This window comes from Artibeus jamaicensis, unplaced genomic scaffold, assembly GCF_021234435.1.
Source record: "Artibeus jamaicensis isolate MK-2021 breed Jamaican fruit bat unplaced genomic scaffold, CSHL_Jam_final scaffold_754, whole genome shotgun sequence".
Taxonomy (NCBI): domain Eukaryota; kingdom Metazoa; phylum Chordata; class Mammalia; order Chiroptera; family Phyllostomidae; genus Artibeus; species Artibeus jamaicensis.
This window is the reverse complement of record NW_026522054.1, coordinates 6,048,960-6,331,554: the sequence shown is the minus strand read 5'-3', so window position 1 is coordinate 6,331,554 and position 282,595 is coordinate 6,048,960. Positions and strand designations below refer to the sequence as shown.

At 49.1% G+C, this 282,595-nt stretch overlaps 3 protein-coding genes across 11 annotated transcripts; 1 reads left to right on the top strand and 2 right to left on the bottom strand.

The window, feature by feature from the left end:
• Positions 1-39,595: 39,595 nt before the first annotated feature.
• LHX9 (LIM homeobox 9) lies at positions 39,596-59,321 on the bottom strand. 4 transcript variants are annotated; one of them, XM_037150913.2, is made up of 7 exons: positions 59,232-59,321; positions 58,937-59,007; positions 54,070-54,188; positions 52,009-52,211; positions 50,579-50,934; positions 44,659-44,861; positions 43,253-43,510 (listed from the first exon to the last, which is right to left on the bottom strand). In XM_037150913.2, exons 2-7 carry the CDS (start codon positions 58,962-58,964, stop codon positions 43,253-43,255), a joined length of 1,167 nt encoding a protein of 388 aa, XP_037006808.1. In that variant the 5' UTR covers positions 58,965-59,007; positions 59,232-59,321. The 4 variants fall into 4 exon arrangements, with proteins under 4 accessions (XP_037006809.1, XP_037006808.1, XP_037006806.1 ...); XM_037150914.2 differs by lacking the exons at positions 43,253-43,510; positions 58,937-59,007; positions 59,232-59,321 and adding an exon at positions 39,596-40,543 and having other exon boundaries at positions 54,070-54,249; XM_037150911.1 differs by lacking the exons at positions 58,937-59,007; positions 59,232-59,321 and having other exon boundaries at positions 54,070-54,249.
• Positions 59,322-63,444: 4,123 nt separating this feature from the next.
• CUNH1orf53 (chromosome unknown C1orf53 homolog) lies at positions 63,445-68,640 on the bottom strand. The gene is made up of 3 exons (XM_053659639.1): positions 68,352-68,640; positions 65,325-65,426; positions 63,445-64,101 (listed from the first exon to the last, which is right to left on the bottom strand). Exons 1-3 carry the CDS (start codon positions 68,613-68,615, stop codon positions 64,030-64,032), a joined length of 438 nt encoding a protein of 145 aa, XP_053515614.1. The 5' UTR covers positions 68,616-68,640; the 3' UTR covers positions 63,445-64,029.
• A 37,717-nt stretch (positions 68,641-106,357) lies between these two features.
• Positions 106,358-246,433, top strand: DENND1B (DENN domain containing 1B). 6 transcript variants are annotated; one of them, XM_037150896.2, is made up of 23 exons: positions 106,358-106,532; positions 108,559-108,623; positions 139,608-139,651; positions 155,829-155,878; positions 157,675-157,794; positions 166,648-166,717; positions 167,653-167,733; positions 170,273-170,332; positions 171,370-171,423; positions 173,377-173,487; positions 184,219-184,319; positions 190,364-190,409; positions 195,370-195,471; positions 206,844-206,969; positions 208,743-208,844; positions 218,197-218,287; positions 223,473-223,513; positions 224,215-224,283; positions 226,938-226,994; positions 228,106-228,216; positions 237,464-237,543; positions 238,486-238,702; positions 240,239-246,433. In XM_037150896.2, exons 1-23 carry the CDS (start codon positions 106,516-106,518, stop codon positions 240,773-240,775), a joined length of 2,352 nt encoding a protein of 783 aa, XP_037006791.2. In that variant the 5' UTR covers positions 106,358-106,515; the 3' UTR covers positions 240,776-246,433. The 6 variants fall into 6 exon arrangements, with proteins under 6 accessions (XP_037006791.2, XP_053515493.1, XP_037006792.2 ...); XM_053659518.1 differs by having other exon boundaries at positions 228,067-228,216; XM_037150897.2 differs by lacking the exon at positions 170,273-170,332.
• The last annotated feature ends 36,162 nt before the right edge of the window (positions 246,434-282,595 follow it).

Sequence of the window (282,595 nt, the reverse complement as noted above, 5' to 3'; positions counted from 1 at the left end):
GTGTCCACGGGACTGCCCCATAAATGACCAGTCCAAGACTCTGCTCCAGGCCTATTTGACTCCAGGGCCACCAATCACACGGCCACATTTCCTTCCTGTGATATAAATTTGACCATGGACGTCATAGGTTTCAAAAGATTTCTCTGAAACAGCTTTTGTCCTAAAGAAGGAGAAGGCAGCAAATTCTTCATGTAGCTGGGACTTCACTTCAAGAGGCTGGGAGCACAGAGAGGAGAGGGGGCTCGAAAGGAGAAACGGACCCCGGCTCTACAGGGTCAGACGGTCAACATCTGGACAGTCACGCGGTGGACAGCGCGTGGTAGAGCCAACGGTGTAGCTGCGTGAATGACGGAAGCATGACAACTTCCTGACGCAGCTCTAATCTGGCTGGGCACTTTCTGGCACGGCCTCCTCCTGCACTTGAACTAAAACGCTCTTTCCTGCAGCGGAGTGGGCGGAGCATTATCCTGCAGGCCCTCATTCTGTTTCTCACCTCTGTTTACGAGCCCCCAGGGACGGACCTCGTAATGTTCGATGGCTCTTTCCAGCACAGTCCCCATCCTGTGTGTGGAAGCCGCTTTGTGGGAACCTGGGCCATTGAGCAGGGATTCAGTATTCGAGCCTGGTGCCCCAGGACCTCTGCCTGCCTGCCCGGGAGAGGCTGGGGGTGCGGGGCTCTTCAGGAGCCTGTTTTTGAAGGTGGGGGACTCACTCTCAGAAATTGATTTTCTTCTCTTTGCTTTTTGACAGCTTTCCAACACGAAGAAACATGAGTTTTGTAATGAGGAAAAACCACTTTTAACATTTATTTTTTTACTTAAGTATACTTGATATACAATATTATTTTAGTTGTACTGGCTTAATTCTAGTAATTATCTGTCCCTGGGGAAACTTACCATAATATTATTGACTATATTCCCTTTGGAAAGGGCTATTTTTAAGACATTTCAAATTACGTTTTCTTTAGCATCTCTAAGCTCTCCTGGTATTTGTTACTTACATGGCACTTTACTCATTAAAATGGCTGTGCAAATCCTGGTGGGAGGGGAAGACAGGCTTTCAAAATATCCAAACATCAGAGAGTTACTACGCAAGCAAATGAGTTTCTGAGATGAAACCTGGACGACAAGCTCAGGGGAGGCCTGCATGGGCACCTTGCAAACTCGGGAGACTGAACGGAACCACGGGGTGGTCTGAAATTAAAAGGTTGGTCACTAACAGCAGGTGGTGGTGGGCAGTCATGTCCCAGGCTAGAATCTTCCTGACAAAAGTCAGTCTTTACCTTCACCGAATCTGTCTGTTGTCTCTTTGCATCTGTGACAACATGCCTTTGGAATGTCGAGTTTTCCGGACCCCTGACCGCACAGGAATGGGCACCAGAGCCCACAGGTCGTCTCATTGTTACTGTTATCATGTTCATTGTCGACTGTTAACTATCCTGTACCTTCCGGTGCAAAACAAGCACGCGTCTGTCCCTGCACTTTTTACCCAGCCCTAGAGTTTCCCTGCTTCCCCGCTGCCCCACTTCGCGTTCTCCCACCTCCCTAATCTATCTCCGGTGGATTTCCTGTCTTCCGCTTTGATTGTAATGTAGAAAATAAGGTGCATATTGCCACTGCGTGGAGCATTTTCTCGGTCTGTTGAGGTTTTGCTTCCTGGCAATTGTCATCAGTTTGGCTCAAATAAACTCACAAAAATCCTTACAGGTTTGGACGTTTCTTGCATCGACAAAACCATGCAAAGCACGTGGCAATTCTAGGGTAACCACAGTTGTCAGAGGTCTACGGATGGGATCTTCTATCCACAGCCAGGCTGTGATACCTGCAGACAGTGCGGCTGAAGAAAATCAATGACTAAATGACACCCGGGGATTCTAAAATTATTTTTTCTCTAAAAATGGGGCTCGGATGACCTTTGAGGTCCGTTCCAACCTTCATATTCTGAGTTGACAAATTTACATTCAAACTCAGCTTGTTTTTTAGGCTGAATATCCTCACAAGGAAGCCAGTTCTGAAAATATGCGACTGAATGGCATTGATTCATTTTTGCCCAATAGACTTTAATTTGTGAAATGCATGTCATTAGTTTCTTGATCTTTAAGAAATACTCTTTCAGGGAGAGGTTTTGTCAAAATGCATTGAAAAGGAAAGTGAAGGTATCACGTTCTGTCACTTCGTTTTTTAAAAATCACGTTGGAAGCCATCTAGAAAAGTAATTAAAGTGGCCCTGCAGACTCGGTGGCTTCCTGTGAAGACACGTTAAAAAGATAATGGTCCCTCGGCCCGGGGTGACTATGGCCGCAACTGAAGGCTGAATAAAGACAAATGACACATGTCTGAAACTTGAAGAAATAGTAAGAGACATAAAATAAAAGAAAAGACTGCTTTATCTGGCAGAATAAAAATTAACGCTGTTTCTACAGGAACTGTGTACCCTGGAAATGAAGTACAGCTGTGCTACCTTTTGCACAAAGCGGAGGCAGGAAGAGGCTGTTCCCTCGCATGGAAGTCTGTCCAAGGGGCTGCGAGGGGACAGAGGGAAAGGATGTCCAAGAAGACCCTGATGGCCCTTCTGTGACTTGGAATTGCTGGTCTTGTGGACTAGTGAGCCCTCTGGCTCTTGAAGTCGGACTAGGAGTGCATTTCTGATCCTTTGAGCTAAAATCATCAAAACCCAGAGTTCCTGCTGACCTCTTGGAACTCCAAAACTGCAGGGCACACCCAAACTTGGGCTCTGCAATGAAGGAGTTAAAGTAACCCGGTTAAAAAGACTTTTAGAAAACATTTAGCATATTTAACTAGTGTTATTTAATTACAGATAGTGGGACAACGTCCTGCATCTATTTAGCACTAAACACACATACTTCAGCACCTAATCGGGCCATTTGATTCTTACGGATTTTGGAACCAGACAATGCAGGCGACATTGCTTCGGTTTTCCAAGGAGGTAAATGATCCGTTCCGCCTGAAATGCTTTTGTGACATGAGAAGTGACTTGTATAACAAATCTTATTCTACTTGTCATATTCCACTGGGCTTTGCAGATAGTACCTGTTGGCTGCGTATTTGCATATCTTAAATTTATAGCACTCAGTAAGATAATTTTGAAGGCGGAAAGGAGTAACGATGTTCAAACACTAGCCAGTATAAAACATTCTGGCAAGGTTTTACCCAAAGACAGGCGAGGAATCGCAAGGTTTGTTTATGTTAAATGCTCAGGCGGCTTGAAAAATGGCCATGGACCTTCTTGGCGCTTAGTCCCCCTTTGCTTTATGGGAAGAGGTCAAAGAGAGAGGGGGAAGTTCAAGGCATTATTCTTTGAATCCAGCACAGTACCAGGAGCGCCACTGAGCCCAGTCTTATTATTTCACTGACAATAAATTTAAGTGCTGGGCCATTCCACGTGAAACGCGCATTTAACAGCACATTGCCCCTTTTAAATCATCCGTTTATGATCGTTCTTTTCTTTGCCGTTGCAGATATGAATTGTAAAGGTAAACATTACTTCTAACAGCTCGATCTTCCTTTCCCATTTTTCTTGGTCAAACTCCATCAGCTCAGACAGACTGACTTTTAGAAAAACATTGTTTTTGCATGCCTGCTAAATTAGCTCGTTGCTATGAATGAACTCCAAAGATGACTTAAAATTGTTGCGCAGACAGCCCAAGGCAGATGGGGCTTCTCCAAGACGCTCCGGGAGAGAAGCTCTGGGAGCAGACTCAGGAGTCTGTTGGCACAACAAGACCTGATTGGGAGGTTTTTTTTTTTCAAGTTCTTGCCACAAAGGAGAATCATTTTCTCTGTTTATAGAAAAATGTGGAAATTCTCAAACCAAAACAATATTCTCTAGTGGAAAGTTGTTACGCAAATCTGAAAAAAAATATTCCAAGTGTATCTTCACATCACCAAGAGTCTATGTGGATCTTGAAGCACAGTTGTTCTCCTGAAGTTGCTCTACTTTTGTAAGTATTTGCAAAGACTTTTTACGTAAAAACAAGGATTAAGAAGTTTGGAAAGATGGGAAAGAGAGAGAGTGCGCAGGAGAGAATGGCTGAAAGAGACGAGAGCCCGACAAGTAACACGATGCCCCTGAGCTGGTTATGGCTCCAGATCTCGTCTGATCTTGAAATGCCCAGTGACAGTTGGACTCGGTGTTTTCCCAACGGGATGTGTCGTAGACACATGAACGAGTCCCCCAGTGTGACCACAACAGACACAGAATTGGAAGTGTCCACAAGTGTCGTGAGGTGCTTGGTCCCCCCCGTGTCTGCCCATCTTTTGCTCCGAAAACTGCCAGGGCAACTGCCCCCTCCGAGAGGCTGCGGGCTGTGAAAACACCCCCTTTTTTCCCTGCTTCCACAGGTAACCAGACCTGGGTTCCTTCAAACCTGCTCTGGGGGGAAAATTCACTTTATGAGGCCAACATGTCCCAGAATAGAGCCACAACGATCAGCCCAAATTCGAAGTGGGCACTCAACACATTTTTACCGGACGCAACCTACTGAAAGAAACACGTTTAAAAACAGGTTTGTTGAAATAAATTCAGTGATTTGATTACTATTCACCAAATTAAAAAATAAGCTTTTAAAAAACATAAAGGGGAGACTTTCAGCAAATACATGGTGTTCATCTTCTGGCACCTCTTGAGGGACAATGCCCCTCACTCCTCGGGACTGGCACACTCGTCCTCCGGTCTCAGGGCCCCGGGACAAGGTAAGCACACCACCCAGGCTGACTGATGGTTATCCTGCCCCACCCCAGGCCCGAGATCCAGTCCATGGGTGAGCTTCAGTTCCAAGGCAAAGCCACCAACAGCCAGGACAGCGATTGAAGTCTAGAGGGGCCAGGGGTATATTTGCTTCCACTTGGGAGGAGCCTTCCTGACAACAAAGCAAACAGAGAAAAAGCAGAGCTGAGCAGCTGCAGAAGAGGAGGAGAAGGTGAGAGCCATCGTGAGGATAAGATGGAGACAGAGTGAAAAATCTCGGGGACCACGCCAGAGGCCCCTTGTTCTAGCCAGACCTGAGCGCAGGCCCGGACCCTACAACCATCAGTTGTGGTCGGTTACTGGACCCCTCAACTCCTTTTCTTCCCCTGTTTTCGCCTGAGCTCCCTTAGATGGCCCTGTGTGGGGGCTGGCAAGCTTTCTCTCTGAAGAACCAGAGCACAGGCAGGCTTCCTTAAGCCTTGTGGGCCCTGCGATCACTATGGCAACCACGCTCACAAGGCATCAAAGCAGCCACAGGCATAACTGTGGTCCCCAAACAGCTTTCATTGTGGACACCAGTTTCGAATTCTACGTAATGCTCCTGTGTCACAAAATAGGATTTTTCTCTTGATGTTTTTTCAATTATTTAAAAATAATTGGAGCCCTTTTTAATTCAAGGACCCCTCAGGCTGTAGTCGGACCCATCTTGGTCTAGTATTCATTTTTGGGTGTCCATCCCATGTGGGTTCTCCTCCTTCCTTACTGCCAAGATCCCAGATTGTTTTTAGAGATCCCCCCACCCCATTTTCCCCATTCCGTGCCATTCTGCCTGGGTGCGGTGGACGACACCCTGAACTCCAGGAACGGGTTTGATGGGATTAAGCCAGTAAGAGAATTGCACCTCTCAGCCCCAGGGCTGAGCCCAGAGCGGCCCCATGACGGGACGTGACCCGGGAGTCGTGAGGAAACGTTCGCCAGGACTTCCGAGAGGACAGTGTCCACCCTTCCTCTCCTACCCCCTTCCTGTCTCCAACCACCTACTGGAGATGCTCTCTTTTTGCAGCTGGCAACACAGGGAAAGAGGATTTGAGAATCAGAATCACTGCCTCCGTGAAAACGAGAGGTGCAAAGGGGGATAATGGGGGGAATGGGGAAGGGTTTTGGGGAACATGTATAAAGGACAAATGGACAAAACCAAAGGGGGGAAGGATCAAGGGTGGGAAGTGGAGGTAGGTGGGGTGGGGGGAGATGAGGGGGGAATAGGGACAACTGTACTTGAACAGTAATAAAAGAAGTAAAGAAAAGAAAGAAAAAAACAAAATAATCATGGTGTCATAAAGCACAGCACAGGTAACTTGGTCAGTGATATCATAATAACCAGGCATGGGGCCAGGTGGGCACCGGAAATAGCGGTGTGACCACTTGGTAAGTTGTATAAATGTCTGATCACCACGCTGGAAACCTGACATCAACGGAATAGTACACGTCAACTCTAACTGACAAATTAGAAATTACTTTTAGAAAAGGACTCCGCAGTCTTTTTGGAGCTGATGGAAAAGAGCTGAGACGGCGTGAGGTAGCCTCACGCTGAGGTTTGCCAGGCTCCCCTGAAGCCCAGCTCCCCGTGGGCTCGTCCGTGAGGTGGGTGGGCAAACCTCTCTCTCTGCTGAGCCCCACACCCTCGTGTAGGGCACATTTTCCTACAGGTTTCGGTGTCTTAGAAAGAAAAGAATGCTGATGAAACAAAAGAAAAATCAGAGGGGCTTAGTCCTTGCAATCGTATCCCCATGAGAACATCTACCAAAGCGAAGCCAGTGTGTTCTGGAAATATCTGGAAACCGTAAGTCCCTCCGGAATGCTCTCACCTTCAGAGCACAGATGGGTCATTTAAACACAGGCCACCATCACAGACCCAAGTGAGTCACCTCCAGGGTAAACAACTCGACAAATGAGCCTTTAACCGACTGACCTGCGTAGGGGAATTTACTGCTTACAAACCACTTTTCGCCCAGACTTGCATTTAACTCTCCCAAGAACTTCCTTGAGGAAATACTGTCTCTCTGTATGGACATGAAATGGAAAGTCAAGGTTAAGTAAGGGTTTGCTCAGATGATAAACGAAAAAGGCAGAACTTGAACTCTGAATCCTGCCACTCTGATCTCCTCCGCTAGTCTGCCCTCTTCCAGCAATGACAAGTCCCCCCTAAATGTGTCCACTTACTTGCTTCAGTTCCCAAGAGTGGCCTAAACTTGTCCCCACTTTCTGGGACTGTCCACACGGACGTTCGATAAAACCCTAGGCCCCAGCAGGGCCCGAGCACCTGTATTCGGTTCCGCAAATCCACGGAAGACCTGGTGGACGCTAATTCTCCTGAGCCCTTCAGTGCGTGTAATCACCCGGGTGTCTTGTTAAAAAACAGAGTTGAATTCACCTGCTCTTAAGTGTAGCCTCAGATGCTGAATTTCTAACAGGCTTGGGAGGACCCTTTGAGTCGCAAGTCTGACGATCTTTACCTGGATTTTTAAGTTGCTACGTAAGCCCTGGTGGGGTGGCCCCGTTGGTTGGAGCGTCGTCTCGTACTCCAAAGGACTGTGGGTTTGACCCCTAGTCAGGGCACATACCTGGGCTGTGGGTTCAGTCCCAGGTCCAGGCATGTAGAGGAGGCAACTGAGTGATATTTCTCTCTTACCTCAATGTTTCTCTCACCAGAAGTGAGATGCTCATGGGCCACCCCTCCTCTGGGTTATAGAAGATAAGTATCAGAATTCAAAATACGACAGTGATGATTACCACGACATTGAATCACAAGATCACAGGCTTATCCGCACCTTTCATCTACAAATGGATAAAAAGTCTGCAGACAATTAGATCAAACCTAGGGTGGGCTGTAATAGAGGGGTGACTTCGAGACCCGAAAGTCCTATTTCCTGGTTCAGTTCCCAGGAAAGAGTCCCACTGAGCAAGGACTTCAGTGGGATTTGGGTCTGTAACAATTTCAAAAACGTAAAACCATGGCCTTGCAGTAGAGGTGGTGAGCATGTAAGGAAGGGAGAATCCCTTGTCCATAAGAAAACACAGAGGACTATTTTGGTATAACTCTTATGGAAGCCCGTTTTCCATTGTGATTCAAAACCCTGCCGAGTTGCCAACTTTTGACAATACTCCTTCTAGTAATTCATCATAAAAAATTAACTAGACAAGTCATATAGAGAGGAATGTTTCTTGTACAGTTGTTCATAAGGTAAAAAAACTACAGAGAGAGTATAAATGCATCAATTGTGTCAGTATAACCAGGGAATGTTCTGTAATAGTAAAGAATGATCGAGTAGCAGTGTGTGGACATCAGAAGATATTCAGAATACACAGTCGAGTGGAGAAAAAGCGTGTGAATAGCCACTGGTAGGGTCTGGACAGTGATAAAATGAATATAAAAATCTGCATGATTCACACTATATAAATTGTATTTTGCACTATACTATGGGGGAAGGTCCATCCACTTTACAAGAGGTTAACAGTTCTTACCTCTAGTGATATTTTTCTTTGTGCTTACCCTTATTTTCTCATTTTTCTGTAATAAAAATGTATTGCTTGCACAGTAGAGAATATTTTGTGGGGGTGTTGTCCAGGGTTAATGACCAGTGTATATGCACTTGCAGAAAGCATTTTTAAACCTAGTTTTCATGAGCAAAGTTTAGCTGACAAATACAAGCATCTTTTGAGTTAAAAAAAATTTTAAATGCTGCCCACATAAAATCTTCTGCTCCACCTACATAAAAAACTGGGTTCCCAATTAGAGTAGCCTTTGTGTTTTGTTACTACCCAAAAATGCAGCCAATCACAAAGTCTGGAAAAGCAAGAATTAAGCAATAAAGTACAAAAGATAATGCGGTTGTTGTATGGTCACGCACTCCAGAGGCATCAAAAATGTGATATATTGCTGAATACAGTGATTTCCCCTGGGTGTAATTAAAATCTGAGAAGCGCGCCCCAGAACCACTGATATAAATAGTCCTCCTTGTAGGTAAATGAGCCCCCACCATCATACGGGGGCTTTGCTGCATTCAATTACACCGCACGCTAAAAACAGAACTGAAACGGATCCTGCATTAAGGTTCGGGGACAATTGGAACAGCCTGAAAGATTAATTCTAATTCTAAAGCATAACTACACCAAATTAGTGAAAGCCACCGTAACAACAATTACTAATATAATTACAAATACTGCAATAATGGCAAAACACCTGTCAGGCCAGATAATCTATGTCCTATAGGCCTGGACGATAAACCCACTACATATGTAGGTGTTTCAACCTGAATGGGTTAACCAAGCAGAAACCAGATCCGAAATCTCAAGCCTATTCAACCTGATGCAGCTCTTAATTGGAACACAGTATTTACCAAAAAAAAAAAAAAAAAAAAATCAAAATGGAATAATCAGGGAAAAGTAAAAACTGGATATTTGGTACTAACAAATTTTTAACTTGTATAGCTGGTAATGATGCTGTGGTTGTACTTTTAAAGAAAGAGTCCTCACCATTAGGAGATGCCTTCAGAAATAGTTGGGGATAGAGTGGCATGGACGGAATTTGCCTGGAAATAGTCCAGTGGGTGAGTCACGTAGTGACGAGATTGGCTTCCAGTCCTGCTCTGTGGAAGCGGCTTCCTGAGTGCTTGTGGGTTCACGATACCATTCTTTTAATTTTGCTGAATGTCTGAAACTTCCCATCAGAAGTGTCTTTAAGAACGATTTGCTTCGAAAAGAGTTCCTACATACTAACGTCCCTGCATTACTGTATATTACAGGCAGTTTGGTCGAAGAAGTCCTGATAAAGTAGAGCTATTTTAAAAGTGGGGCTTATTTGAGAATGTACATAAATCTCAGGCAGTAACAATCATTGCAAACGAAACTAAGTGAGTATAAACCGCATTGGGAGTAAGTCAGACTTAAAGATCCCAGAATTGAGACTGTCACCAAAATGGGCATGGGGGTGGGGGGAGGGGGAGCCCCCTAGTTGAATGGAATTGAGATAATTGCTGAAAACGGTAGATTTAGAAAAAAATAAATTCCTTGTAAAGGACTAGTTCTATTAAACAGGAGTCAGAGCGGTTGGTCATCGATGAAGTAGAAAGAATTCTACTGACCACATGAAAAAAATAAAGGGGCAAGATGGAGCAGTGGGGGCACTGATGTGGTTTCAGAGGTGATTTGCAAGGTGGGCAAACACCACGCTCCCTCAGCTCACAGTCAGCCCACTCCACCAACACCTGGTTTCTGTTCCGTGTCTCAGATGCCTGCTAAAACTGAGTCCAGCCACCCTCCCCCTTATCTGCGGTTTTCTTTTCCCCAGGTTTCAGTTACCTGCAGTCAACCGTGGCCAGAAAATGCTAAATGAGAAATTCCAGAAATAAACAGCGTGTGAGTTTTAAATTGCACCATTCTGACTAGCAGGACGACCTCTCGGGCCATCCCGGATGGGACTCACCCGTCGGCCCACGGTCAGCACCTCTTCTTCCTTGATGATTCACAGTGCAAATTAGTATATTAAATTCCTGCGATAAACTATGGAAACAAGTCTCTACCTAAATCCTGTCTTATTGCTGTTCCTGTTTTGTTGTCCCTACCTGTTCCTCTCTCTTGATTTATTTCACCAACTTCCTTACTGCTTAACGGTGGTTCAGCGTACGCCCTGCCATTTTGACACTTGGGGGGTTAGTTTTATGCTCTTTTCAGATTTTACCAAAATCTAAAGCTTCTTCAAGGAGCGCCTTCACTTGGCAGGGTTGGGGAGGAACCCCATACAGGGAATTAGCCATGAAGCTTTGGTGAGTGAGGTCATCATCTAAAGTAATGAGAGCTGAAAAGTAACAAATAGAATCCCTCACACAGTGTGAGGGATCGAAAATTCTGGAACTAACAGATTACACCAGATGCTGTGATAGCTGTGGGCAACTCAGGGGAAACCACATAAAATGTGCTCATCCCATAGAAGTCCCGAACACCCCAAAAGGAAGACTTGCCTCCAGTGCGTTCAGCAGAATTCAGGCCAAAACGTCACCATTAAAAACGGCAGCCGTGAGAAGGGCGCTTTGTCCAGGGGCGGATGAAGCCCCGGGGGAAAAGCAGGTGCCGCTCCACCTCCAGGCCTGCTCTTTCTCCAACTCGGCCCAGACAGGAGCCTGCTGACATGGTCAGGACACACCTTCCCCGGTTCTGAATGTCGGCCGCCCCGCTGCCACCGTTCGCCATCCCGCTCCGCGCATGCGTGACCCCCGTGACCCCGCTCTGTCTACACCTGCGCAGAGAACTCCAGGACACCTACCGCAAAAAGGTAGCGCAGACAGAGTTATCACCCCCCACCGCCTCCTGCTGATAATCAGCAATGTTCTAGGCTTTCCCCGGCTTTCCTTTATCACTTCTTACTTTTGTCCTGCTTCCAGCCACTTTGTCCTCCCCGAAAGATTTGATTCCTATAGCTTGTGTCCTGTGTGACCCAGGAAGTGATGGGCACACAGATACACAAACACAAATAAATCCATGGGAAGGTCGTCGGGACCCTCGTTTCAATGTTCAATTCCTGGCCCTTCCACTGAATTGTAAGTCTGTCACTTGATTTTAGATTCCCAAACTCTCAAGTCCCTATTTTGTCCATTTTTCTAAAACCATAAACACTTAGAGGAAATGAAAAAGCACATGCCTGACTCTCCCATCATTCACCCCCACTGCTTTCTGTGATCCAGCCTCAAATCGTGTCCGTGTGTAAAGCGTGTTGGAGATCTCCCGCGTTTTATTTCCATATGCTCTCCGTCTTGGGGTTCCCAATAACCTCTTATAATACATAATCAGCTTATTGTTTGGCAACAGAAAAATGTTTTTTTACTAGCATGAAACCCTCCTCTTTATTTCCCAGAAAGGTGAGGTGGGGGAGGGAAGCTGTAGATGTCCGGTTCTGGGAGAGGGGGGTCCGAGCTGAAATTCCTAAATAAGTCTATAAGTGGTTCATAAATAACGCGACAGGCCAACGGGCTAACTCAATTATACCAAAAAATGACTGCTCAGTCCCCCATATTGTAACATTTGCGGTAAAAAGCATTTGAAGTTAAGTATAAATTTAAGCTCCCTTACCCCTGCTCAGGGCTTCCAGAAAGGCCTGTCTGGAAAAGTGAGATTTTCCATGCTCCGCTGCCGCCTGACGGGAAACCCTGAGGAGGGCTGAGGAAAATGCTCTGCAAAGACCAGTGATTTATGAGGGTAAAAAAAGTTTAATTTTATCAGAAAAAAATTATTTTAAGAATACAGAGTTAATCCAAAACTGCCTAAAATGGGTGTGTGAAAGTCCCTACATGGAATGATTAAAGACAGAGGACAGGAGATTTGAAGACCTTCCTTTCACCTACGATAACAATCCAGGTTGTTGTGTGTGCAGAGAGAGAGAGTGCCAACACCCTTTAGAGCCATCTGACAAAGTCTCCAAAGCTTGTGCGCACATGGCCCCTAGCTACCAAATCCTAAACAATATTTAGCCTTGCCTGAAGTTGCTCTGAGTTGATTTCTCAGTCTCTGCCTGAAGCAGATAGTAAGAAAGCCAATGACGTTGAAAGTGACCCTTGACATCTTGTTGGTGATCCAGAGTTTGTGGTAACAACGCATCTCGTGCTCTTCCAGCTCTTGAGTCTATCTCACCTCCTCCGTGAAGCTCTCCCAGATTAACCCCATCTAAGAGTTTACACATGGTCTTAGAAGCGTGGTGTTCCCCCTTTAAATTGTAAAACTCACAAGCCCAGGAGTCAAGTCTATGACTAAGTGTATTTCTTCCCCAGACTCTGCGTCTTAAAGAGCCATCTGGGTAGATACCCGCTGTGTACATTGGCCCCTCAGTGACCACAGACAGCAACTTCACATCTCTGTGCTAGTGAGTCATAGCTGAACCAGAAAAAATGAAATGCAAAGGGAAATGAGATTTAATGATCTATTTAGAGTGCGATTCTGGCTGTCCTCAAATACATGAACTCTGTTCATAAGAGGATTCAAACTTAGTGTGTTTCATAGCAACTGAAAGTAATAAAAGGCCACTTTTTTTTGCATTTTAAGGAAGAATTTGTAAATGACTGGAGAAGTCAAGAAAACTGCAGTGAGTCTCATGAAGGGACAGTATAGTCCCTCCGCACCGAGACATCCAACAGAAGCTTAATTGGCCTGGAAGGAGCTCAGGCCTGGGCCAGAGCGTGGGATGGCCTGTGGTCTCCAAGGAGCTTCGGTCCCTGAGCCCTTTCTCTGCAGACTGCTCTCCAGTTTTCCAGGCTGTTTGCTCATTTATTTCAGACTCTGGCATTCAGGCAACTGCCGACACCTCCAGTTCTCTTAAAGATGAGTTTAAATCTTCAACAGACTCGGGTTTTTTTTTCCTCTTCTTTAAATTGCTGTTTTACACACACTTGAAAACCCTTCGTGGGCACGGGCTCTGCACACTTTGGGTGAGGCGGTGCACTGGAAAGGGAAGTTCTGGAAAGACAACTGCACAAATCCCTAAGGCATTTGTTTCCAAAAATCAGTCCAACATGGCCAGTTTACGTGCTGGAGGATAACGTGCCTTCAGGGAGAGAAATTTGGGAGCCTCCCGCCCCTCAGAGTAAATGACACCTGAATATGTCTCGGGACACGATTTTCCGACACAGAAATAAATGTATGTGACTCACGACCAGAGAGCCAGGAGCAAGCAGGCTTGGAAATTTTCTCTGCGAGATGCTGCTGACTTTGGTACCTGTCCCCCAGGCCCTTCCCTTCGGTCTCCGCCCACTGTTCCTTGTTCCTATCTCTCTTCTTTGGCTTTTCCCCAGATGCAAAATAAGTTGGAAGAACAAGAGAGAGAGCCTGGCGGTGGACAAGGGGCACTCGGGAGAGAGGTGCCTGTTCGAACAGGTCGTTCAGCCTGGGGGCTCTCCAGCGGTCTCCTCCGCTTTCACTCAGTCAAATGCGCCCTCATCCAAAAACACAGGTCATCATCTTTTCCCAGAAAATCTTCTGTGAAAAAGGCCCCTTAGTTAACCTCCAAGCTTCTGGCCCTCTTTTTAATACCTTTTTAAAAATTGTCTCCTTCACGTATATATAGAATCACATAAGTATTCTGTGTACCTCTGCCAGACCTGGCAAACTGGATGTCGTTTTGCGGTCAGGGCTTTGTTACAATTTTTTTAATTATTATTTCAATGTCTTGAGTTCCATGATGGGTCCCACCAATCCCAGATGCCTCACAGATGATCTCTCAGTCCCTGGACACACTTGAACTTGCATCTCTGAACATGATACAAACACACGCCCCTATGGACCCGCAAGTTGGTGCATCCGTCCACGACACCGCAAACTGAGGCCGTGTTTCCTGACTTCTGACATGCTGCCAGGCACTGAGCATTGTATGGCTTTGGCAAACACTTAATATTGGAGGGCAAAAATGATTTTCGGGAAAAGAAATCTGTGGTCCTTAGAGTTTCTTAAGTATGTATGCAGGACAGAGTGAAAATATGACTTTATTCTGCTTCTGTACTAAATAAAACTCCTGTTCCTATTATGGCCTAATAGGTGGAAACGTTTTTTTATAAACAGGTTTAAATTTTTTATTTTATTTTTTACAGAGGGCAAGGATTGGTGGAAGAAAGAATATATGACTTTGTTAAGACAAAGAAAAAAGACTATTATTATTATTATTATTACTACTATTTTTATCTAACTGGGTCCTGGGCTTGATTATAAACTATCTGGAGGAGAACACTGCAACCATTTGACACACTGGGCACCCACAGGAAGAGATATTTTAATGAGGAGAGCTCCTTGGGCTTCTTTAAAAAAAATTCTTCTTTTTTTTTCAGTGTCCAGAGAAGCCTCATGAAATACAATGTCTGTTTAAATAAAAATGATTTCAGAGCTGTCCTATGAATTTTGATCTGCTTCTCATTAGCTCAAACCACTTCGAGTGAAATTTTGAGGATGGAAGGCTAAAGGCTTATACTTGACCAAAGGGTCAAAAGGCAGGGACAAAAGGCAGGGACAAAGGGTCAAAAGGCAGGTCTAAAAACACAGAGAGGTCAGCTGAGTGCAGAAGAATGCATTTTCAGTGAAGATGACGGAAGTTAAACTTGCAAGTTTTCTGCACAGGGTGGTGACACACTTTTAGCCGTCACTCCAATTCCTCTCTCCCTCCTTTTAAGTGTCTGTCCCCCATCTCTCTTCCACGGTCTCTTGCCTGCACCCCCTTCTCCCCAGCCTCGGTTCTCTGGCCCGCCTGGGCGCGCCGTTTTTCTACAGGACTCACAGCCCCCACCCCAATCGCAGACACTCGCACCTTCGCTAGCTGTCAGAACTACTCATCTGACAGCTCGCGACTTCCCCTGCATGGTAAGACATTTGTGCGGCCACAGCCTGTGGAAACTGGTGGCTTTGGGGAGGCCATTTCTGGTCTCACAGAAACTCAGATGTTCTTAATTCCTCTCCTCCCAGCGCAGGGCAGAACCCACCACTTTCCTGCAGACTCCGGACTCCTGGGGCCGGGCTGTCTCCAAGGCATGTTGCTTTTCTTTCCTCTTAGCCTCCAGGGGCACACGGGGCTATTTGGAGTTTTTATTTAGTCGCCTCGTGCGTTCCGTAAGGTGGTACACCATTCCTCCCGATCTCTTGATAAACCTGTGCCGTTTTCGTGGCTATAGCTTAGCGTCTAGAGCCAATGGCTGACTTCTTTGGAGAAACGCGGGCCCGTCTGTCAGCACGCAGAAGCGGGGTTGACCGTACGTCCTCTGAGAGATTTCAAACCAGTCCCAGAGCCTGTGCTGTGGCCTTCCCTCTGCCCGATGGACCTGTACCGATGGCCTCGCCTGGGGCCTGGAAGCCATGAAACGCATGTTTAACAATTGTTAGAACACCCTCGAAAGCACCGCACTATGGGGGTGCTTCACTGTGCAGGTCGCCCAGGACACAGAGAATCCGGTTTCTCCAACGACTACCTTTCTTGACGCATGTTTTTCTGCCGTTTCATGAGGCAAATGTCTGAAGGGAGCTGATGTTGTATTTCTAAGTGGCCTAAAATACCCAAAGGATCATTTTTCAAAGAATTGTTTCTCCACGTGGGAACACAGCCCAGGAGTCTTCTCTTGAAGGGTTCTCACTGCCGCCGGGCGCTCTGCTTGAGTCCAAACCACCGCTAAGGCCAGAGCTGACCCACGAGCACCTCCTAATGCTTTGTACCGTGGGAAAGATTTCACGGGACTAGAAATAACTACCAGTTGAGCCCTATTCCAAAAAGTCCTTCCTGTTGGACTCTGATTAACCTGGAAGTGACCACACCAAAGTGCATCTTGCAGTTTTTCTGGGACAAGCTGCCTAATCCCCAGAACCCCCGCTTTCTCCACCCGCAGGTCGGGGAGAAGAAGGCCTACCCGGCAGACTCAGGAAGGAGATTAAAGAGACAGTCGTGGGTGAAAAGCAGTGCTGACGTAACTACGGCATACATTAACGAACGGAATTAACATCACAGACTTAAGTCAAAACCCCGTACAATCGCAATGGCTTGGGTTATACTTTCAAACTTCTGAGAGATACAAAGGCTCAATCCTACGGGCCTCCCATTGATCCATAGACTTCTTTACACCACCATGTAACTCTTAGGTAAGATTACCTACCACAAAAACAGAGCTATTCCCAAGAACCAAACCTCAAATCCAAATGGCCTGGAATCAGAAGGGATGCCGTGGATGGAGAGACCTCCAGGGATCACCTGGAGGTGATTGCTGGCGTCGCTGTCTCTGGCCAGCCCTCCAAGGAGCGGACCCTGCCTTGAGGTGAGGACACACCAGCCAGGATGGGTGTCTCTGGAAAATGCTCCAGGAGGAAACCCGTAGGGCCGGGGCCCTGGTGGGGAGCTGTGGGTCTGCCCTCATTCCAGGCAGGGAGCTGGGCCTGGCAGCCTTCAGACCTGGGCGATGGGCTGCGGATCGGGCGTCCGAAGGGTGGGCAAGGTCAACTGCAGGCCCTTTGGACCATGGCAAGGGGACCACACAGCTACGCAGACCAAGGGCGTTTCTCCCTGAGAGTGGCAGGTGGGCTGTTTACGCAAACGCTCCGTGGTGTGAGGGGAGTTCATGGGGTCAGAGGTGAGCAGTGCTGGACACAGGGACCTAGGGGTCAACTGTGCCCAGGCAGCCACACACCTTCCATCACACCAAACAGCCCGGCCTCACGAGGCAGCCCATGTGCAGATGCTCAATAAAGAAATAAACTAACATGCTTTCCTGGCTGCCTGCTCCACAGTCCTGGAAGGGTGCCCTCGCTTACAGAAAAGACTGGGAACCTCGGAATTCTCTGCACTCCCCCCGCAGCCCAGTCGCCCCACCTGCTTCTATTCTGGGTGGAGAACATGAGCCAACAGTAAACTCCAAGGGCAAACGACAGCCGTCTGACTCTAGTGCACGTTGCCGCTTATCCAGCGATAAACTGCCGTTCTCGCCCCCCCCCCCCATGGCTGTGTTCAGGTTGGGCACTGTTCACAAGGGACCTGCACGGGGCAGGGAGGGGCAAGGTGGGGTGGTGAGGGTACCGATTCTCCACCACGTCACACCAGGAGACCACACGTGGGTTCCTCCCACCCCCGGGACTGCGAGTTCCCCCTGTTCCGGAACATGATATCAACCAGAAGTATCCACGCAAAGGTCCTCTTCAACCTTAACCCGTCACCTGTGGGTACCACCTTCAGACTGTGCCACTGTCCCGTGCCCCACAACCTGTTCCCGAATGGCTTCCACGTCCATCCATACTCCTGTCTGTCATGATTGTATAGATGATTGTAGAGTCATGATTTCCTTCCATTCTGTTATTCCTCTTACATTTCTAGCCGGCATTCCTCTGTACAGAAGAGCTCCCCGCAGCCCCTTAAAACCCCCATGCCCTCACACACCCCTTTTTATTCACGGTTATAATATGTTTCCCCTTCTTTTTTGTTTTGATGCTCAGATCGTTCCATGTTTGGCTCGCCGGATCCCCCTGGAGCCAGCTCCCACGTCCTTCCGACACCTTCCCGTCATTCTCGGTGTGTGCTCTCGCTTTGTGGAGCCAGACCACTGCAGGCCCCCCCTGGTGCTCCCCCCCCATCCCGGGAATCGACCACACCACACGCAACGGGGTCCTGAGTCATTTAGGAGCCTGACAGAATTTGGAAGCAGCGACCTGCTACTATGCTTACAGCGACCACTTAAACTTCTCAACAACAGAGGAGGGGGCTGGTTCACCTCGGGCCGCAATCCCGCACAGCGTACATCTGTTTAAACTCGCGTGTAATGTTGACGTCCTATGAAGTGGATGCACTTGCAAAACCTATTGTGTGTTTTCAAGGGTATTAGGATGCGGGGTCTCTTTCATCCACAGGGTCTTCGACCACACCTGACGGTGAGGCGTTGGCAGCCACGGGCTGGGACCCAGAGCAGACCTCAAATGAGCTCACGCTTCACCTTTACGAGCCTCGACCCACTGCTACGTCGGCTCTCCCAAGCAGCGCGTTGGGAGCCATTGCTGATGACTAGATTATACAGAAATATAAAACATCAATGCAAAGGCCCAGATAGGCATGCGGCAGCAACCAGGTAAAAGGAATGTGGGAGTCAGCGCTAAATATTTCCTTCCCCAAAATGGCCAGTGATACCAGTCGGAGGCTGAGCACCCCTCCCCCGCCGTCTGCAGGCCCTCAGCCTGTCCTGGGCCAGGGGGAGATGCAGGGCTTCTCCCCCGCAGGAGACAGGAGACAGGAGACAGGCTCTTCAAAGTCCCCCCTGCTCTGGCCGCTGCTGACAGTTGGCACCACTTGTCCCAAACGTTGCAAAAGTTTTCAAATAGGAATGAGGGCTTTTTCTCGCTCACCCAGCTTATTTTTTCCCTTAACTTCCATCTAGTTCCAAGAAGGTGAATTAAATGGCTTACTGGGTTTTGGGTTTTTTTTTTTTTCCTTCTTGAAAAGGCTGCAGTTTTCTGAGATGGCAGACTGCCACTGGTAGTGAGGTTGCTCTGCATCTCTCCTGTGGGTTTAAACCGGGGCTGTTGGCTGGGGGCTGAAAGGGCCATTTTTCAAGCAGCACTTGGGTTTTAGGAGCCAGGAGGGTCCTAAAATCTGAAGTGTCTCTACTTTTACTGGGGGGAAAAGGTAATTTCTTTAAAACCAGGGGAGAGTAGGTGTTTTCACTAGTTTCTCTCCTTCACGGTCATTATAATTAAGAAAACCATTCATCAAAGAGCTTTGACTAGTGTATGTTGGCGTATAAACCTATTTTTCTGAAAATGTTGCCAGTTTCTAAGCCACTTTTCATTTTGCCCATCGTCAACCTGTATAGGGATGCTTCAAACACACATCTTTTATGATTCTGATTGTGTAAATAACATTTTACATCAATAACCAGTAGGTCAATATAGCACGTTTTTAGTTAAATGCTTATAAGGGCCTTCGTTTGTCAGCCAACAAAACACACTTTATGGATGTTATTAAAAAAGCATTTTGTTTATCTAAGGGAAGGGACAGCCGTTAGGCTCAAACAACGTATTTTAAATCATGTTTTTGCTCTAATTTATCACCTGTAAGGCTGAACGTGGCCCCCCAGGGCCTCAATACCTTAAGAAAGGAGAAACAGAGTCGCCACTTTTTCCAAAGAAAACACGGAGATGGCTGGGATTCTAGGTCTGTACCCTGATGCCATGCTGCGCTGGTTGACCAATGAAGGAATCAGTGAACAAATACGTAACTTATAAATAACCAAGTGCAGTGAGCTTTCCTTGACACCTGAGCTATTCCTAGCTGTGTGATTTCAGGCATGGCCAAGCCAGAGATCACTCAAAGTCAGAGTTCCTCTCTGGGTTCAAGTTTGTCTTGTTGGAGACGTCCCTTTCTGAACACACAAAAGCTGGACAGTGGAAAAAGCTGATTTAAAAAGTGGGTTTAGCCCTGGCTGGTGTAGCTCAGTGGATTGAGCGCAGGCTGTGAACCAAAGGGTTGTTGGTTCTATTCCCAGTCGGGGCACATGCCTGGGTTGTGGGCCCGGTCCCCAGTAGGGGGCACGTGAGAGGCAACCACACGTTGATATTTCTCTCTTTCTCCTTCCCTTGCCTTCTGTCTAAAAATAAATAAATAAATAAATAAATAAATAAATAAATAAATAAATAAAATCTTTTTAAAAATGGGTTCATTTGAAACACAGTGCCAGGGGCGGGCCCTGCGATACCCTGAACCAGTAGGAAGATGATGAGCTAAGACCAGCACACTTTCTTTCTTTCTGCCTGAGAACATGACCTTCCCTTCCAAAGCTCAGGGGCAGGGGGCAGGCGATCGTGAGCTGGCTCTGTTGTGAAAAGTCACTTCAGGCTGTTCACGATGTCAGTCTCCAGGAAGCATCTTCAATGCAACTCGGTCCCTCCCGTCTCCTCTTTAGGTGCCGGCTTCAGTGGTCCCCCACTGACCTCGCCCTTGCTCAGGGGAATCACACTGTATTCCAGGTACCCGCTTGCATGTGGCACTTCCCCCGTCGACTGTGTTGCCCTGCTCTTCCTTGTGCCCCCACTACCTGCACAGAGCAGCACGTGGTAGGTGGTGCTAGAAGACAGGTGTGCAATGACCGGTTAAATGCATGAATGATGGGATCCATTCATGGAAACTGCCCATCGCTCTTGGCTGCTTGCAGCGAACGCAAAGGCAAAGTCAGTCCCTGAATTACTCCACGACCTGAATTCAGGCACCAGTTCCAGAGGTACGTGTCCAGGCCCGGACCTATCAGGAAGGACGTGCTCCCTACGAGGGGTGCAACACCCCAAGGGGACAAGAAACTATTCCAGGCGGGCGTGAGAAATATCCAGATATTACAGTAGTTTCCAGTCTCCTCGGTTTAATTCCACCGAAATCTTTTCCAATAAGGAGAAATTAAATGACAGTTGACCCTTGAACAACACAGGTTTGAACTGTGTCCACTTATATGTGGACTTTTTTTTAGTAAATACCTGTTATCCATCTATGGTGAGGAGTCCCCATGCGTGTGAAGGTTGAGAATGGGAATGGGCCCACCCCTTTTTGCGTAAGGCAGGGCAGCATCTGCGGATTTGGGGGATGAGCTAAGTCTTGGAGGACTCAAAAAATTACACGTGGATTTTCAATTGTATGGGAAGGGCCCCTAACCACTATGCTGTTCAATGATCAACCGTAATTTGTTTAAATTTATCTAAATCTAATTAATTTACTTAGATTCCCATTAAGCGTTGTTGATTTAACATCGGTTGCACTCCGGCTGGATGAGGTCCAAAACTGGGGTCCGCAGTTAGAAAGAAAAGGTCAAATTGCCCAGTTAAGGCACTCCCAGGCATCTGACTTCGGTGAGAAGAAATCCCACCTGTCGGCGTGGGTCTGTGGCCCACTCCCGTGTATTCCACTAATGTCCTCGTCACACCTGCCACAGCGCCACAGGGGGCGGCGGGAGGCTGCAGACGCAGGAACCAAGCACCGGGTGAGCGGGTGAGACCGGGGCCAGCGGGCAGGGAGGAGGTGGGCCGCACAGCGCTTGCCCAACCCGAGATTTGTGAGCTAACGAGGTACCAGCAGGCAGGGATGTCCTGAGGCCAGCCCCAGGCGCTGCGTGGGAATCTGTCCCGAAATAGAGCATTAGGGGCATGTTGTCACCAGCGTCTTGACTTCAAGCATCACCTCTACCAAAAAGTCCTGTTCCTGCACGTCTGCCTCCAGACCAGGCCATCGCAGACGCAGACTGCCTTGGCGCCTCGGTGAGTTCCCGAGGACTGCACCAATGACGGAGGCCGGCGGCTTCTGCCTTCTTCCTCTTCATCGGGGAGGCCAAAGCGCTCTTGGCCCGAAATAGCACGGGGCACCCAGGGCGCTGTGCAAACGCAGGTCCCTTTCTCAGAAAGGTCAAGGACGTCACGATGGGACCGCGAAGCAGGAAAGCAATGGCAGAGCTGCTCTTAGCGTGAGGCGCAGTGTGACTGCCCAGGTGCGCCCACCGCGTGGGCGCTGCTCGAATCTGCGGGGACTGGGGGACGTGACGGTGGGAGCTGGGGGACGCCTAGTGAAGAGATCCCAGTGCACTCATCAGGGACTCGGGGCGAGAACGGGCGCCTTTGTCCACCGTCATCCTCCGCCGCCTCCCAGCAGGCCCTGCGCCCAGGGCGCTTCCGAACCTCCACCGCCCTCTGCTGCCAGCAACATCCAAGCTCCGTGCACAGAGGCCCTTCAAAACGGGGCCCCAGGGTGACCTCCTAGCCTTGTTTTCCGGCCGTTCCCCCAGCACCCTCTCCCTGCCCCTCCAGATGCCCCTGCCCCGAGGGCTCCTGTAACACGCCCTGTGTCTTCTCATCTCCAGGTCCCAACTGATAGGACACGCCCATTCCCTGTCCCCTGCCTGAGTCCCACGCTGGCTTTAGGACTCACCTGGCTCATCCCTCCTCCTTTCCTGAGTGGCGTGCCACGTCCTCCTCCGTGACCGTTTCCCTGTGAGAGCCTTCTAGCTGGCCAGCCCAGCTGCCCCCCCCCGCCCCCGCACCTCTACTCTGGCTGTACGTCCGTAACAGCAACCACCAGAGTGACGCTGGAGGGACTCATTGTCATGGTGTCCAGTACCAAAGAGATCCACCATTAAGCCACTGTCCTCCTCACACATAGCACGAGAAGAGTCTCAAAATCGTACCAGGTAAGTATCCCGCTGAAGCCTATGACCAAGTGTTCATTGAGCAGAAACGAACATCCTCAGTACCGTCCTAGACGCTGATGCTACAGAAAACCCGCCTGCGTGGTCACAGCCATTTTTCCCTATAAAGTATGGCGCACTGTTGCTCACAGGCCAACAGTGGGAGAGATTATATCAGTCACGCCTGGATAGGTGTGCCCATCTTGGCGTATTAGTCTACCCACGTTATAAAACTCGGTTAATAATAAAGTAAGAGCTCTCCTCCATCTCTGTGGTCTGTTCCTCACCGGAAAACTTCTGACAAGGTCCCTCCAGAGATGCCTTCGGGTTGCTCCAAAGAAGGAGGAGTCTGGCACTCTGTCTTCAAAACACGTCCCAGGAACGTCACCCGACACAAGCCGCGTGCCTTCCGAGTGTTTTAAATGAAGCAGCGGCAGAGAATCTCACAGTTTACTTCTGGGTGGGGGATGGTATGTCAACACATGGACCAGTTTGCTGTTGAAAGCTTCTTGGCAAGATAGATAGAGGAAGAGAAAGGAGGGGAACGAAAATGAGCTCTACATTTTATTTCCAAAACGAGCTGAATGAATACATGTGCTCCTTGAGCACAAGAGGGAGACAGTCCCCCTCCTCCATGTTCCTCTCTAAAACGAGGATGTGTGGAGTAGGGCGCACCCCTCCCGCCCCCGCAACCTGCGATTCTCCGCAGACTCTACGGTGACACAGAGTTGTCCCCAGACAGGTCCAGATAGACTCGAACCCACCGCCAGCCGCTCAGGAAAGAGCTCCCAGGTTACTTGTGAAAGTCAGAAATCCTCCCTAAAAATGCAAGTTTTCTTTTCATGGACCATGTTCCTGGCATCGAAATACGATCCGTAATCCCTAAATATGTTACTAAATGTGGTCAGCTGTATCACAGATCTTGTCTGCTGCAATGTCCTCCAATATTTTGAAACGGAATGAAATCATTCTATGTAAACACCCACTTATTATATTAGTGCGAACGTGCTCCAGGTAAGGAGAGAGGGCCCAGGAGGCAGCCGGCTGCGTGTGAGCTGCGGGCCTTCCCATCCCGGCCCCCGAAAGGCTCCTGGGTGGGGCCGAGCAGGGACGTCCTGGCCAGAGCAACCAGGCTGAACCAGCAACTAACCAGGGCAAGGGACAGTCCCCAGATCCTCCCGAGTCTCAGAAGAGGGGCTGCTCACCGTGTCCAACCTCTGTGCAAACTGTGCATCTGCCCAGGTCCCATGGAAATCAGCCTACAACACAAAGTCTCCCATCTTGGTCCCTCCTGGGCCGCTGCCCACCCCACCGACAAGGCCTTCCCAGAGAACTGTGTTGGCCGCCTGACTCTCGGGGGAGAGGTTTGGGTCGGGGGCTGTTCCACAGGACCGTGCCTGTCCGTGGGAACCCCAGTGGTGCCCCTGAGCCTCTGTCTCTGGGAGTTTAGATCCATGAGAGAGGTCGGCGAGTCCCACGCTGGTGCGTGATTCCAGCTCACACACACACACGCACACACACACACACGGGCGCCACAGTGCAGGTGAGCAGATCCCACGTGAGCAGCAGCATTGCAACTGGAGAGGGGAGGGACAGCAGAGAGAGGGTGGGGAAGAGAGAGAGAGAGAAGAAGAAGGGAGGGAGGAGGGCCAGAGGGGGGAGAGAGGAGCGAAGTAAAGGGCAAGACTAGGTGGGGATGCAGGGCACGGAAGGGGGGAGCGGAGCTACTGCCCCGACCCGAGTTCCCAGCGTCCGACTGTTCATCTCCCCTACAGCCCCCGGGATTCAGCGGCATTGATCTCCTTCGGTTCCACTTCCCTCAGGCTGGACTCCTGCAGCTTGGTCTGCAGAAGCTCTCTCCACCTTCCCACCCGAGACCTCTGACCCTTTCCTGCGGCCTCCCCCGCACCCACGACCACCTCCTAGCATGGCGAAGCTCTCCTTCTCACACTTGTCAGTTGGAATATCTGAAAGTGTCTCCTGCAGCAGTAAGCGAGGCAACTTTGAAATAATCCATCTTTGTTCTCCTTGGTCTCCTGCATTGGGGGCTCCGGGCCCCCTTTATTAAAAAGCATTTTCTTTTCAAATCGACTCACCTTTAATCAGAACCAGAAGCGCACAACCGACGGACCGCAACAACAGCCGGCGGCGAGGGCGCCGCGGTGAGAAGCTGTGGTTTGTTTCCCCGGTGCTTTGATTTCTGGTTAGTCGGCCCCACGTGCCTGTTCCCAGCCTCGAAAAGGGAAAGAAAAAAGAAAAGACCTTCTATCTGACTTGCCGTGTTTTTTAATGATTCCGCACACCGACCTGCCAAAAAGCCTAAGGCACAGAAACCCTAATAAGGGCTTAACAATGACTCAAGTTTCTCCCCAAAACAGACTTCCCCTGGAGAGCACCTGAGTCAGCTGGTCCCCGTGGAACAAGCCCCCACAAAACCTGGGAGGGGACTCGGCCCCAGAGCAACAACCAGAAAATTCCATGGGCAACTCAAGCCCACGCAGAGGTTTGACAGAGGGAGACGCCCCTCGCCGCACGGACTACAGACATGTATATTTAAGGGCACCCACGGTGGAGTTTGGGGGGTTCGAAACTCACCTTTGTTATTAGAGGTGGAGCTCACGATTTTTCTGAGACTTCCCGTTCTTGTTGCAAAGGCACATAAAGGTCATGCAGGTGTCTTTCTTTAATGCACAGCAGTGAGACAATCCACGTCAGCTCACTGTGAGGAATTTTCTGGTGGGTCTCTAGCCATGAGAGGTCTCTGTCGCCTCTCGGCCAGGTGAGGACCCTCAACCAGGGGCCACCTTGCAGCAAACTTGAGTTGGAAATTGCCCAAGTTTAAGGTTATCAAGCAGATCATACTGACCTGCCATCCCCTCTCCTTCTCCAAAGGGAAAAAAAGCACACGGGCTCTAAATTCAATACAAGTGTTTCACAAAATCTGCCCCCATCAGGGTTTGAGAGCAGACCACTGACTCGGCTCGGGAGAGGCATTTTCTTCTCCAAGCTGCTGAGGAGGGTCTAACGGGGACTAGACCCTCTCCAAGGCGCCCCAGGCCTCTGGCGTTCCATCAGCAGCTCCCAGGAATACACTGCCACTTCTACCCTCCTGCCTGTCTCTGGGGACAGTCGCAAGTCGGAGTCAGAGCCATGGGGCACTCTTCAATGTGATTTAAAACCCACACTCACGAGTGGATTTTACCTGTTCGTCCAGGGCCCTCCTGTCAATGATATCGTCAGCACCGGGGGATGTGATTGGGGGGCAAGCTCACAGTGAGGTCGCACCCTCCAGCCCCGCCTCCTCTCCGCATCCAGCTCGCTTTGTCAGCTACCAGGACTGCGGCGACCCTTTGCCGGTCTGGAGACCCTCCACCTGTAGATCCTGCCACCTTTTCCAGCTCCCTCAGTGGCGCCACGTCACCACGCTTCTCTGGTAACTGTCCGGTAAGGCGGCAGGACCCCCTCTGGGGCCTGTCCTCCGGGCCCAGCCCCAGCTCCCGGCCTAACCCCCACCCGCACCTGCTCTGTTGATTGTGGCTGGACCAGTGGCTGGACTCTGTGCGAACTCACGGCCAGAACTTCAAAGGGGCCCTTCCCGCTGGCCGTTAGGTTGTCACGCCCTGCCCACGCTCGGTCCCTTTCCTGGACGGCGGCTTCCTAGTTCCTTTCCATCAAACCTGCTACATGCCCTCCCCTCTGTTCTCTCTCAGTGAATAGACTCCCCAGTCTTTGCACTGAGAAAATGGAAGGAATTGGTGGGCAGGGGCAGATTTCCACCATCTACCACCAGTGTGAGCGGCCAGCTCCGCCTCGGGGGCCATCAGCTCCAAGTGCCCCCTCTCTCACTCCCTCTATGCCATCTGTCCCACCAGCAAACACACAGTTTATCCTTCTCACAAAAAACGTCACTAGCAGACTTCCGCCAAGATGGAGGCATAGGTGGATGTGCCGTGCCTTCTCACACAACCAAGTTTAGAGAAAATTTAATATTAGCAACAGAAAACACAGCCAGAACATGGAAAATTGAACTTTTCGGAAGTCTGTTAACAACAAATTCCTCAGCCTGACCGCGTCATAACCCAGCAACTCTGAGTGGCCCGGTCCTGGTGAACCGCCTAAGGCTCCTCACCCAGCGGCACTAAACAGCAGAGGGTGCCGCCATTTCCCCGCTCTGACCACGCCCCCACATACAGCGTCACAACCCAGCGACCTGGGAGTCCAAGGCTCCGCCCCTCATACTTAAAGGGCCCGAACAGACCAAAAATGGCTCAAGTAGATCTCAAAGCCCCAGAGCCTATAAATCTAAGCGATGAAGAAATAGCAAAACTCTCAGACGCACAGTTTAAAACACTGGTGATCAGGATCCTCACAGAACTGGTTGATTATAGCCACAAATTAGACAAACATATGAAGGCTAAACTAATTGAAATGAATAGAATTGCACAGGACACCAATAGCAATGAAAAGGAAACTGGGACTCAAATCAATGGAGTGGACCAGAAGAAAGCAAATAATGGCCAAACAGAAAAGAGTCAAGAAGCAAGAATTCAAAGAAATGAGGAGAGTCTTAGGAACCTCCAGGACATCTTTAAACGCTCCAACATCCGAATTATAGGGGTACCAGAAGGGGGAAAGGCACGGCCACCAGTGGAAAACTGATTTGAACAAATAATAAAGGAGAATTTCCCCAATCTGGCAAAGGAAATAGACTTCCAGGAAATCCAGGAAGCTCAGAGAGTCCCAAAGAAGTTGGACTCAAGAAGGAACACACCAAGGCACATCATCATTACATTAGCCAAGATTCAAATGAAGGAGAGAATCCTAGAAGCAGCAAGAGCTAAGGGGACAGTCACCTACAAAGGAGTCCCCATCAGACTGTCAGCGGATTTCTCAAAAGAGACCTTACAGGCAAGAAGGGGCTAGAAAGAGGTATTCCAAGTCATGAAATCCAAAGACCTACAACCAAGATTGCTCTATCCAGCAAAACTTTCATTTAGAATGGAAGGACAGATAAGGTGCTTCTCAGATAAGATCAAATTCAAGGAGTTCATCATCACCAAGCCCTTATTCTATGAAATGTTAAAGGACTTATCTAAGAAAAAGAAGTTAAAGAAACATGAACAGTGAAAGGACAACAAACTCACAGTTATGAACAACCACACCTAAAACAAAAGCAAACTAAAAGGACAGCTAGATCAGGAGTGGAAACATAGAAATGAAGATCTCAAGGAGGGTTAGCAACAGGGGAGTGGGAGGAAAAGAAGGGGGGAGAAGGTACAGAAAATAAGTAGCATAGACAGTAGGTAGAAAATAGATGGTGGGGCAAGAATAGTATGGGAAATATAGAATCTGAAGAACTTGAGACACATGGTCATAAACTAAAGGGAGGGGTAATGGTGGGGCCGGGGGGTAGGGTGGAGGGGAATGAAGGGGGGAATAGAACAACTGTAACAGCATAACCAATAAAAAATTTTTAAAAAAATGTCACTAGCCCACCCAGCTTCTCTTGTGTGGCCACCCTCATTTCCCTAAGTCTTCCCCTCTTCTCACCACTACCTACCTAGTTTTCATTCTTCCTTTTCCTGAATGTGAGGCTTCAGCAAAATTAGCACGCCTTCGGCCCTGGCTGGGGAGTGCGGAGGTTCGGGCGTCCTCTGATACCCTGAGGTCACAGGCAGGAATCGGTCAGTGAAGGAGCAGACAGGTGAAAAAGCGTGTTCATGTCTCTGTCTCTCCCTCCTCTCTCTCTAAAAGTCAATAGATACAAAAGGAAAAGAAATTAGTGTATTCGCTTACCTCCAGTCCCGTGGTTTGCTTGCTCTCCTTGGCACGGTGGCTCTCAGTGCCCCTCCTACCTGTGTTTGTCATCTTCGAGGGAAGGTCAACCCTCAGTCCTTCCCAACTTTCCATAGGACTGACAAAGTAATCAGTGACACACCCCTGTTGCAGAGAAGATCGTGGCATATTTTGCTGCCTCTGGCTTCGAGGGTTTTTAAATGTTGCGTTCTTTTAACTCGAATTTCCCTTACCTGCACTTGCCCCTGAATGAAATTGTGAATTCCTTGACAATCGTGACCGAGTCACCATCCAGTAATGGATTCCCCCCAGCACCGCTCCTCCAGCGGCGGTCCCTGGATCTGCCACCTCAGCACTACCTTGGAACTCATTAGAAATGTAAATTCTTGCGTGACCCCCAAGACCTACTGGATGAGAGATTCTGGAGGCCCTGGGCTCTGTGACTGAACAAGCCTTCGGGTTATTCAAATGCTGAAGTTCAAGAACCAGAGCCCGGGGGCACCTGAGGCAATGCCCGGGACAGCGTGCCATTTAGTCCATAAATATTTATCGAGCACCTCCTGCCTGCCTGGCATGGTCCGCGTATCCAGGGCAGGAGCTGAGCGGCCTCCACCCTCCCAGGTGTGGAGCCCAGGCAGGGAGACAGGCGTTAATTAAGTGATCTCACCAATAAAAATATAAAATGGCAGCTGTCATAAGTGGTATGGAAGAGGCGCTATGAGATGCCAGAGTGGAGAACGGATCTCGTCTAAGGGGCGCGTCTGAGACCGTGTCACTTCAGTGGGAAACTGGGGCTGACTGTGTGTTGCGAACAGGTGCGCAGGGACTGAACCCCGTGCCTGGCTCAGGAAGCAGCGTGTGTGAAGGCCTGAGAGGAGAGAGCCGGCGGCCCTTGAGGCTGGCGCGCTGGGACTCTGGAGGGGCTCAAGGACACGTGGCTCTTCCCTCCCATGATAAAAATTGTGGTCCTGTCTCCTAAAACCCTAGGAAGCAAAAGGAGGAAGGTTTAAAGCAGGGGAGCTAAGGTGGGGTTGGCATGGCAATGTGATTAAAATTATGTTTGGGACAGATCGCCCAGGAAGGAGGCTGAACTGAAGCAGCAGGACCAGTGAAAATGTCCCTCCATTGTCCAGAAAAAGGGAAAATAGAAGCGTAAGCCCCAGGAGTGGCTGATGGGGAGGGGGGTTTGGAGAATATTTCGGAGGTAAAAACTGACAGAATATAATGATGGATTTGTATTACAGATAAGGAAAATTAAGCGTTAAGAATGATTCCAGGTTTTGTGGTTGCATCTGGGGTAAAAGATGGTACCATTGCTTAAAATTAAAAAAACAATCAGGAGGTCCACTGCCAGACAAGAGACAAGATTAATGGATGGTTGTGTCAGCTCCTGACACCGTTCAGGGACTGTGGGCCCCCAGAGGGAAGGGTTTTAGCCAGGGGGGTAAGCCCCCTTCACTGCCACAGGAGAGAGAGGCGACCGTGGGTGTGGGCAGGTCAGCACGTTTCAGCAGCAGTCAACTCCGTTCCCTTCCACGGATCCCACGTCTTACGAAAGAAGCAGGTTCCCCTGTTTATGCAGAGCGGGTGCACGGCTGGGAGGCGTCCTGCAGGGGGCGGTGGGTGTTAGAGGCTCAGTCGGAGCGGGCAGGTCTGCAGAGCCGTCGACAAAGATGAGAGATTAATTCCATCAGGGAAGTGCCCGGCTCACCAGGGGCTCCCCAAAGGGTCACAACGTCCTTCTGAGCTATCGTGTGAATGTGTCCGGCAGAGCAGGGCTGTTGTGCCGTCACCACAGAGAAACACGTAAGGAAGCTCATCAAGGAAGCTCGTTGAATTCTTTTCATTCAAATGGGATGAAGAGGTGGAGAGCTTACAGTACTAGCAGAAGTGTATAGATGAATGAATGAATGAATGAATGAACGAACGAATGAATGAGTGAGTGAATGAATGATGAGGGATGGAAGAATTCCGTCTCATACATATTTTTAACTGCGTTCCTAGAAAATTCCCGTAGGGAAGTAGCCATGGCCGGCCATACACATGTACATGTGACTGTGGTAGAGAAACCTCCCGCCTCCAGCCGCACTCGAACGCAGCCCCCTTCTACCTCTTCGGCATTTGCTTAGGACTTCGCCTGTCACCTCTCCTCTTTGCATGTTCCCTCCGAGGAGGCCAAGCTGCAGGGGTTTGACTCAAACGTCGGGCCGACCCTGGGGAAGGTTCCAGGGTCTCATTACCAAGGGTGACCGGATATGTAAGGGCCTGCGTCATGCCGATGGCGTCCCTCCCCATCCTGCCTGCGTTCCAGTGGTCTTGAAACCCACCTCTCCACGTCTCAGCAGGGTGATGCGTATCATCAGTCTGAGCGAGGGACCGATGGGGACGCGGCCCTGACACCGTTTTTGAAAGAGTAATCAGAGAGAGAAGGAGGGGGACTCTGCAGGCCAGGAGCCACCTGAAAATGCATTCGGAAGTTCCACGAATGGACCCTTGCGGGACATTCGGTCCCGTCCGTGTGTCCATGGAGACATTTGGTCCACAACGGCATTTTTTGTGGATTAGTCCTGCAAGGCAAAAGTATAAACAAATGTGATGGGCTCGGTGAACCCGGGGACATTCTCTAAGCGTGGACGACTTGGACAGGACCGGCCAGCAGGAACCTCTGGCTTGGACCGGTGTTGCTCGCGGCCCGCGCTGGCCCCAGTGACAATCCCCACAGAGAGACAGCAGCCGGGTGACATCATTCCGACAAATCCACACTGTGACACATGTGCGGCCGTGACGAGAATGGATGATCTAACCCACTGGGACAGGTGGGGACAGTAGGAGATACTGATTAGACGTTTACGAAAAAAGGAGATGTGGAATCACAGCTTCCGGACTATGGTGGTGACCTGAAATGTGATGTCCCTGTAGGGTGGGCCCAGCAGAGGGGGTTCCGGGCTTCCCCTCTGAGTGATGGCCCTGAGGGAGGGAACAGCCACATCCCACGGGTGGCTCACGTTGGGGTCTCCTTGGGCCCTCCCAGCTCCTTCTCCCCAAACTCGCTCTCCCCACCAGGGTCCGAGGGCTCTGATGAAGGATGTGCCCCAGACCCGCCCAGGGACCATGGAGAGCGGTGAGGAGGAGTCAGGTGGGGGGTCCCCAGTTCCCGCTTTCCCACCTCCCCAGAACAGATTTTATCTCTCATGGGAGAACTCCGGTAAGATTTTATTCGGTAGAAGTGTGATAAAATAAATGATAAAGACCGCTGCCATAGCTTCTGGCTGAGCAGGTGGGCGGTAGGGCTCACGGGCGGCTTTTGTATTTTCTTCTCACTAAATTGTATCGCCTACGTTCAGGTTGGCACTCCAACCTCTCCGTGTCTTGTCTGTTCTGACTGTCCCATGCTCTGCAGCCTCCGTCCCTCCCAGCTTTGCGCCATCTGCATGTATGATCAGCTTGACAGCTCTGCCCTCGGACTGACTCAGAAATAAAAATGTTGAAAGGGACTGAGTCCTTGGATAAGCCCCTGGACTCCTTCCGCGGGGTGTATGAGCTCATTAATTAGTCCTCTCGGGGATGGACTGTTCAAGTCAGTTATCCATCTACGTGGATATATGTATGTAGGGACGCTCCCACCTTGAGCCCGAATCGGGACCTAAAGGATCAAGTCACGCGGGGCAGAAGGGACTGGGCTGGGAAGAGTGGCAGCCCAGCAGCCCGTCATCTGGGCACTTGTTTGAGCCTTTATTTCAACACGCACTCACCCTCCCTGCTGGCAACACCGAAGAGCATTTATCTAAAGGTCATATTTATTTTATTAATGTAAAGACGGCCAATTGCCAGTCACCATTCGTCTCAAAAAGTTCACGCTTAATAAGGACAATTAGCATAGATGCGGTGCCGGGAGTGAGACCCTGTTTTCCAGGGCGAAGAACAGGAAACCCGGCAGCCATGCTCGGGAGATCACGGGATGTATAAACACACATGAGCCGTGGCCTCTCGGGGAGAGAGCGGCTTGGAGCTTTCCTGGACCACGGAGCTCCTCGGCCACAGCGATGCAGCTTCTGGCAAAACACGAATCCACCACAGCTGCCCCGTGGACCCCGCCAAGTCGGGGGCCAAATTCTCTCCAATGTGCAAAATGTGTTTTCGCCCGGAGTCTGGGTACTGATAAGGTGATGCTGCGGAGCCGGCAGACTTGGTGGCAGCAGGTGGAGAAGTCCGGTGACTGGTCCGCCTGGGAAATACACCGGGAAGTCTGCTCAGGGTCGTGCTCGGTGGACTCAAGCCAAGACTCAGAGCCGAGGGACAGGCAAGCAACGGCGTCATAGCAAAATGCCCCTGTCTGGCGTGCAAGCCATCATGACTCCTAGTGGTCATTGGGTCATCATCGCTAGTGACCAGAGCTCCTTTGAGTTTTTCACTCCTTTCAGACATGCCTCCTGAAACTGAGAGTGGACAACTATGATAGAAAATGAACCAGAAGATTCAGGGGGAGGAGAGCCTGCCTTTCCTTGTAGGGCCCCAGGACTGGTCCCTGGGACCCACTCCATGTCACCAATGGGTCGTGACGACGGGAGACATGGTGTGTCTCCCCTCTGAGACACGGTGAGGCAGGTACATTACCTGCTGTGGGACATCATGGTCTGCAGTCCACAGCAGTTAACTGCAGGAGGTACTGCTGGTCTCAGAGGGGGACGTGTCAGACTTGAACTCGCAGGTGTATGTCTAACCGTCCCCCCCGAACATCATGCAGAGTGACAACAGCCAACAGGACTCTTGACAGGGAGACCTTTGGTTTCCCTTGGTCTATCCTGGTCACTTGCCTATGAGACAGTTACTGCTTCCCATGTCAGTTTTTTACATGCTTACCGAGAATTTACTATTTCTCAGCGCCTTGAGAAAGACAATGGGAGTGGGACCCCTTTTCCCAAGGAAGGTGTGAGATTTGAGGCAGAGGTAGGAAATAATTCATTGTATTGTGTTTATCATAAGGCCTAATATTACTCATCCCAAGTTTTGGGACATAACAGAGGAGTCAGAAAAGAAGCCATCAATTATCACAAGCGCTAATGAAGACAATTTTCATGGGGATACAGTTAGAATAACTTAAAGAAATACTTTTCAGCCCTGGCTGGTGTGGCTCAGTGGATTGAGCACTGGCCTGCGAACCAAAGGGTTGCTGGTTTGATTCCCAGTCAGGGCACATGCCTGGGTTGCAGGCCAGGTCCCCAGTAGTGGGTGTGTGAGAGGCAACCACACTCTAATATTTCTCTCCCTCTTTTTCTCCCTCCCTCTGAAAATATACAAAATCATTTTTTAAAAAAGGGAGAAATACTTTGGAGATTTAAATTAACTACCATTTATTGAGTGTCTGATATACCCCAGATACCACACTATAAGTTATAATGAAATTATTATAATTTTGTGAAAATAATAGGACTAGAAGAAAACTTTAAAAAGTATATAGATGCTATATGATGGTGTGAGGATTGTAGGAGATTTCTCTATTAGTATGTATGTACTTATTAATGAAGAAAACAGAATTCGTGAGATTTAGGCAGGTAAGTGTTAGAAACACATTAAAATCAGACAAGGTACTGTGTGCAAAACAAGAAAATGTGGTGTGGTTAGTGCGGGGGGAAAAGTGAAAATGAAACTAGAAAAGGCAGACAAGTCACATTACAAAGAACCTGACTGTCTGCAGAACTTCTGTTTAATCTTACCTACAACTCGACTCCATCATGGTCCTGGAAAAGAGGCGTGGCTGCAAGCATTTACTGAGAGTCGTGAAGGAGCCACTCAGGTGGGTCTGCCCAAGGCCCAGGATCCTTTGCTTCTTCCCGCACTTGTTGCATGTGCTTGCGACTCTGGGACTCCCCGAAACTGTTCTAAGGACCTGAGCACAGCCCAAGGGGCTCACCTCCAAAACCAAAACTTGCCTCGAGTATATTTTATCTTCACAGTTCAAACAACACCTTTATTTTCTTCTACAGTGTATTGCATGTCTTAGAAAATTAATAAGTGAAATTAATGATACATATGGTTCGACCTAACGACGGTTTGACTTACGATTTTTCAACCTGACTGTGGTGTGGAATCAGCACGTACCCAGTAGAAACCGCACGTTCAGCTCTGAATTTCGAGCCTGTCCGGGTTGCTGATGTGCGGTGCAGGCTTGGTCACGGAGCCGGGCAGCGAGGCTCCCAGTCACCCAGGTGATCACAGGACTGAATGACCGAGTACAGCGTAGCCTGGCATGCGGTGGACGTCCAGGAGTGCCTGTATGTTCTGTTCCAGTCGGACGTGACCTGAGAAGGCCCCCTCCAGCTGCGGCAGGTCAATGACGAGAGGGCTGGTTTGCAGCCCCCCAGAGAAGGGTCACTGTCTCCCAGGTCACACGATGCTACATTAGTAAGAACATGACTTCATATAATGAAATGTAATCTTTTTAAATTTTCTGGCCATTGGGTGTACTCCTGTGGGGGGTCAGGGCCTGGGGATGAGGAAAGCGAGCCAGAATCTGAAATACCTCTGCCTCCTCCCTGCCGGCAGAGGACACCTCCGGCAGTTAGGGTGAAACTTTCCTCCATGAAAAAAATCCAGATGGTGAGCTCGCTAAAGGGAAAAACAAGTCCGATTCCACCTCCGCTGCACCTCACCTCCCAGAACAGGCAGGTGGAGCCGCGGCGGAGAAGCTGAACCTCGGAGAAAGAGTAAGACAGAACGTCAGGACCCAAGCAGACCGGGGTCAAGGCCCATGCCTGGCCGGGAGGTCGCGGGCGGCAGGAGATGCAGTTCCAGCCTCAAACCGCTGGGGGACGGTGTGTTCAAGACAAGCGAACAATCGCAGGGTGAGACGCGGCAGAAGAGCCAGAGCGCCTGGGAACAGAGGCAGGGAACATGCCTCCATCCAGGTAAGGAAACGCGGCACCTTCAGAACGCGGTGCCACCGAGGGACGGGCATCGCACTGAGAAGGAGGGGCGCTCTGGCGGACCGGGAAGAGCGGCAGCTGGGGACGCCCATGGAAAATTCCACGGAGCGATAACCAGTGGCGTCTCGGAATAACTGCCACCTTTCTAAGTGATGCCAGTTGCCGTCCCCACTCAGCGGAAATGAAGAAGAGATATTAGCAGTGGCCATATGGCTGCAATGCCATTGTTTCAAAAAAATAAGTAAATCTGGAGAGACTAAACTGGAACTCCTGATATCCACCTTTTCCCCAGGAAGGCCCACGGTTTTCCTTGAACTAGAAACGGTTCCCATTTGCCTGGGCGATTTGTGTTCCCATTGCAAAAAATAAAAGGGGAAGTGGGGGGCAGGGTTTGAACCATTACAACCAGACAGGCCAGCACCGCTCTTTCCCGCACATAGCACGAAGCCTTGAGTTTAGCCACAGCTAAGGGAAATCGAAAACAGAAATGATGTCCAGGGTGCTGATGGCTGTTGGTGACAGGTTCCAGCTCCAGGTGCTCTAGGAACACAGGAAAACCAGCGCTGATGGCCAGTGTCACACAATCGAGCCCCCAATCCTTAGGTGTTCAGGCCACTGAAGTCACAGACGTGGGGAAATGTTTCTCGTGGCGAACCTCGGGGTCGGGCGCGGTTATCTAATGTGCGTATCCCGCATCCCACGGTGCATATGCGGGGGGAGAGGGGTATGTTTATACCGTGTGTTCACTAGTGAAGTTGGCGGTGTCCTGCCGCCCTCACAGGCCAGCGGTGCAAACCGACACCACCTCTCCCAACTGTGAGAGAAGCATTTTTTCTCATGCGCCTCCTTCAATAGAAGGAAATGAAATTGTTCATTCCAACAAAATGTGCCCTTTCGGTCTTGGGGGTGGTGCTCTGTTGAAAAATAAGCATGAGCCAAATTTCATTGAAGGAGAAGCCCCCTCCCGCCCCCCACCAGCAGCAAAATTGCAGTAAAAATCGGTCTCTCGGCTGAGTGACGACAGACCCTGGGAAAACTCGGGTCTCACAGGGACACTCCTGGGAGGGGAGCCCCAGGCCAGGCCCCGAAAGGCAGGCCTGTTACCGTGGCTCCCACTGGGGGGACACGGCCATTGTTTTGCCTTTTAATTAAACATCGGTTTAACAGTGATGAGCCTTCTTTGCTAATACATATAGTTTTTCATGGGTATTTCCTAGGGAGAAAGTACACACACACACACACACACACACACACACACACACACACACACGGACTCCTGATGCTTAAGAAGGAAACTGATAAAGAAAGATACAGAATGCAAAGGTCTCTTTGTTATTAAAATATTCAGGAGACCAATCTGCACTACGATAATCAAGCCACTGAGTAACTGTATTTATAAAACAAGCTGTCTCAGTTTTAACCCCAGAAAAACGCCACCACTTAATTCTTTACATCATACCATTTTGGAGGTTTTTATAGCTCGTAAAAATTCCTGTAGAGCATCGAGCTCTATCCAGTAAAATGCTACAAATAGTATACGTAGCATAATTTTCCACCGTATTTTTCTCCTGAAAAAGCAACTCTGTCTGTAGAATTCAAGGCAGCTCGAACTCATGCAATACCTATGTGCTTTCCAAAACTCACGTTTCATAAAGGGCATGTATTCTCCAGAATTAAAGTTTACTGAATAGTAAATAGAACTTTAAGTGATGCAAGCTGTCAAAACCCCTGAATGTCAAGGTTAAAGCAGATGGTCCTTTGTGATTTTCGCTGCTTCGGAAAAGGAAAGAAAGCCAAACAATTAAGTCGAACCAGCCTGACCTTAGACTTTCTTCATCTTTGTATATTTGTCATAAATAACCATTTAAACATCCCTTGAGGTTAATATTTTCTGGTTCAATGGGAAAGTGCAGAAAAATTAATACAGTCATACATAATATGAAGTAATCGAGACTGGAACGTCTTGTTTGTAGCAAATTTTATTTTCAAATAACCATGGAAAGTATCCAGTTACTCCTCAGATTCATTTATTAGATCATGCAAGATGTAAACATGAAGTTCTAAAAGAAAAAAAATCTTCCTGGCAATCCTAATAGGTGAGGAAAAATATGCAAAAATGTACACCCAGAACTTTCTACATATGACTCTTGCCTGGACCTTTATTCTTGCCCGATTTTCTGTTATTTCAGCACAAGATACTGTGTAGTGCAAAGAAGCAAAACTTAATATTCCCAGGGAAGAAAAACATGTCTTTGGGATGCATGATAAGTATGACTTGGCTATATTAATATTCACAAAGAAGTGTTGGAAGCAGTGATGTTAGATGAAAATGTCTATTTTTAACACAGCCAGGGAGAAGTTTAATTGTGGTTATCTTGCTCCCCACATCAGCCGCAGACATTTCCTTGGGTGCCATGCACAGTTCTGAAGTTTGGTTTTTGCTACGCAAACAGGTAAAACGCAATAGAAATGTCCCCAGAGGGCAATCAAAAGAATGTAGTGACTTAGAATTCTAATTTGTTTTCAAAATAAGGTCAATGGTAATATTATGCTGAAAAACAAAATTGTAAGGGCAGAATAGGTATGATAAAAAATGTTTTGCAGTCAGTGACAACAACAGTTTTTTTTAACTTCCTATTTTTAATGCTGGTTCTAAAGCAAAGAGCTATGGTTTTACATTAGAGGGTTTTTATTTATTTGAATGTCCAGAGTTGGCTCCCAATTACTAAAAATATAAAACACATCCAAAAGGCCAAGCCCGAGTTTGTACAAATGCGTGGTCTCAGAGAAAATATAGAGCCATTTCTTCAGTCGGGACTGAGCCCCAGCGCCCGTTTAACCCCGGGGTCTGCCGAGCACAACACGTGAGAGGCACTGAATGGCCTCAAGCTCACCAGCTCTCTGCTGTAAAGCCAGCTCTGTCTCTGACACAGCTGGCAATTCGGGAGCCAAACTCCATGCAAAATGAGGTGTCTCTAGTTATCCTTTATAACAAGGGGATTGTCCACAGGCGTTTCCTTCAGAGCCTCAAAGACCCAAGACTGTGATTCCACATTTCCATTCCAGAGGGTCCCCCTCTAGATCACTTTCTGTGTGACCGCCGAGGAAAGGGAGAATCATATTTCTACGCGATTCCCAAAGCACTTCAACTCCCAAGAAAGGCTACTGTAAAAGAATGTGCCGTGGATTCTACTGGGGTTGTATTCAACAAAGCTATCTTTTTTTTTTTCAGGTGGTGAAAAATCACCATGGTCTTAGAAGGGTTTGCTTTTGAGGCTTTATCAGGGAATTTTATCCTTATTTGAGGCATAATAAAACCTGCCCGCCCCATAAGTCAGCATTAACATGGCTACAAAACCAAACAGACAGATACTCACAGTAAAGCTTTTTCTGCCCACGATCAACTTGCCAGAAGTTAGACCAACCCAGGCACCTGGGAGGCAGAAGCTATGAAAACTGAGCGTCCTGAGTCCCACCAAGAAATCTGCATCCTTCATTTCTGATCTAAAGAGTAAATGTGTCATTGCCTGACTCACAGGCAGCTGGACTCCCTGGGGACAGACCTCGGACTCTGTCACCTGCTCTGTTCTCTTCCCACTTACCTAATTAGGGTTCCTTCCTTTCACTTTAAAAAAACGTGCCTGCTTCGAATTCGCAGTATTTTTTTTTCAGATGTCTGCTTTCCATGATGTTCTTTCTTTGGTCTCTTCCCACATTTCACACACCAGGCAACTACTTAAACATCTGAAAAACTGGGTGAGGTTCCAAAATATTTCTCAACAAAACTGCAGTAGGTGATGCAAAAGATGAGGACCCCTGGAGTACAGTGGGTCCAACAAACTGGCTGGAAATGTACTGGAAAATCTAGGTAAGTTGCGACAGCCACAGAGGAGGTTTCAAAGAGGCATAAACATTCAGGTTACTGCAAAACCACATGCTTTGTGGTCGCTCAGACCAGTCTACTTGTCATGGTGCATTGCTTTTTTTTTTTTTTTTAGTATTCAGGAAGTGAAAGCATTTAAGAAAACATTCCAAATTCTGAGAATACATGTCAGTGAAATATTTAATGTCTGTCATTCATAAAAGTTACATCATTTACATAGGGTTCATTTGTATATAATAAAAATTTCATCATAATGAAAAAATTTCTGGAAAGTTATATGTTAACGTGTTTAACATATGCTTTGGATATACAGCTAAATAGGAATCGTTAAAAAATTCTTTAAATATTCCCTTTACAATTTAAAAAAAAACCTCCTTCCTAAATATGTGTTTCTCTTTCAACTTGTTCCTTTGTTTGTAATATCATATGTAGTTTGAACTGTGCAAAGACAGGACCTTCGCGTAGTTCAGAACATATCTGTCTATGTCAATAAATTTGCTCATTGCATAGTGAACACACAAACTTACAGAGGGCCTGTAAATTTTACCCTAACGATCTAAAACATTGCTGAACTTTTACGTGATAGTTTATTCTAAGGTTTATTTTTGTTGCAATTTAGGGGTTTTTTTGTTCTTTTTTAAATACATGTCAATTGATACAATAAGAAGTCATGAAAAGTTAAAACCGAAGTAAGTCCTTTTATCCTGGACGACCAGAGTTGAACCTCATATTATCGTTTGACTTTCTCCTAAGTACAGATTAGAAATGCATTGTGCTGCCTCTTCAGACAGTGTTCAAAATTCATTTCCACCGTGTGTATTTAACATAAAGTTAACTATGTTTGCATCAAGTAAAATGTTTATTCATGAAAGCTATTTATCATACAAGAAACAGCAAAGAGAATCCGTCATACAGAGACGCACACTGGGAGCAACAGGTGGAGAGTGCATGCAGAGATTTCTGTTGAAAAAGGGAAGGAATCAACAATAAAACTAAAATGACTGGGCTCCAATCCCTGCCCTCTCAGGTGAGTGGTGGCTTTTCTCTGAATTTACAACTGGAGAACGCCATGAGCGGGTAGGACTAATACACATTGGCAAGCAGGCGAAATGCAGGTTGGGGAATATACAACCAGTATGCTTGACAAATGTGCGGATTTTTTTTCCGATAATAATTTGCTTCAGCTACGGGGTGTGCGTGTTACTGCCAGGTTGCTCTGTTTACACACAGTTCACCTCATCTTGTTTTAAACCACATCAGCTTAAGCCTCCATTTGTGTTAGAAACCATAAAGAACTGCTGTTAACATTCAGTAAATGACATTTAAGTCTTTCCTCTCACTTGCTTTTTTGTTTTTGTTTTTGTTTTTTTGTTTTGGCTCAATAGATTTTAGCATGTGTGATTCTGATAACCTAATATTGTCTTTGTCTTCACTGCTGTGGATTTCCGATCAAACTTTCCCCTTCTTTTAATACTTTAGGGAATTTTCAAACGCCGGGATGTTTGGCTGTAATGCCCCAAGATTTGTTCTCCCTGAAAAAAATCATAGTGACAATGTATTAACTACAGAGCAACTCGGCTTTTAGGGGTCTGTAACTTCTATTTAGATTTACAAATATTCACTGGTGCTCAAGAGACCTAACATTAAATCTTAATCATATTTAAGGTTTCTTGACATGCAATTACTTTATCTGTTAGTTATCGTTCTCTCTCTTTTTTTAATTCTAAAAATTGGGCTGAGTCAAATCCATGGGGCATTACTTTTATTCTAAGAAAATATATTTCAAGGCAATTCCAAGTTGAACTACATGGCATATGCAATGGTGTGTACATTTAAAAGGAATCAGAAGTTTGGAAACCTCAAAACTATTTGTATGTTTGAATATTTTTTAAAAATTATCATATTATTTTAATAGCTTTTGAGTACCGATATGGAAAAACACTAGTCCAGTTAGACCTTAAATAAAACTGCTGGGAAATAAAACTCCTTAGATTCAAAATGGTTTATTCACACAAATTTAATAGGATAAATCACAATTGTTTGGTCCATAAATATTTAGGGGCAATAGTTTCTATACAATGCATTTATCAATAAACAAAGAAACATGGACAATTTTGCTAGACCACTTACTGTACTAGAAACACGAAGCTCAATATATAAGATTATTGAATTTATCAACTATATTTGAAAGAGTGCACACCGCTCTCCATGACACGTCTGCCCCTCTAACAAGATACACCAGAAAAAAGGGTTTCAGAAATCAGAGGCAAAAACAGTACAAAACTAGTGAGGTGTCAAAGGGCTGAGAACAGTTCATTTAACAGACAACACATATATCCTGATTCTTCACAAACTTACTTCCAAGTTAGATCATAAGGCACATAGGAGAACTGAGTTATAATTAGTCTACTTAATAAAGTAGATCTATAGTAATAGTACCATATATTGTTCTGTCAAAGAACAAAATTTATAAGCATCAACATTTTACCTGTAAAAGTGTATGAATAAGATCTCAGCCTTACCAAGGACGTTTGGTCTGGTTAGTGGTAAATGCCCAAAGTGGAAGAGAAATACGAAAAGTCAAGATTTCAGCTCCATAGAAGATGATAAACCACACTTGCTGAGTACGCCACGGCAATCACGCCTTTCTCCTGTTACAGTGTTTACTTACCTTCCATCATACTTTCTTTTTTAAAAAATAAGCTACTTTCTGTGCTAATTTTCTAAAGACCCTGAGCAAAAGTTACAATAATGCACTTTAATTGGGCAGTGAACCGTCAATGTAACCACACAGCCAGAGGACACCATGAAAACCTATTAACTAGCCACTCGGACCACCAGAGGAGACTTTAGGGGGTCCGACAAGTGGAGAAAATGTGCAAAGTTATTCTTAACAACCCACTAAAGCAAGACATATATCTTGACTTCTTTTTTTATTTCTTTATTATTATTTTTTTTAGGAAATCCACAATCTAATTGTAATTTAACTACAACGGAAGCATAGAGATGAACATTCCCCACTGCCCAGACCATTAAGATTCTCACTTAAATTAAAAGGAAAAAAATGCTACTGTAAACTAGGAAATATATTCAGATCAGCATCCAGCAGGCTTCTGAGTTTATCTACATTTAGACTCATGACGTCAAACCTCTCATGTCAGAAAAGTTCTATTTTTTCCGACAAGTGTATCAACCTGTGCCAAAGTAAAATGAAAACAAAACGAAAACAAGGAATTCTCAGCGGTGGTATTAGTCTACCAAGTTTCTTTGTGAACATGATTCATGTAGCATGCCCGAGACAATATCCTGCTACAGCTGAAGCCAATCCATAGAGCTATTAATTAAGTTAATTAAGTTGTGCTGATTTTTTGATTTCTTAAAAAGTTATATTTTGCTTATTTCCACTTTCCCTGGGGGAAAAATTAATTTAGAAAGAATGGCTTTACAATTACCATCTGTGGCTTTTGAAAGGTAAATGAGAATCAAATTTCAAATTCTATCTGGAATTTGATAAATACATGGGGAGTTTCAGTATGTTCAAGTGTGCAAAAGCAACTAACTAAGGTGAGTTTTAGATGAGAAAGGAAACTTCCCTTCCTGGAATAGTTGTCCACCCTAATAAAATTAATTAATCCTTCATATTCGAGTTGCTACAGTCAGTGCTTTTCTTTAATCATGTTTCTTTCTCATTTGTAAGAAAAAGGAGCAACCAAAACATGTTTTTCAGTTTCAAATTTTTTTAAATGTAAAGTTTTCAAAACTCCAGAAGTATACATACAATTGCAAGATTTAATAAAGAGCTGTCATTGACTGTCTGAGACTTTATTAACATAATCTTTCAAGTGGGATTATGACTATCCAAAGACCATTCTCTCTCTTTTTTTTTTTCCCTTCGAGATTCTGGAAATAAGTAACATACAATTGTAAGAGGCACTTAGAATGATTCAAAAACTCCCCTTACCGGCTGAAAGATCTGATTTGTTTGTTTTAAACCCAAATACACTTTGTAGACAAAAAAATAAATAAATACACTTTGTAAAGGAGACAATACTGTAAACTCATTCGCCAAGTGGCTGAGGATGCTACACACCAAGCTGTCGTTTTTTATTTCCCAAATATCTTGTGGGTTTGAGGGGGGCGGGGCGAGGGGGCGGGGGGATGGGAGGGGCAGTCTTGTAAATAATAAAATAATAATTAGAATAAGAATGAAAAGAAGAGGAGGCGTTCTCAGGAAACCAACGTTAGAAAAGGTTCGTTAAGGTGGTCTGTGAGGGGCTCCCGGATTCGCGGCTGTCCGTGTTAGAGGTCACGGCTGTGACTACGGGGAGAGTGGGGTTGGTCAGGTCTGTTAAAGTGGTCGCTGTGCCGGGCGGAGTGAGCGCGCCGCTGTCCGCGGAGGGCGGCGCTGGAAGCGACGGGCCATCGGCTTTATCAACACCCCCATTCTCCTGCCGCAAAAGGTTCCTTCTGAATTTGGCTCGTGCGTTTTGGAACCAAACCTGCAAACCAATCCCAACGGATGTCTTTACCGGTGTTTTAGTTTTAGACTTTGTTTTTCTCTGCCTCTCTTTCCCTTCCTTTCTTTCTTTCACTTTTTTCTTTTTCTTTCTTTTTTTTTTCTTTTTTTCTTTTTTCTTTTTTTTTGGTGTGGGAAGGATACAGGTTTCTCTTTTAAATATAATTGTTTCTTTTTCTTGGGAGAGAAGGGACTTTTTTTTTCTTTCTCTCTTTTTCCTTCTTTTTTTCTTCCTTTCTTTTTTTTTTTTTTTTTTTTAAGGACAGGCTCATTTAACTAACTCTACAGGTGTCCTGCCCCTGCCCCCACCCCCAGCATAAACAAGAGCCACTGAGGACAAATGACACAGAAGTGGACACACCACAGAAATGAAGGCATGGAAGAGAAGGGGCAGGAGATGCGCCTTGTTCCATGAGCCACCGTTTCTGGAGAAATGAGGAGGAGGGGGGTCCCCAAGTTTCTCAAAGTCTGATTCGCCCCTCGGAAGTGAACATCACTGAAACGAACGGGTTTCAGGCTGTTCCTGAGTCTGGCGCACAGGTGGCACTCTTGGCACAGGGCATATTTCCAGGCCGCCAGACCCCCAAAGGCCCGCTGTGGGCCTCTGAGACGTGGAGGAGGACCACAGTGGGCCACCACCCCCGGCGTCCCAGTAGTTGGACAGTCTTACCCCGCTGCCGTCACCCCAGCGATTGGACTGCTCATCTAACCCCCGGGACTTGGTTTTTCAATGTGGTTCGTTCAAAAGGGAAAATACCAATTGGTCCCTGAGGCCCTCACCCTACTGTGGCTTTGAGGGGGGCTGGAAAAGAGGGTTGGCCTGAACTGGGGGTGAGGCTGCTAAGGCAGGCCAGCAGGTCCCCCACAAGTCTGTGCGCGGAGCCCAATAGGAAAGGAGGCTCCAAGGTCCCTCTCTCCACCTCGGGGGAGCACGTGGCTGCATTTTAAAGATCCTGGCTCTCTCTCTGGCCCCTTTCCCCGAGCCCTGTGCAATCCCAATACACCCTCTGGGACAGTCAACTCGTGAGATGCAGTCCAGGAAATACCTGCGTGGCTCAGCAGGGGAGAGAACTAGTTTCACAGGCGACGGGGAGGGGGATGTGTGCACAGCCAACGATGGAGCCTTCTTACCTGCAAGACCCTTTTGGTGAGGCCGGTCTTCTGAGCAAGCTGCTTGAGGTCCTTGGCGTCCGGGTTGTGGTTGATGGCGAAGTAGGACTTCATGGTCCGGAGCTGGTGGTGCTTGAAGGAGGTGCGCATGCGTTTGGTCTTCTGGGAGGGCGGGTAGGGCGGCTGGTCTCGGTCCAGGTGGTCGGCCTCGTTCTCGTTACAACCTGTGGTGGGCCCGGGAAACAAACAAGGGCTCAGTGGAAACCCGTGCCTCGGCGGGGGGGGGGGGGGGATGCTGTGGTCATGAACCACTGGTTCACCCAATTGGGAGGGGTAGCCAGGCACCTGGAAGAGGTCACCTGCCAAAGTCAGCCAAGCTAACCTGTTAAGATGGCAGGACCAAAGTTTATACCCTAGAGAAACATTAGATCGTCCTCCTCTTTTGCTTAATGGTTGCTGGGAAAACTTAAGATGAGTAAGAGCAGCAGTGAGAGAAACCTCCAAGAATGAGAAAGAAAAGCCCCTTTCCAACGTACTTTTGTGCACCCACCCTCCACACACACAGGTTTTAGATACTCCACACTGTGTCGCCGTTTGTGACATGACGCCCACTCTCCGAAGGCCGTCTTTCTGTCACCGGGGCTGTGCAAACAGCCCCTTTCCCCTCCCTCCACTCGGAGGGTTTCCGAGAAACCAGCCAGCTAAGGACGGTTCCAATTTCTAGCCTTTTCTGCTATTCCCACAACTTTCTCTGTCAGGAAAAAGTTAGAAAGTGCCTGGAGGTGGGGGGGGAGGAATTACACAATGAAAATGTGTGGATTTCTTATGTAATCATAACAAGATTATTTTCGAGGGCTTTGGGCTCTGGTTCACGGAGAGGCCTGTGCGGGGCAGAAACCCGTTTTTCCTAGGAGCTGCTTTAATAAACCTTCTTGGGAGAGACGGGGCCCACACTTGTCTTCACCCGGTTTTTTGCCTGAAGCGCCCCCACAGCACACAGATGACAGACACCGGGTGCTCATTTCCAGGCTCACATCTGGGCCCCGTTGCTCTGGGTGCTGTGAGTGGGACTCGAGCTGTGCTCCTGGCTGGCCTGGCTCCGGGTAGGTGGCAACTTCCCTCCCCTGGCAAAGCTCCCCTCAGCACAGGGGGCAGAGCAGCCCAGCCTTTGAAACCAGCCGGAAAGTCGTTATCCCGGGGATACAAAGCTGTGCGTTTAAAAGGTCATTTCCGGTACCTACTTGCTCCCCATGGTAAATACCAAATGAAAACATCTTGCTAAATATTTACTGATTCGGCCAACTTCACAACGTACAGGACATGGCAATTTTTGTTTCTGTAATCCTTATTTCAGGTATTTATCTGATGCATATTCAGATCCAATCGGCCTGGATATTGGTACAGTAAATAATAGAATATTTCAAATCAACCTGATCATGTCCTTGGGGGTGGGGTGGGGGGAGAGGAAAGAAACCTTAGTGCTGGCGTGAGTGAGGCGTCTCTAAGTATGAGCTCTTCCACTTTGTTTATAAAATACTATCTGCCTGCTATGCCCTGGCTAGAATTACTTTCTAAAAATTATTTTCAGGGACTCCGTATATATACAGATACATCAGGAGGTCAGCTATTGTACATCGCAAAATGTATTTAACGAGACATTCTTGTTCATGCAGTGGGACTGGGCATGAATTAATGTCTCCTTTGTTGATATTTCCATAAGACACAGGAGTAGGAGGGCGCCCGTGGCAACAGAGAAGGTGAGTTCAATGACATTTGAAAGGTGAGCTCACCTTTGAGCCCTGTAAGTCAAGCACAGGGCGAGAAGCCCGAAAAGCAAGCAATCAAAATTTTGCATCTCGGTCATCAGTAACATCATCAGTGACTACTGATGCCAAATCAAGCCAACTCAAGATAGAATCTAAGTCAGGATACACACCTCCAAATGTGGGGTGTGTATTCTTGCTGGTTTCAAGCCCCACCAGCAAGAATATCATATACCCGTAGAAAAGCCAGAGAAGGCGCTTTGAATTTTAGCCTATTTCCACCCAGTGGGGACATGTCAAGTTCAAATATCCAACAGAATTGCACTTTGGTATCCTCCCATGGATGAAACTGCGTCTCATGACCTGCCATAAAACCAAACTTATCTCCAGGTAACGGAGCTGGATTTCACAGCCAGGTTATAAAGGCACCCACAACAAAATGGGCCGAGAGGCACATGTTAGTCACTGCAGGCTGCCTCCGAGATTTCATTCCCATCGTACATAACACGCAGTGCTTCCTAAACAGCGCATTAAATTGATTATTACACTTGGCATAGGAGACTTAACTTGTGTTTGATAATGACCTTTGCTCCCATCGGCTCCAAAGTCGTATTTCTTAGAAATGAGTTTGATTTCTAACCTAACTGCGTCCTCATTAGCCTTTAAAATGGGGTCGGTGAGCGATAATTATAGGAAGGCTTGATAAAATTGTTTCTCTGAGCGTGCACTCTATTTCCATTATTGATGACTTTTTAATCAGCAGAGAACCTTAGTTCGTTAAACACAGTAACGGGTCTTGTTTTCACCCAGAACACAGTTGGGTGTGTGAGGGCATGGTTAGCACTCTATCGAGCAGATAGGACTCTGTGTGATTTTTCTGGGGCTGTTTTATCACTTACATTACTCAGCGTAATGGAGCAATCCATTTCACCCACAGAGCAACTCGGTGCAACACCCTCAATGATGTGCGTGTTAGTACAGATGCATTATGTAAACCTGCCGGCAATTGCGTGCCTCCTGGGTCTACTTCTAAAGCTATAGGGTTTCCCGCCCTGATTTATGAGATGCAATGATAACTCTCTTCAAACTGGCTTACACAGGGGCCCTAAATACACAGCGGGCGTGACCACGTTAACGAGAACTTCTATTTTATTTTGCAGCCACTAATGAAATGGTCGCCTGTACTCCAGTGAGCTTCTGTTCCCAGGCGGTGAACCTTCCGAGAAGTAACGGATCCCTGAGAGGCCGCCAGGGGTCAGTGCAAGGCTAATTTAACAGCTACCAGGAGCTTCTGAAATTTGGAAATGAAAAGAGACACTAAGGAGGAAAGATTTTTGAGAACCGGCACAAAGGTTGTCTGTCGGTTCATGCTAAAGCACCCGAAATAAGAGATGCCTGTCCTAGGCTAAAGCTTCTCACCAGGGGAGGGTTTTATTTCAATCCGGCATTCTAAATAAACTTTCCACATCTCTCTCTAAAATACCTGCCTATTTGCAGAGATAAAACTAAATTAGGAATATCCGCATTAAAAGGCATTTGCCTCATGTCAAGCACCAAGGGGTCTTTGCCAATGTTCACGTCTTCCCTGGAAGGCCTCGGATCACAAGCAGATTTCGTGTACATGTGTTTTTGCAAATATGTCAGTGTGTAAAATTGCATTTGGTACCAACGTTACTCTTTCCAAGACTAGTCTACCCTGAAGCAGAGATGGCCACAGAAGATCCAAAGGAAGCCGAGGAAAATGAGCACAAACTGAGGGTGCCTTTTATCTCCTACCTTCCAGCGTTTTTAATTCGCCAAAGCATTTCTTTTGCTAGTTTTGTAAGAAACCGGCATTAGATTCACAAACATTTTTTTATTGCTGGGTGGATTTTCTAGCCGACACCTTTAACCCCCTTTCTCTAGATTATTTTCACCTGATAGTAAAGAAATATATACTATTTAGTGGTATGTCTAGGGAGAAAGGATGGGTGGATTCACTAAAAGGCATCTGGACCCGTCATGTAGAAAGTCCTTGGCGTCAGGGAGGCCTCAGCAACCCCTCCTTCAAGAGCCAGGAAGTGTCAGCCATCTGAGAGCCCAGTAGCAGCGGTAATTTGCAAACAAAAGACCGAAATGGAAGGGAATTTCCATCCTTTTAAAGGAAAAATAAATTTGCACTCGCTGGTTCTCCTCGGAGCAGTAGAGGAGCAATATTCTACTGCCCTCAGAGCTCCTTGGGTGGATCTTTTGAGCCTAGAGACAGGTCCAAAGCAAAGTCAAATGTAGCTAATTAGATTAAATAAACAGGGGAAAAGCCAGGCCGGCATCTGTTGGACGAGAAATCGTCCTTCACCTTTCTGGGCTTTTCAGAAGCTCAGGGATGTCCTGCTTCCAGAAGGCAGGCAGTGATGTGCACCTCTCTCTCTCTCTCTCTCTCTCTCTCTTTCTTTCTTTCTAATTAGGGCACCAGGGCCTGGGTGAGTGGCTCCAGATTCCGATGTCATCTTATATTAATAAAGAATAATTACTGCCCTGCCTGGTCTTGCCCCGGGGACCACGCATCAAAGGAGACCAAGCATGCGGCGCTGAGAAAAGTGGCCCCGAACCAAAGCCCTCGCCTGAGCACAGCGGGAAGAGCGCGAGGCGGAGACTCTCCGCCAGGGTTGGCAAAACCCAGGGGCACCCGCCGCACCGCACCGATACAAAACCGCCCGGGTGGGAGCCTTGGTGAGCCGTTGGCCCTCTTCCCTTGGCCCAGTGACCCTGACGTGAAACCCGAGAGACAACTGGAGCCGGGCTGGGCTCCCCATTTGTGCTCTCCTTGGGGCAAAGCGCGCTGGCTGAACGGATTCGCCCCCTTCGTTAATTCAGCCGAGAACCCAGGAGGGAGATGGGCAGAGGAGGGGATCCCCCGCACCCGGAGGGTCCAGCCCTGAACATGCTGGGCTCCTCGAGCCCACTCGCTCACTCTGGTTATACGGCCGTGGGCAAACCACTTCTCTGGTTTGCAAGGCACACTGTTGAACTAGGACAAAGATCAGATGTCCTACCAGGCTCCTGGGGGCAGCAAGGGAACACTACCAAGATCTGAGTGTGTGCTGGGTGCCCGAGCGTCTGGCTGGTGTCCAGGAGCTCCTGGGACCAGAGTGGGGGTGCCACCGTGAGTCTCCGAGGCCCCTTCCAGCAGAGCGATGCCCCTACCCGCTGGGGTTCCCAGACGGGCTGGACCAGGGCCAGCCCTTAGGCGCCCCCAAAGTTGACGCAGGGCTTCTGGAGCCCCCTTTCCCCGTGGGTGGGGCTTCCGAGAAGAGCTGCCACCTTTTGGAGTTAGACCGCCCTCCTCAGGCTTGTCACCACCCCACCCGGTGGGCTGGCGGGTGTGGGCTGGCCACTGACAATAGGAAATGGGCAAAGAGGAAAGGTGGGTGCTGAGGGGTGCGCAGCGAGAGAGAGGGGCGCTCGGTGCCCTGTGGCCACGTTGGGTTTTTAAAGACAAGGGGGCATTGGCAGAGGACAGAAGGGCAGGCCCCCTGCGACCCCAGGGGGCCTGACCCGAGGCCTCTGTCCACCTCCCTGGGGCCTGGATTTCTGGCTGGTTGACCGCGCGGGGCTGGAGCGGGCAGGCCGGCTGAGGACGAAGGGGCAGGCCCACTCAGCCGCCGACCCTGATTCCCACCCCCAGCAGCTTTTCGCCAAGGCGGGGGTTTGGTGTTTCAACCTTCTGGACCACTGTTTTCCTCCGTGCGGTGAGCACAGTCTCTGCCCCGATCTAAGCAGATCGGGGTTGGGCTCTGAAAATTTTGTCCCTTTTTCCAGCGTCGAGGAGAACCCTCCCTGGGGTCTTGCCCAGGGTTCCACACAGGAATTGCCCCGGGGCTGCTTTGCTCCCAGTGGGGGCCAGAAACTAACAGGCTCCTTAACTAATGGGCGGCCAGGGCTGGACTCCGTGTGTCCAGGAAGTCGCCGCAGCCCCGTGACGGTCACTGATGTGTTTTTCGCCACAACCTAAACAAAGGTTTCTCTCCCTCCCTCTTCCTCGAGTTCTCTCCCTCTCCACTCCTTGGAGGGAAGGGACAGTAGTGACAAGGGCCTGTTAAGCAAAGCGCCTCCCGCAATTAGATCCTGGAGGCGAAGAAGCTCTGCGGGCTTCCTCTCGGACCGCGCACTGGGGATGCAGGGCCGCGGGAAGGACCCACCTGAGTTGTAACTGACGATGTCCACTCCCAGCGCCGGGCTCTTCCGCTTCCGGGGCCGCCCCTTCTGCACGGTGCCCGAGCCGTTGAAGTAAGGCAAGGCCAGGCCGCCGCCCTTGGCCGCCAGCTCGGTGTAGCTCAGCGGCGCTGGGTACTCCCCTTGCAGGAGGGTCTCGAAGTGGGCGCGGCAGTACACCAGGCTGTCCTTCATGCCGAAGTGGTCGCCCGTGGTCAGGGTCTTGTTGCAGGTGGAGCAGGTGAAGCAGCCCAGGTGGTAGACGGAGTCGCGGGCGCGCATGACCATCTCGGAGGCGGAAATGCCGAGGTGGCAGCGGGCACATCTCTGCACAGAGAACCTTCTGGAAGGAAAGAGTGGAGTCAGGGCGCTGGTTGAGGCAAAGGCAGGGCCATCTCCCAGGCGTGACAGCGGGGCCTTGGTCAGCAGTGGCCCAGGCCTAAGGCCAGAGGACTCCGGAGGAGAGGACAGAGCCCTCTGGAGCATTAATTTTATTTGCTAGTCGACCTGTTCTGATAAACAGGACAAAGAACCCTTACATTAAAATGAGAAGAATCGGGCAATGGATCCTGACTTTTCTTCTCTGTAAGATGGGGCTCGAGGGAGGAAAAATCGGCACTAGCTAAGTCATAACGTTATGGAAAGAATATTAAATTGCAACGAAGGCAAAAACGGTTCATCCGTCACTCGGCCCTCCGTGAACGAAGGGCGGTATTACGTGTGGGTGCGGGAGTGTGCGCGCAGCGCGCAGCAGCCGGGGACAAGGGCCGTGCTGCAGAGGAAAGCGGATGCTTCCCTAACCGCCGCTCCCGCCGCGCGGGGCTGGGTCCCCTGCTCCCGGTCCTCTTCCCGATCCTGCCCGGCAGCGTGGCAGGGAAGGGCCGGTCAACAGCCTGCCCGGCAGTCTGGAGGGCTGGCGGGCCGGTTCCCGCCCGCGGAAAAGGGAACTGGGGACCGAGTGGCCCGGCTCTCCGCAGGACCGTCGTTGCTTTTCACGGTCCTTTGCGTAATCTCCCGCCTCCCTCGAGAAAATGCGGCGCCCGGCGGCTGCTGGCGGGCCACGCGTTCAGGTCTAAAGCACGGAGCTGGCCCAGTTCGCAGCAAACGGAAAAATTCCGCTTTCCACTCGGAGGCCGGCCACGCGTTCGTTTCCTCTTCCCTCCAAGACCTGCGAGCGGCCACCGGAGTGTGCAGGATTCCCTGTGTCCCCCGGGTCGCGCTACCCACCCTTCTTCACCGCCCACCTTGGGGCTGCAGCTTGAAGGTGTGTGAGCGGACGTTCCTGGTCTCCAGAGGGATAACCGTACCCCGAAGGGGCGAAAGGTGGGGAACCGAAGGGAGGTGAGGGCCTCCGGGGTTCGAGCGGGTGGACCTGCCAGGTGTTTGAGGACGTAGGGACCTGTGGAGGTGGAGATACCTGTAGTAATCCTCCTTGCAGTAAATGCTGCCGTCCTTGGCGAAGCAGGTGAGCTCAGATTCGAGGGCCAGTTTACATTCACAGCACTTCAGGCACCTCAGGTGCCACTGCTTGTCCACTGCCAGCAGGTAGTACCTGTCGGAGATCTTGCCCCCGCAGCCTGCGCACAGGGCGGGCTTCTCCGGGCTCAGCGGGGGCATGCCCTGCAAGGCAAGCAGGGAGCAGGCTGAGGAGGGCGCAGGTAGGGGGGTAAGGGGTCCCAATTATCACCAGCCCCGGGTGCTCCCACCCCCGGCCAGGGGCAAGGGCCAACGTGACAAGGACCACGTCGAGAAACGTTTGCTAATTTTCCTCTGCGGCTCACTCCCTTTCGTGTTGTTGACCAGAACCACTGGCTTGCTCTGGGGACATGCCGGCCACCTGGAACTTAATTTTTAAAGGCCAAGGAGTACATGGATTGTAGTTTGGTGGGTGTCTCCAAAGTCAAAGAATCACAAGATTTTTTTAAAGTGTGGCTTTCAACGCGCACAAAATAAAACCACGGGCATTGTTGTTGAGGAGTGGAAAGGAGGTTTGAAGGAGTGTCGATTGTTTCTGAACAAACAGCATTATGATCCTGTCTCTCTAAATTCCTAGAAGCATGAAAAAGATTTTTCATAGCTGAGTTCATAGTTTGGCCCACATCATTCGGATGGGGATGTATTTGGCAGAACTCGTTTCCCGAATTTCCTGGGATCCTGGTCTTCTTCCTGGTCAGGGGGTGAAGGGCCCATGGCTGGGTCCTTTGGCACAGAACCCCTGAAACACACATAACCAGGAGACCTTTCCTGTAACCCTGTTCAGTGTCCAAATCCAGCTTCCTGCACGCACGCCCCACTGAGGTTGGAGAAATCTCACCTAGACGAGCCCAGCCCGTGGAAATTCGGAATGCCGCTTTCTGTTTTTAAACAGGAGGGCCGTGAAAGGCGGGAGAAAAATCTAACCTCTGGACATTTCCTTCAAGACCAGCAGAAATGGGCTGGACTTCCCCCATGAAACTGCAGCAGGCCTGGGAAAGTAAAGTTTCCGCCTCGACCCAGACCGGGGGCACACACTGAGTTTGTGTTTTAAACGTAGAAACATCCACCCACTCGCGGCCTCGGTGGACCCCACATACCACCGAGCGGCCCTGGGCCACGCACCAGCTTAGTCGGGGCTACAGTCCCCTCTGCGATGCCTCAGGACCTACACCCTGTGGCCGGCCTGCGGTCACTTCCAGACTTTCGCAGTTTTCCCCTCCGGTTCTTAAGCGGGAAGGGGCAGCTCCTAGATTATTAATGGGTTTTCTCTATGCAGCGGACATGCCTCTTATTGTGAATAGTAGTGATGGTGATACTGGATCCCGCCCTCTAAGGTTAGCACGTTCTCAGACTCGGACTAAGGGCCTCGGTCCAACGGCTTTTCATTAGGCTTCCTTGCACCAGACACGCGTCCCGCCAGGGACCCCAGAGCAATCCTTACTCGTTAAAGGGGCCCAGCCTAGCTAACAGCCACCTCGAAAATCGCTGGGTTTGGGGGTGCCGAGCTCCGAATGTCTGGAGAAGTGGAGGTGGCCCCGTCATTTCCAGTCCACTGCAAAGATCTGGTCATCAGACCCGAGACTAGGGACGCCTGGCTCCCGCGTGGCCCGGACGCTGGGGCAGGCCGCGCGTTGTCCGCCTACAGCCTGCGCCCAGCTCGCTCTTCGGGCCGAGATCGTCTCCCGGGAGGCGCCCGGGAGCCAAGGGGCCCGGAGACCCGAATCTGAGGTCTGGAGACGAGGACGTGTCCGTCCTCTCGCTCCCTCATCCCCTGCTCTCCCGCGAAGAGCTGGGGCGATAATGTCGAGCGAAGGGTCTCAGCAGTGGAGACCTTTCAAGGGCGAGAGAGAGGCCGGCGCTGAGCCGCGCAGACCGGCTGACTTGAGAAAACCCACCCGCCAGCCTGGCGTGGTCTCCCCAAGACCCGCCGTCCTCCTTGGGCCGCCGGGAGCAGGAGCTGCAGAGCGCGCACGGCTCCGGCCTCGCGCGGGGCCCTCCTTACCGCGTCGCGGCCGTTGAGCTGCGCGCCTTTGGCCAGGCGGGCCTCGGTCTTGGATCTGCGCTCCATCTCCTCCATGATGCCTTGGATGTGGCCTCCGGAGATCCCGTGGAAGAGCATGGCTGGGGGGCGGAAGGGACACACGTTGTCTTCTGCTCGGCACCCCACTATTTCCATATACACGCACCCGGGTCTCTCAGCTCATCCGAGGGAAGGGCGCGGCGGGGACCGCGGAGGTTGCGCGGCGCGGGAGCGCAGAGACGCTCGGGGACCCAGGGCAGGAGGGAGAGAGGGAAGGAGAGAGAGGCAGACAGAGTGGAAAACAGTCTGGCTGGAGAAGAAAAACGAATGGAGGACGGAAACAAGAAAAGCCCTCGCGGCTCCCCGAAGGAGATGCGCAGAAAACAAACAAACACGGGCGGAGGGAGGGACAGGAGGCGAATCTTGCGGCTCCGAGAGATCGAGTTACTAATGAGAAACAACTGCGGCGAGAGAGGAAAACAAAGTCTGGTGCGGAGAGAAAACAGTTTTGAACACAAAGGGAGAGAGAGAGAGAAGTGCTATTTTCCGCGGTCCCTGGCTGCTTGCAAGTTCCCAGTGCCTCTAGGTTGGGTTGGGGACTGCTCCTGCCCGGGCTCTGTCCAATTTGTTAAGAGACTAAAGCCAGCCCATTTTTGATAATTTAGTAGGAGGAGTTCTCTCCCCGGAGCTGCCACGGAGTTTTATTCAGACAACAAAGCCCTGTCATACTCCTCTCAGCCCCCTGGTGATGGGCAAGTGGGGACAAACATTGCAGTGTGGGGGCGGGGGGGGGGCCGCGGGAGGGGGCAGTTAGTCCCCCAGCGCGCGCGCGCGCGCGCGCGTGCACACACACCCTTCCAAGACTTCCCAGCGATCGCATTTTCCAGGAGCCCTTATCGTCCCCGCCCTGGCGCAGGAGGTAGACAGCCGGCCTGCGAGGTCCAAGTTCAGGGTCCGACCGCCAGCTCAAAGCAAACGATGTCGGCTCCAAACTTTGGATTTCCTCGTGCGGACTCTCCGGTCCTCAGCTTACGGGACCCCAAAGAAGTAAATATTGGAGAGCTATTCCTGCAATCCCCGACCCTTCTTCCTCCGCTCACTTATTTAAGAAGAAAGTCGCCTGACCTCCCCGAGAGGACCCGGAGTAACCAGCGGCTGGAGCCGCGCCCCGAAGTGAGAATCAGGCTAGCGCTAGGAGAGCCTGTGTGTGTAGAGTTTACTCTTGGCAAAAAGATTCCCTTGAAAAATTAGTGTGGAAATGGGTGTGGATTTGTGGTCACATGTGTGCGTCTGGCCCGGGCGTGATGTCTTATTCTCTTACCCAGCTCGGGTCTGAGGGACAGCGGCTGGTGAGTGTAGTGTCCTCTTTGAAACCTGTCAGTGTGGGCATCCGTCCAGGATTCCCGGGAGCTCGGGGCGCGCCCCACTGCATGCTGTCCCCACTGCCCTGGCAGGAGAAGGGACTTGAGAAATGAGGCACGGCGGCCTTTGGGAGGATGTGAGGGGGGTCGGCACTGTGGGGAGGGGGAGGGGAGAGCTGGCGCGCGCCGCGGCGGACCTGCGCTTGGCCAGAGGCCGGACTGTTCCGCCTCCCTCTGGCCCTGCCAGTGGCCTCCCCTCCTCGGCCCTACTGAAAAATGTCCACAGTCCTCGGAGACTGTCCATTCATTCAAACCACCAGAAGTCCCCTAGTGGCCCGAAACTGGAGCAGCGGCAGGAAGCAGCCCAGCTTTAACCAGAGAGGAGGAAGCGGGGCTGCTCTGTGCCCCCTTCTTCCCCTTTGCCTGCTGCTGTCCCACCAGTCCCCCCTGGGGACAGAGGGCTGTGTCCTTGCGCAGCCTGGGTACCTCAGGGAGTGCCCTGGTGGGACGCTTGCTTCCCTCTGTGGGAATGACAAGGAACTTCAGCCAAATCTAAAAAGATGGGGTGGGGGGGCAGAGAGGGAGAGGAGGAAGGGAGGGAAGGAGGGAAGAAGGAAGGAGGGAAGGGAGGAAGGAAGGAAGGAAGGAAGGAAGGGAGGAAGGAAGGAAGGAAGGGAGGAAGGGGAACCCTGGGTACGGCAGCCGGAGTTCTTGTCCCAAAGCACGAGCTTCTGAAGCTGCTGGGGTCACCCCTTCCACAAGACCTGAGACCCCAAGCATCCCCTTGCTCTTTTCTCAGGGTCAGAAATAATGTCATTTGCAGACTGGACGCCCTTGCAGTCATGCCGGTGCCAGAATGCAGCTCGTAAAACACAATTTCACACAGAAATGAAGCCAATCAAGGGAACTAAGCTGGAGACCTACCCCCCCCCCCTTGGCAGCCCGAGCAGACAGCAGGGCAGCTATTTACTGTAAGTAATGTAATTAGCCCCTTTGGATGGAAATCAATGAGCTTTGCAAACCGGCACACACAGGTGGGGGGGCGCCCAAGGAGGGGCCGGGTGGCCCCCTTTCAGAGACAGCAGGTCCTGTCACAAAGGGGCGATCGCCTCCCACAAGTCAGTGGCAAAAAGGACTCAGACCCCGTGGAAGAGGAGGAGGGGAGAGGGAGGGGGAGGGGGAGGAGGAGTGGTTTCTGAGAAGCACAGCAGTCCATTAACTTGAGGGGCTCCAAGGAGACAGCGAATGTGGGACCTCCATCCAGGGACGTGCTTTTTCCTATTTCTGGGCTGAACGCTTGCTCCCCGCCTCTCCCCCATCCCTCCCAAAGGGAGGGGCGGTTTGGAATTCGGATGGGTTGTTCTTGGATTTTCCATTCTGCTCGGCAAGAGGAACAAAGATTCCAAGAACACCAGTCTCTCCTTGCAAGAGATGAGTTTGGAAACTCCACAAAGTGAAAGTTTAACAAACAACTGCAGGGGAAAAGCCAGAACTTGGTGAAGAGTGTCCCGGGCAGCCAAAGACAAGAATCCTATGAGGCCTCCATTCATTCACTCGTCCATCCATCCATCCATCCATCCCTTGGTTCCACACCTATTGGTATTCATCCCGCAGGTCCTGAGCAGGGCAGGGCTCCTTCTGCAACCGGTTTCCGGCTTGCATCCCGGCTACGCCTGCTTCTTCTTATAAAAGCCGGGTAATAAGTTCCTGCACCCCCCGGGATTTGCTACTTCCCATAAAGAAGCCGGCTGCCAGGATGCCTCCTTCTCAGCCAATACAGGAAGTTTGCAGAAAGCTGGGGGTGGGGGGGTGGGGGGGGCTTCGGGACTTTGGGAGGTCCTTGTTAGCTGTGCGGAAATTGCAGCCCAGCCTCCCCCTGCAGCTCCCTAAAGACGAAGGGGGAGGATGCCTCAAGAACTGGGTGTGTGACTTGGGGTGTCCTGCCCTTTTTGTCTCAGAGCCCCAGAAAATTACCCAAGAGGGCCCCACGCCACCACACCTCACTCTCAAAGGACAGGAAGCACTTTATGGAGAGCATCTTTGTGGCTTTCACTTCTTTCACCCTCCTCGGAATGACCCTCAGTGCCCCCTAAAAGTCATCTGTCCTGCCCGCAGCCCGGAAGACATGGTCTCCTCTGCGGGCCCAAAGCTCCCTTCAGAGCAAGGGGGCCCGCCCTGGGCTGGGCTGGGCCCCTGCCCGGCTAGTCACACCGGCCCACTCCTCTGGGTTCTGCCAGCCACGCGCCTGGCCACAGGGCGAGGCTGCACTCCCCCAGGGCCCAGGGAGGAGCTGAACTGAGGACTGGGAGTTCAAGGTCCTCAATTCTCTCTCTACCAGGACAAGGGTGGCGACCTTGACCCGGCTGGGACCCAGACCCCCGGAGAAAAGGACAGGGGGTGCAAGGCTTTACCCAGGGGCTGCAGACCTGCGTCTCTGGGGGGCCTGAGCAGCTCCAGGTCTCCCTAGATTTGAGCTTTGGAGGCCAAGATTCTGTGCGCCTCCGCCCCGGGGTTTGCCTTTAAAGGGCAGGGGTCACCTTCCTCCTGACCCCATTAAGCTGGTTGAGGAGGAGCCCCTTGGTCTAGAAGGTGCAGCGATTGAGGTTTTGCCCGCATCAGGCTCTGTCGTGAGCGCCCCAGGGCCCAAGGGGTCAGTGTCGTCCTGGGGCTTGGGACCCCTCAGGGAGCGCGGCCGCGTTGGGTGCGCTGGGAGCGGACGCCCGGGAGGCGTCGGGCCCTTCTCCGGTAGGTGGACTGAGGGACCTCTCTGTGCCCAGTTCCAGACTGGCGCTGCCGCCCGGCGCGCCTCTGACAGTGTCACGATGAGGGACTCCTTCACGACGGAGAGGAGTGGGCTGGGGCGCCGCTGCTTGGAGGGGGCGCGGGCCGCGGGCTCCGTGCGCTCCTCTTCTCGCACGCTCTCCGCGCCCGCAAACCCCCCCTCCGGCCGCCTGCTCCCTCACGCCCCTTCCCTCCGGGGCCCCGGGTTCTTCGGCCACGGCTCGGCCGCCAAGTGCAAAACAGCGCGCCTCGGACGTCTGCAGCCCCTTTACCTGCCATTTCCGAGTCGCCCCGGGAACCACGGGGCACATCACAGGGCGTCCGATGAAGCAGCTGCGGGGGCGGGTTGGAGCGAACAAAAAACGATGCGGGCGAAGCCCGTTTCCAGCGAGGACCCTGTGCCCTAGCCCCTTTTCGGAAGGGTCCGAGCGCAGCCCTCACGCCGCCGACAACTCTCGGCTCCGGGCACCGAGACCTCCGTCCCGCGGATGGTCAGAAATTCGGAAGAAAGGCCGAAGCTGCGAGACTCCGGCCGAGACTGTATTTTAGAGCCTACGCAGCGCGGGATAATTTCTAAGACAAATACGCACCCGAAGAAGGTGCGCACGCACACGCGGGTGCACCTACACACATTCACACGCACTTTGTGCACACCCGCCCGAGGAAAAGCACAGAGAAAACGAGAAGGACCCTGGCGCACCGCTCACCTGCCTCCAGAGTAGTGCCGTTCAGCATCCTGGGGGCCGAAGGGGCTGATCACGCCCGGACGGTGGCTGCGCTGCAGAGAGGAGCCGCGCGTCAGCCCAGCGGTGCGGGGGTGGGGGTGGGGGTGGGGGGCCCACGCCTCCTCCCGCCTAGGGTGTCAGCCGAACCGCTACCCGGTGCGATCTCAGCTGCCCGCGGTCCCGGGTCCCGGGGTGCTCCGGGCTTCCGGCCTTCCGAGCCGGCCTAGGGCAGAACACTGCTCCTGCCAGGCCTCCGCCCCTGCCATGGTGGTCTTACCTGGAGGTCAGAACGTTCCGCCTGGAACCTCGGCCAGGGAGGTCGGGAGGCGGCGGCCGGAGGTGCTGGCCCGTCCCCAGGTCTCCCGAGGGTTCCTCTGTTAATCCGAATAAATAAACCGCATGAGCCCTTGGATGGGAATCTTTCTCTCCTTCTCTCCCATCCCTCACCTCTGACCGGCAGCTCTCTCCACCTGTCTTTTATTTTCTGTTTATGCTTCCAGCTCGAGAAGGGGAGGAGGTGGGGTGGGAAGAGGGACCCCCGGGCGGGCGCCCGGGGAAGCTCTCCGAGTTTGAGTCCCGCCCTTCCAGCCTCTCAGTAATCCGGAGAGGTGTTAATGGAGGCCTCGCCGTTACAGAACCTCATAAAGCCCCAGCATCTTGAGGTTTGGGCGCCGCAGGGGGCTGAAGTCCGGCGGCGCGCCCTGGGCTCCGGTCCCCAGCCTGCCGCGGCCCTCCCCGGAGCTCCCACCGAACAGATGCCGCCGGCAGCCGAGCCTGCCTGGACGACGAGGGGCGGTAGCTGGTTCGGGGAGTTGGGCCAAGCCATTGATTGATCACCGCACATTCCAGACCCCCGCCCCCGCCCCCCAGGCCCTTCATCACTCTGCGCTCCGGGCGGGGCGCGGAAACCCAGCTCTTTAGGGTGCGTTTTGCGCTCAGCGGGGCGTTGTCTGGGGTCTGCGCTCTGGCCAAAGGCAAGGAGGTGGAGATGGCTATTAACTTTATCCGGCGCTGGGGGCGGTGGACCGACTCAAACCCGGGGAGACGCGCGTGGGGGGGGGGGGGAGATGGCGCGCAGACTGACTTACTGACTCTGGACGGGCGGAATCCGTCCTGTTACCTGGTCTCGGGTGCCCAAGGGTCTGCGTGGCCCCAGCAGTCCCGGGCACACTCAGGCCACGGGGAAGCGGTCGGAGAAAACGGGCCTCTGGCCGATGATCTACCCACTCCCCAACGCAGCGCGCCCTCGCAGCGGGAGCCGGGGGCGCAGGATCACTGGGAGGCCCCCGCGCGGGTAGGGCACGGTGTGTGAGCAGAGAGATTGGCCGCTTCAGGATGCGGTCGGGGTGACGATGCCCCCCTCCTGCCCGCCCCTCCCTGTGTCCCTACAGCGGCTCCTCCACTGTGCGTTTGTCCAGGGCGCGGTGAGCTGGGGACACCCCCGCGCCTACGAGCCGCGCGCGATAACAACACGGGATGCGGGGCCAGTGGGGCTCGGCAGGGGCGGACCCACCTCTCTGCCGGCCGCCAGCACAGCTCTACAGTTTAGCGGTGGCCAGAGATTCGGCAGGAGCCACGAGGCCAAGCCCTGCGGCTTCCTCTTCCCGCCCCCGATCCCGAATGCGGCTCGGGGAACCGGCACACCGGGCAGAGTGCCTCTCTCGATCCGACCCGATCACTTACTTGGCTTCACCAACCAGTCTCACCAGCCAACCAGTCTGCTAGTTCATCTTCCGAGGTCCCCTCACCCCGACTTTCCCCTCCCCTCCCCGCCTGGCCTCCTTCGCTTTTTCTCTCCTCCATAACACCCTCCTTCTCCCGCATCTCGGTCCTGTCTCGCAACCAGGGAGGGAACAAGCCCCCCGGGTTCAGTTGCTATGGCCGCTGGCGAGGCCATCGGACGGGTGGACGGATGGCGACACCCACCCCAGACGCTTAGGTGTTCGTATTCATCCCTGTCCGAAGCGGCGCGCGCTCGCTTGCTCTCTCTCTCTCCTCTTTTGGGTGACGAACCATTTTAAGTGTTTGGTAAACACACACATTCTACACACGCGCGCGAGCGCACAGGCGCGCACACTGAACCACGCGCTGCGCACACTTTAGAATACAAATTTCGGGTGGGAAGAGGAAGCCGTCAGGAACCTCCCAACGCCCCTACACCCAGGATTCCGGGCTTGCAGGCTTCGGCACCCAGAGTCTCAAGAAGGGGGCTCCGCGAGTCTGGCCGTTTTGGGTCTGGAGCTTAACCTTGAAACCGTTAGTGGGAACGTAGGGCGTCCGGGGGGGGGGCGGGGAGGCTGGGACCCCCGACCCCTAAGCAAAGAGCTGCAGGTCCTTCCACGGCCTTTCGTAAAGACCAGGCTGCCCACCGAGGAGTTTTGGACGCTGACACCCCCGCCCCCACCGCCACACACGTAAATGTGCCTTTCTTTTTTTCCTGAGCAGAGGGGATAGTTTGGGCAGAAGTATCTTTAACTGTTGCCAGGAACTGAAAAAAATTGCCCCCACCATGGGCAATTTTTGCCCCCCCCTATGGGCAGGTGTCCAGTCCCCACGCTCAAGCCTTTGCTCCGACGTAGAGAAGGCGACAGGGCCGGTGTTGCCGTGGAGTTGGGGTGGGTGGTTCAGGGGACTTCCGGGCTAGCGGGGGACAGCGAGGTCTCCGAGCACCGCCCCGGAGGCTCCAAGCGCACCGCTGCCGGCCTGGCCCGCAGCCGCTGCCTCCTCCGGAGACTGAACCCGGTGCGGGGGTGCCTGGCGGTGGGGCCGCGGGTGCGGAACCGACCTCGCAAGCGCCTTAGGATACGGGGGGGCTGCGGGGAAACAAAGCCCCGTGCGGGGCCGAGGGGGCATCTCCCTTTCTTCTCCGGGCCCCTCGCGTTCCACATACACATGGTTTGGGAGTCCATAGCTTCACCGCGGGCGCGGGGGCGGGTATTTTTTAAAATAACCTGGCTTTTCGAGGTGGAGGGGCGGCCTGTAATCCACCTGCTGGAACAGCCGGAGAGGGCAGCGCCCTTGCCCAGGAGGGCAACAGCCACCGCGGCAGGAGTATACTCCACCCCCACCCCGTGAACCCCACAGCGAGACCCCCAGCTTCCCTGTGGTTTTTCGGTGTTGGAAACAGTCTAGACATCAACCCCCCTTGATTTACCGCGCCTCGCAGCAGAGGTCTCCAGAAAGCAGCCGATCTGGACCGGGAAGCCAGTTTTTCTGGGCGCACGCGTGTGTTTGGGTTCCCACACCCAGTAAGAGACCTGGCTGTTTACTAGGTTCGGTTACAACGCAGCTACCCTCATGCAGCGGGGCCAGCGTATGTGGTCCTGTCGTGTTTACCGTGGGAGCCCCCCACCCGCGCCACACCCGACGCGTGGTTCACAAGCATCTCCCGAGAACCACGGAGAACTGCGGACCCTGACTCGGGCTCCCGCTGCAGAAGCAGGAAGAAGATCCCCCCGCCCAAGACCGCGGCCGCCAGCAGCGGCAGAGGCTCCTTTGCCCCGTTGCCAGGAAGGCTTCAGGCTCTGCCCGCAGGAGTCAAAGCGCAAGGGTCCTCGGTGATGGGCATCCGGACTCCCTGCTTCCTGGGCTCTGCTCCCCGCAGGAAACGCTCAGGGGAAGAGCCTGCTCCGAGGGCGGGGTCTCCCAAGTTATTTCCATCTGCCAAGGGGCTTCTTCAAAACACTCTCTTTCTTAGGTAGGGGGCTGCCTTCCAAAATGAATGTCCTGTGCCCTTTGTCAGGTCTCCAGAAAGATGGGCATTTGGGGCTCTGTTGTTTTCTCCCTCTCCGGACTGTGAAAGAAGCAGTCTCCCCCCCCCCCCAGGGAAAAAGTTGGTGTTGCCCTGGGAGTGGAAGGGAGATGGGCTTCCAGGAACCCACCACCCTTCCCGGGGAAGGACAGCTGCAGCCCCCCGGATCACCATGTGGACCCCCTCCTGTTCACCACCACAGCCCCTCCAGAGAGGGTGAAATGAGCCACGGGGACCTCACAGGGCACAGGATCGGCACCAGCAAACACTGGGGCACCAGAAGGCCACGCCGGGGAAGCAGTGTAATAATGTTTGACCTAACGTGCAACAGAAGTCACAGTCAGTGGGAACAGTCCGGAAGGGCTCTCCTTTTGAGTTGAACACAACAGAAGGCACAAACCCTTGTTGGCTCCCTAAGGTCCTTCCAGGGGCCACAGGCAGAGACCAAGGTACACCCCTGGGTGTTCGAGAACCCTTCAGATCCCACTGGAGAACGGGCTGAGGGCCCACTCTGGGCACAGCCAGCCTTCCGTGGGCAGGACAGGCTTCCCAGGGGCTAGGTCCTCAGCAGGGAGCAGAGGTGGTGTGCAGAGGGGAGGCCCCAAAGAACAGCCCCTGAGGCCCTGGCCCAGGTTGGAGAGGATGCGTGTGGGGGGTGTTTACCCAGCAGTGGCTGGACGGGGTGGAGAGAGAGATTCCGCCGGGAGATGCGCAGGGAATGGAGGAGTGAAACGTGGGGGAGGGGAGAAAGAACGCTTTAATGGAGGCATCCTAAGTGGCCTGACCCCCAGCTGAGAGTGATTTAGTTTTCACTGAGAGAACAGATGGAAGATGAGCGCATTTCTCGTCGCCGAACGGCACTTCCTGGCCGGTCAGGTGCTGAGCAGTACAGCATGGTGTCAACCTCCCCGGAGCTCGAGATATAAATAAAATGGCGTCTGTCTCCAAATGCTCCTGCCTGCCGCCCCCTCTGCCGGGCTGCCGACCCCGAGGAGGTAACAGTGGGGAGTAAGAGGCTACAGGGAAATTCAGGGGGTACCAGTGTCATCCGGTTGCTCGTCTTTATTTAATGGAACAGCCTTTATTTTCTTTCTTCAACATATGTGTCTGATGATGAGGGAGGCAGAAAGGAAAAAAAAAAAAGGAAAAGAACTATCCACACCCCAGCATTCGCTAGCTTTTCTCATTGTGTCGATGTCCCTTTAATAGACAGACTTACTACGGACCTGGCACTGGAGCCCTGAGAAGCAGAGAACAATTCTGGGTTTGGGTGTTGAGTTTTTAAAATAAGGTTTAATAAAGGAGGACAGAGATGAAATTCTTGTCAAACGTAAAAACAGGAATTGAATTGCTTCTTCTTAGCTGGGTCTTTAACATTGACTTGACCATACGGACACTGTGGAAGAAATAAAACATCACTGAGTTACTCAGTGATCATCTTGGAAAAGTGCAACACTCCTCACAGTGGGAAGAAGGGTCGGCCCAGCATGTCATCAAGGTCACCTGACCTACCAGGTCCTGCAGATTAACAGGAGAATAATGAGCACTCTGACCAACACTCCTCACTAGGGCCCAGGAATCATTTCCTAAAAGCACCCTTCCGACCTTAAGATTTTACTCTCGATGACTCGCTCTTGGAAAATCCCCGAGTCCCCAGTTCATGTGCTTCATAAGAAACAGAAAACAGTGCAGGTAGGCGCATGCGTGGAAGTGGAGGCTTTTTTCAACGTTGGCTGCGGTTAACGCGCGGACTTAGTGTCTGCTCCTCAGTTATAAAGCGGGTCACTTACGGGAAGACCATTTTGCTCTAAAGCACACAGTCCAAGTGGTCTGGGGATAGAGGGTCTCACCTCTGTAACAATCTCCCCGACTACAGTATGCTTTCGAAAAGTTCCCGTGGGGAGTTACACATTTATTTTTTGCTCAGAACAGGGAAGGAGCAGTTAGTTTATCTGACTCTGTGCACATCTGAATCACTGAAAGAGACATTTCAGGAAATGGACAGTTGGGGGGTAGCAGGGGTCATGGTCAAACACAGAGGAGAAAAGTGCCACACAGAGAATGACGGAGGTGGGGGGGGAGTGGGGAGAAGAGAAGGAGAAACGAGGAGGAAGATGAAGAAGAAAAGGAAGGAAGGAAGGAAGGAAGGGAGGGAGGGAGGGAGGGGAGAAAAAGGAACAAAGAAAGAAAATCCTTATCGTGTAAAGGAAATCCACCTCTCAACACTAGGCAGGTGTCTATTCATTGTTAATAATGAAGAAAAGTGCTTTCTGGGATCTAGTCTGTGACATTCGGGCTCCCCTTTCCTGCCCTCTTTGTACTTACCTGCTGAACACGGCCTACGTAAAGACAAATTTCCTTGTAGGAAAGAGTTCCCATGGATTTTGCACATCACGGCATTTCAAGGACCTGTGGTCGTCTCCCACTGTTACCAAATCCCATTAAGTTGAAAGGTCCCGTGTTGGTCCTAAGGACTTGGTTGTCCTGGGCTAGAGGAGCCAGTGAAAAGTGCATTCCAGGTCTATTTAGCTTTTTTATTTGACCTGTCAAATAACAGGCATTTATCCAGTCACAGAAGCATGGCAGACCACCCGTGCAAGGCGAGAATTTCCTACTTACGTGTCTGCAGGCAGAGCCGCAGCACCGGCCCCTCCGCACGTGGGCCAGCTGCGTTAGTACCACGTAGCCAGTGGCCGGGTCCAGGTAGCTCAGATGGCCGGCCTGGAGAGTCACAAATAAGACAACTCATTCATCTCCACCTTTGTCATACCTCCTCCTCCTCCTGCTAAATTTTACTCACAAAATCCTGCAAAACTTTCTTTAAACAATATGAAACCTCTTGCCGGCCATTTCGGCGGCTCCCGACCAGGAACGACCGCGTACATTCCAACATCATGCGCAATCTGGCTTTAGACGGCAGGAGGGGGAAATACACAGTCTGAGAAAAGCTGAGAAGTGGACGGGGAAACAAGAAGTCCTCTATGCCCAGGAATGATGCAGCCCCGGCCCGGGTGTGTTTCATTCGGTTCCTGAGTAAGAAGTTTAATAACAGGTGATTTTGTTGACTTGAAGAGCTTAAGAGGCTGAAAATGAACTTTCACTCAGAAGTTGCACTTGCAATTTCAGTGCTTAAAATATGTGGAAAATGATTTAACTGCACAGAAAAGGTGCTAATCGAAACCAACAGTCTGTAGAAAAAAGTATTACCTCCGCCATTATTGAACACTTTTCTTTCCCTCCGTGATGTGGGACCACATTGAATGGTTTACACTATTTTCTTTCTCTTTTTTTAAAGAGGGTCGTTAGTTCTGTTTTCGGCAGAAACTAGAGTATTGTTTTACCAGGTTAACACACTCTGCTTTCATGAGTTTGATGCCAAGCCTTCAGACGCCGAGGAAGCGCCCTCTGCCTGCATTCACACGTGGTTTTCCAAAGCGGCCCATGTGTGTGGCGTGAAGGTGACCACTCAACCGCCTTTGGATCTGGGGCATGCGGTGATGTTCTGTAGCCTGGAGGATTACAGAAGTCCCTTGCAGAGGGACTGCCTCCCGTTTTTTCAAAGAATGCTTTTGTCACGCGTGACTCTGCACCAGTCGCAACAGCCTTTTCGTGCCAATCGGCACGGGACTTGCATTTCTGAGTGCACCACCCAGTCCTCCTTCTGAGTGTCTTCCCACGGCTGAATATCTTATTATGGTTGGGGATTCATCCAATGTGCTCCATGAGTGAAGCGTGGAACAGAAGGACAGGCCAAGTTCAAGTCTTCGTCTCCTCTATGGCATCCCAGGAAAGCACCGCCAGGGCAGCAGGGACCCAGTGAGCAAGCCCCGAGACCCATCCCAGGGACCTCCCCAATCCTCTGGGACCACAGGAGCAGGTCACAGGAAACCAGGGGCAGAAAACACTGCTGGAAAATGACTCACTGTTGACACCACACTTTACTGACAATGTCCGTGTTTGAAGACTTAGAAGACAAACAGATAAACAAACAAACAAAGCATAGCAGACTCTGTTAGCAGCCTCCTTTTCACTTTTTATAACTTCCAGGTTGTCTGAGGGCCATCGTCTGGGCACCTGGCAGCCTCCCATATTGCTCCTGCCGCCTTTCCCAGTGGGTTGAGAACCCGGGAGCTTGTTGGCTGCCCAAGCTTAATTCGTCTTCAGTGGGTGAGCCTCAGCTCATGGGGACAGCAGAGATGAAACAAAAGCACCGACAGGTTGACAAGTGAGATGTTCAGTGGGGTGGGCCTCCCAAGGATGAAGGGAAGAGAGGGACCTGCCTGGAGCTATGTATGAAGGACCACCGGGAGGCAGGGGCTTCTGTCTGCAGAAGGAGAAAAACAACCAGCTTGTACTGGGTTTATTGTGGCCTCCTGGACAGTCAGCCTGTGACAAGTGCGGAAACCCGGGAACCTCGAGCGAGACAAAGCTTTTCTCCTGTCCCAGGAGGACTGAGCTGGCTTTGCAGGCCACTGGCCTTCCCTCTGAAAAGAACACTTTTGTTCATATTTACCGCATTTCCATGTGAAGCACAAGAAGTTACACATTCTTGCACAAAGAGTGGAAGGAAGCACAACCCAAAGCCAGCAGTCACTCCCTGACCTCGCTGTGCGGGGGTTTAACACCTGAAGGAGTCAGGCAGGATGCTCAGGGCCTGCCGACTGGCACGGCTGCCTTCTGCTGCTTTGGCTCAGGCCGCGGGGTAACACCAGTCCTGTCGAGTACTGGCCCCGCGAGATGCATTAAATAGCTTATTATAGAACCTACTTGCTCTCCCGAGATAAAAGAAAACGTATCTGTATATAAACATGCTACCTTTAAACTCATATAGTCTGAGGAGTCAGAAGCGCATGAGGGGAGACGCTGAGTTTTGATATTGATGCTAACGACCAAGTAACTGATTGTCAAGCTCCCACAAACAAGAAAAACAGCTCAAGATTGTCCAGGAAGTACGTGAATGTCCAACGACGGTTTCCTTTAAAATCGTGCTCCAAAAACCGGAGGGAAGGGATGATAGGCTGGTGACAAGCAATAAGTAAACGAAACAGAGGCTCGTTGGATTTTTCATTACTAAAATCACGGGAGGGCGGGGCGCTTAACTGATCAGGCGGATGCGCGCACAACACGTTTTTTCCGGTGACTTCTAGGCTCCTCTACCCGCCCCACCGACTCCTGCACGCCCGTCCCTCGACACAAACACCCACACAGAGGCAAAGACACACATGCACGTGTACGGGTACGCACCATACATAACACGCACACCGCGCGCGATGATGGGTCCCACGCGGCCGGAATTTAGCTCGTGCACAGATCAGAAACGAGTCACACTCACACTCAGGACAAACGTTAACTCTTAGCCAGGAATCAGGAACTGGGAACAGTTTTCAAGCGAAAAGGGGTGGGAAGCGTGCGTGTGGTCAGCAGCCAGAGGCCAGATCACTTGAGGTACCCCAAGCACTCCATCAGTCCTGGACGCGCAGGCCCACGGACCCCTGGGTCCCGTGGGCCCGCCGGGACCAGTCTCATCGCGCAAGCGCAGGAGCACGGAGGGCGCTGGGTGGGGCAGGGAGCGGGGCGTACAGGCGGGGCCTCAAGGCGCAGGCGCACCAGCAGCCCGGTGGGACGGGGGCGGGGGCCGGGGCTCACCGCGCAGGCGGCGGCGTGCAAGTCCGCGATCCGTTGCTCGGCCGCGGTTAACTCTTGGCTCCCCGGGAGCCTCTCCGCCCCCGCGGGCCTGTCCTGCGAGGGGGGTTCGGCGCCGCCGCGATCTCGCTCGGAAGCAAAGCAGAGGTTGACGCCGGGGTGCTGGTGGAGCCCTGCTTTGACCCAGAGGGGCCGTGGCGGCCGGGCTGCGGGACGCCGTCCCCCGAGCGCCGTGCCCACCAGCGCCGGGATCTGCCTGGCCCTCATGGCCGCCGCTGGCCCAGCCGCCCCGCCCTCGCCTGGCCCTGGCCCCGCCTTGCACTGCAGGCCAGCCCCGCCCGCGCCGAGCCTGCAGCCGCAGGAATCCGCCCAGACCTGGTAGACAGTGGGGGACGCGCATTTCCAGCCTCCGGGCCTGGACTCTCAGTCCTCCGGTTTTCTTCTGAGGTGGCAAATGCACATGGAGCATGATCGCCACAACCGTCAGTGACGAGAGATGCCGAGGGGCGCAGAAAGGGCCGGGGACGCCACGTTGACAGGGGCGCGAGACCACGTGGGAGGCCGGCCCCGCCTGCAGTGAGGACCCAAGGTGCAATCAAACAGCAGAAAGAGGGGTGATTTCTGTCCTGAATTGGAAATCGAACTTGAGGAAGTGAGCACAAGCCCGGGTGCTAGAATGAAATTATTGTCTCTGCTCTCCCCAGTCCCCACCCCGCTTCTGCCTGGGCCTGGGTTTCTGGAACAGGGGTTTGGTTTTCCAGGACCAAGGACAAGGGTGGATTTTTGACCAGCACCACCTCTCTGGACATCTGCGTGTATTGTGCGACCCCATCGTCACATTTGGAGTTTCTCAGTGGGTCCCGATCAAAACAATCCTATTGGTGCATTTTAAATCTCAGAATGACAATAAATCGGAACCCTATTTTGCAAATCTGTTTACTTGGTGGTGGCATGACAGGTTACCAGCTCGGTGATCTAAGAGTTCAGGACCTGGAAAATTAAGGAGAGGCCCTTAGGGGAAGTGATGGAAGGGGGGGGGGCAACTGGAGATCAGCCAAAGCAAGAGGCTGTGATTAGAAAAGGGAATTCACCCTAAATCACCTGCGGAGTGGGCTTGGGGGGGTGGTATTGCCAAACCAAACTCTCAAATTAAAAAAATAAGTCTGGAAGTTCAGACTGAGTTTTTAAAATGGAGGATGAGAACCTGTTAACAGATCATGAAATTGATGCAGAGGGTGGGGACAAAGGGGAAACAGACTAGCCCAGGTTTGCATCAGAGTAAAGTCATCTTACCTAGGAGGAGTATTTGTACGAGAAACTTATATTGGTGGGTGAGGGGTGGGTGTGCGCGTAAAGGGGTCGAGCAAGGGAGGCCTTTGTGGTGACAGAGTAGCATGGTATCCCAACCACGTGTGATCAGATGTGGAACACGCACACTTGTTCCCGTGTGAACTGGTGTGGACGATGCGCTGTCTGGATGTAGCAGTTACAGTACAACCGGGTGACGGTGCCTCTCTGTACCATCTTTGCAACTTCCTGTGAATCCATAATTGTTTTCAAATTTAAAAACTACTGTAATTAAAAAAAGATGTAAAGATACTTCTCAGATCACTTGGGAAGGCAGATTGCCGAATTAACCTGGAAACTTTCCCTGTCTCCTCCATCCCCAGGCTTAAAAATCATCCTGTCTTGCTGAGGCCTTTGGGCTCTCGGGCTGAGAAAACTGCTTCGTGCTCACAGGGCACCGGTGTGTGCCTTCTTATAGATTCCCACATTTAAAACATCCTGCCTGGAAATCTGTATAATTAAGAGTTGATAAAGGATGTTGGTACAGATAATTGCCACACATTGGATAATTATAGTATCATTTAGATAGGGACTAGATTATCCCCTTTAATTTTATCGTGCACTTTGGCAAAGGGATCATTTCATAAGTAACTTTCATTTACTGTGTCTCTTGTTTCAAAAAGTTGCCGCAGGCTGGACCCTTGCTCGCTCCACGCAGCCTGTGGTCATGTCGTCCGGGATTCTCTGTTCCTAGGAGACAGAACCGTATGTCGGGGTGCAGCCTTCCCCCTTAGAACGATGGCACACGAAGTCCTCACTTTATTTACAATACACTGATGAGCTCTGGGAAATGGCTTTGGGCCACCATGCTACATGTACCATGACCTTGGGTATATTATATAATCCTCCCCGTCCTTTGAGATGTTTGTGTTGATGCTGCACGTGCTTGTTATTTTGGAAGGGGGAGGGGGAGAAGTTCACAGAGAGGCATTTCCCTGGGCCTCTTGGACATTGATTTCTAAATAGTCACATCAGGCAGGCTGTAAGATAGGCTCCTGGTTGCAAGATAGAGACCACAGCTTAATCTGGTTACAATGAGAAGAATGTGCTCACAACCGAAGTTTGTGGCTTGGCTGTGGGCTCCTGAAAGGACCAGGGCTCAGCCTCTGATTTTCAGCTCTGCCCCCCCCCCCCCCCCCCCGTGCTAACTCCCTGTCCAGGCAGGCTCTTTGCTCGTCAGTGCAACAAGGCTGCAAGCAGCTCCCAGGGCTCTGCAGCTAAAGAGAGAGGCTTGTCAGGAAACGCCTGCACAAGGTTCATTTTATTTTATTTTTTGCCCCAAGAGGTCCTAACGGCCATCTCTCCCCATCAGTTCTGTTCCTGAACTAATCTTTGCAAGAGCAGGTTATCCTTAAGCCAATCAGGGCTCGTTCTGGGAGCTACAAACCCAGGGCTTGGGAGGCTGGGGGTGCAGGGCGAACAAGTGTCCATTACCCTGTGACTTGCAAAGGCACAGTAGATGCCTCCTGCCCCCCAGTCCTCTTAGTAGTTAGTGTTAAGCATTTCAAACATTTTCATTGTCCTTGTGGTTTCCTTCTAGATGCCTGTCCTTTAATCTCCCACAATTGGGAGATTTTGGCTTTTATCTATATGTAATAATGTTTTCTGCAGTGTTTTTCCAGCAGCTCATAAACGAGGCAGTAGGGAACATGTTGTTTTCATCTTTGTATCTCCACAGCCCATCTTGTACATTCATGCACAGAACTGTGACTCTTAGTAGCAAGTAATGAAGTTTTGAATGGAGAAACAGCTCAGTAAAATCCTTCATTCTCAAACACAGATCAACAACACTCCACATGAAAGTTTAAATTTAACATTGTGCACATAATACTGCAGATTTGGATGTATTTACTGTGTCTAATATGTATTAATTATTGCCAATGAATACTTAAAAAAACTAGGTGATAAGTATACCCACTCTGTTAAATTTTATTTATGCAATAGCGTTGGGCCATTTTACTGCTCACCGGGACAGATGCCCACATTAGCAAGTGAGCTGATCCAAGCCCCTGAAACGCTGCCTCTAATTGGCTTGGAGTGCTGTCTGGAGTGAGTTATGAACGCGGGCATATCAGCGCTGGGGTGTCAAGGTCCTTGTCCCGGGCGCTGCAGACACTGATGGCTGTCTCTCAAATAGCCGGATGCTGTGTTGGGACATGTCACGCTCCACTAGTGTGCATTTTCACTATCACTTCTCAGGACTCAGAGCACATGGTAACACCCCCTGAGGTTGCCGGCAGGGAGTCTTCACTGTGCAGAATCGGACATCCAGTGGCAGACTTGGGTTCGTGGAGATGGTCCTGAGAGATTCCCCAAGGGAGTTATAACTGCTTCCACCCGGTGAATCTCTGCTGCCTCCGCGGTGGAGCCGAACCCACCGGGGCTGCAGCCCAGGCTTCTCCTTCCGTGTCCTGCTTGTTCTCTTGGATGAGCTGGGTATGGATGGGCAACACGCAGGAGAAGGTCTAGCCTCTCCATCATTTGGTGGAGGGCAGTCTGCCCTCTGCACCCGCTCTAACTTCAGTGTCTGGGGTGGCTTTGGGGTTAAATCCTGTTACTGGTACTGCGCCGACCCGCCTGAAACTCCATGCTGCTTTTAAAGCCATCCATCGTCTCCCCTTCCTCAGCTCGTCTCCCCGGACCACACTGCGGTGGTTCTACCTGTGCAAATGGCTTCACCCCATCACCTGCACGCCACTGACGGACACGGACACTGAAAAATACCCCCAACTCACTGTGTCCACCAGGGACCGAATCTCATTCCATTTGCAATTGTACTTCCCTGTTTACTTTCTGTTTTAAAGGTACACTTTATTCAGAGTGATTCTTGGTGATCCTGACCTCCTTCCATGCCTCCCCATTTCAGCACCGAGCCCTTCCAGTTTCACTTCTCTTGGTGTCACCTGTCTTCCTTGGCATCTGTCTTTGCTCTAGTTTAGTTCACGATCAGGTCTTTTTGCGGGGCTACAGTGAGAACAAATTCCTCACTGATACATAAATAATTTGTGGATAATAAATAATGCAGACTTTATTGACAAAAGTGCCCCTCATCGTCTTGGAGTGGTGAAGTTATACTTCACTTAAAGCCACAGCCCATCTGCCGCCTCCTCTGGGACGCCCTCCCTGGTTGCCCCCCGCCCCCGTGCTCCCTGTTTCCCCAGCACCGCCTGCAGGGGGCACTGGACGCAGGACCTCTAGGCCCCCACGACAACCTAAGGATGTCTCTGCACTTGACCTTTCTCAGTGTACAGTTTTATGTTTCTGAAACATAAAAGTTTTTAACTGCCAGGTTGTGAGGTCTTCAAGCTGAGAGACTGTCTTAATTATCTTCGTATCTCTCGTGGTGCCAATATACAGGAAATGCTGAAATGTTTGTTGAGATGGAGGATGAATGAATAAGGGCAGCAAAGGCACACATCTGAGTCTCATAGTAAAGAAATGATATAAATGCATCCTCCCCCAATACCTTGTGGGTAGGAATCACAAATAGTGGTTTGACCAGCCCATCAGTGGTTCTCGGGCTATTGCCCTGAGACACCAGGAACCAAGGTAACCAGGGAACCGACTTTACTTGGCCGTCTACTTAGGGAGTCCCCGCAACAGCCATTGAACCAACGACAGGTGCAACGCAGGGCCTGCGTTTCAAACCTGAGGCTGTGTCCGCAGTGACGTGTGGCCTCCTTCACCCCAGCGCTCGTCCCCGTCGTGAGCCGCGTACACACACAACGCCACGAGAAATCCCCATACTAGTTGCTTCCAGCCCTTGTGTTAACGCCCATGTTCAAAATGAAACCTACGTCTATGTATGTTCGGTACTAACGATGTAATTCCCAGAAAGACCATTGCTTTCCAAAACAAAAAACACACAGCAAGAAAGGAACTCCGTTTTTACCTTATTGCCGAGGCTGGATTGGTGCTGTGCCCTGAGGGCGAGGCAGGCGGCCTCGGTGTCGTGGGGTCCCCGCACCCCAGCGCACTGCAGGGCGATCTGGGTGAGGGGCTGTAAACACACCAGGGGAATCCGAGCGCCGTTCTCTGCGCCAGTACTGCTGCCGCCTGAGGGAGGGTGACCGCTGTTCCGTGACTGCAGTGAAGGGCGCAGCGAGTTGCAGGTCAAATACGCGTGACGCTGACGTGTCAGCCTCGTCGTCTACTGAGCATGATGCCTGTTAACATCCTCCCGGCGGCGGGCGCGCGCGATGCGCCCCAGTGGGCCAGAGAGCACACCCCGCCTGCTCCGGTTGCAGTGGGCGCCGCGTGCTGTGCGACGCGCCGCTGTGCTGCAATGTCACTGTGTGTGCCGTCACGCTCGTGGAGTTCTATCAGGATGTCATGGACGCCGAGTGATCTCTCCGTCCGGCGACAGTTGCTGATGGCCCCTTTCGGAGAGCGGTGACACGAGCCACAGTCTGCGCTACAAGTTGGGACAATAGTAACAGCAAGATCAAAGCGTCCTGGCCGGTCGGGCACTGCACGGGAGCGCGGCTCTGTCCACACTGTGACTCTTAAACAGGGGCACGCGTGGGTAATTCGTCCAGGTGGGTAATTTATCCAGCAGTCTAAGCCCCACAGCGGCGGGAACACGTGTACTCTGCCTGCCTGCTATCTTGTTTCCCTGTGCAGAGCCGAGCCTGCCCGGTAGGTAAACCAGTGACTGAATAAATCCCAACCGCAGGGGTGCAGGTGGGCAGGGCAGCGTCTTTGAAGGCGCACAGGCCTGGGGCTGAGTCTTAGCCCCTCCACCTTCCCGTTCGGTGCCCCTGGGACTTCTCTCAGCCCGGCCTCCTCCTCTGTAAGATGTGCAGGCCGCCTCGGATCTCATTTACTGTGAACATCAAATGAGATACTGCCCTATGGATCGTTCAGCACAGAGCTAGGCTCCTCTGCGTGGCTGGGGCTGTCAGTGAACTTGGAAACCGCTTCTGTGGTGTTAGTCCTGGTTATTGGTCCTCAGCTGCCTGGTAGTTCAATGGCTCATCTTCCCGTCAAACTTCAATGGCATGAGGCTTTGCTCGGCTGAATGACTGCCAGTTCCCTCGGGTGAATAACAAAAGTTTGCCAGATATGTGCACAATCCAACAAATTTTTCCATTAATTAAATAAAAAGTCTTCATCAAGTCAAAAACCTTCTATACAGCAAAGGAAATAATCAACAAAATGAAAAGACAACCTACAGAACAGAAAATATCTGCAAACAACATATTAAATAATGGGTTAAATACCCAAAATATATAAGAAACAGATACAACTCAAGAGAACCCCCCCCCAAAACCTGATTAAAGAATGGAGTCGAATAACCACTTTTACAATCAAGACATAAAAGTGGCCAACAGGCATAGGAAAAGATATTCAACACCACTAATCATCAAAGAAATGCAAATCAAAGCCACAATGAGATGTCAGCTCACACCTGCTGGAACTGCTTATGGAACAGGGACAAGTTGGAGAAGGTGCGGAGTAAAGGAAACACGCATTCACTGTTGACGGCAACGTGACTCGGGGCAGCCGCGGTGAAAACCAGCGCGAGGCTTCCTCAGTGAACCAAGAACAGAGCTTCCACGGGGCCCAGCAACCCCGCTGTGGGGCGCGTGTCCAGAGGAAATGAGATCAGGACCCTGAAGAGGGGTCCGGACCCCCGTGCTCACTGCAGCCTGATCGACAGGAGCCAAGATGCAGAAACAACCACAGGGCCCGCTGATGAGTGAGCTTCGAGCTCACAGGGCCTGGATTTCAAGAGGATGAATCATTTTAGTCCCCTTTCTGAAAATGCAGAGGATGGGGAAAAGGAAGGAAAAACAGTCCTTGGACACAGGGGTGGACGACACACCCTACATCACGGGGTTTTATCAGTAAAATAAACACACTTGAGGAGAGAAAGACTCACATCGAAATAGCGCGGCTAGTCACGGATGGTCACGCAAGACGTCCATCAGGGGCGTGCTGAACCCCTGATTGTGCTTTTTATTTGAATCCCCACTGGGCATTTTTGGTGGTTCCAGTGAATGCTCGTTTTATCATCATGCCGTCCGTTGTCTTTGAGTCCTCTGGCTGGAACGCTATTGACCTTGTCCCTTGGCTATTCTCTCACTTGTCATCAAGCTCCTAAAAGAGTTAATCCGTGGGTATGCGAGGTACTCTCTGGGCGTCTTTCCAATGGTTAGGTTAATCTTTCCCATTAATGTTCGTGTCTTTTAAAAAAGGTATTATTTATTTATTTATTTATTTTTAGACAGAGGGAGAAAGGGAGGGAAACATCAATGTGTGGCTGCCTCTCAAGCGCCCCCTACTGGGCACCTGGCCCATAACCCAGGCATGTGCCCCGACTGGGAATAGAACCAGCCACCTTTTGGTTCACAATCTGACACTCAATCCACTGAGCCACACCAGCCAGGGCTAATGTTTGTGTCTTAATGCTGGACACTCAGCCTCCCCTTTAAAAATTTTCAGTCCCATTTCCTATAAAGACTCACAGTTGGCTGGACTTGGGGTCTGTAGTAAGTAAGAGGTACTGGACACCACCATTTTTCCTCTTGCCACTGTGTGAGTCCTCCAATCAAGTTCTCTGTTCCTTCTTAGGCTCCCATTGAACACACTCTGGTTTCTAGAACTGAAGACTACCAGAGAACTTCATAGCTACTTTTGACTATTTGTAGCACTTTCACATGTAAGAGATTTCAGGCCAATTCACAGGAATAAGGGGTGGGAGGCAGTGAAGGCGGCAGGAAGAGGCTGAGGTCTGCGTTGCACGGACCTGCCTCTTGGGGGCAGTAGGGTGCAGGGCTTGAGGATGGCTCGCCACGGACTTGAAGTCAACACTGTGGGCTGTGATCTGTGCCTCGGTTTATTCCCTGAAGTAGATAGCATGGTCACTTCCCGGTTGGGTTCTTGCAAGGATTAAATGAGATGCTTCCTGCCAGGCACTTTTCATTGTGTCTGGCACAGATTAAATGTTGGATAACAGTTAGCTTGATTATTATGGAATAGGCTGCCTGGTCTGGCAGGGTCCCCACCATTAGAAGGATTTATGCAACGCCTCGGTTGCAGCTTCACAGATAAGATTTAAGATGCTCCAGCCCCTGAGATTTGCTGGTTTTAGCACCTGGTTTCTGGTAAATAGCAAGGTATCTTCCATATCCAGCAGTGGCGGAGCTAACCTGTGCAGCCTGCTCTCCCTGGTCGTACCACCGTCTGTGACCACAGCACAGGACAAAGGACACCACCACTTAGGTCCGGTTTACATTTCAGGCTCAGGGGGCGGCCCAGGTCCAGACGCCAGAGACCTGGACAGACAGACTGGGAGCTCCATTCAGGGAAGATACGAAGGGACGGTTCTTCCGATACTGTAGACTCTCCTATTGGACGGCAGACGTTTCGAAGGGGCACCACATTCACCGTGGGTAAGACACAGGCGGGAAAGCGAATGCAGTCACGTGATCTCAGGACACGCACAAGTCGTAAACATTTTGAAAACAACTCTGGCAACGTCTATATTATAAATTACAATACTTGTTCCATTGGCTTACCGAGTCTACTTTTTAAAAATAGATTCCATGTTTTTATTTTTAGAGAGAAGGGAAAGGAAAGGGGGAGAGAGGTAGGGAAACACTGATTGGTTGCCTTCCGTACCCACCCAGACCGGGGACCGAACCTGCAACCCAGGCATGTGCCCTGACCAGGGATCGAACTGGCGGCCTCTCTTCCACTTTGCAGGGTGACACCCAACCAACTGAGAGCCACACCGGTCAGGGCTCAAGACTGCTTTTGAGCAGCTTTTCTGTAGAAATAAAAACATCATTTTTAAGGGCTCTTTATTGTGGCATTGGTTGTAGTGGCCAAAAAAGTGCATATAATCTTACTGTCTGTCAACAGGACGATAGTTAAATACAGAACATTATGTGACCGTTTCAAAGAACGGCTTAGATTTCCATTACTGACGTGAGGGCCTGTGATGTGTCCTGAGTACAGCGAGCTCTAGCTGTTCACTGCGCCACCTGACATTAGGACGAGCAAACAAACGAAAGCTTGCCAACAGCCTTTGGATGTTTTCCTGTATAAGGGGGCGGGTGGGGACGGTCACCTGCCAGACCGACCACCTTTGCTGCTTTGCCACGGGGCTGGGCGGGACCCCGGGTCTTCCCCATCGGTTAGTGTGTTGTGATTGTTTTCAATCAGGGAGAGCTTACCAACTACAAAAACGTCCTTACTTTCGGCACAGTGCAAACTTCCCGAGAGAAATATTCCTACTCTCCCTTCCTACCCTTACTCATTCTCCCTCTTCTTCTCTGTTCCTCCTCCTGTGTCTTTTTCATCTTCTATTTCCCCTGAAAAAACAATGGTCTTTTTGTGGAAATGGAACCATATTATAAGTGTTTAACCAGCCTGGGAGGGTATAAAGAAGCTTCATTTTTTTTTCTCTTTCATCTCAGGCACAAAATAGATGTTGCAAAATTTCCTTTTATGCATAATAATGGAGCCCGCCCTCCTTGGGGACCTTGCCATTTCCAGTGAAATGAACCCCCCTAGGACCCTTCCTGCTCGGAGGGCCAGGAAACAATGTATCTTTTTCTCCTCTTTATAAATGGGAAGTCTAGTGGCTGCATTTTTTTCCTTACGGTAAGCAAGAATGGCTTTAAAAGAAAGAAAAAACAATTTTTTGACTCTGGCTTTATATGGACAAGGGCAAAAAAAGAAATATATTAACTAGTCAAAATAAAGGGGCAAATAAAGCCAAGATTTTCCTCATGTAGCAGTAACAATTAGCTATTAATACACATTTGCGCAGATACACAATTAGAAATTTCTGTTCCTAAAATGGCATACCTTTAAAGCTTGTAATAAATTATGAGAACTATGACGTTGAACAAATTTTATCTTTATTTGCGAAGTCCTGGATGAACTTCTTTTAGAGTCGCTATGGTCTTGCATTCACTTTTCTTTTCTTGGAATTCTATCTTTATTTTTTATTGCCTTAAAATCTTTCTGGCAGAACGTACGCAACAAATACAAAAGTACAGAGAAGTACAGTGGGCACTTGGGTGCCCGGCCAGCACCCGGCCCCAACCCCAGGTACTCAGAGCAGCTATCACGTCACCCGCAGCTCATCTCCTCTGCTCACGTGATTTTGTAACAAAATTACAAATACCAGAAATATTTGAATAGTCAAAACCCATGTCTAGAGGATATGATTGCTTTCAACTACAACCACAATACTATTAACGCACCTAAAAGAAGAGGGATTTGTTTTTTAACCAACAAACACAGAGTGATGGTTAGAATTTATTTATTTTTTAAATATAAAAACTTTCCAGTCACTCGGGTTTTTTTAAAGATTTTATTTATTTATCTTTAGAGGGGAAGGGAAGGAGAGAGGGAGAGAAACATCAATGTGTGGTTGCCTTTCGTGCATCCCCTGCTGGGAACTGGCCTGCAGGGAACCTGCCTGCAACCCTGGCATGTGCCCTGACTGGGAATCGAACCGGGATTGTCTGGTTCGCAGGCCCGCGCTCAATCCGCTGAGCTACACCAGCCAGGGCTTAGAATTTCTAATTGTCTCTTACAGGGCACACATTTGCTTAGTTTATTATCTGTAGGTTCTTCCTCAATGTATTTTTTCCCTCTGAGTTTTATTTGCTGAAGAAACCGGGTTGTTTTTTTTTTTACTCCTTATAAGTTGGAAATTGGGTTCAGAGATTTGTTCAGATTTAGATTTTTTTTCTTGCCTAGACTCCTTCAGGGTTATGTGCCATCAGGAGGCGTGGAATGTTTGGCCGCATTTCTTTTTTGTGATGTCAGCCGCTGGTAATGCTGAATATCCAGCTCCATTAATTCGGGAGAGGCGGCAAGAGAGTGACAGTCTAATTGTGACTTCCCTCCTTTACTTACTGGAGTAGTTCTCTAAATAGAAACTCCGGCTTATTTATCATTTTAGTAACCCCGTGTCACCTTCAAGTCCAAGGACCCTGTGCAGCCACAGGCCCGGGGAGGCACCCTGCACTTCCCACCGCAGACCCTGAGTCCCAGAGGGTAGAACTCGGGGGCGTTTAATGCAAATCAGTGTCCTATACCAAAGGCAGACCTGCCAATCAAACAAAAGATGCTGCCACACTCCCCCACGGCTGGGCCTCCTGTCCTACTTTGCGTGACTAAATGGGGTCAAAGGACAACAGAGCAGTGACCTCAGATCCTGGACGACTTTTTTTTTTTGGTATATATTACAGGTGCTTTAATGAGTGGACTTTGGCTGCTTCTGTCACTGTAGAAAAGGGGTGGATAGAAGGGAGGGAAAAGAAGAGGAAGAAGAGAGGAAATGTCTTGAGTGTGTGTGTGAGAGTGTGTGCGGACGGGCGTGCACACGCCATCTGCTCCGACGTGTCTCAGACGTTGAAACTGCCCAGCCATGCGGTAGGGGCCTGAGACACGGTAAACGCGAACACAGAAGCCCCTCCTCCCTGCGCAGACGGGCCGCGCGGTGCCGGACCTCCAGTTCCACGTTCACCGGGGAGCGGGGCGGGAATCCGTGGGAAGCACTCTCGGCAGCGGGGTCCTCGTGAGTGCGCAGGAAGGGGGCCTGCCCGGCTCTCGGGGCTGGGCAGTGCAGTCCCCACTTGCCAGGGTGGGGGGACAGGTGTCTGGCACGTCCCGGCAGCCCGAGCCCGTCTCCCTGCTGACGACTGATCTCTCCCCTCGCACTCAAGTGGGATTGCGATGTTTAAAATACAGCCAGTGTGTATTTTACGTTTGCAGCACGTGGAAATCTCTTCATAGTTATGTCATATTTCAAACTTAACAAAAGACAACAGAATGACACCCTCTTAGGTATAATAGATGGTCAGCCCCTACTTAATAGATATTTTCTTGTTTTGCCCCTATTTTTCTTCCTCCTTGGCCTCTTAAGAAACATACAAAGTTTCAAACACATAACAGAAGAAACAAGGTCTTTTTTCATCTTTCCCTCTACCACTCACCCCGGTGCCCCCCCCCCCGGCAGGGGGTCCCAGGCAGCCCACCACCTCCTCCGTGCATTTCCTCAGCACCCGTCTCTAAAAGGTAAAAATTATCACTAAATTCATGCTGTCATCTCACCTGAGTAATTAGCAGTAATTCCCTAATACCCTTGACTATCTCTACAGTAATCAGAATGTCCTGTTTTTATTTCCTTCCGAGGTTTATTTGTCTGAGTCAGAACCAAAGGCCTGTCTACATCTTTTTAAAAAATTGTTATTCAAGGACAGTTTTCTGTCTTTTACTTCCATCCCAGCCCTCACCCCCGTGCTCCCCACCTCCCTCCCATTTCCACCCCCTTAGTTGTTGTCCGTGTGTCCTTTATACTAGTTCCTCTAAATCCCTCCCCTTTTCCCCCTGAAATTCTCTCCCCTCTCCCCTCTGCTCACTGTCCACCTGTTCTCTATTTCAGTGTCTTTGGTTATATTTTGCTTGCTTGTTTGTTTTGTTGTTTAGCTTCCTGTTAAAGGTGAGATCATATGGTATTTGCCTACATCCTGCAACCAGCTGACAGCTCTCTTCACTCGCTCTGAGTCTGAATCCGTCCACAGTTTTCCGTAAGTTGGGAGTTGGATCCAAACGTGTGAGCAGATCGTAGCCCCCCCTCTTCCAGCGAGAACAGTGCGCAGGCGTCCTGCGAGCGGTGGTCGGCGGCAGGGGAGGCTGGGTCACGCCGCTTTCAGGGCTGTTGCTCTGCCGGACATTCTCTCCTTCTCCTTAGAGCAGACAGGTTAGAGGTACAGCAGGAGTCTCATCCCAGTCCCGGTCCTGCCCGAAAGAACTACCACCCCGAGCTTTGTGTCTCATTTTCATACATGTGTTCTCACTTCACTTGTACACACTTGTTTTTATAAACTAGATTTAAAGTGCATCTACAGCCCTGGCTGGTGTGACTCAGTGGATTGACTGCCGGCCTGTGGACCAAAGGTTTGCTGGTTCAATTCCAAGGCGGGGCACATGACTGGGTTGTGGGCCAGGTCCCCAGTGGGGGACGCATGAGAGGCAACCACACACTGATGTTTCCCTCCCTCTCTTTCTCCCTCCCTTCCCCTCTCTCTAAAAGTAAATAAATAAAATCTTTCATTTTTAAAGAAAATAAAGTGCATTTGTATTTACACTTTTGCACAATTACATCCAAACAGCATGCATGTCTTTGAGGCTCTTTGCGAACTGATCTCTACTGATACATGCGAACTGTATCCATTCTGTTTTTAACCGCTACTTAACATCTGGTTATAGGAACGGGTCCCTGTCTACCAGTCAGTGTGTGTGCTGATGGGCAGCTGCTCACTGCGCCCCCTGCCCCCCAGTAGGAATGGCCCTGCGGTGAGCGTTCTTGCACCTGAGGCCTGTGCACGGGTCCTCGAGGTCCCCAGGACAGGCACCAGAAGGGACACCTCTGGTTTGTGCTGTTTTACTGAGCTGGCTGCTGCCGGTTCAGGAGAACTTCCTGTGACATTTTCAAACGGCTTTCAAACACAGGCATTCTTAGAAATTAAATTACAGAAACTTACCGTCCAATGAGTTCTGTGAAAAACAAAAGTAATAAGTGCCCGAAGTTCACCACTTACAGATTATTTTATTATAATTTACTGGGCTCTTGTCGTACATTCTCCAGTTATCTGTGCTCCTGAGGTTATTTATATCTATTTTATCTCTGGGGAGGAAGCACTGCAGAACCGTGAGCCCTGCTTATCTGCTTGCAGCTCCGCACGGCGCGGCACCACTCGGGCAGCCTGAAGTCAGCCCCAAGGGGAGTGCTCGCACCACGGACACTAAGCACGACTGCAAACCAGGGCTTAATTTACCCTTCGGTGGATGGCCTTGACTTTAGAAAGTAGAGGGGAGATGGTATTAATGAGGCAGAACCATCTTCAGCGTGTACCGTGTCTTCTGCCCTTGTGTTGTGAGTGGCCCCCAAAGTAAGGAAATGCCCTTCCAGCATGAAAGAGCTGCCGTCCAGTAATACACTCGATGTCACCGAAAATGGCCACGCGGGAATTCTTGGGGCGTGAGGGGCGGACTGGCCGTTCAGGGAATGACAAGTAATGTGGAGGCCTAGCTAGCTCACATCACACTGAAAATATATCGGTCACGGATCAAAGATCCGCCTCAAAACACAAAGCAGCTTTCTTTCAGAAAAAAAACAAAAATACCCCACAGCCAAAACCACAAGAAGTCACTTTGCCACAACAGGGGTCACCGCCCAGATGCGTTTTCCAGAAAGGCCGACTGGTTAGCTGAGAGCAGCTCGGGGAGCCGTCAGCCTGGATACCCCCCAGGTTTTAGCCCAAGTTCACACTGCACATGCAGAGACCGCCAGCCAGTGACTGAGCCGGGTGGGGATTCAAGGTGGAAGTCATTGCCACTCAAGGCGGGACTCCTTGGAGAGGCCGTCTTGGCTCTGGCACTCCCGTGGGCTCCGCAGTGACGTCGTCAGATCCACCGCATGGTTGACGGTCCCCTGCCCAGCCCCACTTTTTCTCCTTGTCTTTCTGAGGCGTGACGCCCCAGTGACACCTCGGGGCGCCTGACTGTCTCTCTGGATGCACCTCTTCCCGGGGAACCGCCGGAACCGCTCTTTCCAACTGTGACTTACGTGATGGTTTTTCCTTCGCTAGTTAAAAAGTTCTGCAGTGTGACTCCGTCACATTTTTGTTGGGGTGACTGAGTATATTATGGTATGGCTTGTGTACGGATCCACCGAGCTGGGAATTCTGAACTCTGAATCCAGACGAGGCAGGCTCTAAAAGCAGGTATTTGCTGGAATAGTCAGAGCGGGTGTCTTTAGCTGGTGGGATATTGGCTGGAATTTCCCTGTTTGCTTGTCTGTAATTTTTCTTTGATTTGTAACAAACTTATTCTACTTCTATATGAGTGAAGTGAAAATATATATCAATCGACCATGAGGTTGGTAGCAATGCTGGGAGCTGGTTGTTAATCCTCCTCAGTGAAGCGACACTTGTTGAGAGTGTACAAACTTCCAGACCTTATTCTAAAGCACAGGAGACTCAGATGTGAGTCCACCCATCTCTGCTGTTGGGACGCCGTGAGCAAGAACGAGGCAGCAGCCACTCTTCCGGGGCGTTCTGGTCACCGACTCTCTTCTACCTTAATTTCCTTCAGTCCAACCAGCTGTGTTGGAACACGCTCTGCATTTCCGTCTCAGGGGGAGGTGGTGGCATTGCTACATTCAGAAAACTACCCGCTCGATTTCCTGAAGGGGAGAAATCATTCATTTGGGGCGACACAGGGTGTTTCTCCCCTGATTTGAAGATGACTGGCAGAAGCGTCTGTTGGGTGAGTGGGGAACTGTCTTCCAGCGCTTGTCTGGCCCACTGCAGTGCCCTGTGTACTCAGGCCGTGTCCCTGCTGGCTGGGGACAGCGCAGGCACGTGAGCATGACCAGAAAGCAGCCGTTTCCTCTACCACCCACGCTCCCGCTCTGCGATCCCCGCCCCGCCCCCCAGCGGCAAGAAGACAAGCGCCATATGTTCAGAGCGCCGGGGACAGGAAGAACTTTGCAGCCCCGCTTGGCAATAAAACAAGATACAAACTCAAACAGCTATTTAGATTAATGCTGAGTGATGAATGTGCAGGAATGAGGAGGAAACAGTTGTATTCTGAGGCCGTGAAAGAGGCCGGCCCCAAATCCCTGGTGACAGAGACAAATATGTGTCTGGTGGGGTTGGTGGCGCTAGACTAAACCCAGCGATAGCGATGATTTAGAAGCCGGCATCGCAGAGTTTTCAGTTGTGTGTGTAAATTGTCACCCCCCCCCCACACACCCACGGGTCTGCGTTAGAAGAGACGCCCTAACTCATCTCGGTCGACCTGCAGGAGGGAGCTCATCAGGAGAGGGGCTGCGGGGAGGGCGCGGGATGGTTTCACGTGCGACCTGCCAGGCCGTGCGCGCGGGGTCTAGTCTCTCCAAACAGAAACCAGGACTCACGCTTTCCCCTGTCAACCTGTCCCACCACTGGCCAAGTCCCAGAAACTCGATTTATTCTCTCGGGCCCTAGAGCCAGGAAGCAGACAAAGGAGACACGCTTCTCAGGGGCACTCGGAGGAAATGGGATAAAAATCTTGGCAGCTGGGGTTCAAAAGGAAGAGAAAAACAAACCCTGGGAGAGTAAGAAAATGATGCAATTTGCATTTGGGCTACTTCGGAATGTAAAGGGGAGAAGCTTGAGATGAGGCAACAGTAAAAACACTTCACGGATACTTGGTTGCATAGTTTAAGGTGGTTGCCTTCTGTTGAAACTGTTATGGGCAGGTATTTGGGGAAGAAAGCGCAGACTCGGTAGAGTTGCCTGTTGGCAGCGGCTTCTACAGTGCAGGTCGGGGTTACAGGGGTGCGCTCCATGCCCCCTCGGCCCCTCCCCCCAGCTTGGAACCTCGTAATTCGAGGCTGAAACCCCTTGACAAGCCCAGAGCCTGCCCTCTGACCCTCCATACACTCCCCACCTCCCCAGTCTTGTTTCCTGATCCCTCACTTAGCAAAACGGGTGTTCCTCATCTGTTTGAAGAAACACCCTTTCCCCTCTTTCTCTGAAAGTTGAATATATCTCCCGGTGATGGCCCAGCATTCTGTAATTGGCAATATTTCTTTCCTCTTCCTTGGTGGCAGGGGAGCTAATGGCCCCTTTTGAGAGAGGCTCAGTGAAACAGCCCCGTAATAAACATGCTCGTGGCACCATCAGCTCCATTCTCAAGGACTTCTTTGTACTGGCCACTGGTACCTGCTTTACACTTAGTGTTTTATTCAGTGTGGCTGCCATCACAGTGCATGAGGACTAGCCTCCCGGCCTGCATTAGAGAGTAGAGCAGGGGACCTCCAGCTGGGAAAAGCAAGGGCTTTCAGAGGCAGGTCTCTCTGGATTCGAACTGGATCCCCTTTCTGCTGTGACGTCTGCTTTCACGACCAGCTCAGTGGCCTCCTTTTATCTATAACAACAATGGCGGCGCTGGGATGCTCAGAGCAGCGAGCACCGACGCGCATCTATATACTTGGCGTGTGTGCACTTATTTAATACAGCATACCTATCATCAACATCATTACCGTTGCTACTGTCATTAACATTATCACCCTGACCTCATGGCAGAGGACACGCAGCAGGCCCGCGGCCCAGGGGCCCTCAGCTGGTCGGGGGCAGAGGCAGCGCTGACCCAGGCACACAGTGTGGCTGCAGAGTCTCGGCCAAGCCATCTCGCCCCCACACTGGGACTAACAGTGGGTGCTCATGGCCCAGAGTCCATGGGCTTTGACCACGATCCACCCACCTGCCTGTTGCTGGCAGGTCTATTTCTGTCGCAAGGTGTCCCTTCTTCCCCTCACGCCCTGTGTGCCCCAGGACAGAGCAGGCTGCTGTGGGTTTCAAAAGAAACGTGTGCACTGTTCCTCCCTCAGGGGATTTGGTGGAGTGCCGGGATTTAGCCACATAAAGAGCCAAGTCATAGGGGTGCAGGGACTGGAAGGAACCCATTTTGCACGTAACATGAGCGATGCGTGTTGCTTCCATGTGCATCACCCTGGTACAAATCTATCACGGTTCTCATTTTATAAATGAAGATGCTGAGTGAGGGGAGACACAAAATAACGCGAACGAAGTCCCACAGCAGTGACAGAACAGATCTGTCGGTGACCGATGCACAGTGAGTGGCCAAAGCTTCAGTGGCCAGTAGAGGGACGGGCAGGAGAGGAAGGTCTGAGTAGGGACCGAACGAGGGTCCCACCTGTGGCTCATGGAGGGGTCCGGAGTGACAGCTGTGGAAACCACGAGAAAAGCACATGAATACATGTGGCCGGGCTGAGGGCCGTGGCCTGAGAAGGAGGTGGGCAAAGGTCGGTGAACATTTTGTTTCTCAGTGCTCAGCTTTCAAAGACCCTCTAAAGAGTCGGATTCTGTGGAGCGGCCCGTGGGGGGCCGTGGTAGGTCGCTAGTGTCATAACAAACGAGAAGAAGTGATTAGTTAGTGACCACAGGACAGCACACCGTGACACTGCAACTTGGAGACATGGACATTTGGCCGTTAAAATTCGAAATCTGGCAAACCGTGTAGAAAGCTGGGCCAAGCCTTTGTCACCACAAATCTGCTGCTTTCGGGAAAGAGCCCAAGAGCTGCGCCATCGCGCATGGGCAATGCATGCGGTTCACCCTTCGACAATGCATGTGAAGAGTTTGGGAAGGAGGTTTACCCAGGAGCACGGTGATTTAGGGCGTGGGATGGAGCTGTCGTGTGGGCGGAAGACGGAGGGGCTCCTGAGAAGCAGCCTGCTGCCCCTGCCCAGAGGAATAGCAGAGGCCGGGGGTGGGGGGCCATAAGTCAGGCAGCACGTCTCAATGACTGTCAACCTGAAAACCGCAGGTCGCACCGGGCCTTTCAAAGCTGGGATGATTTCATCTCCCTGGCTGCTCCCGCCCCCAGCCCTCGGCACCTACACCGCCCTCCTCCGAGGTCACTGGGGACGGAGCCACAGGGAGTGGACACTGAGGTTTGGAACACAGCGGTGTCAGAAGTACGCAGCAGCTGGAGCAGACAGTCCAAGAGACCTGCGATTCTGGGAAAATGCCCCTCCATTTGGGCCATGACTACAGGGAGTGAAGACACTTCGGAATCTCAACCCAGAGCAGAGTAGCCGGACTTTCTTCCCTCCAAACTCCTTCAGAGTATGTTTTCCTCTGGGTCTTCCTCTCTGACGCCCCGTGGCCAGAACGTTTCAATGATGTTTATTCCCAAGTGACTTTGAAGGCCTCTATGTTCTAAAACAACATCGGACTTCACTTATACAACTTACTAAAACTTTAAACTTTTTTCTCACTATGAAGATTTTTATTTTGAAGAAGGAATATTGTAAATGTATTTTCGTGGCATGCTTTAAAATAAAAAAAACATGATAAACTTAGAAGCAAGTAATGTGTACAGTGTAAAAGTTTCTATTTTTCAAGTGTCAGTTGACGTAGCAAGTCAGACTAACCCGGAACCTCCTCTAATTAAGGCCCCACAGAGTAAAAACATGAGGAAAATGGTCAGTGCAGACCTGGGGCATGTTACTGATTCAGTCCTTTGGGGTGTGTGCAGTAGGAAACCTGAACAATTCCAGCTCGTTCTACGGCAGGGGTGTCCAGTCTTTTGGCATCTGTGGTCCACACGGGAAGAAGAAGAGTTGTCTTGGCCACACACTAAATACACAAACACTAATCAAAGCTGATGAGCAAAAAACAGGTTTTAAGTAAATTTATGATTGTGTGTCAGGCCGAATTCACAGCCCTCCTGGGTTGCATGCGGGCGGCAGGCTGCGGGGTGGGTGCCCAGCTCTCTCTCCTGCGGCATTTAGTAGTTTCTCTTTCACAATCTAAAAACGACTTGATCGTGACCTGGAGTGGGGACAAACGGACAGGATAAAAGATCTGTTCCTCATTTTGTCAATGTAGGGATGTTATTTCTTGCCTCCATGTGTCCTTCTACCCTCTCACTGGACCTCTGAAAAGCAGAGGCTGGAGCTCAGTGGCAATAACTTAAGACTGGGGACTCTTCTTGGACTTAGAGACCCGAGTTCCGGTCCCAGGACTGCCGTGAAACAGTCTGGTCTTGGACACCCCTAACCTCTGAGCCTAAGTTTTTATTTTATGTTGTTTTGTCAACTCACCGATTCAGGCCCTATTCACTGTGCGTCCACCCCTGTCCTGGGACCTGGCGCAAATGCTGGCTACACGAACAAACCCGGTGCACACGGATCCTGCCCTCCGGAGGTGTGCAGCCTGAGGGCAGCGCAGTAGAAGGGCCACTGTGTCCGTAGGAGCCCACTAGGGAGCTTGGGACAGTGTCAGGAGGAGTGGTGGGCTAGAGGTCGCAGTGTCTCCTCTGTGGTTGCGGGTCCCAAATGCGTTGTGGCCGCGCCTTGAAGGGTCAGTGAATGGCGGCTGAGTCCGAACACGTGCTCTCTGGCTAATGCAGAAACTGGAAAGAAAAAAACCCCCAAATCTAACTTCTCTGATTCCTGTTGTAGGCCACTCGCCTTTCAGAAAACTGAGAGCAATCTTTTTGTCAGAGGAAAAAGCAGTTTCTTGCAACATATGCTTTACCTTGAGGACAGACAGAAGTATTTCAAGGACTCAATTGTTGTCCGTCTCTCTTACATAAACTGTAATGAGTTCATGCAATTTTTTCCTCTTTCTTTTTTTCTTTCTTCCTCTTTTCTGCATACTTCTTTGGTTTCTTACTCAAAACTTCAATTCTTTGGCTGCGATTTTTTTTAAAGAGTCTTGGAACATGAAGCAATGAGTCAAGTGCTATTGGGAAGGGATTTAACTGAAATAAATTGAATTCAATTGTGTGCCCGTTTTGATGTGGAAAAAACCAAAAGGCGTCTGGAGGGATGACTGAACACAGCTTTGTTTGGGCACCACACATCCAGTCTGACGACTTTGCTCGGGGCTAGGCTAGAACGGGAGGTGACAGACGCCAGGGGCGGCCTGGGAGGCTTCGCGGGGACACACCTGTTGGCCTGAATCTGGGAGTGACAGCGCCGCAGCTCCGTCGGTAGGGTGATACTTGACACAGCTGGGATAGCTTGTGCTGGTGCAGTCATCTTTCCAATGCAGAAACCAAAACAAGATAAAGGAGGAAGTGCCTTCCCCCGGGGAGATGTTATTAGTCAGAGGGAAGGCCGGAAAGCCAGTGGTCTGACTCTGCTGGATGTGGCTTCTTCCCCCCGGGGAGGTGGCGGCGTGCGGGGGGGCGGGGGAGAGGAAAGAAGCCCACGTAGAAAGAGGGGAGAAATAAAGCTGAAAGAGAAACATTGGAAAAAGAGAGCCTCTTCCACGTTAACCTCGAGTGGCTGACAGTGCTTTTGTAGAAATTTCAGTGAAAATAGGAGCTTTGGGAGAGATTTTGTTGTTTTTTTTTTAATGAAAATGCAAATTCTAGCCCTGGCTGGTGTAGCTCAGCGGATTGAGCGGGGGCCTGTGAACCAAACGGTAACGTTTCGATTCCCAGTCAGGGCACATGCCTGGGCTGCAGGCCAGTTCCCGGCAGGGGATGCATGACAGGCAACCACACATTGATGTTTCTCTCCCTCTCTCCTTCCCTTCTTCCCCTCTAAAGATAAATAAATAAAATATTTTAAAAAAAAAGAAAATGCAAATTCTGATCAATCCAAAGTTCGGAAGATCTAACCCCAGAAGGAATAGCTTCATAGGGTGGAAAGGAGAATCAAGATCCAAAAAATGTTACAGATGGAAGAACCAGGTCCAAACAAAGAGGATAAAATGTGAAGCCCATCAATTAAAATTCCACATTGGGATGCTCAGGCCAGTGACGCGGGTCCTGCCGGTTCTGGTTTACCTGGCAGCCCATGGCGATGACGCCTGCCAGCCCTGTTTACTGCCTGCCCGACACCCCAGGTGAGGAAACTGGACCTGCGGGTGCGCTGGCCATGAGACCTTGAGACAATGACTTCACCGTCCTGAGTTTCGGTTCTGCTGCCTCGGAGGGTGGCCGGGAAGGGGCGAGGGGCTAACAGCTGACCGAGGCTCGGCATCAGACTGCGTGCGCCAGAGTCGAAATCCGGGCCTCCTAACAGGGGTCCCTTTCATGCCAGGTAAGCTGCTCCCCTTCTCTGCACAGTTCCCCTCCCCCAACACACACACACACACACACACACACGGCACAGGGCAGTTGTACGGCATCTACCTAATTATCGCCAAGGGAACGCTTAGTGCCAAGTGTTAGCGCTCAGTGTTAAGATGCTAAGTGTGGCCAAGGGAAGACATGTCAGGTGCTCGGGGCCTGGCCCAGAGGGAGCATCCAGTACGTGATAACTATTATTTTTACGCAGCCGATGAATCAGTGCTCGCCACTATCACACACCTTCCTTTTCCATTCAATTCCTCCGTGCACCAGCTCCGGAGCACCCGCAGGGCCCCCCCCCCCCCCCGTCTGAGGACCACTTCAAGGGGAAAGTCTCCACAGCTCATTGCCTCCTTTCAGATTCAAGCTCAGGCCCCTTGAGGCCCAGGTCCCTGGCTACAAACCATGATTCTCGCTCCATCAGCCGGGCCGCACTGTGTTTTCGTTCTGTGGGAGGCGGCCAAGTCAGACTCGGAGGCTGATTCTGTCTCTGCCGGCGAGTCATTTCGCACAGTTTATTTGGCTGTGGGAATTAGAATAATTTCACAAGCCAGTACATACAGAATGATATCTCCTCATAAGCCAAACAGAGAAATAACAACCTCAAACAGGTGATGGATTGGTCATACTGCTGTTCCAGGCAACGGGACAGGGGAGGATGGAGCTCAGACTTAAGGGGGCTGAACCTTCTTAGGAGGAGGTGATGTGGGAACCCAAGCCAGAGCTGGGTTCCAGCTGCCAGCGCAAAAGTCAGGGCCCTCTGTTGCTAGGGCACGTTGCTAGGGAACGAAGACACCAAGGTTGGTGGGGAGGCTGCTGTGTGGTTTCCTCTGTGTGGTTTCTCACCTCTGTCTGCAAGGGGTCCCCTTGCCTAGACGGAAGCTAATTAACGCCCCAAAGGCCTTTGGAGAGTTTTGGGGGTTACCAGAGCGTCTCCTGACCGAGATGAAACCCTTGGATGGTCCTCACAGACTTAGCATGCACATTCTAAATGTCCCCCGGCCAGAGTCGCTTCCCCAGGTCCCCGTGAAAAAGGGCCCCATCTGCAGGGCCCCCAGCAGCTGCCGGCTGCTTGCCGAGGTTGGCGGGTGAGCTGATGACGTCCTCACACAACTCGCTCACTTCCTGCTTGGAGCAAAGCGGCCTATTTTTCTTAGTCAAAAGCAAGTAGGTTAAACTTCATTTGCTCTCAGCAATGTCCCTGGGAATTGAAAACCTGGACATGGGTTTTCTTCCAACTCCCACCCGGGTACCCCTGGGAAAACCGTCACGTGTGGAGACACTCAGCTCAGCTGGAGAAACTCTGTAGTAAGATTTGTGTGAGCGACTTAGGAACTGAGGTCCCTTATCAGAATTCTGGATTCTTCCATCTGCCCCCCGAACCACTGGTCAGCCTTCCTCCCCAGCTGTCTGCTCCGGGAGGCAGAGCTGTAACGGGTTCTCCCTGTGGGCCCCCTGCGGGTTGTGGGTGTTGAGAAGCCCTCCCAGCAGGCTGCCGGAGGGGCTGGGTATCGGTGGCCCTGACCCTTCCCCTGTCCAATGCCTTGAGCAGCCGAGTCCCCCTTCTGAAGGTCAATGCCCTCTCCAGTCTTTCTCTCCTGAGTTTGGATAAGCCTGGTGTTCATCCTTTTGGGCCTAGAGGGGGGGAAGGCAGTTTTTTGCTGCACCTCTTTTTTAACTGCTTTATCTTGCAATATTTACCGAATTCTGGAAACTGTGCTTCATCCGATGTTTCCGGGTTTTTCTTTTTTTGGTGTTCCTGATGGTGGGCAGTGTGGGCAGGACTCCGTCCCCTGGCCGCTCCGCGGCTGCCAGCTGCCTTCAGGGGCTGCCGCTGCTGACGAGAAAGGCCAGCATCGCAGCCCCTTCCCAGGGTGGCCGCCCCCGGTGACTTCCACGCACCGAGTATACATCGCTGGCCTCGTTGTCCCGACTCCAGGCAAACGTGCTTGAAGAGCCATTGGCCTCAGAGGTCTCCCAGGGCGGGGCTGAGGTGTCTTCAGACTCTACTCCAGCCTCACTTCTGCCCTGAAGAAGGTTCCCGGATAAGCCTCCAGCACGCTGGTCCCCATCTTGGGGGACAACACGCACCGACTTTGCTGCTCACAGCTGGGTCGCATCCCTTCCTGTGACGGTATTTTGTTTTACAAACTCGGTCCTTCTCCTGATGGACATAGTGATTTCACAGCTTTACTTCCTTGCTTTTTGCGCCTGTCGTCTGCCCTTTCCAATGTTAAAAGGAATTCTCCTCCGGGCGGGGCACAAACATTAGTTACTTGGTTAGACCAGTACCATCCTTGGATGCTCTGTTCTCGGGGGCCGCTGGGCTACCCTTGCCGGGCTGTCCGGTGTGCCTGCTGCCTGGTCATCTGTGATTTCTGTTCACCCTCATCCTGGAAGTTGCCGTCCCCTTTCTCTGTCCCTCGTTTCCTGGTTCCATCTCTTCCGCCCACCTGGTTTACTTCTTCATTTCAGGGGGACACGTGCTCTCCGAAAAAGGGTGTGCGACAGGTAAACTCTTAAGGCCTCATGTTTTGGAAATGTTTTTATTCTCTCCTCCCACTCAGCTGATAGTTTGGTTGTGCGTAGAATTTTAGATGGGGAATTATTCCCTTAGAATTTTGAAGGCTTTTTTCCCCCATTGTCTTCCAATTTCCAGGCATCCTGGTTGGGGGACGCTGTCCATTTTGTGTGTGTGTGTGTGTGTGTGTGTGTGTGTGTGATTTGGTTTCTTATTTTGTTTGTCTCCTGGTCCCTGAACGCTTTCGGGCCATTTCCATGAAGCCTGGTGTTGCCACCTGTCACAATGATGTGACATGAGACTCCTTCTGCTCCAGGAACTGGGAGGGGCCTTTCACTTTTGAACCTCGTGTCCTTTTGTTCCAGAAAACTTCCTTTTACCATCTCTTTGACGGCGTTGTCTCTCTGCTTCTTTGCCTTCTCTTTGAGACCCTGGGTCTCCAGCTCGTTATTCCAGTTTTCTTTTTCTCTTTTCGTTTCTGACGCTTTACGCTAATTAGAAATATTTTTCCCACTTTTTCTTCCAGTCTTTCTGCCGGTTGTTGTTGCTGTTATTTTAAACAGTGAGACACTAACAATGCTGATTACGAATTACATGTGCTCACAAGGAGGACGTCTGCCGATAGACTTGACCGCCAGGCCATTGTGTGGGCTCAAAGAGTCAGTGCCGATAGTTCTTTGCTCTTGAACTTGTCAGTTTTGCTGGAGAAAACTCATCCCTTTTTCTCCTTGGAGGTCATACACCCTGGCTGCCGGTGTTCAGGGTGTGGGGGCAGAATGCCAACTGCTTTTAACCCTCCTGTCCCCGCGGGAGTCTCTCCCTGGCCCCCGTCCCCGTCCCCACCACATCGGTTGTGCCCGAGGCCCCTCTAATTCGTCTGCTCCGGAGAGTCAGCGCGCCTTCATTTTGGGCAGGATGCCTTCCTTTGCTCCGTGGGGTGGGGGAGCTCAGGGCTTACGCCCGAAAGACTTGGCGATGGTCCTCAGGCTCCCGGTGGTCTGACCTACCGGTTTTCGGAGGTGCCCACTGCCTCAAATTCCTTTGTCTGTGCACCGCAGTGCCTCGGGCATCCATGGGCATTATTCGGACTCGAGTCCGAGGTGGGTTCCACGGAGGGAGGGAGGTCCATGCTGTCGTTCCTTCCTCTCTGTCTGAACCGCAGTCTCCCGCGTGTCCCCTTCTCCTCCTTGTTAAGTGGGAATCCGAGGAGAAGTGTGGCCCCCTTCTTTCAGCGATGCGCCCAGGGGCGTTCCAGAGAGTGCCATCTCTACAGAGCAGACAGGGTCACTGAGAGTCAGTGACCGGTCCGGGGAGGCCGTATAACGCCCAGGGAGCTCGCTGTTGCCCAGCAGGGCCCGGAGGTGAGGGAAGGCGGAGGGATCGGAGGGCAGCAGGGGGTTCAGATTAAGGGAGACGAGGCTACTGAAAGAGGAGGGACCTGGCTCAGACTCACCGGGAGCAGAACCAGCATGTGAGTCAGCACGAACAGAGGCGTGTTCCCCTCTCACCCCTCAAACCTGCCCTGTGCCAGGCAAAAAGCAGGATCAAGGTAAAAGAGCGCATGTTGTGTAGCTCCCACTTTAGTATGTATACTCGTTTAGAGTTCAGATTTTAAACCCTTCGAAAGGATGGAGTTAGAGTAAACTCTTACTCTGAAAGGAGAAGAGGGAGTTTAATAAAAGGGCGCCAGGGGCCGAACGTCCTTTGCTGCTCCTTCAGACCGGGTGTCTGCCTCCCTCCTTCGGCCGTCTGCCCAGGGGACTGACGCGGGCAGGCCACCCCAGTTCGGCCTCTGCGCCCTCGGCGCTGGGGTGATTCGACCACAGCAGCAGCGCTGGGGCACCTCAGGAAGGACAGCGAGAGAGCCCAGGTCACTTCCTCGGCTGCCCCTGGCAGTCTTTTCTCCGGCCCCCCAACCAACTTCTTTTCTCCAACCAAAGGTGGCTGCTCACCTCAAGGCACCAACTCGGCGGGACACTCTCCTTACTGCCCACTCCCTTCTCCCTGCTTTGTGGGACCGGGGTCCCTGCCTGCTCTGTCATTTTACAGGGCAGAGTAGCTGCAACTGCACCTGACCTTCCAACCAGGTGCATCGTGTTGAAACTCTGAGCAGTTTTAACGACTTGAGCCGCACTGGGCGGTAACGGGAGAAGTGTCCTTTCCTGGGGCTTTTTGGTGCCTCTGGGTACGTGACTCAAGGGCCCGAGTCACCAGTGTGTGACTTGGGTGTCTCTCATCGGCTCCGCTTTCACACCTCACACCCTGAAACGGAACTGATGAACCTGCCTCTGGTCTGTGGGCCTGCGCGGAACAGCAGTCTGCCGAGTGTCAGCAGTCTGCCGAGTGTCAGACGGACTGATGTGGCTGGCAAAAAGAAGAGGAAGTCTCTGATCTTGAGGACACGTCGCAGACCGACGAGGAAGTCTTTCCACCTTCTACACTCACCGCTTTCTTAGAGGCTGGGAGGGGAGGCTGCGCCTCCCCCATTCACATAAATTGTGTCGCATGGCCTGAGATTTTGACACGAGGACAATGAGGCCAATATTGGGTTGGCCAAGAACTTCATTTGTTTTTTTCTGTACAATGGATCTAGTAGTGCTTAGTTGTCTTTAACTTTACTCAAAACAGTTTTGTGACAGCTCAGATCAGCATGCATTTGAATTTTTTCTTATTTTATTAATTTATTTTTAGAGTGAGTGGAAGAGAGAAAGAAAGAGAGGTAGAGAAACGTCCCTGTGTGTGAGAGAAACGCTGATGGGCTGCCTCTCAGCCTGCGACCCAGGCACGTGCCCAGACGAAACGCGGAACCGGTGACCCTTTGCTTTGCAGGCCGGTGCTCAATCTACCGAGCCACACTAGCCAGGGCTTGGTGTGCATTTTCAGAAAATGTATCCAAGTTGGCAAATTTTTGTGCAGCCACATTAATAGTGAAAAGGGAAGAACATATGCAACATTTGGGGCATGTTAGGCGTTATTATGTTTCAAGTCAGGGAAATGAGCACTCGAGAATATTCGTTGACTAGATGAATGAGTGAAACAGTTGGCCTGGTTACCAGGTTACAGAAGGTGGGGCGGGTACAGAAGAGTCCTGGAGGGGCGGAGCCTTCCGGGAGGGGCGGAGCCTCCCGGGAGAAATCTGCTGCTTGGTGAGGGGAGCCCCTCCCCCCTCTGCTCGTTCTCTCGGGATTAGAGCAATACAGCACTTGACTGCGCATTCATAGTCCAGGCCATTGAAACTTTTCCCCCATAAACTGTCTTATTCCGTTAATATTACTGTTAGCTCAATTTTTTCATTTCCTTTTTAAAAACCTGTTTTTATTCTTTCAATCATAATTTTATCGATGGAGCCAAGCACATTTTCTCTATCAAAGTCTTATGGAAACAATGAAGTGTTACAGACGAGCCCATCCCGAAAACAGGAAAATGCGGGCCTCCAGGCTTCTAGAATGACAACAGCAGACACTTAATCATTTCCCCCTTCTTTGTCTGGTGGTGGTCCCTGCATTGCAGCGATCAACCCACACGCTTACCGAATACCAAATGGCCCCCCAATCACGGGGTGTTATTGTCGGCATGCACACACCCCCTCCGCAAAGCCGAAATCGGAGTTCTTGCCCTTAAGGTACTTCTAGTTGGAAGGGCTTAAAGTATGATACGTAAAAACAGCAAAGCGCAGTTAAATATTAAACATCTGGGAAGCGGCTAAAAGCCTCATGGAACCCCCGGTGCAGAGGTCCCTGCGGACCTGAGCCAATGCGAGGAGCTCCGACGAAGGCGGCAGGGTCTGAGCCGTCCCCCCAGGACAGGTGAGAGGGCTGTGGGAGGAGCCCAGGAGGGCTCCCCTCTTCTCGGCTGTCCGGACCGTGGCAGCTGGTACTACTGTGTGGGAAGGAAGCAGAGTCTGGGTTTGGGGCCCGGAACAGGTGTACCTGCCGAGGATCGCGGGCAGAATTAGAGGTTGGCGGGGAGAAGTTTGGGTGTCAGTCCGTCTGAGACACGGTTGTCAAATCAGAGTGCTGGCGAGGTGTCAGGAGCTCAGGGAACTCATTCCTTAACTTTTGCTTGTTCAGTCTAACTAGGGGCTGGTTCAGTCTGTGTTACACCTGGTAAAATCCTGAGCGTTGATGCTTAGGGCCCGGAAAGACCGGGATTTGGGGCCCATTTGTGTTAACTCTGGGGCAGTCGTCTTCGAGTCCAGCCCATGGGGGCGGGGGAAGCACTTAGCCTCACGCGCTGGCTGTAAGGACGAAATGAAAAAGACATGTGTGGAACATGCGTGATTTCCCTTTTTCCTTCTTTCCCTCTCTCTGCTCAGTCACAAGCGACGACGGCCACGAAGACCACACAGATCACCCCGCAAATGTGCAACATATTTTGCAGTACAGGGAACACGCCTGAAAATTACCCTGGACACCGCGGTAAACGGGGGCGGGCCCTCACTGTACCGCCTCCAGAAAAGAAAAAAGAAACGAGCGAGAAATGGAAAAGCCTGAGCCACTGCAGGAATTGCCCGCCTCCCCTGCGGGGTCCTGAGGCTTCCTCCTCACGGGCGCCACTGCGGCGAGTTTGACAGCTGTCACCAAACGTACAAGCGCACACCGTGGTAAATGCAAACTGTCACTCCCGTCCTCTAGTGACAAGCCCCCCTTTCTCTCTCCGAGTCTGCCTTCTCAAGCTTTCTGGCCGAGGCAGTCTGGCTGCTCTAGAAAAGTAGGGACACCGGTCAGTGGGGCCTACGAGGGCCGGGCTTGCAGGTCTCTAGACCCCAAAGTGACCAAGTTTGGGAGGTGAATTCACGTGGCATCCTCTGCTGAGAGGGTTGCCAGGGAAGGCTGTCACGTGAGGCAACGTGGGAATAGTTAAACCTGCCCTCAGACACCTGTGGCCATTGGGTCCTTGCTGTATTTCATCTTGGGGCTTTGCATTCCTTCACTAAAAGGCGGGACAGCTATCGTGAAGTCGTCACGGAAATATTGCTGCCCTCTTCCCTAGCTGACATGAGCCTCCTTCATATATGCCTTCATATTTGGTAGCTTTGCATGTCGTGTTTCTAAACTAGCCACTTGGACTTGATTCTGTGCTTGACAAACTGACCGAATGCAGATGATCAGCTCTAGAAACTTCAGTCGTAACATATTAATCAGTATGTGCAAGAGTCGGATGGGATGACCCAGGGCAGAGGGCGTCGTGGGGACTGAGCTCTTGGGTCCACTCTGTAGGAACTGATTGTAAGCAGGGGCACCTGAGACAGTGGGGGACTCCGGCCTGAGTTTGGGGTATGGTGGGTCCTTTCACCGAGACCCCAGAGTCTGCAGACCTTGTCCAGCTTCCTGGCGCTGCCAGGCCACTGCTGCCAGGTGAGGTGGGCAGAGAACGCCTTACCGACAATCCCTTCCTGGTGAGTGCAAGGACACAGCTCTCCTCTTCTCTTGGGTCAGTGCGTGTGTGCTTTTCCTGCCTGCATTTTGGACGTTTTGGTACACGTTACCGAGGAAATGGGACTCAACTTTTCCCTTTCACGTAGGGGCTCTGGGGCAGTGAACCCTCACAGAAGATGATGAACCAGGGTCAGAAAAGCTTAAGCGAAGGCCAGACTCCCAGCCTGGTGGACAGCGCTCCTCGCAGGTGGCCTGCAGGCCCGGCGGCCAGACCCTTGCCGTCTGTCTGGATGTTAGGAAGTCACCCAGGTTTGTAGGATGGAGGAGACTGGGACTCGTCCCCTACAGCAACAGCGGTGCCGGCCACACCCGGACCAGTGACGGGCACCTCAGGTCAGCCTTTCAGTGTCCAAAGCAGGGCTGCTGGTTCCTTCCTCGCCCCACCCCTCACGTGTGCTCTGCCCTCTGTGCCTTACCAAGTGGCCAAACACCTGACAGCTACATGCGTGCGAAACATGAGAACATCTTATCACTTCCACTGTGGCTGGCGTTCAGGCCGCTACCACGTCTCCTGGGTTACAGGGGTGGCAGCGTCAGGAAGGGCTTTCCCCAACCCTCTGCTCGGCTGGCATTCTCAGTCCCTCCCGTGGCCCCCACAGCGAGACGAATGAAACACGCAGCCCCCTCCACGTTTGCTGAAACCCCTCACAGTCTGGCCCCTGGCCCCCTGCCCCCTGCAGCTCTGACCTGCCACCCCGACTTCCCCCCAGTGGGCCACACGTGTTCCAGCCTCGGGGACTTCACGTCACCCGTCCTCTAGGCCAGGGAGCCTCGCGCCCTAGACCTTCCCTCAGCTGTGGCCTGGTCCTCATCTCACCTGCAGGTCGCAAGTCTGTCCCTTGGGGACGTCTGCCAGCCCGACCCCCGCTCTCCCCTCCCTGGCTGACCAGGCTAGTCACACTCCACGGGGACAGTGACTGTGGGGTCTCCAGGGACAGAACGACGGTAGTTTAGCCTTTACAACCAGCAAGGGAGTCGGTGCGGGGTGTTCCAGCCAGGTCAGCCTGGGGGCAGAGGCGAGGGAAGACAGGAGACAGCAAAGGTGCTCCACCCAAGGGGGCGGCGTCGCTGGGGGCTTTGTTCATTCGGAGGCAGAGGGAAAGGCGGAGACAGGCCCGTGGCCGGTGCCCAGCAGGGGACGGTGGAGCCTGGCACCGGAGGAAGCAACCCAGCGGGGACACGGGGACAGACGTGAGGAGGTCGGAGGCTCGGTTCAGGGGTCGAGTGGCCGTGCCCATCATTAACACGGTCGCCAGTTCAGGTCCGTCCGGGCTGCTCTCTCCAGCACCCGCGGCCCCAACACGCCATGGAGACCGCCGGTCCTCGCGGGCCTCGTAGTTCATTCCGGGCCCCCATCTCGCATTAAGATTCGCCCTTTGATATAACTCCCCCTCATACGTAATTTTAATGTAGTGGGTCAAAAATTGTATGTTGACTAGAGACTCATACCGCAAAGATACAAGTCAACAAAACAACAGAGGGAACTACCAGAGCAGCAGAATATAAGCTCTGTGTCTGTCGGATGTGCCTGGAGAGTCTCTTCGGTGCAGCCCTTCCATCCCTGAGAACCAGGAAACGCAGTTCTAGACCCGGATTCTCCTGACAGACCTGGCCTGGCGGCATTCCGATGACACTCACAGAGTGTCTTTCCCGTGACGTTAGCTTTCGTCATCCGTAAAATGAGCGAGTGGCAACAGTCTTGGTTTTTTAGTTTTTATGGAGTGAGCCTTTAGTGTGTGATATAGAAATGCTTCTATTTATCCTGTGTACAAAGGACTTTTAAAGGAAGGATGACTACACAAATATTTCATGCTATTGTAATTCGGATATTTAAACACATCCATCAGGGAGATGGCATATGATAATAAATGATTTTGAATTGAAACAGAGGGAGGGAGACAGAGACAGACAGACAGAGAGAGAGAAAGAGATACTTACACACTTTATGAGAAAATGGCTTTTAAAATAGTCTCAGTAAGCCCCGACCAGTGTGGCCCAGTTGGTTGCGCATCACCCTGCAAAGCAAAAGGTCGTGGGTTCAATTCCTGGGCAGGGCACACGCGTGGGTTGTGGGCCGGTCCCCGGTTGGGGCATGTGTGAAAGACAAAGAAACGGTGTTTCTTTCACATCGATGTTCCTCTCTTTCTCTTTCTCCCTTCCTTCCCCTCTCTCTAAAAATAAATAAATAAAATCTTACAAAAGTGTCTCAGTAGCACGTCGCAAGCTGAGCCGTTTCCTGGTGGCCCTGGCCTGCGGGAGAACTGCCTTCTCCCAGGCGGGCACTCTGGGGACCGAGTGCCCTAGAAGCTGGCTCCCTGCTTCGCCATGGACAGCGCCTGCTGTACCTGCTGAAAACCCACAGCTCGCGGGACTTCTGAGAGACCCAGCCACTAAAAAGCAATCATAAGACACTGGACCAAAATCATAGCCACGCAGAGGCCACACGCCCATGTGGTCAGGCCTGTCTTTCTGGTACGTGTGGGCAGCATGAAATGACAACGTGAATCAACTGTCAGGACTTCCTGCCTCCAGCTTTCAGAGGCTGGACATTGTGTGGCCGGCCGGCTCGCTGGGTCAGCTAACGCCACAGCAGGCCACTTGATTGAAACCTTCCTCCTACTCCTACAAGTGCGCCTCTCCCCATGGACTCCTGCACGCGTGATTTAAGAATGTGTACCTGCTGCTTTCGAGGGGAAGTGCCACACGCTCGTGTTGGAAATCCGAGAGGGAAATGCATGGCCTGGTTGACGTCACTGGGGAATGAGAATCTGGCGGTGTGCTTGAGTGACAAGGGCGAGGGCGCAGTGTGATTACCAGGGACAGTGCACATCCGAATGTCACGTGGCGTCACCTCATCCACAGGCCAGCCCCGAGGGAAGGGAAGGGGCCAGCCAGGACCTGGAGTGCAGGAAGAGGCGTCGGCCCACACCGTGCAGGGGTTCTGCTGAGTCAGACTCAGAGGCTGAGTCAGGGACCCGAAGGCCTCCTCCCCATCCGGGCCAAGCTTGGCACTTTGCACGGGCGGACTCCAGGGACTTGAGGAGAAGACCGGGGCTGTGCACAGTGACCGAAGATGGGCAGGGAAGACGGAGCCCTTTTCTCAAAGGGAGCACATTCCCACCACACTGAAGCCCCGATCAGATCCATGGAGCCGCTCTGCCCTCCCCCAGAGAAGGGGCGAGAAGAGTGGCTGTTCTCCCCAGACGCTCGGGTCTGCCACTCCAGCAGAGATGAGATGCTCTCCTGCTTCGGAAGCCCAGGAGAGGGTTCGGTGCTTACTGATGTTAACCCTGTCCTCGTTTGTAGTAGTAAGAAAAGGGCGCGTGCCCGAATACTGTGGAATCTCGGGTCCCTGTTTCCGGCCCCAGGCCCTTCTGGTGATGAGTCTGCCTTTGGAGCCGGTGTTCGACTGAGTCCAATGTGCTGCTGCGCTGCATTTCCCTTTTTCTCCCTGGAGTCGATCAGATTTGCAAGTGCGTGCAATGCTTTGTCGGCTGACTCTCTTGCACTGTAGGAAAGCAGCCCTTGGCACACAGGAATGTGGTCTGATAATTTCTCTATCAGGATGAGGGGTGCTTGGAGGGGTTACCGACTTAGTGGGGCTACGCGTGTGACATCAGATGCCCCTCTGTCTCCCTCCAGCACATTCTCAGGTCATTCCAGTCGCGATGACTCCGTCTCCCGAGAGGACTGAATGGGTGTGTGCGGAGTTGCCTCACAATGGAGACGGGGTGTGTTTAGGGCAGCATCTGGTAGGCGGGGTCAGGAGAGCCCTTCTCAGGCCTGACGCAGGGCTACACTCCCACACGCCCTGATTCTTGGGGCCCAGGCGAGGCCCCTCAAAGAATCTGGGAAGAAAATTGCACTTCTATGATTACAGCTGGTCGGTGATACTTGGCTTCGAATCTTTTTTCTTCACTCTGGGGACTGTGTTAAGTTTTCTGATGTCTGGCAGGTTGGCGAACAGAAATGAAGGTGAAACAGCAGAAGCTGTTCAGAGGTAAGAGTATTTGATTCCAGAAGTTTGGGAAAATCACTGGGAAAGGGGGCGGGGGAGAAGACAGGGTATCTTGGCTGTATTGTCTTTGAGAGTTTTGGTCTCGTTTTCACTAAGTATTCAGCAGCAAAGGAAACAGATACCATTTCCTACTTGAATTTTATAAATATTTGGATACATTCAGATTTGGCAATAAAGATGTTAAGAGTGATTTCTGCCCTTTTGTCTCCAAATTGGAAGACTACTTTTTTTTTTCCTTCTGGGAGTTGGCTTTCACATGAACAGAGAATGCTAACTTTACAGCTGTGAGAGAAGAAAACTCAGAGAAGCACACTTTCAAGAGAGACTTTGCTCTGAGATGTTCTCCTCTGCCGCCTTCTCCATTTTAAGAGTGCTCTATACATCATCCTGAAGGAGCTGTTACCTCTAGATTAGAATTCATGATATTGCTGCTAAGTATTTAAAAACAATATCATTGGAGAGTGTTCTTCTAAACCACACTCCCTGGGTTGATGCTAAAAGGCAGGTCCTGATTAAATATTTTCAAGGTGGTTTTCTAAAGCCTTCATGAACTTTGACTTGTTGCATACGTTGTAGAAAGAATTTCCCTTCCATAACAAACAAAGGTACTGTTATACTAATACATTTCACCTACAGAACAATAACAGGGAACACAGAGTTAGATGCTGGGAAGTGCCCGACTGGGATGCGTGCTGACCGCAACTCAGGGGGGTGGCGTCTGCGAGCTTGCCGCTACCCTGGCTGCTACGGCTCTGCTGGGTGGGTGTCCGGAGTCAAGAAAACCAAAGAAATCAAGGAAGATGGATTAAAAAAAAAACCCTCACCTGTATACTTTATCATGGAACTATAGAAAGCCAAAGACAAATGACAAATCTTAAAACTTTTCGGACAGAAAAAACAGATTACATCTCAAGATTATTTTTAAAAATTCAGGTTTCCTTAGGGAGCTGGAAGACTCAATATACACAGAAGGAATAATTGTCAACCTAGAATTCTTTATCGGTGAAAACGTTTTTCCAGAATAAGGGGGGAGTAGACACATTCCCACTCAAACAAAAGATGAGACGCTGTGTGAGTGCCTCCTGCGTGTTTTAGGTGGAAGGAAAGTGACCAGAGGGGACCTGTGATGAGAATAAGAAAGGAGAGTGAGAGAAGCGGTGGACTTCTGGGCGACTCTAAACACTGACTGTATAAAACGTTAACAATGTATGGGGCGTTGGAGGGCGTCTTAAAGGCCCTGGCATTGTTTGGGAGAAGGCTGATGTATTGCTTAACTACGTTTAATCAGTTAAAATTTCCTGGCTAACCACCAAATGAACAGGAACAGAATACAAAACTTCAAATAGAAAGGGGCAGAGGTAGAGGCATCCAAAAAAAAAAAAATCAATCAATTCTAAAGAAGGCAATGGGGAAAGAAAAGAAAACACAAATCAAGAGAAAACCAATGAGAAGCGCAACACCAGAGGGCAGAAATACATTCAAATTTATCAGCAATTATATAAAGTACATGGGATGTTCTAAATACTTGATTAAGAGGCAAAGATTATTAGAAGAGAGTGAAAGTAAAAATTAACATTTGCTAGATAAATCTGAAACATGGTACCTTAGAGAGTGTCAATGTAACAGGATGAAGAGAGACAGGCGAACACTAGGCAGATACCGATCAGAAGCCTGTTTAAATGCTAAGGCGTTACAGTCATGACATAATGATACATTTACCAAGCAGAACAATCATAAGCTGGTTCGCATATTATAACACCGCCCCAGACTATATAAAACAAAAATGGACAGAATTATGACTTGAGATAGACAAATCCACCAATGTAATTAGGAGATTTTAAACACATCTCTCCCATGAATTGAATTGTGTCAGTAATAGAAAGACGTCAACAGCCCTGGCTGGTGTAGCTCAGTGGATTGAGTACAGGCCTGCTAACCAAAGGGTCATGGTTCGATTCCCAATCAGGGCACATGCCTGGGTTGCAGGCCAGTTCCCAGCAGGGGACGCACGAGAGGCAACCACATGGTGATATTTCTCTCCCTCTCCTTTCCCTCCCCTCCAAAGATAAATAAATAAAATCTTTAAAAAAAAAAAGATGTCAACAGCACTTGGTCCAGGACACCGTTTCAGAACACCTTCTCTGTGAACTGCAGTATGTATGTCCTTTAAAAATACACAAAAAGTTAAAAAGCTCTAAACAGTTTAAGAGATGAGTGACTTCCAGACTTGGAGAACAGCACAAACCTTGTTCTCGGACCACTATGGCCCTGAAGAAATGTGCGTGTCCGTGGTCAGGCAGGAAACATCGTGGCTGAAATGGGATCTTCGTTAGATCCAGTGCCAGTTGGCAGGTCTGTCCTCTCCCGGGTTCACATCAGTCTGGTCACCAGTTCTGAGTGACATTAGTGTTGCCACAACTATACCATTGGTCTAAATAACCATACCCCCAGGATAAGTGCACGCAAAATTCTCCCTACGAGTTTCCACCCTTTTATCTGACTAATGTCAGAATAGATAAATAAATGTCTTGTTTTTAAACTTGCTTAAAAGCTAGTTTAAAAAGTTGCTTGGTGTGTGCATATATAGTATTTTCCATTTGTAGACTTAAAGCTAATTGAAAAAGAAAACAATGTTAGATTCCAACGAATGGGTGGGGAAAACATGGAGGATTATTTCCACCTCACAAATTGAAAGCACCTCGTGTTAGGCAGCCCGGGTAGGGTTCCTTTTTTTTTTTTTTTTAGCGACGACAGTTAATTATAATGAAAGGAGAAGTTCTAGACATTTACTAACACTTGGAGCAGAAGTGGTTTTCAGTTCACAGAATTTTTTCCAAGGTTTTGCAGTATGATAACTTCTTAGGTAGAAACAGGTTTTTTATTTGGGCAAAAAAATGCCTGTGGTATAGTTTGCTTAATTGCGAAACTGAAATCCACCGAATAACTCCTGAAAAGGTCAAATCGTGTACCCCTTTTAGACTTGAACTTCAGGTTGTTCCTGTGCCATGCAGGTAATCGTTCCCACGCAACAAACGCAGGAAGCGAGAAACTGAAGCGAAGACTGGGCCAAGTCAGGCCACGACAACCCAGGAGGCTAAAGCGAAATCTTTTTCTGTCCCCACTGAGCCCTGTCCGGCTGTGGACCGCATCTGCGGCTGGGCCCCGGTCCTGGCTGCGTTGCCCGAGTAACGCCCACCTTTGCGCGAGACCGTTTACAATGGGCATCGCTGAGTTTCACTTTAAGCTTTTAAACCTACGTCCTGTACTGAATTCCCGAGGCTCCTCGTTTGACGTGGACGTGACACGATTTCACCTTTTCCCGACCACATTGGGTTTCCTCTCCTCTTACCTTTTGCAAGAATCAAGGGGGAAGCGGCCCCTGTTTGGAGCCCACGGACCCGGCACCGAGGCCACGTGTCAGGGGTGGTCACCTCCTGGCAGAAGCCTGCAGAACGCGTCTGTGCCCGTGCCCAGCCGTGCACGGTCCTTGGTTCTTTATGAACCTCGTCCCCAGGTCTCCCCGGAGGACCCTGGGGACGAGGGAGAACAGGGAGGCCTGTGCGGCGGAGGTCGCCTGTCGTTGCCCTGGGGCTGCCTCGCCGCTGCCTCTCCAACTCCAGGGCGCTGGTCGAAGCGTCTGTCCCCTGGAGTGACGACTCGTCCCGAGACCGTGCGCACGCCTGCCCCCCTCCCCCCAGGCCTCTGGCCCCAGCGGGCTCCCAGGGGTCCTGCCACGCCACCGGCCACTGCGAGCGCGTCCGCAGCCGGGGCGTCTGCGACTCCGCTGGGGCCACTCTGGCAGGTGCTCGCGGGGGACGCTCCGCAAGGGGGAGGCGGCGGCCCCGGGCTTCACCCCGCGGTCCCCAGGCTGCCAGGGGGCCGCCGCAGGGCCAGGAAACGCCCCCGAAGGGCGCGCCCCGGCGGCGGAGGCGGGGGCCGGGGCGGGGGCGGGGGCGGCGGGGGCGGTGCGCGGTCAGGTGCCCAGGTGCGCTCGCCCACCCGCCCGCGCGCGCCCCGCCCCCGCCCCCGCCCCGCCCACTTCCTGGTCGGCGGCGGCCGCGCAGGAACTGAGGCCCCGGGCGGCGGGGACACGGGCCGCGCCCGCATCTGTCATAGAGGCCGCGGCCGGGCGCGCGCGCGGGCGGGCGGCGACGGGGGCACCTGAGCGCTGCCCGGCGCGACCCCCGAGCGCACGCGCGACATGAGACCATGGACAGCAGGACGCGGTGAGTGCGGCGCTAGGCCGCGGGCCTGGCCACGTCCCCTTCGCGGCTCGGGCTGCGGGGTCCGCGCTGCGCCAGGGGCGGAGCGGTCCGTGGGCCGGCGCCCCGGGGGCTCCGAGGGAGCCCCCTGCAGGGGTCTCCCAACTCCGGCCACTCCTGCTGGCGGGCACCCCGGGGTGCATGGGGCTCCACACCCGCATCCACTTAGATAGTATTTTCATGGGCTAGGAACGCCTGCAGCCTTGTCCGCCCCCCCCCCCCCCCCCGACGGTCAGGAGGTCCAAAGCGATTGGAATCAGTGTGGGGGTTTTGTTTCCTGCCTTCTTTCTCTCTCTCTCTTTTAAATCCTGAAACTTTTGGCAAAGAATTCCTCTTTTCTTCCCTTACCCTGTTTTCTTACTTCCCTCTGGAAGTTAAAATAATGAATACCGTGTCTATTTGTATTACCGTGAAAGGTTTCTTAACTTTCACAGTGTCATGTAGTCGGTATTTAATTTTTACACCTAAGAAAAGATGAACTAAGGAATATTAGGAAAATTCCGTGATGGAGAATGATTTTTCTGCAGTGTTTGACAAGGCGGGGGTGGGGTCGGTGGTTTATAAAGTATGCTTTTGACTTTAGTCAATTATGAGGGAAGCAGTGACCTGGATCAGATTATTAGCATGTGGGCACGTTAATAGTGGGAGGGCTGAGGAAATGGGTATAACTGCAAATTAACTTATATGGCTTGTCACTTCCTGTTTCTGGACTCTTGTCTTGCAATAAAATTTGAAAAGAAAAAGAATGTTTATGTAGAAGCCCACAGTGGCAACAGTGTTGGAAGGAAGTGTATGTTAAAAACAGCCCCTGTACAGGGGCATGGAGGTCTCCTTACCAGGAAAAACTGAAATATATTAACGCCTGAGTCACGGGAACATAGTGGTGTCAGACTTTATCTTTGGCAGAAAGAGATTAAAACAGAACTCTTTTTTTTTTTAAACGTCTCAATAGATTTCAATTCACTTTTTGAAACCAAGCCAATGACTAGGTGGAATGTATGAGAAGTTAGTCAAGAAGGTGATGATTTCTGAGCATTTTAAAAAATATTTATTTATTTATTTTTAGAGAGAGGGGAAGGGAAGGAGAGAGTGGGGGAGAAACATCAATGTGTGGTTGCCTCTCATGTGTCCCCTTTTTGGGACCTGGCCTGGAACCCAGGCATGGGCCCTGACTGGGAATCGAACTGGCCACCCTTTGCTTCACAGGCCCGTGCTCAATGCACTGAGCTGTAGCAGCCAGGGTGATATCTGACCATTTTTGAATGAAGCAGAGCAACTGCACTGCCCCAAGGGGGAAAATCCAACATGGAGGCAGATGTCTCATTTCCCCAAAGATAGTTGATGTCAAACATAAAATGAGGCTTTTTGTGTTGGCCTAGTTGGGTCTGTTGGCCACTTGAAACATGCTCAGTCCGGTAATTGTGTCTCAAGGAGAACAGGTGCAGAGCATCCCATTTAAGGAGCATCCTGGACGCTTCCTGGGTCTCTGGAAGGTGGCAGATTATTCGCAGTTTACACGTAGACTGCGAGTCTTTCGAAGGAAGCCCGAGAACCGCTGTAGGCGGGCAAGTCAGAGAGGTTTAGGGATGCACGGCTTTTGTTGCGATGCAGCGAGATAAAGGTGATGCTGTGCGTGGATACACCACTTGATTCTTTGTAAAGGACTTCCGGACTTTGTAAAGGACTTTGTGGGACTTGATTCAGAAGCCCCACAGTCAGTCTGGGGTGGGAACAAGACACCTTCTAGGTGAGAAAACAGACTCAGAGGTTCCATGTTTCACCCCAAGCCTCTGAACTCCTAAGCCTCAGCTGTCTTCAGTTGCTGAACTGGGGGAAAATGTTTATCTCTGCTAGGTTGTGGTCACGGAGTTATGTGGCATCTACTGAGACAAGGATGAGGTTTATCTTTAGAGTTATGAAACCGGTGACTTCATAGAAATGCTTCTGTATGTCATAGGAAATAAATATAACAGAGTTCTTTTTCGTTTAGGGAAAACCCAGAAAGAACCTTTGACTTGGTACTGAACGTGAAATGCCACGCGTCCGAAAATGAAGGTAAGTGCGCTTTGTTGGTTCTTAACATGACCAGGTCTGTCCAACAGCTGTTCCCGTGGCGGAGGCCACAGCCGGACCCTGAGCTTATAGAAATCGTGAGTGTCATCGTGGCACTTAATTTTTGGGTGTGTGCTATGCATACAGTTTACAACCCACCCTTACCATGGGTTGATCAAGTTTTGGTGGAAGGCCACACCTTTTCATTTTCTTTCATTCATCCCCAGCAATGTAGCATCCTATTTTGCACATTGCAGCAAAATATGTGGTTGCCTCTTATGCGCCCCCTACTGGGGACGTCGCTTGCAATCCAGGCATGTGCCTGGACCGGGAATTGAACCATTGACCCTTAGCTTTGCAGGCTGGTGCTCACTCCACTGAGCCGCACCAGCCAGGGCATTTCTACTTCATTTCTTAAAACATCAGTGCAAAGCCTCCGGCAGTGCAGCAGGAGCCACACCAATTTCCTCATGATGTTTCCGGCATAGCCCCTTCTGTTGGCCTTATATCACTTTTGGGGGGCGGGCGGGTAAACAGCCTGTGACATCTTCTGGAAGGGGTTTGGCTGTCCGTTCTGTACAACTTCCTCAAAAGAAGAGGACACTCGGGTGGCTTTGGTCAGTCCTGCATCTTCCTCTCCGTGTGTCGTGTGTGGCCTGTGACTACAGATGTCGCCGGTGTCACTTCACTGATCATGTTCTCGGACCCTAGATCGCGTGCTGGTTGGGAGTGGGGTCTGTGGGCGTGATGTGTCCATTCTCGGTGGAAAATCAGGTGGCACTTTTAGCTTCAGAAACTGGCTAGCAATTATATGCTTTTTTTAAGAAAAGCAGTTCCATGCTCTTAAGCAGTTTGGAGCTGCACACCTTAAAATAGAGGAGCCCAACCCAGCTGTGGCCACGTGGGCGTGACTAATTTTAGGTAGGGAGTCACACATGTTCCTGGCTCCAGCAGGCCTGCCCGTGGCCTGTTGGCACAATGGCAGTGCTTAGCTTGGTCTCGGGCAAGGGCAAGGCCAAGGGCAAGGAGTGGGTGCAGGTTGCGCGGAGCCTTTTCTGATTTCAAAGGTTGGCTTTTGTTGTCCTGTCTGTACAAAGTCGGTCCGTTTACATACTTTTCAGGCCCAACCAAATTCTCTTAGAAGACCCAGATCCACACGTATGTTTTTTTCAGCTCCAATTTAAATCTGTTCTGTAGCGTATTTATGGTATGAATTTAATCATTAAAATACCTACCACAACGTTAGGTAAGGTGAGTGAAGTAATGCTTATCTATGTTCATAAGGCAGGCCCAGTCCCCTTGGGAAACTCGCTTCCTCTGTCGTTTAGTTTTTATTTTAATTTTTTTCTAAGAGCAGAGTCTTTTTTATTGTTTAAAATATGACGTAGAGTAATCATATTTCCTTTTCACAGTAAAGTTTAGAAACATTCAGTCTGTTCCACTTTCCTTGGAGGGAGCACTTGAACTTGTGGTACAAGCGCAGCAGAGAGCGAAGGGAATCACAGTCAACCCAGCTCTCTCTCCAGTTTAAATAAGTTGATATGTTGGGGAATTGAACTGCTTTGGCTGCAAAGATTTTGGTCTAGTTGTTAACTGTCTTAACTGAAACAGATCACAGTTCATCTTGCTGGTCGTCTGTGCAGTGACCACTGGGCAGCTGGACAGCAGGGTTGCTCCAGAGTAGGAGGCCCAGGGTGGAGCCTGGGTTGGGGTGGGGGTCAGGCAGGACAGGGAGGGGACCCCTCATCGTGACCCTGGGAGCCACCTTTGAGAGCAGAGTGGAGGATCTGGGACAGCTCTGAAAGAGGAATGCATGCCAAAGGGGTCTTGATAAAAGGGTCCACCCGCCTCCAGGGACATGCGGTCTGTGCCCCTGGCAGGGGCTTGTGACCTTCCGTGAAGCCTTGTGAGTGGTCACCACCTTCCTCCCTCCCTCTGCCCTTTTCCACCTTTGAGGAACTCGTTGGCCCAGTTTGATTTGTCCATTTGGGTCTTTTATTGTCTTCTTGTCCGTTTGCTGTTAATGTTGAAATCACTACTTATTAGAAACGTCTTCGTTTGTATTGTAGCAGTTTATGCAGCCTGGGGACGTCGAAATGCCATCAGTGGTTAAAGTAAAGGCCGCTGTGCCCCGCGCCACCCAGGCGCTCCATTGAAAAGGCTGGTTAGCGCCAAACCCTAAACATTTTGTTAAAAGCTGAATGGAACCGTGTAAAAGGCACTCAATGACTTCCCTTCTCTTCATTGCGACAGATCGTACAAACGCGACTAATACAGGTTTTGGTCCTTTAAAAAGTAACTGCTACTGTGTAACTGCATTTTTATGTGAAAGAGAGATCAGTGTTTCTAAAGGGTTTTATTACTGTTTGTACTTGGGTCAATATTAAAGGGAGAATGTCCAGAAATGGTTAAAGAGAGTTATTAGAACTTTCCTATTTATCTGTCCATAAAACCTGTGTATTTAAATGAGTCTGATACATGCATCAGTTTGTTTAAAGTTGATTTTTTTTTTCTTGCTCACTTTTAAAGGAATCTGGATGGTGTTCTCGTGTAGACCTGAAAAACAAAATGTGTCAGTTCGGATGCTTGAGGGTAGAGATATGAGATCTGTTTAGGTCACCAGGAACCTTGCTAGCTCCTCACAGAGGAAGTCTAGAAGTGGGTCACCGAAGGTCCAGGCTCCTCCTGTGTCTCAGCGCCCCAGCTGCAGCATGCGTGCATGGGGAGGCTCAGCTGCCCTTGCCCCCAGGCAGCTGTGAGACAGGCTGGGTGTCCCCTTTCCATGCCCTCACTTTTGAGCCAGGAAGTTCCTGGAACCTGGGATCCCAGGGACCCCAGCTGGACTGGGCCCGGCCATTGCTGGAATAATCACTGGGGGTGTCCCCACAGAGGGGCGAGTGGCAAGGAGCTCCCAGAGATCTGCCCAACACCTGGCAAGGGATGGATGCCGGGAACCAGTGAAAATGCTGTTTGCGTTTCTCAAGACCTTGGGTTCTGTCTTGCTGAGTGTCTGACCCGGCAGGAAAGAAGATGCCAGGGCCAGCTTGGTTTACGCCAACACTGGTAACATATTAAGACACTCGCCTTGCTTCTCTTGTTCATTTTTTTAATACAGCTGCTCTAAAGTCTTTCATTCATCCCGAATAATTCAGATCATAAATAGCCTCAGCAACCAACGATCACTAACTGTCAGTGATCCGTATTGGTAGTAGGTGCTGAAATATAACTTGGCGTAGCTAGCTGTTGCAAGTGGTCATTGTCCTCTGATCTAGGCAGATCCTCTGTTGGATTCAATCCTCACATTGAATTTTTGGAAAACAGCACCGGGGGGCAGTCTCACCTAGAGCCCCCCAAATGTAAAAATCGCCCCGAGGGGTATGTCCCCTGTTTGTTGGTAGAATTGGTTCTGGTGGTCTTAGGCTGGTTGGGACATCTTTGCACGGATGCGTCCCTGGCTAGACAGTGTCCCCAGTCACTTCTGTTCCAACCGCCCCAGAGGGAAGTGCCAACATCTAGATCAAAGTGCTCCTCCTGGTAGGTTTCCAAGCTTAGAGCCGTCTTCACCCTTCTCTTTGCTGCCTTTGTTCTGTCCCAGCGTCCGGGAGGTGCAGCCAGCAGGGCAGGCGGCCTCTCCTCAGTTCTAATAACAGAACTGACTGTCCCCTCGCCGCCCCAACTTTCCACACAGTGATCCGGGGCTTCCGAGAAGCACCTTGTCCTCAGCAGGAAGAGGAAAGATGCTTCCTCTTTGGGGTTCCCCGGGGCCAGGGCCCTGGCGCCCTGCCGGCTTCCTCTCCTTTGTCTTCTTGATGGCTTCTCCCGAATCCTAGCGGCAGCAGCAGCTAAGGCACACGCAGCTGGTGGTGCCACGCACGGCTGGGGCGTTCTACGGAGACTATGTAAGAGCTAGGAAACGTTTCCCTTCCTGCACGGAGAGGCTGAAACACGGAGGAATGAAGCGACGTGCCCAAAGTAGCCTGACGCCAGAGTCTGGGTTTTCATCTATTGCTTTTTAGTAGATTTAGCCAGTTTTTGAAAATCTATCGGTCTGTCGCCTCTGCTAACCTGAAAAACGGGAATCAGCCTCTTCCCTGAAATCAATGTGGTGAGTGTGGTTCCAATAGTAGCCACCGAACTCCTCCCTGTGGTCGTGGAGTCTGGCTCTGGAGGTCCCCCGCCCCCACTGCTGCCTCTGTTTTTAGGGTTCACATCTCCACAGTCAGTGACCTCACAGGTCCGCTTATTTGTCAGTAGTTTTCAACACAAGTCTGGTTTTCTCTGTTCCTGTCTCTTTGGCTGGAATAATTTCTCTCAGGAACAGATCCGTCTTTACTTCTGACTTCCCGTGTGTGTATCAACCAGCCCATCTGGCCCAGCGTCAGAGAGAGCATCCATGTCTCTCATCTCTAGTTTGCGTTAACAGTTCAACCGCCTCTTACTTTTCTCTTAAATCAGAGCCTTAGTCAGTGCCTGCATGCCTGGTGCAAAAAGGAGTTTCTAAGACCACTTGGCAATGGATGACTCTTTATCTACGGGGGTGCTGTTTACACAGAACCTGCCTGTGTGCCGCTCATACCGAGTCCTTGCAGACCTGCCCGGCACAGTAACAGACACACACATCTGCGTGTCTGTTGCTGTGCTTCCAGGAAGTCCTTTAAGAGCGTGCCCCGACTTAGTAATTCGTCTCTTGAAGGAAAAGTGTAGCACAGTGTCAGGCATGTTTGGCGACCGTTTGCAGAGTGACTGAAAGACGCCAGGTCTGTCTACAGCGCCTGGCTATGGAGCAAGTGCACGTCAGTCAGATTGGATCACAGAGCTCGGCTTGTGGTGGAAGCGAAGTTGAGTGTGTGTCGGTGTGACTATCTCAGGGACATTAGACACAGGTGAGCACGTATGTCTGGGACGGGGCAGTTTCGGGGTGGCCCCCATGCTAGCCTTCCTGTCCAGGACTTAATCTTTCCTCTCACAAGCTTCGCCGGGACAGTTGCTTCATAGGCGCGTTTCTGGAGGCTGTCTGAAAACACACCGTTCACACCCACCCACGTGCCCCCCACCCAACGAAACCCTGACATTCAGAAAGCACAGCTTCAGTGAAGAGTCACACCTACCGTGAAGCGGTTTGGGACGCTTTGCGTATTTCCCAACGTGAGTAAAATGCGGTCACCAAGTTTTGGCGTTAGCTCCGTGTTCAGGCTCCTTGGAGTCCGTGCCTGCTGGGGTACGTTTGAGGAGTCTCCTGAAGGTATTCACTCTGCACCTTCGGTTGCTGGACTCTGCAGATTTTGTTTCCTCGTAGTGGCCCACCGGGGTCAGAATTTCACGTGGTTCTTTGGAACCACACCTTTGAGGTGTGCTGTTCCTGTTTTATGTAGAAACGATTGAAGTTCAGCTGTGCTTTTAGACTTGGCTTTGGGCTTCACACTCCCCTTCACGTGGCTGCGTGCTAGTGTGAAAACGAATCCAGCGTCGGTGTGCAGAACCACTGATGATTATTACTTTGGTGGGGGTGCTGCGGAGTCTATATTCTTTGCCCCCAGCTTGTCCTGGCTTTTCCTCGGAACTTCCTTGTTTTCTTGATTTCAGAACTTCCTTATTTTTCTTGATTTTCAAGGTGATATGTTCCTGATATAATTTTGATAATATTCTCTGGTTTGCAGAATTTTCTAGTGCTCAGATAATGTCCCCCCTCTCCTTGCCTCTAAGGGAAGTAGAGAAGGAGAGAAATATCAATGTGTGGTTGCCTCCTGTGAGTCCCCTGCTGGGAACTGGCCTGCAACCCAGGCACGTGCCCTGACTGGGAATCGAACCTGCGATCGTGTGGTTCGCAGGCCCGTGCTCAATCCACTGAGCTACACCAGCCGGGGCTCTAGGTTCTTATTTTTGATTTGCAAGTTGGAGGACAGTAATTTGCCCTGTGAAACGGTCACTTTAAAGGGCGGACACAGGCGGCCGTGACGCTCCCAGCAGCCCCAGAACAGCTCTTCTTCCCTGGAAATGCGTTTTTAATGTTCACCTTTAAAAAACTTTTTCCACTTTCAGACTCTCAGGCTTATTCCTAAGGCGTACAATGGAAACTGGGACACTTTTGTTTTTAATGTTTTTTTTATTAGCGCTAGAACGAACGCCTTAAAGATAGCACTGAGACCCTGAAATACTGTGGGGTTCCTGTATGTCGAGGTTGAATCATTTCCTGTATTTATTTTGGGCATAGTTAGACTCTTCATTTATGCCAGGTAAGGATACATTGATGGATTCCAGGCAGAAACTCAGTTTTCTCTCTGGAAAAGGTGCCCTCTTTTTCCACGTCCCCGTGGTAGGTCGGGCATTGGCCCCGTGGGGGAGCCTGCCAGAGCTGTTCCTGAAGGGTTGTTGGGGGTTTGGGGGGGTTAGTACCACTCGGGGCTTTAGGGCCCATTGCAGAGGGAACAGGGCTGTAACTGAGCTGTAAGTCCCGGCACTGGAGGGGACTCCCTGTGCCCTCACCCTGCAGGGGCCATTGTCACTCACTGTCATCGTTCCCAAGCTGCTCAGAGAGATTACATACAGACTCTCACCGGGAAGGTGAAGACGTTTGTCAAAGAACATGTGTGCATGAGCCGAGACACAGACAGCCGTGTGGGGACGGCCAGAGGACCCAGGGTGGGGGGGAGGTGAGCGAAGGGGGGAATGGGGACGTCTGTGAGAGTGCCAGCAGTAAAAATAAAGTGAAAGTAAATACAGGGAAAGACATTGCAACAATGAAAGCAAAACCGTCCCCGGAGCCCCCTCCAGGCTGTGCCCGCCTGCCCGGCACAGCTGCCCTAGAGTCAGCCCTGTTCTCACCGCGCTTGGAAGAGCAGCTCTGGTAGGTGGGTGTGAGGCCTGATGTAGTCACCCGATGAAAGTTATTCAGAGTGAGAAGCGGGCAGCCGATAGGCCGGGGGGGGGGGGGGGGCTCCTGATTTTAAAGGACGCCGGGGGACGCGGATTGGGTGACAAGGTGCAGTTTGCTCTGGAGCAAAGATCTCTGAGCTGAGGCCCCCAATGAGGCCTTACCACCGCCCCCACCTGTACAGACCTTCCGGAATTTGCGATCAGCAGCTTTAATAAGTGCGTATGCTTATTTAGAGCGCTTTAATGGCGTGAAGATGTTTGTTTATAAGTTAATGAAATAAAGCTACAGGATCAGAGTTACAGGGCCTGAGCGATTAGTTTGTATTCTCCCATTAGGTTCCCAGTGAGATGTTTTATAGAAATAGTAATAAAAGCGGTGCTTGTTTAGAATTGACAGTGAGTCAGCTAGCATTCACAGCTTTGGCACGTTGCCGTAGGAAGAGGTGGGCCTAGGGTTTGAACCTGTTCCCCTGATTCTAGAGCGTGACTCTTGGCCATGACACTGTGCTGCCTTTCAAATGACCACCTCTTTCTAACAGCATCGAAATGTTTCACAGCAGCGTTAGAAGCCACCCTTTTAGGAAGTCCCCGGTTCTGGGCTTGACCAGAGTGACAGTGACATTGAATCGATCTTCATGGCCTGCAGAGGACAGCGTACACACTGTAGGGCACGTTCGTCCTTTGTCCCATCAGGGGTGGCCTCTGAGTGCCAGCTGCGTGCCAAGCACAGGTGGGAAGCAGTTGATGGTGGGCTGGGAGAGGGAGCGTCATCCGAACTGGCGATCAAACTGGTGCAGGGGGTCAGGGACAGGGCACACGATGTGTGGCATGCAGGATGAAGGGGGCCTCGAGCTCCGCTCTCTGCACGAGGCCCAGGGGACAAGGGAGATGCCAGAGGGGACGGGCAGGGATAGTTCCAAGGTGATGGAGGGAGACACTGAGACACGCCTTGTCATTTCCTGGTTGGGTACCAGATGGCCATTATTTTCTCAAGTTCGGTGGAGTTTTACTTCGTATTCAAAATCTTGGGTGAAGAACCAAGAGTAAAGAGTATCTTGCTTTGGTGTAAACGTTTATATTTAATGGAGATGGTCAAGAAGCATTCTTTGTGCTCGTGTTCCTGGGCAGAGAGTGGTGGAGTTTAGTTTTGTGCACTTGGAGCCTAACACAGTGTCCGGCCCGGAGAACGAGCTCAGGAGGCGTGGGCTGGATGCGGGGAGCACCATTTTTAAGGGTCTGAGATGGGTTTTAAAGAGAGGAGGAGGGAGTCACAAAGGGTGTGGGGAGTTTGATCGTCCTCGTGAAGTTCATCTCTCCTTTAAAAGCTTACCAACTGTGTATTGAATGGGGACATTTGTCAGAGGTGCTAAAAAAGAAGGTGCTGGGGACTAATGCTCCTGGTGCAGGCCGGGTGGCAGCTGTGTCCTGGCTTGAACTTGGTTTTGTGCTCACCGTCAGATTGTAGATGTTTAGGGGCACGCGCCTCTTTGGATCTCTTGTAGGCTTTTGGAGGGTGTCGTCCACGTGGGCGTGTTCAGTAATTAGTTGTTATATTCTGCTATTGAAGGGAAATTAATAAAGAAGGGTTGTACTGTGCTTCCAATACCTGTTTTAGATTTTTAAAACACACTCCAAAGCTCGAATGTAAAGTGCTTTGAAAGGCTATAGATTCTTATTATCACAGCATTAGGTGCTTGATTTTTAAAAAAATTTTTAAACAGGACTGTTGATAAACCACAGACTCTGTCTGTGACTTGGTCGGCGAAGCCAGTGGAGATCAGATGGGGCCTTTTCCTCTTTCACTTCCTCCTGTATCGTTTGAATCTGACAGTGAGGAGCGGAGCTAGCAGCCCAGCTCAGCTGAGGGTCTGCTGCAAAGGTAGGCGCACCCAGAGGTTAGTCATTTCGCGAACCACCCGTCCTGGCGGCAGAAGTGCACCGCGGCACGGATGTGTTCAGTATTCAGATAGAACACTCAAGGGCGTTAGGCAGTCCTTCACATTTTCAATTGTAACGTTTAGACTCACGACTTTGGTAAAAGAGTATGGAAGTCACTTAGGAGTTGGAGCAGAAAACATTGGTTGAAATGAAACCAGTAAGTTCAGCTGTGTCTTACTGATACACTGGACACCGTGAGTCCCGAGGGGCAGTGGGCTGGAGCTGTTTGTCGGTCGTGGAGTTTCTTCTGAATAAACTTGTACAGAAGGGGTTCAGGGGAGATTCTTAAGTGGGTTTTTTTGGTTTTTGTTTTTGGTGATTCCAGTGTATTTTGGATATGATGTTGAGAAGAGGAAGTTGAGGTGATTGTTACTCTTTTACTTTCTGGTCATTGTTACTGTTTTACTTTCTGTTTGCTAATTTGAAGCAGTTAATGAGCTCAATTTATTTGACTGTTTTAGAAAAGAGCGTGCGCTCTCTGTTTATTTTGTTCTTGTGACCGCGGTGGACACCACTGTGTGTCCGAGTGTCAGTTTTGCCGTGGGGTGTGCGCTCTCGGTGGGGAGCGTCGCAGCGTAAATGTCGACGACTCGAGACCGTGTCTCAGCTGTGCCCACCGTGCACAGGCTTAGACGTGTGCTAGAAGGAAGAGAAAGCTGAGAATCACGAACAAAAACACTAGTGTCCACACTGTTAATGGTTACTGTGGGGGTGGGCAAAGGTAGGTCTTCAGTTGTGAGTCTGTGAAACACACAGTTTATTCTTGTATTATCATGTCTTAATTATTGTGTTATTTCCCGTGCAGACAACTGCAAACCTGCGTTCGCCCGCCCCTGGGCTGTGGGTAACAGCGACAGCGTTGACTCTAAAAAGCAGGAGTATTAAAAGGGAATACTGGAGGAAAGTCACAGTCTTTAATTTGTAAACGTTACGTAGCGCTCCGAAGCGGAGACCAACTCAGTCCACAGTCTAATGCGCCACAGACCCCACCGTCCGAAGTCTGGCCGCTGAGGTTGACGTTACTGTCCGGAATTCTCTATTAAACCATAAAACCCATTTGCTTATCGTTTCCTCACTTTGTGAGGGTAGAAAATCTTTTGGCAGTTCTTGCGACGCATCCCCCCCCCCCCCCGGGGTTGGCAGTGAGTGGTTTGTTTGCAGCGGAGGCGGAGAGGAGAGCGGAGGTGACCCTCATGTCCAGTTTGCTACCCTGACCCCAGGTCACATACTGTCCCTCTGTCGCTTGTGTTCACAGCGGCGGTTCAGTCCTGGCACTGAAGTCGCTGGACGCGTCAGCCTCGTCTCCTAAGTGACCACAGTGTGACTAAATCATATTCGTCATGACTTACCGTTCATGTTCATATGGCGTTTTAACTTTTAGAGATTTGTATTAATGTGTATGACAGATTAAACATAGACAGGGACCGGCGGAAGCAAGGCCTGCTTGAGTGCGGTTGTAATAACACAGTAGGGCAGGGCAGTAATAGGGGTGCAGGAATTCATAGCTTCAATTTGAACATTTCTGTCATATGGTGCGCTGGACTGTGGTATTGTGATGTTACAGAGTGACATGCTTATGACTTGGTAATGAAAAATTTTGTGATAAAAGGGGCATTATTTGTTCCAGACCCTGTGTAATCTGTGTTTACTTTAAAACATAATTTTAAATATGACTGAATTGACCTTTCTGAGATACGGCTGAGTCTGCTTCGGCCAAAATGCAGAACTTACCCAGGTGCGGCATGAGGAGACTTGTCCATCCTTTACTCCAGTGAAAACATGACCGTGGTTTTGCTGGTTTCTGCGTTGGCCGAGGGGACTGGCCGGGGCTTGGTGCCCCCCCAGGGGGGCGGGGGCGGGGACATCTTCCTCCCACACAGGAGGCCAGGGATGCTGAGCCTTCTGCAGGGACAGGGAAGGCCAGAGGCCCTGCCTGTGTCTGCTTCTGGCATCCGTCACCAGCAGGTGGGCCCAGCGGAGCCTCCCGCCAGGTGGAGAGATTACATTTCAGGACTTTCAGTTCTGCCTCGTTTCACTTTCATTTGTTGGCATTTGGTGCATTTACTATGTTTATTGTCCTTTAAGCTGTTGACCTTCATTCTTGTTTTTAATTTGACTTTTAATCGCCCCTTTTTTCCTTATTATTTTCGTATCAATTTATTTTACGTAGTTTCTAAAAGGTGTTTGTGTCTTTTATTGTCTAAAAGTCATTTCATGAAATGCTTTCTTTTGTTTAGGGAAAAGCTGTGCTTATGTATACTTTACAAAGTGGATGCAGGTTCCCTCGGCGACAGTCGCTAAATAGCGCGTCCGTCTCGTTCATCAGACGTGGGGCAGCGGCTTCTGTAGTGAACTCGGCTCTCAGTACTCGCTTCTCAACACACTCTGGGCAGCGACTGAGTGCTTATTCCCTCTTTGGCCAAGTTACAGCTTATTATATTTTCTTGGGACAGTCTGGTCAATGATCAGTTTCTTAAAAAATGGAAGTTCTTATTAATTGAAGCTCATTTTTCCCCCTCTGTATTTATTCACCACTTCCCCCTGCAGGAATTGTTTTCCCATGGGGTAGAGTCTGGTGTTTTTCTCTCTCCACTGTCTCGACGTCCTGTGCCGCTGTGAATTTAGTTCACAGCCCCAGGTCTGTTTTGCAGCTGACTCCCATGACTAAAATTCATTGTTTGGAAAGCATCGTGGGTCAGAGAACATAACCGTACGACTTCGGAACTTGAAAATGTAAGGTTCGTTTTCTGGCCCGCCTGCGGTCTGCCCCGGTGAGTGTTCTGTGAGCGAGCAGAGTGTGAGCCGCGCCGTGGCTCAGGTATTGCTGTCCAGAGGCCAGTGAAGCAAAGCTGACTCGTGATGTTTTCCGAGTCTTCTACGTCCTCGCTGAATTCTTCGGGTCTGGAGCTTTCAGTTACAGGGAGAGAAGCGTTAATGTCGCCGACTGCAATCGTGCGTTTGTTGATTTTGTCCTTGTAGACTGGTCAGCTCTCGTTTCCTGGGTTTGAGAGCTCTGTTAGGAGACGCCTGCGCGGTTGGTCTGTGCCTTGGTTAGGAATGAACCCTTTTAACGTAGGGAACCTCTTCCCTTGTTTCTGCCAGGGGTGAGTGTCTTCAAGTTTACTGTGAGGAATGGGGCTTCTCTGCCTTTCTTACAATGAGTGTGGGCGTGAAATTTCCCCCAGTTTTTAAAAGCTATCTGTGTTGACATCTATGTCTGTGTCTAATATCTTTATATTTGGATTTTCTTTTTCTATTCAGTCCGACAATTACCGCCTTTAATCAGAGTGTGGAGTATACTTACATTAAATGTAATCATGGATATGTTTAGTTTTTGAAAATAATAGCTTTATTGAGGTCTAATTGATATGGGTAGGCCCAAACTATTGTGTAAGAATTCCAGATTGACACATTCTCATATTAGGCTTGTTCTACTGTAGATACCAGCTTTCGAACATTAGAATCTACTTTACATCATGGAAACAGTTTGAAACTGCTTCAGTAATGATTTCCTGCATGAATGTGTACGAGTAAGGACAATATCACTGTAATCATGTTGCGTACTTCCTTGGGTGATGAATACACAGCCCCAGTCCGGTTGTGGTGGGGACATCGACTGTTTGGAACACAGGCCTGATGGACGTTGGTTACCGTATTCAGGGTGATGCAGAAGTCCTGCCACTTCAGTCCGAGAGCTCTTTGGCCTGAGCTGTTATTTCCTGCAGCCAGTGGTCCGCACTTGACTTGAGAGAGGCTCAGTTAGCTCTGTCCGCACACAGGCTAATGATTTACTCTCTTTATCCTTTTTCTCTGTAGCTTGGGAAGCAGCAGAAAACAGAGCGTCTTTGTTAGAGAGCAGACACAGTCTCTATATGGAAAGCTTGGACTGCTTTTCTTATCAAAATACAGAGGGCTCTTTATCTTTGGATCCATTGGATTTACTTATCAGCAGAGGAATCAATTTCGATTTTTCACTCCTTCCCTCAGCAACAGAGAGCAGACCTTTGGGCAGGTGAGCAGCTGGTTCAGCTGGTTTCCTTGGAGGTTGTCACAGCAAGTGAATGTGACAAATGTTTGTCTACTTTGCAAAAGAGCTGTGCGCGTGCCGCCTTTCCTTCTGCTCGTCCCCCGCATCCTTGCTCCGCGGGACTTGGGGTCCCAGAGAACTGACTCCTGGTTCTGCTGGAAGCTGTAGCTAGTCATGCAACCTGGCGTGAACCGGTTCACCTCTCTGGGCTCAGCTTCCTTTGGTTAAACAGAAGCCATAGATTGACAGTCCTGAAGGCCCCCTGGCTGTTTCAATGCCCTTCTAAGTGAATTGTGTGTGGTTCTCCCACTAGGTGATCCACTCCCCGGAGACAAGGATTTGACCTTCCTGTTGGTAGTTTTCTCAACGCACTGCACCGCACACGGGGCCTTGTCAGGGAGATTTGCTTGCAACCTCAATTCTCAAACTTCAACTCTTTAAGGGTCAGGTTTGGGGGTCTGGCTCCTAGTTCTCTTTTTTCCCCATCCTTCTACCTTTTCAAGTCATTCATATAAATACTGAAAACGTCTCTGGGACTTTAGCATGGTCCGTGTAATGTTGTTCAAACCCCGCTTTCACCTTCGTAAGCTTTTCACCTTGGAGAGCCTGCCTCATTCATTCTTAGTGAGCCGGGCTCTCCTCTGGGCCTCCTTCCGACCCAGGACACATTGAAGACGCTGCCTTGAGTCTCTCCTCTGCTTGTTTGTTCTGAAGCTCCTCCCCAAGACGTCTAAGTGACCCAGCCCTTCCCCTTCTTCAGCTGTTTGCTGATTCTCAGCGAGCCTGACTCTGACTCATGTGACTTCACGAAATTGACACCCCCATGATTAAGTCCTCTGCTCAGCCCCAGGTCAAACCAGGTCCCTGCAGGGCTCTCGGGACAGGCTTTGCTGAGATAAGATGAATTTTCTGCCCTAGACTCATTGAATGGAACCATCACCAATACCTCGGCACATCACACATTCTAGTTTAGAAGTGAAGGTCTGATTTAGAAGCCGGAAGTGTGTGTATTTTGCAGAGGATGGAGCTGAAGGAACCACTGCCTGTGGGTGGATGTCCTGACCCTGTATCAGGAGAAATGAGTCAGGACCCAGAGGCACAGAAATAATCTGAGATTCCACGCCTTGAAGTTTGAACTTTGAGCCCGTCATGGCCTCTGCACTCTGCCCAGACCCTTCAGCTTCATTGTCGTCCTTTGCGAAGCTTGGATTTTTCTGTGCCTCTGGAAAGAGGAAGGCCACACCCCCAGCCAGACAGCTGTTGCGTGTAGGCATCATTCCTCCCACCCCCACAAGAGTAAGTGTGTTTCTTTTGTGAAGCTTGTTGGGCATGAGCTCTAGAAGTTGTCGAGCTAATCATCATTATAGGTTTAAAAAAACCCACATTTACATTTCTCCTAAAATTTGGGAAATGGATTAATAATATTGCTGTAGGAGCCACGCAACAGAAATGATTTATTTCTTTTCTTTCTTTTTTTTTTAGAAATGATTTATTTCTTAATTTGGAATACTTTGTTCTGTGGTTGCAAACCTGCCTCATGACTCATCATCCATTTGTGGTCTTTTCAAGTAATTCTGATTATTCTACAGTTTCTTTTAGTTTTTAAATGATTAATGTACTGTGTTCTGGACACTTATGAAAAGAATAAAAAGATTATTATCTTTTTAATACCAGTAACATAAAAACATCTACTTTTGTGCATTCTCTTTCAGATTTCAATATGGCTTACTTAATGTGGCTGTAATCATATGTAATATAATTTTTACTCAGTAAGTTTTAGTCTTGGTTGCTGCATTAGAAGCGAATTATAAGATAATTATATTTTAAAAATCGCAATCCTCCTCAAGCCATTGTAAGTATTCACAAACTCACCCATCACTTAACATGCTTGAGAAAACGCTTTTATTGCCATGATATAACCAAATATAAATTTGTGCGATGTATTTAATATGTATAGGCTTGAAAAAGTTTACAAGTGATTTTTATAAGTGTGGTTGTGGTTCATGTACCATTGTACTTCCGTTCCCAGTTTTAGCCGAGTCCATGATTTGTGGTTTACTGTTTCTTTCTCTTTTGTTCAACACTTCAACACTTGCAAGAGAAATAAATACTACGAGATGTTAACAGATATCTTTGCTATGACGTGGGTGCCTGGGCCAGTCCTTTCAGTGATAAATACAGCACTGAGACTCCCAGTGCGGCATAGCCGGGTGTAAACATCGGAAGTAAAAAGTATTCTACTGTAATTCTTCGCATGGACCCTCCCGTTGGGCCGGTTTTGAAAGGCAAGAGATGGGCATGACCTCAGTTAGCCGAGAGTACTGTCTCCGAGAGTGTGCGGAGTGTGGGCTGGGGCCAGCGATGGGCACTCGCTGACTACTACGCGTGGGCGGGCTGCCTGGACGGCCACAGGGCCACGCCCTACAGGTTCTCTTCTCTTTATGGTAAACAGCAGAAAGTGTTACTGTGTGGTCGACTGCATACCAACTTCATCAGCTCCCCTGCAGAAACCTGGGTTCGTTTTCAGCCATTCGCTGCCGGGTTTTCTCTGGGGTTGGGGGGGCAGGTGGCAACCCCACAGGCCCCCGGTGTTTTTTCCGTGTGTGCTGAGCAGGCCAGCTCCCCGTCACAGAGGCTCTGTGCCCAGACTCCGGAGACAAAGGCAGGGCTTCTGTTCTCTGCGAGAAGCTAGGCCTGCTGCTGTACCCTCTGCAAACGCTACCTTGGGAGAGCGGAGAAGACGTCGCTGGAGGCGGAGGGTTGGCGGTTTGATCTCTGACCAGCAGAGAGAAAGCCAGTCTGGGAAAAGTGCTGGAGGGGTTGAGGTGGAAGAACCAGAGGACAGCCACCCAGGCGGGGACGTGTGGTTGTCAGAGCAGGGCTGGCAGATGGCCGTCCACCAAGGGGCCTGGTGTTCTCACAGCCCGTGTCCACTCCAGAGGGGCCTTTTGACTTAACACTCTGAAACACAGCTGTTCAACTTGATCTGGAGAGCGAATCCTGCAGACCGTAGCACGATGCAGGAAACATTAGAAGTGTAATATTTTGGCCGGGGTGGAGGACCCTTCTCCCTGAATTAAGAAGCCCCAAGTTCTGAGGGCGTGAGTCTGTCCTTCCCCCTTTCTTGGTCATTCTCCCCAAACCCCTTGTTTCACGTGAATGCGTGTCCTCACAGACATGGGAATGGTGGGCGGTGTGTGGCCTGAGTCTGTATGAAGACTTGCTTGCATCTGGTCTGCGGCGTTTTGAGCACCTGTTGTGCTCAAACGGGAGTCTGTTGTCTGTTGTTGGTCAACTCCAGGGTGGAGCTGGTCGCAACACCGGTGTAACAAGCACCTGGTGACCTCTGTGCCCCGGCACGATCAACGCTGGGAATTCAGTTCCAGTCCGGTTAGACCCGATGGAGGTTAAGGGGATCTTCACTGAGTCGACCGCCCCCTCGGCCCTACCAGCCGGGACTGTTCGCTCCCCCTTCTCCTGTCGGTTGGGGTAACGTTAAGGTCTTAGGCGTCTGGGCCCTTTGCTTGGCCAGAGCATGTGACTTCCTCCTGAAAATAACCACGCGTGAATGTGGCCGCCAACCTGCTTACGTCCTGTTTCGTGGGGCATCTGCCGCAGCTCAGTCTGCCGAGGTGTCACCTCTGAACCCACGTCATGTTTCTTCGGCTATTTGGTAACAATAGACACTTGTCCCTGCTGTCACCTCGTTTCACTTTAGCCCCAACAGAAGATGAGAAAAGAGATAGGGAGGGTGAGAAAAAGACAGTGTTCGGGCCAGAGAGTGGTCACCAGGTATGGATGGTCACCAGGAAGGGGATGGATGATGAGCAGGTCAGGGACAGTCACCAGGTAAGGGATGGTCACCAGATAAGGGATAATGAGGTCCAGGTAAGGGATGGTCACCAGGTCAGGGATGGTCACCAGGTCAGGGGTGGTCACCAGGTCAGGGGTGGTCACCAGGTGAGAAGAGAGGAGGGTGGAAGGCAGACGGTGAGGGAGTGGAGGGGAGAGGAAGGAGGTGGAACACGCGGAACGGACACGTTAGGGGGAATGGAGGCAGACTGCCGTGTGGTTGGCGCGCTGAGGTTTGAACCAGCACGTAGTTGAAGACCGTAAATATAAGCATTTGCTAGGAAGTACTCCTAAGACAGAAGCACAGAGGATGGCATTCTGAAGCAAGTCTCCGGATGCAGGCAGGTCCTGGGTGAGGGAGGCAGATTTAGAGGAAGAAAAAGAAGTAGTAATAATTCATCATTTGGGCTAATGCAGAATCGTCATTGTCGTTCACCGTGGCCACATTTCCACATCTGAACCTCAGTGCTTGTCTCTGTTGCCCTGAAATAATGACTAGTCATGGTGTTTAATAGTGACCTAAGGCCTTTTGTATGTTAGGCATGGTTGTAAGCAGTGCACACAGGTGTGTATGTAATCAACACTCGGCCTAACAACGTCCTACAGGGTGGGCACTATTTTTGTCACCGCTTATGGAGGAGAGAGCTGAGGTGTGGAGCTCTAAATGTCTCGGAAAAGGGACACCCAGCTGGCGAGTCGCAGAGCATGTCTTGTCTACGTGGAGTCTCACTTCAGAGATTAGCCACGTTGCCCCCCGACGGGCCCCCAGCTTCTCCGAGTGTCACGCCCTCAGTGCTCTTCGGGGGGTCCCCTGAACCGGAACCTGTGGCTCACACACTGTGAGGAGAAGCTGCTGTTAAAAACAGGGTGTGTTTGGCCTGTGTCTCGTGGATGGCAAATTCATTTTTTCCCCTTCCACTTTGTCTATTTTCCCCCCAATAGAGGTTTTCAGTTCGTTATTTTCCATAATTCTGTTTGTCATCCCAAAGGGTGGAATTGCCTTGCTGATTTCTTTATTAATTGGCTTCAACCCTTTGGCTGGCTGGTCATCATTCCTTCCAAGTGGTGATGTAAATACTCTAGAAGTTGCCAGAATAAAGTAGCATCTGCTGTTCCACAAACTTCTCGGTGGCTGATATCCTTTGAGATTTCCGTTCTTCATGAGCCTGCCCCAAGATGACGGCAACATTCGTGAGCTCCAGCAAGCTGCTTCTTCCCGGCCCTACACGGTGTGCTGTTTTGACACTGTGCTTTCTTTTGAATTTAAAATTCAGGCATCTCACCAATGTCAAATTTCTATGATGTGTATGTATATACCAATGGTGATGAAACAGCCTGTATCTGACTTGCTTAAAAAAAAAGTTCGAGGAAACTGGATTCTTAATACTGTCCTGCTTTCACGTTATTTAAAACACTACTTCGGAACCAACAGAATTAGGAGGGGTGTCCTGTGTTTAGTGTGGCACGTGCTGATGAACTTAGCCAGCCAAGTGCCATCCTGATTCTAGAAGCCACCAGACAGACACACAACTTCCAAGTGTTGGGTCGCTTCGAACACCTGAGCAGCTTTGAACGATTTTCCTTGTCTAACAGAAATTCTTACACCAATATACAGAGGTTAAGAAATGCTGGCCCCCGACACACCTTATTTAACTCACCCAGTATTTATGAAATGTTTTATCATTTTTTCCCCTTACAAATTATATCTTTTTTTTTCCCCCATGAAAGTTCTGGCTTCTCTTGAAAAGCGAAGGGTATCTGTCAACACCAGGCCCACGGTCCGCAAGGCTGCAGCTGGGGGAGGACCGAGGAGCGGCCGCCTTTGGGGGGGGGGGGCTGCGTAGGATGGGTCTTCTACAGAAGGCCGCCGCTTTTCCGGTTGTCTGCCCCGGGCTTGCCCCCTGTACATGACCTGTGCACCTCCTGTCCCACCGAACCTTGAAATGCCACTGTCCCCTTTCTGTGTATCAAGAGGGAATGTGTGTGTGTGTAATGGAGAAAGAGAACTGGACTTTTTTCCCTCGGATTTTTAATACAAATTTTATTTATTTTTTGCCTCTGTGCCACCTTGAAGCATCATTTGGCACTGATATTCGATTCATTACTTTGTCTTCCAATCAGAATTAATCAGACTTATGTTAGTGAAGCCTGGCTGCTTGTCAAAATGAGCAAATTGAAATAAGCAAATTTGTGAAATGTGTTCAGAAGAAAGATGTGATGGGGAAGAATTTTAGACGCACCCTGTATGCTCAGTGAGTGGAGAGAACGACCAGTCCAGTAAAAAGAGGAAGAAGCTATTGTTTGTGCTGTATATAGTAAGAATATAACGTGTGATCTCCGCCCTTGGGAGTTTCATTCAAACAAGGACACACAAGTAAGACGGTAGCCCAGCAGCGTGGCTGTTTCAGAGTGGCAGGCTCAGACGGGGGGAGTGGCCTGCGGGGGGCAGTCTGCGTGCCGTGTTCTGGGGAGGCCGTCCAGCTGGGTCTGGAGGAAGCGTGGAACCTGGAGCAACAGAGAAAGGAGAACGTGGGGTGTCAGGAAAGGGGCGCGGCTCACACCGGAGCCCGAGTAAGTGCTCGGAGTTGGGCACCAGCGCTGGTTCTGTGAAAGGCAGGAAGGAGACTTGGAATGGGTAGAAAACCCACATCGCAAGCTGGTGGGAAATGCGTGTAAATAGGTAGCCGGTAGCCAGGTTCAAAGGGCAGAATTTGTTACACCGACTAGTCTGAATATGTGGAGTTATTTGTTGTGTGAAAATGAGGATGCTCCATTTGAGGCGCAAAACACCTACATGGGCCAGAAGAGTTGGGTTTTGTTAGTGTGAGCGGTGGGGAGCCCGGCCCATCTCCTGGGAAGCAAGGCAGGAGGAGAGCGCTCTTCTGAGGAGATCAGCGTGGAGGCAGGGGACTAGGTGGGTCGTGGGGCTGTAGCAGAGGGTGAGCAGGGGAGGGAGGAGCTGACGGAGCTGCATCTCAAAGCAAGAACTGGCGTGATTGGGAAGTGGACTGGATATGCAGACTGATTCTGCTGTTTTCAAGGTGCTCGGGTCTGGGTGCCATTAACACCGTGAGACGCACAGGGCTCCGTTTCAGACACCACTTCAAGGTGTTGGTGGGGTGAAGTCGTTGGAAAAATTGGGCACGAGGTACAGAGTTCTGCTTTACTGACGTTTCTTTGAGCAACTCTCTAAAAAGCCCATGTTTTATCTGGGGCATTATAGGATATATTCTAATTTGGAGCCCAGTGTTTGAAACCATATTTCAAACTTGAAAAAGCTGGACAGTTTTAAAAGGCTTGAGGAAAACGTTTCTGTTCAGAAAGGGCGAGGCAGCGATTCTCAGCCTGAGCTGTGCATCGGAACCACCCCAGGAGCTTGAAAAACTCTCCGACATCCTGCGGGGTCCAGGTGTGGCCAGGGAGCCGCCCTCCTTCGGTCCTTGCTGTGGGTACTTCTTACTCAGGTCGTTCCGGGGACCGGAAAGGCTCGAGAACCACGACATTTACATAGAGGAACTAATTCGTGATGAGCAGACAAGAGTTTCAGTGACAGTTTTTGAGTTGTTTTTTTTTTTTTTAATTATCTATGGGGCATGCCCATTTTTCTCCAGCTTTACCACAAGAGAAAAAAACACTTAAATTCTCTTATGAGAGATTTAGTTGGACGTTGGGAAGGACTTTCTAGCCAATCGACTGGACACTTTAGGAAGGAAGACAGGAGATTGGGGGCAGGCCCTGTGCGCGTAGCCACAGAGTATGAAGGGGCAGACCCATTTCAGTGGGGCCTGGAGGAGCGTGACGTCCGGGGAGAGGACACAAGGAGTCTCGAGACCCCTCTAGCCTGCGATGCACCGTGTGGCTGTCTCCACGTCCCCTGTACCCTTTATCTGTCATCCCCATGACAAGCGGCACCAGGAAACTGTGTTTGCACCTGCAGTCTGTTAGCAGCCAGCCCCATGGGCCCCGCAACTCCATCACTAGTTTCTATTTCACAGGCATAGCCAGGTCTTCTTAAATCATCCCCAGTAGCTTGATAATTGTATGTGTTAAGGGAAACGGGTGAAAATTAGTCTAAGGCTTAATGATGTGCAAGCAAGTGCAGACTGATAGCTTTCTGCCCCTTCCAGGAAATGTTCCGTGTTGTCACCGTCCCTGTTCTGTTTGTCACTCATAACATTGACCTCGGAGGTCAGCCATAGGCCCTCCTTACGTGAGTTCGAGGGAACGCTGGGCGCCGTGATTGAAGACTTTAGACATAAAACAATGCCATTCAGTCAGACACAGAATGAAATGTCTGTTCACATCTCCACGTCCTTCCCAGTCTAGCAGGAAGGACTTAAACATTTGTCTCTTGTTACTGAGAACTGCAATGTCATGTCTGGGTTATGCCTGGTTTGCCTGTTATTGGGCTGTTTTGTGAACAAGCATCTAAATTTTTACTGCGGCCGTTTGAAAGGTATTACCCAGAAGTCCTTAGACTTCTGGAGGTTCAGGTGGACACGACAGGTCATTGCTGTTTAGACTCCGATGTCGGCGGCTGGGTATTGCCAGCTTGAGTGCCTTCCAGATCTCTGTCCTTTGTCAGGGTCGTTGTTCTTCTACAAGTGCTGCGGATCCCTCACAGAGATGCTAAGGGAGCTCGGGAGGCGGGAAAGGAAGTGCTTCCCATTATCTGTGTCAGAGGGGTTGCAGACTTAGAGCTCACTTGGTTTTTATGAAACTCAGTCCTTCCCCTCCTGTCCGCATGCCACCAAGAGCCAGGGGGCAGGGCGTGCACACAGTGTGTCTTCCGCAGTCTGTCGGGAGAGTTTCCATCCCACTGCATTCTGACTCAGGAAGGTGGGTCATCTTGCAAGTTTTATTTCGTCTGCTTCCTCCCCTTGTATTCACATGTTGTCCCTATATTGTCTGAATCCCAGTAATAGATAAGATCTAAGTTCTTTTTCCAGGAGGTTCATTTTATATGTTCTCTGAATAATTGCAGTAGTTTTTTCACTGGCTTCATTATATTGTTGTGTTTCCGTTTACTCAACATAGCAGCCAAGTGACCATGTTATGATACGCCGGAGCATGCCACGTTCCTGCTCAGACTCTCATGTGACTGACTGTCCTTTCCAGAGTATGGGCTGAGCTCCTTTTTCTCATTTATAAGGCTCTGCCCTCACCTTGCCTTCGTGTTTTATTTAACACTGTGTTTCAAGGATTTTTTTTTCCTTATGAACAAATATAATTTTTTCAAGGCTTTATTCTTTTTCAAGGCTGTATAGTATTTCACATAATAATAATAATAATAATAATAATAATAATAATAATGTTATTACCATGTCCATACTAATGGGTTATAGAGGTTATTTCCAGGGCTTTGTTAGTTTGAAACAGTGCTTCAGTAAATATTGTTGCATGTATACCTATATCTGGCTATGTGAAATGCATCTTTTTTATATTTTACATTTTTCTCTGGGGGGTAATTTTTTTTTTCTGATTCTATAATTTAGAGGTTTCTTTAGCCAGGGTCTGTTTTTGGTACATCTCTCAAGTTTTGTCTTTCTACAAATTTCCAAAAGTTCGGAAGTATATTGTTCCACTGTCTTCTAGATTTCATTGCTGCTATCGAGAAGTCTGTAGTCAATGTGCTGTATATACACATATATACATGTACATACATATATATGTATATATATATAGTGATTATATATATATATACCATTACCCAGTGTATTATATATATTTGTTTTCCTCTATGATGCTTTTTACAGCTCTCTATGTCCTTTTTGTATGCTGTAACTTTATTATAATGCATCTATATGTGTCTTTGTTGAGATCTTGCTTGAGTATAATTTCTGATTGTGAAGATTCATGTTTTTTACTGCTTTTGGAAAATTTAATTTTTTTTCTTCTAATATTATCTCCATTGTTCCCTTGTTTTATGTAATCTTTTAGAACTTTAAAATGACATATTATCATTCTAATCCCCATTTTTCTTTTATATTTTTCTTTTTTGTGTCTCTCTGTACCTGATTCTGTTTAATATCTTTTCTGTCTGATTGATTCAGTTCACTATCTCTCTCTTCAATTGTATATAATCTGTTTATCTACTGAGCTTTGAATTTCATAGATTATATATTTATTTCTTGAAGTTCTAGCTATTTTCACAATTTGTCTTTTAAAAATGAATCTCATTTATGTTTTGAGTCCTTCGTTTATTCTCTAACCATTTTAAACATTCTTACTATATATACTGTTTTAGATGATTTTAATATCATCAGCCCTTGAGGGGAGGGGTTCTAGTTCGGTTGTTTGTTTGTGATGGCTGATGGATTCTACATGGTCGTTCTGAATGGTGAACTCATTGAGGAGACCCGGGTGTGTGCATCTCCTTCTCAAGGGCAGATGCACTGGCCTCTGTCACTCATGCCTGTGCTGGAAGGTGGCCTCCCTCTGGCATCAGAGGGTCCCTTCCAAGACCCTGCAGGAACAAGGATACCTCAGTTACAGCATGTCTCCCAGTGAGTTTATTTGAGCTTTAAAGTACATTTCTTCTACATTTAATCTCATCGTAACTTGGAGGTATTCTGCACAAAACAAGATGCATGGTTTAATATGGTTCTTTAATATTTTGTTTTTTTAGTTGTATTTTTAAAATTATAAAATCAGTTTTTAGATGTTCTAGTAGTTATTCTTGACATAAGTCATACCTACTCTCATTTTGGTAAGTTTGAATCATTTTTATAGTTAGTACAGTTTATTCATCAACTTTGGCTTATTTCATGCAGTTGAGACTCTCACATCCGATGGTGACAAGAGTCTGCTCTACTTCTAACAACATATCAGACAAGAAAAGCTTCGACCCAGCTCGCACCTGTTTCTTAGCACAAAATGAAAATTACTTTAAATTTTATAAATACAATGAAACTGTTGTGAGGTTCATAATTTTACATTTCTGAGGTTTCAAATGAATGCTATGTTTCTCAAAAATGTATTTTAGTTCAAAGAGTTAAGTGTAACGAATACCATGACTATGTAAAATACTCTTATTTACTTAATATCATATACTTGTAGACAGAATCTATACAAATCACAGTCTCAGATGCCAGTCTGAGACTCACTTACAGCCTAGCCTCTCAGCTGCTCTCCCTTTGTAAGGGAACCATAATAAAAGCTATTGCTTTAGGATATGATGAGCAGCTCCGTGGACCAAAAGGAATTTCAGATTTCATATAAAAAAAACCCCATCTTTCTCTAAGCAACCCATGAACTTTTTTCCTCCCTGCGTGCTTGTATAAACTTTTTTCGTTGGCTTTTAATGATTGGTATCTGAAAAACGTCAAAACATTGATTCTCAGTTGTAAGTTTCTTGTCATGGATTAATCAAGATTGAACATCTGCGGTACGGCATTGCTTTCCCTTTTTTGTTGTTGTTGATTAAAAAAAAAACCCTCTCATGAAGGGCCCTTGGGACAGATGGCCCCTCCGTGTTGATGGTTCGATTACCATGATTCCCCACAGCTTCAGAGGAGTGCGAAGAAAAGAAATTGCTTTCTTTGTCAAGGTGTTTTCTATCCAATTCTCACCCATTAGCCCTGTTTGGCTAAGTTTGGGGTTATTCTATATGTTTGGAATTGCTCTATCAGGTGATTGATGAAGGTTTTCATTTATTGTAATAGGTCTTGTTTAACAGGAATGGAAGTAGAAAAAGGATCTATCTAAGCTGCTACCAGTTATATTTTCAAGTTCTTTGAAGTTCCCTTTTCATTACCTTGGCTAGAATTCACTTACGTCTGAGCAAAAAGAGCTTCATTGTTTTGAGTTGAGATGTTAATTTTAGATAATTCTGGGAAGGATCATTTAGAAAGGCTAGACTGACCCATCGAATGGCTTTTATGGTTTTACAGTAGGAGTTTGTTTGATTGTCCAAATGATTCCCCCAGGGAAGGTAATCACAGTGGGATTTTGGGGTGGATACTTTTGCACCACCGCTTGGGAGATTTTTACATCATTTTTGTTGTTATTCTATGACAGTTGTCCCCATTTCCCCCTTGGCCCTCCTCCACCCATTCCACCCCCTGCTCCCAGTCAGTTCCCACCCTGTTGTCCATGGTCATTCATACATGTTCTTTGTCTAGTGCCGTCCGCTTCTTTCCACCATTGCCCCCCTCTCCTGCTTGTACACATTTTTAAGAGGTGAAACAAACTGACAGATTTCCCAAATTGCCTGCTTTTTTTCCCTAAATGTGTACCTTATATGCAGCAATAAGTAGAAGCATGACTTCTGCCGGTTTTTTGCCCCTGGTTATAAAATAAAACATCTTAAAATAATGATTTCATTTCCTTAAGGTTTTTGTATATGTAAGTCAAACGCCAGCAACAACTGTTTTAGGTGTAGAGAGAGAGAGCATTGATTTGACTCTGTGAGCAATTAATATCCTTTTGAAAGTTTCCTTACACACAAAAAATTTCTAACTATTGCTCAGAGCAAGTCTACACACAGGGTTTAGAGCATTGTTTATGAACATTTGAATATTTGGTTTGCTGAAAATATCTTCCTGTGGGAAACTAGGGAGATTTCTACACTGGTGAACATACCTAGAACTACTGTGCACCCGACGACAAGAAAATGCGAGCCGGACAAGGGAGAGCGTGTGGAGCTCACGAGCAGCCTGCTTTCTGCGCTGCGGCGAATTTCAGAAAGGGTGTCCGTTAGCGACAAGGTGCCCACCGCACGCGTAGTCCCGGCTTCAGCCGTTAGCCGCTCCAGACGCGGGGTGTGCATTACAGCCTTCTGAGTGTGGGGGCAGAGAGAACCTTTAAGGTCCTTTCTCATTCAGAATCCCTGTGATTCTATCCATACATAATCAACCCTTTTTTTTTTAAATTCCAAAAGAGGAAAAAAAAAGAAAACAGGCCTTAACTTATTTTTTACGTTCACAGTCATCTCTCTGTTGTTCAAACAGGAACTAATTGCTTAAATTCTGTGAAAAAAGCATTGTAGGAAGGCACAAATAATAGAACTGGAGTTATAGTAGTGATACTAATGGTCAGCACAGAAATGGTCTTGAAGACGTTTTGGTGACATTTGTCTTGCCAGAGGTCCATCCCACCATGACTCTCCTGGATGCTGTGTCTTTCTAGCCTTAAGAAGATATGCCTTTTTTCTAAATAAAATATGTCTGTAATGAAGACAATTCTGAATTATTCATTGTTATACTTTAAAGGGTGTGTTTTTAGCCATCCAATAGGAAGTTCTTTACCACGTGACACGTATGCTCACCACTGTGAGACACGCGGTCTCTCCTCCTAGTTCTCCAAGTGTGGCCCTTTGGTCACTAGTGTCAGCGGCACTTGGGAATTTGTTAAAAAAAAGTGGTTTCTCAGACCCACCTCTGACCTCTTGCTCCGGAAGCCCTGCAAGGGGGACGCAGAGGTCTGGCATTGAACGGGCCCTCGAGGGAACTCCATCACAAGCTGAGGTTTGAGAACTGCTGAAGCAGGCCTAGAAGAAGATGCTAACATTTGGTATTATTATCTGTATGCTGATTTTAAAGTATTTTGTACAAACACCTGACTCTGTTTTATTAAATTACATGGAATCGGAAGGGAACAGTTTTTAGCAATGAACTTGGTTTTGCTTTTGTGGCTGCTAGTCATCGAGAAGGGGGTGATGTTGCACCGTGTTTGGTGGTGTCTTTGGGGTGGATCGGCAGAGGGAGGGTCATTGGCTGGCATGGGCGGCATCTTCCGCCAGTGCTGTCAGTCTGGGTTGGTGGGCGTTGTGCCCAGGGAGAGCGTCAGGGGGTCCAGCTCGGGTGTCCGGCTTCACCTTGGCCCTCTGTGGCCCTCAGTGAGGGAAGGAGTTTTTCCCTAAATACTTCCCTTCCAGTCATACTGGATACAAGACTACAATAACTCATATGTTTGCAAACTATTCTGGCAAATGTAGCAAAATTGTGATTCTATGCATGCGATATGAGCGAGATGGCAGTGTAGGAGACCCCAGCCTCCACCCCCACGCAGAGCAGCAGTTAAAAGGATACCCGTGAATGAAAGTGGCCTGGGAGGGCGCTGGAGCCCACCCTTGGAACTTGGGTGGCGTGGCGGAGCCAGAGAAGGAAGACCAGCTTCACTTGGCCCCATCCTAACTCCCAAGCCCGCATCCCTCAGTGCCACGAGGAACGCCCCCACCAGAAGGAGTTCCCCCTTCAGGGGAAGAGTGTTGGGATGAGTGACTAGGATCCCCAGCCCTCTGGGGCACCACACACAAAGGTTCCGCTTTGGCGTCACCCCGCCCAGAGCCCGGCAGGTGACAGGGCAGTGCCAGCCAAGAGTGTGCTGCTGACATTGTCATTACCGCTGCTTGCCCTGGCCTTACGCTGTTGCACCCAAGGGTGCTACTGAAGACCCTCTCAGCCCTTGTAGCCTCAGGGGATCCCCTGCAGCTCTTGCAAAGGACCACACAGTTGTAGATGCTGTGGACCCCAATGACATGAGCTCAGTGACGTGAGCTGATAAGCCACCACACTGCCCGGACCTGGTGCCACCCACGCCCCAGCACTCGGTGCCCTGCACTCTCTCGTAATGCCCCACCTGCAGGGGAAAGTCCTCCCTTACAGAGGTCAGCCTGTAAAATCTGGAAGAAACAACTGCTTGTGCAAATGTGCAGACGCCTGGTCAAGGCCACCTGGCTCATGAAGACTCAGGGACACATGACTCTATGAACAGAGTGCAGGTGACCTCCAGGGACTGGTCCCAAAGGCAGGGAGATCCAGGAAATGCCTGGGAGGAAAGAAGTTCAAGGTAGTCGTTCTAATGATGCTTAGAGCACTACAAGAGAGCATGGATGAGCAATTTAAATATATTTAGGGAAACAATATAAGAACAAAATGAGAAGAGCAACAAAGAGACAGAAAACGAAAGTGAACCAGGTGGAAGTGTTGGAGCTTCAGGGCGCAGTGACTGAGCTGAAGAGCTCAGCAGAGAGCTTCAGCGGCAGACCACGCAGAAGAGAGAGCCTGTGAGCCTGGAGACGGAGCACTTGAAAACAATGGGAAAAAGCGTGACGAGAGATGATGAAAGCCTGTAGGTCTTATGAAACACCATTCAGACAAACATCCTACATAACGTTGGGGTCACAGAAGGAGAGGGGAGGGAGAAAGGGGTTGCAGTCTTGTTTAAAGCAATAATTTCTAGGAGCTTTCTAAACCTGGGAGGAGATTTGGGCATCCAGTTCACAAAGTTAATAGTGAACTCGAAAATTTCAATCCAAAACGACCTTCTTTAAGACCCATTATAATAAAACCATCTAAAATTAAAGACAGAGCCCTGGCTGGTGTGGCTCAGTGGATTGAGCGCCGACCTGGGAACCAAAGGGTCGCTGGTTTGATTCCCAGTCAGGGCATATGCCTGGGTTGTGGGCCAGGTCCCCAGTAGGGGGCGCTTGAGAGGCAACCAACCACACATTAATGTTTCTCTTTTTCTTCCTCCCTTCCCCCTCTCTAAAAATAAATTTTTAAAAAATCTTTTAAAAATTAAATTAAAGACAAAGAATTTTAAAGATTCTCTGAAGAAAGAAAAAAAAATCTGTCCTGCAGAGACTGCCAGCAGATTTCCCAGGAGAGACCTTGCAGGCCAGGAGAGAGAGAGATTATATGTGTGAAGTCCTGAGAGAGAGAGAGAGACCTCTGACCAAGAATACTTGACCCAGTAAAACCATCCTTCAGAAACACTGGTGACGTGAGGACTTCACCAGGCCAGTGAGGGCTGAGGTAGCCATTGCCACTGGACTCCCCCGCAGGAAGCGTCGAGATGATATTTTCAGGCTGAAACGAAGGCTACTAACTGCGAAGACACGTGAAAAGAAATGAAGGGTCCTCACTGTGAAACAGCGCACCCGTAAAGTCAAGTCTATGGTCAAGACATGGAAACAGTGTAAATGTCCTTCAGTGGATACATAGATAAAGACAATGCAATTATATATATATAACAGATTTATAAAATATTTCAGCCTTAAAAAGGGTATCTTGCCATTTGCAACAACATGGATAGACCTTGAGTACATTATTCTAAGTGAAATAAGTCAGACGGATAAGGACAAATAGTGTGTGGTCTCACCCATGGGGGATCAGAAACATGGACCTCACAGAGCCCCCTGGTGGCTGCCAGGGCTGCGGGGGGGGGGGCGGGGAAATGGAGAGAAGTCGGCCAGAGGGTGCCAGTTTTCAGTGACAAGACAAGTAAGCCCCAGGAGCCCAATGTACAGCGGTACCGTATGTATGCTCAAAAGTTGGGCCTTAATATTCTCCCTGTAAAAACAAACAGAAATAACACGTTAGTAATTATGTCAGCTAACATTAATGTGGTAAACATTCTACAGTATATACATTTATGAAATCAGCACATTGCACACTTTGAACTTACACAGTGTTGTACGTCAGTTGTATCTCAATAAAGCCGGAAGACTATAATTTTAACTGCAGTTATCTAATTTCTGGCTCTTCGTCTTTTCCCCATAATAGCCTGTGTAGAGAACATTTATGAGTACAGTGAGAACTTGGGCAAACATGAGAGTCCCTTCTTCCTGACCTTTCATGGAGAGGGGGAGGAAGGGTGGGGAGGCAGAGGGCGAGGAGGGAAGAGGTCCGTCTGCCTCCTTTTCAGTACCCACCTCTGATCACAGACAGACAGTACTGTTATTCGTAGACACGACCAGAGCCTGAGCTGCCTAATTTCAAAATTACGAATGCTCCATTCCTTTATCTTGCCTTATTTCTCAGTCCTGCAGTCTTCAGATATATACAGTAGATTTTTCTACTGAAAACATAATTTTGAAATGGCTTTAATGGGGGGAAAAAAAGCCACTTCCCTTTTCCCCAGCTTCAGATCAGCAAATCGTATCAGTGGCCACTTTTCTGTTTAAATTCTTTCCGTCACACACGACTGGCAGAAACCTCAAACCCTGGCTAACCCCACCAGTGTCTTCTTGCGCCCGGGCAGTGGGCCGATGATGGGGAAGTACCGCATTATGGCCATTAAATCCTAGGTTGGAGATCCACCTGCTTGAATAGTCAGCAGTGCCTGAAATAGTCACCTCCTACCTTCTTAAGCCTACAAGAACCCTTCTTAGCAGAGAGCCTTGCTCCCGCTACGCAGACAACAATTGGCAGTTATTTTTACACAAAACATTTGCCTTTGTACCACTAATTCTAAAACCTTGGATTCATACCTTCTCTCCTCTTTTCTTTGTGCTGTAACAATGGGAAACACTCTCCAGCTTCTGCTTTTTTAAAGGAGCAGTAAGGAATTGTGGGAATAACAGCCCAGAGGCGATTTTCCAGGGCCCAGGTACGCAGGGTGATGTCTTCGGTCCACTGAATCCTTCCCCTTGGAGCAGACTTCAAATCCTGTCGTATTGCTTGTGCTTGTTACTTGTATTGGCTTGGGCTTTCAAAGGCTCTTTCAGAAATTACATTACCCATTGTACACTATCCTTTTAAAGCGCATTTACAGTGCTCGGAGGTTATTTTTGACAGAATTAAAAAAAAGGTATTTGTGCAAAATATTTATTCATGCTCATTAACAGCACTTTATTTATTATACTAAAGTAGAGAGGTGTTGTCAAAAATAATGAAAATAAAAACCCCGTGGGAATATTTGTAAAACATTTACAAATATTAATGATTTTTATATATGTGTAACTAGTCATAATATATTACAAAATTTCTCTGAAATGCCCTGAAAATATCAATTATATTTTAAGTAAGCTTGTTGCCTTATATCTACCAACTTATGTTATTTAAAAAAAATGTTCTATAGAGTTGTAGCTGTGGGATTTCGAATCTGAACTTTGATATAAAGCAAACATTATTACCGTGTTAATATTTTAAATGGAAATTTAAGGTCGTATATTTGGTCCAGTCTTTGAGGACTAGAATATGTTTAATTACATATTTACCACATTTATGTTTTATTTTTCAAATTATAACCAATATGTTAATGCAGTTAAATTTGAAAATGTATATTTTATAATCTTAAAAATTTAAGTATACCAAGAAAACTGTTGCTCAATGAAATAATGATTTTTAATAATCTGACTTATTTTATTTCTTATTCCAAAGTTAAGTCTTAAAAGATAAGAGTATTTAATTTTGATCCTCATCCACTGTAAATGTTTAAAGAAAAACTGAAAAGTTATTTAAAAAGTAGGTTTGACAATTTTAAGGGCATTTTAGGGACTGTTTCTGTAAAAAGTTGTGGTTTTGGGGTTTTTTTGCCTCTGTTTAATGCCATGTATCAATTATTTGCAGATCCAGTGGTTCTGTGGAAATTCCCGGAGGACTTTGCAGACCAGGTGGGAATCACACACTTTTTCAAAAGCTTTGAAAGCTGCATTGTTATGGTTGCTGCTCCGTCGCTGCTGCTGCTGCTGCTGCTGCTACACTTCACTTGCTCTGAGTGTTCTTTCTCGATCAACTTGGAAAAGAAAAGCCACGTGTGAGAATATGTGTGGGAAGTCTTTCCAGTCTCCCGGTGCCTGGGTGATGAGGAAGCCCTTAGAACGCAGCTAATAGGAGCTGGACATTTGGCTTTACCGTCGCTTTGCCCTCTCTAAAACCTGTCACGGGAGTGCGTATTTGGGGGCATTTAAGGTTCTGCCCACCCCAGAGAGCACTGGCCGTGCCCTGCGTTGCTGAGGGTCTTCCCGTGGTTCTCGCCTTTAGAGGTGGTAGGAATGGCGGCAGACCAGCGGTCCGTTCTCTCCGGTACAGCGACAGCTGAGTCCTCTACCTCTGAAAACAGAATAACCCCCGTCTGTAGCTTTCTTTTCCTAAAAGAAAGTGAGAGACTCCGCAATGAATTTATTCCATTGCATTTTGAAGTGTAGTCCCAGTTCCTTCAGTGTTTGGTGTGGCCAAAGGGAGTGGTTATTTTGACACGACGTGTGTAAACATCATGTCAAAATAACTTTAAAATTTATATTATAGATTTAAAAATGTATATTAGATTTATCATTTTGAAGTGAATTATGTGATATGTGGTTAAAAATACAAATTCAATTTTAAATAGAAATGAGCACTTTTTATGGAAAATGGTGAGCAGGTTCCTTTTCATTGTCTGCAAAGAAATGGGTTAAAACGATCCTTGTCACTGTTTATAGAATGATAAAACTACAAACTTACCCATAGGTTAAATTCACAGGTATAATGTTCATACTTGGCATAATTCCCCCAAAATGAAAGCTGATAAAAGGCTTTGTTTCAAGCAGTTCATTCAAAAGCCGTCGTGCAAACGCATGCCTGAGCATGGTGGCGGAGTAGTTTTCTTCATGTGAAATAGGCCTATGAGACCAGGAAATTGCACCAAAAATGCAGGTACTCGGGCCCCTTGAGTCTCAGGTGGGTCTGGTGCGAGGCCTGACTGTTGTCTCACGTAAGAAGACGGTGTGCACTCGTAATCTTTAGTCTTTTAGAGGAAGAAGAGGTTTATAAATATCTCGAGTATATAAAAGAAACCCCCGTGGTGAAGACATGGTTTGGGCATAGGAAGCTTCATTGGTTTGTCCCCAGGTCATGCGCAGTCAGGTCAGAGCCCTGCTGACTCAGTTTACCATTTTTAAGTCCCGTTTTCCTCTTGGTCTTCTGAACCCTCTCTTGCCCACTGACCCGAGAGCAAACCGCCTGTCCAGAGCTGTGTGTGTGGGTGCGTGGACTCCAGCCCTGAGTGCCCCTCGGGGCCCGAATCCCCCTCGCCTTGGTTCACGTAAGGGGGGCAGTGTCCTTGCTGAGCCGCCCCACAGAGGTTTCTCAGGGACGCCACTCTGCTGGTCCTCTCTGTGACCGATAAACTGGCGGTAGGAATTTTTTAGTTGGGGCTGAATCGTTGCTTTGTTTTTCATATTTGTGAGCTCAGTGGCATGTTAATAAGCCCTCAATACTCAGTAAAAGACTGAAGCCATTAACCGCGTAGTGGTGAGGAGCCCTCGTCACACCCCCCCCATTCCAGTGCGGAGCTGTCCTTCCTGACCTTTTGAAGGTTAGCGCTGAAAGAAGCTTTAGATTCCACTGCATCTAATGCCTTGACTTGATGTCCGAAGAAACCAAACTTTATGTGGGAATCTGGCCAAGGGCCCTGAAGAATGCTTCTGTTGCGTGCATCTCGGTGACTCTTGGGAGTGCCGCAGATGACAGCGTGCCCTCTGTGTGTTCCTCACTCTTACGTCATCCCGCTCACTTCCCAAGGCTAACTGTCTGCTTCCCCCAGCCAGCCTCCCCACGGGACTGAGCCTGGCCTGGTGGCCATAATTCCTACAGGCGTGTTTCTTCTGCTCTTCCTGTGGGCGGAGCACCGTGCGCACCATTGGCGTCATCTTCAGCCTCCCCAGCACGGACAGTGGGTCCCCGAAACTGCCCAAGAGCCTTGCCCGGGGAGGCAGGTTTGTCCGTCTCAGAGGCGGGAGCCACTAAGGGCTGAGCCGTGTGTCGTTTCTGCCTCCAGTGTCCGTCTGCATCCTCCTCACTCACTTTGCACGCTTCAGACATTTATTTTGATGGGTTTTTTCTCAGTCTTTATCATTTGAAAGCTGTGTGTTACTTAATCCACAGACAGGACATCAGTGCCCTCTGGTTTTGTCTCTGTGTGAGTTTCTCCCCACAGCTCAGCCACGATGGTCTAGAAGGCCACAGAGGGGTGTCTCGGAGAGACCGCTGCTCCTGCTGCAGTCACCGCCGTCCTTGGTTCCTCCCCACTCACTGGCAGCTCTGCACAGGCCCGCAGTAGCCCCTCTAACCCGCCCAGGAGCCCGTGAGTCCAGGGACCCCCCGAATCTCCACTGCACAGAACTGCAGAGTGCCGGCTTTGCGTGGCCAAAGTCACACAGCTGGGAGGGAGCAGAGCCTCGGCCCGAGCCAGAGGCCGTGACTCCGGAGCCCAGGGTCCAAAGAAAGACCTACTGAGACTCAGGACTCCCTGCTGACGCCGTCAGCGTGAAGCTCAACCTTCTCCGCAGGATCGGGTCCCTTGTTTCAAGCCCTTTGTTTACACCTTTAGCCTCCATTTCTCCGTTGGCCTTTTTTCTCTATTAAAATGTGGCCCGGTTCCATAGCGCACATTCGGTCCCATTATACACCATTCATTTACATTCCGTCTTTGAACGTACAGCCTCTCCGTCTGAAATGCTAATCTCCTGTGCGCCCTCGCCTCCGCCTGCCTTTCTGTCTTGGCCTAAAGGTCATTTCCTCCAAGAAGCCTTTTTTATGTCCCAGGTCTGGGCTGAATGGACCCCTGGGAGGCCCCCCTCCCCCCCGCATTTTATGTTTCCCACATTAAGGCCTTTGTCAGATCTGCTGTCCGTTTACTTTCTGTTTACCTCGCTGGACTCACAGTCTCCGGGACTGGTGTTAAGGAATCATTGGAAAAGAGGATACAATTTTGACTCTCACACAAATACATACAAGATTTTATTTTTGTTGAAGTTTCCTTTCAACTCATTAATTGATGAGGATACCAGTAAAGTACGACACCCTGTCCGAAGGAGAGTTCAAAGCCCCACAGTGCTGTAGACACATCAGAAGGCCGTGATACGTGTACCGCTGCGGTGCACTGCAGGTGGGGGGTGCAGAGGAGGGGAACCCGTCGCCCCTCCCTCGGACATGTCTGGGACAGGTACCCTCGCTTTGCCACTGTTGATCTGCAGCTCGGAGTCACGCAGCGGTTTCCAGGTGCTGAAAGGCACAGGGCCCTTAGAAGGCTGTGTCGGACACTGGGGACAATCGGTTCTCGTTGGGTCCATCTCTGTCTTTCCCATCTTCCTTATCATCTTCTTCCTGCTCTTGCAGCCATAATAGTATCAGAGAAAGATTCTAGGTGACAGAAATGAGACACGTCCCATTAGCTTTGGCCTGCGTATTCACATAGGTGGGGCAGGAGGGTTCATTTATCCCCAAACTCTTCTATCTCTAGAGCCATGCCCCAGACAGCAGTTATCATGTCTACAAAATAACGCCTCTCTGGACATTTCCATAAGGAGTTTCAGGTTGGACTTTTAAAAAGCCCCCGTTGTTTGTTACTCTAAAGCCAGGAAACCAAGCCCGAGACACTGCCTTTTTCCAGGCTTTGCCAGTGCTGCGTCTGACTTTGAAATTCTCCCCTTCCCTCCCAAGTTCGGCTGGGGTCCGCCGTGGATGAGGCGAGGCTGGAGTCCGTGGGCCGGGCCTCAGGCAGGGCTCCTGGGGGTCCTCCTGGTTTCCTTAAGAAGAGCTCGTATTCGTGCCTTCACATGCCTTGACGAGGCTCGGGAGACGAGAACCGTCCCCAGATGTGACACCTGGGGTGAGGCCTTGTTGGGTCATCCGTGTTTCCAGTCACACCTTGGTAAAGGGGAAGACATTTTTTTTTTAATTGGACAGATGCAAATATGTTTTCCTTTAATGATTTTTAAGGGATGTGGTCAGAATGAATCAGTCTTTCGTGATTTGAAATTGAGGTCGATTGACAGCTGGACATTTAGAATTTTTCTCGTGTCATAAGGAAGATCTAAATTATTTGAAAATAATTTATTAAACCTCAGTAATTTCAAAATATTTAAACAAGTTATGGATATGTGTTTTTAAAAAGTGGGTTTTTTTTTTTGCTTGTTTGGACTTGATTCTGTCATTTTTAACTACCAGTTGATCCGATCACACACAGAAAAAAATAACTTCATTGTATCCTATTCCAACTGTTGTTTTTCCAAATGAAAGAATTCAATTTCTTGAACCAATTTGTGAGCTGTGGTGGTTAATTTTTTCTTCCACTACCCCATGAGAATATATATTATATAAAAACACATTTCTAAGACAAGTTGATTTTTAATTTTTAGCAAAATAAAATTTTGAGAAATGATAAGAGTGATAATCGTATCATGACTGCATACTTTGTTTCATATTCAAATATTTTATCAGTGACCTGTCTTAATAACTCTAAAATGCCGGTTATTTCTTATCAGTTTGTTTTAGACACTCGGCCTGGTGTCTTTGTTGTACATTCTTGTGTCTTCACATGAAGAATCAGAATAAAACATTATCATTGTGAGCATGTGGAAAGTGCTTAAGAGTAAACAACAATTCTCATCATGATTATACTTTTCTCTCCATTGTTATGTAGATAAGATCTGTTTCTTTTGTAGATGCGGTATTAGGAAGCTTAAGGCAAAATGGGGTTATATTCCTACTTCATCTGCCTGCTGTCGTATATTTACTACTTTAAAATTGAAAAATTTTATTGCAAACAGGGATATTTGAGAAAACAGTGATATTTTAGAAATTTTGCCGTTTTAGAAATTTTATTGGAAGACAGACCCACACAGTCTGGCAGACGGCTAGAGAAAAGAGTATTTTCACATGCATTTTAGATAATGAAATTTAAAAGCCCCTAAAAAATTGACCTTATTTTTTTGGTGGAGAGTGAGCAGGTTTTACTTTAACAGCTCTTAGAGGCGAGATTTTTATTGATTTTTATGGCAGTGAAGTTATCACTGTGCGGATGATTGCCATCAACCTTGGACGGTCTGACATCACTCGGTGACCTGCAGAAATAAGTAATAATAGGTGATGCATAAATGTGGTTTTACAAAAATTTACTTTTTATTGAGCTGTAAACATTTGAGAAGTAAATTTGGATTTTACTCCTATAAAGAGTTCCATATCTCTGAGAGAAAAAAGATGAAAAATAATTTTTCAAGGTGACAGGCTTATGAATGAGAAGCAGTTTTTTGCAAATCAAGGGAAAATATTAAATATAATATCAGGGCATTAAAGTATCTCTGCCAGTTCACAGTGTTACAGTTCAAAATATTTTTCATTTTTAGTTCAAAAAGCAGTTAAAATTAGTCAACTGTGAAACAAAGGGTGGAAATAAGACAAAGATTTTCAGATGTTGCTAGATGATAAAATCATAATCTGTAAAAAATTGGCATATAGTCAATATTAAGTCACATGAAATATCTTACTTTGAAATAATTTTGTTATAACTGTATTCTGCTTTAAGAAAATGCCTTTCAAAGAAAATTCTTTCTCCGAAGAGGCGTTGCATGAGGCCTGTGGGTTACCAGAGTCAGTAACAAGCCATAAATTTCCGCCTTACCTCTTACTTTGGTTTTTCCCACCTCTCCCCCTTTCAGAGCATTGTCAATGGATCAGCTCTTTTAAAGTAACATTGCCGGGTTGTTTACTAAAGCTTCAAATTAAAGCTGGAAATGCAATTGGGGAGACTATGTAGATAGGGAGGCACTTCGATTATAATTTCGAAGTTTGAAAAGCACCCTCTACGAGCTGAGAATGTTGAACTCGGTCAACATATGGTACCGGGGAGCCTCATCCCCACCCGTTCCTTTGTCATCTTGTGATTGTTGCCAGCTTAATGGCCGTTGTAAGCCATCGTCCTGGATGTGGGGTTAGTCCACCCTGGGGAGGAGAGGAGGAAACCGCAGTGTGGATTATGGAAATATGGATTGATCTAAAAAGAGACCCCGTGTAAAAGGACGGGGCTCAAAGGAAGGCCAGGAAAACCGATGAAAAGACGGTGGAATAGACGTGAAAGTGACCATGGGAAATCTCCCCTTTCATCTCCAGCTGCCGGGCTGGGAGAGGAGGCAGGCACTGGTGTGTTAAGGGAGAGCCCGAGGAGGCCAGATTAGCAGCATTATTTATTAGATCGGCGTCCGTTTTCAGCGGAATAAAGTATGTGCATTTGAACAGCCTTGGCATATGTGAGGCTCTTTCAGTCTTAGAGCCTCATGTCAGGTATGATCCACCATAGAAACATTTCAAGTGGCCTGTGCGACTTGATTAATTTTTAACCCTTCAGATAGAGGTAATTTAAAAACTAACTTCACGTTTGTTACCTAGTGAGTATTTTGACTCTATCTGTGATGGTGAATGGTGTCTTTGAAATATGAATCATTTCTGTCACTTTTTAACTTAAGTTATTCCGCTTCATGGTCACATGTTGGTTTGTGTGCATTTTTCTGGACGAGCGGTAACACTGCAGCTGCTCTTGGTAGCCTCACTGAGTGGTGACGTACCTCTTTATCCTCGGCCTGTTTGACCAGGAGTGACAGCCGTGCAGTCCCCAGTGGTCACGTGCGGGATGCGGACCCGGGTGCATGGGGATTTCGTAGTTCCTGGCTGCTAGTGTGCAGTGAAGGGAAGTCCTTGACTGAGTCTGAGGTTCAGGAAAAGGTTGGGGAAGAGAGAGCATGACGCGCAAAACTGGGATGTCCGGGTGGAGGACCACCGCTGTGGAGGGGAGGGTGTTTTCAATTTTGCACGCGCCGGGGTCCTGGTAGGGACACCTTCTGGGTGGCAGGAAGCCTCTGGCTGGTGTTCAGGAGGGGACGAGAGGTGGTTTCACACAGGACGAAGAAGCTGTGTGGGGTCCTGAACCTCGCACCGGGCTGCAGAGGCAGACTTCTGTCCCTGTGTGCATCAGGGACATGAGACCCCCCTGGGGAGCTGAGGCTGCGGCCAGACCCTGGAGAACACCAGTGGACAGGGAGGCACGAAGTAGCCCACAAAGAGAGGATGGAGGCAGGGGAGCTGGACATCTGGGGGTGCGGGGGCAGTGCTCGTGAGCAGGGGACGCTCAGTTGGAAACCTTGGCTTCCCGAGTGGGAACAGGTCATGGTCATTTTTAGTGTTTCACACGTGACAGCCCTGAGTGAAACGGGTGGATGGGGTGGCCCACGCTGCCGAAAAGTGCGGCAGTGCGAAGGCTGGGAACAGCCTGCCCACCGCCCACCTTGGAAGCCACCGTGGGCCGCGAGGACCTGCATGAAGGTCCATCTTACTTTCGAGAAAGTTTTCGGTGAACGGAAGAGCCCTTCCAGGTCTGCCTTCCAGCCGACCAAAGGCCGGCTCTCACTTACAGACTGCCCCTGGCCTGCGTTTACAAATGAGCCACTCCCGGTTTTTTAACTACTCATTTTCTGTATATCACGACAGCATAATATATTGTGCATAATAAACAGAAGGTGTGAGATCATTTTTTCAGGAGGATCGTCAGTTCTTCACCGAGGACGTTTATCGATCACTATATACACGTGGTTTCTCCGTCACTGAGTGAAGTCCGCCGAGAGACTCAGGAAATTGTGCTTTCTCTCTAAGGTTGCTTGTGCCCCAGAGGACTTGACTCGGTGAGGAAAACACACTGTTCTTTGGCGGGACCTGTTCGGCCACTTCTTTGTGAAAGAACCAGTGTTCCCAGTTCTGTCTGTTGCTCCCAAAGAGACTGAGACCAAAATCGGCACCTTTATTTATAACCTCAGCCAGAGGCCAAAGGTGACGTCAGCGGGGAGTGTGAGCTCAAGTTTTATTCCAAGAGGCGGATGTTCTGTAAGGGGTGGGGCAGAGTGAGTGTGTGAAATAATAGCTCAGTGTTTCTTTTCAGAATTTCAAGAAACACTTCTTTTAAAAAATCACTCATGACTTCAAATTTCATTGTGGTTCGACATATTAAAAATCATGGGCATGTCCTTTTCTTATAAAGGAAAAATCCTGTGTAGTTTGACATAACCTAAGGAAAAAAAAAATCAGAGTTCCTGGGTACTTGGCGTAATAAACAAGGGTAAACTAAACATAAGGAGCATTGTTTTTTGGTTCACTGGTAGGGTTTTGGCCTCAGGATTTACTTAATTTCAAGACTAGACTACTGGGGGCAGAAAGACTCCCATGGGTGACTCCATGTTACGCCCTCTCTTCTCCCCGCTGCTTCATGTCCTGGCCAGGCCCAGCTTCGACTCCGAGGTACTCACTGGACTCATCGGACAGTCTTCACTCCTCATATATGGGCACAGTATCCACCATGCAGAGACCAAGTAGGCATCAGATGTAGGTGTCTGCTGATTATATGTTGGGACCTACATGTAAACAAAGTTTTACACACACACACACACACACACACACACACACGGGACTAATTGTTAGAAGCTTCAGCCTGAGGTCAAATCCCGACTGTAACATTTGCTAGCTGTGTGACATTGGACAAGTGACTCAGTCTCTTTGACCTTTATTTTTCCCCCCACAAATAAAGAAATCTCGCAGCTGTTAGATCACAGTTGGTTGGACTGTCTACCCAGGCCAACCGATTCTGCTGGGCTCAGTCCGCATCATCTTACGGGGCCGCAGCAGATTGTGTTCGGGGCGCCAGGCCAGGCACTGGTCAGGCGTCAGGGGGAATCCAAAGCCGAGTAAGCCCTCGGGAATTTGGAGACTCATCTCCAACCGGCTGTGCCGGTCGTAACAACCAGGGCTTCCTGGTTGGCTGCTACTTCACTGACCTCTGCTTGTCCACTATGACGTAATGTGGTGCTGATACCAGAAGTGGCTGGGTACTCCACACCCTCTCTCTTGGTCCATGTCATTAGGAAAATAAAGATGTGATGTGTTCGTCCTTGTGTGAGCAACGTTAGTGATTGTAAACCTTAAGAATATAATCATAAAGTTGCTCGTAGAGGGGAGTGTAAACAGCAGGAAGAATGATGTTGCTTGTCCTTGAACGTTGAGAACGAAACAGTCCGATGTCCCATTCTCCTTGGCTTCTCACCAGCGCTGTCTCCTTCCTTGTCTCCGCCTGGGCCCGATTCTCTGTCCTGAGCACCCCGGTTTGGCCACCTGCTGGCTGCTCCGGTTTCCTCCCACATTTATCTTAATTCTGAGCCCTTCTCTGCGTTCCTGATGCAGCTGTTACTGTCTTACTGCGGGCCACCACCACACCCCTTGGTGACTGCAAATCCCATCTGACTTCCCAGCCTTCGGTCGAACCCTTTCAGAATGGATGCTCCACACACCAGAGCCCAGAGCAGAGCGATCTGTCTAAAATCTGGGCCCAGTCATTTCCTCCCTTGCTTTAAACCCTGCAGAGCTTCCTTATTTCTCTTAGCGGTGACTGTGAGTGATTATCCAAACTGAGATACTTACTTATTAACTTGTGTTTGAATGATAATTTGCACACGATGCAATGCAGATTGCAAGTGCCCATTGAAACAAGTTTTGAGAGGTGCATACACCTGTGCAACCCATATTCTGTTAAAGATTCATACTCTTGCCCTGGCTGGTGTGGCTCAGTGGATTGAGCGCAGGCTGTGAACCAAAGGGTTGTGGTTCAGTTCCCAGTCAGGGCACATGCCTGGGTTGTGGGCCAGGTCCCCAGTGGGGGCACATGAGAGAGGCAACCACACACTGATGTTTCTCTTCCTCTCTTTCCCTTCCCCTCTCTAAAAATTAGAAAAAAAGAAGTAAAATATTTTTTTTTTAAATATTTTATTTATTTATTTTTAGAGACAGGGGAAGAGAAGGAGAAAGAGTGGGAGAGAAACACCAATGTGTGGTTGCCTCTCGTGTGTCCCCAGTGGGGGACCTGGTCTGCAACCCAGGCATGTGCCCTGACTGGGAATCAAACCTGAAACCCTTTGCTTCACAGGCCTGTGCTCAATCTCCACTGAGCTACACCAGCCAGGGCTAAAAATATTTTTTAAAAAGAGTCATACTCTTTCTCTCCAGAAAGTTCCCTCGTGCCGATCCCTGGTTACTCCCGGGGCCCTCTACCCACCCCACCGCCCCAGACTCCCACCATGCTGAGTTCTCTCATAATAAAGTATAATGATGGATTCGTGGACGTCGAACCATCCTTGCATCCCTGGAACACATCCCACTTGATCGTGGCATACGATCCTTTCACTGTATTACCGAATTCAGTTTGTAAATGTACTGTTGAGGATTTTTTGCATCTGTGTTCATCCAGGACCATGGTCTGTGCTTTTCTTTTTGTGGTGTCCTTGTCTAGTTTTGGTATTTGGGTCATGCTGGCCTCATAAAATGAGTGTAAAAGTATTTCCTGTTCTTCATTTTTTCCGGAAGAATTTGGGAAAGGTGCATGTTAAGTCTTTGAATATTTGGTAGAATTCACCAGTGGAGCCATCTGGTCCTGGACTCGTGGTTGTTGGGAATTTTTTCTTTCATTACTGATTCAATCTCCTTATGGGTAATTGGTCTGTTTACATATTCTCTTTTATAATAATTCGGTCTCGGAGGATTGCGTGTTCCCAGGAACTTGTCTGTTTTTTTCTATGCTGTCCAATTTGTTGGAGTATAACCGTTCATAGTAGCTTCTTACAGTTATTTTTGTGTGTGTGTGTCTGTGGTGTCAGTTGTAACTAATCTTGTGCTGTGCGGGGCACTCGGCTGCTGTTCAGAGGGAGCCGTTTCAGGTGTGGATGTGACTCGTGTTTGAGGGCAGGTGAGTCCGTGTCATCCTGGGCCTCCATCCTGGACCCTCCGTACATTTTAAATGCTCCCTTGACTTGAAATTAATGAGGAAAATGCACTGCAGCTTTTATTGGCCCGGCAAACCATCTGACTGTAAACACACTGTTTTTGTGACATCCTCCTGCCCTGCGTGGACCCAGGCTTTCCCACTGGCATTTGGTGTAACCGCGGTGATGGCTGGTGGACGGCGGGGTCTGAGACTGATGCACGCGCTACCCTCGACCTTGACCTTTGTGTGTCCACAGCACAGTATTTTGGCTTCATGGCAGTTACTTAAATCTTCCAACAGTAAAGATTCATTTTCAACTTTAATAGAGAGAAACAACTTGGTAAGAGTCTGAACAATTTTAGGGTTGGAATTCATGGACTGTCAGTGGTTTTCCTAATTGAAGGAGGAAGTATGAAAGAGAAATTTATTTCAAGTAGATACATTACATAGAAGTAAAAATGAAGAGAAAGATGCTGCAGTAGGCTCAGTTTTTCTGACAGTTATTCTTCAGTTAATGGAAAATATATTCTCTGAGTTTAACATACTTCTTAAAAAACACAAGAAGATGATGTTTAAAGAGGCTACGTGTGCAGTTTGCCACACAGACGTGATTCCTGCTTTTAATCCCGTGTACCCTGAGTTAATCCTCCAACCGCCTGGCCGAGCCCCCGCGGGTTTGCCGGCCGGCCGTCCCTGAACTCCCCAGGGGGCCTGCGCACAGCCCAGTGGCTCAGGGCATGTCCCCTGTGAGAAAAACAAAGGTCATTATTTCTCTCTGTAAAGCGCAAGTAGATTGAATGCCTAGCATTAATGGATTCTCACTTATTTTGGGAGATGATATCCAAAATTAAGTAATCATTTTTTGGAAACCTATGCCCTTTGTGAATGATATTGAAATGGACAAGTATCCCTCCTTGTTACAAAATGATTCCAAAAGCGTTATTCAGATGAATTAAATGGGTGTTTCAAAACTGTCCATACACTGTCACAGGATATTTTTCTTGAGAACTTTGGTGTGAATTTAATTCGTAGCTGGTTAAGTTTCTGGGAGGAGCCTTCAGAAAGAAAACGTGGACACGCCACTCAGGCCCCTTACGTGTCACGGTGGTGGAGAGTGAGCCGGCAGGTGAAACACAGGCTGAGCTAAGCACAGGCAGCCCTCTGCTCGCCCGCGATGAGTTCCGGGGCGGCTTTGACCTTCTGGCTCATTGGACAGAATGGGAACGTCGGTGCAGGGCCTCCCGGAAGGGGTCCTCCCTGCTGGAAAGAGACCCACACAGAGAGATGCTGCTGTGACCGGACAGGGCGGTGACTTCACGTGATGTGTACCAGTCTGGCGGGTCCCTTTGTGACCAGGAGGAGAGCCACCAACTCAGAGGTGGAACAGAGGGGCCGAGACCCGAGTCCCCAAGGCGGGCGTCAATCAGTTCAGGGTCCCCCGAGCAAGTCTGCCTGGTCCCTTCTTGTCCTGAGAGAAGAACCGCTCCTCGCACTCATTAGGCACCCTGACCTGACGTGGTCTGCCTTGCTCTTCCGTTACAGGGGCCGCTCCAGCTAAGCTGGGGAGTTGGGGCCCTGAAGGCTCCCTGGTGCACGCAGACTACGTTTGTTTTGTATTTGTTTTTAGAGAGAAGTGAAAGGAGGGAGAAAGAGAGGGAGAGAAACATCAGTGTGTGGCTGCCTCTTGAGCACCCCCTACTGGGCACCTGGCCCACAACCCAGGCAACGTGCCTGGACTGGGGATTGAACTGGAGACCTTCTGGTTCACAGGCTGGCACTCAGTCCACTGAGCCACACCAGCCAGGGCTCAGGTGTGTTTTTAACCACCCTCCCCATTGATTCTTATACTCTGCCATCATCCTCCTAATCCATTCTGCCCTCCCACTGAGAACCTCTGGAGTAAGCTAGTTACGGAATTGGAGTAACAGGATTTGGTGGACGGTGGATTGCATAGGGCAGATGATTGATCCCAGAGAGGGAGGGGTGCAGACAGCCGCCATGTTTCCGGCTCGGGTGTCTGGGCAGATGGTGTTGCCATTCGAAGTGATAAGGACAGTGACTGAAGGGCTCACGTCCATGTTGTCCATTCCGCATGTCTGGGGAACGTTCAGGATGTGGTAACAGAAAGTAGTTAGGTGTGTAATCCTGGCGTTCACAGACACATCAGAACCGAAGACCCAGAGATGTGCTAGCTGTAGTTGACCCCGTGGATGTCGGCGAGCGCGCCAGGCAGGTGCACGCACTGCGGGAGGTGCAGAGGAGGGCGTGGGGCGCGGGGGACCTCGGAGAACGTCGGGGTTTCCAGCGCAGGGCAGGGGCGGAGCCGCTGAGTTGGAGGAAAAGCCGCGCTGGTACCGACAGCGACACATCTCATTTCAGCTTCGGTTTTCTTCATGGAAGTTTCAGGACCTTTGTCGTCCTTGAACTATAATTAGGAAGTAAGCTTTCCGTATTTTAGCTTGTTTCCCTCTTAGTTGGTCAGTTTGTAACACTGAATGGTAACATGGTGGCGTTAAAGGTTTAATATGTCAGCCAACACTAGCAGTTTGCTGTCTTTTCTCTCACGAGGTCAACTGATCAGAATCCAGGTCTGCGCCGACACGGAGGTGGGGGGAGAAGTAGGGTGAGGTTTTCACCCTCTTTTCAGGCATTTCCCTGGGGCAGGTGCATTGTTTTTAGGAGGCGGGCAGGTAGGTGTGTGGCTGCACCGTTTGTTGCTGTTCGTAATTTATGTCCTCTTTCTTCGCCTTGGTTGTTTTTATTCCTAACATCTGACCTGTTTGTCAGTGTGTTCCTCCTGTAAACCAATAAAATGCTTTAGCAAATGAAGAAGATTTTGAAAACCCAAAGCATGTTTCTTGGCTGGGAAAACGAGGCGTTCTGTGAGAGCCAAAGCCTGTAGAAACCCAGGGAAAAATCACGGTGGAAGGGCATTATTGCACACCTTTACGTAATCTGTGGATGCCAGCCTGGGTGTGTGTGTGTGTGTGAGAGAGAGAGAAGGAAACACGGCGTGGGCCAACTTTCAAACATTATTGCTGCGAGGATCTTCCAGAACTAATTGCATGCATCTTACTCCTCTCCCCAGTTCTCTTTCTTTCTTCCTCTGGCCCCCTCTCCCCCCCCTTCTCTCCCCCTCTTTTTCCGCCTCCAGCTTGAACAGCACCTGTAATTAAGGAGGCATGCAGAGTCCTGGGAGCAAGGGCAGGCTCCCACCTACTGATCTGTGTAAACCCGGCTCCCACTGTCGGGGGTGGGGGGGTGGGAGGTGGGAGGGGTGCGGGGGGAGCCGTGGGCCGCTGAGCTGCTTTGTCGCCGGCATAAGCTGCAAGGGGACTTTTTTGTCTACACTGTTTATACACGAGTCTATAGACCTGCTGGCTGGCTGAATTTTAAAGAGTGCGGAGGTTTAAAGACTTGGCCCCTGAGGGGCGCGTCTGCCAGTTGGGAAGCGAGTGGAGGCTTTTTTTGCAGAGCCTGTGAGTGTGTGTGTGTTGCTTGTGGGAGGAGGCGGGTGGGGGGGATGTGTGTGAGAGATGGAGCCACTGAGGGGAGGCCTTCTTAATTTGTGGCTTAGAATGGATGGGAGACAGACCACTCCTCTCGGGTGTCGGGAAGCAGACAATGCACTTTGTAGCTGCGTGTCTGCCGTTGCGGAGACGGTGTGAACGCCTCGTGGGCGCTCACCGGGCCGTGTTCGCAGGAGCTGCAAGTTCGGGGATGGCCTCATGCTTGCAGCGCAAGATGAGGCCTGGTGTGGCCACCCGAACCGTCCTCTCGTGCACTGAAGCATTTCCAGTTTCCGTAATTTCACTCATTTCAAGTGTAGCCGCTCCCTTAATTCCATTTAGCAAAACATTGTCAGTAGTGAAACAGTCCTTCCAAATATGGGGTGGTGCATTTCAAGGTCCGTGGGCCCAAGCAGACGAGGCGCCCAGCCCTGAAGACGAGGCGGCTTTGCCACCGGGTCCTCCTCTCGCTGCTTCAGGGGCGCAGGGCTCTGGGGGCCTCTGAGGCATCAGCGTTGGGACGTTATAGCGTTTTGACTTCGGTGGAAACCTCACTGCAGTCCAGGTTTGGAACGAGCGTGAGAGACTCCACTTTAAAACACTCAATCCTATGTTTCTCTATAAGGTTAGGTATTTCGATTTTGGTGATTTTGCTGGGTGTAGGTTATGTTGGTAAAGAGTTAATGGGTAAGGTATTTTTAGGCGGAGAGGGGGTGTCTGTGGCCTTAAGATATTGGCACTAATTTCTTTTTAACAGGAATAAAAGGCTCATAAATCTCTACTTTGTTTTGTAAAATTACCTGGCTTTGAACTTGTATGATGTTAACTGCAATTCTAAGGTTTAATTTAAGGATCAGAGTTAATCTTAAGTTGTTTTTTCATATGGAACAAAATAGATCTTGTTCTATTTTCAGCCAAATGGCCGACAGTTATTTGCATGTTGTTATAACTGTGAATATGTGTATGATTTCTAAAAGCGTTGAAAATTATTTTAGAATGACTGTGAAATCCCTGCGGGTTTCAAAATCAATAAGCTTATTTTCTGTGCTTAACGGAAACATCGATTTTTACATTAGGCAATTTTTAAATGAAAGTGCACAGAACAGAAGCTGCGTTGTTTTCAATGTAAAGGCTTATTTCTAGATGTACATGGCAGGGTTTTATTTGAGATACAACGTAGCGTTCCTGTCACGGAGTTTACCAAGAGTTGAATCACTAAACGTCTTCCTCAGCCACCTAGTCTTTTTCTAAGCCGTTTTCCTGCGGGGCACGTCCAGTTGTTACACCTCTCGGTAATCCATTCTGCCGCAAGCTTCAGCCCCTTCGCTCCGCCTGCATTTTAATTGAAACAACATTTCTATTTCTGAGCCAGGAGCTGTCAGAAGTCCCTGTGGCTAGTCTGTGGGACCAGTAGCTTCCCCATATGGTGCGGCGCTTCTTGTAAAATCCATATGGCCTTGTTGAGGGGACCCCAGCGGGGAGGTGAAGGGTGTTAATACCCTTCAGGCCAGGCCCCGCCCCCCCGGGGCCTGTGGGCATTGTCCCTGCAATCTGCCGGGGCCTGCAGTTCATTCCTTTTCCATAATCAATTATTTTAGTCTAGGGCCTGGGCTGGTTTTCTTAAGAAACAACACCCCCCTCCCTTTATCCCCTAGAAGACATCTCACAAAGGTTGTAAGTGCATCTCTGTAAATATTCTAAAGCTTTTCTTCTTTTAAATTTGCCTTCCAGGAGGTGCTCCAGACTGTACCGAAGTTCTGTTTCCCCTTTGACGTCGAAAGGTACAGCAAAGTCATCGTTTAAGTCCCTTTGCCCATCTCAGTGACGGCTGAGAAGTTGCTGCATGGGTTTGAAGGAGATGAAATGCCCTTTCTCTTTAGTGCCAGCAACACAGAAAGACCAGAGCCTCCAAAGGAAATAATCTGGGGGATGCAGACGAGTTTGAAGTCCTCCCATGTTTTGTTTCCCCCCCTGTGGCCGGTTAGGACGCGCCTTAAGGTTCCGTGTCTTCCTCCTGTGCTTCGGGGGCACAGGCTGCGGCCACACACTTTTGGAAGGGCCCGGGCTACCGCGTCCTTGATTGGAGCCCCAGAACCGGGCCTTGTAAGATGAGCTGTGTGCATGCTGGCCCCCATCTGCTGTCTCCCAAGAATATCTGTAGAGACACAGGGCGGCTGCAGGGGACTCTCCCCAGCCGAGCTGAGCACCCCGTGATGTTTGTGTCTTACTGAGACAGTGCCCCAGGGCGGACCTGTGTGCAGTGGGACTCCACAGAGCACCCAGCCCTTTGCCACCACGATGGATCATTCGCTTTTCGTGGGATCCCCACACATGTTATCGGTGTTTTAGAGAACATGGCAGGAGGGGATCCTACAAGAAAATACATATGTAGGAAAATAGTTCGCTAAAGATGAGTAAAAACCCTAGACCATTACAGTATTAGCGATGCTATGCGGAATGATGGGCCAGTGGCTCCCAGAAAGTGTTTCCTGGGTGACTGCCTCATTTTACCTTCTTCCGGGGGCACCTGTCCTACCTGCCAGGGTCACAGTTTTCACATTCATAGCGGAGACCAGGTAAAGGACGAAGGAGCTGGGAAAGGAGCCGGGAGCCTTGGGCGCTGGGGGGCGCAGGACGTACCAGAGGCTGTTCCTGAGGTTTGTGAACGGTCTTAACAACCGTCCATTTAAAAGTGTACTTGTTCACTGTTCGATATGTCCTCGCAACTGAAAACAGCGCGTAGTGTTGGCCCACCAGTCACTTCTTTACATAATTCCTGTGGCTATTTCAGAACGGGCATTCAGGTCTCACGGGTATTTTATTTACAGAAAAGGGAGCAGATGTCCCCCAATGGCTGTTTCACGTATGGGAAGGATGGTAGCCAGTAACAGGAAATGTCCTTATGTATTTTAAATTGTGACCTATTTCCTGCACAGTGAGTCACCTTGCATGGTACGAGGCAGCCTGTCAGCTACGGTGCTAGTGTGACACTTAGTTCAAAATGGTGACAGTCTTGGTGGTAAGCTCTTGCTGCCGAAACTATTCCTGTTTGGTGCTGGGAAGTTCGTTCTCATTGGAGAGGTGGCTGTAGAAGGGGCACCAGGAGAGGCCAGTGGCCCTCCGTGTGGCACTTCATGGGGGGAGAATGTCCATGGAGGGGGCAGTGGTCATCCGGTGGCCGCGCTGGGTCCCCGAGCAGCCATCTGAGAAGATCAGGAAGGGGGCCGGAACCGGGCCGTTCTGTCATCTCGCCCTGTCTCTCAGTTCCACAGTGGCATCGTTTTTTCAGAATTATGAAATATTTATAAGTACTTGAGGCACGTGAAAACTTATTAGTGAAATATTAGCCGGATTGCTTGGCCCGTAAGGTGGTAACTGATTTTGATATTTGACTTATGGTTTAGTTCAAGTTCACACACTCGATGCTCACTTTGATTTGTAGAACACAGTTCTAGCTATGGGACCCAACTGATCAGAGAGGAGGAACCAGTGCTACGTTTAAACACGTTGTTGCTTTTGCTTTGCTTTATGAAAATGCTCACTCAATTCTTCGTTTTCAAATACTGCTGCCTTCCAGAGTGTCTCAAAACCAAGTGGGACAGCACTTCACCTTCGTGCTGACGGACGTTGAGAGTAAGCAGAGGTTCGGGTTCTGCAGACTCACTTCCGGGGGCAGGATTTGCTTGTGCATCCTGAGGTGAGCGTTGGTGGTGGGGACGGAAGATCGGCACTCGGGACCTGACCCGCCTTTGTGCCGTGGGACGCTGGGCGTGCTTATCAATACGCTAAACTTTTCCGTGTTTGTTTTTTGCTAAATCCAGATGAGTTGTAAGATAATTTTATTTACTTTCCATATTTAGCATCCAGTAGCTTTAAAGATTTACCAGTTACAGTAGAATTTTTCTGGAAAGTTGGCTTTTTTAAAGATTCATTTTGGGGGTTTACTCCTGAAAAATTAAATATTTAGGTGGGATTTCAAATAATGTATGTTTCACACAGTCTTTTTGCATTCAACAGACGGCAGAAGTCTTACATTAGTGAGTTCATTTCTATCAGTGACCCTGAACTTGGATTTCGGGGAGTGACTCACTGCTTTGAGGCAAAGGGTGCTGACTCGGGGGAGGAGTGGTTAGAGGCATTTTATTTAGCCGAACGCGGTGCGCTAAAAATTTTAGAGGCTGTTTCTACCCGTATACATTTTAGTGAAATTTTACATCAAATTCTTGTCTCTTAATTCCTTTTCCCAAATGGGAATATTTAGCAAAATACAAGTCCTTCCCAAGAACAGCAAGAAGCTGGACGGCAGCCGTGGGTTTGGGTTGTGTCCTGAGTCTGCGTGTGTGAGCCGCCAGCTCCGACCGGCCCCACCCACTCACCCCCGGGGTCTGGGTCGGTGGACCGAGAGGGCTGTGTGTCCTGTGGGCACCCCTAGCACTGGGGTCACTGTCTGTTGAGGAGGAAGGACCCCAAAGCTTAGCTGTCCCCCAGCAAGTCCTGATGAGTCAGGACTCCAAACTCGATAACATGTTCTGTAAAAGTAGGACTCTGTACCATGCTTGTAATTTGGATATTGGCCAGGCCAGATTCTACAGCAATGTTTATAGAAAAAGAAGGCACATTTCATAACTCAAACATTGCAAAGAGAACTTTGGTGTAGAACTGACGTCCTCCGAACGTTTGCTGGAGTACGGGACGTCCTTTTCAACCTCTATTCAGAGGGAATGTTTAACTGTCTCGGAAGTAACAGAATGTGGATGTGCTCCCAACCCTCCTTCAGCCAAAACTTCCCTGTTGGGTTGACCATGGTATTGAAAAATGCAGGTTTTATCCCTGAGAGTGTTATGCTTCAGACGGGGTGGATCCTCCCCACTAGAAGCCTGTTGGCCGGGAGTGGCCCCGTGGCAGAGGGCGGGGGGAGCCCTGTGCACGGTTGCCTTTCAGGGTGAAAGTTCAAAGGCTGGGGTGGGAAGGGGCGTGGACCCTCACGGCCGTGTGTGCACAGGTAGCCCTCAGAGCAGGACCAAGGCTCTACTGCTCCCTCGTTTTTCTCTGAATTTTCACATCTTTTCAATGAAAACAACCAGACACACAGAGACGTTTCAGGACAAGGACAATGAACTCACACACGCATCACCCAGATTCCCCAGTGTAAACCCACTTCTCTCACCCCTCCCCTCATACACACCCATGTACACCCATGTACACACGTGTGCACAGTGTTCTATTTCTAACAGTTTTGAGCTAGAAAATCTGCACGAAATGTTTTGCACCCAGGGTCTCCATTCCTGGGTGATACTCTTGTGAGACTTAAAAGTAACTTCAATTCACCCTAGAGTTCCAAGCTAGAAAACCGGCACGTGATTCTGTGAAAAAAATAAGGGTGGTTTTTTTTCCTCCTGGATTTCATGTTGTTATATATGGGGACTTGAAAGTAGATATATTTGATTTCTGTGTTTTGTTCAACTTTTTAGAAGAAACATTAGGATTTTGGTTTACTTAGCATGAACATCGATGTTTAATTCTGAGCGTTCAGCTGCCGCTGTGCCCTGTGGCTCTGACCGTGAACACGTCTGTCCTGGTTTAATGTGATCTCAAAGATGTCCTCCACATACACTGGTTTAAATCTTACCGTTATTTGTACTTAGAATTGCTTTCGTATGCTGTCAAAAATGCAAGAAATAACTTTTTTCCTGATTTGATGAACATAATTTGACCACTATAAAATTGTCGCCAGGGGCCCAGAATGAACTAGTCTAATAAGGGCGACAGATTGATGGCTCGGGCCTTTGTAGTCCCCCCTCCCCCGACCCTGCGTCCCCCCCCTTCTAACTCTGACCACACTTTAAGCCTTCACACTCCTCCTTTGGGCAAATCCCTTAGAAACAGAATGTTTCAATTGTACACATTTTGTGTCAATTTTCCAGGCAGAAAAACAGCCTCTAGACATGAGAAGTCCTGCTACGGAAAGTCAGCTTCCTTAGTTTAATTTGATTACCTGGGTGAGGGTCCTGCTGACCACTCAGACGCTCAGCTCAGCGGCTACCTGACTTGACAGGAGACATTTCCTTTCCTTTGTTTAACCTTTGGCTTTGCAATGTAAACGTTTTATCAGCTCTGCAGCGGGGCCCCAGTGCGGGGTGGGGGTGGGGGGGGCTTCTCCCTGCCACAGACGGGCCTGTGCTTCTCCGTGAGCAGCGGCCCCTTGCCTTTCCTCTCTACAAAGAGAGGAATCTTCTAACCTTTGAAGAATCGCTTGCCTTTTGTTTTAAGATAAGTGGTCCTAATGTATTTGTTTTATATTTATATATGCTTATAAGGCTATGAGAGCCACAGTTACTCCCCATTAAAGAAATCACATTTTTCGGTTTTAGAAGAACTTAATTAAAATACCTTACTCAGTTAATATAATACGTTGAGTGCATTTTAAACAAACTTTCTAGAATTTTTGTGGTTGGTTATAAGAGACAGATTTTGACCGTCTTTGTGACTAAAATTTAGTGACAAAATATATATATTTTTTTATGTATTCGTTTTTTTAAAATTTTTTTATTGATTATGCTGTTACAGTTGTTCTATTCCCCCTTTATTCCCCTCCACCCTACCCCCCATCCCCACCATCACCCCCCCTTTAGTTTATGACCATGTGTCTCAAGTCCTTTAGATTCTATATTTCCCATGCTATTCTTGCCCTCCCCCCTATTTTCTATCTACTGTCTATGCTACTTATTTTCTGTACCTTCTCCCCCCATCTCCTCCTCCCACTCCCCTGTTGCTAACCCTCCTTGAGATCTTCATTTCTATGTTTCCACTCCTGATCTAGCTGTCCTTTTAGTTTGCTTTAGTTTTAGGTGTGGTTGTTAATAACTGTGAGTTTGTTGTCCTTTCACTGTTCATGTTTCTTTAACTTCTTTTTCTTAGATAAGTCCTTTAACATTTCATATAATAAGGGCTTGGTGATGATGAACTCCTTGAATTTGATCTTATCTGAGAAGCACCTTATCTGTCCTTCCATTCTAAATGAAAGTTTTGCTGGATAGAGCAATCTTGGTTGTAGGTCTTTGGATTTCATGACTTGGAATACCTCTTTCCAGCCCCTTCTTGCCTGTAAGGTCTCTTTTGAGAAATCTTCTGACAGTCTGATGGGGACTCCTTTGTAGGTGACTGTCCCCTTAGCTCTTGCTGCTTCTAGGATTCTCTCCTTCATTTTAATTTTGGCTAATGTAATTACGATGTGCCTTGGTGTGTTCCTTCTTGGGTCCAACTTTTTTGGTACTCTCTGAGCTTCCTGGATTTCCTGGAAGTCTATTTCCTTTGCCAGATTGGGGAAATTCTCCTTTATTATTTGTTCAAATCAGTTTTCCACTGGTGGCTGTGCCTTTCCCCCTTCTGGTACCCCTATAATTCGGATGTTGGAGCGTTTAAAGATGTCCTGGAGGTTCCTAAGACTCTCCTCATTTCTTTGAATTCTTGCTTCTTGACTCTTTTCTGTTTGGCCATTATTTGCTTTCTTCTGGTCCACTCCATTGATTTGAGTCCCAGTTTCCTTTTCATTGCTATTGGTGTCCTGTGCAATTCCATTCATTTCAATTAGTTTCGCCCTCATATATTTGTCTAATTTGTGGCTATAATCAACCAGTTCTGTGAGGATCCTGATCACCAATTTTTTAAACTGTGCGTCTGTGAGTTTTGCTATTTCTTCATCGCTTAGATCTATTGGCTCTGGGGCTCTGAGCTCCTCCTGCGCCATTCTTGGTCTGTTCGGGCCCTTTAAATGTGAGAAGCGGCGCCTTGGATTCCCAGGTCGCTGGGTTGTGACGCTGTATGTGGGGGCGTGGCCAGAGCGGGGAAATGGCGGCCCCCTCTGCCGCTTCTCACAGCTGGGTGCAGAGGAGCAGTGCCCTAGGTGGTTCACCTGGGCCGGGGCCACTCAGAGTCGCTGGGTTATGACGCTGTATGTGGAGGTGGGGTCAGAGCAGGGAAATGGCGGCGCCCTCCACTGCTGCTCGCCGTGGGGACCTGCCGGCCCAGTCCAACCGCCCACTCTCTCGCCTGTCCACCCTCGCACAAATGCGCGACCTCAGTCAACACGCAGCCCCGGGCCCGGCTGTCTCCCCCTCGGTCGCTCGCCTGGTTGCTCGCTGGGTCGCTCACTAGGTCTGACCCTGCGCCTGGATTCCGCGGGCCTGAGTGTGTCTGGCCTAGTCCTCCTGTGCAGCCCTGCTCCGCCAGCCGCTGGTTTCGCCCCTTACCGGTCAGGCTGAAGAATTTGTTGTTAACGGACTTCCGAAAAGTTCAATTTTCCGTGTTCTGGCTGTGTTTTCTGTTGCTAATATTTAGTTTTCTCTAATCTTGGTTGTGTGAGAAGGCACGGCACATCCACCTATGCCTCCATCTTGGCAGAAGTCCTTAGTGACAAAATATTTTAACTTACTGATAATCAGCCTAAATGCTTATTCATTAGTTAAAAATTACTTGTGTTGAACATATATGTATATATTTTTAAATTATCTTAAAACACCACAAAAATGAAAACAGAATAGTATTTCTTACCCAAGTAAGGTGAGCTTATCTGATTTATTGTATTTATATTATGTGTGTGTGTGTGTATATGTATGTCTGCTATTTGGGTCACACATTTTTGTCCTAAAAGTTTGTAATGAACTATTTTTAAGGTATTTGCATTGTTGTCTGGTCTGTGTACTGAACACCACTTTTTTTTTGTCATATAAAAAGTGAGTAAAGCCTTCTGTTGAGTAGTTGCTCCGTATCACGGGTCAGGAGTTCAAGTACCTACAGGGACCAGGTAGGGGACTCCAATGAGGCAAGCAGGCCAGGTGTCCTGGCCCTGGGAAGCTGGGGAGAGTGTACCACATTCAAAAGCAGAAGCCATCACACATTTCTTGCAAAGCAAAAAATGTGTGACCAGTAGGGTCATTCTCTTGCTTTTTAAAAATCTCGATTTTTAAGTGAATGATCCCAGATTCAGAAGTCGGCAACTTGTCTATGGCCATACCACCCTGAACGCGCCCGATCTCGTCAGAAGTTGGCAGCTTAAATGACAACAGGGGTGAGGGGACCAAGCCCGTGGGCTAGACAGTGTGTAGCAGCCAGCTCGCTCCCTGCGTCGCTGTCTGTTTGCAGGAGAGGATGTCCTTGCATCCTTGACAAGGATGTCCCTGTCCTTGACGGGGTTGCAGAGTGGCTCCTCTTCGATAGAAGTGACATCTGTGTTAAAGACCAAGAATGGCACGTGCTCTTCAACAGGAGCTGGTTGTCACTGAGAGCCATCGAGCGTTCTCAAAGACGCCCGGTGTGTACCTCAGCTCAGGTCCTTCCCGTGGCGGTGCCCGCTGGGTGCCAGGCAGTACTGATGAGGAAACTCGAAAGCGGGTGCCCCACTGTGCCTGTCAACAAGTCACAGAGAGAAAGACGTTGGCTGGATTACAGGTAGTGCAGTGAGGAGTCTTCCTGTGGCAGCAGTGCCATCCTTGGATTGCTGATAAACACAGTTACGTAGTTTGGGGGGGGACCTCGTACCACGTGGCAGGCCATGCCTCTTTCACGGTTTTTATCCGTTCCAGGGGCACAGCGCAGCACTGAAGTCTGCGGGAGTGGCAGGGAGTTACCGTGCGGGGCGAAGGAATCTAATTAGACAGTTCTTTACCTGCTGAGGCGCTTTCCAGTGTGAATGCCACGTAATGTAAAGGCATGAAGATACTGCTGTGATCACACACACATTCACTTTGGAAGATAGGATTTGCTTCCGTGGACAGAAGTACAAGCTGGATGATTCAGGGTGAAGCCAGAATGAACTTTGTCGCTGTCCACTTAGCTGCCTGAGAATGTCTGGTGTTTGGCGTGTTTACCTGAAGGCTGGATGGTGCAGAAAGACGGGCCCGCACTGGGAGGGCCCCTGAGTGTGCTCTGGTCCCCCGGCACGCCCAGTTCTAATCCTAGGCTTGCTATTCGGTGGCTCTGCAACCTAGGTACGTTGCTGTACCTTAGCTTATTCAAACATACAGCCTAGTGCTGTCGTAAGAATTAAATGGGATAACACATACAAAGCACCAGGCGTGTTTTCCTACGTGTAGTTCATGCTTAAGAAGTTTTATTCCCCGTGCTTCCAATTATTTTAACATGTAGAGCCTCTCATTCTCAGATTCTGCTCTCTACTCCATAGATGGGCACAGAACCGACCAGCACTGTCCGAATAGAAACAGCCAAGGAGTCCCAGAGACCTGTGAGAAATGGCTCACAGTGTAAAGCTGGTTGTGAGTCGTTAAGAAAAATACTGGTACTTGGGTTTGCAGGTGTGGTCCCACATCCCCGTGCCCCGCTGCTCTGCAGGTGGTAATGGGAGGGTGCACGTGAGGACGGAGCTCGGTGCAGCGTGTACACGGGCCCGCCAGAGCCCGCTCCCGACGAGGTCATAACATACGGCGCCCGTTCTGTAAAAATCAAAATACCCAGCTCAGATAGCACGTGTTACATTTTGAAAAGTAAGTAGTTTTCTGTGTTTGGACATCCAAATATTAATTGTGGATTAATTAAAATCATTTCGTTTTCAAAAGCAGGGACATAATCTTACAGGTAAAACACACTTCTCTGTATAAATCAGCTTCTTAATGAAACATTGGGCTTCAGTTCATCCTCACAGTTTGAAAGGAAGTCGAGAGGGGAGGGTAATCCATGAAAAGTACGTAAAGGTGAGAAGACCAGAACATTCAAAGGAGCGTTTAAGGTATTTGGTCTAGAAAAAGCAACATGACCCCAGGTTTTCTGTGACTTGAATCAGGTGCACCTGACCATGTAGGTAGGGCACACGATAAGGTCAGTACGATTGGCTCTATCCTGAGGGCAGGACAGAAACAGACTGGCCTCGCTGGTTCCTTTCGTAGGTCGGGGCTCACCTCACTGGGGACACAGGTCTGAGCAACACCACACATGGGACTTTCCTTGGAATAGCAGTTTCTTTGGGCCACGAAAAGTAGAAATGTGAACACAAAACAGCTACACACAAATGGCTCTTTATCCAAGAACCGTAGCGTGACTTTGTAGAACGTCCTCTGGGGGAAGTGCTTTGTGGCATCACAGTGAGGACAGAAGACAGGACGTGGTGACGTCCACAGTATCAGTCATCGCGTGGCGGAAGCCATCGTGGGGTAGCTGCCCCCCAGAAGCACGGAGCTGGTGAAATTCAAAGCTGTGCCCTGACTTCGATCGAAACGCTGTGCGGTCTGTCTCCACACATGGCCGATGGTTTCTCCAGACCAAGAATTTCAGGTCCCGAGGGACTTACCCTCTGCGTTTTGGAAGGTGCCGTCTCCTGCTTCCCGGTGCTGCCGTGAAGAGGTTCGGCGAGGTTCCGAATCTGATCGCTCTGCACGTTGCCTGTTTTGTGCTGATCAGAGCACGCCTTTCTGTCCCCTGTTCTGGAATGTCACTCTGATGCCCTGATTTGGCTGCTGCTCCGCCGTTCACCCTGTGGGCCCCTTTCAATCTGGGCACTCCTGCTTCAAGTTCTAGGAATTTTTCCAATAATTTTTAAAAAGAAATTTCTATTCCTCCTGTACTCTTTTCTTTGTTTTTGAAATTTTTAGTCAACTACATGATGGTTGAGATCGAAGCCTTAATCTTTGAATATTTACTCTCTTATGGTCCATCTGTTTGCCTCTTTTTCTAGTTCCTAGGAGGTATTCTTGCTTTCGTTGTCAAGCTTTGTATTGATTTTAATTTTTTTTCGCCTTTTATATTTTGAATTTAAAGAGCTCTTTTTTGTTGTCTAGTGATTTTTTACTTCTTTGTTACGTTTCACTTGGCTCAGTAGCATCCTGTTCTTTGTCGAGCTTGCGCGGACGTCCGTGACCACTTGTGACGCTCTCGTCTCCGTGTGTGTGGCCTGCATTTTGGCCACAGTTCCTCCCACGCCCGCACCGGTGCCTGCCTTTCCGCAAAAACAAATTCTAAGTGACAAAGTTTGTTTTGACATTTAAAAGCTATTTACAATATTTCTGCTTTTAAAAATAGGCTTTCTGTTACTCGATATTTATTTTGAGATGTACTATTTTGTTTAAACATCAGTTTCTAAAACATGGATTAAGTGCATAATTTTATTGCATTATATACTCAATTCAGCAGCATTCAAAAAATGATCGCATCTTTGCTTTAGAAGACTTTTAAACTTAGTGTCTGGGTCATATTTCATGTCACTGCAGTGGTCAACTTTGGTCCTGGGTTTGCTCGTGCTGTTCCCGTACTGTGGGCACCGTGCCGGGGTGGGGTAGGTTCACATGTCCCTGACGGTACAGTGGAAGCTAGTAATGGACAAAGTTCGTGGTGGGACTTGGGGGTCCGGTCATGCTGTGAGAGCTACAACCAGACGACAGGAAGGTGTCACAGTAACGGGGAAGGGGGCAGAGGTTCGTTCTGTTCCGCCTCTGGGATCAAACTGCTGGAGACGGTGTGCATTTAATGTTTATTTTGTCAACTTGTTTTTTTGACTTTCAGTAAGATGTGTACATTTTTAAGGGTTTTTTTCCTCTTTTTACAGTTACCTGCCGTGGTTTGAAGTGTACTACAAACTTCTGAATACTCTGGCAGATTACTTGGCTAAGGGACAGGTAAGCTGTGCCTGCCCTCCCCTTTTGTTTTACTGCGGCCAAACATACAGGACATAAAATCAACCACCGTAAACCCCTTCCGAGTGTACAGGTCTGTGTCAGCAGCCGCACGTTGTTCTGCAGCCGTCCACCCCATCCTCTCGAACTCTCTCGTCTTCCCAAACTGAGACTCTGTCCCCTTTACACAGTGTCGTCGCATGTCCCCTCCCCCCAGTCCCTGGCGACAGCCCTTGTGGTTGATGTCTGTGCGGACGTGAGGGTGTCCCCCCCCAGAAGCGGAATCGTCCAGGCCTGCCCTTCCGAGACAGGCTCACGCCACTAAGCACGTTTTCACGGTCCGTCGTGTCCTCCGCATGTGTCCGAACTCCTTTCCCCCAAACACCGAGCAGCAGCTTGTGTGTTAACCCCCCTCTCTTTTCGTGGGTCAAGGAGTGACCAGTAGCTACTTAGAAACAAAATACTTAGGGTAGCCTCTGTGTTGGATGTTAGAATAATTCGGAGTCTTATTTAAATTATGCTTATTCCTTAAAAAGTGGGTTTGAGACTTTAAAATTAAAATGGGAAATGGAAGCTTTCGTGTAATCTGATGAAGAGTTGTATTCTTTTTATACAATTCCATTGTTCTTGGATCTAATGATTAAATAATTTCTTTCTATAGGTAGCTGTATGTTTTATAGTAATTGAATTTTACTAAATAGTTATACTAAATGTAAATATTGCCATTAGTCTTTCTGGGTAAGAGAGAGGAATATCTTTTCCATATTTATTACGTTTAAATATTTAGATTTTAGGTATATAAAACATCCCCACGGAAAGCAGTTAGGGAAAGCCAGTTCGGTATGAGAAGGACAGTGCGTAGCTTTACTGAGTCGTTTTAATTGTACTTGCCTCACATGCGTTTTATTTATAACGTTTACTTTGTTTTTTCACTGTAGGAAGATGATTTGAATGTAACTCTCAGAGCGCTCTATGACCACCCAGTACCAAAGGCAAACAGCCCTGTCAGTTTGAACGTGGTGAGTGTTCAGCCAGTTGGTGGTTTTCTGGACTCACAGACGTTTCTCAGTCCGGGGCTCCCCTGTTCCCAGGAAACTCTGCCCCCAGAACAGACACTACTCACCGATGCCATTGAGACTCCGGGACGCGCTTCAGCTATCATAACTCGCTATGTGGGGTGTGCAGTTGGGTAGTTCTGAAATCACAGATGTTTTATTTATTATTCGCTAGAAGGAACCAAGTCTGCAAGAGTATAGCGAGTGTGAGGAACACCGATTTCCAGGTACAATCCATCCCTCATGAGGAAATACACACACACACACACACACACACACACACGCACCCCAAAAACATTCCGAATGCTCCTTCCACAGTGAAAGAAGTACATGATGAGAACCAAAAATAGAGCCTGCAACCTATTACTGATGATACGGCAGGAATTTTCGGGGAAAAGTTTCTCCATAAGCGCTTATTCTAGTATAATCTCCAAACACTGGAAATGCGACTGGAGTTTCCCGAAACAGGAAGCCTGGGCTGGTAGACCGTTTACTGTGGAAGCTTCTACCAGGTTCCCCCCCAAAACTAAAGCTCCTCATTTTCTGTATGGTTTGTCCCAGCTTCCGGCCGGGCTTCCTCCACCGCCCCCACTTCTGGGCCTCAGCCCACCTTTTCCTGTTGCCGTCTCACTTTTCTTACTTCCCCGCCCTGGTCACGTCTGCTCTGTCCCCCTCCTTGGATGATTTCACACTCCTGCACGTGGCCCCCTTCCTTTGCTAGCAGAGCCTCCTGGTGGACCAGCCGTCTTCAGGCCCGAGAGCTCAGTTCCCACGTTTGTGGGACGTCCTCTTGTCGTAACAGCGTTGAGTGGTTTTTTCCTCCTCCCCCGTGATCTCTGCCCCTTTGGGTCTGCACCCTCTTGTCTGGCCTTCGGTCACAGTGGAGCCACTTAGTGGTCCCGTGGAGATTGGGGGCTGGACAGCTAAGGGCGCTGTGGAGTTGTGAACCCAGGTTGGAGCGGTCTCTGCAGGGATAGCTGTAGACATCATCAGTCTGTCTGGAGGGCAGCGTGTGCAGAGGCCCGCGTCTGCTCGCCCTAAAGATTCAGAGGACAGGGCAGTGAAGGGCAGCTCCTATCCGTCGGTGAGCGAAACCAGAACGATGCGAGGGTTAGGTTCATGGGGACAACGTGGAAAGGCCAAGGAAAAACGTCAAGGAGAAGGAAGAAAAGCCCTGGGTCCTCTACACGTCAGGGTCTTTCTTCAAAAGCCTGGGACGTAGGAGGCGATTCTAGCACTTTGGTAAAGGGTTGAACGGGTGTGGGTGCTGAGACAGTAGAGGCGCAGAGAGTATTAACGAGAAGTTAAAATGTGTTCTTTCTCGAACTTGGGGGAGTATGTGTTTTTTCAGGACTAAGTAAGTGTTTTATAAAAATACACTTCAAAAATATTGGGTATTGAAACACCCTTTATTAATAAAACCTGTGAATAATACACTTCTAGTCTTTTTAAGCTGTAAGACCAGATGAGTTTGGTTTAAGTCCCAGTCACTAAATATGTGATATTAGGCAGAAAAGTGCATCTCTTTTGATGATCCCTTTTCTCCATTTGAGAAATCAAGTGAGTTGATCTTTGAGGAAAGTTGGTTGGGAAATTACATGAAAATGATACATCCATATATACCATGAAAAGCTATTCAAATGTTAGCTGTTAGGACACCGAAGTTTCATTTCGTGTGGAGAAGATATTTTTTATTGCAGCGAAAATGATATTGTCAAAGAAACTTGAGTGACTGTGTTCTATTTCTGTGTATGACAGTTATTTTGACAACGGGAGGCTTTTTGAAAGGTTTCGAATCAGCAGTCTGTGCCAGCCTTCAGACCTGTACACCTGTTGTCCATGCAGCACACAGTGTCTTGAGTGTTGGTGAATAAAATATTGCCTTAACTTTCCAAGTCCATTTAGTGATGTCATTGGATTTCAAAAACAGGTTACTGGAGGCACGAACCCAGACTTAAACACCGTTAGCGGTGCCCAGAGTTTCAACTAAATCACTTATTTTTAACTACTTATAGTGGTTTTTTTGTGTTTTGAGTTAGGAATTTTGTTCACCCTCAGGTGGAAAGAAATTGTCGTTTGTTTGCAGAATTCCCGTTAGCTAAACAAGACAACTCTGGAGAAACTATGATTTTTCTTACAACCTTCCATTTTGTGAATGTGTCAGCACATGGAGTTTTCAGGACTTGCCATTATAGCCACTAGAATATCACAGAGACTTTGTGAAAGTCTAGTATCTAGTGTTAATGATTATTTTGAAACCGTCTTTCCAAATCAGTAACTATCTACGGTATTCTCCACTATAGTTGAGAATGAAAATACTTTCTTTAGAATTTTTCTAGCATAAAATGAGCAGATCTGCATTTAAAATAACATAATTAATGTTATTCAAGTGTTTTTGGTGGACAGTGTGGCTCTGTGGGTTTGTCTCAGATACACAGCAAACCATTGTGTGAACTTCCCCCGGGAAAGTAAAATATTCATTTTCTCTCTCACATATTGTAAGAACCAAGAGATATTTATTGCCAGTGAGCGAGTTCTGAGAGAGCAGCCCTCCTTAGTACCGGTGAGTTCAGAGGACATTGGCTTCTAAAAATCATTCTCCCGCTGTGCAAATCACTGCTGCTTTCCCTGTCTTTGAGATTCCCTCCGGTCCTTTGGGAAGTGGGAAGTGTGTCTCTCTTAAGAACATTAATCATTTGGGGTATATTTTCTGTTTATACTATCTGATAAAGCGTAGTGGTATGAACCGCAGAGCTATTGGAGAACCCTCCAAATAAAGCAGCTATAGAGACCAAACCCACACATGTTCTTCATTGTCAACCCCGGTGATGTCGAAGGACATTCAGAGCATGTGATTTCCGTTACTTTTTTTTGTCACAAGGCCTCTAGGGACCTCGTGACTTATCTCGTATTGCTCCCCTGCCCCAAAAAGCTGTGCATCGTGGCCGGGTGACCCAGCCTTGCTCTGACGAGCCCCACCGTGTGCAACGGTGGCTGGACTGTCCCCATCTTTAATTCTGAGGTGGCATTCAATCACGTCCTTATGAGATGAAGACAGTGAACCGATTCTGGAGATTACTATGAACAGAAAATAAGACAACCGTGGTGATTTACTTGTGCTGTGATTCGGGGTGGTCACATTGGGTATGGGGACATGAAGGCAGGTGACATCCGTGGACCGTTACGTTGCTCTGAGTGTTTCAGATGCTAATTCATGTTTGTTTGGGGGGGTGTCTGAAAGTCGTATTATAAAGTGAGTGAATACTTAAAAGTTATGCTTTATGCTGTTTTCTGTATAATATAGTGGCTGATAATGTACAAATTCGTTATACTTTCTGTCTTAGTAAACTTTTTCCTGGACTTTTAATTTTAAAATTAAATATTTTTAACCAATACTTAATTCTTTATGTGAGAAAGTTATTGTTAAATCTCACATAAACCTGTCATCCCATTAAAAATCTCTCAAATTCAACACAACCTGAGCGTCAGCCCATGGTATTTACAAGCTGAGTCGATACTTCTCTCCCTTTTACCCCAAGTTTTGTGAAACGCTGTTCGGTTGTAACTCTGCTTCTTTCCATGCCTGTTCCCGTGGACCAGCACTCCTGCTTCGTTGCCCCCGACGTCACCGGGCTCCCCACCATCCCCGAGAGCGTGAGTTTTCTGCCCTCTGTTCTCTTCCTGTTATGAATTCCACTTATTCCGGTGTCACTGTTTAAGGGCCCCTGGATGAGAGACAGAATAAATACATACCGTGTTTTTTCAGACTATAACTCACCCCCCCCAAAAAAAAATATTTGGGAGGAATGTGGTTGTTAATGCTGCTGCTGAATTCTGTTGCCATTTACCCTGGTGAAACACGACGTTCTTGATGTTATGAAATATTCGACCACATTTTTTTGCTTCAAAAATTTTTCCCCAATTTTCCTCCTCTAAAGCCTAGGAGTGTCTTATGGTCTGAAAAATAGGGTAGTAACTCGATGTGTTTTTGAGAAAGAACGAATAAGGAATAATGGTGTTATCTCTTCTCTTCTCTTTTTTTAATGTATTTTCTTATCCTCGCCCGAGTTTATGTTTATTGATTTTAGAGAGTAAAGCAGGGGTGGGGGTGGGGGGTAGGAGAGGAAGGTCGATGTGAGAGAGGAACATGGATCAGTTCCTCCCATACATACACACCCCAACCAGGGATCAGCCCTGCAGCCTAGGAACATGCCCTGACCCGGAATCGAATGTGCGACCTTTTGGTGCACAAGTTGATGCTCCAACTCACTGAGCCCTCCAGCCAGGGCCCTTTCTCTTCTTTACACACCTGCTACTCGACCCCCTTCTGAGTCCCTGGTGTGAGCACAAACCTTCGTGTCCCTGGAGGTAGTTCAGGGGGGCTGTGTGTGTCCCCTAGGGTCAGGTGGAGGAGATTTTGTAGGGGATGGCTTCTGTTCGTGGGAACTGTTTTCACCCACACACTCAGTGCAGTGAACTGGCCACAGAGTTTCAGATTCCCGCATGTACATCTCTGTTCAAATCTTAGGTGTCCTGCACTTGAATTCTGGATTCTCATTTAGGTAATGACATATTTTGTAAGGCTTGAAGAAATGATTAAAAATTGCTAAGTTCTGCATTTTATTTAAGTCCTAATGTAGCCCTACTGGTAATATTTCTGGTCTTCTAATACTCATGACCAATTAATATTTGGTAGGAAAGTTTACATGGGTAAGTGCGAGTGACAAATATACTTTTGGACCCTGTATGGACAGGAAATCAAAGAAATGATCGGATTTTCTGGTTTTTTGCCCACTCAAAGTTTTAGCCTTTCTGGGCATAGTGCACCAGGTACTAGAGTTTCAGTTTATTATCGTACTTCCTCCGCTGTCTTCATTACTTCATTGAGTTTCTGTGTGCTTACATTGGAGCACAGAAACTTTTTTAAAAATAGGAAGGAGAGGATCCAAAAGTCAAGGTTAATGTAGCTTTATCCCAATTTTGTTCTTCTGTGGGAAAAAGAATTAAAAGTAACAAGTCAGGGTGTCAGACCACCCCCAGAGTTTACTCGGTTGGGGTAGCAGAGAGCAGGCCTGACAGGGGACGTGAATGGGGGCTTTTCCCGAGTCCAGAGCCAGAGTTGTGCGCTGAGTCCCCCTCCGCCTTGGGCACCGTGGGCACGGCACCAGGCAGTGCCTGGCTGGCCCAGCTACGTAAAGAGGCTCATGTATTTTCTGGAGCAGCCCAGCATGTAGTCAAATTTCCAGGAGCGTTGGTTAAAAAGACAGATTCTTGGGGCCATACTCCAAGGCGACCGGGCAGCAGGTCCCGGTCGGGGCCCCAGAAGCTGCTTCCTTGCCAACTCCTTGGGGGGGGGGGGTCGCAAATGCATGGTCCCCTGATGCCCCTCCCAGTAACGCTCTCCTGGAGCAGGGCTGCATGTCAGGTCGTGATAGCATGTTCCATGCTTTGCGTGTCGGGAGAATGACAGCCAGTGCAATTATTTCGGTGGCTAATTACAATAACGACGTCCTTAGAACTTGAAGACCTGTTGGCAAAATGGGCAGAAGCGTTCCCCCCGGTCGTCCCCCTGAGCTCTAACGTGCCCCGTGGTTCTTCCGTGTGCAGAGAAACCTCACGGAGTACTTCGTGGCCGTGGACGTGAACAACATGCTGCAGCTGTACGCCAGCATGCTGCACGAGAGGCGCATCATCGTCACCTCCAGCAAACTAAGCACTGTGAGTACTTCACACCGTCCTCACGCGCCGCCATTGAGTGTCTCACAAAAAGCCGCGCACCCCGCTGCGGACTCGGAAATGTCCTCGGCGTGCTCGGGAGACAATGTCTACCTACGTTTTTTGATAAATGGTTTTAATCTGGCCCTTGAAGGACAAAAGTCTGATTTATGGAAGCCCTTCTCGGATGCATTAAGTCAGGTTAATTATTTTTTCTTATCGGGAGATGAGAGTTGTTTTTTTTTTTTCCTTTTTCCTTTTTAACTCTCCAGAGTTCATTTTACTGCCTTCTGCTAATATAAAGAACTCTTAGGCGCTATTATGAGATCTTTATTATTCACTTGTGGCTTTTTCCATGGGCGCTCCTTGAAAGAAGCCCTGGCCCCAACAATAGGGGCCGTCCTCACCTGGTGATGGGTGGGCCGTTCTTTGTTGCCAAGTGGTGGTTGGGTAGAAGGTTCTATAGTCGTTGGGACTTGGAGGGGCTCTTCAGACTGACAATAACGTAAAAGTCAGAGTGGCATTTTTTATTAATCACACATCTTCCACTACTCACTAAAATGTTCTTTGCAAGGTTGCCCTGGGCACCAGGAGGCAGAGAGAAGAGTCAGAAGTAACTCTGCTAGATTTCCTATTTTCTTTTGTGCTTTAGACATTACCAGGTTTGATAGTTTTGGTTGACTTAAAATCTTACCTATAAATCTAAGTATAGTTTTAGAGTAAGATATGAGATATTTATTAAAAACCCTTATTTAAGATTGTCTGAATTTGCTTTCTTCTTACACATTTGGGCGGTTCATAAAAATAAGATTATGTGTGTTCTGTTCCGTAGTAGAAATAAGAACTTTATTCTCTAAAACTTTAGGGTTTCAGAGTAGAAGGAGTTCAGGATTTTTCTAGGGAGTCTGTTCAGTGTTGAATGATGAGAAAGGCGCTTCCAGGGGGGACAGCGCTGACCCGAACGCCAGGGAGCTCGGTGCAGACGGGTAATGTGATCCTGGGTCTTCTGACTCGGATTTGGGTTATTTCCGTTACTGTACAATTGACATGTTCCAATGCTGAGGTTTTGAGTTGCCACATTGATATGCCGAGTTTCCCAAAACATTGAAAAGCTACTGTGTTGGTTACTGAGGAGAATGCTCCGTGTACATGGAGGATGGGGGTGGAGAGATGACCCCTCGCCGTGGGAGGGCAGGTGGGCAGGTGCTTGTCGGCGCCACAGGTAACTGCCCACGTTTGCTTCGGCGGGATAGGGAACTCAGTCTGAATCATTTGGTCCTTTTCATAAATTTGCTTTTCCGCTGTTTTAAACTTACCATTTGAGGCGAAACCATTCTTCTTTCTCCTCCCTCTTCCCTTCAGCCTGGTCAGTTTTTAAACATGACTTTTTTTTCATGGTTATAAAGAATATTTCTCTATGGAATTGTCCTGAAGACCAGAAAGATTGTACACACTGTCTCGAGAGGTCAGGGAACTGAATTCTTATCAAAGGTAACTCATGGAACAAGTATTCGCTCTGCACCGTGTGGGGTGCACTCCCTCGCCACCAAGGACTCAGCGGTAAGCCAAGCAAAGTCAAGTGCTCTTAGTGCGTAGGTTTAACGGATGAAGCAGATGAAGACATGAATGAGGAAACAGTTTCTGCATCCTGCCAGGATGAGTAAGGGAGGAAAGTGAGTGTGTGCGCGCATGCAGAGCGCAGGGTGCGGGCGCGTTTCTGTTTTAGGGGGCGGTCGTGAAGGCCTCGCACTGGGGCGGAGGGGGGAGGAGGTGGGGGGCGCCACGCCAGTGAATGCAAAGCTGCTGGATGCAGGAAGGCTCCGCGGTGGGTCTGATACTTGGTTTTGTAAGATAGTGGTGTCTCTCTCTGCTGTCGTTTAGAAGCGCCCCTAGCGGCTGGGGGTCCTGTCCGACCCACCGTCTTCCCCTGGAAGCCAGGATAGTGGCGTAATACTCGTCAATCCTGCAGCACTGCCGGGAAGCTCAAGGACACATTCACATACATGCACACGTGTATCTGTGCATACACACATGTAACGTGCATATCACTGAAGTGCGTAGGCATCTGCCTAAGAGTCAATGATTCTTCAGTGATTATCGGCTATAGTTTTCTGATGGAGGAGGCACACACTTCAGGGTAAAAACCAACCTGCCCCACCCTCTAATTCATGTGAAGGAGACAGATTACTTTGGTGAGCGCTTGCTGTCGTTCAGGGAGCTGTCTCCTGTGTCTCCGTGACCGTCTGGAAGGAACACTTGCTGGTGATGTCATGTGTAAGTTGCCATCGTTGTTTTGCTTCTTTCCTGTGGGCGGCAGGACTGATAACAGATGCGTAAATCAAGGTCACATTCGGTATGTTCCTTCCCCTTCTTCTTTGGGGGAAGCTGCTGTGCCCAAATCTATCTTGAAAAGTTCATATATATCTATATCTGCTGCAAATCGTAAGGTCAAAGGCTAGTACCACACATAAATTAGGAATAAACTATTTTTAGAAAGAATTCAGTGAAAACTCCGATACATCCAAAGAAAGGGTAATTAAAATGTCAATGAACTGACTTTTAAGCTTTTTACTTTCTTATACTATTGATATGTCATGAAGACTATAATGTCTTTAATCATTTTAAAAATCTACAGCCAAGATTTTAATGATCTAAAATTAAAACACATGTAAATTAAGCTGTATTTACATTCATTGTTTGTGGTAGTTTTGGAGACTTTGTCGGGGTGTGCGCTTTGCCAGTCACCATTTTATTCGCACCATTTTTGCACACCTCGTCTCTCACTGGGAGCGGTGGTGACATGCTGTCGGAGAATTTGACCACTCGGGGGTCCCTTTCTTTACGCACTGTTTGTCGTTAGAATTGTAATTTGTAATCACCTTTATCGCGATAAGCTTTAACATGAAAAACTGGTTTTGAGATACGTTTGCGAAAGATCAGAGTATTGTTATATTACAATTTTAAGGGGCTTTCTCCCCACACCCCAAAGGGCGGCATTTTGCTGAAACCCACGATTCTTTCTGCATGTGTCTGAGTTTGAGCACGTCAGTGTTCATCCTGTTGATAAATTCATCACCGAGCGCGCGCGGGGGGCGTCCTGGGGATCTCGAAGGAGGACGGGGGTCCAAGGCGGGCTGTTGGCAAGCCTTTGGGCCGCCACCCTGGTGCGTCTCGGCTGGACCAGCAGCAATCGGCCCGAGTCTCCGCCCGCCACGCGGAGGAAGACATCATCGTGTTACAAGGGTCTATCAGTTGCCTTATTGCTGTTCTGTGGCCAGAAGGAGGGAAGATTGCTGTTCAAAGCCGTGTCATCCGCCCTCGGCTCAGTCAGGCATGAAGTCCTGTCATCTGCCTCGATAATTGCATCTCACCAGACCCCCTCTAACGAGTCAGCTGGGGCCACGCGCGCTGTCCCGACGCCTGGCGGCCAGCATCTGACAGCAGCTCCCCCATCCCCCTGTCAGCGATATGTTAACCGGGGGTGTGGGGGGGTCTCTGTGGCCTGCGGAAGCAGGGGGACGTGTGCGCCTCTCTGAAACAGATGTCTGTGTGGTGGCTGCTGTTTTGACCAACGTTCAGTTGGAAAACACCCCCCCTCCAAGTCCGTAAGCATGTTAGTTCCAGGGATTTGGCTGTGTGTGCAGGTTCTTTCTGGAACATTCAGAGCAGGCAGTCGGGCCCGAGCGGTGGGGCAGTGCTAATAAACTGGAATTTCTTTCTTTGTTAGCGTCACCCCCAAGGCATCCAGGCCTGCGCGTTTCTCGGCCTCTCTCATTAATTCCATCAGGGGCACAGGCAAAGGAAGTCTCGGCGATCCCCGGAAAATCGGCCATTAGAATGTAGATTTGGTGGGCTTGGTTAGACTGGGGGGGGGTGCAGGGGGTTTTAGCCCATCCCTCTGGATTTTACATGTCCTGGGTTTGTTTCTTGACCACGTCACCCGTGTCTGCATCGAATCTGAAACCTGAAGCGTCTGGCCGCAGGTTACAGATCGCACAGTTGGTGAGGGAACCGAGATGACCCAGGGCTGCTTCCAAGTTAAGGTACAGAAGCGAGTCCTCGCCTCGTGTTTGGGAAGCTCCTGCCGTGTGGTCCTGTTCAGTGCAGTTATGGAGACGTCTCCAGGAGAGAGGTCCCAGGAATGAGTTTTAGATGTCTCCTTTTTCCCAAAGCCCGTAGCACCCGGGGGCATCGGCCGAAACAAGCTGACAGCCTCCTGACCGTGTTCCTGAACGCGTATTCCATTCAGTGGAAGGGCCGTGGTGCCGCTCGGGGCTGCGGGCCTGGTCCTGTGGCACTGCACTGGGGGACACGGCTGGGGGTTCGTTGGGGATACTTGCCGGACAGGAAAGCAGGAGGGTCTGTTCTTTCCGGCCCTGGCCATGATGAGGGCTCTGCTTTTCATAGAGAGCAAGCGCCTGTTTCTGCCTTGTGCTTTAGTCCACGCTTCTCCTACAAGGAGACAGGTGGCTTTCAATGGAAAAAATAAAATTTTAGTGCAACCGTTATAGAATTGTCTAAGGACTGTGTGGTGGGTTGTCGTTCATCAGGGTCTGGAAGCCTTGTTCCCACATCTGCTCTGATCTCCCCAAGGACGACCTACAAGATGACGGTGTCCTCTGGTGTTTTCTGAACACAGAATGACTTTTGTGCTTAGTAATGATCCGTGTTCGGTGTAAGGAAAATTGTGTATGTCATCCCTTTTCCTTTAGTGAGAGTAACTGTTGAGGGCAGTATGTTTTTTAAGAGGACCTTTTATAGTTATGTTTTTACACAGTACAGTTTTATTTTGCAGTTAGGCTAGATTTTCTCCTCCGCAGTGTGTCTAGGTGAGGCCACTGTCTCAGCCACTGCTGACTCCACACCCATCACTTCCTGCGAGGCAGTCGTCACCTTCCCCTCCCCCCCCCCTCCTTCTGCTGGGGCGAGCATTGGCGGTTGTCCCTCCCCCCGTCTATTTCCCCACCTTAGTCCTGTACACCGAAGTCCTCTGTCCTTTCTTTTCTGACCCCTCTTCTCCACTCCACTGTCCCATGTCTCAGGTCAGGCAGGTCTCCTTTCCCACAAAGAGTATGTCCAGGCCGTAGGTGCTGAAATGCGAGCATCCTCTCCACTCACGTAAAACAACGGCGATGACAGGAGTTGTTAGGCCAAGGGGTACGTAGCGTGTAGTCACCTTTGAGTTAGTTTAACCGCCACTTACGCTGCAGTAAGGGCAGGCATTGTCTGCTCTGGACCACAGACGAGGAGGTTGTGAGACTCGGAGCGTGTTACCATGTGCCACAGAACTAGTAAGTAGCTCCACCAAATCCATGTGACACTGTAGCACGTGCTTTCGATTCCGTGTGGTTTTGCCTTTTACTGACCACCCTGCAACACCACAGGCATCTTTGCAGGCCGCCCAGTGTGGCGTCTCTTCCCTTGGGAAGCTTCTCGTCCCCGCACCGAAGTGACCTTCCCCTTGTGCTTGCGTGTCTGCACAGTTTCCCTTCCTAACGCGTCATTCGCCCCTTTCTCCCCGTGTTAACACCACTTTCAGCTCTAGCACGTCTCCCCTTTGCCCACGGTCCTGTCCTTTATGTTCATTCCACATGCGATTCCCTAACCCTCTGGCACCGGAAACAGCTACTGATGGCGACTCCCTGCCCGTAGATCTCCTGAATCGCCTGTGCTTCGTCGCCTGGCCCCGACGCCTCTCCCTGAGTTTTCCCACCGCTTACCTCTCCACTTAGGTTTCTAGCCAGCGAGCTCCTCAGGGCGAGGGTCGCCTCGGGTTCAGTTGGGACAGAAAACCCAGGCCTCAGGGAGAGCTGATACAGAGACTTTTAGCAATAATATTTTCCAAAATCTGGTTTGCTTTACAGATGCCTGGTTTCTTCTAGTAATTCTAATTCTGTCTTTTCTCTCTGAAACTGTGGTTTAGAGTTATGGGGTGTGTGTGTGTGTGTGTGTAAGAATAAATGTGTCTTTTAAATTGTGGATAACAAAAGTTTTTAAAAGGAGAAGTCTTATTAATTATGGTATGAAATAGGAAGCGTTCATCGGGTACAGAGAAATGCCAGAGTAGGAATCTGTCTCTTCGACAAGTAAAAACCTGTCTCTTTGCCACTCATCTTTTTAAATAATCAAGATTTCTCCAAAAATTCTGTTGTTTGTAAGTTAGAGGCTAATTTCCACATAAGCTCTGTCTTTAAAGAAAGATTTATGTGTAGCCATTTTCTGCTAAAGAATTTCAAGTTTTTAAGAAGTCTAGGACAAAAGGGTAATCCCTGAGGGGGAAGTGGTCAACAATCATGAACTCGTTCCTGGTCCATGAGTGTCTGTGCTGTGGATTCTGGTTCAGGCACCCCAGGAACTTGGCTTCCACCCACGTGCGTAGAAACCCCGCTTTCTCCCTGAGAAGGGGGCTCCGTTGCTCCTTCCCTGAGTCGTTCCTCGTTTGTGGGGCACCCGGCTCATCCCAGACGGTGTTCTGCAGGCCACACACCGCGGTCATAGCCTCCGTACTATCCTGCGTCCAGTCAGGAGGGAGAAGCGACACAGGAGAAAAGACTTTATTAGGGTGAAATCTTATGAGGATATTATTCAGAGTCTCCTAAGCATGGGAATTTTGAATCTCCGTATATGAGAAGGCAGCTGAAAGTAAAGGTTGTTGACGTGCCTGCCTGCGTTGGTGTCCCGGCTTTGCGCTTAACTAGTTGTGTGATCTTGGGCAACTGGTCTACCTTTGCCTTGGGGTCCTGATCCATCCGAGGAAATAATGATAATAGACTTGAGCGTATCAAGTCCTCAGAATAGTGCCTGGCCCATTGTAGGCATTCTGCAAATGTTGGCCACTATTATCCTCAGTGACATTAGACCCCGGGGCCTGGGACGGGAGGTTCCAAGTGCCTTTATTCCGTGGCTGCATTCCCCATTGCCAACAACCTTTATTGGCAGGTGTGTCCTGTTCATTGCACCGGCCCCAGCCCTGTCTGTTCACGTGGCTCCCCCAAACCCAATTTTATAATCTCGGTGTGAGGGAAATCGGTGTTCCCAGAACTTCATTTCACATGAGTGGGTGCTTTGGGACTGTCATTTCGGCATCCTGAGCTTGCTTTGTGGCTCTGTGGGCACGGTTAGTTGTTCACATGTCCTTCGGCACCGATGGTTTTGTTTCTTCCCTTACACTGACCTCATCTCCGGCTCTTCCACAATCACTCCAGGCTAATCACACCCGCCTCTGGTGGCTCTGGGACGGCGCTCCCGCCTCAGGACCTTTGAACGCGTCATTCATCAGCGGGAGGCCCTTCTCCCCGAGTGCACAGTTGTTGGCTCCCCGCGTCTCAGTTGGGTCTCGGTTCAGATGTCACCACGTCAGACTCGGTCCCTGATCCAGACCCTCTCTCACCCCCGATTCTCTTCCTCTACATTAGGGTCCCTCATAGGACTCACCTCTGACTGACCGAGTACGTATTTTATCTGCTTATAGTTTGCTCCACCCACTAATATGAAAGCTCCGTGAACACCAGGCATTGTTCTGTTCAGCACACGTCACCCAGCCTAGCAGACACTTATGATGGCGTCCAGCAGCAGGCACCCAACACTTTGACTGAAGCAAGTAAATTGTTCTTTTTCCAGTTGCATGGCTCGCTAACGTGCTTCAAAGCCGTTAGAGCCGACCTTGAGGTCCATTTCGAAGGTGGGTCTGAGTTATGGTCAAGTTAGTGTGTTCTGTTAACAACCCCTCATCTCGTTAAGAACCTGAAATGCTGGGACCAATCTGGTCCGAGGGTGCAGAGGGCTGAGATGCAGTCCTTTCAGGTCAGGCATCAGGAAACGGACTCTCGGTTCCGCTGGCAGTGGGCCCGCGTCCCACAGTGTCCTGGTGGCAGAGCCCCCATCTGTGACACACTTCACTGTTCTCATGTCACACAGCTTGTGGGTGACAGTGTTTACTTTGCTAGTGAGTTTATTTTTCTTCATCGTAATTTTTTTTACCTACAGCTGGACTCTCTCTCTCTGCTACCCCGTATTTGCTGTGGTAGCATCTTCTCTGTTTTAGTCACACAGGGGCTGTGTGTTGCTAGGTGGGAATCAGGGGGTCTTCTTTGGGGTCCTTCCACCTCCTTGGAAATCTCTGTGTGGAAGCCCGACAGTCAACAGACTGAATGTTTGCAAAGGCAAATTCCTCGTAGTTCTGCCGGAAATGGACATTTCCGCTATATTACTTTTAATTCTTCATTCTGTCTGCTAAGGCGAAACTGCTTGGGTAGAGGTGGTCTTTTTACCTATCCCTGTCACCCACCCTTAGATCCAAAAGTCTTCCAAATCTCGAAGAACCTCCTCCCTTCCTGGTGGACCGTGATGAGCAGAGGTATCCCTCACCGTGTGCTGACCGCTGTGGTGTCATCACGGAGCCACCCTCTGAGAACCAGTCAAGTTCATGAACTCACGTTGTGCCTTAGCAGTAATGCGTGACTTCCATGAAGGTTGACCCCCAAGGGCAGGGGCAGAGGATCCATCCAGCAGCTGACAGAGTGCTTTGGACTGTAGATGTGCCCCCCAAAATGACTTACTCTTACTACAATTCTTCATCTTCAGGATGTTTCCCTCTCTGACTCTGTTAATTACTTTCCTCAGCAATAAAAAAGGAACACACTCCATTTTTTTTAAGGGTTAAAAGGAGTTGTTTTAACTGTCACCAGTGTAGCAATGGAGAAGTTGAGTACATGGCTGCCTTTCAGAGCTGCCGGAGGGCCTTCCGCCCGTCCGGTCAGCCTGCGGGGTGGACAGAGCTCCCAACACTGGACGGTGCCTCATTTTGGCAGTCCCAACACCGGACTGCCCCCTAGGCCTCAGAGAGTGCGACTCGGGCTGGATGACCCTCTAGTTCAGATACGTGAGATAAATATGTCCCCGGTCCATAGTTATTAAACAGAAGTATTGGAATGCCTCCTAGTGGTCTATCGTGTGCTCTAATTAAGGAATTTTAAAGCCAATATTCACCGAGAGAATACTGTAGATAAACTATTAAAGTGTGTGTGTGTGCAAAGTACTAAAATGCTTTAATGATAGCATTCTGAATGGAATGAAAATATACTGTTTTACACACATAATTCATTAAAAATGTAACTGGAAAAAATAATAGACATAAAGATGAATATAATTTGAATAAAATTTTTTATGTTTTTGGTTCAGATTAGATTATTTATTTTTTTAATTTTTTAAATTTAATTATTGTTCAAGTACAGTTTTCTTTTACTCACATCCCGGCCCACCCCCCCCAGTGCTCCCCACCTCCCTCCCATTTCCACCCCCCTTAGTTGTTGTCCATGTGTCCTTTATACTAGTTCCTGTAAATCCTTCCCCCTTTTCCCCTGAAATTCCCTCCCCTCTCCCTTCTGGTCGCTGTCAGTCTGCTCTCTATTTCAGATTAGATTATTTTAATTGATTTTTAAAAAAATTCAGTATAACTCTTTTGCTCTTTCGTATAGATAATATTGCTATTGAGATGGAATTGAGAGGGCAAAGGGTGGGGAGGTAGGAGTACCCCTGGAACCCACATGGTTCTATCACCCAACGCCACCCAAGTAAATTCGATAACAGAAAATATTAAATGACTTTGCACACATTTATCTTATAATTTTTTGATTACTATGTATGAATTTTAATTTCTTATATAATAAAATAGAATAGTTTTATAGAAAGTCTATGGTTCATTTTCAGGTGGTTTTGTTTTTAAATTCTAATTTTCTAGTTGAATAAAGTGATTTAAGCAGTCACCTTGACATGCAGAGTAGAACTTTAAAATGATGGTGGATGCTGGTTTAATTGTTGCTTTCAACACTAAAAAATGATTTTACACTTAGAGAAATATAACTTAAAATGTATGGGAAACCATACAGAAAGAATTCTGACGCGGGTCCCCAGGAGGGGAGGGAAAAAAGCGGTGTCTCTTTTGCGAGGAGGCATCGCAAACATTTAATGAACCGCTCGCTAAACGCAGAACAGTTAAAACCGCGGTTACCTTTACAATGGCGACGTCACTGCAGCTGTTGTGGTCTGAAGCCCGGCAGCACAGCCGTCCTCTGACACGAACAGTTTAGCTGCGGAATTATGATGTCGTCGGCTTCCTGCGGAGCAGCTGTCAAGCTCGGGCAGCGCGCTGGTCAACAGTGACATGCTCCGTGTCAGTGAGCAGAGTCCCCGGTGCGGCGGCCCACAGTCCGCACGCGGCGGCAGCGCCAACTGTCGAGCGTCCCCGCCCCCGGGCACTCCTGCCGCCTGCAGACACTGCTGTCGGACGCGTGTTTCCTCCTTGGCAGCGGGCCCTAATGATATCCCTGGGGAGCCCCCCTCCCCTTCTCCTCGATTCGGCGCCGTGCGTTCATCGCAGCCGGGCCTGGGCCGGGCTGCGCAAACGGGGATGTCCTACCACGCCTGCCACGAGGCTCGCCTAGCATTTCACTCTCACCTTCCTCTGTGGTCCGGGTTTGGACTCCAAGCGCCGCATTTTCACATCACCCTCTCCCCGAGATGCCCACAGAACTGCTCCAACTGTTTCCATTCCGTGTTTTCAAGAGGGGCTCCCCACACCGAAGACTTGCTGCACGCGGCATTGGGAAAGGTCGTAGGAGGCAGGCCGCCCAACGCCGGTCTGTGATGGCCGTTTACCTTCGGCACCGGGAGCACGCCGCCGTGGCGTTTGGAGGGTCGGGACACTGACTTGTGCTGTCCTTTCCCGCCTTGCAGTTAACCGCCTGTCTGCACGGACCGGCCGCCCTGCTGTTCCCCATGTTCTGGCAGCACATCTACATCCCGGTGCTGCCGCCGCACCTGCTGGACTACTGCTGGTAAGGAGGCCCTCCCGGTGCGGGCGGGCGCGGACCAGGCGAGCTCGCTGGGCACGCGTGTGCCCGGAATCGCTGCGACCTGCCTTGGAGAGCAGTGGCAAATATCACATGTGCTTTTACGGACTAGTTCTTTCCGGAGGCAGCAGCAGTTCCCACCTGGCAGTCAGAGTGGTCGAGGTTCTGTGAGTTCCTTCTGCAGCCGTTTGGGTAACTAAATGTGTGGGGAGAAGCAGCTGCCATCCAAGTTGTGGTCAGGAAAGTCGGACGGAGTGGCACTTACAGGACGCGGTGTCCCAGGGGTCCATGTCTGCCTGCAGAGTCTGGGGGGGCAGGGGCACCCCTCCCTCAGTAGTTCGCTCCACCCCAAAGTCTGCAGAGGGGCTGCCTCCAGGACCAGGATCCCCGAAGAGCAGCGTGGGCAGTGTCGGGAATAATTCTGGAAAGCTTCCCGGCACTAGAAAGAGCTCCCAGCTGACTCGGCTCCACCCCCAGAACCTCCCTGCCCCTTCCCTGGAAGAGTCTGTGGACTGAGAGTGACCACAGGCCTGGGCTGGGCTCCCAGACAGCAGCCTTGGCCTTGGTCTGGCCGGAGGCCAAAGCGTCCCGTTTCCTGTGCTGTCCTCTTGTGTGGGAAAGCTCAGTTCTCCAGAAAGCTGATGAGTGAGTTCTCCCTCTGAACCTTGCGAGTGCCCACACACACACACACACAACCCCCGCACGGAACGACGTGATGTCTCACACACACAAGGCCGTAATACTGACCACAGTGTGATTTTGGATATCACAACTCCTATTATTTAAAAAAAAAACAAAAAACTCTTAGAAGCAAAATATTTAACTTCCTAATTTCATGAAAAGCAGATCACTCAAAGCATTTAAGGATTAAACAGATTTAAGTTCACAGCTAGGTGTATTTTTTATGACGTTTTAATGACTGGCCCTCTTTGGAATAAGCAATTGTAATGACAAAGTGCAAACTTGGCCCCAGATGGACGGCCTCATTATGCTGGGTATTTGCCCAGCTTGGTGACGCACCTCGTGACCACCGGTGAATGTGGCATCTCTGTTAGTATTGAGGACATGGCGAAGTAGCTTCCTGTGACCCTGCCCCCCCACCCCCGTCACTGGGCTTTGAGTCTTGGGAAGGAGAGAGTTTGGGAGGAGGCTGTGGGGCCACAGTGTGACAAGACTGTGACGTGTCAAACGCCCAAGGCCAAGAGTAGAGCCAGGTCTGTACTCAGGCCCTGCTGGGTTTCATTTTAGAGTCCTTTCCCTCTGACCCGCAAACCCAGAATGTTAGCGTCCTTGAACACAGGGACTTCGACGTACTTACTCTCACGTACACAACAGGCCTTTGCTCACTGAGCAATTAGCTCACTTGTTTTAAATAATTTCCCATTAAAGTATTTGAAAACATATTGATACATGATTTTAAGAAATACGTGCCAAGAACTAACACTTCTAATTGTGAGGTTTAGAATGGTATTTTATCGTACACCGTGTTCGTGCCCCTGTAATTTTTTTGTGGAAATGGTTTGACCTCTGAGGAGGTGACATGCCTCTGAGTTCCATGTAAGGCTGTGTAACACTGTGTTTTTTAGAAATCACTCCCTGGCGTAGATCACTCTGCGTCTGCTCTTTCCAGAGATGCCATCCCGTTACCTTCTTTTTAAAGTCAGGGGAGCTCATTCTTTTTTTAAAAGATTTTATTTATTTATCTTTAGAGGAGAAGGAAAGGAGAGAGGGAGAGAAATATCAGTGTATGGTTGCCTCTCATGCGTCCCCTGCTGGGAACTGGCCTGCAACCCAGGCATGTGCCCTGACTGGGAAACGAACTGCGGTTGTTTGGTTTGCAGGCCGGCACCCAATCCACTGAGCCAGCCTGGGCCCCATCCCATTACTTTCTAAGCCCTCCATCAGGTGGTCTTCCTGCCACGTTCACTGTCAGGAGGGAAGCCGGGTTCGTGGCTCAGTCTTGGGCATTTTGTCACCGGTGTCTAGCCTCTGCGCTTGGTGTGAGGACAAGTCCCAGCAGCCTCCACGCCAGCTACCCCCGGCCCAGAGAGCACCATGGTGGTGACCACAGCTCCCTGAGCCCCCACCCCGTCCCATTGCCATGAGGGGCTCACCTTCCAGCAGCGGGGTCAGGCAGGAGGATGTATGTATATTTAGAAATGGCCACTGAAGACCCAGCTCTCTTCCATCGTCAGGAAATTCCTTGGACCAAACTGTTTCCTGGGGAAAATGGTTTCCCCTCTTTCTTCGCATCCTTGCGAATGACTCTAGTCATACTGGTCTGGACGCGGAAGGGAGAGGAACATTAGACATCCTTGCTTCCATTCCGTGGGGTTTGAATAAAGACATTTGTGATTCTGCTTTGGAAATAGTGCCAGGAAGGCCAGAGAGCGGTAGGTGTGTGTTGCCCATTCTCCCAGGTGACTGGGACCTCCCATGTCCCGAGGCAGGCCCAGCTTTGGAGGGGTTTTGGGGTTTGCGCCCGGTGTCTCTGATGGCAGAGGCGGTGAGAGCCATCTGACCCTGGATGAGTGTCGCACCTGGGTCCTCAGGTGCAGGCTCACTCGCTTGCTGGCTCATGCCCCCCTTCGCTCCCGCACTTGTACATCAGACATTCAGGGCACCCCTGTTTGTCCAGCCGTGAGCAGGGAGTGTAACGAAGACGACTTGGTTTCTGCCCTGGCGGTGTTCACAGGTGGGAAGGAATCTACACACCTATTAACATGTGCACACGCATGCAGGGCACACACGTGAGGTTCCCCTCAGAGGTGTATGAGGGGGGACACCAAGGAAGAAGTGGGCCCCGCTGCCTGCTAGGACAGGGGAGGCCACTGGGCCAGCAGGACGCAGCCCGCAGTCTCCCAGCATCCAGCACTAGGAGGGGAAGTGAGGAGTTGCTCTTTCACGGGCCTCAGCTGCACATTGATGACGTCCTTGAGATGTGCCGAGCAACACCGAGCCTTCAGGCGGCGGTACGGCCCTGGGCGCCCAGTTTGTGAGGGGGGCACATCGTGTGCCAGGTGTCCTCTCTGCAACAGCACAGCAAAGGGGACTGGAGCACGTCCACCCAAGAAGTGGGCGGACAGTCTCCCCCCTCGCCGAGCCCTCCCACTCCCGGGCGTGGCGTGACTTCCCTCCCAGGAAGGTAGTAATCGTCCCTCCTGGTTCAAGAATGGTTAGTTCGGCTGTGTGTCTGCTGCTGCTCCCACCAAAGGAGCGGGTTTCACTGCTGAAAACATCACAGTGGGGAGGCTACACCGGTTTGAACACCCCACGTTCATGGGCCAAACCCACGCCTGGTCTCTGTGAGGAGACCTAACGGGGAAAGGGGGCTGCAATGGAGTAGCCATTTTTGAACGAAGGTTAATTGCTGAAAGAAGAAGCGGTCATCACAGAGCCTTCCGTATGCTCTCTTTGCACAATAACTTCATGGAGAGAAAGACGCAGGGCCATTGTACAGGCGGGCGGTGAAGCCCCTGTGCTGCGGGGGCCCTTCCTCGCTCCTCAGTGCCCTCACCTCTGAGGCGGCCTCAGCTGGGGCTGCAAACTCCTCGCCGTGAGCTGTGGCTGACGTAGTGTTAGGGTGCACTCAGTTCGCTTTTCACGGGGAGGAAACAACCGTTCCACAAAATCTATACTCTCCAAATCATCATAATTATTTTAGGAAATGATGCTCTAGATTTAAAATGTTTGCATTTCTGACGTCAGTCTGTTTTGATTTTGTTGTAGATGAGTGAAATAAGAACACATAGAGACGCCAGTTGATCCCATAGAAAACCTTCCCACTTTATTATCGGGGTCAAAGAGGCACTTGTCACCGAGTTTCTATTCTAGCTTAACAATTTCTGTCAATTTATTGTTTATATTTGAAGCGATAACTGGGAAGTGTTATCTTAGATGTAACCCATACGACTTTAGCATTTTCGGATTTGATCTTTTGAAGTCTGGTCCACTCAGTGTTCATCCTCCAACACCTAGAAAATGGACGTAATAAATCATTATTTTTACAAGGTTTAAATATTTTGATTAATGCTCATTTTCTTACAACATGCTTGGAAATTTGAGGTCCCTCCTTATAACTCCGGTGGGTAAGATGACCTAACCTGGGGCTGAGAGGGAGGCCCCATGGTGCCTTCAGTAGCTTTATGCATCTTCCCATGTGGCAAGGGCCTGAGGCATTGTAAGATCTTGCCATTGCCTACACTGCTTTGTGCAAGTTGCTGAACCCAGTCCTGGGAGACATATAATTGGCGACGTATATTTTATGTCTTCTGCAGAATCCCAGAAGGAATTCCAGAGGTGAGAGCATGAACTAGGGACTTCGCCAGCCTTCCCTTAGTTAAGCAAAAGCAGAAGTGCCCACGTGTACTTATCCTGCTTCCTTCTGAAGGGGGCGGATCTATTAGGTCTTAAGGACATCCAGGCCTACAAATAGTTCTCACCTTGCAGTCCAGTGAAGTGTCCAGAATACCGGCTCTGTGACAATGAAGCAGGAAGGGGCAGTTGTATCAAAGGCAAACGCGACTGGGCTTAGAATCTAGCACGTAAGTGTGACGGGCATGCCAGTGTGAGTAAGTGAGATCAGCTGTTCTGATTGTTCGTGAATTCTGGATGTGGCAGTGTGGTTAGCCTTCCTCACACTCCTGGAACGGTTGGAGGTGCCCCTGAAAACCGGATCTGTAGGGGTGCCCGCTAGTTTTGTCGGGTCCTGGTGTTGGTTGCCCGGTGGACTTGCAGGACACCACAGCTCAGTCCTGGTAACGACGGCGATGTTCGGAAGACCGTGTGAGCCCTTAGAGAAAGGAGCCTGTCCATGTCCATTAACAGAGAAGGCTGGCCTTCAGTGTAGCCCGAATCGTGTACCCAAGACATTTAAAAAAATGTTTGATTTTGGAGTAGCTGTTTAGTGGCATATTTTGATCACCTTTGTAGACATTCGTCCATTCTCATGGTTTCTTGCTAGACAGAGTTTTAATTCTGAAATGTCAAGTTGAATAATTTCCTTCTGCATGTGATGAGAAATGTTGGTGACATTACTAGCAAGTCTGATCTGACGTGTCACAAAGGTTAGTTAATGACCGTGTTCTCTGCTGGAGTGTGGGGCCCACAAAGGGGTACATTTGGCCCGAGTTGCCTATTATGGGACCCAAGCCCCCCCCGACCGGCACGCCTGGGGTGCTCTCTCAATTTGGGGTGGACTTAATCAGTTTTATTCTTCAACTTGTTTGAACATTTTTTAATTTATTAAAATTGTTTTATCGATAGAAGTCAAAGTGGGATAAGTGTAAATGTATGTATGACATGTGACTTGAAAGACAAGGCCCAGGAGTGGACAGCACAGAAATGGGACAGCGAGGACAGGGAGGGAGGACGTAGTAGGTGCCGGCACACAGTAGGTCTCAAGAGTACGTGGTGCTGACGGACTAAAAAATGTGGTCAGGTAGTAGGTATGAAATAATGATATATTGAGAAAATCCTGGAAATAAGAATCTAATTGAATTTTAAAAAAGGGGGTGCAAAAGAAATGTGAATAAATTTGATGATTATTAAGGATGAGAAGTTAATACTTCTCACTTCCTAAACTTAATTGACAATGGTCTTTTTCTCTGAAAATAATTTTCACAGATCACTAGTTGGGAAATGTTGCGTGAAGTCATTAATTGGCAACCGATGATTAAATGCATGGTCCGCTGTTTGAAATAATATTCAGTATTCGCTATGAAGTACATGGAGAAGTTCAACTCAGATTATGGCCTCCACCCCACTATTCTTAATCACTAAAGTTTTCTAATCTTGAATTAATTATAAATAATTTTGTGATTTTTATATAAATCGACCTTAACCTGAGTCTATTAATGGCCTTTAAAGTCAGATTTGAATTTTATATGTAGAATAACTTAAAATACCTATATGTGCTGTGTTAGAGCTGTGTATTTAATACATTTAATTTGTTAGGCATACGGAATTATTTGGGACGTTGTTTCGGTTTTCATGAACTGTGTGAATATGTATGTATTTTTTTAATTTAGCGCTCCGATGCCTTACCTGATCGGAATCCACTCCAGCCTCATAGAGGTGAGTACCTTTCAGGCCTTTGATCGCAATCAATCCACTCACAAAACGATAGTCTAAGCAGTTACGCTTTGAAAGACTATCAATTATGTAGTACAAGACAGTGACTAATTTACATTTACATGGTCATGTTTAAAAGGGTAACTTTGAAATCATTGTATTATAATTTATGTACTAAATGGTCCTCTTCAATGGCATAAAACCCATGAAAATAGATTCTGGTTGGTAGAAATCACATGGTAAGTTTTACATCCTGAAAACTTTAGTTTTGAATGGACCACCTTCTTCACGGTACCTGAGATTTTTATACGCACACAGGAAAGTCAGAACTCGTGTGACTAGGAGTTATAAAAAGAAAGGTTATTTTGTGGACTTCATTTCAATTCACTTTATCAGTATGTTTTTTGAAGAGGCAGATTTCATGCACTAATCATGAAGTTTTTCATCGGAATATTATTTTAATTTTCAATCTCCTTGGGGGTTAGAAACGTAGCAATTTTTCTGCGCTGTCATCACAACATTCCACATTGACTTTTGTCACTGGAGTCATCACTGTAGTGAACCGCCTTGCACTTGAACTCAGTGAAATTTCCAGAGAGTTCATCTTGTAAGATTAGCATCTAGAGACTAAGGGCGTGGATCAGGTTGCATTATGCCGGCTGACTTCAGTTTTATTAAAAAAAAATTTTTTTTCTGCTGGTTGTGCATTTTGCACTTTCACCCGAGTTCTAGCCTCAGCGAGTTAGATTGGGTTTTCTTGTTGACTGGTGTCACTGTGCACAGTGGTGCACACAGGACAGCCGCTGTGTTGATCAGGGAGTCCCTCGGGCACCAGTTTTTATTTGTTTCACCTTCAATAAAGAATCTATCTGAGCAAGTTTCCTTCGGAGGTTTAATTTGTTTTGAATAGTGAAGTCTGGGCTGGATAGCATTATGACTCTTCATATTTTGTTATTTTTGGAAAACTTGCTCTTACATGCCACAACGCCTGCAGTGAAGGGACAGAGTGTATGAAAGGCGACATGAATGAGCAGTTATTGATCTGTTATCAGATTGTGGAACACGGGACTGGCATCATACACATCAACAGCGTGACTTGGGCATAGTCTCACCGTCCCTGGTTGGTATGGTCTGAAAAAGTGACCAAACTTCATTTTGGTATTAGTGTCCATGTCTTTTTTTAAGTAATATATCTAATACAATATGTAATTTTTACAATATATTTTATTTATTTTTACAGATAAAAAATATTCAGAGTTGTCCATTATACCTGTTTTTTTTTTTTGCGTAATTATTCTATATTAACGTTTAAAACGAATGATTCAACTTTTCAAAAGGATCATAGAAAGGGATGCAGGTTTTAAATATTCAATTAAATTGATCACATATTTAATGGACACCTATGAAAAAAAAATAGTACTTTTTTACTTCATAGGCCCATGCTCAATCCACTGAGTTACACCAGCCAGGGCAAAAAAAAATAGTACTTTTCTAAAGGGCCAGTTTAAGAATGACTTACCCCTTAAAGGACTGTCTTGGAGAAGTAGTCTATTCGAGCTTTAGATTGGCTCCCATTGTTAGAGGAGAGTGTTGGAGCCGGGAGCGGATTGGCCACAGTCTCTGGGCCTTATTTTACTCTGGATTCATCGAACTGTCTTAATGATCCGCTTGGTTCAGTAGGTCTGGGTTAGTGCTGAGTGAGGAAGTGCAGTGGGAACTCGGGAACGCGTTTACCCTGGGCCGGTGCCTTTGGTGAAGCTCTCTCTCCTGTATCTGTTACGGGAGATGCTCATGTCACGGTTCCATTCTTACGATGTCTTATTCGGCAGGTTTTTTTCATTGAAATGTTCTTTTGTGCTTTTTAAACTTTATATAAGATATTATAGTTAAAATGCAAATGTATGTATTTACATATTTCACATGTGAGACTGAAGTATTTTTTTACATTTTTTTCCTTTGGCTGCAATTACAACTAATTTTTTTTAAAAATTTTATTTATCTTTAGAAGGGAAGGGAAGGAGAGAGGGAGAGAAATATCAATGTATGGTTGCTTCTTGTGCATCTCCTGCTGGGAACTGGCCCCTGCTGGGAACTGGCCTGCAACCCAGGCATGTGCCCTGATGGGAAATCGAACCGCGATCTTTTGGTTCGCAGGCCCGTGCTCAATCCACTGAGCTACACCAGCCAGGGCACAACTTATTTTTTTTAAAGGAAGAATCAAATAGTTTATTTCCAGTCAGATAAGACTGTTTCAAGACTTCTAAACATAATTGTTCAAAGATGTAAAATGAATGCCCTTTTAAATTTTTAATTATTTTTATGTAATTGTGAGTGAAAGATGGCTCGCAATTTCTTTTTAAAATGCACACCTCCTCCCAAAACACAGGGCGAGGGCCTGGTGCTCTGCCGGAACACTAGACTTCAGGGAGAGTGTGCAGCTGAGCCCGGGGTGGGAGGGCGGGGGGGGGGCGGCCCTGCAGTGACTGGGGCCAGCGGCACATCGGTGGGGGCCGCAGGTGGAGGTGGGGTGGGTAGTTCCAGTGCAGAAAGGCCCTTAAACAAAATGTGGCCCAACTTCATAAGACCATGTGGCCGCCGCCTCTGTGTCACTGCCTGGCTGTGACGTTTGTGGCCGGTATTCCCCGTCCCTGGGAGGGCCCTCTGCAGAGGATGGGGACGCAGCGACCTCCCTCACCACCGTCCTGCCCATCTGCACCAGATGTTCTGTCTCTGTCCTCGGAGCACTTTCTATTTTTGAAGAAAAAGGAAAATTATATTTTTATATTTTCTTACTCTTTTTCCATCTAAACAAGTATGAATTTTACGATCTAAAAATAGGAGAGTGGGATGATTTTATGTGCTGTGTGGCCGTCCACTGGTATTTAGCAAAAACAACAGCTAAATCCAAGTTGGCAGGGAAACCAGATAAAATACTCACATTACTCCAACTTAAAAAAAGATTTAAATTGCATAGTTTTTTTTAAAATATGAAATTGTTCTCATTTTAGAGGTCTTAGTGTATTGATTTCTAAATGAATATATTTTCCATTATTTGTTTAAAATTATTTATTTATTTATTTATTTTTAGAGAAGGGGAGGGAGAGAAACATCAGTGTGTGGTTGCCTCTCATGCGCCCTCTACTGGGGACCTGGCCTGCAACCCAGGCATGTGCCCAGGCTGGGAATTGAACCGGCCACCCTTCGTTTCACAGGCTGGCACTTATTTCATTGAGCCCCACCAGCCAGGGGACATTTTCATTCTTATTGGGCGGTCCCTTGAACAAAATTTAATATCCAGCTATTGTCAGATCTTTTCAAACCAAGAGCAACTTTGAAAAACACATACACTTCGTATTAACATTGATTTCCTTTATTCAGGGCTTATTGTTAGTGTCATCATGAAGCATTCGGGGGTCACGTGGCCATTATCCTTGGCTATTTTATTTTTTAAAAAATACATCAGGTTTATAGATTAACTTTATAGTTTCTGTTAAAAGGGCAACTTAAAATTGAAGATGGAAATCAAAATTATGACATAGTTTTTTCACATAAATGCCATCAATATAAATATATATTTGCTTATAAAATAGGTTATTTTATAGTTATACTGTAATTTATAATATCTACATATTTGTATATATATAAATTTTATTTACATATATATATTAACATGAAAGGGAAAGGAAACGAGTTAATTTATAAATGTCAATCTCTTAAAAAGGGCCATTGTTTGAGTCTTACTTTAGATTTATTTTAATGTCTTTCACAAGGATTTTTAGCGTCATGTGCCCCACCCCCCCGTGAATCCATATTCCACCTAGACATTACAGCTTTCTTAACACTGAAAACTACCACTTCTCTAGAAAATTTAAAATTCTGCCTAATGTGCATAGACTTGAAATTCTGAATGAATCAGAGAAATTTTAGTGTTGCCCAACATGAGCCAAAAAGAATTGTTCGGCCAATTTAAAATTTAAGGTATTTAATAATTTCTGAAATAGCTATTATTCTAGAATGTCCCTTTAAAGAACATTGTGCTGAAATTAATTGACCTATCGCTAGTTGACCTATACAATTATGGAATTCCAAGTTGATGGATATATTTCACTAATGAGCACCTCATTTGCATTAGGGACTAATACTGTTTGCTATCATTTACATAAAGCTATTATGGTATATAACTTAAGTATTCATATTAAATAAGAAACAAAGCGTAAATATTTTATTTAAGTATGAAAAATCTGATGCAATTCTAATTCACTAGTATTTGTCCACATATTGAGATAATTTGATCAGGTGTAACTAAGCTGTCAAACAAATAAAGCAAGTAAGTCAAATAGCTAATCTGATAGGCTGTTAAATTTGATCTCTTATATTGAAACTTGTGTGATGAATATTACTAATAATGAACTACATATTACTGCCCTCTTTGTCCTTTTTTCTTATTTGACTTTCAGACATTATCCTAAACTTTTACCAAATCGAAATCAAAATATAGAGAAAATATGGATTACTTTAAACTGTAGTTGGTTTATATGAGACCTGCATTATGATTTATGCTAAAAATAGGTGTAGAACTGGACACAAGTTCCATCCTAGGATTGAAATTCAGTTGATCAGATTTAAAGAATGTATGTTTTCACAGTTCACTGTAGCCGTGCTCTTTTGTAAGTCTTTGTTGTAACAGCTCTTTGGTCGTTAAATTATGCTCAGTATCTCTAAACCAAAACTGTACTGAGATGAGCACACATTTTACGTGAAGCCTTTTTATCCCATCTTTTTGGATGGTTGCATACAAACTATTTTTCTCACACAGTTTATATTCTTTTATAATCTAGGGTTTTCCTTTTTTTGTCTTTCTTCTAAGATTAATGCATTAAGATAAGTTTTTCTACATTTCTAAGCTCACTAGACTTTGGACAGTATACTAAGATGTTTGTTTATAATTGTGTTTTTTAAACAGAGAGTGAAAAATAAATCCCTGGAGGATGTGGTTATGTTAAATGTTGACACAAACACTTTAGAGTCACCATTTAATGACTTGATCAACCTCCCGAGTGACGTGGTAAGTCTGAAGGGTGCCTTGTGGTGGACGGAGACTCACATGTATGTTTTCCCCGGACCCCTGCTTCACCGAGAGCGATCTCGCCCACTGTGCAAGACTGGAATAAAGGGGCCGGGGGGGGGGCGGGGGTGAGGGTGAGGACTCACCGGAGGGCCTGCATATCCTATTTTTACCTTTTGGCAGTTGAGGGGCTGGTGAGTGGGGCCCGATGCTCCGCATTGTGAGAGAGGACCGTAATTAAACAGCTCGGCACATTCATTAGGCAAGGTTTCTTTCAACGTGTGCCTCTTCATCTCATCTTAATCATCACGTTACAAAGTAGGCATTTCTGTCTGCCTAGTGGCATGTCTTGCAAAAGAATGAGAGTTTTTGAAGGAAAAAGAAGGGAGCCAATTACCGGCTGGGCTCCTCCGCCACCTGCCAGTGCCATTCCCTTTAATTAATGATCTGATGGTGCTGGTCAATATAATCAGAAATGCTGGTACAGTTGGGGTCAGGAAACTCCGGCTTTGATCTCCCTCAACTTTCTGAAACATTTATTTGTTTTCTCTAAATTATTTCAGTTTTATTTTTAATCTTCTCTGTCCTGCTGAGGGCCGCCAGAATGAAAACCTGCGCGGAGCATCGTTTGCCGGGGCAGAGCAAGGGCTGCTTACTTAGAATTCTATTTGTAAATTAAACTGCAGGCCCAGTCTGTCATAAAAGACATCTGATCCTTTTGAAATGACGAAAACTGTCTTTTGTCTGTAAAGGCTGATAAATTAAGTGCCAGTTCTTGCCTGGTCTTTGATCTTGCAAAGGGGTGTGTGTGTGTGTGTGTGTGTGTGTGTGTGCATGTGTGTGTGTGTCTGCAGCTTATAATAGGATATATTCTGTATTTCATGTGAAATAGTCTCCAAAAGTGTATTTTTTGGCCTACATATTCCTGGTAACATGCAGACTAGTCTTGTTTCTGTTTTTGTTTCAATGCTTGTTTAAAAATAGTGTTCTAACATAGTCCCAAGTTAAAATAACCGCCCTTTAAAAAATTTATTCTTTTCAGGGATATTAAAATTTGAGAATTACAAAAAAAAAACCTCCATTCAAATTTGTAAGTCTCTAATATTTCAAGTACTTTGAAATCATTTTTAAGGAGTTTGAAAAATGAAATTTAAAAAATTTCAAACTCAAAAAATACACTAAAACTAAACTTGATGGTTTTTATGGCTACTGATGGGAAAATATGACTTTAGGTTGAAATGAAGTTATGTATGCCCATAAATAACCTGAAATACTTGCTGACCTTGAAGCAAATTAAACTGAAGTATTTTATCTTACTGTAGTAAAATTAATGCTACGGAGGAACTAATCCAAGCCCTGGTCAGTGAAGAATTATATTATCTTTTTAGCTCATTATAACTAGATTGCCTCATTATAAGAATTTTGCAGAAGCTGGTAGAAATGATTAGAGTTATTCATTTGGAAATCCATCAAAGTATCCTTCATTGGAGAGAGAAGTAATTATGAAAATAAAGACCCAAGTTTTAAGAACGTTTTTCTTATGTGCTTGTATTTGCTACTGTTAGTGCCCCTGAGGAGAAAGGATTGAAACAATCCTTTAAAGAAGAGGAAGAAAAGTGGGAAAGAAATCAGCTTTTCCACTGCCGTAGTGAGGTTTTTATAGTCTGCTTTAATGATAGCTCCTTCTTCCTTTGAGAAGAATGATCTCTAACAGCCATTGTTTTGATGGGTAATTCTTTTTGAATTCAGAGGCAGTGTTTTCCCATTTGAATTAGTTTGCTGTTTACGCTTTAGTTAAATACATGAAGGAGGTCAACGACACTCCCAGATACTAAAGCCTACATATATAAAATGATGCGGGGGAATGTCATTGTATAGACACAGTTGGCTGGACATACCTGTGAGAGGGAGAGAGTCTAAGGAGACATCGGGTGCGGACGGAACCGGGTGTGAGCACATTTGGGGAAGGCGGAAATGGAGCTGGCTCTCAGGTAGCGCAAAAACTGTCAACTGCAATAGGAGATGCTTCGAGCGACAGTCCTTGTCCTACAAATATTTTAGATGACTGTTTAACCCTCTCTCAAAAATTGAGCTTTCATCATCAGTTTTCCAAAAGCCATCTCTTACACTCCTGTGGGAAGTACAATCAAGTGGCCAGTCCTCTTTTCTGTCATTGTGAATGTTTCAAATGAGGCGTGTTAAAAAATCACAGATGATCTTACCGAATGTGTGTGTGTGTGTGTGTGTGTGTGTCTGAGATCTGAGTGAATAACACACACTGGAAGCCTGAATAATATTTCTGTTGGGGTTGTTTGGTTATTCAGTAAATTCACCGAGATTGCAGGGGGGGGCCTCTGAAACCCTGCCGCCGAGCGGGGAAGCCACCCTCCCCGGCAGGCCGGCCGGCTCCGTCCGCACGTGCACCCGATTACAGCGTCAGCCTGGCCAGCGGCTTCGGCCACTCCCGGGTCAGCGGTCACAGTTGTCCCGAATTACTCGTCTTTCTTCCTGCGGACCCTCTGCTGCGCCGCATGCTGTAATCTTCTTAATGGCTTCATTCCAATATTCACACATAATATTGTAGATTTATTGACTGCTAGAAATACGACCCTGCCGGTAGCAGCTCCGCTGCTCAAGGAATTGAAAATTGGAAAAATAAATCAGGGCCGAGCACTCAGGAGCCCTTTGTTTTCCGCCAGGGAGGGGGGAAACTCTCTTCCTGTCTTCTGACAAGAACACTTGGTTTTTGATTTCATCATTTCACTCTACATTTGGATCATTAGGAGAAAACGAAACCCCAGTTTTATTGGGAGTGATTTTAACGATATTGATTATTACACGGAATAACTTTTAAAAGCAGGCGCTCTGTTAAGATGTACTGTGGTCGTTTTTGTCTGTGAGTACCTTGTGATTTTGTTTTTCATTGGCCGTACCAAATACAGAGCTCTTCGAGCACATGTAGTTTGAGTGTTTTGAAATTAAAAAAGTGAATTTTAGGGCTATAAACAATGTCTATGAAAGTTAGTGCCATTGTATTATGTTTTTAAGTGAGGGGGAAAAATCCCAGTTGGATTAAATGTAACATTTAAAATCTCAAATGCAGTCATTTTAATTTAAGAAAATGCATTATTGAGAGTCCTCCTCATTCCATGTATATTCACAAATTTAGTTTCAATTATATGCTAATTTAAAATGTATTTCTAAGCTGTTATTGCTCATTTTATTTTTTATCATCATTGATAATTTTAAAGTAACTTGGATGATTGTTACTACTTCAGAAATAAATAGGACAACCCTACTTGTCAAGAAATTAAGCTGATTACAATTATAATGAGATTTAGGAAATCTGTCTTCATGTGACTATTCAGTTAAAACAATTATAAACCAACTCTTCTAGGCAAAAGAGGTTAGAATTGACATCTGAAAAAGTTGCATTTGAATATTCATCTCTAAGAAAGCGAATCTTGACCTCTGTTGTTTAACTGTCTCTACATCAGTGTAACTCAGTAAATTGTAAAGAACAGTATGCTCAGAGTCAGTCAGGTCAACAGGTCTCTCCCCATTTTGAAGGTGAAGGGCGGAAAGTGGACTGTCCACCGTGTGTCTGGAGCTGGGGTCTTGTGGGCTTTGCCCCTCAGACCGGGCCGCAGCGCCAGACCCTGGTCTGCCTCGGGCGGGCGTGGCGGCCAGTGCAGAGCGCACCTCTCCCGGGACTGAGTGCAGGAGCGCTCCCTGCCCTCCAACCTTGGCCGGAAAGGCCACAGCGACCCACCGGGTTAACATTGGGGCTTTCAGCACTGTTTTTATCACTCGTTCCATCTTACCTGGAATTGTATTGGAAAACAGTGCTTTATTTCCTATGATGAGGGTGCGCAGAAAATAGAGTACAGTTCAGAGTTATCGTACAATTCCGTGTAAACCACATCATGTTCTGTGTAGGCTGACCACGTTTGGTATCAAGCATGTGGAATTACCGAGACCCTGAAGAGACCTTGCAATAGCACGGAGTCATTTATATAAAATAAATACTTACTTTATAGTGAGGATTCCAAGCGTCTCTTGAACGAACAGGTTAATGTTTTTATTGTGATGTGGAAAAAGACACAGATGGTTCTGAATTACCAAAAAATCATTAAAAGCCTAAAAAACTAGAGAAAAAAAACCAAAACTCTGATTTGAAATGTAGTTTTAGACATCTGCATTCAAGTGAGTTAATGAATTTGAGAGTAAGTTTGGAAAAGAACTGGCTTTTTTTTTTTTCAAAGAACTTTTAAAATTAGCTTTAAAAAATTTAAGTATGGGAACAAATTTAATTCTCGTTGCTATACAGATAGTCAATAGATATGTTTCATTCATTGGCTTTTTCCTCTAATCTAACATGAAGGTTTAATATGTTAAATTGTCATAATGCATGTTATAAAGACAGAAAAGGGCCCCGGGGAATGTTATATTAGTTCCAGGTTTACCCCGGCCCTGCTGTAATTCTCACTGTGTGCCACAGTGAATGCAGCTCCCAGCGATTTCTGGAGTGGCCAGGTGAGCAAGATGACAGTGTTGTCTAGGTCCTGGGGTAGTTTAGAAAACATTTTTTTTTAAGTTTACTAGCGTAGACTTCAGGAGACAAACGCAGCTTTCGGTTGTGCCCTGGAGACACGCAGCCACGCCCAAGCCCCAGCCTCTAGAATCCGGGCACCCAGGTGTGCGGCTGCCACAGCCACCGGCCTTGCAGCCGTCTCCGTGTGACTAGCAGGCCATCGTCAGTAAGCGCTTGGGGGAGCGAAATGGGATTGCGTTTCTTTTATCTTTTGTAATAGGAGTTGCTTTCCAGCTCCCCGTTCAGCTTAGCATCCCATCCTAGAGCATTTTATGGGGGTGTTTCCATCCTGCTTTCACAGTCACAAAAGGAAGAACCTAGAGGCACGGCTCGCCCACGCTCTGTTGGCTGTGAGAGCCCGATTTAATCCCCTGGCTCTGGGCACGGGGGCCACCCGGTGCTGGGTGTCCACAGAAACTCGCCCCTCTCTCAAGTAGTTACATTCAGAGATGTGATTGTTTAGGAGAAGTTTTTGTTGTTGTTCATAAGTAAAGTATTAGCGATTGTGCCATTTTCCTTACTGTTTCCTTGGTGTGTAGTTTTTTAAACGTAAACTTTAAATACAAGAGCAAAACCCAGTAACGCAGCACCCTGGAGACTGGGCTTCCAACCACTGAAAAGACCGTCTTTCTCTTCCAGAGAAGTAGAGACTGACCGTCTCTCTGCAGTGGCCCTGGCCTTAGTGTCCCCTTTAGGCCTCTGCGCGCGTGCCTTGTTTACGTCCATTTGTAGTTTCCTAGTCTCGGTGACGTTGAGTGCTCCGGAAGTCCGCCGCTTTCCCACAGCTTTTCGTTTCCAACTAGATCGCCTCGCTTTTCTGCTAATGTCTTTAATTTTTACTATATCATCTTAATAGCATGCTTTTCTGTCTTATTGCATGTATATATGTGTCTGTATGTATGTATTATATATAGTATGTATAATCTCCAATTTGTTTCTACTCCTTTACGTTCTTGGCTTTTCCGTGCTTAAGAGACTTTGTCTGTACGATCTTGTGAGCTCCATCACAGTTGGTCCCTGAATCTTGCTGATGCTACGGTGACTTGGGGAAGTTCCAAATCAGTTATGTTCCTGGGCCCCACCACAGACATCCTGTTCCATTTAACTACAGCAGTTAGTGTAGAAGTGTGCCCGGGACGGGTTGTTAATTCATTCACTCTTTCTATGGACAAATACTCGTTGGGCACCCACTGTACGTCTGTGTTGTGCTCCGAGCTGAGCGGACAGGGAGCCATAGCTGCGGGGCCCCTGGAACTCAGAATCTGTGGGGCCACATGGCCATACCAAGTCACACGAGATGTTGGAAAACAGCCGAGTTAACCCCCCACCAGTCAAAGCTTTCAGATTTTCATGACCAAAGAAAGGGAGGGGGTGTAGGTGGATGGACAGCCATCTCTGTCCTAGGTGAGCCAGAGGGAAAATAATTGTAGCCAAGCTCATGGGCCGTTCTTAGTGGTCTGCAGACTCAGACCTGCCTCCGGTGGCCCAGCCACTTGGCCGTGGGAAAGTACCTGCGCAGAATCGGCTTGAACGACGAGGCCGAGGGAGCCGAGCAGAGTGGGAGGAGAGGTGGGCGCATTGGAGAGCGGGAAAGACGTCCTGGTGGGCTGCGGCGGGTCGAACAAAGGAGAGGCTGTGGGACAGCAGGTCACGGTGCCGGGCAGGCGCCAGACTGTAAAAGACCTGCAGTCTTGTCAGGGACCCCTGGACGCCACGGGTTCTTCACCGGAGGCATTAGTGGAGAAAGAGTGAGGCTCCCTGTGACTTCCAACAACATCGCATTGGGTTCTGGGTCCCGGAGATCCCTGGGCGTCGGAAAGGAAGCAGGAACAGCCCTCAGGAGACCATTTGCCGTGGGCCAGGCAAGAGATTGTAGCTGCTTTGAACTTGGCAGTGGCAGGACCTTAGAGAAAAGTGGGCCGACGTGGACTCTAGCAGAGGTCACACCGGCAGGGCCGGTGTGCTGCCTGTGGGAGATGAGACAGTGAGGCGTTGAACAGGACCCTCGAGACCCCTTTAGAGCCACGGGACACGTGGAAGTGACTTACTGGAGACCCTGGCACGAAGCCGGGCTTATGGTAGGAGGAGAGAGGCTCGGTCGTCTTAGATTTTAAGATGACTCTGAAGAGAAAGGGGTCGTAGACGACATCACATTTGTCAGGGTCTGATAGGTAATTTACACAGGGGAAGGAGGCGGCGATTCCCTCGGCCAGGGGATCATATGCTTTTCATTTAATGAAAGTTAAAGGTTACTGTTCTAATCCTTAAATAGAAGCTTGTTAGAAAACTGAATTGAGAAGGAACGGTTAATTTTGGTTTTTTTAAAAAAAAATGGAACGTTAGAAGGATTAAAGGGACTTAATATGTGATTCATATGAGAACCAGAACACGCGTTTCATGGGAGAATAAAAGATCTTTAAGTTCATAACTTTTTTTTTCTAAAGTAGACAGTTATTAGAAGCTTTAACCTTTCTACCCACGTGCGGTTTCTAGACTGCCGCTGAGTTACCCAAAAGAGGCCCTTCCCAGACCTCATCCCAGGGCAAGTCTGGGGGGTGTTGGTCTCTAAATACTGTTTCTGAACATTTATTTTCACCTTCTGTTCTTGAGGCTGACGTTCTCTCTGCGGTCCTAAAAAGTTAAATGAAAATTTCTGGACACAGTGGTTAAGTTTTTTGTTTTTTGTTTTTCCAGAAGAGCTGCCTCTAAAAATCAAGCAAGAGAAAAATAGGTGTCACTTCCCTGAAAAACTCAGCGTGTTTATGCTCCTTCTTCCCACCTCCCTGCTGGCGTAATTGCTTCATTACCAAGACGCCATGTGCGTGGCTGGTGCTCAGTTAATTTGTGCCTGTTTGTCGTGTTTGCGCACGTAATTCCCTCCTTTTCTTCATAGTCTTCGAGAGCAGAAGTGCAGAATTGGCGGTGACATTCTCCACGCGCAGTGGGCTCCCGGTTACAGTCCCCTGTGGGCGGCTGCCCGGGAGCCCGAATTCTTCTTGTAGGAAAGGCATTGAAACACTTCATAAGAGCAGTCGGATGGTGTTTACTTCTGAAATTCTTTTCACTGCTTTTTTGTCTTGTTTTACTATAATACTTCATCGCACTCAAAAAATATTTGCAGACTGAAAAATGTGATGCCATACAGTGGCAGTTCGGAAGCAGCCTTTCTCTATTGGTGGTGGAAACCTGCTGTAAAAAGAGAAAAAATACATACTTTCTCATCAACACCTAATAGGGCTGTGTGATAATAACCCCACGACTGAGGTCCCAGATGCTTTTCCGAATTCTGTTATATGGGTGTATGAACTTGAGGATTTCATGGGAAGAGGTATACGTATTTTATAAACCAAGAAGTTTGGAAATTACAGCAGAAAAATGCTGTTTCCCAGACCAAGCCTTGAAAAATTGCACAGGGGGAATCGACATTTTTTAATGGGTAAAAACTGCTAAAAGCTAATTAGCACCATGAAGGGCCGATGGCAGCTGGTGCTAATTTACCCCGTCCCAACGCCAGGCAAGCAGCGCGGTTGACAGCGTGGTTTTACGTCGGAGTCACATCTGTAGATCTGCAGCTTTAAAACTCCATCTCATTCTTAAAGACCATCTTCGAGCATTCTTTTGCACATTCGGAAGCACTTACCTGGCCCGCTCGTCCTCTGGTCTCAGGAAGCGGGGAGCCTCTCCCATCTTCCGACAGGCAGAGGCCACTGAGAACAAGTCAAGACAAACTTGTTTTATGTGGTTGTGAGGGTTGAAATGGTGTAGAAATGGGCAGAGGAAAAGTGTGGTCCTGTTTCTCGCCAGGCAGTAGTTGTGGTCTCTCGGAGCTGCACGACATCAGCTCGCCCGCATGGGAGAGCCCGGGGCCATAGAAACGGCTCAGAAACTGCACGGGCAGCTGAAAATGTGCGAGTAGCCACGTGAAAAAGTCAAAGGAAATGGGTCAAGTCGATCATTTTAATACTGCGTTTTACTTAACCCAGTCTGTTTCAAACGTTATTGTTTCATCATGTGATCAAAATTAGCATTACGAATGAGATTTTTTTTTTACCTTTCCCATGATGAGTCTGGGAAATTGAATGTGTAGTTTGCACTCACAGCGGACTCAGTTCGGGCAAGTCACTCTTCGAGGGCCCAGGTGTCCCACGGCCATCGTGCTGGGTGCACAGTCCTGGAACAAGTGTTTCCACCTTCTCTCTGTCTTCCGCAGCGTGTCAGCGATGGGCTCACTGGTAGGAAGGGTCGGCGGCAATGTGGTTAATACCCTGGGTCGGCCCGGGTCCAGCTGGTGGGGCCAGTGGCCGCCTGCTCTCTCTGGGACCATGTGCACTGTGACTGTTCTCCAGATACTTCCCTTGTGCAGAACCAAATTGTTAATTCCGCGTTTCATAGAGAAGGTGCTCTTCGAGGAGTTTTCTTTAGCAAAGATTAAGGTGTGGCGGTTGTAAATGTCTTTTTTTGTTTTAATTTTCTAAAGTAAAACTTTAGCATAACCCAACCAGCCGTGGCCGCTGCGGCACAGTTAGTTGTAGTGTTCTCCCGCGCACCCAAAGGTGGTGGGCCAGGGCACAGTTTGTGGGTTCAGTCCCTGGTTGGGGTGCGTTCGAAGGCAACCAATCTGTGTGTCTCTCTTTCTCTCTCTCTCTTAAGAAAAATAAAAAGAAATGCCCTCAGGTAAGATAAAAAAAGTAAAGTAACCCAATCATGTCCTTTTTTTATAATACTTGGAAAGACTTCCATTATGTCTTTTTTGGAGGCAGTGATTAAATACATACACACATTATGGTCATTCCCATTGGCTTTTCTTAAAAAGCGTTTGAAACTTTAAAAAAATAACATAATTATGAACCTCAGAATTAAGGACATTAAACCGGAGGACTGGTGTTTGCCTTCAGCTGTGTTTATTGTTTGGGTGTGGGGGTTACCTAAAAATGGGCCTTTTTTGCGGTTACATTTTAGTAGTAAAAAATGCCTGTTCAACGAGGTCTGGTTTATGCACTTTTGTGGGCTGAGTGAATCAAGCTCTAAACTTTTATCTGAATCTGTGGAGCTCAGATATAAACGGAAAAGATCACAGCTTTGGGGGGAGGCCTCTGCTGCCCAGCCCTGTCTGCAGAGCTGATGAGCACCGCAGCTCAATCGTCTCCCAGAAACCCTGGCTGTAATTGGACCCAATGGGGTCTCCTCCTTTGATCAGATCAGAGCAACTGTGACTTTACACTGGAAATGTCACCCCTGTGAAAGGACTGTCACCTGTAGGGCTGGTCTTTCCTCTGATGCCGCCCCCCCCTTCCCATCTCATTAGCATTAGTCTAAGTGCAGTTGTTAATTAGGTGGACACTTCCATCCCCATCATCATCAACAAGGGTAGTTAGGACGGCTGGTAATAAAGAAGGAAAAACATTTCTTCTTTGCAGGGACTCATGTATCTGTCTGTGTATATGTCGGCGTGAAGGGGAGGTGACAGTGTTTTGTTACCTGGTAGTTTTGTAAGGACGCGGGCCTGCTCCGAGAAGGGACGGTCCAACCAGCATTTGTCTCATCGTGTCCACGTCCAGTCACCTCCCCCTGAAAAAAGGACTGCCAGGTCCGTAGTTTGATCACGCTGACACGTTCATCTCAGGAAGGGCTGTTCTTAAGTAACATGCCTTCCTTAGCATCCACAGAACTTGAAGTGAAAAGATGGAAATGTAGGAAAAGTCACATCAACCTTAGGGGCCTTTTGAAATGATGCCGGTTCACGGCTCCGACTGGTGTGGTTCGGGGGGTTGGGTGCTGTCCCACTGGGTCAGTTTCTGGTCAGGGCCTGTGTGTGGCTTGTCGGCCGGTCCCCAGTTGGGGCACGTGCCAGAGACAACCAGTCGACCACACATTGATGTGTCTCTCCGTCTTCTTCTCTCCTCCTCCTCTCTAGAAATAAATAAATAAAATCTTTAAAGGTTCCATTATGCCAATTTCTAGGTAATAGAAATTGGCTTAATTTAAACGTGTTAATAATATAATCTGATTACTAGTTCGTAAGGCAATGACCTTGAACTCAAACTGCCCATGAACTCAAACTAGACAGAACTGGGTTCTTGTCTCGGTTTGGTCACTCACTGGCTCTCCATTGCGGGCAAACTGATTCCCATCTTTAAGCTCCTGTTTCCTCGTTCATAGTGGGGAATATGAACGCTTTCTTTAGAAGACCCTGAAGAGTAAATGAGACAGTGTGAAACATTTGCATAACATAATTCTCTACTCACCGTAGGTTCTCAATAACTTTACCTCAGTGCCCTCCTTTGATCTAATAATGGTCCAAACTATTCAGCAAATGACTGGAAAATTGCATGTGCAAATGAGGCTTCCAAAAATACAATTAAATCGTAAAGTGGTCCTAGAGGATGTGTAACAAACAGCCTTGCAGAGCAGAAGTGAACAAGACCCACCCGGTTTCATCTCAGAACAAGTAGACACAGGTCGTAATTGCTAAAAATCTGCCGAAAAGCGGCCCACAAGCAGTTTACCGTAAAATAATTAAAGCTTATTTATGTCAAGAGGCCTTGGGAAAAAAAAGAGAGCATGAAGCGATTTGCATTAGCAGGTTTCCCTGGGTTCCTGCCTCCGTTTCAATTAACGGGCCAGCAGGTGCTCCGTGTAGTTACAGAGACACAGCTCTCCGGAGGAGGCTGGGTTTGGGGCTGACCTGCAGCCATGGCGGTTTGCCTGCTGACTGGGCTGGTACCTCGCCGGACCAATTTCCGAGGTGTTAATTTAACTGCTCCTCTCTGTCCTGCAGGTCTCAACCCTCAAAAATAAACTGAAGAAGCAGTCTACAGCGACCGGGGACGGCGTGGCCCGGGCCTTCCTGAGGGCGCAGGCTGCTTTGTTTGGGTCCTACAGGGATGCACTGAGATACAAACCCGTAAGCCTGCTACTTGCCTTTTCTTTGTAATAGTTGTTTGGAATGGGGCAGACGAGTCCAACACTGTAACATCACACCCTAATAACAGGGCATCTTAAAGGTCTCGTAAAATCCAAAAAAAAAACACATTGTGTTCCATCTCCAATTTCTTGACTTTTTGGTTTTCTTTTAGAAACCTTGGGTTAGCATTTCCCACCTGTCACCCTGCTTACCTTTCTGAAATTGGAATTCTTACCTCTTAACTAATGATGGTGTTAATGCATTTTTTTAAAAACCACCCGATCTTGTTAACATCATTCAGAAATTAACCGGACAATTGGGTTTATTGCATCAATGCGTGTAGAAATAAGTCCAAAATGAAAGTTTAAAAATATTAGAACTTGAAAATTCTGCCATATTTGGAGATTTCTTGTCTGCCTAATTCATAATGGGCTCATCCATTTAGCATATTCTTGCTCATTTCACCATTTCCTTTTTGTTTTAATATCCTAAAATGGTTACTGTGGAGAATTGTAGCCAAGATTGGAGATTGTTCCAAAAGGTAGAAATCAAAATGTATTCGTTTTTCTCCCTGAATTATTGGTGAAGTACGTGGGTCTGATTTTGTGCAAAGTAGTTCACTGCCCTTCCAGGACCGACGCACTGGATAGAAAACACCAAGTCAGCAGTGAGACCTGCAGTCTGTGGGAAGCAGCTCCGCCCACTTCCTCCATCTCTCCAGACTGCTGTCTTCCTCTTCGTAAAATGGCAGTTTTCACTCCCGTTGACCTTCCAGTACTGGTGTGGACACCCCACCGCCCACTGTGACGCACTACACAAGTGTGAACAGCTTGTCATTCCTCCACACTGGCCGCTGACTCAGTAGCTCTCACCCAGTGGCAGCACTCACACCTCCCTCTGAGGAGTCTCTGGGTTGTGGGAGGAGTCTCTGGGTTGTGGGAGGAGTCTCTGGGTCGTGGGAGGAGACTCGGAGTACCTGGGCAGAGGAGCTGCTGTCTGGGCATAGGCATCTATGTGGAACCAGCATGCTGATTGTTTTTGGGATATGTGTGCATTTTTTAAAGCATTGTAGAACTCACAGCACTGTACGTAGGACCCGTATCTCATGCAGGGGAGTCTCCAAAAATCACAGTTATGAGGTCTTTTTCTTGAAAAGACTGGGAAGCGGCCATCTGTATTCCACCAGAACATGTTCACGTTCGGATTATTGAACATCAGCGAAGACAAAGATGAGTTTCCAAGACACAGTGACTAATTGGAGTTGCCAAGTTTTTTAAAAGAGAGTTTGATTTCAAGTTTTCACGACAGTAGGAAAAGTCAGAAGTAGCACTTTGCTTGCATTGTGCCACATTTAAGTACTTTGTAATGTTTACAATCTCCATTTTTCCTTTCCCTTCCTTAATCGAGGACATGATTTCAATGGCTTGGACATTTTTCTTAAACCTCTCGGAAGCCCAGCTTCCTGGTGTCTGTGGGGAAATACGGGATTGCATCATAGGGTACCTTTCTGTCTACTGACCACATCCCACTCACTCTAAGTGTATTTGTTCATTTATCTGCATTTTTCCGTTTCTGTATGATGTCATCATCTTTCACCTCCAGCTCTTTCTGGGAGTCGGGATGGTGTTCTCATTCTTCATGCCGTTACCTTTCTGTTGCGTCAGCCTCTGAATGAAAGCTGAATTTTGATAGTATACTGAGTGTATTTAGTTTTTTTCCCTATTTCTTACCAAAAGCAATAGTTGTTAAGGGCACTTCTTTCTTTCGCTCCAGGGCGAGCCCGTCACGTTCTGCGAGGAGAGCTTCGTGAAGCACCGCTCAGGTCCCATGAAACAGTTCTTGGAGACTGCAGTCAACCTCCAACTTTTCAAGCAGGTAGGAGTGGCCTCCAGCCGTCCTTCTGGAAGAGAGGATGGCAAGACAGAGGCAGAAATGTCTGAGGCATTCGTGTCGCTTCTACATCACGTCTAAACCCCGAGTAACATCTTTGATAGAATTTCAAGGTTTTTTTCTTTCTTTTGTAACTCTAGAGCTATCTGTGGCATGGAACTCCACAACTATTAGGTAATAACTACTTTGCTGTTAAAGAATTCCTCTTTGAAAGTGCTGTGCTGGTGGTCTCACCGAGAGAGTCACAGGCAGGCGAAACAGCAGCGTGACTCTTTTCAGTGAGATGATGTCTTGGTTCGGTACGGCGGGTGCCTATGGGGAACAGACAATATTTTTTATAGGAAGGTCCCAGAGCAACCCGGTTGATAAAGTCATTCAGAAATGTGGAGCTTTTCAAAGCTTTGCAGGAATTTTTATAGCCATACAGAGAAATTCAGGGAAAAAAATCTGCAAGCATACGGTGTCTCCATTCTCGGCTCGGAAAAGGTAACTGCCATTTCGGAGGCAGGAGTTGACGCTGGAACTCAGGGGAAGGTGACGCCCCTGGTCTTCATCCCAGAGTGTGGCCACGGTTTTAGTTTCTGCTAATACAATATAGGTCCTTAACTCTTGCTTTTCTTATGTCACGTGTGACAATTCTAAGTGCAGACTTAGCTGCATGCATTCAGCATTCCCTGAAGAGCATCAGTGGGTCATCAGCACTGCTTGGGGCCGTGATGCAACGTGAAAGGGGGCCTCGTGCACTGTGGGTGGGCGTGCAGGTGGGGGGGTCTCCTCCAGACATTAACGGTGGGTCTGCCTTATGACCCAGCAGTCCCACCTCTGGGTATATATTTGAAGAAACCCAGAATATTAATTTGAAAGAATATATGCACCTCTATGTTTATTGTAGCATTATTTACAATAGCTAAACAAGGAAGCCACCCAACTGCCCATCACTATATATAGTGATGGAGATATATGTATATATGATACAATATTAGTACTCGGCTATAAAAAGAATGAAATCTACCATTTGCAATGACATGGATGGATCTAGAGGATTTTGTGCTAAGTGAAATAAGTCAAAGAAGACAAATACCTTATGATTTCATTTATACGTGGAATCTAAAGAACAGTATGAATGAACAAACTAGACAGAGAGTACACCAGAGAACACTTTGGTGCTACCACTTCAACGTGCAAATGTTTTTTGGCCTGGCAATTCCACTCTGAATTATGCACCCTGAAATCATTTACTGAAATTGTGCATAATAGCAAAACACTGGTGGCAGTCTTGGCTGTTCATTGGTATTAAAATAAGCGTATTTTTCTGTTCATGCAGTGTAGCAGTGTAGAGCAGAGAAATGGATGAGCTTGCAGTAAGGCAGCATGAATGAATGAAATGAAAGGAACTAATCCAGCCCTTGAAGAGTGAATGTGATGAGTCCTTTCATGTCATATCAACAGCAACAAAAATGTGGAAAACACATGATAAAATGCACACAGGAGAAGCTGGAGGGACCGTGGTCTTTCCCACGGGGAGCAAGGGGCACACGGCGGGGGGGCCCTTTAAGGGGGGGAACGTTTGGTAGTTTGTTTTATTACTGTTAAGTTAGTAATTATGTGAGTCTTCACGGTTCCAATTATTCAAGCGTTGCATAAAAAGCACATGTTTGAGCGTTGCTAGAGGGGCCGGCTGTGGGTTCCGTGGCAGGTGACTTCGGAACCTCTCCGAGCCTCCATTTCTGCCTCTGTGACCCGGGTCAGCCCCAGAGGCCGCGCGGCCCGTGACAGCTCCCCGAGCTCGAGATTCGAGATACTGTGGAGTAAACAGAACCGAGACGGATGAGAACGGGCCCCCTTTGGGTAGACTCCTCTGCAGATAACGCACTTGGAAGGGATCCCAGAAGCAGCTCCTGAGGTCTGCAACTCTGACAGCCCCGTCTTTCTTTCGCTTTACGAGGATTTGAGCCTTGCTCTTTGGAGCTCTTCCCTGTGACCTGAATGTGGGCTGCCGATGACGTCACGGGATTGTTCCCGAGCCGATTCCTTGCCTTCAGTCCTGTGTGCTGGCCATTACACGTGGCAGCACTGGCGGGGGGAGGTGCTGGGTGAAGTTCAGCGGGAACTTGCTTCCGTATTTGCAACCTTTCTGTAAATCTGAAATTATTTCAAGTTCAGCATTTTGGATTCACCCCATATCTACAGCCTGCAGCCATCTTGAGTTGCAGGCTCTACAAAGATACGGACCACTTTCAAAGTGTTTTGGGTCTGGGTACCTAACATGTAACAGGCACTTAGTGTTGAGGAGCAGAGAACTCTCGAGTGACTCCCCATTGGAAGGAATGGGCATGACAGTGCTTTGATGATTTGGGCAGATGACAAGCTTATAAAATTGAACACAGTGGCACTCACGTAGCAAAAATCCAAAAACCGAAGGAGAGGAGTGGCGTGGGGTTGCATATTGAGTGGGGTCCGGCATTTGAAACCCGGGGTCCGGCCGTGGGGTGTGGTGTGGAGTGCGAGCCCCGGCCCTCTCTGCCTTCCGCCGTGACCCACTTTCTCTGGCTCAGTCGGACGGCGGATAAAAGCCGTGGGTCAGAGGCCAGGCGCTTCCCTTTCATGTTCGCTGGCGGTTTGGGGAGATTCCAGAAAGCTTTTTAACATAAACAATACATTCTTAGAGATTTTCTACATTTTCCTGTTAACCTTTTTAGAGAAGAAACACATAGTTGGTTATTTATGGCACGTAATTTATAGCTGAGCTCGGCACACGCATTAGTCGTGCTGAGGAAGCACCTGCCCCACGGTGGGCGTGAGGGTCCTCGTGCCCAGCACATTTCACCACGAGCAGCGAGGAGACGTGAAATGCGGCCCAGGGGGCTGTGGAGACGCACTGGCAGGAAGAAGGAGTGAACAAGGCGAGAGAGGGCGTCTCCGCACAAGGGTGCACTCGGTGAGCCTCCTTGTTAAGTAATTTCCAGGAGTGCCCTCAGCTGGGTTTTCCTAAGTGCGGTCTCAAGGCACCGGCACCAGATTCACGTAGAAAAGTCATTGAAGATGCGTGTCCTTCAGGCTCACCTCCCGAAGTTCCAACTCAGGAGGCCTGGAATAAAACCCAGGAATCTGCATTGCTGACGAAATAGCATAACAACACACACACTGAAGTTTCAGAAACTCGAGTCTCAGTGTGCTTCACCCAGACTCTCCTCCAGCCGCCTGGTCTGCGTGCCCGCCACACCCTGGGCCGTGTGCCTGGTGCTGGCGGGCCCGGGAGAGCAGAGCAGGAGAGAATGTCTGCTTCTGTAAATCCTCCCTCCGTAGCAGGAGGGGGCAGAGTAAATTAAATAAGGTATGTGGCAGGTTCAGGGCTCAGTCGTGTGGAAAAGTAAACAGAACAGGAGCAGGGGACTCCCCTGGGGGACAGGCAGGAACTGGAGAGGCAGCGGAGATTTCAGGAAGAGGTGGCCCGGGTTCACTGTCCCTGTAGGGTGACCGAGACGACAGCAGAGACAAGGAGGACTTGGAGGGCGACTGCTGAGAAGAGATGTCTGCTTGGACCCGTCGGTAGAAGATACGGCACGAACCAGCCAGATCAGGGACCTGGCAGCAGGGTCCCTGTATGATCTGAAGGATGTGGGCTGCGGTGGGAGAGGCTCAGGGGGCCACGTGATCGCTCATCCCCACCGGGGGGTGGGAAGACGGGGGGCGAAGACAGTTCACTGTTGGGCATGTGAGTTTGAGATGCCCGTTGGACGTCCGAGTAGTCTTTGGGGTTGGCAGCTGGACCAATGAGGCCCAGGAGACACACTGGAGACACATATTCGGGGGTCATCCACATGTAAAGAGCATTTAAAGCCACCCAGCTGGAGAGCCAGGGAGACCGCCAAGGTTGAGCGTCTAAATGCAAGTGACGGTTGGTCCAGGGACTGGAAAGGGGGCAGCTGCAGAGGAAACCAGGAAAGACGCGTGGCCAGGTGAGTAGGAGAGTGTGCAGGGCAGTGACTCATCTCCGCAGCCAGGTAGGAGAAGGACACCAGAGAGCAAGGGACTGACACTGTCCCGTGCTCGTGACGGTTCATTACAGCAAGGACTTGGCGTTGAGCCCTGGTCTCTGCAATGTGGACAGTTTTATGGTAAAGGGGGGCGCGGGGGTGGGCCCAGCTGGAGGAGTAGGTGGTCAGGCAGGGAAGTGGCGTATGTGTGGGCCGTGGGGAAGCCCCGGCCAAGACAGAAAACACTCAGGAGGAAGGAGGCAGGTGGTCAGGGGAGCTGGTCTTTGGGACGGGCCCAGACACCTGGAGGGAAGGGGCGTCTCTGGGGGGGGGACAGAGAGCGAGGTACTTAGAGATGGGGACCTGGCCTTTTCCTTGCTTCAGGTTTCTCATTTCCCGTGAAGCGAGGCCAGGAGCTGGGGGGGGGGGGGGGGGGGGGTAGGGGAGGTGACTGCACCTCGAAGTGAGAGGATGGGAGGAAGACGGGAGACTAAGGGCCTGCAGAAGTAACAGGACCGCGCCTGTTCCTCAGGGCACACTGCAGGTCCCGCAGGAGGTGAATCTCGGGGGGCGCGGTCAGCGCGGTGGGCGGGGCCTCCTGAGCACCTGCTGCTCCCAGCTGTCCTGGGTGGTCGGTGCCAGGCGCCCTTTCCTGGACCCACTTCTACCATAAACCGCAGGGCTTCCTCCCTCCCTCACCGCTAGCAAGTCTGGGCGGGACTGTCCCCATCACGATGTTCCCACCGTGATATCCGCACTGGCCGCCCTCGCTGTTTAAACGTGAATGCTGCCTGCCCCCTGCCTCCTCCATGCGATTCCCAGCCGCCTCCCTACCCTGACCACCTCCTCACGCACTAAATAATCGGTGTTTTTGCTTCTTTCCTATCGTCTCCCCCTAGCCGCAACCCCTGGATGGTGGAGCATCGCGAGGGCTTGGGATTTTGTCTGTTCCATTCATTTTTGTGTTTAGTCTCCTAGAAAAGTGCCTGGCCTATAGTAAACATTCAGTTAAATATTTATTGAGTGATTGAATTAATTCTTTGGTCCCCTGGTCATTACATGCAACAGACTCAATTCCAGAGGCAATTATTTAATGCCTGTTACCAGGCCCTGGAAGGTGCTATGGTCCCGTTCATGCCATTTGGAATGATTAGTTCTAATGATGAACGGCACTGCATGGGCTTCTTCTACCCTTCAAAGTCTCCTGCTCATTATTTCCTGGTCGCCTAACTTAGGATACGTAACGCTTCTGCGACCACCTAACCTTCGAAATGAAACAAAAGTAACCATGTATTTCTGCTCCTTCACGCACTTCATTCTCTTGATTTAAGCTCCACACTGACCCAGCTTATTCCCATTTGTTACAACAGCCCATGTTTATATACAGCTACTAACCGAACACCTTGCATTTCACAGGTGTCCATAAATATCTGATGACTTAATTTATTGTAACACTTTAATGTAGTTTTCACTAACTTGTCAAGGTTTACGGAGCATTTATAAGGTGAAATATTGTAATCAGACTGCTTACTTTTTTTCAGCCTGAAACATTATATAGAAAAGAAAGTTTAAAGATCCCTAGGTAATGAATGTATTTTGAAGTAAGTTTTTTTTACTGTATTTAAGTGTTTTTTAATTGCTAAAGATTTCTGATTCGTTTAAAATGCATTTTTCTCTAGCTCTCACGACTTCAGTTTTATTACATTAGTTACCTTTGTGTCCAAGAAGGGTTGCTGATACGAGACAGTTTTTTGGGACATGTGATGTTTCCTCCAGGCTGCAAAGGCGGGTGGGCATATGGTTGTGTTACTGTGTGGTTCCGGGGTCCGTGCTGGGCCTCGGGTTGGTGCACGGAAGGGCGGGTGGTCCTCTTGCCCAGCTGGGCCGAGAATCAGTCCCTCACCCTCTGTCCGCAGAGGATGGGGAACAATCTTTTCCAAGCGTTTTAAAAGAACCAAATATTTCATTATGGCCATGACCAGAGTTTTGACTGGTTGGCTGCCACTAAATATTTATGTAACACACGTCCAGACTGTTGACCTCATTGGGACCCCGAAGAACAGCACGGCTTGGGGGGTTTTAGACTAAATGCCGCGAACGCTTCACTGCCTGGTGAAGTGGTGAAGACCGGCAAGGGGCACACGGTTGGTCTCGTAAGGGAATGGACGCTCCTGCTGCCTCCTGGCCGTGTATTCAAGTTCATCTGCGACTCTGACCAGATTCTTCATTTTTTTTGTAAAGAATTCTGTCCTCAAGTCTATTCTTTATGCTCTAGTGCATGGTTAAAATATTTATTTCATGCTTTGTTGTGTTTTAAACACTGGAGTGACGAATATTCATTTGCACTGAACAATATTGCTGACTGAGGTGCATTCAAAACAACGAGTGATGGCTTTAGATTGACTCAGTTTCCTACCAGGGTGGCTTTTCGGAAACACTCGGGACAACCTGAGTGACGTGACCGCCAGCCAGAGTGAGCAGGGGGCAGTTTTGCTGCTCGACACTATTTCCCCCGTGACCTGTCACCTGCTGTCAGATCGCGTCACCAGATTGACAAAGTCCAGTTCCTCCAAGTGTCGATGATGTAAGGGGACGATGTTATTGACCTTGAGAATTACATACATTCTGATTTAAATCCACTTTATTCATTCATAATTTACGGTAACATTTTGGAGTCCGCACTATGGCATTATGCCTGTATTTTTGAGATGTCCGGCTATTTGTGTTTTGGTGTGAGAACTGTGCGGGTTTGGTTCCAAGTTTTAACTCTCACTTTTGAAATGCAAAGCCACGGTGCGGAGTAATGGAGAACCACCATCCTAAGGCACCCCTGAACCCCTTTAAGGGCCCCCTGCCGTCTAATTTCTGTCACGTCGGGGGCACTGGCACTGTTATTAGCAGTGCTGTCTGTCATTCCGCGCCACGCCCACTCTCCCACAACACGTGTCCCCCGGTCAGGAGAGAGCCGCGTGAACGGGTGGCGAGGGTGCATCATGTTGCAGGGTCAGGCACACTGCAGGGTCGTAGCTTTTCTGACACTGCACATTGTTTAGTTCAAAATTATTTCTCTGCAACAGCTGCTGAAAGTGTTCTGTTCCTTTTTGCTCACTACGAAAAGCCCACAGGGTGTCCGACCCTGTGACAGCCCGCAGGTCACGTGTGGCCCAGGATGGCTGGGAATTGGACCCGACACAAAATCCCACATCTCTTTACAACAGGATGAGATTTGTGTGTGTGTGACTACGTGTCCTGGTGTATTTGATGTGCGGCCCGAGACAGCTCCTCTCAGTGTGGCCCGGAGACACCAGAGGGCTTGGGCCCCCCGCTGAGCTATCAGTGGTGTGTGACCGTGACCCGACTCCACTCGGGGTTGGGGGAGCTGTTGTTGAGTCAGCAGTGGACAGAGGTGTGGAGAGGCCTGCTACCTTCCGCGTCCCCCTCCCTGATGCCCCCCTCAGTTCCCCTCGAGTGTCCGTATCTGTGTGTGAGTCACGCTTGTGTGTGTGTGTGCACAGAATCCCCCTTTGCCTTTAAAAGCAAATGTTTTCACTAAGAATGTGTGCCGATAAGTGTGTCTGTCTGTCCCTGGCGGGACTGTGTGCGGGGTCGGTGCTAACGCCGGGCAGTTAACCAGGTGATTAATGGGTACCAGCCCCCTGCTAGCTGAGCAACCCAGAGTAGACACTCATCCTCCGAAACGCACAATCAGTAAATAGTTCGGGTTTATCTCTTTTTAGACTCGCATGGTTCCACTCCGAGGAAAATGGATGGATTATTTTCAGTAAACACAAAAATGAAAACCTTTTAAAAAGTCCTGTAGTCTTAATCTTTGAAAGCAAATTAAGTCCTTTAAAAGGATGTCTTAGTTCGTTCCAATTGTCAAGAATGTATTACTTTAAATTTATCATCCTGCCTCACCTTATTTTTTTTTTGCCAAAATGATACTCAGCCCATCAAATCAGTTCCCTTTCGTCTGATTTATAGCTGTGTTGAAAATGTGCACCAGTCAAATTTCGCAAGCTTTTAAAACTGCTGTACTTACAAATTAACCATTCATTCTGTGTAAGAAATGCCAGTATTAGAAGCTAGTGCCTTTTCTCGGAGGTAGGGTGCCGTGAATGATCCACACCTTGTAACCACTCCGCTGTAAAACCTGGGCCACCGCAGCACGCGTGTGCACGGCAGCACCCGCTCACCCTGGCGGCAGGCGCCGTGCCGGGCATGGACGGGGCTCACGCCTCCGCTCAGGAAGCTTGGGGTTGGGTCCCGGCGGAAATGGCGGCACTGGGGACCGCGGACTTTATTATTATTAACACCCATCCATGCCTACGGGGAGGGCGCTGTGTGTTCTTCCAGTCGACACTCACCGAACCCCGTGAGCTGTGCCTGTCCCTCCCACGGAGTGGTCTCCGAGCCGGCTGGCGGCCCCGAAGCCAGCGGTGGCAGAGTTGTGACACAGGCCTGTCCTGCTCTGGACCCCACGGTCGTGGCCCTTGATCTCTCGGAAACGTCCTGTGTGCCGAGCACAGCGGGGACGTAGCAGTGGGCAAGCCACGTCCCCCGCCCGCAGAGAGTCCTGACTTTTCTGAGAGCAGCTCCTACTAAAAAAACAAGCCCATGACTCCATCCTCTTGGCTACATCTTTATTCAAACTTGTCTCACCGCATGTTTGGCCAAGTTATTCGATGGTAGTAAAAAGTGGCTAAGCCACTTCTGAACAGGAATGTGTCGGTCTGTTTGCCATGTTCCCTTCATTTTGGTCTGTAGGAGATTTTTGTCTCGGTGCTGCCCGGGGAATCCTGGGTTGTCCACCCCGTGCCTCTCAACCAGTTAACCATGTAACCTTTAAGCAGAAAGCTGGGGCAAGTGTGAGGATTTTTCTTTTAAGTCAAGCCACTTCATTTTAATTTCGATAACATTTAAATTTCCGGGGTGAAAAAGCTGTGGATTTATTCACTCCAGAATGAAAATGAGCATTTTATGTTCCTCCCGCAATCTTCGGGTCCGCCATCAAACATGTTTTATACGCTCCCTGAGTTGCTCTCTGCCTCCGATGAACGAGGGTGCCTTAGAGGTGCTTCCCTTGCACCTTCCTGGTGAATGGAGAACCTCAGAACACCGTGAGGTTTCTCATAATCTGGGCTATACCCAGATCAATGAAATGGAACGTCGTTTCCAAGTCTTAGGTGATACACACAGATGTGAAATATATCATGGGTCGCAAAATAACCACGTAGTGATAATTTTCAAAATGCAGTCTTCCCCTTCCCCCAAGATTCTGCTTAATTTAAATTTTTAAGTAAAAACTGAATCTTACGAAGTCAGTGGCAATGAACCTGCTTGACTCTTTTATATTTCAGTTCATCGATGGTCGACTGGCGAAGCTGAATTCCGGAAGGGGCTTCTCTGATGTCTTTGAAGAAGAGATCACTTCGGGGGGCTTCTGTGGAGGTAAAGGCGGCTTCCAGCGTGGTTCCCCATTTTCCAGAGAGCGGCTGTCTTGATCTTTGCACTTGAGTCTGATGTAAGCTGTTTCATAAGCAGCTACTTTCTCCTAAACCTGTCGTGTCCTAGAGACACGTTTTCATCGCAGCGGGGCTGTTAACGGACTTTGCCTGTTTCCATCACTCAGGGCCTTCGTGTGGCCTCGTGTGAGTGGGTGGTGGTTTGTTTGAAAATCTCTCACTGTCCCCAGATGCGGCCGTCACAGAAACGCCAAGTGTCTGTCCCCTGGCCCCTCGTCCTGGCTCGCGCCCCCTGCTAGCAGGTCCCAGTGGTGGCCGCTGCGGAGGGAGAGGGCGTGGAAGCAGTGGATGCTGATTTTATCCAAAAAGACAGCCCGAGTGCACTCGGCTTCTGCACTGTGAAGCGAGTGGGTTCAGTAGAGGTCCTTACCCTTCTGCTCTGGGGGCCACGGCAGCACCGGGAAAAGACAGTTTTCCATCCCTCGGGTGAAGCTGTCCTGGAGTGATCTGAGAAGGCGTGTTGTCCTGTGCGCGTGATACCGTGTTTTTAGTCAACATCAACTCCGATGTGGTTACACGGTCACACCGTTGGAAATGCGGACACGCAAAGCACGCCCTCACTGTCCAGGTGACTAATGACTCAGGGCCTGGCGCTCGGTAGGGCTGTCCCCACGCACCGTCCTGGTGACGAGAGAAGACTCTGCTCGAGCCCTTGTCCCGTCTGTCCCTTCAGCCAGTGTTTGCTGAGTGTTTAGTGCACACGAAGCCTTGTTCCCCATAAAGGGAGGACTAAACACGCAGAAACCCCTGACGTGTTCATTTTCACCTGGTGTGATAGTCATTTTTCTACTCTCTGTGGGTTTGATTTGGGGAAAAAAAATCCTTCAGTCTATGCATAGTAAGCAGTTGCTAGAATTGAGAAATAAAACATGAAAAGACAAACAGTACTTAACTACAGATTTCCTAAAATTTAATTTTATTCTTAAGATTGATTTTTGCACCATGTATTTTTTAATACAAAAGCCGTTGAGGTCATTTGTTCGTTGAAAGAGGTACAGTGGCCCAAGCGCTTTGACCTTGGCCTGGTGGTGTTGACCTTGGCCTGGAGGACACACAGCTTCACTGAAGGCATTCAGTTTGGGGAAGGACTCAGTTGGCCTGACTCAGCAGGTGCCCAGTGTGGAATTGTCCACCTCCCGCTGCTCGTGGGTAAAAATTTAGCTTCAGTGGAACTTGTGTGTTAGAATAAGGCTTTTTTACTTTTCACTGCAGACAAGCAAAATGTTGTCAGCTCATGGACAAACCGCTTGAGGCGCCGATTGGGTATTTACATAACTGCCATCTCATTAGCTTTAGGGCCTGTGGGGCTGGTGTCTTCCGAGGAATTGAAGATGACATCCCATGTCAGTACGGGGGTGGCACTATGATCCTTTCGTGTGGCTCAATTCTGTCGTCCTAACCGTGGGTTCAGATGCCTCTGTGATAGAGCGGGGGTGCGGGGCGGCTTTCCTGGAAGTTGGGGAGCCACCAGATTCTTCACACTTACTGTTTAAAAAGGATAGAATATCAGTCCCCAGTTGGCATGTGACTTGGAGTCCGCCCGGCCAGTGCAGCCTAATGCAGCCACTTCATTTGTTCTTTGTAAAAACAAAAAAGGTTTGAAGTTCTCGATTTGGAGCCGGTGCTGATCCAGTGTGGCTCACCAGGCATCCACTCCAGTAGATACGGTGAGGAAACATGGAAAAAGTCATGCCTGACCAGCACATGTTATGTTCTAATTACCACGGTACAGGTTGTTTTCTCAGAGATGTAAACAGATGACACTTAAAAGAAAATAAAGCAAAATTTATAGGGACTTGAAATCAGAAAGGTAATCTAATAAGGATCGATAAGGCGCTTGCAGATGAAGGTGGAGAGACAGTTCCATAGGCATCTTCTGCAGGTCAGCCCCTGCCGTTCGTCATCTGCGTGATGTTACCACACAGAAGATGCACGTCTGTGTCGCCGTAGTGACCTGTCCTTCCCAGAAGTCACTTGTCACCGCTTTGTCCTTCCTCTCACGGTCAGAGCGAGAATGATAATGACCGTTCGTACTTACTGGATATTGACCCAGGGCAGAGATGCCTGTGAGAGCTCCGCAGGTGGTAGCTTGTGTCTGACCCTCACAGCGCCCTGCCAGGTACTGGGTCGCCGTCCTTGGCCGCAGAGGCTCCTCTCAGTCCCTCACTCAGGGTCATGGGCAGCGGTGCCAGAGTCCAACCTGAGGTGTCCGCTTAGCTTCGAAGCCCTGGCGGTCACAGCTTTAGTGATGGCTTGTGGCGAGAGATCGTCTTCATTAGGAGACAGTCGTGAGCAGCAGCCTGTGCCGCACCGGCGGGATGAAAGCGCCGTTCCTGTGTTTCCGGGTACCTGTCGGAAATTTTCGTTTTTAATGCATAAAGCCCTCGGAAAGGTCACCATCCGAGAAATCACCACCCACTAATGGGGAAGGAAAGACGATGTCCCTTTAAGCGAAGATAATGAGGGACTTGCAGAAAAGCATCTCTGATGTCCCCTCACCCCATCACTGCGGTGGCAGCCCGTGAACTACTGGACTGGTTGCTAACATGCGTGGTTATGGTCAGAAGAACGTGACCGTGGGGGAGCTTCCTGGTCCTCGTGGGTCTGAAGGAAATGCACCGTGTGGAACGGTCACAGGTGACGTGCCCGAACTCACCCCACAGCCGGAACTGCGGTTGGCAGCGCCGTGGCTGCACGTCAGGGCTGTCCAGAATCCCTGTTTGCTGCCCCACAAGTCCCCGTGGTCCGGGCTGTTTAAAAACCCACGTTCCCCCTGATTCCATCCACAGGACCCTTGCGGGGAGCCCCACCTTAGCAGAAAATGCACAAGGGGAAGGGCAGCCAGAGAGGTGGGAGCTCACAGACAAGGTGGCGTAGAACAGGGTGTGACCCCAATGTTGGTCTGCGCCAAAGCAGTGAGTAGGTGAGAACATTTTTTCCTGTATTTTAAAAATTAAAACAGAACTAGTTCTGAAACCCACTTCCAGTGATAAACTTTAAAGAGGAGAAACACTTTCCGGCCGACGATCCATGGCGGGGCGCTGCGTGCTCTCCACGGAGGACGCCATCTGTCTCATCATCGGTTTTCTGACGTAAACCGTCACTTGTTTAATGCTGGTTCTTTTTACGGGCTGAGGCGGTGAAGGAACTTGGAGGGGTGGTGAGTGATCTTCAGCCTCAGTGTCGGCTTTTTGTCCTCCGTGAACACGTTAGACCATTTACACTCTGAGGATAAGTAACTGCACGTTACTGGAGTTTAAACAAATGCATTTGAAGAGAGAGTCTGTGCAGAAGACACATCATGTCCTCAGAATGAGAACCTGGCTTGGTGGATTAACAAGAGAACAACATTAAGAATTTTCTTGATGTTTTTATTCCCACAATCCTGTCACACTAACGGAAGGACTCGGGAATTTGTTCTTTTTCTTTCCCTATTTTTTTTGGCATTCAAATTCATTTTTAAGAGAAAAACAGCCTTACAAAGCATTTTCAAAGAGCAATGCGCTTGCCTCGTAAATTGTGTGCCGACAGGAGCCTTCAATCTCAAACGCACTAAATTAAGGAGACAAGTGCCCTTTAAACTTTTTTTTGACAGGAATCGACCTAAATTGTACCACATGTTTTCCTATGTCTTAGGCTGTTTACTCAGGGGCCTGCCCCCGAGCCAGGCCGTTCTGGGTTCTTACGGGCATTTCTCCCTCCGGCGGCTCCTCTCGGCCTCCATGCTGAGCAGCGGGCTTTGTCTCTCGTGCAGCTGCTGTGCAGGGACGCGGAGGGACACCCTCGGTAACGTCAGTGCCGTCCCGATGCCCTCGGCAGTCTGCAGAGGTGGCATTTCAGGGTGGAAGGACTGAGCCAAGAGTTAAAAATACCTGGATTCATGTCTTTGGGACCTTGGGCAAGTCGGGCACCCCCGAACCTCGGTTTCCCCTTTCGACAAGTTATTTGTAATGATCACCAGCGTCTGTGGTGTGTCCGACATGTGGCAGGTGCCACATTGAACGCTGTCCCTGCCGGCGGGGGGGGGAGGGGGGAGGGCCTGTCCCAAATCACAGTTCCCCGGGACAGAGTGAAGCCGGATTCCCAGATCCACCGACTCGAAAGGCACTGCCCTCTCCTGGGGTGACACTGACCCAGATTTTACCAATTTTAGTTGAAAAGCGCAACTTCAATAATGTAGATTTTAAAATAGAGAGAAGATGCTCTGTCTTAGGGACTCTGTGTCCTGGATAGGTTCTGCGTAGCCCTTAGGAGTTTGCTTTCTAAGCATTTAAACAACCTAGATGGCAGGTGAAATCTAACTGAAGTCAGTGGGTAGAGAACATTGCTTTAGATTATTCGTGTGGCTTCATCTTTTTTTTTTTGGCTTCTGATGTCATCTTGTTGACTGAATTATCATATTTGTAGCAGAAGATGGTCACTGGTTTTATCAGAACTTGATTGGTTCATTCTGAGCTTTCTAGTGACCATGATGCTCTCAGACCAGACGCCGCATTTCCTCCGCTTTTGGGGGTAATATCCTTCAGATTTGGATTTCCAATTGGAGAATATTGTCAAACCATGAGCGTGCATTTGAAATCAAGGTTGCTGTCAATTCATGTTACTATAGAACACCAACAGAAAATCTCTTATCTTCCTCCTCTGGGGTTTTTTTCCATTCCTAAATACCCTGTTCGTTTGTTCCTTCCCTGGCCCCTTAAAACATTGTTTCGAAATGAGCCTAATTGAGTAAAAGAGGCGAAACTTCTACAGAACAACATAGACATGAAACATTGAAAAATGAGTTTTAAAGACATGGGAATTTTGGCTTACAAAAGAGAGGTCATATTTTCCTCTCTGAAGATAAAAACAAAAGACAAAAAATTGTTTTGATATGTTAGTTTCCCGCGTGAGTAAGAATGTGTCTGTGCCTAGAAATGGTCATCACCGCGCCCCTGAGACTTACAGCGACTTACTGTCCTTACTGCAGACCACTGCCTCTATCCCAGCCTCTGTTGCAGAAAAGCGCAGGTTGCTCCCTAAAGTTCTGGAAATACTGGTTCTTGACAAATTTTGGTGTGTGGGTCTCTACCCCATCACATGTTCCTGACATTTATTTTTCCGTTTTCCAGGAAGCCCACGGTCCTACCAGCAGTGGGTGCACACAGTCAAGGTAACGGCGGCCTCTTCCGGCTTCTTCTCTTCTCACCCTTCCATCGGGGATTTTGTTCAGCAAAAGCACGCCGTGTGTTGGCACTGTTTTAAATGTTTGCATATTTTCTCAGGTTTACAAGTTTTTGTTTCATGCTTCTAGTTTGTTGGTATTCGTAAATGCAATTTTAAAATGGCAGGGTTTTGTCTTGAAGGAAGTGGCTTGTTGTGAAAAGCATGATTTTAATGCCGCCTGGAATTCTGCTCCCAAACAAGGAATCGGGTGGAACAGAACCATCGGATGGGAGTTTCGTCCTGTCCGGCGGTGTTTTTGTTAACGTGACTTTTTAAATACAGAATTCTCTCCCGCAAACCGGGACGTCAGGGCCTAATATGAAAGCACTCGATACACAGTTGCATTTTTTTATGAAGCTTTAAATATACTCTTATTCCTGATCCTACTGCCCAGGTCTGCCCAGACTGAGGTGAAGTGATTTTTAAATGAGGTATCAGGCCAACTAAAAAAAAATAGAGTAGAATGTTTACATTTCGTGTGGAACTGCCACGGTGTACAGAAGCTTAAAACCATGACACGTGCAATGACTTCTGTAGGCCCTTGTTTGACGTGGGACTGGAGTTCTCCGCCTCCACCGTCAGTAACGCCGTGCCCTCTGGGCGGGCTGGCCAGCACTTTTGGGAACCAGGTCTGTTCTTCCTTTGCAGAAAGGCGGTGCCCTGTTCAACTCGGCAATGACCAGAGCAACGCCCGCCGTCCGGACGGCGTACAAATTCGTGAGTTTTCATTTGATGTTTAAAAAGTCTATGATAAAACGTCACTACATTTCCCTAGCTAGTGGACAGGAAGTCTGGAATGTTTTCTGTTTTTCTTTTCGAGACAGTTAGTGGGTCTGGGGTTAGGGTCCGGTTTATGAAGTTTTCAACTTTCACGGTGAAAGAGCATGTGGCTGCCGTGCGCAGAATCAAACTAACGTCCAGTCACGTTGCTTGTGTTTTTATTCGAGGCTCTGGGACAGGTGCCCTTCGTTGCCCTCCTTGACCAGATATCAAAGTTTTTCTTCGTGCCCAGGGAGGTTCTATTGTGTTATTTTGCTAAATACATGTTTTCCTCCTTAGCTTCGCCCACACCTTCCCCGCGAGCACAGAGACGAAACCTCGTTTGGTGTTAAATTGCTGTCCTTCCCCTGAGTGGGGTGTTGCATGTTGAATGGTCGAGATGGTGACCAGCCGTGTCCCCGACCGAGACCTGTGCCCTCACTCCCCTGTGCGAGTTTCCTGTGCCGGCAGGGACCACGCGGCAAAGTGCAGCCACAGCCACGGCAAAGCGAACACACTCTCGATCGGGCTGGCAGGTCTCCCGAGTCACCTTCTTTCTGGAGCCTGTGCATTTTACCCAATTAGCCAAAGCCACGTGGCAGGGGCTTTCTGTAGAGAATACTTACGGGAGGGTGAGCGTCCGCTGGGTACATTGAAAAGCGTGGGGAGACCTGAGCCCGTGTCCCAGAGAGTCTGGAAGAGGCCGGGGCAGGAAGCGAGGCGGGGGACCTTCAAAAGAGCCAGCCCCTGAGGCGACAGAACTATCACCGATACGCAGTTCAGCCTTGCACACTGCAGAGCATCGAAAAAAAATTAGCGCGAATCAGGTGGATTGTGAAAGAACAGAGGACATTTAAGTAAACTAGATTGTAGTCCAGATGGGCACAAATTCAAAGAGATGGGGAAAGGAATATATGTATATTTGGGTGATTACTCATTTTTACCTAATAAGTGTGTAGTAGTTAACACAGGATCCTTGAAGTACATTTGGTGGCTTGACCAACAAAATAATGTGAAAGTGCTTTCTGGATTCTGAGGAACCGTGGAATTGTAACTTAGGGTTGTCTGGCCTTGAGGTTTTCTCTTTTTGTGTGCGATGTTTTCGTTTTGCCTCATTTACAACAGAGAAGTAACTGTCTCATTCAGCTGAGGACACCTCTCCAGCAGTTACCGCAGGTCAGATACTCGACTGGGCCGTGCAGGTACTGACTGTTGAAGGGGAGATTCAACAAGTAAAGTTAAAGATCAAGTTGAATTTTCTCAAAACAGCTCGTGCATCGAGCGAGGGGCATTCCATCCACCCGACAGAAAGGGTCTCTGGGAAGCTGTGCAGAATGGAGGGATTTTGTAGACAGAAGGGGACAGGGAGGCGGAAACAGCAGGTGACCTCATCTTTCTTTGGGGGGACGGACGGGGCTGTCGGTTGGTCCCTCATGACCACTGACTGGGAAGTTCCAGGTCCACTGATTTGAGACCACATTCCTGGGAGGGGCTGGACCTACAATTAGGTGAAGGAGGACGTCTTGGTCGGTGACAAGTGACTCCATTTGGGGCCCGGCGTCCCCTTTTTTAACAGGGAAGAAGTCAGGGTCTCCCCCTCACTGAGCTCGGGGACACGTGTGTTAACTCCTCTGAGCGGGGACCTGGGAAGTCAGGGCACTTCGGGGGAAGAAGCGAGGGCTTGGGGTCGGGAAGCCTCGTGTCTGCCCGACCTGAGTTTCCAGGTCTCTTCCTTTGTGAGGCTGCGATCCCAAGACTATGTTTTTAAAAACCGTAGTTCGCTCTTCTCCTCGGAGAAGGGAAGAAGTGGGACTTAGAATTTCCCTGAACCGGGTTTGAGTCCCCTTCCCTATTCGTAGATGCAATAGTAACCGTGCCAACCTCACAGACGGAGTTGCTGTGATAGTTAATGAACGTGATAACTCGGGCTGGGTCCCCAGCACCCTGGCCAGGAACTGCGGAAGCAGAAAACAAGCACCGATTTGTGTTCGCTGTCATTCTGGCCACTGCGTGGGACTTTCTAGAGGAACAAAGTCCAAGGCTCTCATGAGGACCCCATTGTTCTCAGCTGCACCTGCGGGGACCCCAGCAGGACCTGTGGGGCTCCGTGCCCTGGCCAGACCCCCTGCAGACCCAAGGGTAGTCGCTAAGTTGTTAAAGATGTTTAATTTTTGCCAGAAAACGTGTACAAGACATAGGTTGAGCATTAAGAGCTCTGCGGACAAACTGTGGTTACAGCCCAGGCATGTGCCCAGGCGGCCGCCCCCGTGATGCGCCTTTTCTGCTTCTCCCATTTAGACGCCGTTTCAGGGGAAGACCGTGTTGGTGATCTGGTCGGCTCCCGTTTTTGTACAGTGTAGGCAGCAAAACAGTCTAACCCTTAGCCTTTGTGTGGGGTGTGCATGCCAGCAGAGACTGTTTTCGCCAGCTAATCTAGGTACAGTGGTCAGGGGAGTGGAGTCCCTGGAAGGACAGCTCTGTAGTGAAGTCCGCTCTTCTCCCGGATGGCGGAAGGGTTAACAGTTTTCCTCCAGCGAGGCCGCGTGTCCGTGCCGGTCGGTGGTGGCGAGGGAAGCACAAGGAGCCTGACGCTGTGTTCTCTCATCCCCCAGGCGAAAAGCCAGGCCAAGCAGGGCATCCGGGAGGTGAAGAGCAAGCTGAAGCACAAGGTGAGGTGTGCCCCGCCCCGAGTCACTTGGCCCCGCGTCAAGCTTATGTCGGGGGTGGGGTGCGGTCGGGGGAGCGTGCACCTCACAGATCCCAGGAGAGGGGGTTTTAGTGCCTTCCGGAGTCGGTGTCGGCCCCTGTTCAGGAACGTGTTTCCCGTGACGAGCCCTCTGGCCACTCCCCACCGTTCTGTGCGCACCCACCAAACAGGCGCTCATTCGCTTAGTTCATCTCCGAGCGACCAGGACCCTGAAAGGTGCTTTATCAGGAGCTGGTCCCCACCAGGCTGACCGCCGTGGCGTCACGGTCGAAAGTCCTGCTTCAGGCGGATAGTGGTTTTTTTTTTAAGATGATTTTTGGTGCAGAATTACACTGTGTGTGCCATCATTTGCTTTTATAGGACTTTTCCAATAGCAGCTACTTTAACCACGTTTTTATTTTTTATTTAATTTATTTTTTTATCCTGAGGACATGCTTATTGACTTTAGAGAGGGAGGGAGGGAGGGAGGGAGGGAGAAATCAATGCGAGACCAAAACATTGCTCCGCTGCCTCCCACACACCCTCACCGGGGACCACACCTGCAACCCAGACACCCTACCCTGGCCGGGAATGGAACCCTCGACCTGCCAGTCACGGTGTGACATGCCAACCAACTGAGCCACCCTGGCCAGGGTTAAACCAAGCAGGTTTCATTTATAAACATTTGTGCTTGAGGGTGTGTATTTGAATCTATGAATATTGCATGCCTATGAATATTTATGCATTTGGTTTGTTTACATTACATCTTGGCACATTTTATCAGTTATGTTTTGAAATTTAACCTTTGGAGAAAACAATACTAGTGAACACTTTCTTGCAGTGATAGAGAATAAATGTTCTTCATAGGACTTTTACTTAAATTATTCAAAGTAGGGATTGTTTTGGAAATTATTAACTCATAACATAGAAAAATGCGGGAAGGCCTGTTCTGCTAAACGGGATCTTCACGCCCCCCCCACGTGCTGTGCGGTCATCTGCATCCGTGTCGGCCACGGTGCTGACCCACTAAAGAACCTTCGTGGTCGTCCGAGCAGGACTCTAAAGCGAGTGCTCGCGTGTTCCCTCGCCGGCAGGAGAGCGAGGACGGTTTCGGGACCTGCTCCGGCTGGGGCGTGCAGTACACGCCGGTCTACACGCTACACGGCGAGAAGGCGGCGAACCCGGAGAAGCGCAGGCTCACCCAGGTACAGCGCCCCGCCCTCTCGGCCCAGCCCTGATCCCAGGGACTCTCCGGGCACAGGCGCGGCCCGGTACCGCCCCACTGCATCCCACGCAGGCCTGCAGTCACGGTGAAGGAGATGAGCGGGTCGCCCCTGGGCAGCCTCAGGGGCAGGGGGACAGACATCCCGGCAGCAGGTCCCCGGGCTTCCTGACGTCCTCACAGTGACCACACTCCCGTGAGCTGGGGACAGTTCGCCGTGGGGTCACCGACACAGGTCAAGTGAGACTTGTAAACACAGAGGGCTTCGACCACTGAAATCATCTGTAGAAACTAGAGTATGAAGTTATAAATACCTATCTTGTTCCAGAGACACAGATTTTGTTTGCTACGAATATTTAAAAACTCTGCTTGCATGCCGATGCTTCTTAAAATATTGTCCTAAAGCAGGACATGCTCACGGCCGTAGCTCCGCGTGTCCGACTGTGCGTCCTGAGGACGTGTCTGAGGGTGCGTTTACCGCGGGGAACAGGTCTGTACGTGAAGAAAACGTGCCCTTTCTGCACCTGCCACTCCAGGTGTAGTCAGATTGAGGTCTGAGCTCATTAAGATGTTTAATGAAATATGTAAGCATTTCTGGGGGTGGTTAGAGGTAGTTAAAGGCAGAATCTAGATGTCAGTAAAGTACATTGGAGACATTAAGGCTTATTTATTCATTCATGGCCTACCTTTTTTTCCCAAATAAGCACCTTATAAAGAATCATAGAAAAAAAGATTAAAGTTCATTTAATTTAGATCAAGGCAGAGAGGAGATAAGGCTCGTAAGGAGCTAAGATCTATTCCCCGGATTCATGGCCACAGAGGAGAGGAGAGCCCACTCCTATGAACCATAAAGCACAAGATTTCTTTCTAAAAAGTGGTTCAGCAGGTGCACAAGCACTGTGGGCCCTTGGGGGGGGTACTTGCTAGAGGCGGGGTCACTCTCGGGGGCGGGTGGAGAGGTTGCCTCTCTTCGAGTGGTCTTTTCTCTACCGTCTACGATGCCCAGGCCTCATTTCCTGGCTGCGGTGTGTGCGTTCACATGGCACTTGAACTCAGCCGCTCTGCCTTGGACCACACTCTCCTGGGAAGCCCACTGAGCACCAGGGGCTTCAGGCCCTCGCGTTAGCACTGGCTGCCGGGGGGTCTGCGTGGGGAAGGACCGCATTCTGCCCCACCTGCTGCTGGGTCATCCCAGTGACTGGACTCCCCAACAAGACTGGCCATGTGTCCACGTCCTTACCGGAAGGCGAGATTCCATGGGACCCGCCGGCTTTGGCGATCCGGATAATTTTTGATGTTGTCGCTGCTACTTTGCACGCCTGGATTCTGTAGGGTTGAAATAAGGCCCACGTTCAGGGGAGCAGCCTCGGGAAGCAGGAGGAGGGGCTGTTGCTGGAGGAACAGGGAAGCTGGGGGGGTGTGCGCATCTCATGATTCATGTAGAATCCCCAGCCGTCCACCGGTGCAGGCACCATCACCCCCACGGGGCCGACTTCGAGACAGGGAAGCAGAGGGCTCAGACCTGTGTGGCCTCCCTGCGGGTCATAAACAGACAGTGGGGTTTGGTTGGAGGGCAGACTCTGCTCTCCGGCCTTGGCCTTGGGTGCGGCGGGGGGGGGGGGGCAGTTAGAGGCAAGGGTGTGGAGTTCACAGCTAGACCGACCGGACTGTGAAAAAGGTCCTGGCACCGGGCACTGAGCAAAGCCCAGCACCCTGAGCCTTCCCTCCTGCCCGTGTGAACTGGGATAAAGGTGTCTGTCATGCCCTGGCAGGCGCAGGTAGACCGGTAACACACGGGCACACGAGGTGCCTGCCTGCCACGCCCCGGCCCCTCACGCGGCAGCTCTCCCTGCACATGCAGACGCAGGCCTCACGCGTGCGGGGCAGCGCGGCACCTGGCTTCTCTGAGCAGCTGCCTCCTGGCTTGCGGCACTCCTCCGGTCACCAAAACAGCAGGGACCCCGATGTCGTCTGTTTCCAGTGCAGCGGGAATGACTTTAAGATCCCAGCTTATGGTTTGAAAAGGAATATACAGTTCTCGTACCAAGAAATGTCTGGGTTTGTTAGACCCCAAGCGTGTTATTTCACTGTCAGAAAAACTCCCGAAACGCAGAGCGTGGACTCGACTCACCCCGTGTGCCTGTCCATGTGGGAACTTGACCTCAGTGACCTCACGAGCTTTACATGTTCACTGTCCAGCCAGCTTTGTGCAAATGCAACCCTTTATTTTCATCTGGTTTGCGAAAGAGATAAATGAGACCGTGGTCCTTTATATGCCAAGAACGCATCTGAGAGAGAGAAAAGCAGGTGTCCCATCCCGAGTCCTGCCGAAAAGACCGGATGCCGCAGCCGCAGGTTGCTTGCAGGCTGAGCTGCTCTCTGGAGCCGACTGTGAGTCTCCACTCACCAGCCAACGGTCGTGACGTGTGTCGGCCCGCTAATTAGTACGGCTCTTCCCCACTTTGTGGATGAGGCTTAAGTAAATGTCAAGGGCGCAGCCTGGAAGAATGCCCAATTAGGCTTCCCATTTGTACATCCGGGCCCTTTTCCTCTTTGTGGAAGAGGCAGGGGCAGCCGCCGGGCAGCCTAACAGGGCCCCAGGGAGCGCGTCCCGGGTGTTACAGGGAACAGGGCCGGGGGCCGGGGAGGATCCCAGCTGCAGAGCGCCTTCATCTTGCCTGCACACTCACCTCCCCTCTTCCGGGTCCTGTCCGAGCAAAGCGCTGCCGGCTCCGGGAGCAGCGTTTAGACCAAGTCTGTCTGTCCTCTGCGGTGGTGTTTTGAACGAGTCTGCATTGGGAGAAATTTAGTGGCCTTTCCTAAGGTTGAGAAGTTCCCTGAAATAACGGGTCAGATTTCTGTGAGTCTCAAGATGCTGCTCCATTTCTGATCTCGTTGACCGTCCTCAGTCTGATAACAATGTGCGTGTGCCTGCTTCTCGCACACACACACATTGCGCACACACAGCAGCCAGACCGGGGGACCGCCGCAGCCTGGCTGGACCCCACGTCAACATGAACAGATGGATGGCCCGGAGCAGGCCCAGCACCACGCCCGGTCTAGTGGCGGCTGCGGGGAAGGGTGCTTTGTTGTGGAGTCCGAGGAAAACCCTGGCACACAGCCCTCTTAACTCCTTCACGTCTGGGCCAGGTCCCACTCCACTCAGAAGTATTTCCCACATACCCAGGTCAGATTGTACCAAAGCTGCCTGAAAAATATGCATGAAAGGTTATTTTTCCGCTTGGAAGGTAGTCAAGACTTGCCCCCAGCCATAGTGTTTACAGATAGAAATATGTCTAATGGCCATGTTTTCTGCTAATGACACCAAGTGCCATTAAACTCACGGCCATTTATTCTATTTTTAAGTATATTCACAGAGAGACTAACAGCTTGAGATAGGAACAGTTATCTTTGGGTGCATGAACAGGGAAGATGTGTCTGCCCTATGAAATACCAGCTACGCAATGTTTCATTTTTTACCCATTATATAAGGGGATGTGTGCACTTCAAAGGGACCTTTGCTATCTTTTTGAGTCCCGTGTATTTATTGGTTTATAAATCACGCTAATGGATCGGTGCACTAGAGCACAGCAGCAGCAAGCCCATTTTATAATTGATGAGGGACGTCATTTCGTGTCGGAAGAATGTGCTCAGAAGTTGCGTATCCTTTCTGCTACGTGAAGACTCGCGAGTCAGGCTTCTCAAAGCCGCATTCTGGTCCCACGGAAACGGACCAGAAATCCCAAAGCTTTTAAAAACATAAGCAATCACATGATGCCCTTGGTATTTTAAAACGCTCCAAATGAAATGCAATTCCTTGTGAAACGAAGGATAAAACGACAAAAACTTGGACTCTCTAAATGATCCCGTCCAAAGCACGGCATGCAGGGGCGTGGCCGGCGCTTGGTCATTACGACGCACTCCCCAGAGGGGCACGTCAGTGGACTCTGGGAATGAAACGAATGTAATTAAAGATGGTGCTTCTTGCTCAGGCAACACAACAGCCTTTGGAAAGCGACCCACTTGGGCTCTTCGAGCAAACACAGTGCGTTGCGTAGCTTTGCTGTATTGGTCAAGAAAGAGATGGCGTGGTGATTGGCTGGCGGAGGGAGGTGGCCAGTGGCTCCTTCAGACCCAGAAAAGGTGACCGCGAGTCAGGGTGAGAAAGCGCCAGGTGAGCGGTGGGAGGGGCTGTGTGTGTGAAGGAGATGCCCCAGGTAACTGGAAAAGGAGACTTGCAGTAGATTGTGCAAAATAATAAAAACCAGTTTCATCAAAGCATGATAAACAAACAAGCCCAGTAAAAATTTTTTAGCCATTTGACTCAGAATTGAGAATACTATTATGATGATCAAGCTAAAATGTTGAATTAAAGTAGTAAGGAAATTTATTGGAAAGTTAGACATGATAAATATTTTTCATGTCCTAAGTGAATATGTTTCCATGTAAAGATACCCACAGGGAACGCTGCCTAAATGCAAACACATTTTCTCAGTCTGTTCGAATTTCACTCTTTCCTGTGGTATATATATATTTAGCCTAATTTATACTAATGCCACTGATTTTTAAAATTCATCTTTTAAACCCTGCTTCAAAAATATGGGTACCATATTGGTCATTTTAAAGGAAGTTATTTTTTTCTTTTTATTTTGTTGAAATAATATTAATTTCCAAAACGTCAAATACTGATTATAGGTCAGTCTGTGCCCCTCAGCCCCAGCCCCCCAAATTCTGTTACGGAGTGCAAGGGCGCCCTCTAGTGGACGCTGCACCCTACTTCTGCCCTTGAAGGACGATCATCACACCAGACAAAATTCCTAACAGTAACATTTACCTTTCAGAAACGCAATGGAGTGCACATTGAGGCATTTATGTTGTCACAAAATTGTCCAAGGACATTATTCTTTCAAAGAAAGAATTTGAAACCTGCTCCTTTTAGTCAGTGGCCGGCTTCAATTTTAAAGTGTTTAGCTCAGCTGAATAATATTTGGCGTATTTAAAAGACGTAACAGAAGACAGTCTTGCTTATGGGAACATGTTCAGTGTATGTTGTGAGGTATTTTTAGGTTGAAATGTGCCTTTTCAGTGTTATGGTTTTATTCTTCGGATTTATGACCACAAATGGCCGTGTCCTTTATTGCAAAGTCTTGAAACAAAACCAGAGGCTCTCGGTTTTTCCATTTAGTAAATACAATGGATGTTGCCGTTCCCGACTTTACATCAGTAGTCCCGTCACTACAGCTTTTCCTTGCTATTTTGTTTCACCTCAGGAGACTTTCCCCGTTAACTCTAATTATTCTAGGGGCTTTGGGTGACCTGGCAAGCAGGTCTGTATTCCAGAAGTGCCCAGTGTTCACAGACAAATTCTTACGCTTCTCCCAGACATCCTTGGGTGCCGAAATGATGCTCTGTCTTCATGTTCTGTGTATGGACCTGCTTTTAAGTTTGGTCAGAGAGCAGTGTTGGTGTGGATGAAAGGAATTGCATGTGTTTTCTTTGTGACGTTGCTGCTGCCGCCTCATGGTCCCTGAAGACAGAGACATTGCCAGGAGGGTCAATAGATACACAGCTGCCAGCCTCTTATGATGGCTGGAACCGGACCGCCGTCTCCTACACGTTGCCGCGCTGCCTGGCGCAGAGCAGAAATATCAGAATAGCGTGTGAAGACTGGGAGTGAGCCTGTGCCCTCACACCCATTTACGTTGTTAATTTTTTTTAACATTGAAGTGTGACACTGGTCTTTCCCCACTAGTCTGTTTCCTCTCTGCCTTCGTGAATGTCTCTGACATTCAGTGAGATAACGCTCGAAACCAACGTGCGAGGGCAGTTTCTGTTAAGATTCTTGCTGGATTCAATACACTATTTAAGACTCTCTCCGCACACACATTTATGGTTATTATACAGGGTCCAGCACACATAACAGCCCTGTTTTATTGCATAAAAATCTTTGATTGCAAAATCATCAGCCCGTAAATCTGTATCAGAACAATCTCACCCTCACGCACCAGATGACATTGTAGGTGACGTGTTCAAACTGCCGCCCATCTCGTGTGAGGCGTTCACGGGCCCTGCCAGCCACACTCAGTGCTCTTACTTCTGCAGGACCCTGTGGGCACGAACGGGGTAATCGTCAAAATAAAACCCAGCTGTAATTATTTTCCACAATCGATATTTTGCTCATTAGTTATGCACCCTTGGCAAACACAGTGGAATCTGATCCTGTTAGTCAGTGCCGACTCTCTGCGGAGGGGTTGGTCCCTGCGGAATTCAGCTCCCTCCCAGGCTGGAGAAAAGCCGTGGCTGTGTTTCTGAGATTACTGAGTCTTTTATCATCCCCGGGAAGGGAGTTGACATTCCTCCACAGCTTTTTTGCATTCTAAATGGAAGTGGAGTTAGAAGCAAAGTGGATTAAAAGATAGGATTCTTGGTCTCAAGGACTTGCTAAGACAGGAATGCACTGAAAAGGAAACAGTGCCCTTCTCGGGAGCATCAGGGGAGCCCCCGGTGGCCAGCAGTAAAGTCAGGAATGCTCGGGGGGAGGACGAGACCCCTCGGCCTGGGAGGACGGGCCCAGGGGCCTTGGCGGGTCCTGGACCACTTCAAACTCATCTGACACTTAGCTTCAGAATCCTGCCAGCGACTCTGACAGGGCACCAGTTTTCGGTATCTTTGGAGAAGTGAACTCACATGTTGTCCCTTCACCCTGCCGTTTGCCCTCATTGTCTGTCACTCCAGATCATTCTGTGACGACCACCTGCTTTAAAAACGAGGCTAAAACGTGCCACTTGGAGAAAGTCTTTCTCGGGCCGATTCTCAGACTTCTGGGGACTTGCTTATCTGATGCGATTGTAACGACAAGAGTTCCTGACACCTGGGTTAGAGTCCCTGCCCTGGGAGAACTTTCTCATCTGGCCCAAGACGCTTTCTTCATTAAGCTTTGAGTTCCCTACTTGGTAAAAAGTTGGAAACATTCACCAAAATTTGTTGGTACGTCCCCGGACTCTGTGCTCCCGTCCCGCCTCCAAAAATGACATCACACTTTTAAAGCTCTTTCCTGATCTCGAACCACACGCATCTTTAAAGTGTCGCCGTTAGAATTCTGCATGGTAGAGCTTTTAAATCTATCCTCGTATCATTTCATGCAAACACTTTTATTTTTGCCGAAGCCTCAAAAAGGCACATACTCCGGGGTTCATGCTGGGCTTCGCATCTGCCGAGTCACATGGGGGCCCTCAGTTACTCCAACTCTGAAGGGGGCAGTAGTGCAGAGGGTGCCCGCTTTCGAAAAATCACACCAGCATCTTCACTCTGTGAAGTCTGAAAATGACACTTGCCCATTCCTCTGCCTGTGTCCTGTATTTCCCCCCAAGGCCCCTGGAGTCTGAAGCTACCCAGCCGTTGGCCTTGCTGGGGTCTGTCTGCCATCTAGTGACCGAAGCAGGAACTGCGGGAGGAATGGTCTCCTCTGGGGGCTCATTCTCACTGGCCACTGTCTCATCCCATGAAGAGGAAGGAAACGTCTAACTCATTGTAGCTAAACCAGGCACTGAGTTTGATGGTTCTGTGGCTCGGGCCTTCTGCCCACATTAAAGAATAATTTTATATTGGGGGGTAGACTGATAACGTCCTTATTTTACTTTGCCCATCAGCCAATGAGAGAACCAGCAAGATGATAAAATTCAGGCACATGGGCGGTCAGGGTTACGGAAATGTACATGCCGACAGGTACCCAGACCGTCGGTCAGCCCTGCGGACACCCCGGAGATGGCATTGCCATCTATTAAGGCTCCCTAAACACTGGAGGTCGTGAGAAACAATGTTACTTACAATCTTGCATCTTGTGGCCAAAAGCTGTAGAAAGCTGGCTGTTGTTGAATAAGCACACTGATCAGGAAGCAGAGAAAACAGCCTTTCCCCCTTTTTTCGTCAACACTTGTGGGAAAAGCTATGTACATTTCATGATACAGAAGTGAGAAAAGCGCTAGTAACAGCGCAAGACAAGTACCGAGTCGGCGAGAGGCGGGCGTCCCTGGGGCATCGGCTCAGTTTCGGGTGTGTGGACGGCGTCACACCGTTTAACAGGACTCTGAGAAAATATTTACAGGTTTTGTTTTGTTTTCCTGGAAGAACAGCTTATTTTTTTCTTTGTCTCGGGTTTTTCCCCAGCATGTTGTCTGCTTGTAGCGCATCTCTTCATCTCTTTCATAGTCACTCTTTTAAGAAAATCGTCTGTCCCCAAGCACAGACCCTATCACGCCCGCCCTGGTGCCTGTTCCAGGGAGTGGTTGTCAGTCACTCGTGACAGACGGGTGACGGACAGACGTGTTTACTGACGCTCAGAAACTCCCCGGCGTGCACTCGTTGCAGTGAGATTTCTGTCCGGACCCAAGCGGAGCGTGTTTTTCCTGAACACACACCATGCACCATGCCTGGGTTCCGCTGTGTTTGTTACTTGGGAAAATGAGAGGGTCTGCACCCCTTCCCCAAATCGTCTGAAACGGTGTCTGTAGTTTTATTTGTGTTGCACGTGCTGAGATGATTCTTCTCTTCTATGGCCATGTTTAGTTCAGCCTCTGCCTCATTTGGCCGCAGGCTCCCAGTCCTGCCGGGTTTGTGACCCGAGACCCCCGATGGACAGGTGCTGGGATGGACTCTGTGTCCCCCTCCCCGAAGGACACACACGCGTCGTCTGCGGTCTGAGTGCGTTTGCTAGCCATAGCCCAGAGAGACTTCCGTTTCCAGATGGGTGACCAGTTCTGTTTGCCCTGAGTCGCACGTTCTGGGCACGGTGGGAGCCACCCTTTATTTGCCCGGAAAGCCGTGCGCCTGGGTCCCGGTGCCTCCGAAACAGTAACGCGGGGCGAGCAGGTTCACACAAGCTGGGACGCTTCATTACATAAGCTGCCATTTCCCCCTCTCTCTTGAATGTGGGTCCCATCGATGGCAGGTCACGCACTCCTAAACCAGGGCCTGACGCTTGTGTACATGCAGGTTCAGTCCTGGGCTGTAGTTTTGGTTCATGACTTTGCAGTCAAATAAATGTTGAGACCAGCCACTCCGATTCCCTCCCTTCTTCCTGCCCAGCTTGTCAAGTTATTGGGCAACACTCAAACCCCCTGAATAGGGACCGCTCTTCAAAGTCTTCCTGGTCAAATCAAATGGTCCCTGTAAACGCTGTGAGGGAGACTCACGTTATCACGAACGCCAATCCGTTGCCCTTCTTCCCGCAGGCACGCATGAGGAGGCCCCGTGAGAGCCTCGACGGCTCGGTATGTGGTGACGAGGACGAGGACACGGATCGGGCCAGCAAGTCAGTACCGGGTCCTGAGGCGCTCCTGAGTGGGGGGAACTGGGGGGTGGGCTTCGTGCAGACGCGGGGTGGGGGTGGCAAGGGACGGTTCAGGGCGTGCCCTGCGGATCAGATCCCACCCTTGTACCAACCTTCGCCACTAGGGGCCGTGCTCCTGGGCTGGGGGGAATCTTGAGACAGGACAGGACGCTGGACCTGACCCCTCCTGTCCTTGGGCAGCAGTCGGAACCACAGAACGTGTACGAGGTGGTGGAAGGGGCACAGACAGACCCCCCCCCAAGTTAGACCCCTGCCCTCCCCCAGAAGGGGCAGGTCCCGTCTCAGGGGCCTGCACAGGCCGTTGAGACAGACGGAGGTGGGACGGGGAGAGACCGGAGTCTCTGCGCTGTCAGAGAGGAAAGCTTAACGCAAAGTGTTAAAGAGGAATTTTATTATAAGACAGGAATTAACAACAGTGTATGTTTAACTTCTTAACAATTTTAAGGTGCACAGCAATGACACACGTTGTTCTTCTTATTAAATACATCTGCGTGTGTAAGGGGATGTGCATTGTTCTCTAAGCTAAGTGAATAAAGATGGGCAAGGAAAACCATATAAAAATCGTGGAAGTGACCTTGACCGTAGCCAGGGTTCCGTCTCCTGTATCCCAAGCGAAAGCCCCCAACCTCAGAGGCTCAGGCGGCCTGAAGGCCCTGCCTCTGCCTCCCCACGGATTCAGGCGCCGTGGCCTCAGCATCTGTTTAAGTGGGGAGCAGACGGCACGGTTTCCAGCAGTGAGTGGGCAGGATGTCACCGTGAGCGACTGGTCCGCGGACCCAGTCACCCGCCTTCGTGTGGTGCCACGGAAATAGCGCTTTAACGGAGTGGGGTGCACTGTGTGCGCGCGGCGGGTGCAATCGCACAGCCGCCAGCGTGTGTCCCGTGTCCTCTCCTGTCCCTCAGGCTGTCCTCGGAGGACGGCGAGGAGGCGCCCGCGGACTTCTACGCGAGCGATGACTCCCTGGAGGCGCACGCGCGGACGGCCTGCCCGGGCGAGATGGACCTGCTGGGGGAAATCCTGGACACGCTGAGCACCCACAGCTCCGACCAGGGGAAGCTGGCGGCCGCCAAGAGCTTGGACTTCTTCCGGTCCATGGACAACATCGACTACAAGGCCACGGTGCGTGCGCCCCCGCCCGCACGGCGGTGGTCGCCCACGGGCGCCCGTGTCACTGTCTTAGTTTGTGGGACTGTTGAACCTCTAACAGGAAGGCGTCAGGACCTCAACACTATGATGAAATTTAATCACTAAGAAGTATTTCTTATAACAAAATTCCAGGGTTCCCCCCTTCTATTTACCCAGTTCTGCTAGTGATGGTCATGAATTGGAATTTTTGGGGCCAGTCTCCTTTTCTGACAATCTGATTTTATAGATGTCTTCTCTGTGGGGTTTTTGAGACGTGAAATGTCCCCACTTTCCCCCCAATATTTCCTTGATCGTAAAAAATTTCTAAGGTACGAGCGCAAGTCATTTTGTGCTGTGTTGCCTCAAAAGTTGGCGGCGGCATTGAACCGAGGGCTTTAAAAACAGTAAAGACAGAACTGTGATCGTCGGGAATTCCACAGCTCGGTCTTGATTAGTACCCCAGGAGCCTGTTTGATTTTTGTGGAGGTTTGTTTTATTTTTGGTAAATCCTTTTCATTTCACTTCATTTCTAGCTTCACAGAAGAATAATTCACAAATGAAAACTGCTTGTAGGTCCTGGATGCATTTCACCTTGTGGTGGCCACGCTCACACGTGTTAGCACGTCCATCACCTAACGGAGTGGCCATTTCCTTTTTCTCTTTTTCGTTTTTGTTTTTTTTTTGGAGATCAGAGCAGTTTAGATTTACCCTTTAAGTGATGTTCAAGTTAAGTGTCCTTACCCAACCATGGTCACCACGGTCAGACCTGCGGAAGAGGTTCCCGTGCGTGACTGCAACTCCGTGCCTGTGGGTTGGTGTCCCCCGGTTTCTCCTGCACCGCCCCCAGCCCCACCACCCCGACGGCCCCCGCATGTCCCTGCTGCCCCCAGCACTCCCCTTCAAATTCCACGGGCAGGTCAGACCGTGCAGCCCTGGTTGTCCACGTCTGGCTTCTCGCACTTATTCCAGGTTTTTCCGCATTGTCACACAGCAGAGTTTCCCTCTCTGTCAGGCTAAGTGACAGTCGGTCACGTTTCTCCGCCATGCTTTCTTTGTCTGCCTGTGTGTCGGGGACAGGTGGGCTGCCTCGGTGGCCGCAGCGAGCGAGGGGCCCCCGCTGCACCTTCAGGCTGGTGGTTCCCTTTCCTGTGGGCCCAGACCCAGAACTGCCGTCCCTGCCTCAGCGGGCAGCTCCGTGGCTCGTGTTTCCAGGACCCCCGACACCGAGCCCCGTGGGGGGTTCCCTAGCACACCGCCACGCACAGGGCAGCAGGCTCCCTTTCGGCAGAGCCCCGCCTGCACCGCAGGGTGGCCTGCCTGTCGCAGGGGACCGTCCCTAGGGCGAGGGGGCCAGGTGGTCGCGTCTCACCGCCGGTGAGGAGTCCACCCTCAGCTCCGCGTCTGCCCTGGAAGGGACTTCCCCTCCCAGCCTTGAAGACCCCAACACTGATTTCAAGTTGTAAAAAAAAGCTGCTAAAGTCATGCCACGATTTCATTTAAACTTTCTGAACGTGTTGTTTCCTTTTCCAGAATAAATCCAACGCCCCGAGCGAGAATAATTTGGCCCTGCTCGATGGGGGACACGGGGACCAAACCGAGTGGCACCTGGGGCAAGATGACAGCGCCCTGCACGGCAGACACCTCCCCCCGTCCCCCAGGAAGCGCGCCTCCTCCGGCGTCCGGACAGAGTCGCTGTTCATGCTGACGGAGGAGAGCAGGGACAAGCCGCTCCGAGCGGCCCCCGAGGGCTGGCCCGCGGTGGCGGGACAGGCGGCCCCCGCTGCAGAACGGGACTCCCAGTGGGCGCCTCCCACCGAGTCCCCGACCGGGGAAGAGGAACCAGAAGACACGGAAGTGCCACACCAGACCTCGGAGGACCCGCTGGTGCCCGGCCTCGGGCGACACCCGTCCACTTCCGTCCCTTGGGAGAAAGAAGGGAGAGAAGCCCAAGAGGCCGCGGAAGGCCTCGGGCTGCTCCGCGAGGTCGGCTCTCTGTGTCGCGTGAGCTCCCCCTTCCGCTGTGACTTAACCGTCTCGGAAGAGAACACAAGTGGACACCAAGCTTAAGGCAGCAGTGGAGAGTCGGCCTCTTGCGCCCAAGCTTCTTGGGAGACACTTCAGGGTTCCCTGCAGTCGAGACAGTAAACAGTCATTTGTCAGGAGGACAACCCTTGCTACTGCCCAAAACTGAGTTGCACTTGGAGCAAACGCATGGCGCTCGGGGGCGTATGTATTGCCCACTGAACTTTTAAGTGTAAAGCCTATTCTGCTGTGCCCTTAAATCAGGTACCGGGTGTGTGTGGAGCGCGTCTGTGGACGTGTGGTTGCTCAGTGTTGGTGCTGAACGCCGTTCATTTCATTTAAACCGAGTGTGTGACCGTGAACGGCCCGCGCGCACGACCAGTCGCTCTAGGCTGGTCTGGTTGAGCGTGAACTGACCAAGATTTCAAAACTGAACAGAGCTACCCTTGAAATGCTGAGACTCTTGACCCACTAACTGCCTTAATCTTATGCCTGTGCTAAGCAAACTGAAATAACTTAGGGAGTTACTTGTAAGTTCTCACAGGTACGTGAACGTGTCCTGCAGACAGGTACCGCCTTTTCTGGTCACTGAGTCAGGGACAGAATTCATCCTGCTGTTCCCGTGAGAACACTTTTGTTCGGACAGCGCCGCCCTGCTTTCCGGGAAGCACGCTGGTCCACGGCTTTCCTCGGGGACCTGCTGGTGACTGCGTGACATTAATGACGCCGGGTCGCCTGGGGCTCGCACTGTTTTCCCTGCTCTCGCTGGAGTCCACCCCCAGGAAGCCAAATGCCACGTAAACTGTCCTGATTTAAAACAGAAACAAAAGCAAAACAACAAAAACCCTTGGAATCCTTTTCTCTCCACCGGTAATTATCAAAATTGCCTATATCATCTCAAATTCACTTTTGAAGTGATCGACTTCATTTGTGGGGAGTTTCAGACCCACAGGAAGCCTGTGACGAGAGACCAGCAGGCTCCCGTGTGGCCCCGCCCACGCCGTCCCCCGGCCAGGTCCCAGTTCCATTGCCGCGCGTGCTAAGCGGTGAGGCAGTATTGAGGGCCCACCCTGCTTTCACATTTCCTCGATTTCCCCCTACGGCCTGTTCCAGGGTCCCATCCAGGAGACCCCACAACTCTCGGGTGTCATCTCTTCCTTGACATGCCTTGGCTGCGATAGTCACTTGGACTTGCCTTGCTGGTCAGCCTTGGCGGTTGTGAAGCGTGCCAGTCAGAGCGATGGCTGGAGGCCCCTGTGGTCCCTTGTTGGGTATTTTTCTTGTGATCACACTGGGACCGTGGGTTCCAGGGAGGAAGATCCCCGAGGGACAGAGGTACTTTCGTCATGTCACCCAGAGGGCATGTCCCGTCCATGCAGTGTGTGATTGCTGATGTTGACCTTGATCCCTGGCTGAGGTCGTGCTTGGCAGGTTCCTCCGTTACGAAGTCCCTGTGCACCCCGCCCCGGCCCCGCCTCGAGTACTGTAGTCTTGGAAGGAAGGTGCGCAGTTTCCTCTTCTTCAGGACGGTGGGTCCCATCACTTGTTTGCAGTTTGCCCGGGAGATTTGTCTCTTTGTCCTCAGGTTCACCGCTAAGCTTGGAAAGTCGCAGGGATCGCCTAGGAATCGTGAATCGGTGGTGTCAGGAGGGGCTGGACGGGCAACGACGGACCCAGTGAGGTTCCGGCTGATTGTTACCGGTGCCTTCACTCTGGGTGCTCCATACGTCCCACCACGACTGGTTTTCCAACTGTCACTGTGGAACAGGTGTTTGGGAAGCCGCCCGAGGCCCCACAGGATGGCTCTTCGACGTGGACTGAAAGAAGCTAACTTTTAGGTAGAAAAACCTCAGATGGGGCTGTTAGAAACAGTGTCTAAAAATATTTATTCAGGTCCATCTTTAAACACTTTCAAGAAAATGACCAAGGGTTTTCTTTTTTAAACTACATTCCAAACTCTACAAGGATATGTTTTTATTTGGGACAATCGCTCATTTTTCTAAAGGAAGACAAGTCGTCTTTTCTCTCTAAGAAGGAAACTCTCTCTGTGCGGAGGACAAAAGTGTGTCTTATTTTTCACAGCACCAAAGTAAGACGGAGGTTCTGGTCAAATTTTGCTTTTGTATGCCTATCACAAAATTCCATCTGGATTCTTAATTGAAGGATGTAATTGAGAAGTCCGTTTATCAGAAGAGCTGCTTTCAGGGGGAAGGAGACAAGGTCAGTGTGGGTGCTGCCCGCCTGGCAGATGCCCCTCCGTGGTTCTAGAAGGAGCAGAAAGTGGCGTTTCCCTGTGAAGCACGGAATGGGGAGCATCTTTCCCCCCCAGAATTCAGGGTCTGAAGACTGAGACAGTCGCAAGTGCAGCATGGCGAGCTTGGGGGCGGTTTCAGCGCCACAGCCTCAGGGGCCCCGGGTCTGTGCTCCCCTTCCCTCTCCCGGCGGGGCACCGGAAGCCCCGTGTTGTTTCCAGGAGGCTCAGCCGCTCACGAGGGACATCTCTGCCCAGGTGTTTTAGACTGGATCTGTGCCTTATTTCACACACAACGTCAGCTGTTATATTCCACTGTAAAAAAAAAACAAGAGCAAACCCAGAAACTCTACAGGTTCTTGGAGAAAGTCCAGAAGACGAGTCGCAAGTATTAGTATTTCCAGCCATTAAAATGCTGAGCACTGCAAACCTGCTCGGAGAGTAGCTTCCCGGTCGGTGGTCTGGTGGGCGGAGGGAGAGAGCGGTGAGTGAGGCCCGGGTCCGACCTGGGACCCACCAAAGGGCTCTTTCCTCCGAGGCTCCTGCTTCCACCAGACCAAACATTTGCCAATTCCCGGGCTGCTGGGATTTCTTTCCCCGAAGAAATCACACCTGTTCTGCAGCAGACTTACATGAAGGAGTGAGACCTTCGGCTCTGGCACGCGGTGGCCTTCTCGTGGCCCTCGGCCCTCCCTGAGGCCCACCCTTGCGTTCATCCTTCACCCTCAGGTGCCGCGCCCCTGGTATTTCAGGGGATGCAAGAGGAGCCTGTGACTGTAGGGGCCGTTGCTGTGTAAGGTGAAGGCGATGTTAAGTAGCGTGTTCCAAAGTTTACGTCCCCCAGCTCGGCCTAGAAAGGTGCCCAACTATTGCATGGTTACTCTTCGATTAACAAGTAGTGACTCATTTATTTATTGACTCCTCGCACTGGTCACAGGCAAGGTACAGCCATTGAGGATGTAGGAAAATAAAATACTTGACGTGTTCCCACTGTGAAGGAACCCGTTAAGAGGAAAAGGAATTGTAAATATCAGTAGTAGTAGTAATAATAATAATAATGACAATAATAATAATAAAAGTAAATCCTGCTTAGACATTATTAACCCAAGGTTCTACTACCAAAACAGTCTTCTGAAGCTGCTTTATCTAAAACGAGCCCTGAGTTCAGAACCACAGTGCCATTTGTAAGTTCGTCGGCTGTCTGTATAATTACATGAAGTGTCTAATTAATGCTGCTAAGAAACCTACTTGTGAAGGCCAGACTCGTGGACAGAAAACGCGTGCCCTGTTTGGTGACTCGCCTGCCCTTCCGCTCTGTCCCCAAACCAGGCTGCAGGGGGCTGGGGGCTGGGCTGGGGCTCAGCCCCTCTTGGAGGGGCTCCTTCCCTCGAGTGGGGGCCAAAGAGGGGGTGTGGCAGTCCACTGCCTCTGGGTGACAGCATTCTCTGTAGTGGGTCCCCTCCCTTTTGAAGGAAAACTGGGTGGGACGGTGCTGTCATTTTGTGCTGATAATACCCTGATGATAGGATTCAGGATGCTGATGAGTGAGCTGTCTCCTAAATAAGGCAAAGAAGCAGGCTCCTGTCCAAGAGGAGAGCACTGTGAATACTCTCAACGTTGGGAGAGCTTCCTCCTTTCTTAGAAAAGCTACATTTTCAGGAAAAAAAAACTATTTTCGTGAATAAATTTTCTGACGCGAGTTCCATTTTTGTTTAGCATGAGACTTTGATTCTGGGAGGATGTTTGGGAACCAGAATAGAAGTTTAAGAATGTCAGACAAGTGAATACTGAAGTCTGGTTTCTCCAAGACGCTTCGCCGTGGGGGGACTGGGTCTTCCGGGCTCTGTCCGGCTCTATCCGGCTCTGTCCGGCCCCGTCGTTTCTCGGTGTCTGTTTCTTGAAGTGTCTTTAAGAGGCATAGTGGTCGGGCCCAAACCAGTTCTTGTTTCCGTTTGGTTAAGATAGGGAGTTCTGTATATTCAGACAGAAGCATATTTTATTTGGAAAATAATAGGATTTTGTGCAATACTTGTTCCTTGGTGACATAGTTCAGATGAAGATGTACACCTGCTTCTCCGGCAGATGCCTTAAGGTCATGCTTTTCAGTATTTGTGTTAAACTGTATGTAGCAATGTTCTAGGTGGTTTTAGAAAAAAATTGTCTTCGTATTGTGGATAGGAGAAATGTTTTTGTTTATTTAAAATGATTATGGATACTGCATTATAACTAACTGCCTCAGCAACAATAAATATGCAATAAGAAAATCCTGAACCTTAGATTAGTGTTAATATTGTTACTTTAAAGGAGACGTCTGTATATAGTGCAACGAGCTGATTCCATGTAACAAGTTCCGAGTCTCACCAAGGTCAGGTGCCCATCACAGACCGGAGTAGCCTTTGGGATGAATCTTTGGTATGATTGACACAGGGCATTGCCACACCCTCGACTCTGTAAATGAAGTTGATTTTTGTATAATGTACAGTTTGTTTAACCTTATAGCTTCTATAGGTTCCTACTTCTGTGATACTTGAATCAGGCAGGAAAGCACTGTGGAAAAATCAGTAGCTCTGGATGCAATATGTAAACACACCAAAAAAAAAAAAAGATTAAGGTACTGAACTGTCCTGTTCACTGGATGCTGTATAACCAGAAAGCTAGGTGTTTTGTTTTAAAACCAGTGTTTAGTTAAGTGAAGGAATTTCAAACCGTACAATCATTTGTCATCTGTAGAATCACAAATGATTACCTCTTTAATGTAAGAAACCTCTGGGGCTCTCTGTCTCCGAGCCATTTTGTCTCTCAATGAGGACACCTGTTCGTGTCCCTCAGCAGGGGACATCGAGGGGCCTGAACAGATCACCCGCCGGCCGGTGGGTGGCGTGGTGCCGAGGACAGGACACAGTGGGAGCTCTGCGCACGCTGGCCTACCACGCGCGTGGCGTCAGCCTCCGTGGGGCCAGGGCCCCGCTTCCTCTCGGGTCTCCTGAGAGCCGCTGAACAAGCGGACACCTAGCACGGGGCTTCTCGAGTCTGCTGTGATTAGTACTTAGAGCCTAAGACAGCAGAGAACTGAAATGCGTGTGAAGCCTGCCACTTGGCAATGCATCATCAGTCTTTTGCATAAAAGGCACATGAGAGGTTCCACGTTGAACTTCCCCGAAGTTTGTTTCTTTGGCTTAAAGGAGTAACTTTGAAAGGACTGAGCCTTTTGCATGCCATGGAGGCAGGTGTCTGTAAAAATCTCGCTGGCGTTGAGACCGGCTTCATTGTCTTGCATCCCTGAGGTTACGGTAGAATCATTTCTGCAGCTGAGTACTACTGGGAGAACACTGCGGACACGAGGGTTGTTTGGGGACTTCCTTTAAAATATGCAAAAGTCAATGTGGGATGGACGACATGTCCCCATCAAGTGCCCAACAGCGCGGTTGTGGAATAAAGTTGGTTGTGATCAACTCTCTGCGTGGTGATGGTTCTTTTCTACAGCTGGGCAGGTGTCCCCTGGGTGTTTCCGGGTGACCCGTGGTGGGACCTTCCCATGTCCACCTCAGCTTTGCTTCCTGGCCAACGCCAGCCTACACTCTCCCCGACAGGTACGGCCAACTAATTTCCTTAGGCTGTACGTTCGTTAGGGGGATGGAGCACCACTGACCGTATCAGAACAGGACTCTTATCCAAGTTCACCAACCGCACTGATTGGCCCTTCTGTAGGGGTTGAGGCCTGGGAGGAAACACGGTCAAGTGCATGAGCAGAGCTTCCAGGACTGGAAGGGTGACCTTTCTATCCGGGAGCTTTGGGACACCCGGGAGGGAAAGACCCCTGTGGAAACGCACGTTTGAAGGTGGAAGAACAAAGTCGTCCCCATGTGCACAGGGTAGAAGTGAAGAAGCCGGGGTGGGTGGGTCTGTCAGTTTCCTGGATATGCGGGGTGGGGGTGGGGTGGGGAGTGGAGCTGCAGGTCTGGAAATTATAGCTTCACTTGAACCCACATCTTCTTAGTAAGATCCCCTAGCTTCAGGCAGAATTTCTCCCTCCACGGTCACCAGGTGGTTTTGTGACTGTCCACTTACCTACCCCCTTCCCGAGACCCAGTCTCACCAGCAGGTTGAACACAGTGCGTGTCTATGTGCTCCAAGCGGTTCTGTTGGGAATTGGAGGGGAAAAATCCAGTGAACAGCAGATTTCCGGGTGTGCACGTTGATACAGTTTCCACTCTGGCACAGGCAGTCCACCCTCTCGGGACCTGTCCCCTTGAAAGCAGAACCTTGTCCTGTTCATCCTGGACGCTCCAGTGGTCAGTGCGACACCAGCAGACACTTCAGGCGGGTGCTGGATGGAATTGTCCAGAAGGCCACTGCGGGTCCAAGAAGGCGGAGCTTTGGTAGGAGCTTCCAGCCCTGACTGACAGGCGACACAAGAGCCGAGAGGAACAGCGCTGGGCTTAGTGACGGTCCAGCATCACCTGTCTCAAACTCATGCAAGCCAGCGTCCAGGAGGAAGTCCACACGGCAGTCATTTCACCACGGATGACGGGTAAGGGCTCTCAGACAGTCATATTATTATACATACTTTTAAAAGAGCCACAGACTGAAGGGTAATTTAAATACTCAGCTACCAGGCAACTAGAGGTGAAACTTTTTCTTCAAGCGCGATCTCTCTCTTTACACACTGTTGCCGACGGATGAGGTGCCATGTTAACCATTGGGGCTGTTTCGCATTTGAAGGTTTAAACTGAATGACAGGCAAGTGGTAGTTGGTTTGCTCAGTGATTGCCTGACCCGTCCAGGTAATGGTTTGGAAAATGTTAGCAGAGCAGGAAAGAACAGTGTGGCCATTTACAGTTCCTTTGGGTTTAAATTATTCCAGACAGTCCCGGCCAGATTTGACCCTGGGTGCCTGGCTGAGAGGGTCAAGGTGTATCTGCCTGTGGGAGGTCAGCTGAGTGACATGGCCTCCAATGTCGGGCTTCCCACCTCAGTACATGCACTTTCTTCCGTGGTCTGTCTTGGGTGTCCCGGCTTGCACACTGAACGTTTTTTGGTTTGTTTCTAACTTTGTCACCATGTTAAATGTCCCCAGCCCAGGACTTGCATCGCTGGCATCTCCCTCCCCTCTCCCTTCCATCCTTGGCTTCTTCCCTCCAGCCAGGTCCACTTCTCTGGGGGTCTGCTGCCCCTTCCAGGAAGGGTCTGTGCTCTGTGTGGTCTTCACTGCCACCACGGTGTCCCCGAGATGAGACATCAGATGATAGGTTTGCCTTCAGTGGAGTTCTCGTCGAACTTGGCACCACATGCCAGGCGTTGGTGGCTTTATCTTCATTAACTGAGAAACCTGAATGATGATGCAGGTGCGAGAAGTATTAGCTGTGCTGGTTTTAAAATCAGACTTGTGTGTTCCAGATATGCTTGAATGACTCAAAGCCACAGGTGTTGGAACAGCCTCCTGGGGTCGGAAACCTCCAGCAGCTGAGGACACCTGAGCATTGTGGCACTTCCTGAGGGCAGGAGAACCACTGGGGGGCGGTGGAGGAGGAGACCCTCAGAGGGCACCAGATCCCTGAGTTCGGTTTAACTTCGGGGCCTGATGCGTGGAAAGTGAGGGGCGTGGCCTGTAGGGAGGCACCTGGACAACATCGGCTACCTCCGTCCGCTCCCTCTTCCAGGAGGAAGACCAAGCAAGAAAATGACCGAGAGCGGTAGACTTCACACAGAGGAGAGAGCTGGATGCTGGAGGTGAGTTGTATCGAGCCGGAGAATGTCCGATCACACTTCCCTGTCACAGGTCCCCAGGCAGGTGGGCTGGAGTGCGAGAAAGTGCGAGAACATGAACGGGGACACAGCTCTGACAAGGGGCAGAGCTGAGTCTGCCCACAGGTGTTTCCACTCGATGGTGGCTCCGTGCTGGACAGATTCTCATCACCCACCTGCCTGTGCAGGCCACCGGTTCCAGTCACGCGTGCGTCTGGAGAATCCTGCCTCTGGTCTGCCTCTCCTCTGATCAGGGGTCAGCTTTGCTCCAACTCCGTGAGGGACTTAGAGCCTGTGCTTGGGAAGGGTGGCCTGGCACAGAGTTGAGGACACTGGTCTCAACTCTCATGACCTTGAGATGAGAACATTCTAGAAAATGCCCAAGGTCACAGGAGCTGTGTGACCTAGTGACTGCCTGCTCTTGGACCACCCAGTTCAGGGCCAGTGCTGTTTGGTGCGGCCGCAGCTGGCCGCAGGGTGTTTGCAGGACACCAGGGACCGTCCCCACCACCCTTCTCAAATAATGGCCTCTGGGGATCGGGTCACAGAGAGGACAGGACTGATGGAGGCTGTCACCAGTCCTGACTAGGCTGAGATGCCAAGAATCACCACCACAGCACAGAGTTGGAGCGTCCGCCACATTTGAGTGGTCGCCTTGGGGCCTGGACTTCCAAGCAGCTGTCCCCGGGCCTCCGCTGCCGGGTACTCGAGGGATGCCATGGTCAGGTTCCCGGAGCCGCGTCCGGCCAAGCCCAGGGCCCCGTCCCGGGAGAGTGGGCTTCATTCAGTTGGAGTCACTCGTCTTTGTTGTCATGGTTCAGCACAGTGCATGGCCGTCAGCGCTGGCCTGCAGGTCAACCTGGGGAAGGTCATGTTCACTCCAGAATGCAGGCAGGTTCGTGATGAGTGTCATTCCCCTGCATGGCCTCAAACCGGGGGAGTGCAGCTGGCTCACTGTCACCAACTGGGGGCAGAAACCCAGGCATGTGGGTCCATCCTGGCTGCTGGTGACGACTGTGGAGGACGGTGGGCCCTTCACAACAGCGGAGCGAGCAGCCACTCTAAAACCCTGATTGACGGTCATCTCTGTGAAAGGAAACTTGGAAAAATGAATCTTAGCATGTCAGTGGTTTGGCGGACTGAGACATGGGCAAGCTTTTGAGTCATTTTCTGATAGTTTTACTGGGAACGTATGAATGCTCTGTTCATTCGTATCCATCTCACGGAGGAAGGGATTTCTTCAGTCGGGGGCCAGGTGCCCCGGGGCAAATCTGAGCTATTGCAATGGCATGAAAAAGCAATCGTTCTCCAAACGACACCGGCTGGCTTTACTAACGCAGCCCACGGTGGGCGGGAGGACCAGGCGGAGCGGATGCCCAGGCGGTTTGCTCGGCAGAGACGGGAGGAGGTGGGAGGAAACATCACCCGCCCTGGCCTCTCAGCCTGGCTCCGCCACAGGCGAGCGACAGTGACCATGCCACGCCTGTACAATGGAGGTCCCATCCTCGAGTCTCCGGGACGGGGCAGACCACTGTAGTGGGGGGGGTGGCCGTGGCATGAGAGCCCCCCTTTTCCTGCTGGCTTGGGCTGTAGGTCCCCTGGGTGGCCCTTCTGTGGGAGGTGACAGTGGACACAACCGCTGCTAGAAAGAGGACCGACAGCAAGGCTGCCGTCCCTGAGCCAACAGCAGTGAAAATGTGCGTGATCAAGTCATCAGCCACCTGCATGGATGGAAATGATGGGGATGTAAGTGACAAAGGGTGAAGGTTGTGACGAAGGAGCTGCTCTGGAATGACACCGGAGAGCGCCGATTCCACTCAGCACGGCACAGAGGCCAGGGAGGGAAAGGCAGTCAGGCTGGTCATTCCCAGACTGTGTGGCCATGACCGTGGCCCTGGCACCGAAGGTCTAGCATCACCGTGTGAGGTGTGAACTACGTACTACGGTGACCGGGCCTTCCTCTCCAGGACAGAGGTCACTTGTGTGTCATTGAAAACAGGAAGTGAACCCATAGGTATATTTCTGAAACACTTCTGCGCAGACAGAGACGTGGTCCTCCCAGCCCCTTGCCTCCTTCGCCGAAAGTCCTCATTTTAGACTGAAAGAAGGTGGCTTCACAGCCCTTTCTGAGAAAGGAAGCGAACTTTAGTTCACTGCAGTGGCTGGTTCTCATGGGGAACCTCTCAAGACCGAGGATGGATGGAGACTTCCCTGCCGAGCCTTGCAGGCTGTCCCCACTGTCCTCACCGTGAGCAGGGAACGGTTGTGAAAACACAGGAGCTGGATGCTGAACCAGACGTCCAGAAAGAGGAGCCGCAGCAGGCCGGGCCCTGCTGTTCCGTGTGGACGGCACGTGTGTGCAAAGCTGTGGGGGACCCAAAACTGTGATGTACGTGCACAGAAAACTATGAAGGGCAGCACCCAGCTGCTGTTGGAACTTCTTAAGTGGTTTTCAGACAAATCTCTCTGTCCGAGAGAAAGCAGCAGTGAACTAGTTTTTCTTCTCAATGAGCTTTCAGACCTTCTCCACTTTCATAAGACTGTGAAAAATTCTGGGTGGCAATGACGTCATAACCCCCGATTCTGGGAACCTTGGGAGGAGGGCGTATAGAGTTTCACCCCACTCGGTACTCTTTGGGAAAAATAGCTGACTGCAGCTGGAGGGCAGGTTCTCCAGCCACGCTGTGTGGCCGCCCTCTGTGAGCAATGACATCGTTTATCCGAGAGATAGCTGTGGGCTGGGAAAAGGGAGAGGAGCCATACACTTGGCCTTGAAAGGTCGAAAGCCTGGGACTCCAAAGGGCAGATGGAAGCCGACCAGTGAAAACCCTGGGTGTTCTCTAGGGCCCTTTGCAAAGCGTGTGCTCTTGTTCCTGATTGTTGACTGTGTGTGTCCAGCAAACTGTCATCTCTGGGAGTGAATGGCGTTCTCCTGGCTGAGCGTCTAGGGAGTGTCCACCCCCACACGGAGAAGGGAGAAATCACATGGTGTGCCCTGTTTGCTGAACTTCCCTGGACTCTTCGAGTTCAGACAGAGAATAGTCTGGGGATGGGCACCCCCTGTCCCCCCAGAGCTGTCAGAGGTTCCTGTGATCCCATCAGAACCCAGCACTTCCCACGAACCGAGCCACTTCCTCTGACTTGGAAAATGCGGAGTGAGCTGCCCTATCTGGGAGTGAGACCATTTCTGTCCTTAGCATCAGGGTGTGTCCTTTGTGAAATACTCAGGGTGGCGGCGGTGTCGGAGGAGGAGCAGAACAGTCGGCACGCCAGAAGCCTTGCAGGCTTCTTAGGAACTTGACCTCACTTTTCCCAGTGAAGGGAGGTGCAAAACTGAAGCCGAGATTCCAGGTGAGGCAACGGGGGACTGGAGTTGTCCTCTGTCTCTGGCTTGGAGGAGTGTCTGTGGCTGGAAAACTGGCCCCCGGGGAACATTGGGGTGGGGGGCGCCAGTGACTTCAGATGCTTCTTAGAGTGCGGCCTCATCTGTCCTGTGGAAATGGGTACGGACAGTCCGAGTGGGAGGTTGAAATACATGGGGTGGGGGGTGAAAATATATGGTTACAGCTGTTTGTATGGAAAATAATACAATTGGAACGAGTAACAATGTAAGAATAAGTCCTGTGCTTCGTGTACTCGCGGGGGTAAGCCTACTTTGGCCCCATCCTGTGTGAGTCTCTGTACTCTGTGTGCGAGTTACAAAAGCAGTTAAGACCCTTTTGTACTATTGTGGGAATTCGTGATTAAGGGAAAAATCAAAGAGGTTGTGTTTTTTTTTTTTAAGGCCAATGCTAATATTTACCTTTGCTCTGTATAGCTAAAGCAAAATGAGGACATCTCTTTAATTTCCTCCCACAGTTTTGTTTTTAAAGAGAAGGAGGCGGGAACAGTCCATGTTGCAGACCAAGGAGAGCGGTCCCATGACCCCGCTCGTCACAAGTCTGCCTTCCACGTGCCGGGTGGTGAGCACCTCCTCCTCATACCCAAGTCTTTGAAGCATCTTCCCAGTGAATTGCTGGAAATTTCCGTAGGAACATGGAACCCACCCCAGAGTTATACGAGGAAGCTGGTCCCTATCCCTCCTTGAAGCGAAGACCAGGACTGTGGGCGTGATTCTGTGGCTCATCCCTCTGGTTCTTTCCTGGTCTGTGTGGCCTTAACCCCCTTGTCCGAATCATGTCAGCTTCCTAGCTGCGCTCTCGCCCTATTTCTGCCCCGAGCCTCCCCTGCGGACCCGGACACAAAAAGGTTTGAAGGCCCTTTGGGTCCCATGGCTGCCGCAGTCTGTACTGTTTAGGAGGTGATCGATAAGGAAGCCAGTGACTTTTCAACCTCATTTCAAAAGCAGGAGACTTTCAGGAAACAAAACAGCAGGGGGAATTTCGAGATGAGATGATACTGAAATCCCCTGACTACTAACAACTCGATGCAATTGTTTGTATCTTAGAATGACATTATATATATAAAGGACATTACAGGGACAATGGGAGAAATTTAAGTGTGGATAGTATATGAGATGATACGTTTCTTGATACTAGTATTGTGGTTTTAGGAGAAAGTCCTTTTTCTTAGGAGATACTTGCTGCAATATTTTGTGGTAAAGTATTATAATGTCTGCCACCTGCTGTCTAAAGATACAGCAAAACCTGTATATGCAGAGAGGTAAACAAGGTAGACAAAGTACTGGAAAAAATCAGAGAAGCTGGGTGCAGGGTGGGTGTGTGTTCATCAGACTGTTTTTTTTAATTTTTGTAGGCTTCAGTTCCTTCTGCCGAGATGTTAGAAGAGTAATTTTAACACATGTTGTCATGAAAAGGATCGCTCTGAAGTTCAAGTCTGCAGAGCGGGCCGCCCCTGCTCTCCCTTCCGTGGCTCTCCTGGACCTCGCCAAGCCCTCTCTCCTCCTCACGGTTACTGCCCAGGACATTCACCCCCAGGACGGTCTTAGCGGCCCCCCCGGAGGCCAGGGAGTCACGGGTCACGTTCCACGTTGGTTTCCTCACAGCTCTGGCCCCAGCCCCGCCTGACAGTGCCAGGCACACACGCAGTGGGTGTTCACAGACGTTCCCATAACCTAGTATCTCCACTGTCCTTGACCTAAAAGCCCCACCTTGGCTCTTTGCGCACTCAGATGTCTGTCTTCTTTCCAACTTTCTTTTTTTAAAAGATTTTATTTGTTAATTTTACACAGCGGGGAGGAAGAAAGGGAGGGAGAGAAACATCCATGCGTGATTGCCTCTCGTGCTCTCCCTGCTGGGGACCTGACCTGCAACCCAGGTATGTGCCCTGACTGGGATCCAAACCCGTGACCCTTTAGTTCACTGGCTGGCGCTCACTCCACTGAGCCACTCCAACCAGGGCTTTCCAACTTCCTTAGGGGGCAAACCTGCTGTTCATTTATTCTCCCAGGATGCCGGAAAAAGAGCCCCCGGACCCCGAATCCCCGACATCCTTGCAGCTTATCACATCTCCCTCTGGCAAAAGGCAACCCAGCCTGGCCCATGGCATTTATCGCCCCCAAATCAAAACCAGTCGCCACAGTAATGAAGGCCCGTCGGTTTGCGTTCTCTAGGAGCACATGAGGGTAATTCGACCAGCCAGCGGGAAGCTGTAAAAATGATCAAAAAGCCAACAGAGAGGCTGAGAACACCAAACTCATTTTACTGAAGATTTATGGCCAACTGATCCGCAAACCGGTCCAAGCCAGCACGCCCACGAGTCCCTCAGTAAGTCAGCAACGACGCCGGCCTCTGCAACAAGGTCCCCCCTGCGCCCCTAACTTGTAGCACGGGCGGCGTCATCGTCAGCAGCCGTGAGGCTGCACGAGACGCAGCTTGGGACCGACCCGTTCACCGGTTCCTCAGACCCACGGCGTCCTCCCTCCTGACACGCGTGTGTAGCTTGTTGAGGCATCAAACAGAGCTGATTTGTCCGACGTCCCCCACGTGGCCGCCACGCCCGCCCCGGCTGTGTCCCCGGCAGTGGCGAATGCCGGCTCCTCGGTCACCAGGCTCTGCCACATGATGCCAGCTGTGCCTCGGCCCCAACTCCAGGGCTTGTATTTTACTGACTGGACGTGAATCGGCTTCCCCATGTGTCAGCGGTAAAGCGCGGCGTCCAGCCACCGGTGCAGAATCGGTGACTTGGACGGCGCGTCAGGGCAGCCCTTGTTTCTAGGTCCTGTTGTGCCGCTCACTCTATTCTTATTCTAAAAAGCAAACAGAAGTCAAAGTGCTTTCTCCCAGCATTTTGCCGATGGAGGTCTCTACCCTGCATCTCCTCTGATGTGACCTCAGAAGGAGCTATTTCTATTGTCACCGTCGGGTGACACCAGGTGCCCAGGTTCCAGGCTGGCCGTGGGAGGGTGGAAGACCTGTGAGGGGCTGTAATGGACGTCTGCTCACAGCGCAGCCTCCCCTCTTCCAAACGGTTTGAGAGCTGGGTCTGGGGCGAGGGCTCCGCAAAGCTGGGCTGCTCCAGCCCGGAGTGCGCGGTGCTCAAGTCTGCGAGCCAGGAGCGACTTAAAACACGGAGGATCTTGCAGCTGAGAGAGAGAGAGAGAGAGAGAGAGAGAGAGAGACCCCTTCACGTGCGGAAGGCCCCTTCCAACAGCATTTCCTGCAGAACTAAAATGTTCCATAGGAAGTCAGGCTTTCAAATGCCAAAGCTCGTTTGGCCAAAGGCTGTAAGTTTTAAAGCTGCTAAGATTAAAAACCAAAATTCTTACTTTTGACTTTCCTGGCCGTTCACCTAAATGCCCAAAAACACAACTAGGGGAAAGGCCACGTTTACCTGAGTATTGGGGAGCACCGAGCAACCCCTGGGAGGTTCAAAAATGAAGTTGGACCGCGTTTTTCTGCTAGTTTAGAAGTACCGCTGCATGAACAGAGTCCTGTCCGGGTATACATTTAGCACAGACTTTAGTAAGTGATATAGTTGAGACGGTGATTTTGTACTTTTGTATCTCTAAGTCTTTAATGCAGTGATCACGATTTCCAAATTGTCTGCATCGTCTTTGACAGTAATAGTTTAGGAGACCCTTGCCCGACAAAAGTCACTACTTCGAAGCACCAAGAACGCTGTTCCTTCCCTACTGAAGCCTCACAGGACAAGTCACGCGAAGACCCCTCTTCTCCTATTGCCAAGGTTTTAGTAAAAACAGGGCCTCTGTTTCCTACTCTGTTCAAGAAGAAATGCGATAGTCAAGCTCAGGTGGTAGATTCTATATTCTACGACTTGCTATTAACGTTCTTGAAATGGGGGGTGTTTTCCTGGGCAGTCTTTGTTGACAACTGTGTTTTCTCGTAGGCTGTGCTATATTGATATTTGAATCACAGTTGGCCAGCCCTATGGGGGCTACGGGTGCCAACCCCCATGAAGCTAAAAGTCTGTGTATACTTTGGACTTCCTTCAGAATTTAACTTCTAATAATGTATGGTTGAGCGGAAGCTCTATCCATAACATAAACAGTGGATTAACACAGATTTTGTATTTTTTACTGCATTCTTACAACACAGTAAGTTAGAGGAGAAAAAAATGTTATTACAGGAAACACAAGGAAAACACATTTACAGTATTCATTGCAAAAAAAAAAAACACCCCACATCTGAGTGGGCCCATGTGGTTCGAACTGTGTTGTTCAAGGTCAGCTCTATTTAGATTCTTCTCTCCTGAATTTTGGGATAATTGCAAGAGAATATTCCCCTCACTGACTTAAATTATCTGAAACCCAGGGAAACTTGGTTTTCTAAACACCCCAAGAGACTCAGAGCTGAGAAGCCAAACTGTCAACCGAGGCTCGTCAGTGTTGTGGCTCGGTACAACTTCTTTTCCCACACTCCCACGTAGCCTCCCCCACCCTCAGCTTTGAGAGTATTTCCCCCGGGTCTGTAACTCTTCTGTTCCATCACCATTTAGATGGCTTGTCCGCAGGGACGGGGCTGTGTTAGCAGCCTCGGGAAGAAAACCGTGATTAGCCACCGTCCTGAGAACCCCTCCCCGATTCTGTTTACAGGGACGGATGCCAATTCTGCACACAACCTGCACACACGCAGCCAGTGCCCCCAGTGTGCAGAGGAGACCGTGCCAGGTGTCGCAGGAAGCTGCGAGCTGAGGGTGCACCGTGTGGGGGCAGCTCCAGCGTGCAGAGGAGATGGGAGTCCCCGCTCAGCTCCGCTCGGCCAAGCACGTCTCTCTGTGTGGCACCCGGGGGGGACGTCACCTCTGTGTGAAGGGGCACCTCTCACCACGAGGTTCCGAGGGCGCGGTCCTCCTTGCCATGGCTTCCTTGTTCTCTTCCATTAAAATTTCTTTGTGCCTATTTTTTAAGACTTCTCCTCGCCTCAGGAACTTAGAATAAATATGTTATTTCCGTCACAGAAATGACGAGGCCTGGATGATGTGCGGCTACTCACCAAGCGGTCGGTCTTCATCGCCTCGTTTGATTTCTGCAATAAAACAGCCTGTGAGATACTTCGGGACTAGGAGGGGGCACGGAGTTGGGGGGAAAGGGAGTTAAAATCTGGGGATCGCAGGGGCGCCCGGCGCTTCACACACCATCGTAACTTGACCTTCCCAACAGTCTAAGGATGGAGGGATGATGGCCCTTATTTCAAAGAAGATTGAAGCATGTTCTCTGTATTTATGAGTCTTTTTCTGTTTTGTTTTTTTTTAAAGATTCCACACGAAAGTGAAATCATACGGTGTTGGTCTTTCGTGGTACTCCAGGTCCCCCTGTGCTGTTGACGTGCCCAGGTCTGATTCTTTGTCGTGGCCAAGGGACGTTCCATCGTGTGTTCGGACCACAGCTTCAGAGGACGAGCAACCCCAGCAGCAGCTCTGCCTGTCTCTGTTTTGTGCATTAAGGTTCCAAATAAGATATCCTTTGAAAAGGAAATAAAATCAAGATGATGTAAGGAATTTGTCCGACAAATTCCCACCCACAGGTGACAAGCCGCCGCCCGGGGGCCGAGGTTGTCACAGCACGCTCAGCCACGTCTGAGGGACAGTCCTCTCTCTCTAGGTGTGACCCCAAATGTACCCTCCGCTTCCACTGTGCTACCCGTGCTCAACACAGTTACACCCCGAGGGATGAACAATCAGGTTTATTTTGTGTTTCACGTGTCTTGCCAGTGAAACAAGTGCTTCTAGAGCTGACCACGCTTCCCTACGTTTCCACGCCCCTGACTATGTTCTCAGGACCTAGCCTGCGGGGATGAGCACCAGTGAAGGAGCCTGGCAGGTGTGTGGGTTTGGTTTGCACGTTCTAGGAAGGCGTGTGGCACCCGGCAAGTGTCTGGCGGAGGAAAGCTGTCTCCATCCACAGTGCCTGCCAGACCCTGAGGCATCCGGCGGGAGAACAGAGAGACCCATTGTTCACAACTTTCAGTCCCACGGTTTTAATGCCCCGGTGTGTCTATCAGGAAGTAAAACAACCGAACAGCACAACAGACCTCACAGGGCGGTCACTCACAAGGCACGGCCTCATACTCCCCTCTGGTTTTAATACTGTCTTATCAGGTGATGATAAAGAAGTAGCATTTCCAATCTGAGGTGTCAGGAAGCAAGGTCTTGGGCCAGCGGCGCCCTGGTCAGGTGCCACATGGGAACCGTGGCCACGCACACACCTCTCCCAGCTGCGCATATTAACAGCCAAGCAAAGGAAGAGCTTTCGCTGGCTCCCGGCTGCCTGAGCTCAGCATATTCCTGGCATTATTTGCTGAGATGCAGATAATTGTACTTCTCATTAACAAGTTGCCAAGTGTTTTTTTTTTTTTTTTTACCATATCAGCAGGTTCTTGAATCGATGCCTATGTTGGGTTTGACTAACATCAGCACAATTGGACTTTGATGGGAGTTTGAAATGTGTGTGGAATTAAACACACATCCACTTGCTGATGATGTCCAAGTGCCAGGAGCTCATCCTGTGGGAGTGGGTGGCCATCGCATGTCTGTTGGTCCCCAAACACTGGTCCTTGGTCTCAGAGCAACCTGATCCATGGTGTCCATAGTGCTTTTAGGGTGCTGGGGAGCATTTGGGGGCAAACTAGAGAGGATTTTTCCCCATTTCACCCACTGCCAAGGATTTCAGTTTTCCATGTGCATGGGAGCATTTGAAAAATTGTTTTTACCCTTCTTTTGAGACACTACATTTCAAAAACCGTCACACAGGAGCTCCTGCTTTCCTGTAGAAGAAAAAAGAAAGGCCTTCGCATTGTTTACGTGAAAATGGGCACACAAACCTCAGTGTCTATAAAGCGTGTGAGAGTTACTGACGGTGCTGGTGGACGGCGATAATCCCAGGGGTTCTAGAGGGCACCAGAGCCTTCCTGTTACAAAGGCACCTTGCTACCTATACAATATCTGATGTGCCAAGGTTACCCTACACGACCACATAGAAAATCAAAGAGGACAGCTCACCGGGAATATAAAATGTCATATAGTCCAACTACTTTTATTTATAAGAACCTGCTTCTAATTGGTGTAGCCAAAATTCGAATCAGCCCATTCTCGGCCGTGGCCTCTTACGCTCTGTAGCTTCCTCTATTTCTGTCTTAATCTGTGATTTCAGGATCCAGACTTCTGTGTATGTGGAAAGCTGTGTTCACACAGAACATACCATCTTTTCTTCTCTGTCAGCTTCTGAGTTCATGGTGGAGGGGAGGTGCTCCAAGGTTTTGAATGGAACCGGTAAATTAGACGGGCTTGTAAGGCAAAGTCCTCAATGGAAATGAGAAGCTCCCAGTACATCCAGGTGGTACCCGGCACCCCTGCCCGGTGGAGAGGAGGGGTCTCCACCTCCTCCCGGACCCTGTGCGACCCAAGGAATCACAGTAGGGGCTTGCGATTGGACCTGAGTCTGTGTTTACGGGGATGAGTAAACTGGGGCACAAGTTCTTTTTCTTAAAATAATTTTAAAAATATGTTTGTTGATTTTAAAGAGAGACAGAGGCAGGCTGGGGAGAGAGAGAGACCTCAGTGTGAGAGAAAGACAGTGATCAGTTGCCTCCCATACGTGCCTTGACCGGGGATTGAACCCGCTACCCAGGTTACATGCCCCGACCAGGAATGAAAACAACAACTTTCTGGTGTGTGGGGGACGATGCTCCAACCCACTGAGCCCCTGGCCAGGGCGACAAATGCTTAAAAGGGGGGTCGAATCTAGGATGGTGTCCTTGTCATGTTCACCACGGCCAGCAGCGCTGCATAACACCGGACACAGCCGACTCTCCCCCCTGAATAGTCTATTTGGACAGACACTTTCAAAGGGAGAGAATAATACATGATTGTGGCAAGAAATACATTCTTAGGGAAATTTCTCATTCTTAAAAGTCTCTTCACCGTGACGTGGCCCGAGGTGTGAATGATCTAAAATCGCAGAGGCTGCCTTTTCCATCCTCACTTTGCCCAGAATATCGGCGGATCTTAGTCAGCTGTTCGGCGGCCCTCTGCATCCCACTCTGTCACTCACCTAAAAACGGCCCCTGGCCTTTCCAAATCTAGCCTATCGTTCTGCTGGCAGGAGCGATATGGCCGGTGAGCCATAGATTCTAAGAGCCTTGGTGGCGTTTCACCCGCTCATCATAGATACTTAGGAACGGTCAGGCCCACCCATCTCTGCCAGTCGGGGACAAATCTATTTTACAATATTCATGACATGCCTGGTGACTTAGATTCTATGTACGTGTTTCCTGGAATGGGAATGTACTTCAGCACAGTTAATGAGTTAAGTAATCAGACGGTTCAAATGTTATATTGGTTTTCTACTTATACTGCTTTGAAATCTTTGTCCTGTAAATTCTACTCTTTTGTCTTATTTCTCTTCTCTGTATTAATTCATGTAAAACAAATCTACTTTCTCCTTTTCATAACTATCCAAACATATGAAGGCAGTTTCTTGGTTCCCTTAAGTCTTTGCTTTCTAGAGAAAATGTCCCCTTAACCTTATGCTGTTTCCAAACCGCCTTAGTGGAACTGAGACCTGGAACACAAAGGGGTACTGTTTTGTTTTCATTTTTTTCCCCACTGGACCTAACAGACAACATGCTGGCTGATGAAATCTGGGAGAGAAATTCGCACTCTTCTGGCTTAAAGAACCAGAGAGAAGAGCTACGGATCATCACGGCAGCTGGAAAATAAAGTGGAAACTCTGGAAGGAGGAAGCCCCAGAGGTGGAGCCTCAAATTCTGAATCGAATTTTTGCTCAGATCTCTGATGCCCCCGAGCTGCACTCCTGTGTGAGCTGCCCCCCCCCATAGCCCCTCAGAAGATGAAAGAACTGAGGGGCGGGCATGCGGCCGTCAGAGCCGGCGCGGTCAGGGTGGGGACTTTGACTCGGCTGGTTGGCTGCCTGCTAGAGCAGAATGATCAATATCTTTCTGTAAGACCAGGAAAGAATCCATAGTTTCTACACATATAATTTATCATACCCAGGACCCAATCCAAAATCACTAGACCAAAAAAAAAAAAGAGAGAGAGACTTATTCAAGGGAAAATTTAAGCAATGGGACCAACTGCAATTGTAACCCAGGCATTAGCATCAGCAGACAGTGACTTCAAAGCAGCTATTTTGACTGTGCTGTATAACTGGAGGGAAATAAAAATGCAGGCTGGCAGGATCATTACTCATCTGACGTTGTTATATCACTAGGAAAAAATCTTTATTGTATTATCAAATATCTCACATTTCCTCACTTGGTAGCAAGTACGAGGTCTGTCTGGAAAATGTCCAGCCACTGTTGATAAAAGAAGGGTTCACATCACACCAGTGAAACCCGGCTGCCAAGGAGGGTGGACTGGAATGCGCATGTGTGAACAATGACGACTTCACTGCACTAGGCAGTGGGGGCAGTAGATGCTGCTGAGTGAGCATGTGTGCTGTGTGGCCATCACATTCAAAGTGACTGAGTGAGTAGAGCAATGAATCCACATCAGATTTTGCGTTAAGCTTGAACATCCCTCCATGGAAACTATTCAGGTGGTCCAGGAGACCGCAGCTGTGGGTAACTGGTGACCGGCAGCTTCATCACAACAACGCACCTGCTCATGCATCATGTCTCCTGCAGAGTTTTTTGGAGAAACATCAAATCACCCGGGTGACTCAGCCTCCCTACAGCCCAGATTGGGTGCCCTGTGACTGCTGGCTTTTCCCAAAACTAAAATCACTCTTGAAAGGGGAGGGAGTTCAGATCAGCAATGAGATTCAGGAAAATACGACAGGGCAGCTGATGGCAATTGGGAGAAATGTGTGAGGTCCTGAGGTGCCTGCTTTGAAGGGGACTGAGGCATCATTGTCCTATGTACCATGTTTCTTGTATCCTTATCCTCTTCAATAAATGACTCTATTTTTCATATTATGTGGCTGGTCACTTTCTGGACAGGCTTCATATTCCAACAAAAACTTCCTTAAAAATAATTAGGACTAAATGAGTATTGGATATCACCCAGTGAATACTTTGCCCTGACATTTTCAAACCAGGGCAGCTCCTAAAGAGATAAACACATTTGTAGTGACACTTGGTACCTGTGGTTGTTGCGGTTGCTTTCTAAATTATTAGATCAAACTATTTTCCCTTTAAATAAACACACACGCAAATGTATTTAGAATAAATGACATGCCAGTGGAAGCAATGAAAAAATTAGCAAATAAAGTTATTTTCTAATTGCTATTTTGTATTTTCTTTTAAAGCTAAGCAAGAATATATATATTTTTGTATATATCATTAACTTCCTTTGTGGATCTGTCATTTTAGATATTTATTTAAAAAATCATAATGCCAAATATATTTTGATTATAATAGGCACTTTGCTTTTTTTCAGAAAGATAGTTAATGATGATAAATTTACTCTTAAATTTTAGAAAAATATGCCTTCAAGAAATTGTGTTTATAATATACATTTTTGCTGTATGCCTATGCAGTGATATTTATTTTACACTGTAAGTGTAAAATACACTGTAAGTGCAGTGATATTTATTTCAAATGCATTGAAAGAAATTGAAATTAGTGGATTTGATAGAAATGTCAATAAGCTTATAAATTTATAAGCAATTAACATGTTATGACATTTGTATAGAAAAAAGAAATGAAGAAATGATGCATCTGTCATTTTACTGGAGGAGTGAAGGTTTTATGAAATTATAAATTATACTGCTGAGGCGTGATTTGAGTATTGATACTAATTACATCACAGAGTTCTCACCCGCCTTTTTAGGGGCTTCATGCAATTCCTTGTTTCCTCTTTATGGATTTTTTTTACTTACCCGCAAACAAGCACCGCTCCACCTGAAAAGCTGTGTACGAAAACATAGCTGGATATAGAAACAGTTCAATCGGCAATTTTTAAATTGCCACGTCACAGACAAAAGGGTCTTGAAGAGCACAAATGACTTAGTGTTGGGGTGGATGAGGGCAACTTGCATTTAAAAACCACACAAAATGCAGTGTGGGAGCAAATGGGTTCTTAACGTGAACGTATGGAAGTGGTAAGAACGAGTATCCTTGTCGACAATGAGATATCTCTGGTTGTAGTAAGAAAACGTCTTACTGTTTAAAGCTAGACTAGGTAAATATTGGATGTACTCATAAAGTGCTGTGATGTGCTTAAAACGGTCCTTGAATTTGTTTTTGTTTCCAAGGCTTTCTGTGTGTGTGTGTGTGTGTGTGTGTGTGTGTGTGTGTGTGTTGGCTGGTTGGTTGGTTGGTTGGTTGGTAGAGGCTCTGAAATGAGTAGAATCCTGGAAGGCCCTGGCTTCTGTGCTCGTGACATCACCGGTCTTCCTGTGGCCCCCATGCCCCCCAGGCTGGTGGCTCGTGCACAAGAGGAGGTAGGAACGTGGCGGGAAGAGGTCCTGCCGCAGCAGCAGGGGGACGAAGAAGGGGAGGCCACCGACGTCCAGCTCACAGCGGTCGCCCGAGAAGGCCGAGCTGCAGGGGCAGCGGAACTGGCCCAGCAGGTCCTGGCACTGGCCCCCGTGGAGGCGGGAGGCCAGTGGTGTACTAGCCCATGTTCTGCTCACACCTGGAAAAGGGACACAGACAGGCCTGCATCCCTGCTGAAGGGGGTGGCCATGAAACAGTTGAAAATGCTGTCCCTTGTCCACCTAGAACGGTAGGTGGGGCCATCCCCATGTGAAGTGTGTGTACTTAATAATGGGGGGGATGTTTCTCCAAAGTCCTTTCACCAGTCTGGGGGGCTCATGGAAATAATTTACACACACACACACACACACACACACACACACACACTAATTAGAATGGAAAACAGGTTCAATATTTAGAAACCAAGAGAAAACTGGGCCATGAAGAAACCAGTTTTTCTCCCTCCAGGGTTTTAGTTTCTTGCCCCCGATAAAAGACCCGTGTGTGTGTGTGTGTGGGGGGGACACCAGGATGCCTAAGACTGAGGCCGCGTTTTGCCGACCTGGAGGCCACAGGGCACATGGGTCCCCAGGTTGTCAGCATGCTGGCACGAGCCACCCTAGGGCCAAGGCAAAAGGCTTGTGGAAAATGGGGAAAAAAAATTGGTTGATGAGCTTGAATTATTATTTTCCTTTGGACTCCCATTTTTTAACAAAAAGCAAAAGTAGGTCATTAGAAGACTTCAGTTGCTCAACACATCTGTGATTCATAGCTAAGTGTAACTTTTGACGGTTCAGGTAGAATGACTTTCTTTTTTTTTTTTTTTTTTAACTTCACTGTAGGAATTTATTTTTTTTTAATTTTTATTTTTTTAATTGATTATGCTGTTACAATTGTTCTATTCCCCCCTTCATTCCCCTCCACCCTACCTCCCCATCCCCACCATTACCCCCCTTTCGTTTATGTCCATGTGTCTCAAGTCCTTTAGATTCTATATTTCCCATGCTATTCTTGCCCCCCCCATCTATTTTCTTTCTACTGTCTATGCTACTTATTTTCTGTACCTTCTCCCCCTATCTCCTCCTCCCACTCCCTTGTTGCTAACCCTCCTTGAGATCTTCATTTCTATATTTCCACTCCTGATCTAGCTGTCCTTTTAGTTTGCTTTCGTTTTAGGTGTGGTTGTTAATAACTGTGAGTTTGTTGTCCTTTCACTGTTCATGTTTCTTTAACTTCTTTTTCTTAGATAAGTCCCTTTAACATTTCATATAATAAGGGCTTGGTGATGATGAACTCCTTGAATTTGATCTTATCTGAGAAGCACTTTATCTGTCCTTCCATTCTAAATGAAAGTTTTGCTGGATAGAGCAATCTTGGTTGTAGGTCTTTGGATTTCATGATTTGGAATACCTCTTTCCAGCCCCTTCTTGCCTGTGAGGTCTCTTTTGAGAAATCTGCTGACAGTCTGATGGGGACTCCTTTGTAGGTGACTGTCCCCTTAGCTCTTGCTGCTTCTAGGATTCTCTCCTTCATTTTAATTTTGGCTAATGTAATTATGATGTGCCTTGGTGTGTTCCTTCTTGGGTCCAACTTCTTTGGTACTCTCTGAGCTTCCTGGATTTCCTGGAAGTCTATTTCCTTTGCCAGATTGGGGAAATTCTCCTTTATTATTTGTGCAAATAAGTTTTCCACTGGTGGCTGTGCCTTTCCCCCTTCTGGTACCCCTATAATTCGGATATTGGAGCGTTTAAAGATGTCCTGGAGGTTCCTAAGACTCTCCTCATTTCTTTGAATTCTTGCTCCTTGACTCTTTTCTGTTTGGCCATTATTTGCTTTCTTCTGGTCCACTCCATTGATTTGAGTCCCAGTTTCCTTTTCATCGCTATTGGTTTCCTGTGCAATTCCGTTCATTTCAATTAGTTTCGCCTTCATATGTTTCTCTAATTTGTGGCTATAATCAACCAGTTCTGTGAGGATCCTGATGACCAGTGTTTTAAACTGTGCGTCTGAGAGTTTTGCTATTTCTTCATCGCTTAGGTCTATGGGCTCAGGGATTTTGAGAATTTGCGACATTTTTGGTCTGTTCTGGCCCTTTAAGTGTGAGAAGCGGCGCCTTGGACTCCCAGGTCGCTGGGTTGTGACGCTGTATGTGGGGGCGTGGTCAGAGCGGGGAAATGGCGGCGCCCTCCACTGCCGCTTGCCGCGGGGACGCCGGCCTGGTCGAACCGCCCACTCCCTTGCCTGTCCGCTCGTGCACAAATAGGCGACCCCAGTCAACACGCAGCACCGCTTCCCCGCTGTCTCCTCCGCGGTCGCTCGCCTGGTCACTTGCTGGGTCGCTCACTAGGTCCAACCCTGCGCCTGGATTCCGCGCCTGAGTTCATCTGACCGAGACCTCCTGTGCAATCCCGCTCCACCAGCCACTGGTTTCGCCCCTTACAGGTCAGGCTGCAGAATTTGTTGTTAACGGACTTCCGAAAAGTTCAATTTTCCGTGTTCTGGCTGTGTTTTGTGTTGCTAATATTTAGTTGTCCCTAAACTTGGTTGTGTGAGAAGGCACGGCACATCCACCTATACCTCCATCTTGGCGGAAGTCCTAGAATGACTTTCAAAAGCAAAACTTTCCAAAACAAACAGCACCCATTCTGAGGTCATTTGAAATGTTCCTCTCGCCCTCTGCAGAGGAGCTCGTAACGCTGGGACTTGATGGGAACAAGGCCACACCCCCCAGCTCCCAAAGGTAACCCCTGCTTTCCGGGGCCACTGAGGCATCGCTGGGCTCCCACAGGGAGGGGCTGAGGTGGTGGGTGGGGCACAGGGTCAAGGTAAAGAGGAGAAAGTGGTTTCTGCCCAGAAACACAGCTTCTTATCCGGTTGGATGCCGAGCATAGCTAAGACATTTTCTTTGCCTTTTTTGGCTTCAGGCTTCTGGGCTGGAAGGAGACTCCCTGATTAGATTGAGCAAAGCTGCTCGAGTGGGGGGAAGCTGCCAAACGCTGTGTGTCCTGGGTGGGCCAGAACGCTCACACCATCCATCACTCCAACCTGCCAAGAGGACACTGGGAAGATGCAGGTTCAGCCAGACAGAAGGGGAGGCAATCTTTTAGGGGACAGCTCGTCAATATTTTTGGATGTTAGGCGAGTCACACGCCCGGGCCCTGGGAGCCTGCCCAGGTTTTTCTCCTGTTCTCTAGCTACACTTTCTCAGCGTCTTATCTGTGTTGGTTCTGAACGAAACAGCGCATTTGTCGTAAACATCGTTGCTCATTGCATGAGAGCTTAATGACTAGGTGGGAGGCCAAAATAAATATGCCCGGTGGTGTGCCGGGACTTAATGCATGGCGGTGAGGGACTCTGAAAGTACAGAGTCTTCTCAACACGTTCGCTACCTCAGAAATTTATTTTCAGCAGAGAAGTTTATCCAGATGAAAAGGCTCCTGGAAGGGGGAGGAAATGTCGAGCTTTCTTTTCTCGCTGAGTTTCAAATGCATAATTTAAACTGAAATACCAGATACGTTTTTGTAAAGTGCACAAATGTGGGAGGAAAGGGAAATGTCCCTTCTGAGAAGGGGTGATGTGGAAATGGCCAAGAAAAATAGTGCAAGGCTTTGTGTGAGTTCTGTGCACTGTGCCATCAAGCAGAGTCTGTGACACTGAGGTAGGAGGTGACCAGCACCCAGATATAGTTACAGCACTTGAAATTTAGGACAAGGGAATCATTGCAGTATTTTGGTGATGTATGATGGGTTGGAGGACACTGAATGCTCTCAGGTTACTAATACGTTGTGTGGTAGAAATCGGCTCGGGGAGAGCAGGCTACCTCCTTCCTGCACCCAGATGCTGGATGGCCCGTGCCCCTCACGGCCAACCATGGAAAGCCAGGACTAGCCTCGCGTTGAACGTTCAAGGGTAAAATGCAAGTGTGTGCTCGATTTCCCGTTATTTTGTAAACATGGCAGGAGAGCCGTATCTTTGTGATGACGAAGGAATTGTGCATTCCTATCACAAGTGGATTTGTTTATTGAAATCGCTGACCAGTTTTCCCTGCCAGCCTCTGAAGCTCTGGGACGTACAACTGTGTGCCCACACCAGTGTGGAGGAATGACATACAGAGTCCCTATCGATGCTGACTTTGCCCCTTTTCTTCTGAGTGCACTTTTCTTTGCCTTCATCTTATGCACAAACTAAGGAAAATGTACTTGTTTCTCAGTGTGTGTCTGTATCAAGTGCAGCAGCAAAAGAGTAAATTACTGTGGCTAAAAATCAGTGAAAGAAAGAGTTGGGTGAAAAATGAAAACTTCAAATTAATCCACACTGTCATTGTCCTGGAGTCAAAAAACCAGAACGCAGCACCACGGTTTTATTGACTGCCCTTTGGGGGAAAATCAGTTTGAGGAAAATCTTGTGAAATGCATTTTATCCAGTTTGCCCAATGGAGGCGTGTGGGTGGGAGGCCGTTACATCGGCCCCTGGATGTGGTTGGTATGAGAGGCAGGAGCACTGTTCCATGCTCATCGCTGCAAATGAACATGGGCTCGCTCGTGCGCGCTGTGCATTGGACGGGCCAGCAAAGGCTGGAAGGCAGCTCAGCCCACTGGCAGCAAGTGTCTGGACTGACACTTGTCACGTAACCTTGCAGCCCTCGGGTACACAAATGCCAAGTAGAAATAATGACAATGAAAGAGAACATTCATCTAGTGCATGCTGCAGTGGTCAGCAAAGGGTTAGGCATTCATTATCCGTGCATCTAGTGCCTACATCACGTGGAGCCCTGGAGAATCTGATCAAACCTATGCAATGTGCAGCCTTTCCACCCTTGACTTCGCCTTCAGCCAAATGCATCTGAAATTTTCATTGCAAACTGTCAGCCAGTTGCAGATTCTCGGAACCCACTGACTGCCCCATATTAACAACTGCATTAGGCTTGAAGGCTTTCTCTGGGAACAGCAGAGTCATACGGTTACGGTGTACACTGGACCCTTGAACGGTGGAGGGTCGGGGCACCAGCCCCCTGTGCGTGGTCGAAAATCTGTGTGCAACTTGCGACTTCTCCAAAACTCGACCACAGTTGGCCCTTTGTGTCCATGCGTTTCATGTCACGGATTCAACCAAGTGCCGACTGAAAACAGTATTTTCAATCTGTTGACCGAACTCTTACCAATAACAGTGGATTAACATATATTTTGTTTGTTATTTGTCATCTACTATGTTATTATAATAAAGTAAGCTAAAGAAAAGAAAATGGTATTAAGGAAGAAAAGATACACTTACAGTATTTATTGGAAAAAAGGGTCTGCATGTAAGTGGACTGTGTGGTTCAAACTTATGTTGTTCGTGGGTCAACTGTATATACTATGAAAGTTCTAGGTGATTCTATGAGGCAATTTTTTTGGGTATATTTAATTTTTAATTTAATTTTTCTTCAACAGCAACCGTATTTGCATCATGTACTTGAATTGATGGGAAAGAAACGTGAATCCAGAAATACTGATAAGAAAGGAAAGTTTCATATTTTCCATTTTTCAAAAGCCTGTTTCTCTCTTTGAAGTCTTGACTAATGAAGCGTTCTGCCCTCTGACCTCCAATGTCGTTTTTCTTCCTTTTTATGGTTCGACTCTCTCTGGACCTACATTTTGGCACAGGTCTTTCTGTGGGAACTGGGATAGAAAATCAGAGGGGAAGGAAACTTTGCATCATCCCGCTGACCTTCAGCTCAGACGCCTGGGCTGCCACACTGGGGTGACACTCACCAGTCCCCAGTGAAACATGGCCGGCACACACACCGAGGTCCCCCCTGGCGCTCGGTGCGGTGGCCGCCACTGTAGCAAGTGAGAGTCGCCTTCTTGTTCCCACACACTGTCGAGGGTAATCTTCCATGTCTACAAAGATAACAGAAACAGCCCCAGCTGTTCCTCTTGTTCCCGTCGTTCAGAAACACATCGTGGAAATGTTATATGGAGTCAGTGCCAAGCTAATTAAGGACTTGGGCTGGGTCAGCCGCAAATGCTTAATTGCACTGCTCGATGCAAGAGCCCTTCCTCCGTGAAGCTCTGGGCGGGGAGGGGCTGTGACAAGGTACCTGCACATCTTCTGTGTCTCCAGTTCCCACTGGCGAGATCAGATCTACGCTGTGGGAGGCAGTGGGAGCTGACCGAGCTACTGCCTTGCTAGTTAAGCAGCACAGGCCATAGGAAAACTGCACCTTTTAACAGAGGCCAGGACAGCAAGGGCTGCACTCTGGTGTCCAAGCCCCCGTGTGGTTTCTGTTGGCTTTCGGGACTGAACTGCAGCTGCCTCGCCAACTCTTGCTAATTCATTGCTTTGCAGAACGCAAGCCAAATGCCGCCCAACAGGTCTGAGCGTAGCACTCAGCGGCGACAACATGAGATTTCAGAGCGAAGTGTAGCAAGGATGTACACATTACTGAATCCTCATAAAAGGCAGAGCACCTTGTCAAAAGCTAAGCAGAACTGTATTGCAAGATAGAATCTGGTGGTATGAAGGGTCCCGATTGAAAAGGTTTGAAGGGCGGTGTTCAGATGGTATCTGATTCATAATTAATAGTCAGGAAATGTAAGACGAATCGAGTCTTCTGTTGTGGCGGCCGCAGCTGCTGTGGAGAAACTGTACGGTGGGAAGTGGGTCTCTTCCCATAAGAGCTAATCAATGCCACTGGAAAATGAAAATATCATGAGCACTTTTCAAAAGAGCCAAAAATGTCAACCAGCTTTGAAAGAGGCCAATTAGCAATGCAAATAGGAAGCTCTGTATACATCTGACATTTAACAGACAATTTCTGAATCTCATTAGGAGGGTACTTTTGAGAACTCTAATCTTTGAGAACTTGACTTTGATGAACTAGGCAGGAAAGAATACTGGAGAACTAGTGACTGGGGCATCCACGTTTATTTTACTTATCCAAAGTCCCTGTGGCAATACTATTAATTCTGATCCCAAATGTGTTAGGCTTTTAAACAGGCACTTCCCCAGTTGGCCAGTGAGTCAGTTAACTCACGAGAAGGGGCATCTTATGGGACTGTCAACACTTAGTCGTGAACACAGTGACTTTTCCCCACAGGTTGTGCACAGCAATAAACGTCATGGAGATGATACATCTTCTCGTGGCTATGAGGACAGGGGTGTGTCTGCTGAGAGGTTCAGCAAATCAAGGTACCACTTGTGAGTCGCTGTGATTTGTACAGGCTGCCCATGGCCCTGGGTATTCGGGCCCAAACCCAGAAGGTCTTCTTACCTGTTAGTGAGATCGCTCCCACCGCTCCGTACGGACTCACCTGCGCAGTGAATTCAGAAGCCACGCATGTGGCGTAAGCATGAATGGGTTTCACTTCAGTAGAAATAGTGAAGTACTGTGACTCAGCAAGAGAATGTTCATTTCCATTTCTGTTTATACGGCATGACGGAGAGGTGATTACTGCTTTAGTAATTTAAGAAAAACTTCTGGAATAGTTTGAAGTGGGCAATAACGTAGTAAATTGATGATATAAATATACAATCAGTATATAATAGTATGCAATCTTATATATACATATGTATAAACACACACATACATATATGTACATAGACACACATGTGTATGCATATGCATGTATCTAAATATAATTGTCCTCTGAACTGGTTTTTGTCTCACTGGTTCCCTCATAAATTAATGAATTAGTACAGTCATCAAAACGTGTTTATTTTTACTTGTCTAAGAATTGCGATTTCACCTTTTTGAAACTGTAACATGGCCTTTCTAGGATTTTCCAAGACATACCTGCCTGAAATGACCAGGGACACTGTTGGGGGCTGGAGTCATGCCTCCCCCGCAACACCAGAATTTGGCTTTTGCCAAATAGTCAGGCATAGTCAGGCAAAGGTACCCGAGAAAACACTTTGCTTCAAGTATGATCAAAACACGACCGCCCCCTTACAGACCAGCCCAGCAGGTGTGCCCGTGTCCTGCCACGACCGGGTTGTGGTGGAAGGGACCCACGTTGGTCCTGCCCAGCACAGCCTGTGTGCGTGCCTGGGAGAGAGCGTCCAGCCTGGCAGGGAAGACGTGGAGCTTCTCTGCAAAGACCCACCTTTATACGGACGTGATGCCTGCCTGCAGAATTTCCCCGTGAAATTTCCGGAACAGAGGCAAGAATAGCCGTTGGTGTCACGGGTGCAGGTGGCCCCATTTGCACACTGGTGACTCTGGCAATTGTCTAAGTGCACTTCCCAGTTCACACCTGTGTATACGGGCTCACACCTGCAGTGATAGGCTGCTGCTCTGTCGGAGCAGTTGCCATGGATACAGGGGTTTGGAAAGCATTCATCGTGGTGAGTTCACAGTGTGTCCCTGACCACCCCAAGGGACAGGAACAGTGATAAGAGCTATAGATGTCTTCGCAGCTTCCACCATGCAAACAGGGGCTGGAGTGGCAGGCACTGAACTTCTAGCAGCCAGTCGCCACTGGATTGATGGAGAGTTGGAGAACCTGCTCTTTCTGAGGTTTATTCAAGGAGACGTACACACTGTCAAAGTGACAGAGATAAGGGCCACCAAGCTCTGTCCAGCTTAGACACCTCTGCAGGCCTCACCCGTTGTCACCCACAAAGATGTCTGTCTGCTCCCTCAGAGAGCCGGGGCTTCTGGTGGCCCCTGCACTGGTCACGGAAGGTTCTCGGTCTTCCACTTCCATCTGCCACTGGGATGCCTGTGCCCGTGGCTCTGTCATGGGCACAGTCTCCTGGCGCCACATGCCTACTGCCCAAGCATCTGTCAGGCTCAGCACGGAGGAGCTGCTGCCGCTTCGCCACTGAAATGCCGACCTGGAGTCGTGAACGCTGATGTCAAGGAGCTGCGGCTCCTTCTTGGTGTGCAGTGTGGCGACGCTGGCGGTCCTCGTTCTGAAACCAAATGTGATGGCTGTGGGTTCCCTGGTGACACTCCCATTGCTCCTGAACAGAACTCCACTGCTTGGCCCGGTGAAAATCATGTTTTTGGCGCCTACAGGGGAGGGGCACCACCCATCCGCAGCTTGATGGCATCGCGAGCGTTTGCCTAATTTCCTTCATTAATATTAATGACCTTCCTGTCACTACTACCACGTACTGATTGTTTCACATGGGTGGGGCCCTGTGCTGGTTGCTTTGATATTATTTCTTTTTTAATTTATGTTTTAGAGGATTTTATTTATCTTTAGAGAGAGGCGAAGAGAGGGAGAAGCATCAGTGTGTGGCTGTGTCTCATGCGCCCCCTACTGGGGACCTGGCCCACAACCCAGGCCTGCGCCCTGACTGGGAATCAAACCAGCCACCCTTTGGTTTGCAGGCCAGTGCTCAATCCACTGAGCCGCACCAGCCAGGGAGCTTTTATATTATTTCTGATTCAGAATTCTTAAATATAGACTTTCTGTTAATAATCCCCCCATTTTATAGAAGTCACTGAGACCCACAGAAGCTCAGCGACCTCCTTGTAGCCCTGTGGCTGATGAACTGGTGCGCCACAGGGCGGGGCTGGTGGTCTGGTATGAAGACCCAAACCACACAGTCCTTCTCCATCGCAGTCCAAGTCCATTCCCCTATTTGCTCCACATTTGCTCCCCAAGCAAAGCCCTGATTACCCATTTTATACACCACAGAGCCTCGTACAGGGAAATCCCCCGTCTGACTTCGCTGACACAGTAAATTAACAGCGGGGTCCAGCTTCCAATGAAGCTAACCAGAGGGCAGGTCAAACCAGTTCCAAGCGACCGGTGTACCTACCTGGTGCACCTACCTGGGTACCTAGACTCTAAGCATGTGCCACGCTATCAACTCCGCCTAAACCTGAGCAGTTTCGTGGGGCAAACACTGAGTACCTGATGTGTTCGGCTCTTTGCACAGACGGTCATAGCACCGCCTCCCAGTGTACAAGCTGTCAGACGTGAATGCAGAAATTCAAAAAAGAGATGGCGGAGGCTTATATCAGTGGTGACGGTGAAGATGCCGAGAAGTGCTCAGATTTGGGAAATATTTTAAACGCGGGACCAGTCCACTGTTCTGGGGCACGTTCATCTCCGAGGTTTGTGGCCCACGCAACAAGAAGCGTGGAGTTCCCACTGGTAGAGCTGGGGAAGGAGAGAGGAGGAGTGGCTTTTTAGGGGAAGCCGGAGTCCATGTTGAATTCAGATGCCCTATCAGCTGTCCGGTTGGAGATGTCTCGGAAGCAGTTAGATATAGGGATTTAAGGAAGACATTCCGGGCTGGCTCTAATAGTTTTGTATTGGTCAGTGTCTGTAGGGTGCCTAAAGCCATGACATTGGATGAAATCACCAAGAGAGAGAAGAAGAGGCCCGAGCAAACTGAGCCCTCCAGCACCTGATACTGGAAGCAAAGAGGAGAACGAGAGAGAAGACACAGCGGGACCGAGGGAGAGTGAGGCCCCGTAACCCTCGTGAGCAAAGAGTTTTCAGGAAGAGGAGGTGGCCGTCTGTGTTCTCGGTCACTGGGGGGTCAAATAACATGAGGACCGAAAATTGACCACTGCATTTGGCAATCTAGAAATTGCTGACGAACTTGACCAGAGCATTGTCTACAAGATACTGCTCTCTTTGAGTTTTACATCCCAATCCTAACCTGAACACAGAGCCTATTGGACCGTGCTTACATGTCATCACGGGTGAGTTTGGGCACATGGAAGGCATCGCTGAGCTCAACTCGGGTACGATGTGCTCAGGCACCTGGCTGTGTTTGAAGACCTGCTGTGCGAAAGGCCGCACTTGCAGAACTTGGACTTGATTCTGCACAGGAGCATTGCATTTCGAGTCTGCACTTGGGCACCCCCTGTTCCTGGCAGCTCCAGGTAGCGTTCAAAGCGCACTGTTAGATAAAACAGCCTGTTTGAATAGGCGAGTGTCTCAGCGGGCGCCGCAGCACGTTCCCGTGAGAGAAACACTTCAGAGGAAATGGCGGCTCTTGAAGCTCCTGAGGTTCGAGAATATGCCCAGCAAAGCTCAGCGTCGGGGACGGTGGGGGTCCCTGAGGGTCATTCGAGGAAGCCTGCAGCGCCACTTTGTGGGTCCAGATTTAACGACAGACAGAACACGGAGCTGTTTGGTATTTTCAGAAACTCGACTCTCCAGCAAGCCCATTCTTCTTCGGAAATCACAACAAGTATCAGCGTGTGGTTTGCCGTGTGAGAAACACCTGAAGCCACATAGGACTTGGCTTTGTACATGCACGGTCCTCATGTGTGTTGCTGATAAGTCACCAAGAGGGATGGCAAATGTGATTAAAAATAGCTTCAACCAGTTTTGGTGACCTACGGCCTACACCAAGATGAAAATGATGGAGAATAAAAGAACAGCCGCTCCAGTCTAAGATGTACCTCACCATTTAGGATGAAAAAAGTGGGGTTCTGAGGCACAGTGAGCAAGAACAACCCAGAGGGAGCCAATTGCGGACTTAAAAATAGAACATTTAGTAGGAGGAGGGGAGGTCTGGTCCCATGTCTCTTTGCGTTGTCAAAACCAGCTAGGAACCAGATAGACAGATTTGTTCCAGAGCAAGCAGGCAGCTGACGAAGTGTCTGAAGGCGAGGTCACATGGGAGACGTGAGAAGAAAACGGGCATGTTCAGAGGGATGGAGGCGGTAGGTCGGACAGCGCAAGGTACTTTCCTTAATATTTAAGTGTTCTTAAGGAGAAGAGACCTAAGATGTATATTAGAACGTCTTCAAGAGTTGTGGTGCTGTGATGAATGAGTGCTGCAGATAATCATATTTTAGGTCAATACGAGGGGGCGAAACTTGGGGAAGTTCAGGAAAGATGGAGTGAGTTCTCCATTCTTGAAGGTGTGTAAGCAGAGGTTTGGGCCTCCACATTCCGCAGGAACAAGAATATAAATAATTCAGTCACAGAGCAAAGCGCCTTCTTTACCTAAGAAACTCATTCTAAGAACGTTCTTGAAGTCTAGACAGATGACTGAACATGAAGATGATGCAGATCGCCTCCCTGGGGCAACAGGTGGGCTAACCCTTTCTTGTGAGCATGGTCTCGGAAGCCCCAGGTGATTGTACCAACCAACACCAGAGAGGCGGGCACAACCTTACAGACAGTTCTGGAAACTCAGCTTTGAGAAACACTTCTCCAAGTCCCTTGGTTGAGATGCTTCGGATCGACTTGAAAGTCCTGCAAGTCCCCGAGTCTGTCCCGTTAGTCACCAATGTCAGGCCCCCTGCGGAGAGCAGCGTGCACCGGAGTCGGGAAGCATTGGGTGGAGATGACAAAGTGGAAGGAGCCTGCCTTTGCGCTTCTCAGCAGGTCTCCTCCCTCCTGAACGTCCAGGGGCAACAGCAGAAAGACGCCACTTTCTCCTTACGGCTCATAACATCTTCTTTACCACAGGAGAAATTCCCCATCAACACCTCTCACGGACAACGGCAAGTGCAGAATATTTTAATCTTACGACTAAGAGAGCATAGGAAAAATAGAATTTCCCTTAAACTTATACTGGGAACTTTTCGAGAGAGAGAGAGAGAGAGAAATGATCTTCTAGAACTTTCTTTTTATAATAATGTCCTTTGAAAGCAAAAGTTTTGAGGAGGGCTAACCAGTTTCTAGGAGTTTAGAGGCATAAAGAAATGGGGGAGGGGTGTGGGGGTGGGCAAGCAATGCAGGAGCTTGGGTTAAAAACTTCACGAATTACCAAGTTGGAAAAAATAAACTAAGGAGAACCAGAAGCCCGGTGGGGTGGCATCTCTCAAAGCTAATCACCAGGACAGTCGGCGTTGCCGTGGTCGGTGTTGACCTCGCAGGGTGCTGCCTTCGGAAGCCGGTCCAGACGAGCCCGCATCTGTTTGTCATTCTGGAGATGGAGTGAGAGTATTGCCTCGGGTCAATTGCGTTTTTCTTCAAAAAGTGAACATTGCTTCAGCATCATTTCCCCTCTTCCCCTTTAAAAAGAAATCACCCTACAACTTGCCATTCCACGTAAAATATGACACAGAGGCAGTCGATGGCATACCTCGTTGTCACACGGACCCATGAAGGGTAATGGATATTGTGGTCAGCTGGGGGACCTGTGAACAGTTTTCAATAATTCTTAGCCGCCCGTACGTGGGATTGGCTGGAGGCGAAGACTGGTTTTAATTTTGCTTCATCTAAAGCAGAGGGTCCTATTTACCAGACGTCCTACTGCAGGTTGCTCTACAATCTTGGGGTAAATTACAGTGGCACTTCAAAGCCGTCTGCTGTAATTACCTCTCAGACCTTTCCGATGCACGATAATAATAATAAAAAGAAGCAGGTATGTATTGATCACTATCAACAGCAATCTTTGAAAGTATGTTGGAAGTTAAGGATTTTGAAAGGCATCATGCGCGGTGATTGGCTGGAGAAATTAGATCAATTAGTGTGCGGTGTCTGCCAAGTGTCACCACTGCCACTTGCCATGTTTTCTTTCTTTCCTTCTCTTTTTAAGACATCAAGGTAGAGTATCTGTTTTCTCTAACGAAACTTTGGAAAGTAGACTTTTGAATAAAACTGCTGGCTTTTCAAAGGGCTAAACTCAAGCATTACTTTAGAGTGAGAACTGCATAGAAAGAAATGCAAGGAAGTAAATATTCAGTAAGAATCTGCTGTCCAAAATGTAGTGCCAACTGTTGGCATTGACTGGCTTCTCAATAACCCAAAAGATTGTTTCTCTTTCAAATAGGATTGCAGTACATTTCTGAAACACAATACGTGGTAGAATCATAATTGCATTTTGTGAACACCCAGCTGAAAACCCGTTTGGACCGGAGCTAGCGGCTTCTTCTCCGTATGAGTGAAGAAGCCTTGTGTCCTACGAATCCTCTCGAAATTCATTGTCGCTCATCACCAGCCTCCTCTTCTATGTCATCCGTAGGCGGCCAGCTGCAGAAGTCCCTATGTGTCCCATCAGGCAGAAGCAGGCTGTCCACTTTGGTCACTGTTTTACTGGGAGGCACAGTGCCCCAGGCTACCTGGCCTCTGCTTACCTCTCAGGCAGTCCCGGCCTCGGCAGGGCCTGTGGCAGTCACACTGGTAGCCAAGCCCCAGGCTGAGGCTGCACCCCCTGTTCTGCAGGGCCGGCTGGCACACCAGTCCCTCCTCACACAGCCTGCCCTGGCGTTGAGGGAGGAGCCAGGCGCGATGTGCTCTGGATTGGCCATGGAATCGATTCGGATGTCTTGGAGACAGCTGCAAAGGCCGGCGTGGAGGGTAGATTGTAGACGTCAAGAGGGGCAACACCATTGCCGGTCATTTCCATGGGTAAGCCACCCAGAAAGACGTCCTGTAGAGCACACACTGAGTGCTGACTCTGAAATGGAGAAGGAGCGGTTGCAACACACGCCTCTGTACAAGAACCATCCAGGGGAGTGAGGGTCACGGTCTCCGCAAACCTCAACTCCACTGGGTGCCACTTGCTATGGCTCGTGTTGCGGGAGACGGACAGGAGCCCCTTGGACTGACTGTAAAGACAGATGTCTGATTGGACCATTATTAGAATTCATTTAATCAAATAACAGGAAGGAACATCAATGCTTCTAAGAGTGATGGCCATTGCTTTTGCAAAGAAGTTCAAATGAATGAGCTGTTCCCCCAAAGGGATGTGTAGAGAGCACGTCACAGCGCCCCTCATATGTGAATATTTTTTCAAAACTAGATTGGAAGAGTTTTGGAGATATGAAACAGTTTGAAAAAATTGTCTTTTCAGATACTCTGTTCTGACTGGCTGCTCTGGGAGGCTTGGCAGAGACAGGGCTTGACCCTGGTTTTCGAGAGTAGATCAGGTGGTCAAAGAGGGGCATGGATGTGTGTGTCTCGGCGCAAGTCAGTCGAAACGCATCCGACGTCTAGAGATGGCCGTGACTTTGGCAGTCTAGCTGGCATGGAGGACTGATGTAGAGAAATAAAGTCAGACAGATTCAGCGGAGCCAGACCGGGGCAGGTCTGGGAATTTGCATGTTTTATTGTTTTGTTTTCTTTTTCCTTACTTGTCTATTTGTTTGTTTATCCACTTATTTTCTGAAGGCAGTGGAGAAAAATGGGTAAGTGCTGGATGGAAGACCAACGTGTTTTTCCTAAAGATCAGTGTCACAGGCATGTCTAAGAGAGAGAAGCAAGGAGGAACCAGAGAGAGGCAGACCAGCTGCACAGGCATTAAAACTGTCTGTGCCTGAGACAATTAGGGTCTGACGCCTCACCCTTTTATTCATTCTTGGGTAGCAAATAAGTGCAAACAGTAGTGTTTTCTTTACTGTACTTTTTCTTAAGATTTCTAAAGTGTACACAGTTGATGTTTCACAAATAACTACCAATAATGTAATTGTGTGTTTTCTTTCAATGTACCCGGAGAAGCTAGCTTTAAATTTTACCATCACTGGGGGGGAACCCCAAAAAAACACAAGAGGAGAGAAAGTGTACATTTAGGCCAATGGTTCAGCGAAGCTAGGCCGACTTGGGTAGTAAGAATAGAACGGTAAACAGTGGTCTGTGCTATTACTTTGCTTAGAATCGTTCCATTGGCACCCCCCACGCGGCAGAGGCTCCCGCAGGACTCTCCGACGAACCCAGAAGACTGGGTGTGAGGGACTGGCTGTCCGAAGGTTCTGGCAGAAACAAACCTGCCGACAGTGGGAACAAAGGGATCGGGCTGTGTCTGCGGGGCGGCTGGGGCCGTTCGGTCTTCTCAATTGGGCGTTTCGGCTGACAATGCATTGGTTGTTCATGCCCCAGTTTTTATGGCATGAGGTGGGTTACTTGAAGCTTCCTGTTATTTTGTTTATGTGAAGTCAATTCATTTAATTGACCAGAAACTGCCACTTTATTTTCTTTTTCTAAAATTCTTTCAGTTTAGTATCTGATTCCATGACAAGATTTATTTTGCAAATAATTGTTATAGGGAAAAGTTTCTGGTATCTGGGATATCCATATTTTCTTTTGTTTTTTGAAGATTTTATTTATTTCTTTGTAGGGAGAGGGGAAGGGAGGGAGAAAGAGAGGGAGAGTAACATCAATGTGTGGTTGCCTCTCACATGGCCCCCACTGGGGACCTGGCCTGCAACCCAGGCATGTGCCCTGACTGGGAATCGAACTGGAGACCCTTTGGTTCACAGGCCTGCGCTCAGTCTACTGAGCGACACCAGCCAGAGCTGGGATATCCATATTTTCATCAGAATAAATTGTATTCATGAATAAAAAAGGACACCAACTTCCTATTTAATATGAAAATTATGGCTATTAAAATGACTGGCTATAATTCTCCACTTTATTTGAAGTCATAGTGAAATATCTGATAGAAGATTATTTTTCCAAAAACATATACAAATAAGTAAATTTTTTCTTTTTCTATTTTGATCATCTTAGATATTTTCTTTATTTTACTAAATAGATACCAAAGAAAAAGTTAATATAAAGACCAAGGGCTCAATACATAAGCATTTCTTTCACTCATTACTTTGAGTGACTTTCTCTTACTCAAAAGCGTTAATTTTCATCTGATAGTAGCACCTGTTATAGCATTAATGTTAGTTGCTAAATAAAAATCTTAAAAACTCTAACAATGCTACTAACCAGCTTATACAAGTAACAGAAAAGCATGAGTTACCGACAAGCATGACCGTTAAAATGGGAACATCCTGTGTCCAGGCTCCAAACATTTTTCTGTAAAAAAGGTGACACCCACTAGGCAGACAGCAGGCATTTCTGGTGATTTTGTGCCTTTTCTAAACACACTGGCTTGTTTCTCAGTGCCGTCTCTCCTTCCCAGGGAGAAGTGCAAGAATCTAGTTTTGACTCCCTCCCTCCCCCACCGGAACCCAGGGCTGGATGGACCTGCGGGGTGGAACCTCAGTCCCATCTGCCCAGCTGCCCCCGTAGATGCCTTCTTAGGTCCACCACCTTTCCAGTATCTGACCCTGCACAAAGAGGCTGTTGTCGGGGTAAACGAGTTCAGGGAAAACCCGAAGACTGATTGGCATTTTCGGTAACTCCCGTTGTGGGAAAGAAGAGAGCTCGGCTCTAGTTTTCTCCACAACCGTGGACATGCTTTTTGAAAATACATACTTTCTATTTTGCTTTTGAATAGAACCTAGTAGAGAAATGCACAGCAAGGTCACATCTGTTGCAAATCGAGGCAGGGAGTGGGAAGGGAAGGAAAGAGAGACTCAGCAGCTTTGAGGACGGAGCGAGAGCTACCTGAGTGTGGCCCTGCCAGACCCCCGTCTGCCCTCCGTGGGGGGACACCTGCGCCCTGCCAGCCTCTCGCCCAGCAGGGAGTCCGTGTAACGCAGGAGAATGAACATGGATTAGGAGTCAGACAACGCTGGCTTCACACCTGGCTTTGACACTGACTCAGCTACGACAGCATGCGAGAATAGGTCATCTCTTTAAGGTATTGCTTTACCCATAAAGTTGACAGAACAAAGCCCACTAACCTGTCATTTCTCCGTGAACCAGATAAGATAGCCATAGTTGCTGGAGCGTAACAGTCATTCAAAATAGTTCCAACAATTTTTTTTCTGTGTGGAATGAATGAGTGACCTCGGGTATAAATTACTTGGGTAAAAATATTGGAAGGCGTGCTTACCAAACGTGCAGGGGATATAAACTCGGTAAGGAAGACAGTTTTCATGAGACAAGAAGACTTAACTCTTTGCAAATGATAATAATCCTAATGACTACCAATAATTATTATTACTGCAGTTCATACAGGGCGTTACTGTTTGTGGTTTACTTTCTGTACATTGCCCAAATTTATCTTTGAAGTATGGGTCCGTGGTGATATAGCTCCCACAGTTTTTTATGGCTCCAGGCATGATAGTATCTAGGACAATGGAAGTGTTAATTTCTCTCTAATGCTATATTTTTTAAAATTAGGTTTTGAGTCCTTTAGGAAGAAGAGTTACAAGATGCACCCCCAGTAAGGAAAGCTAGCAGAATAGCAAGTTTACTTGAAATCATGTCGTTAGAGACCTTCCAGGAGGAAGTGACGATGACCAGCCCGGGGAAAAGCAGTTGCAAGGGCGCTTCAGCGTATGTACGTAGTTCAAGTCCAGCCATGAATTTTGTTTGATTGGGTCCCACCAAGGAGGGTGGCACCCACAGCGAGGCACCAGTGGGTGCTATGTCACAGTTCCCTCTGCAAAATCTTCTGGCAGTTGCTGCTGAGTAACACAGCATCGGCTGTCTTTGGAGACAGGGCGTGCTGATGGGGAAGATGGACACACAGGAAGGACGCCTTGCAGTGTGGACCTTACCGAGAAAATTCGAGAAAAGGTGGTTTCATTGTTCAGGGGCCGCCTCCTTCCTCCCAGCCCCCGGACTCAGGATTTTCAAGTAAAGAATATGCTGGGGGCTTCACTTGCATGCAGAAAATTTCTAAATGGAGGATGCCCTGAATAGAATAAGCTCTAACATCTTTATAGCTTTGTCCCAGTTTTAAAAAAATCTGTAAAAAGGGGACAAACAGTCAGTTCCTTAGAGGGCTGTTACAAGAACTAAATAAAACCATTTTTCAAAGCATGTAGCCCAGGTCCTGGTAGGTGATTACCCAACACTGCTTGCCTTGCCATAATTCCCCACCCCCTTTTTCTTGGGGGGGGGAGGTTAGTTAGGGTTCATGTGATCTGTCATTTTTCTCTGTGTTCTCTGTGACCACTTTTACAGAGGTCACTGTGAGTGACGTCTACTGTCCAGGGCACAGTCGAGGATTAAGAGACATCCCCAAGGTTTCTATGTTTAAAAATAGGACTGCAAAAGTTTTTTTTAAAGATTTTATTTATTTATTTTTAGAAAGAGGGGCAGGGAGGGAGAAAGAGGAGAGAGACGTCGATGTGTAGGTACCTCTTGCACACGCCGTGACCCTGACACGTGTGTGACCTGCCTGGGAACCTAACTGGCGGCCTTTCGCCTGAAGAGTGAACCCACTGAGCCACACTGGTCAGGGCGAGATTCCCAAGTTTAGTAACTACTTCCTCAGGCTCTAGCTTATCATTTATTATTTATATGCAACTAAAAT

Coding starts and splice junctions, on each gene's coding strand:
- LHX9 (XM_037150911.1), bottom strand. CDS start 54,243: ATGGAAATAGTGGGGTGCCGAGCAGAAGACAACGTGTGTCCCTTCCGC. Junction 44,862..50,578: donor CATCGTCAGTTACAACTCAG/GTGGGTCCTTCC, acceptor GGCCCACCACAG/GTTGTAACGAGAACGAGGCC. Junction 43,511..44,658: donor TCACCAAAAGGGTCTTGCAG/GTAAGAAGGCTC, acceptor ATTGGTTTGCAG/GTTTGGTTCCAAAACGCACG.
- CUNH1orf53 (XM_053659639.1), bottom strand. CDS start 68,615: ATGAGGGCCAGGCAGATCCCGGCGCTGGTGGGCACGGCGCTCGGGGGA. Junction 65,427..68,351: donor TGCACGCCGCCGCCTGCGCG/GTGAGCCCCGGC, acceptor GTGACTCTCCAG/GCCGGCCATCTGAGCTACCT. Junction 64,102..65,324: donor GCGGCTCTGCCTGCAGACAC/GTAAGTAGGAAA, acceptor TTTCTTCCACAG/TGTCCGTATGGTCAAGTCAA.
- DENND1B (XM_053659518.1), top strand. Junction 224,284..226,937: donor TCCGGACGGCGTACAAATTC/GTGAGTTTTCAT, acceptor CTCATCCCCCAG/GCGAAAAGCCAGGCCAAGCA. Junction 238,703..240,238: donor ACATCGACTACAAGGCCACG/GTGCGTGCGCCC, acceptor TTCCTTTTCCAG/AATAAATCCAACGCCCCGAG.